The 243,793-nt window shown below is 38.3% G+C and overlaps 7 protein-coding genes and 1 non-coding gene across 13 annotated transcripts; 5 read left to right on the plus strand and 3 right to left on the minus strand.

Moving 5' to 3' along the window:
* The first annotated feature begins 33,644 nt into the window (after positions 1-33,644).
* Positions 33,645-69,775, plus strand: LOC126371282 (potassium channel subfamily K member 1-like). 2 transcript variants are annotated; one of them, XM_050016578.1, is made up of 6 exons: positions 33,645-33,757; positions 42,876-42,980; positions 62,356-62,496; positions 65,509-65,718; positions 68,600-68,788; positions 69,225-69,775. In XM_050016578.1, the coding sequence occupies exons 1-6, from the start codon at positions 33,658-33,660 to the stop codon at positions 69,524-69,526; spliced, it is 1,047 nt and encodes a 348-aa protein (XP_049872535.1). In that variant the 5' UTR covers positions 33,645-33,657; the 3' UTR covers positions 69,527-69,775. The 2 variants fall into 2 exon arrangements, with proteins under 2 accessions (XP_049872535.1, XP_049872534.1); XM_050016577.1 differs by lacking the exons at positions 33,645-33,757; positions 42,876-42,980 and adding an exon at positions 44,500-45,335.
* On the plus strand, positions 39,240-39,311 carry Trnal-cag (transfer RNA leucine (anticodon CAG)). The gene has a single exon. It is a non-coding gene; the product is annotated as a tRNA-Leu (tRNA).
* Positions 69,776-75,620: 5,845 nt separating the features above from the next.
* LOC126371229 (ribosomal oxygenase 1) lies at positions 75,621-77,636 on the plus strand. The gene has a single exon (XM_050016497.1). The coding sequence runs from the start codon at positions 75,806-75,808 to the stop codon at positions 77,603-77,605; it is 1,800 nt and encodes a 599-aa protein (XP_049872454.1). The 5' UTR covers positions 75,621-75,805; the 3' UTR covers positions 77,606-77,636.
* Positions 77,637-78,479: 843 nt separating this feature from the next.
* LOC126371219 (proteoglycan 4-like) lies at positions 78,480-99,312 on the minus strand. Of its 5 annotated transcripts, none has more exons than XM_050016483.1 (9): positions 99,005-99,312; positions 97,516-98,757; positions 91,000-91,115; positions 90,148-90,311; positions 89,312-89,485; positions 87,060-87,175; positions 86,190-86,366; positions 82,845-82,986; positions 78,480-81,341 (listed from the first exon to the last, which is right to left on the minus strand). In XM_050016483.1, the coding sequence occupies exons 2-9, from the start codon at positions 98,641-98,643 to the stop codon at positions 81,253-81,255; spliced, it is 2,106 nt and encodes a 701-aa protein (XP_049872440.1). In that variant the 5' UTR covers positions 98,644-98,757; positions 99,005-99,312; the 3' UTR covers positions 78,480-81,252. The 5 variants fall into 5 exon arrangements, with proteins under 5 accessions (XP_049872440.1, XP_049872438.1, XP_049872439.1 ...); XM_050016481.1 differs by having other exon boundaries at positions 86,190-86,363; positions 97,516-98,812; XM_050016482.1 differs by having other exon boundaries at positions 86,220-86,366; positions 97,516-98,812.
* A 405-nt stretch (positions 99,313-99,717) lies between these two features.
* LOC126371357 (protein PBDC1) lies at positions 99,718-101,456 on the plus strand. Its single transcript, XM_050016664.1, has 3 exons — positions 99,718-99,872; positions 100,124-100,222; positions 100,305-101,456. Exons 1-3 carry the CDS (start codon positions 99,870-99,872, stop codon positions 100,692-100,694), a joined length of 492 nt encoding a protein of 163 aa, XP_049872621.1. The 5' UTR covers positions 99,718-99,869; the 3' UTR covers positions 100,695-101,456.
* A 1,395-nt stretch (positions 101,457-102,851) lies between these two features.
* Positions 102,852-104,724, minus strand: LOC126371362 (60S ribosomal protein L26). Its single transcript, XM_050016670.1, has 4 exons — positions 104,655-104,724; positions 104,246-104,427; positions 103,523-103,663; positions 102,852-103,027 (listed from the first exon to the last, which is right to left on the minus strand). The coding sequence occupies exons 2-4, from the start codon at positions 104,411-104,413 to the stop codon at positions 102,890-102,892; spliced, it is 447 nt and encodes a 148-aa protein (XP_049872627.1). The 5' UTR covers positions 104,414-104,427; positions 104,655-104,724; the 3' UTR covers positions 102,852-102,889.
* Positions 104,725-110,493: 5,769 nt separating this feature from the next.
* On the plus strand, positions 110,494-243,539 carry LOC126371230 (muscarinic acetylcholine receptor DM1). The gene is made up of 5 exons (XM_050016498.1): positions 110,494-110,693; positions 193,035-193,840; positions 233,390-233,498; positions 240,283-240,461; positions 240,859-243,539. The coding sequence occupies exons 2-5, from the start codon at positions 193,107-193,109 to the stop codon at positions 241,631-241,633; spliced, it is 1,797 nt and encodes a 598-aa protein (XP_049872455.1). The 5' UTR covers positions 110,494-110,693; positions 193,035-193,106; the 3' UTR covers positions 241,634-243,539.
* LOC126371247 (juvenile hormone esterase-like) lies at positions 141,789-146,688 on the minus strand. Its single transcript, XM_050016525.1, has 3 exons — positions 146,462-146,688; positions 143,173-144,503; positions 141,789-142,200 (listed from the first exon to the last, which is right to left on the minus strand). Exons 1-3 carry the CDS (start codon positions 146,588-146,590, stop codon positions 142,014-142,016), a joined length of 1,647 nt encoding a protein of 548 aa, XP_049872482.1. The 5' UTR covers positions 146,591-146,688; the 3' UTR covers positions 141,789-142,013.
* Positions 243,540-243,793: the final 254 nt, after the last annotated feature.

Consider the following 243,793-nt stretch of genomic DNA (forward strand, 5'->3'; position numbering starts at 1 on the left):
AAAAGTATATTTTCCTTCATGAATTTCAAATTACCCGCGGAAACAGTTGGTTACGTGAGATTTTGCCCAGAGACGTCACTTTTCAATAAACAAAGAAACTGTCAAACAGTATAACTTCAAACTTGACAGATAATTTTTGTATATTTTGTGATATGTGACGTCACATGAAGCTCAATCATGGCCGCCCGTGTTTCGGGTCTTGTAATACACAGATAAAAAATCGCTTACTTATTTTGTAAAAATAAAACATTAAAAAATGATAATAAATAAATTTTTAATAAAAAAGAACTGTTGGTTCTATTTCTCTTTTGTTTTGTATTTTCTTTTTTCCTGTTTGTGCAATAAAGTATTTGTTATGTTATGTTATGTTGGATATTTATCATTAGATGATAAACTACTATATCCGACATATTTCATATTTTATTATTACAACTGTCAATTGTTATGGTCGATAGGCTGATCATTGTCACCATATTACACCAATTTTCGTACACATAGCACAGTTTACCTACGAATATAAAGGTCATGTCATGTGAATTATTTGGTTGAGGTTGACCCACGTCAGTCGCTTGTACTAAATTGGATTATCGCAACTTGACAGGGGTTAAAAAGTTTTTTATTTCATCATTCTCGTCTGAAACTTTCTATTGTTTATTTAAGCCTTTTGTACACGACTCACGGGCGTGGTTTTAGTTTAGGTTTTTATTTTTTAATCTTGTTATTTAACTCTGACAACCTCTTGTTGAGCCTGGTCTAAGTGTTATTCCACAAACCCGTACTGCCCTCATATGCTAAAACGCCGTTCAACACTAAGTTAAGAGCCACGCTCTTGTAGGTGTAGCATTCTCCATTCTTGTCTATCAAAGGCGAATTCTTTCACTTCCTTATAAGACACGTCGCTACCCCGGTGGGAAATAGGCGTGAGTTTATGTATGTATGTATGTCTATGCCCAAAGTTAAACAACTGGGATGACATTTGGTTTTACTAAACTCATATACTTACTGTAATCTCTTAATCGAATTTTACGCGTCTGTGGTGACGTCATCCTTGTACTAATCTAGGTTGGGACGAAATGTTCTTGACTCCACGGTCAGTGAATACAAGTCCTAAGGATTAACCATCCTAAGCTTGCAAATGCAAGCCCAATCTTAACCGTATCTAAATATAGCCTCATTTAAATGCCCCAAACCCCGACAGAGCAAACGAAACTAACAATAGATTAGGATAGTGCTTAAGGGATATTTACCAAAGCTTCCTTTGGTAAAACGTCTAGTAGATAGATAGATAGATAGAATCTTTATTTAGGTTTAAGACGTTACATAAACTTCTTAATATAAAAGTTTGAACATACATATATGAAATGTAAGACTTAAAACTAAAAAGGGTACTAGATGTGGGATCGTCGGGCCAGTATCAAACAATATAGCATCCTTGAATAGCTTTTTTATTACAACACACCAAATTTTATACGCAGATCGTAAAAACACCATTCTTTAACCTCGACTCTCACCCAACGTCTCCTTCCTTTTCAAAATCACTGCTCTCAATTCGTTCACTCTGTTAATTTCAACTCAATCATCCATCTTTTTTCAATAGAGAAAATAATGTTGATTTTTGAACGAAGACTTATTAGTTTTCGTTCAATAATCAACATTTAGCCATCCCACATAGACGTTAAAAATAGTACAGTAGGTGGCCATCTGAGGCACAATAATTGCCTATACTCAGCTTAATATAACTTGATTAATTTGACCTCTGTCAGGACCTTACATTTTCCCGACATCAGTAGGTAATTACAGAGCTTCTAATCGTCGCTTTTTCGAGTTGAATTCTTCATTGAATTTTTGTTCTCGCGGAAACAAAAGAACAATAAAGTACGTTCTGAATTCAAATTCTGACAATACAGAATAAATGTAATAAGAACAAAGAAAGAAAGAAAAAGAAAAAATATATATTTATTCGGCATACAAATGCATATAAATGCAGCATTCGGAAGAGCGACGATTGCCGAGGGACATTAAGTAAATAACGGCCTATGTGGTCCAGTGGTTGATCATTGGGCTCACGATCTGGAGGCCCCAGGTTCAAATCACGGTGGGGACATCTCACAAAAATCACTGTGATCCCTAGTTTGGTTAGGACATTACTGGCTGATCACCTGATTATCCGAAAGTAAGATGATCCGTGCTTCGGAAGGCACGTTAAGTCGTTGGTCCCGGTTACTACTTACTTATGTAAGTAGTCGTTACACGAGACTGTAAGTATGTCATTTTCGCAGTCTATTGCAGCACACAGCACAACACTGCCCATTATCAAGCTATATTTTATGTATAAGTACGTCACTAACTTGTATACGCAGTAAGTTATACGGCCTTACAAATAAACGTGGTGTAACTTTTTATACCGAGCATAAGTTAAAAAATAGGCAAAATCTCTACAAATAAAATCAGAATAAGTTATATCTAGCAAAACCTTTGTGTTACGTCTCCAAACCCACCCGTTTTAGTACGGTATAACCTAAAACTGACTGACTTTGACAGACTTAACAGATGTGAATTTTTGGTGATTTGTTGGTTTGCGCACGAAATTTTTAAATTATTAATATATGTAACATGCTACGGTAATAAGGTAATACGGTAATAAGAGCAGTAGACGAAGTAAGAGCACATTGATAATAATAGATAAAAATACATTTTTTGATTTGACTTATTGTAGATTTGCCGCAGATGGCATTAATTACTTGGCCGGACAAAAGATAAAAATACAATAACTGACATAGACGAATAAAAAAGAATAAAAAACAAAAAAAATACTGACAAAAAAACCGTGGTAATCGCCATCAGAGGAAGTCTGTCCTTAAGTCTAAAGAATCCCAAAAACAAATCAAACCAAGTATCGGTCTCATCTTAGAAATAAATTGGTTCACACAAAGTTGATGGAATCAACATCGTACTCAGTTGAAAAGATCTTAAGGGCGTCGTAACCGACTATAAAGTTTTGGGAAATTATCCTCTTGAGAGTTGAAGCTAATGAAAAACCTTGGGGCACAAATTAAAAGTCGACGTCAGTTTATTTTTAAATGTAATCTTGATATCAGCACTTTCAAGGTTTGATTCTCAATCGAATCAATTTAGAAAATTGCCAACGTGCATTGAACGCGCGTGCGAATGTGTAGAATAGAAATTGTTTATTATAAAAGGATGCCACACACAAAGGCAAAACGATAATGTAAGTATCGCGTTCATGCGGATGCATTTTCTGTGTTAGACTGTGCGTATTTTCTATACAAACGGAGATACTTACAAGCAACGGAAGAACACTCATCCACACCCTACGCTGCATCATGCGGGGCAGTGTGAGGTTCGCCTTAAGGTCACTTCAACTGAGGACGAGTCGAGCAAGGTTCCAGTCAACAGCTCAGAATACGGGTGTTAAACTTCTGTTTGTGATCGCTGTACTTCAGACAGTTGAAGGTTAAATCAATATTGAAACACGAAGGTAAAGTGGCAGATGTTGAATAAATTAGCATTTGGAAGAAAACTGAAAACAAGAAAAAAGTACATTGGTATTTTTAGGTAAAAGTTTGGAAATTGTTATTTAGTAATAAATTTAAGACACTTATACAAAATCAATAGATTTATTATTGTATTGTAGGTATATTTAGTGCGCTTACACACCAGCGATAATGATGTCAATGAATTATAAATAAATTGCAGGTTTGTTTAAAAAATATTCATCATCATCATCATTGGCGTTATACGTCTGTCTCAGACGATCCATAAAAATAATATGTAAGTAAATATCACATATTGAGTTGCCGTTGGAAACCAGTTGCCAACAGGAAAAGCAACAATTTTTCTATGAAAAAAATATGAAAAGGGTACCCAGTAACTGTTCAACAAGAGCAAGAACAAATCTAATGTCTGAGACACTGCAACATGACATTTATGTACGATCACGAGTACTAATATGTATACACTTTGAGACCATGTCACATTAACTTTTTTGACAAATTAAACCGTAAGTCTCATTAAATGTCAAATATGATAGTGCGACAGGGTTCTAAAGTGAATACATGATATTGCTTATGACTGTACATATTTTTGTTTTATTTATATAAGACAATTATTTGCGCTTTATATCACAATTATTATTTATGAACAAGTTAAAAGACGCAAATTCATTCGAATGTTTATTTTTCATTCGAATAGCTTTTTACTACAATCGAATAATTCGAATACCAAAATACATTATACAATATCAAAAATACATTAGTCAGTAATTCACAAAATTTTCAATAAGTACAAAAATCGCGTCCTTGGAATGTTGGACATACCACTTGAATGGTAGCACTTACGTCATCAATGGGCTAGCAATGGCGGCTTGTCGTAGGATTGAACATACCTGGTCTTCCTATACCATGTGTGGTATAAGCCGGGTGCGTGATAGACAGCTTGAGATATGGACGAGCGATCGATGTGCTGACGTCATCGCAGGACTGGTGGTCGTACGATCCAATGCTGGCGAGGAAGCGGCGCTGATGGTTGAATGGTTTATTTTTGCTTTACCGTGATACTCTCGTGGTAGCCCAGCCCAGGGCCTAAACCTATGTTTTTCGAAATCCATTTTTGAATTCGTGTTTGGATAGTAAATTATTATCATGTTCTCAGCTGTGAAGGAAAATATCGTGAAGAAAGCCACATACCCGAGAAATGCGTTTCGGAGGTATGTGGCCTAACCTGTATTGCGCTGGTTTTCCCTTCGCGAGTGGGAAGGTCAGACAGGCAGTCGCTTCTGTAAAAAATCGGACTTGTCTAATCTTCAGGTTAGGTAAGCGCAGTGCGCACCCTGTGAAAACGTTAGGAGATGATGCTTTACGGCGATATTGCAGTCTGATCCGATTGTCCGTGCTTCGGAGGGTACGTTAAGCAGTCAGTCCAGGCTACTGTATGTAGTTGTTACACGAGTCACGCCAAGTGCCCAGGGCGGCACAAATTCGAGGTGGTTTACAAACCCCATCAACCCTCGTGTCAAGGTTACTATTGAGTTGCCCCTGACATGGCTCATGTAACGACTACTAACTTACATCAGTAAGTAGTAACCGAGACCAACGGCTTAACGTGCCTTCAGAAGCACGGATCATCTTTCTTTCGGACAGCCAGGTGATCAGCCTGTAATGTTCTATAACCAAACAAGAGATAACAAAGTGATTTTCGTGATGTGTCCCCACCGGGATATGAACCCGGGACCTCCGGATCGTGAGCCCAAGGCTCAAACCACTGAATCCTGATTTTTTGACTAGCTCATCTAAATCCGCTAATCGCTATCCTCCAACAGTGGCTTGACCTTTCAAATGCCCAAAGTCACATTACATCCTAATATAGCCTGAAATCGTTTGCGTATTTCAAAAGGTCTTTGTTAACGATATAAAGTCGATTTTGCTCGTGTGGAGCATAAATAAATGTGATCACGCCTTAGGGAGTGCTGAGACTGGGTGTTTTCATTTGGTAATGCTAATTTTATATTTGAATGGAATAAAATAAATCGACGTTGGCCATTCCATTGGGAATTTGGGATTGGAACGTGGTTGAATATCACATAAGAACGCATACATACATACTCTACTATACAGGGTAATAGTGACATCGTAACGAATACTGAAGGGGATGATCCAGACCATGATTCTGAGTTAATATCAAGTGGAATTTTTCGTCGTATGGTATAATACAAGTAGGTATGGGTGTTTGTAACAAACATCGTAACGAATACTGAGGAGTATGGGTCAGACCATGATTCTGAGTTGATATCAAGTGGAATTTCCTGTCGGAAAATTCATGAATTTTTTTGTGTATTTTTATTTTCTATTTATTTATAAAAAAGTAAAAGTTAAATAAAATAAAAGTTTCATCAGGAATTACACTGTTACATAATATTAATTAGGTGCATACAACATTATTTTGTTTTCAGTTCTATATTTTTGCGACGGAAAATTCCACTTGATATCAACTCAGAATCATGGTCTGAATCATCCCTCAAAGTTTTCGTTACGATGTCACTAACACCCTGTATACGTTCCACTGCTGGGCTCACGCTTCCTCTCAATCCACTGGCTCCAGTGTTTGTCGAGTCGTTTACGCTACTAGTCCGAGACCAAAAGCTTAAGGAGCCTTCCGAAGCACGGATCACGCAACGAATCATCACCGTAAAAGTATTTCTTTTTTAAATAATATAGGCTCGCGTTTGACCACAATCTCACCTGATGGTAAGTGACAATGTTGGTCTAGGGTGGATTACGCTTACCTAGCAAATGACTACTCCCTCTAACCTTGAAGACTCCCAGATTAATATTTTTTAAACAGGAATTTATTTGTTTGTCCTTATACTATAAACAGATAAACTTTACTTATAAACTTTTCCCAAAGACAGTTTGTTTTTATTTCAATTTACATAAAAAATATTAACGGTAGTCATTTGCTAATAAAGATAAAGAACCTCTCAATTACTTTAGCAATCATTTTGATATTAATTTTCATAAAATGAAACGGATTTATTAAATATTCCGCGCCCTTATAAGTTTAGCAACCACTGGCGTAGACGACACGTGTGTAGCACTCTCGTAGCGACGTTACGCTGTCGTAGTGTCTACGCCATTTTATTTTATGCCTTGAAAGAAGTTTCTTGGAAAATAAGTATTACTTAACTGTGAAATCTTTTCGAAAGTTTCATAGAACAAATGAAGAAATAACAAGATGTTTCTTTAAAGAACTGTTTGAATAAAGTTGGTGAAGAATAGTTTAAACAACACTATTCTTCACCAACTTTCCCGATCACACAACCTTAAATAAATAGATAACAGATTCTTCTTCTCTTGTGTGAGATGTGAAGTCAATGACGGACCTCATCAACCCTGGTGTCAGGGTTATTGACATGGCTCATATAACGAATACGTACACCAGTAAGTAGTAACCAGGGACCAACGGCTTAACGTGCTTTTCGAAGCACGGATCATCTTGACCCCTCTTTATAACATCCACGCACAATACATCTTCCACCTATTATTATTCTTTTCAAAATAAAGAGAAACAATATAAGTAGGTATAATAGCTACATAATTCTATACATAACGTGATCCAATTATCAAGCAACACTTATTTTTCTATATGCTTCTGCATTAAATTGTACCCAATTGAATAATTATGTACCTAAGTAATGAGAAAATAGGTAATTATCACGTTAAAGTTGTACAGCTCCATCTATATTGCTGTTATATAGTGACCGTAGCCTGGAAAGTCCGTCATTATTTATGATTTAAACAGAAACTTTACGCCTGAGTGTTCTTTGCCTGCTAGTCATTACGGAATAAAGAAAGTACCAATACATGTCAACTTTGACATTTGTGTAATCAAAGTTTTGATAACCTTTAATAGTATATTGATAGTATATTTAACAATTTTCACGGCTATCATGAGTTGAGCGTGTTGGAAATGAAATATTTCTGTCATGGCATTTTATTTTTTATGGCGTGTCAAAACTTTTTTTGGAAATAAGCATTTGCAGCAGGGAACCCAGATTATAGCTGCAATCTGCCTTGTAAGTAAATTCAAAACCAAAAGTTGGAGATGTCCTTAGAAAAGGTTCAGTACGATCTACTCTTAACCAGCGTGCGTGTATAAAACGATTGATGATGAGAATTTCATAGTCTTTTCCCGGAGGGAAATAAGCGTGAGTTTATGTATGTATGAAACACACAGACACATACAGTTGCCTCCCTGAGCCGAGGTTCGCGCCCAACTGGGCACCCTCAGGCCTGTTGTCTTAAATGTTGTACCGGGTGAGAGCCTTCAGCGCTCCCCATTTGTCCGGCTAAGTAGTTAATGCCTCCTGCAGCAAATCTACAATAAGTCACACCAAAAAAAAAGTGACACTGTACCGAATACTGAGGGGGGTGATTCAGCTCATGATTCTGAGTTATATAAATTGGAAATTTCCGTTGCAATTCATGATATTTTTTTGTTTTTCTAAATTATTTTCAATTTAAAATATTTTCTATTCAAATTCAAATTCAAATTCAAAAATATCTTTATTCAGTAGGTAACATAGTTACACTTTGAATCGTCAATTTTACATAACGAACGTCTCATCCGCCTAAAACTACTGCAGCTTCTCACAACCTGTATAGCCGGGGAAAAGAAGCTGCAAGAAAAACCTCGGCACAGGGCCCTAGACGTTCTTTATTCTTTTGGTTAGGTAAGCGGACCCTGTGAAAAACGGGATAATGCTAGGGAGATGATGATGATGATGATTAACTCAAAATCATGAGCGGAATCATCCCCCTCAGTATTTGGTACGGTGTCACTAACACTGCGTATAAGTACGTACACGTTTTTTTTCTCTCTTTTTTTTTCTTGCTTTTTTTGTGTATTGTTTTTTTTGTAATGTGTAATTTGGATAATGACATTGTAAATCATTTTATTATTATTTAATAATTAATGTATCTAATGATTGACATTTAAATTATCAATTTTATTTTATTTAACTATTTGCATGTTATAATTTATAAATAACTAAAAATGTAGACCAAATGTTAAATGCTGACCATCTGCAAACTGTAATACCTACCATTTTTATTGCGAATAAATGATTATGAATTATGAATTACAGGCAGCCATACTTACCTTTTCAGGTTAGGAGTTTTCTAACTGTTATAGTAACATATCGTCCGATGTATTGCGAGAATATGTACTCAACAGACGGGATTGGAATGCCACTGTACATTTTTTCATGGTTTACTACGCTATCTGCTATCTTTGTATTCGGAACCTCAATTACATTGCTCGTCACAACAAATAAAGTACGTACATACACTACATATCGTGGCTGACTTTGCTAACTGATTTACTTATCTGTATTTTTTTGCTAAAGTGATTTTAGTTTAATAAGATAACATTTTACAATCGTCTCAATGCGCGGTAAGGATTCATAAACAGCCTATATAGGTCCCACTGCTGGGCACAGGACTCCCCTCAATCAACCAGAGGGGGTATGGAGCATACTCACCACGCTGCTCCACTGCGGGTTGATGGAGGTGTTTTTATGGCTAAAAGCCGGGACCAACGGCTTAACGTGCCCTCCGAAGCACGGAATCATCTTACTTTTTCGGACACTCAGGTGATTCAAGCCTGAAAAGTACTTACCAAACAAAGGGCAGTCTCACAAAGTGATTCCGACAATGTCCCCATCGGGAATCGAACCCGGACCTCCAGATCGTGAGCCTAACGCTCTAACCACTAGACCTCGGAGGCTGTTATTATCTTATGCGCGGTAAGGATTAAATCTGTCAAAGTACGTAAGCTAGTGTTGTCGCGTTTATGAGCATAGTGTTGTATCAGTCGATCGATTCTTTCTCTCTAACAATACGTAAATAATGACATATTTCTTTTTTACAGAAAAACCCTTATGTGAAAGGCTTTATAATCGCCATGGTAGTCTTCGAACTTTCTTCCGTTTTCTTCCGAATATTCATCATAATTCGGTTAAAAAGCAAAGATTTCAAATGTATACCTAAGAAGAAAGTTATGTTTTCCATTCTGGACGATCTAGAGGGCCTAGACAATCTAGACGCGCCCATAGACCCAGCGACAAAAAACCCAGGAGTAGGATACCTGGTGTTCTCACATTTCGTAATGCCAATCAGTAAGTCCATCGCTCTGATTCCTGCAGACACCTCCTAATTTTATTTCAAGTTATACCCGTCATTTTCTTAGATAAGATAAGATTCTTTATTTGCCATAAATGCAGTGTGACAGATGTTACAAAAAAATATAGTTTACCGTGCATTTAAATTACATAAATCATGCAAAATTTATAAAATTTAAAATATAAAAGTGTCAATACAAAGGTCCTATAATGAAATTAATTGTTGTACAGATTTAAATAAAAGTCATTAAATTAATTCCCATAAACCAAATTCAAATTATCAAAAGTCAATAAAAATTATAGAAAACTAATAAAATAAAATAGAAGTATAAACACTATATCTTATCCGCCGGAAAGGAAAAGGACGCATAATTGGGTATTTGACTGGGTCAAAGATAAATTTAAAAATGCTAATCTAGAAACAGAAGCCAGTCTATGATGATAAAAAATCAATCTCATTTTACTTTTAGAAATATTTTCGATTTTTATTCATGAATTAAGTAACAATGAGTACGACGTTTGACAGCTTTTATTGATGACGTCACAGGACAGTATTTCCATACAAACTCCAAAGAGAACTTTCGTTTTGACGTTTCGTAAAAAGTATCTCATTTGAGTAGGATGTCAAGTAGCCTTTTGACAACCGTTAATTTTAAAACTGAGTGGATAACCCGGGCGAATCAAATGGGCACGTCGCGGATATGCAACCCGTTTGACGTGTGCTGGCAATTTAATTCTGTCCGGTTATTGGCCATTGTAAAATTTTGAGATGGTTGTCCCTTTCCTTTCCGGCGGATAAGAAAATGAAGGTATGATTTAAAGAAAAATTGGACGGTGTCTGGTTTTTTTTTTTTTTTTTTTTTTTTTTTTTTGACGTGACTTATTGTAGATTTGCCGCAGATGGCATTAACTACTTGGCCGGACAAATGGGGAGCGCTGAAGGCTCTAACCCGGTACAACGTTTAAGACAACAGGCCTGAGGGTGCCCAGTTGGGCGCGAACCTCGGCTCAGGGCGTCGTCTGAGAGGAAAAATATTTGAAAGAATTAATGATGGTGTCTGGAATTAGCATCAATATCTATTTACTTTTTACTAACTTTTCCGCGACCGCGCCTGCGTGGATTTCTGTTAGCAATCACGCAGGCGCTCTGTTTCACAACATAATATAAGCTCACGACTATATGGGCAACACAAGCTTGTTGTCTTAAGTTTTGTACCGGGTGAGAGCCCTCAACGCTCCCCATTTGTCCGGTCAAGTAGTTAATGCCATCTGCGGCAAATCTACAATAAGTCACGTAATAAAAAACCCGACTATACTGCGTTAAGAGTCATAGGCTTTTTGGCGGGAGGCGGGAACGGGACAGTTGCTTTCTTCATTGAATAATCTAAATAATTAATACGAAGTGGTGTTTTGTGGTTAATGATCGCATTAAGTTAGTCGGAAGACATTCGCGAGTGTTATTATTTCGGGGTATTCAATGAACAAAGTGTATCTGCCTATTTTCGCTTCGTGCCAGGAAGCCGCTTCATAACTCGAAACTTTATGCGGACTTTCGAGTTAATTCGTTTGGGGTTCGGAGTAGGAGTCTACTCCGAGGGTGGGGGCTTAGGTTTCATCATCATCACCTTTCATCATTTCATTAATCATCAAGAAAAAAAAATACGCAAGACATGGCTGTATGGGCATAGTTCCCTTTGCCTTACCCTTCGGGGAAAACCAAAACAAAAAAAAAAAGTTAAGAGTCATAAGATAACATAAGATCACGACTATATCCCAATTGGGGTAGTCAGAGGTACATCCATCGTAAGATGAACTAAGTAACCACACCTCACCGAGCTTTCTGTTAGAATAATGTGATATGTGGTGAGCCGTATCGCCGCGCGGCGTCTGTAATGGTCAAGCCTTTTTTTTTTTTTTTTTTTGACGTGATTTATTGTAGATTTGCCGCAGATGGCATTAACTACTTGGCCGGACAAATGGGGAGCGCTGAAGGCTCTCACCCGGTCTGAAGGCTCTCACCCGGTGAATATAATGGTCAAGCCAACTTTGGTGATAATAGCTCATTTGTCAAAGTCTGGTACTGTGGTTCGAACCGGCCCACCCCGTTTGAGAAGCAAGCCACAGGACCACAGAGACTATCTTTATTATTGAGAATATTTGTTATCTGACGATAGACGAGCTCGGTGGCGCAGCGGTTAACGCGCTCGGTCTGCGATTGTTGAAGTTAAGCAACTTTCGCAAAGGCCGGTCATAGGATGGGTGACCACAAAAAAAAAAAGTTTTCATCTCGAGCTCCTCCGTGCTTCGGAAGGCACGTTAAGCCGTTGGTCCCGGCTGCATTAGCAGTCGTTAATAACCATCAATACGCACTGGGCCCGCGTGATGGTTTAAGGCCCGATCGCCCTATCCATCTATAGGGAAGGCCCGTGCCCCAGCAGTGGGAACGTTAATGGGCTGATGATGATTTGTTATCTATTTCAGCGACCGCGTATTTTATAGTAGTCGTTAACAGTTACGCTATTATATGTGAAGAGCAGTTATCGTGAAGAAAGCACTCTATTATAGTAAGTATCTATTACGTTGTGTGTCGTACACAGATATTGTGCTCTGCCTGGTGTGGAGAAGGTGTTAATAATACGTCCACGTTGATATAATACGACCACGAGTTGACCACGTTAATATTATATTTCTTATCAAATAGGCACACAAAAATTACAGGTTTCTAGCAGTCGATCGTAGAAGAAGAAGAGAGAAAGGTATTGCCATTTTTTTACATTAAAAATGTTAAAAAAAAATTGTAATTTGTTGGGTGTTGCCAACATTGTGAAATCTTATTGAAGCTAAAGTCTGTTGGAATATGACTTGCGAGCCAGTAGGGCGCAACGTGATAAAAAATTTTCACGGTCATTTTATCGATTCTTACGATAAAATTATGTCGTTATGTCGATTGGTGCTAATATGTGATATTTGGGTTCAGTCACGCATGTTAGGAAAAAAAACAAACTTATCGATTTCGACAAAATTTATTGAATCGATCGATAATTTTATCACGTTGCGCATGATAGCTTTGCAGGTGAAACGGTTTTCGAATAGTCAAGTGTTTAAAAGCAAAATCAAATTAAATCAAAATCAAATATATTTCATTGCACAGAAGTTAATATAGGCATATTTTGTTTACTCCATCATGAGTCATATCGATAATGAAATACGAATCAGATTATTATAATTATTTAGTATATTTTATTTTAGAGGAGCTCGGTGGCGCAGCGGTAAACGCGCTCGGTCAGCGATTGTTGAAGTAAAGCAACTTTCGCAATGGCCGGTCATAGGATAGATGACCACAAAAAAAAAGTTTTCATCTCGAGCTCCTCCATGCTTCGGAAGGCACGTTAAGCCGTTGGTTCCGGCTGCATTAGCAGTCGTTAATAACCATCAATCCGCACTGGGCCCGCGTGATGGTTTAAGGCCCGTTCTCCCTATCCATCCATAGGGAAGGCCCGTGCCCCAGCAGTGGGGACGTTAATGGGCTGATGATGAGTATATTTTATATCATTTATGATTTTATTACATAACATTCAATGAAGGACATTCCAATATAGATGGCGCTGTACAGATTTTCATTCGTTTAACCTTGTAATTTCATGGCTAGGTAACAGATGCATCTTTCATATTTGATTTTGGGCATAAATGATGATCCTTTTTATTACACCCAGGCACAATTACATCTTCCACCCATTATAATTAAGATCAGAATAAAGAGAACCAATATAGTCAGCATAATTCTATACATAATCTGATCCAAATATCAAGCAACAATTATTTTTACAATACATGCTTCTGGCATTACATTATATTTTTAGAAATTGTGTATCCGAGTAATGAGAAAATAGGTAATTATCAGTTTAATATGTGGATTTATTTTATTGATTACTTTTATTTATGAATTGAAATTAATTAATTGATTTTATATTATTCTGCATGACATTCAAGAATTATTATTATTGAGTTTAAATTTGAATTATATTATTTAATTATTGTCAAGTTCATATTAGTATGTTGATTTCTCAGATTGATTAAGTTTGTTTTATGCATGACAATTTTAAATTCGTATGCCAATTCTTGGCTGAATGTGCTGAGACCGATGACAACACTGTAACCCTGTAATATCTTGTAACACGCAACATTCACGAATAAATATTTTTGTATTTGTATTTAAGCTGTACAATGCCATTTATATTGTTTTTAGTGAACGTAGCCTGGAAAATTTACATATTTTTTTTACAATATTATAAATTAAATACAGGGTGTTACTACACGGTGTCACTAACACCCATACCTACTTGTATGGCTACTGTATGTACTTGTATGGGGTGTATGTAGTGTTGGGTTCTTACCCGGAAAATTCCCGCGTTTTGGGAATTTTCCCAATTCTGAGGGAAAAAACCCGAAAAATTCCCATTTCAAGGGAAAATATTTTTTATCGCATATATTTGTATTAAAAGTAAGGATTTCCAACAAAGACCATTTAAATATAATGTATGCCTACTTATGCCCAATTTATTTTCTGTCGTAGTGTCGTATGAACTCTTAAAAAACTTAAAGGAGATCATCGGATTTCGGCCCAGAAGTCAAAGTGCCGGCCAAAAAATAATTTTGCTATATTCCGTTAGATCTTATCCGTATGAGCATTTATTACTATGGCACCAAAGCTGTAGGGTCAATATCTTCGGTTTTATTCGATTTTAAAAAACTGTATTTTTCATACATTTTTGGTGAAAATGTAAAGTGCCGGCCATGAAACAATATTTGTATATCCCGTTAGAACTTATCCATTTGACCATTTATTATTAGGGCACCAAACGTCTATGACCATTATTTTGACTTTTGTTGGACTTTACGTTATAGTTTCTGTGTGAAAAGTGCCGGTCAGCAAAAAACACATGTCAAAACTATCGAGAAGATACCTGTAAACATTATTCACTATGACAAAAACGTGTATGACCATTAATTAGTTTGGCTTTTGTTGGATTTAAAAAAAAACTTGATTTTTGATTCATTTTGTATACAAATAAAATATAACAGGCGCGTTATTTAAAGGATCGTCAGAATGTTTATTACTATGGCATTAAACGACTATGACCAATATTTTGAACTTAATTCGATTTTTCAAAAATCAAAAAAAAGTTTTATCTAGTGATAATGGAACTATCTTGCTAAAGGCGTAATATTGTGGTCGTCTTTTGAAAAATAGGTTTGCGTTTGACCACTACCTTACCTGATGGTGATACACGCTTAAGAAGCTACTTTTTTAAAGAAAAGTGTATACAAGGAATAAACAGTGGAGTGATAGAGGTACTATGTTATCGGCCGAGTAGCACCAGGACATTGTGATAGGCATACTTGCAAAGTACAACTACCCGACTCCTGTTTTCCCTAACAGATACTTCAGACGTCATGCCAAAATACGAGTTTCGTCACTAGATGGCAAGCTTATCTTTGGAGGGTGGTAACCATTTACGGTCAAGGTGAATCAATACCATAATTCAACCTAAACTTAGGCCGTAACGTTGAGTCGAATGCAAAAACTACAGCCAACGTCATATCTAAAATCAGATAGTATTAATATAGAAGTTCACCTAACAACACACAAAACAAAAACACAAAGTATTTATCTGACTAATAACTAGTCATTGGGAAAGCTCTGCTTGTTGTCATTGTTAAAATGTATAAAAAAAAAGTTTTTTTAAAAAGTCCAATAAAAGCCAAAGTCGACATTTGGTAGTATAGTAAAAATACGTTTCAAGTCGTTTACCAAAAGATTTGACTTATTTTGTTTCGCTGTCTGACATTTTCCCATTTGAACCAAAACGGAAAGAGAGACGAATAAAAAGTCAAGATAACGGTCAAAAATGTTTTGCGCCAGATTATTAAATCTTCTAAAGGTCCTTTGTAATCCGCCGTACCGCATTTTTTACCCAAAGCACTTTATTTTCATACAAAATAAATAAGAAATCAAGATTTTTAAAATACACTAAAAGCCAAACTAATGGTCATACAAGTTTGGCGCTATAGAAAAAAATGTTAACAGGCATCTACTCGATACTCTCAACATGATATTTTTGCTGGTCGGCATTTTTCACATTTGAACTAAAACGTAAATTCCAATAAAAGTCAAAATAATGGTCATAGATGTTTGGTGTTATTAAAAAATATTGAGAAGCAACTATTAGACAGATTCGGCGTATTTTTTTCGATGGCCGGCATTTTAACATATTAACCAAAACTGAAAGTCCAATAAAAGTCAAAATAATGGTCATAGAAGTTTGGCGCCATACTAATAAAGGTTTTAACGGTCCTTTGTAACGCCTGTATACCTCTTTTTCCCAACGGACATAATATTATTTTTTACAAAATGTATGAAAAATCGAGATTTTTAAAATCCAATTAAAGCCAAACTAATGGTCATACACGTCTGGTGTCATAGTAAAAAATGTTCAGAACAATCTACTAATGGTTTGACACATTTTTTTTCTCTGACCGGCACTTTCAAATTTGGGTCGGCCAAAGTATGGAAAGCCGATGATCTCCTTTGTAATATATTTTGAATGGAATGTTCGATTTTAATAATTCCATGCAAAGATATCTACATATTATAGGATATATAGGATGCTTTTGGCACGAGAGAATGTCATCATCGAGGAGCAACATGGTTTTGTGCAAGAAATTGGGAGGCACGAATACCTACAGATATTATTTACTTGGACTATGAAAAAGCTTTTGATCGAGTTCCTGTCACACGATTGATTGCTAAATTAGAGCCCTTTGGAATCAGAGGCAATGTCGTGAAGTGGATTGAAGACTTCCTGTCAAATCGCACATTCTCTGTGCGCATCGGAGAATCATACTCTGTTCCCAGAAAAGTCCTCAGCGGTGTGCCGCAGGGATCGGTGTTAGGACCTATTTTATTCAGTATCTACCTTACAGATCTTAAACATGGTGTCATGTCTGATATATCACTCTTTGCAGATGACACGAAAATAACGGGGAATCCACTTATTAGCCATAATATAATCCAAGATGATCTTGATAGAGTAATTGCTTGGACCCGAGATTGGCTAATCACATTAAACGTAGACAAATGCACTGTGTTGCATGTTGGCAGTAACCACCCCACGTTGAGTTACACCATTGACTCAAAACCTCTCGAGTGTGTTAAAAAACAAAAGGACCTTGGCATAACGATAACACATAATCTAAAGTGGGACGAACACATTATTGGAATCACTAAGAAGGATAACTCCCTCTTATACATCATTAGAAAAGCTTTTTATCATATAGATACGGAATTGTTTCTTAGGCTTTACAAAACTTACTTACGTCAGACCGCTGTTAGAACATGGGTTTCAAATATGGAGACTTTACTATCGGAAGGACATTGCACTACTAGAGAGAGTCCAAAGAAGAGCAACAAAGATGGTGACAGTACTGGCTGGCCGGAGTGGACCTTAGCGGGGGCCGCAGGACTCTCACCTCTGGCTTGCCTTCATTGGCCAGCCAGAGTGGGGCGTTAGAGCTATACGCTCGCAGGGTGGAGGTGAAAGATGCATAAGTCGCGAGTTGGTAAGGCGGGTAAACCGCCTCGCAGAAAGCGGTGTACACCTCTTGACGCCCTGAGATGCTCACAACCATGTTGCTGCCTTGCCGTCCAGTCGCGTCGGCTAGATAGGTGGCCCAACCAGTGAGTGACGAGTCACCGCCTGCCCAATGTATCTCTGTAATTAACATTGGTCGAGCAGGCGCCATAGTCCCCCATAGCCCCAGTATCCCGGTTCACTAACCCCCAACCCAATAGCCCAGTTCCTTTTGTTCCCATAATCTGCAATAGTCCTACACGAACCAGGGATTGTCTTTGGGTGCACTCCCATATTGCATACAGGGATAATCGCCGGTTGGTGTCACAACACATTTAGAGTAAATTGTCTTAAGGGGCCTCTACGTGTTGGCTTCGGCCCCACGCACGCCTTCCAAAAGTCCGGGACTCCATGACAGACCCGACCCGAGACATGGAAACGACATACAAATAATAATAAGATTAAAAATAATTAAATAAAAAATATTTTCCCATAATTCGGGAATTTTTCGGGTGTTTATTTTATTTTCCCATATTTTCCCGATATTTTTTCTTTCCCACCCAATTTTTTCTTTCCCTGCCCATCACTAGGTGTATGTAAGTGACATCGTAACGAATACTCAGAGGGATGATTCAGACCATGATTCTGAGTTAAAATCAAGTGGAATTTCCCGTCGCAAAATTCATGTCATTTTTTTAGTTTTTTTAAATTAAGTATTTTCAATTCTATACTTTTGTGATGGAAAATTCTACTTGATATTAACTCAGAATAATCAGCTGAATCATCCCTCTCAGTATTCGTTACGATGACACTTACATACACCCCATACAAGTACATACAGTAGCCATACAAGTAGGTATGGGTGTTAGTGACACTGTAACGAATACTGAAGGGGATGATTCAGACCATGATTCTGAGTCGATATCAAGTGGAATTTCCTGTCGGAGAAGTCATGAAAATTTTAGAGCTTATTTAAATTGCTTGCTTGCTTCTATGCTGTTCTGGGAGCATATAAAAAACATAGAATACGTTCAGCTGCTTCTCTTCCCGGGCATGTCGTAAAAACCGACAGAGGGATTGTGTCCTCTAACATGATGGACTAATGTTATGGGCGATAGGCTGATCCCTTATCACCATAAGGTTCATCATATCCATCTTTGGACTTCGTATCAACAGTGGCTGCAAGTTGTCTTTGATTACTTGTGGCTCTGCCCACCCCATTAGGGATTACGGGCGTGAGTTTATGTATGTATGTATGTTATTTAAATTATTTTCCGTTCCATACTTTTGCGACGGAAAATTCCACTTGATATCAACTCAGAATCATGGCCTGAATCATCCCTCAAAGTTTTCGTTACGATGTCACTAACACCCTGTATATGCGGAGCTACGCACTTCCTCCATCTATTTTATTTTATATTATATATATTTTATTATTTTGTAGGTACGTACTTTACTAATAGTAAATGTTTTGTAGGCGTTTTGTTTATGTTATAACTATGAGCAAATAAAGATATGTTTTTACAAATATTCCTGTGTGTTCTTGGTTGTATTTACTGAATAAAATATTATATATATATATATTTATATTGGCCAAGTATGTTGGCTGAACTATGCCTGATGGTAAACATAGAGAAGCCTTAATTGCAGTAGCAACGGAAAAGCAACGCAATGAGTCAGTTTCAAATCAGTTACGACTACCATACTGGCCTACTAGGTGCTTCTTCACGCTTCGCTTAAAGGACCCCATATTGTAAGAAGGAGGGAACACTTGAGCCGGCAACCCAATTCATTTTTATTTAAAGTATAATTATGTATCCGAGCAATGATAGAATAGGTAATTATCACGTTTGATCGGAACAGCGATATCTATATTTTCATTTGGAAACGTAGCCTTTAAAGTGTCTCATTTAAGGTCTATCTGCTGATGTTGTTTCATGTAATTTTTTATCATTGCTACTGTTAAAACACTTTATTGCACACAAATTCACAAAACATTTACAGGATAAACTTATTCTAAGATGGGCAAAGGCGGCCTTATCCCTAAGAGCGATCTCTTCCAGAAAACCTTCGGCAAAGGATATGGTACATTTGTACAGCTGCAGTGTAGCGCGCAAATACGTAAAATAAAACAATAGACACATTTTATATATACATATTATACATACACAATCATATAATTATACTAAATGAGGAGCTCGGTGGCGCAGCGGTAAACGCGCTCGGTCTGCGATTGTTGAAGTTAAGCAACTTTCGCAAAGGCCGATCATAGGATGGGTGACCATAACAAAAAAAGTTTTCATCTCGAGCTCCTCCGTGCTTCGGAAGGCACGTTAAGCCGTTGATCCCGGCTGCATTAGCAGTCGTTGATAACCATCAATCCGCACTGGACCCGCGTGATGGTTTAAGGCCCGATCTCCCTATCCATCCATAGGAAAGGCCCGTGCCCCAGCAGTGGGGACGTTATGGGCTGATGATGATGATGATGATATACTAAATATATATGTATATTATACACATACTATAGATATATACATACAATGGTACATATGTATAAGTAAAAATAAAATATTAGTATAAATATTAGTATAGTAATATTAGTATTAATGTGTCTGCCAACCTGACTACACGTTATAACGTATTCTTCAGCTCTCGCAACACGAATACAAAAGTGTAGTTGCAAGTTGCAACCCTAGCGGGGTTATAAAATAATTCTTATTCGTTTCTCTACGGGTTTCACGTTATTTCAAAGAAATAGGGCGTTATTTTGTAACGAAGTTTGCGCTACTGAGTTAGTGTTGAAGTATTTTATTGAAAACTACACTTTAGAGCCGTTATTTACTTGTTTTTAGCAGCGGGACAGTAGTGGAGTGTTTTTAAAGGCGTTCCGGTTGGCCGAACGTTCTACCCGACTTTAGCGAAGCTAGAAAGAAGGGTTATGTTCTTATTTTGGAGTTGTTCATAGTATAGTCCGCTGCCAACCATTTCGTCTGAGTAGAATACAATTATCCATCACAGGCCTAAATCAACGATTGACGAATTTGTTTTTCATGTTCATGTTTGGATCATAAATGATTATAAGTGCTCAGCGGTGACGGAAAACTCCGCGAGGAAACCCACATTCCCGAGAAGTATTGCACCTGTATTGGGCTGAATTTCCCTTCGCGGGTTGGAAGGTAAGACAGGCAGTCGCTTCTGTAAAAAACCGGACCTGTCAAATCTTCAGGTTAGGTGCTTACCTAAGGTCCGCTTGGACCTTGTGAGAAATGGGATAATGCTAAGGAGATGATGATGATGAGAATTCGATTATTTCGTGGTAAATTGTACTCTAAGCGAACTCTATATATAAACATCTAATACTTACTGTGTGGAGTAAACTTCTAAACTTGAAATAAGGGTGAGCAGCGTCTAAGAATACCGAGTTCGAGGTCTTCCTTAGGGTGCCTTTCCATCAGAGATGTGCTATGCTACGATGCTTCGGATGCGTTGGATATCCACCAATCATATTCATTGGCGCACATAGCAAGCACCGGTGGAAACGGATTCAACTAAGATATGTTTTTTATATGGAATGATGCGTGCTATAGATGTGTGCTATGGATGCGTGCTGTGGATTGTCGTGCGTACTTTAGCTATGTTCCGCGCAGAGTACTATCGATACGTAGCATAGCTCGTAGCACAGCTACATAGCTTAGTATTGGTGGAAAGGGTCACATAGTTTCGTAGCGCAGCTTATACATCTTCGCAGCATAGCTGCATAGCACATCTCTGGCGGAAAGGCACCCTCAAGGTCGCCTCAACTGATGACGGAGCCGAGGAAGGTCCTGAAACCTTCTCATCTTAGAATACGGGGTGTGAGTATCGTCAATTTTTTTATATTTTTTTTAAGAACTTCTATAGGGCCCTGTGCCGAGGTTTTTCTAGCAGCTTCTTTTCCCCAGCTATACAGGTTGTGGGAAGCTGCAGTAGTTTTAGGCGGATGAGACGTTCGTAATGTAAAAAATGACGATTCAAAGTGTAACTATGTTACCTACTGAATAAAGATATTTTTGAATTTGAAATTGAAAGAAAAGCCTGCGTAGTCTGGTGAATGTTTTGGCGACAAGGCAAGAGGCTAGCGAGACGAGATTTGTCAAATCCAGATAAATCCAGATTAATTTTCGTCCTATTAATACCAAATTATAAAGTGTTCTGGATTCCAATAACTCTGCGATCGGATCAGGACAAATAATTCGACGTCTTACCCTTTACCGGGTAAACATTCGAGAGGGGTATATTAAGTGATCTTTCACACAGCGTGATTCGATATCGCATCGCATTTAATTTATCTGCGCATCTAAGACAGCAATATTGCAATTTGACATTTGTTTGCATTGCGCACGCACTTTTATATGCGCAAACAATGTCAAAATGCATACTGCTATCTTAGATGAATTGCTTCGATGTGGCCATTTTAACCCCCCCTGTAGACACCATCCAATTTTAATTAAAGTTTGTCTGTCATTTCTTTGCACGCCGAAAAGGAAAGGGACGGATGACAGACAGCTATTAATTTTAAAATTAATAAGAGAATGAATGAATAACCCGGGCGAATCAAATAGCTATTTCGCTGGTATCCAACCCGTTTGACGTGTGCTGTCAACTGTGCGTGTTATTAACCAATGTAATTTATTGAAAGGATTGTTTTATATTCCTTTCTAAAATTGACGTATGTTCCATAATTTTTATGCCTGTCCATTACCCGTCCCTTTCCTTTTCGACGAATAAGAAATTGACAGGTATAAAATAAAATTAGATGCTGCCTACAGGAATTAGCACCGATGTCATTATGTGTAATATGCGATATTGTATGGTAAAGTTGCCAGTATTGGACCACAAAGAGTTCGACGTTTGAACTTGTTTGATGACGTCATGACTCATTATTTCATACAAATTGAATAGACGCGTTTTGACGTTTATTATGTAGAATATCTGGGTTGTTATCTACCCTATTCAAATACAAGTACACTTAGGTATCTACCTACGTACCTAGGCAATAATTTGTACCTAGGTACATACAACTAGGTATTAAAATAAGTTGAATAATTCAAACGTGAATTATTTCGATATCGTACGAATCGCGTCGTGTGAGGAAGTTCCCTTAGCCTTTAACGGGTAAATATTCGAGAAAGTAAATGAATTTGGAACTGGCACGTGGAGTCTTAGGGATTATGATTGCTTTGTGTTTAGTTAGGTCGGACGAGGGCCATTTTGACCCACATGATTGGAGGATTGTTCAAGTATCTACTAGCCTTCCGCCCGCGACTTATTCCACGTGATTTCGGCTGTATAGAATATAATATAAATCAAATCAAATCATTTATTGTGACACACAGGTACAGTGGGTAGATGTTACAAAGATAATAATAAAACCGCTGTGATCTGCCGGTAGGCGAACAATTAAATTTGGTGAGACGAGAAGTTAAAATAAAATAAATAAAAAAAATATATAAAAAAATTATATTAATATTATATAAATTATTATTTGGTAAATTGTTTATTATAAAAACACGCTACAAAAACAAGACAATAATATCATTTTTATATTTTCACAGAACAACAACAAAAAGGATAAAGGATATTCGTCGAAATGATGATAAGTGGTGGTGGATGTTCTGAAATAAAAGAGCCATACTCAGCACAAGTCGCGCCCAGTGTTTAACTATTTTGTCTGGAAATCTCGGCGTTATGAGGATATTTTATCTATCAAAGTTGCATTATGTCACCCTGGACACATAATACAAAAAGACCTCGTTTTACACAGACACCACACATTGACATTATCGTGCGCGCGCATTTGTGCGTGTGACGTCTGACGCCATACGATTGAAGCATAGATTTCTACAACCGTAGATTGAACAGCGCTCAAAAACTGGGACAAAACTCAAAGCGAAATAAGAAGGATGGAACATCTTATTTCTAATAAGTAATGACATAAAAAACATGCATTATTATTAGCGTGGCTCTTAAATTGATGATGATGAATGACAATGGTGCTAATTCCTGTAAATACCATCTAATTTTATTTTAAGTTATATCTGTCATTTTCTTATCCGCCGAAAAGGAAAGGGACGGGTAATCGACAAGCATAAAATTTATGGAACACACGTCAATTTTAAGCTCAAATCTAAACCAACCGTCTAAAAATTTTACATCCGTCAATAACCCGACACAGTTAAGTAGACAGCACGTCAAACGGATTGCATACCAGCGACGTACCTTTTGATTCGCCCGGGTTATTCATTCATTGTTATACAAAAAATATTACATACATAAAAAACAAGTACTCCCGGTTAATCCGAGTCGCAGTGTAACCCGACCGCGCTAATATACGTAATAAGACGAAGCGTACTTTCTTAATTTGACACGATTTTATTGAATGTATATACTTACCGCTGTGTACGAATGAATAGCTATTTAAACAGGCGCCAAGTTTACGCCACATTTCTGTATCAAGTGCTGTATTTACGGTAGTGGTAAATCAATGGATTGAAAAATAAAGTAAGACCGAGAGGGGGTGAGGTAACCCTAGCTAAGCCGCTGGTGGGGAGCGGAGAGTTGCCGTTCTATGAGTAGTATTCTATGGTAGCTTGCCAACAAACGCAAATAAAGAGGATAATTCCACTTTGCCAGCAAATCGATTGATTGAAATAGCTGTTCTGCATTTACGGAGTTATAAAATGTACTGATCAATACAAGACTATTACAGGAGCGAGCTTAGTACGTTGAATTATTGAAAGCGTCTGCGATCATTGCGACGTACGAAGACTTACGTACATGTACATAATGCAGAAACTAGTTACGTAGTTAGTTACGTCATAGATTATAATAACCTTTAATAATAGGATTTCAAGTACCTATAGAAATGTTCAGGTCCCCGATACCGACCCCGCCGGCGTGGTCGACGATTTCCCTCATTCAGCGCTTATCGCTATCGACCCACTAGGGTCGATTAATTCTTTCAAATATTTTTCCTCTCAGACGACGCCCTGAGCCGAGGTTCGCGCCCAACTGGGCACCCTCAGGCCTGTTGTCTTAAACGTTGTACCGGGTGAGAGCCTTCAGCGCTCCCCATTTGTCCGGCCAAGTAGTTAATGCCATCTGCGGCAAATCTACAATAAGTCACGTCAAAAAAAAAAACCTATAGAATTGGGTCGTGTATTAGGTTCAAGATAAATTATGAAATTCTGATTACTAAATAAAGACAGATCTAAAACAAATAAAATCCTTTTTCTTTTTCTATTTAACTTATTTATGGATTTTCATCAAGAAAAACGTAATACCTAATACCTAAGTTCGACATTTTATCACGGTTTTCTATAACGTCACATTATGCTTTTTCACATGCTTTTTCGTACAGATTCCATAGTAAGTTCGTGTTTTGCCGTTTAGTAAAAAATAAATGATTTGAGCCTATAATGGGAAAGTCGTTGGTCCCGATTACTACTTACTGATGTAAGTTAGTAGTCACATGAGCCATGTTAGGGGCGTTTGGCGGCTCAATAGTAACCCTGACACCAGGGTTGTTGGGGTTGTTAAACCACCTCACAACCCACACGATAGAAGGAGATAGGAAAGTGATAATATAGATACATATTACTTAGTTAAAATCTTTTTCAAGTTCAAATCGGAGCACCAGCTCGGCAATAGAGCAACACGGACCTCCGTTGAGCTCGGCTGATGTCGTATTGGTCCACTAAGGGACTTTCCAAGCTATGTTCCCAAAACCAATGTAGATGGCGTTGTACAGATTTAACGTGAAAGTTACCTGTTTTCTTCTTGCTCGGGTACACAATTATTCAAAAATATAGTGTTATTGGTGCTAATTCCTGTAAATACCATCTAATTTTATTTTAAATTATATCTGTCATTTTCTTATCCGCCGAAAAGGAAAGGGACGGGTAATCGACAAGCATAACATTTATGGAACACACGTCAATTTTAAGCACAAATCTAAAACAACCGTCTAAAAATTTTACATCAGTCAATAACCCGACACAGTTAGTAGACCGCATGTCAAACGGATTGCATACCAGTGACGTACCTTTTTGATTCGCTCGGGTTATTCATTCATTTACTCATTCTTCCTAAAATTAAGAGCTGTGAATCATCCGTCCCTTTCCTTTTCGACGGATATGAAACTGACGGATATAACTTAAAATAAAATTAGGCGGTGTCTGCAGGAATCGGGGCCATTATTAATATTATTTATCTTTATATATTTATAATTCTCTCCGAAGAGGTTCAAGTGGCACGGGCCGTAGCCAAGTGCTTTTATTGTTTCAGCGATAAAAACTTCCTGACGATGCGGCATGTATTGAGAATTACTGCTTTTTGAAGAAGCGTGAGTGACTGATTATTATTATTATTGTATGTATGTCTTTTTATTATTATTATTTATTTATTTGTACACAATAAAACAGACACAAGAAACATACAAAGAAAACAGATAGTACAGGCAAGCTTATCTCTAAACAAAGAGATAGAGAGAGTGTTTTGCAGATATTGGTGCTAATTCCTGCAGACGCCATCTAATTTTATTTTAAGTCATACCTGTCATTTTCTTATCCGTTGAAATAGAAAGGGACGGGTAATCGACAGGCATAAAATTTATGGAGTACACGTCAATTTTAAGCAGAAATCTAAAACAACAGTCTAAAAATTCTACACCGGCCAATAACCCAACATAATTAAGTAGACAGCACGTCAAAAGGATTGCATACCAGCGAGATGCCTTTTTTATTCGCAGGGGGTATTCATTCATTTTAAAATTAACTTGTTGACAATCATCCGTCCCTTTCCATTTCGGCGGTCAAGAAAATGACGGGTATAACTTAAAACAAAATTAGGAGGTGTCTGCAGGAATCGGGGCCAATGTGTGCCTAAGAGAGTGTGCAAGTTAGATAATATCGTGTGTATGTGTGTGTGTGTGTGTGTGTGACCACCTGAAAAGTGCGACGTAGTGTTGCCAGATGTCTGCAACTTATTAATAAAATGTAACAGAATTTATTTTTAAATATCGATTTTAGATTTTGACCTTTCGACCTAAATAGCCGTTTCCCTATTTAGAGCTAAGGTTCGGGATTAAATCTGGCTTGATGCTCTGGATATTTCACACATTTCTGGCTGTTGCCTAGTCTGAAACCAGATCAATGGGTATTTATCTAGGTTGTTATATTTTTGTATATAAATAGTTCTGACAATTATATACCTCAACATAACAACCTCGGGCAGCCTTATTCCTCTAGGGCAGTTTCTTCCAGGAAACAACTACCAGGAAACAACCATTTATTATACTTCCGACTATGAATCATTGAACTATGTATTTGCTATTGCTGAAGTCGAATTTAACTGTCTTCTTCTATCGTGTGGGTTATGAGGTGTATTACTAACCTCATCAACCCTGGTGTCAGGGTTATTATTAAGCCGTCAAAGGCTCCTGACATGACTCATGTAACGACTACGTACTTACATCAGTAAGTAGTAATCGAGATCAACGACTTAACGTACCTTCCGAAGCACGATCATCTTACTAAGCACTCCATACAAAAATCTCGTTCTTAGCACACCCCGGGGTGTCCGGACACTTCATACATGAAACCTCGTTTCACACAGACACTACACATTGACGTTATCGTACACGCGCATCTGTGTGTGTGACGTCGGAACGCCCGTATGATTGAAGACTAAAGTAAGATCGAGGGGGGTGAGGTAAACCTAGCTCAGCCGCTGGTGGGGAGCGGAGAGTTGCCGTTATATATGTAATATTATTCCTTATTCTGTGTCCTAAGGGATTTAAAGAGTTTCCATGCGGACGTTCGAACTTCTTATTTATTTATCCTTACTTATATTATCTATTTTAGTTTTTCCCGTTTCTACCTTTGAAAATAACATTAGAACTCGTTTACAGCTGATGTGGGTATGTCTAGACGGACAGTTGAAAGTACCCGTTTCATCGTATTATTTCTAGTCATTAGATTTATTTTTATATTTCAAGCAACCAATCTCTTTTTGTTTTTATATCCTTCTAATGTTTGCAATAGTACTTATTTACCTTACAGCCTAGGTTCAATATTAAAGCCGCGTCCATTTAAATCATCAGTATAAAAATATTCCCGAACTTACGAAGAAAAATAGTAAGTAAATAATGCCATTTTCTCTGCTTTTTTATCTAAAAAAGTAGTAAGTACCTGTAACCTTATAGGAGGTCGTAGATATTGTAATAATCCACGTTTAATACAAACTATGGTTTTTAACATAGCAAGGATTATTTATCTCGCTCGCACTTACGCAGTAAGTTGGTACACGGTAAGAACATAGAATAAGGGATTATACTACGTATAGAATGGCAACTCTAACACACACACAACACACACACACACACACACACACACACACACACACACGCACACACACACATCTTATCTCATAAGTATTTCTCTTTAACTTTTATTTAAACGTTGATTATTATTGTTAAAAGAAATAAAAAGATATATGTACTATCAAAGTTGTAATACCGATTAGGAAGAGTGGGGCTGCCTGACACAGGTCGGTTATATATGATGTACTATTTAAAGCAAATAAACTATTTTGATTTGATTTTGATTTAAACTCTCCGCTCCCCACCAGCGGCTGAGCTAGGTTTACCTCACCCCCTTGCTCTTACTTTAGTCTTCAATCGTATGGCGTTAGACGTCACACGATGCGCGTGTACGATAACGTCAATGTGTAGTGTCTATGTAAAATGAGGCTTTTTGTATTAAGTGTTCGGGGCGTGCTTAGGGGTAGAATTCACAAAACCCTTTTTTAGTGCTCGCTTGCCTTATAAAAGGAAGATAATGACTGGCAATGTGTTTGATATAACATCAGTTTCACTTTTTATATAAATTAACATAACATAGCAGCATGCGTATAGGTGTTATAGGGTGTTAGTGACATCGTGACGTAAAATTTGAGGGTTCATTCAGACCATAATTCTGAATTGTTATCAAGTAGAATTTTCCGTCACAAGTACTTTATTGCACAAACAGGAAATACAAAACAAAAGAGAAATAGAAAGAGTACGATGCGAAGGCGGTCTTATTGCTCAGTAGCAATCTCTTCCAGGCAACCTTTAAGTATGGACATTTAAATTTGAATTCTAAAATCATTGGTTTTAGTAGAGTCAGTGAAGGGTTTAACAGATAATTTGCCAGGGACACGTCCGATTTGTTTTTTTTCTTTTGCAGCTTCTGCTTTAGTGACATGGGCCGGATTTGAACCAGCGACCTCACAACGACAGTCAAGCGTTCATCCAACTAAGCTACCACGGGTCTATTATTATTAATACGTTTATAGGAATGAGCTATATAAAATAAGACGATCGTTATCCCAAATTTGTGACCGCGCATATTTTCCAGTTCGGTAATCCGGGATATCCGGGTCTAAGATCCGGCGTCACGCATTATATGAGTTTATCTTATCTTCTTGATACTTGGTAATGGGACGAACTAGACTTATCCTAAGCCAAAATGGGGCATACACATAACATAAGCTGACCACTAGTGTAGTCAGAGGTACCATCGCAAGATGAACTAAGTACCTAACCACGCGTCACCGAGCTTTCTGTTAGACCAACGTGATAGATTGCGAGCCGTATCGGAGTTACCATTGCCAATATTTAAAAGTGCAAACAACATAAACAGCCTATATACGTCCCACTGCTGGGCACAGGCCTCCCCTCAATCAACTGGAGGGGGTATGGAGCACAAAAAAAATCTCAAAGAAATAATCTAATTTTTTTAATTACTTATTTAAAAGTAAATTAAAAAAAATCTTATTCACCATACCTTTTATTCTGATAATTAATATTGAAATTTAAATTCACAACCGTTTATTTCAATTAAGGTTAATTGTTGTAATTATATGTTTTTTTGTGTATTTAAAATATCTATTGTTATTTTTTTAAGACAGATTTATTAAAGATTATATTTAAAGCGTGTTTCTTTAATATATATATTTTTTAATATTAATATTCGCACGCTATATGGTTGAGTGATGGACTTTTTTGCTACCGAGTGAGAGCCTTCAGCGCTCCCCATTTGTCCGGCCAAGTAGTTAACGCCATCTGCGGCAAATGTACAATCAGTCACGTAAAAAAAGAGGGATCTTGCATGATAGTCGATATTTCAATTTTTTCCTAGCAGTTTATAATGCACAAGGCAACCTTTTAATATACTATCGCGGCTCCGTGCATCGTGGACGAGTGGAGTGCAAAGTTGAAGTATGAACTTTTTTTTTATTTATTTACTTAATTAAACTTTGATGTTACCCAATGTTGCTATTGGTTCTCTGGTTATTTTAAAGGATGATAACAGCTCGCCCATGTATTGGCCTATGGCACGAGTAATAAATGTTTTTCCAGGCTCTGATGGTTTAGTTCGTGCGGCCCCGATAACTATGCGTTCATACTTATATTGACGCGCGTTTCGCGCTCACTCGGCCCTTCCAACCTTTTTCTCCTAATCCGTGGGCCTCCCTCAACGTGTTCGAGAATCGAACCTGAAGCTTCTGTCCGGACGCTTAACAATTACATCACGAAGGTAACACGAGTCACGAGGGTACGAGTAACATAAAAAACCATTCAAAGTCACCACCAATTAAATAAGTGCTTAACAGTAAAGTCGGACACAAAAAGCACTTATTTCTTGAACTAAACTCGACAGTAAAAAGTAAAAATGTTCATTTTAAACCCGTTCTTGACCTCGAGACAATTACTTTGTTACTTAGGGCCAGCATAGACCTATCGATTGTTAATAATAAAAATAATAATAATAATAAAGTCAGCTAGATAGGTGGCCCATCCAGTGAGTGGCGAGTCACCGCCTGCTCAATGTATCTCTCTTATTAACATTGATCGAGCAGGCGCCATAGTCCCCCATAGTCCCCCATAGCCCCAGTATCCCAGTTCACTAACCCCCAACCCAATAGCCCAGTTCCCTTTGTTCCCATAATCTGCAATAGTCCTACACGAACCGGGGATTGTCTTTGGGTGCACACCAATAGTGCATACAGGGATAATCGCCGGTTGGTGTCACACCACATTTAGATTAAACTGTCTTAAGGGGCCTCTACGTGTTGGCTTCGGCCCCACGCACGCCTTCCAAAAGTCCGGGACTCCATAGGCCCGAGATATGGAAATGACAAACATAATTTGTGTTAAACCTACGACATACATAAATATACATTTACAACGTTAAAATATACACACATTAATATTTAGTTGGAAAACATAAAGGTATATCGGTCCCGCAGCTCACCAAAAAATGCCAGGTTTCACTGAAAATACACTGTTCAATACATTAAATTTAAAACACATAATAACGGGTTCTTACTACGTTTAAATCAGGGATATGAGACTCCCGATATTTACCCCGAACCCTTCATTATGTGTTTTAATTATGATAATAACCGCGTAAACTTAAAATAATGTTCAATACATTGTTCGCAAAATACACAGTGTAATATTGAGATTTCTTTTGAATTTACGTGTTTTACTTAGCTATTAATTACGGCCAAGTAGTTAATGCCATCTGCGGCAACTTTATTGTAGAGTCACGTCAAAAAAAAACTTAGCTATTAAAAATAGTGAAGAAAAAGAGACAAAAAATATTAAAAATTGTCGAGGAAAGAAGAGGCAAGATGATTGGACACTTATAAGATACGACGAATTTATTCAACGTGGTAGAAGGGAAGATATAGAAGAGCCCGATCATTATAGACGGCGATACGGCTCACCACTTAACACGTTGGTGTAACAGAGAGCTCGGTGAGGTGTGGGTAGTTAGTTCATCTTGCGATGGATGTAAGTACCTCTGACTAGGTACCCCAATTGGAATATAGTCGAGGGTATATGTTATGTTATAAATTAGACGCATGGTTCCGGGTGACCTTTAGGTATTTTACAGTCAGTAATTATACAGTTCCACGTGCATATCGTGTTTAAAGCTAATTATAATCCTAATAAAGGCAATGCCGCCATGAAATGTGTGGGAAATTACATTTATACCTACTAGGTATTAAAACAGACATTAAAATTTGATGTTGGGAAAATCACAGCTGACTGAAATTGATTAGTGAACTAAATTGAATCGAGGAATGTCCTAACGGACCGTGGCATCAGGTTTTTCAACTCTATGTGTGAAACAACCACCCACCACAACTACAGACCACCACACCCAGACCGACGGGGTATAATGTAGAACCCTTGTCTAGGGATACGGGTGAAGATCTCAATGGTTGCCATCATACTCGCGTCAGACAGGGTACTACGGGGCGGAAGGCAAGAGAGAAACCACTGTCCTATTTTCCCTAAAAAAGTAGCATGGAGAATGCTACACCGAGAAGAGCGTGGCTCTTAAATTACTGATGTGTGAAACAAAGCTAGAGATCTCTGGCCAAGTATTTAATGCCATTTGCGGCAAATCTACAATAAGTCAAGTAAATAAAACAAGGTAGAAGGGGAGTAAAAAGGCCACATTGAAGCAGTTCATCTAAAAAAACGATTTTTTTATTTGACATTTGTTGACATTGCGCTCTTAATTTGATATGCGCAAATAATATGTGTGTTATATGCGCAAATGTCAAATTATACTTAGCAAAATGTGGATTTTTAGATAAATTGCTATGATGTGGCTTTTCTAACTCTCCTGGCTTGCGGGCGATTTTGTACTTATTAATACTTAATATATTTTTTGTAGTCTACTCGGCTTAATGGTTTCATGATACTGGACCAGTTTATTCTGAATGAAGAATAAAGGCATAAATTTTGTTGAAATCGTTAAGTATGCTTTTTCCCTAACATGCTTTCAAAGCCAGAGTGAACAGGCACCTTCTGGGCGAGCTCGCTCCATCTTAGGCCTCGTCAATGCCTTTGGGCAAATCTGGGGCCAAGATCAAATCCATCAAAAGTAAAGTGACTTGTGATTTTATTCGCATTTCGACAGAACATGACTTATTTGGGTTCACATAACACCAATCGACATATCTATATCGGCAGAATAGATAAAAATGACCGTGAAGTAATTTTTTCCCGTTGCGCGTGTTAGCCCTACAGGATGATGTTGGAGTTGCCCCAACGCACCAGGGACGATATGCAAATGTCGCCCTCTAAACCCGTCGGTGATAAATCTCCGGCTAATTAAAACTGATGTACACCGGGTGACGGATAGTTGGTGGAGATTGCCGCCAGAACAGGACCGGTGTAACTCACCATTAAGCCAAGAAAACTTTCGTTTTGACGTTTCATAAAAGTATCTATCTCATTTGACTAGGTTGTCAAGTAGTGTATTAATTTCATTCCGGATTGAAAATAGCTCGGCCATTGCGAGATTTTTCAAAAGTCGTTTATGTAGCGACGATTTGTCCCTGCCTTGATTCGGCCACGTAATTAATGCCATTTGCGGCAAATCTACAATAAGTCACGTAGAAATAAAACAAAAAAACCCTGCTCAAAGACGGCCCTGTTCAAAAGATACTTCTAGCTTTGTTTAAATTAAATTACTTCTTCACCTCGAAGCCGTTTAACAACTGGAGATTTAGTTTTCTTTTTCATCAAGAACTGAAATTCTTATTTCAAACCTTCAATTTATTTGCTCGCTAAAGTGAAAATGTATGGTTTCTATTTTCATTCACGCAATTATTGGTACTGAGGGTTGAATTCCTATAAATGTTTCTTTATTTTCCTTTATGACCTTCAAAAACGAAGATAGATCCAACTTCACTTACAACATGTTATTTCTAAACGTAAAGTACTGGTACCTGACCTAAAAAATAATAATAAAAAAGTTTATTTAGGTAAAATCTACAACACACTTATACATTTACAACATTAAAATATACACACATTACATTAATATTTAGTTGGAAAACATAAAGGTATATGGGTGCCGCAGTTCACCAAAAAGGCCTGGGACCAAAAAAAAAAAAACAAAAATTGCGGGAAGGCAGGGACAGGGAGGGTGACCTACTCATCATCCCCTTCGAATCATCCCCCTAAGTATTCGCTACGATGTCTCTAATACCTGTATGTTTGTTTAATATTTTATGTTTTTTGTAAGAATGTCTAGGGCTCTGTGTCAAGGATTTTCATGCAGCTTCTTTTCCTCGGCTATACAGGTTGCGAGAAGCTGCAGTAGTTTTAGGCGGATGAGACGTTCGTTATGTAAAAATTCAAAGTGTAACTGCGTTACCTACTCATAAAGATATTCTTGAATTTGTTTTTTTTTGTATCCTTCCAGATAAGACTCCATCATGAGACTGGTGATGCCGGGGTGTATATCGGATGCGCGCAGCATCCCCGCGCTGCGAGTGTTCGTGCTCATCTGCGCCATGGCCCTGTACCTCAGCATGGGTGAGTCAAACACACGTTTATATCAGTGGGATTAAAAAGACCACATTGAAGCTATTTAACTGAAAAGCAATATTGCTTTACTTTTCTATGCGCAAATCTCGAATTGCAATATTGCTTTTTCAGATTAATTGCTTTGATGTGGCGTTTTTAGACTCCAGCTGTCATCTTCTTTTATCGTGTGGGTTGTGAGGTAGATGACCAACCTCATCAACTCTGGTGACATGAGTGAAGTGACGACTAGGTAATGAAATCCCGACTCGAGATCCCGCGGGATTGAAATCATCAATCACGAAAATTAAAGGAGATGATGATCATGGAATATATACATATATCTATCTTATTGTCGTAAGTAAGACAGGACAGGACACTGAAACGTAGAGGGTGTTAATATTTTATTTAAAGCGATAAGTTATAGTATTTATCGCACGATGTTTTTGCTATAAAATAAAAACTTATTAAAATGAATGAGGGCTAATAACATCCACGCGAAGCCTTGGACATACCTAGTAATGAATATTGGGGTGACTGTACTTGTAACATGAAACTGAATAATACATGAATTACTATTTCAAATTATAGGTACAGTACAACACAGAATAATTCCTTTTTCGGCGGACGAAATTCGAATAAGGATATTCTGTAGTTAAAAATAATTGTCGCGTGACTTACATTTAGGCTCTAGACAGACGAATCACATTTAAACTGCAAACCGACTGCCAAATTGCAGTTCCGATGCAGTTTGAATGCAGTTGACACGACTGCAATAGAACTGCAAACCAAACGGACAGTCCGATTGCAGTTCAATTGCAGTCGGCGAGCAGTCGTGCTGAACAGTTGATTTGCAGTTCTATTGCAGTCGTGTCAACTGCATTCAAACTGCACCAGAACTGCAATTTGCGGTTGGATTGCAGTTGAAATGCGGTCCGTCTGTTAAGAGCCTTAGTGTCAGGCGTTCGAACCCCAACTCGGTCACCAATCTAATGAATTAGACTTCATGAATATGAAATCACGTGGTATCTAGGTTTTATGCACGGTTGACGGCAATGGGCTCGGCCCTATTATGTGTGACTTATACTATACACCTTTACCTAACCCTTCGGCGATAGTGGTGTGAGTCAATAAATAAGGCGTGCCAACCTAAGAGAAGGCAGAGCCTCTATGATGACGACAAGATGAGAGAATCTACTTTTACTGTTCCTTTTTTTTAAATTAAGATGGGTTTGCTCTTGACTTCGTTCTTCCACAAGAAGAAGAGATCGACGTTGGAACGAGCTTACCCAGAAAATGCCTATTCACCCGTGATTTAAAGGACCCCAGGTTATAAGAGTCAGGAAACACCGACGCCGGCAGCCCATTCCATTCCTTGGCTGTGCGCATTATGAAGGATGAAGCGAAGCGCTTGGTGCGGATTAGTGGCATGTCAACCAAGTAAGGATGGCAACCCGCCGTACGTCTGGATGTCCTCAGATGGAAAAGACTTGGTGGAATGAGCCGATGGAGCTCCTGTGCACACTCCCCGAAGTACAATCTGTAAAAACCCTTTCTTCCTTCCGTCGTCGCCAAGCCGTTGATTCCGGTTACTACTTACCGATGTAAGTGAGTAATTGTTACATGAGCCATGTCAGCCTTTGGCGGCTCAATTGGCCGAAGCCCTCTCCGGCCAAGTAGTTAATGCCATTTGCGGCAAACCTAAAACAAGCCCTCGATATATTTTGCTCTGCGCTCGACGCTCTTTTTCTATCGTGTGGGTTGTGAGGTGGAGTACCAACCTCATCAACCCTGACGGGTTACTATTGAGCGACCAAAGGCCCGTAGTTTCATTTCGATATAATTATTATATTTCGTACTACCTCTGGGTTGGCTGGAAGAGATTTCTCTTAGAGATAAGTCTTCCCTTGTTAACGTCCATTTAATGTTTGTGATGTAAATTAACATTCAGCGAACTAGCTTTCCGTCCACGATCCTGTTCGCGTGGAGTTCGACTAGTAGGTTTCTCGCATATGGTATTAACTACTTGGCTGTACAAATGAGGAGCGCTGATGCCTTTCACTATCGAATAAGGGTGCGCAGTTGGGCGTAAATTCCGGGTCAGGGCGTCGTCTGAGAAAATTAATAACCACGCTGGCGAAGTCGCTATCATGAGTAGACTTCGACTGTAAGCCACTTCACTTTCATTAGAAAAAAGTTTATTTTTAATGTAGGATCATCAAAGAACACTTACTAGTTGAAAGTTTAACCATTTTCCTTGTCACTTTAAAAACGAAAATAAATTCCAAGTACGTTAGTAATAAAAGGTGCCTACGTCTAAAGTTTTTCGTAAGCCGCCCATCAAACGGGAATGTAAAAAGTGTGGGCGAATTACGAATTTTCCTATTTGTCTTCCGTTGCCTCCGACGGAGTAAAGCCCTCTGTAATGAGTACGATCCCTTAAGAGGGAGGTACGTCACTCTTATTCGTAGGAGGGAGGGAGGGTATCGTTCACTCTTTAGACTTTGACATGGACTAAGAAATAATACTTATATATAGAACGGCACCTCTCCGCTCCCCCCTCGGTCTTACTTTAGTCTTCAATCGTAAGGGCGTCAAACGTCACACACAGATTGGTGTGATTTTTAATTCAAATTCAAATTGAAAAATATCTTTATTCAGTAGGTAACATAGTTACACTTTGAATCGTCAATTTTTACATATCGAACGTCTCATCCGCCTAATACTACTGCAGCTTCTCACAACCTGTATAGCCGGGGAAAAGAAGCTGCAAGAAAAACCTCGGCACAGGGCCCTAGACGTTCTTAAAAAAAATAAAAATAAACATAAAATATTGGTATACAATTGAGTAATTTAGCTGCCTAATATCAGTTCTCAGACAGTTAATCCCATGCATTCATATCTTCTAAATAATCACTAACTTTATAATACCCTTTTTTGTAAAGTTTTTGTTTAACTACTGTCTTAAAACAGTTGAAAGGAAAATTCTGAATGTCAATGGGAATCTTATTGTAAAAACGTATACATTGCCCCATAAAAGATTTAGTAATCTTAAGTAATCGACTGACTTGTAAAGCAAGTTTATTTTTATTCCGGTTTATTTATTATTCTTCATAAAATAAAATGGTTCCTGATTTACAGAGAACATATTTCGTGCCACTATGGGTATAAACTCCACTGGTAGAATTATGGGTTGATGAGGTTGGTACTCCACCTCAAAACCCACACGATAGAAGAAGATGGCGTTGACAGTGACTCCCCGAATGGCGATTCCCGCTACGGCGAGTCTCTTTACAGCGAGTGTCATAGTCGTAACGTCGCGTCTCTCTACGGCGCGTTGAATAAAGCGATAGTAACTTTGTCTGTCCGTATGTGACGCTATCACGCCAAAACTACTAAACCGATATTGATGAAATGAACATAGGATAGATTTTATATTCCGTTTTTAGTTTTTATTTTTGTTTTGTAACTTTTATTTTATTTAATGTTTTATTATTTAAGCTGTTGGTGTACCTTTTTTATAAATAAATAAATATATTATTAAGACGTAGAATAAACACACATTTGATACCAGACATTTTTATCATAAAATTACGAATAATTAAAACATTTTAAATTATTGCACAAACACTGCAGGTCAGTCTAAAATACCGCCCCTCTCGTACCTGGTTCAAAGGTGCCCATTATACTGTCCGCGTTACAGCGCACTATTGCTAAGGAAACCTGTTGAACCAGGAACGAGCAGGAACGGTTTTTTTTATTTATCATTGTTTTTTTTTATAAGACAAATATTTTTTTTCTACCTAATTCCCAGATTATTTCCAGTAGTATAAATAAATCCTTAGTAGAAAGTTTTAAATTCTTCTAAGTCGCCTTAATTTCGTCTGAACGCATAATAAATTGTTCCGCGGGAAAAGTTTGCGGTTTTTCACTTAGGAGTTAGGTACCTCTTTCTCATTGTGGCTTTTGAAAAATTGGAGTTGTTATTTTTGCTGATATTTTTAGCAGAATATCATAAATAGTTCAGTAAATGACGTAACAGACAGGAAATATACAAATACAAAACAAAACAGAAATAGAAAGACTATAGGCATAATGGGGGTTATGTTGCATTTTGATGGACTGCCGGTAAATATTATCATGCATGAGGGTGACATATTTAGAAAAACCCTATATACAGGGTGTTAGTGACATCGTAACGAAAACTTTGAGGGATGATTCAGGCCATAATTCTGAGATGATATCAAGTAGAATTTTCCGTCGCAAAAGTATGGAACGGAAAATAATTTAAATAAGCTCTAAAATTTTCATGACTTCTCCGACAGGAAATTCCACTTGATATCGACTCAGAATCATGGTCTGAATCATCCCCTTCAGTATTCGTTACAGTGTCACTAACACCCATACCTACTTGTATGGCTACCGTATGTACTTGTACGGGGTGTATGTGACATCGTAACGAATACAGAGAGGGATGATTCAGCTGATTATTCTGAGTTAATATCAAGTGGAATTTTCCATCGCAAAAGTATAGAATTGAAAATAATTTAAAAAAACTAAAAAAAATAACATGAATTTTGCGACGGAAAATTCCACTTGATATTAACTCAGAATCATGGTCTGAATCATCCCTCTGAGTATTCGTTACGATGTCACTAACACCCTGTATTATTATTATTTCTAACCTAAACCATCCCGCTGAAAGCAAAGGGCTCTCTCCCTTTCTGCCACTTCTCCCGATCTTGGGTTTTCTCTTTCCAAGATGTCAAGCATGCGTACGGTCACGAGCATTAACATGTATACACTTTGGTACCATGTCACATTATTTTTTCACAAATTGAACTGTAAGTCTCACTAAATGCCAAATATGTTAGTGCGACAGAGTCCTAAAGTGGGTACATTAATTGCTCATGACTGTACAACTCGTCAAGCCAACGACGCCTCGCGAGTGAATAAAAAAAAGCATGCAGGCCCCTGACGTGGCATATAACGACTATGTATCTACCTGATGCGGAGACTAACGGCTCCACATACTTTCTGAATCACGGAATCGACAGCAGACAGTCCGGTAATGTTTTGATGCGACTACGGACATTCTCACATCCCGACGACCCGATTACTCTAGCCATAGAGGCAGCCAATCAACTCGCGACAACAAACACTTCAACTTCAGGACCCCGATACCGACCCCGCCGGCGTGGTCGACGACTTCCCTCAATCAGCGCTTATTGCTATCGACCCACTAGGGTCGATTAATTCTTTCAAATATTTTTCCTCTCAGACGACGCACTGAGCCGAGGTTCGCGCCCAACTGGGCACCCTCAGGCCTGTTGTCTTAAACGTTGTATGTGGTAAGAGCCTTCAGCACTCCCCATTTGTCCGGCCAAGTAGATAATGCCACCTGCGGCAAATCTACAATAAGTCACGTCAAAATAAAAAAAGGACATTCTCACAAGGTGAAGGTGCTATTTTTTATTTTTATCATAATTAAACGGCCTCCGTGGTCCAGTGGTTGAGCGTTGGGCTCAGGATCCGGAGGTCCCGGGTTCGAATCCCGGTGGGGACATATCACAAAAATTACTTTGTGATCCCTAATTTGGTTAGGACATTACAGGCTGATCACCTGATTGTCCAAAAAGTAAGACGATCCGTGCTTCGGAAGGCACGTTAAGCCGTTGGTCCCGGTTACTACTTACTTATGTAAGTAAGTAGGTAGTCGTTACATGAGCCATGTCAGGGGCCTTTGGCGGTTCAATAACAATACTGTCACCAGAGTTGATGAAGTTGGTAATTCACCTCACAACCCCCACGATAAAAGAAAATCATAATTAAAACATAAAAAAATGGATCTACCAACTCCACTCCAATTTCATCAGTCGTCCGTCAAGGCACCTGCAACAGTGTTGAAATATCGGGAGTATCAAATCCTTGATAATAACGCGGTAAAAACCCGGTATTATGTGTTTTAATTTTATTGACTTTGTTTTAAGTTTACGCGGTTATTATCATAATTAAAACACATATAATAACGGGTTCTTACCGCGTTTAAAGTAGGGATATGAGACTCCCGATATTTCGACACTGTTGCAAGTGCCATGATCAATGAACGCGGTAAGAACCCGTTATTATGTTTTTATTGACTTGTTTAAAAATCGAACCCAAACCCTCCGGATCGTGAGCCGTGGGTTTTAATCATTACACCACGAAGGCTGAAGTGTGTCAGCATATTACAGGCGCACTCACATAAAACTTCCACGGAACAGCGATAAAAGTTAATATTCCGCTCCCGGGGACGTGATCGTGGACTATGACGTCATAGCTGCTGCACGCCAATATCGACGGAGGCACGATTGCAATATTTGCAATATGGAGGCGTGACGTCATTCGACACGTATGGATGGGAAATGGATTCGGGAAATCTGAAGAACTACGCGACGAGTTACACGAAGAGAGAAAACATTAGAATTTGAAAGGACTTATAACAAAAATCACTTTGTGAGCCCTGGTTTGGTCATTGAAAACCTCCTGAGCCATTTTCTTTTGCCAATTATTAAAAAATAAAATAAAGAGAACGTCGTGTCATAAGGAAGTCACAGAATTGGCCTTTGATAGACATAATGGAGAATGCTACACCGAGAAGAGCGTGGCTTAAATTTTAAATAAGTGATTATAAAGTAACTTAACTATTGTACATTTGCCGCAAATGGCATTAACTTTTTGGCCGGACGAATATCTATGACCAGATAATTATAGGTACACTTTGTATTGAATAGTTGTAAGTGGATTTCCGTGGCGTCTGCCTACCCCATATGTCCACACGGTTTATTTACCTTTGTAATTTTACCCATTTTCATTATGATGAAAAAAGAAATGTGTTGTCAAGCAGTCGAGTCGCTTGGCAGAGTACCTCAATGAACTTAGCGGGCTAAAAGCTTGTCAAATATTGGTTTAACGCCTCCCTGTTTCTGAGTGGTTCTTGAAAGTGATTAAGATTTTAGTCGGCTAACAAATCTGAATACATAAAACATATATAGCTTATTGAGCTATTTCAATATTACAATATTTTGCCAATCCACTTCAATTTTAAATACCTACCAAATTTTAAAAGAACAATACGTTAGGACAGACGTACAAAATTATACATATTTATAACATATGTGAAAACAACCAGGTTTTTTTTTGACGTGACTTATTGTACATTTGCCGCAGATGGCATTAACTACTTGGCCGGACAATTGGGGAGCGCTGAAGGCTCTCACCTGGTAAACGTTTAAGACAACAGGCCTGAGCGTGCCCAGTTGGCCGCGAACCTCGGCTCAGGGCGTATTTGAAAGGATAAATCGACCCTAGCGGGTCTATAGCAATAAGCGCTGAATGAGGGAAATCGACGACCACGCCGGCGGGTTCTCAAAACACCCAGGCAAATTACAAGATTTTAGACAAACCTACATTTCACAACTTCTATGGTAAGAGATCCTCGCTATATATTGTGGTTAAAAAGGCCACATAGAAGCAATTCATCTAAGAAACCAATATTGCTATTTGACATTTGTTTGCATTGCGCACTTACTTTTATGTGCGCAAATGTCAAATTGCAATATTGCTTTCTTAGATGAATCGCTTCGATGAGGCCATCTTAACCCTCCAGATGTGGTTTTCATTTCCCTTCAGCCGTGTACGTATCTGTAAGTTCGTAACTATTTACGACTACAATATAAGTCACCTCAAGACGGAATGCATTATAGTGATAAGTTTTTAAATAAATTACTTAATGTTATTTTATTTTTCACAAATCTTTGAACAATAAACTAATGACTTACACTGCAATATTGAAACCAATCTGGCTCTATGGAATCGCCCTATGGTCTACCCCCAGCAAATCCAATATACTAAGTCTGCAGAGGGTTCAGAACAATATCTTGAAGACTATATGCGCGGCGCCCTGGTTTATTCGAAACTCAGAGGTACATCAATAGACATGCCAACGATCACAGAAGAAATTGAAAAGTACAACAAAAGGCATAAGGAACGGTTGAGTAACCATCCAATTCCCTTAGCAACTATGCTGTTGGAAGCTATCAACAGGGTGAAGACGCTCAAAAGGAAAGATGTTCTTGGGCGCTGAGTACTATGGAAGATGGTGGCATTGGTTGCTTTACTTTTAAATAATCAATTCACACCCCAAATCTGACTAAAGTCTTACGACTGATTGCAGATATTAAAAAAAATAAAAAAAATCACAAATCCTCAAGATAATTTCACACGTACACGCGTTAGTGGAAACTGCTATCACAAGATATCAGTTTCTGAACCCAAGACTACATTTAAGTCGTAGGGCTAACGCAAGCACTCACACAGCCACACACAAACACACACACAAACACAATTAACATACAAAATGCATGTTTATTTGTTCTTATTTAACCACAGTTTATTGTCAAATAAATTGAGTTTAACAATGGTCTGCCTCAACTGACGTTATAAAAGATGTAATTGCTGAACACTGCTCCCTGAGATACAGGTCTCCTAGTTCAGGTAGCAGGGTAATACTTCTGTCGTCTGCATTTGTGTATCCTAGCTATAGTTTCAAGAAAACACGGTAATTGGGTGACTTTATCGACTATTTATTAATTTCCATCGTAATTCTTTCCACAACCAACGTCTCCTTGAAAATTCGGGTAACCAATCCTACTCCGTTCTTCATTTGTTTTTCTCGCCGCGTAATTCTCACTTCCGTTTCCGCCTTTTCTTTTACTTACTTTTTAAATTAATTAATTAGTTGTATAACATTTACAATTATAAATAATTTATATTTATTCTATTTAATAATATTAAAATATTATTAAATAGAATCATTAAAATAATTTTAAATTATATGCCCATTTGCTTGAACGATAAAAGTGCAGGTAAATTAAGAGTCCATATAAATTCCATCGTTTCGCAACTTTTAACTTTAATTTAGTTAATATTCATGTTAGATATTGAGATATCTACTTGCAGATAATTCAACTTCTTTTAAAATATGAGTGATCATGACAATAGTATCCATTGTTGTGTCGATCTTTTTCTATGACAATAAACAATTTTTTAATTTAATTTTAATTTAATTTAATTCTATGTCTGTCGACAGGGGCGTCAGTGTTCCAAGCTATCGAGCGTCCCCTGGAGCGTGAGTTGGAGGAGCATGTTGCCAGGGTCAAGGTTGACTTCCTGCGAAACCACCCCGGGGTCACAGGTCAGTAATATCAATACCCTAAAATGACTTTTCAACTGTGTGGGTTGTCAGGTGGATTACCAACCTCATCAACCCTAGTGTCAGGGCTATTATTGAGTTGCCAAAGGTCCCTGACATTACTCATGTACTTATATAGTAAGTAGTAACCGGGACCAACGGCTTAACCTATGAACTTCGAATTCATATTTGGACCATAAATGATTATCACGTGCTCAGTGGTGAAGTATTGGGTCGGTTTTTCCTTCGCGGGTTTGAAGGTCAGACTTCTGTAAAAAACCGGACCTGTCAAATCTTCAGGTTAGGTAAGCGGACCCTGTGAACACGGGATAACGCTAGGCAGATGATGGAGGTACTACACAGCACTTCAGTAAACAGAATAAATTCAATTCAGATGGAAACAGGAAAATACTTTTATCAATAAAAGGGTTTGTTTCTAGCGTTCCCTGAGCCATTAGACTTTCTTGAGGTAAATTAAATATATAGCTGGCGAGGAGTGAGTGTACCATAGCGGCCTCCGTAGTCCAGTGGTTGAGCGTTGTGCTCACGATCTGAAGGTCCCGGGTTCGAATCCCGGTGGGGACAAATCACTTTGCGATCCCTAGTTTGGTTAGGACATTACAGGCTGATCACCGAATTGTCCAAAAAGTAAAAAGATCCGTGCTTCGGAAGGCACGTTAAGCCGTTGGTCCCGGTCATTACTTACTGACGTAAGTACGTAGTCGTTACATGAGTCATGTCAGGGGCCTATGGCGGCTCAGTAATAACCCTGACACCATGGTTGATGAAGTTGATAATTCACCTCACAATCCACACGATAGAAGAAAAAGTGTGCCATAACTACACATACCTCTACCTACCCCCTCGGGGATGCAGACTTGATGCTATGTAACAGTTTATTAAACTCTGCCGCGTGCTAGAAAGCGTTAAGGAAAAAAACGCACACTTCACTTCACTATATCAATATAAACATAATTATAACAGTCGACTGCTATCGAATATGAAGCCGTAGAAGTACAGTGATAGATATACTAACAGTGGTACAACTAGAAATGTACACACAACACATACACGGACCAACGCTAATACGCACACATACACACCTCTCTTTTCATATCGAAATTAATGTACAACATAAGTAGATTGGTTGCGTCCGATCTGTTTTTCAGGGTTCCGTACGTCGTTTGGTGGAAAAACGTCTACCACTATAATAAGCAATACCAAAAATACCTTTTTTTTTTGTTCGTTTGCTCTTGGCCCCAGACTTGCCCGAAGGCATTGACGAGGCCTACGATGGAGCGAGCTCGCCCAGAATTGCACAAAACACATACGCACATACACATACCTCTATAACCTCTCTTCTGACGGCTTGATGGTACAGCCCTAAAGACGCTTATGGAAAAAACATACACAAGTACTTTTATAAAACAACAACTTTGAAATAAACTTTGGACCTACCTTACTGATTTTATTTATCTATTGGAGCGCAGCGAGATATCATTATGTCATTTATCGGGTACCGTCCTCTTTCCACCTCAGTCGCTAACTGGCCACTGCGCGCTGCATACACCGACCGTCAACTCGTGCGCAAGCTTCTCGTACACTTTCATACATTCATCCCGAAAATGCATCAAAATGGTCATTCTTAAACTCGAAACCTGCCGCAGTGACACCAAAGTGACAGAAGTGACCGTGTTTTATGAACCTAACCACCCGAAAAGATTCTTTAAATACAGTTGACCAAGAACCAAGTTCCGGGCTCGTTTCGGAACGGAGCTATCGACAGATTAGTCCAACTGCCCTTTCTGTGTCGCGTCAAGATTTGAACGTCGAATTGTGTGAAAAAAGTAATAATTAAATAAGCAACTGGCCGAAAAAGTGCGTGAACTTAATAAAAATAAAACGATACCTATTCGAATTTTGAACGTAAAATTGACATTCTAAAAGTGTTTACTTTTTTGGCATTTCGAATTATTGTTTTGAAAATTAACTTTTTAAAAATGGATAAGCAAAAGTACACGCGCGTTCAGTCTTACGGGAGCATGAGCTCTGCTAGAAGCGACGATGACATGACGGTACACAGCCAACTATTCCCATATCACAAGAAGATGGTTGTTCCTACAGAGATCTTGTACGAGGAAGAGCATCCTCCATTCCAGCCACTGTTTGCGACAACAAGGCTGTTTGGGAAAGCGAGATACACCTTTTTATTGTTCGTGTATATTGTCTTTTATTTTACGTATTTGATATCGGGAGCGTTGGTCTTCTCAGCATTGGAAGCGCCATTGGAAAATGAAATCAAATTGGAGGTCATACGAGCGAAGCAAGATTTCATGGCGCGACATCCAGATATCATAGGTAATTTGTTTTTAATATCTATTATTTTCCTCAGACTTACCTATAGATAAGATCGTTACATTAATGTTATCTGTACGTACAGATAACGAACGTCGTTATTTTTTTTTTATTTGTGTTACCTATCTGGGTATGTTGGAACATCGGATTTAGAATTATTGAAGGGCATCGTGTAAAACGCCGTTGGATTTTTTTTTATATTATTAACTCTTTTTTTATTTAGTAGATGTCTAGTATAAGTGCCTATTGAAGCTGATAAATCAGGCTCGTATTCTGGGATAACATTTATTGTTATTGCTTCCTAAATATTATTGGTTAATGGATTGAAGACCTTACAACTATGCATGGTATTAGTGACATAGTAAAGAAAACTGGGATGATAGAATTTTCCGTCGCAAAAGTGGTACCTACTAAATATAATTGAAAAATGAAGTTTTCGACAAGAAAATCTACTTGATATCAACTCAGAATCATGGTCTGAATCACCCCCTCAGTATTTATTACACTGTTAATAACACCTATATGTACTTGTATGTACTTGTATGGGATGTAAGTGACATCGTAAAATTATAGGATTGAAAGTAAGTTATTAATAAAACACAAAAAAGTCATGAATTTTGCGACGTAAACTTCTACTTGACATTACCTCAGAATCATGATCTGAATCATCCCCCTTAGTGTTCGCTACGATATCACTAACACCCTCTATAGCTCCCATTTGGTCTACTATTAAGTATTTACCTACAAAAATGCGATAGATTGAATTTTAAGTGGCCGGCCATTAAAAAAATAAAAAAAATATCATAAGAATTTCGAAATCGAAACCGGTTTGAGATCGTAAAGGCCGTAGGGCCTACTATGCCCTTTAGTTAGTCAATGACACACGTTTCATTTATAGAAGCACTTAATTGTATATTTAATTCGTTTGAAACTTAGAAATTTAAAAAAAAAGTCTCATCAAAGAAAAGAAAACGTCAAACAAGCGTCATTGATTTTTACTCCACTTCGGAACAACAAAGACACGGTTCTGATTTTTCTCTCTAACTAAAACTCTCTTCTCTCTAACTTCAAAAAAATTAAGTTATCAAATACTTCACAAAGTCGTTCGCAATATCGAATATCAAATAATGTCCCTCGGTAACCCTATATTTTATTATTATTGTGTATTCCCAAAGTGCTGCTTCTCAGAAGGTCTTCAGGCCTCTTTCGTACTTCTTAAAAATAATAACGTTTTGAAAATTTCTGAGAAAATATTGATTTGAGAATGAAATATTTAATTTATATGCCTACTTAGGTAGTAATTGACTTTGATTGATTTCTGCCCCCGCGGCACAATAACCATGTCGCGTGTGGCGCGAATTATATAGAGGGCTTCGGCTGTTACTTGGTACAAAATGTAAGACAACAGGCCTGAGGGTGCCCAGTTGGCCGCGAAACTCGGCTCAGCGCGATGTGACGTGACGCGATGTTACTTAATTTCCAAGCGGTAATGTAGCCAAACCATCGCTTATATTCTTACAATGGAAAATATACACAATGATTTCCGAATAAAAACCGCTCAACGACTGTCACTAAATAATATTCCTTTGTTATAATGTCCGCTGGTCGCAGAAGCTTCTTTTGGAAAGGATTCCTTTCACAAAGCACCCCTTTTACACATTTAGGCCATAGAAAAATATTGATCAAAAGTCCTGTTTGCGAAACGAAACGAAACGGACTATTTGCGGAAGACCTTTTAGGGCATTTTGAGAAAGGAATATGACAAAGTTTAAACAACCGCAAGATTTCCTCCGAAATTTTCTTTCCGAAGCTTTTATTTTTATGAAATTTTATCAATACTTTGTCAGGTGGCGATCCCGGGGGGTCGTAGAATCCCGGCAGAGCAGGTGGGACGATATTACGAACCCTCGTCTGTTCAGTTGACGGGAATGTTGCAATCGATAATAAAATATCAGCATAGAATAAGGAATAATGCTCCGCTCCCCGCCAGTGTCTGAGCTAGGTTTACCGGGAATGCAATCCCGATTCGAGATCGCAAATTCAAGATCCCGCGGGATTGGAAATATCAATTGAATATTTCGGGATCTCGACTAGTTCATAAAAAAAAATTGGGATGTCTGAAAACGATGAAAACTGCTTGTGATAGTGAAAACAAAATATTTTGTGAAAGAAAATAAAAAATCTTTATTCTTCAATATTAGTAAGTAACTAAATAATTAAGGTTTCTTTCGAAAACAGCATAAAATCAAAACAAAAAGTACTTATAACTCAAGGAGATTAAAAAGTAGTTTCGGGTGATTTTGAAAGTTGCTACGTAAAAAACAAAGCTACCTACGTAAAAAGACTACTGCCGCGCAATCCCGGTAATCTCGAACGGAATCTCGTCATATTATGCTTCGGGATTAATCCCGCAAAATTAGACTAGATCTCGCGTGATCGGGATCCCTCATTGTGAACCTACACTGTTCGAAATTTCTTGTTTGTTATTTGTGTGGTACATAAATAAATATTAACTGATTAATATAAAAGTATCATTCGTAAGTAGTACTAGCTACCTAAGTAAGTAACGACGGTTACATTACGTATTGCAATTGGCAGCCCTCAAACGTCACACACACAGTTGCACGAGTTAATAACGTCAATGTGTAGTGTCTGTGTGTGTAAAACGAGGTTATTTGTATGAAGTGTGCGGGGTGTGGTATCGGTAAAGATGTGACTGAAATACTTATTAAGTAAGTGGTTCCGTAAGGAGCTTTTCTCTCGTGTGAGTTGTGAAGTCAGCGATCGACCTCATCAAACCTGGTGTCAGGATTAGTATTGAGCCGCCAAACACCCCTGACATTACACTACATACTTACTGCATCACGTCCGTCACCGAAGCACGGATCAACATTTCAGAATTTGACATTTGCGCATATGAAAGTAAGTGCGCAATGCAAACAAACGGCAAATAGTAATGTGGCCTTCTTAGCCCTCCTGAAAGAAAGGATTCCCGGCTATTAACCATTAAACACCTCCACCAACCCACAGTGGAGAGCGTGGTTGAGTATGCTCCATATCTCCGGTTTATTTATTTATCTAGGTACACATACAGCAATACATTATAAAACTTTTAGAGACAGTATTATAAAAAGAAAGACTTGGTACTTGGACTTGGTTGGCTTAGTGGTTGATTGAGGGGACGCCTGTGCCCAGCAGTGGGACATATATAGGCTTTTTATGTGTGTGTGTGTGAGTGTGTGAGAGCAAGGATTCGCCAATTCGTGTCGTGTGTTTTCGCAGATTGCCCAAATGTTTAGTTCAGACGTAACGTAAAAGCGTAAAATGCGTCGCTCCCTAACTAGTCCTCACGAATCCTTAAAAATACATATTGCTTTATTGAATAAAAAATACGTTAGGTACCTACGACTAAAATACTGTCGACGGTTAATTGAATATTGGTGTTAATTACACAATATTATTTATAACCGAAGTACCTAAAATATAATTAAAATACCTTTATCAACACGTGTCTTAAATGTAAAATTAACGATCTTTTGTGGTTTGATAAATGAATTGAATTGAACTGCCAATTAACACTATGACGCGCTCCTAGCAAGAATTTAATTAAACGAGAAGAATTGAATTATCGATTTTATAAGTTCGTATTTCTAGTTTAGTAGCTTTCTTTGATGTCACTGTGGTCTAGACAATTCAAATTCAAAAATATATTTATTCAGTAGGTAACATAGTTACACTTTGAATCGTCAATTTTTACATAACGAACGTCTCATCCGCCTAAAACTACTGCAGCTTCTCACAACCTGTATAGCCGGGGAAAAGAAGCTGCAAGAAAATCCTCGGCACAGGGAAAAAAAAACCCTAGAAAAAAAAAACTTTGCAATCCCGACTCGAGATCGCAAATTCGAGATCCCGCGGGATTAGAAATGTGAATCCCGCGAGATCTCGAAATTTTCATTGCAAGGCATTCCCTACTGTGGTCCTGTGGCTCACCGGATTGGTACCGGACTTGCACCAATAGTGATGATTCCATATAATAGTGATATTCCAATAGTGATGTACAGTCATGAGCAATATCATGTACCCACTTTGGAACCCTATCATACTATCATATTTGACATTTAATGAGACTTATAATTTGTCAAAAAAAGCTAATGGGACATGGTTTTAAAGTGTATACATATTAGTACTTGTGACCGTACGGTCATGAGCATTAATATATATATACACTATTATTCTAAAAAAGAATTATGGATATCTATTTATTAATCCCAAAAATAAGTTATACCTAACAAACCAGTACGCCAGTTACGCCTTGTCTCATTTAGGCGCTGCGATGTTTTTTCGGGTTTTCATAAAACCGCGATAACTTGAAAACTATAAATATTTTCTAAAATCTAATTGGGGCACAAAGGGGCACACATTAAGAGCTACTCGCGTATGTTTATTCTACAGGGGCACATGCAATGGTTTTAGAGATATACTATTCATCAAAACGTTACTCCAGCAGGAAATGCAATATCTCGAAAATCTGAAGGGGCACAGATTTTATTTTTGGGGGCACATTTTGGCACACATATAAGCTATCTGGCCATGCACAGTTTTTCTCTCTCCGATCATTCGTTTAGAATTTTCCTGCTAGAAAAACGTTACCCCAGCAAGAATCGTTTTTTCGATTTTTTTTCGAAACGACAGGGGGCACACATTTTTTATGTGGGGGCACATTTACAGCAGATAAGGCACCAACTATACGTTCTACTCATATAACTCTAGGAGATACTTTCTTGCTGGGGTAACGCACACAACTGGCGTGCGTGTATGACACGATTGATGAATGTGGAGGAAGCAATAGAAGTGTGTCAGGATCGAAGCAAATAGAATTCTGTAGTCTCTGCTTACCCCAGTGGGAAATAGGCGTGAGTTTTGTAGGTGTATTTGGTTTATTACATCGAAACGACATGTAGCCAGGAGGTCTTAAGTGCAACCAGTTATTTTATTACTTTGCAAGAAACTTACTGGACTTTTGCACCTTATCGTACAATATACCCATGAAAGTACCTTCCTAACTATACTAACTTACCTATACATACAAATAAATTATGAATTGTTTACTCCTCATTTAACTATTAGTAGAAATAATATAAATCCTTTATAAATCTTCCAATGAACATAATAACAGTTTATCTTTTAAATTAATTGGTGGAGGAAAAGTTGTAAATAAATAAAATACAATATAAGTAAGTAAAATACTTTATTGCACAGAAGGAACATACGACAAAGAAATACAAATTAAACAAAAGTTCAAGAGGCGACTTTGTTGCTAAGATGGCAATTTCTTCCAGGTGATCTTTTGGTGATAGCGAACGGGCAGTATTATACGGGCAGTGTTTATTTATTTCGTAAATTGTTTGCGTATAAACCGTTGAACATATTTAGATAATTATAGTTTGAGACCCAAGATAGAACAGCGAAGTGTTTATCCCTTAAGGGGATGAAAGGGGTGGAAAATAACCGAAATCCATGCGGACGGACTCGCAAGTGAAAAGCAAGTTGTCTAAAACATGTAAAAAAATCATCATTATGTGGTCCAAACCGTATGCGGCGACGGCGACTCCTAAATATCTATCCCGGGTTGTTGGTCGGCTCTGATGTGGCCGGCGAAACCGTACTTCGACTTGTAAAAAAATATCTACACACAAAACTATAATAAACGTATTATACCATCAACATTCAACATACCGTCGTACTCTGAACTGTAGCATAGATACCTACATAACAAACCGTAATAAATCAGTATAGTGCGGTAGTATCACTGACACACCCCCGCCTGTAGATAAAGTGACCCCGAGAAACATCTTGTTGTAATAACACAGCGGTTATAGCCACAAGCGCAGCGGGAGCGGGTTGATTAGCGATTTACATGCGGGTTAACATGCGTTTTTTTTGTGAAACGTAACATAACATAGACTACTCTGGGCGTCATTCTACTCGCGTCAGACAGAGTACTGCGGGGCAGAAGGCAAGAGGGAAACCACTGCTCTATTTTTCCCTAAAAAGTAGCATGGAGAATGCTACACGGACAAGAGCGTGGCTCTTAAATTAGTGATGGATGATGAACATAACATAAGCCACGACCATGTTCCCAATTATGATGAACTAAGTACAGTCACGAGCATTAATATGTATACACTTTGGTACCATATCACATTAACTTTTTTGACAAATTGAACTGTAAGTCTCACTAAATGTCAAATATGTTAGTGCAACAGAGTCCTAAAGCGGGTACATTATATTGCTCATGACTGTACCCACGCCTCGCCAAGCTTTCTGACTTTCTGTTATACCAACGTGATAGGTCAAGGTTGTGAGCCGTATTGCCAATATTCCCATCTGCAATGGCAGAACAAACTGTGTAAGTAAAAATTGCACGAAAGGTTAATTAATAACTTATCAGTGCAAGTTTGGTACCTGGGTTCAAATCAGCGCTCATTTTGAAGTGTTTGTTGTCGCGAGCTGATTGGCTTTCCCTGATTCAGCGCTTATCGTTATCGACCCACTAGGGTCGATTAATTTTTTCAAATAGTCTTAGAGGAAAAATAATCTACAATAATGTCGTCTGAGAGGAAAAATATTTGAAAGAATTAATCGACCCTAGTGGGTCGATAGCGATAAGCGCTGATTGAGGGAAATCGTCGACCACGCCGGCGGGGGAAGTGTTTGGTGTCGCGAGGTGATTGGCTGCCTCTATGGCTAGAGCATCCAAAGTCCACTCGCTTCCGCCTATCACCATGCGAGCACCTCGTTTGACCCACCTCGCGAACGTTAGCACAGAACGCGGGAAATGCATCGACCCCGCTAAACTATACATAATACATTATATTGCATCTATATGAAGTTATCTGTGGTACCATTATGTACGAGTAGGTATAGTGCTGTAGATTAGGTAGTTGAAAGTAGGTACTTTAGCATATTCTTCTCTCGTGTGGGTTGTTCATTCAATAACCAACCTCATCAACCTTGGTGTCATGGTTACTATTGAGCCGTAAATACAAATACAAATAATATACTTTATTGCACCAAAATAAAAATAAATAATTACAAAAGACTCTTAACTAGGTACATGGCAAATGGCGCCCTTATCGCTTAAAAGGGTTTTCTTTCTTCCAGGCAACCATAAAACGTAAAAGCTCCTGACATGACTCATGTTAGAACTACATATTTACTATGTAAATCGTAGCTGGAACCAACAGCTTACGTTACGTGCCCTTAGAAGCACGGATTATTGTAATTTCGGATAGACAGGTGATCTGCGTGCGACTTCCTAACCAAACTAAGGATTTTTGTGATTATTTCGCGATCGGGATTCGAACCCAGGCCGTTAAACTTTAGAATAGTGCCTAATACTTACAGCACAATGACCCAGGAAATCAGGATTAGCGGACCTACTTATTTGTTTGAAACTGGAAACAACTGGGACGGCTTAATGTGCTTTCCAAAACATTAAATAATTTCATTATTTAAATACTTATTCAAACATTTAGCCGATTTCAGTCTGCAATGTCCTATTTGAACTAAAGACAGTCCATATTTTTTTTGTTTGACATGTCCCCATCGGGAATCGACCGATATATAAGCACTAGATATTGCAGATTCACAGGTTTTTCTGTTCCTTGTGGTCTTCTTCTATCGTGTGGGTTGTGAGGTGGATTACCAACCTCAGCAACCCTGGTGTCAAGGTTATTATTGAGCCGCCAATATAAAATTTCGGGAAGGGTTTTTTGAACTGTCTAAAATTGACGTGTGTGTGTGAATTGTATGCCTGTCGATTACCCGTCCATTTCTTTTTTAGTGGATAAGAAAATGACAGGTATAACTTAAAATAAAATTTAATGGTGTGTACAGGAATCAGTACTATTTTCTATGATATGCGATACTACATAGGCGTTACTGACGTCCACTATATTAAACATATTTATTTATTTATTACTTGTTAGTACAATTCACTTAACTTACGTTAGTACATTATAACTAGAGGGGATTTGACACGCTTTATGAGGTCCAATATCAGAGGGCTGAGGGCAGGAATTAGCAATTGCAGCCAGGATTCCATTGCTACTGTCTCGCATTCTGTTCAGCAGGGATGCGGTTTTTTGCGCGTTGCAGTAGCGAGGCAGCCGAAATAGAGCCCTGAATGCATTATTGTATTGGATACGCAGAGCATTATACGCTTTTTGAGTATATTTGGGCCACAAGCTGCTCAAGTATAGTGACGTACAATATTCTTTAAATAGAGCCACCACCACTATAAACCCACTTACCCTACAAACACATGATGACAATAATAATGGTACTTAAGTACAAACAATGTACCTACTTTATTTGTAATCGTTCATTGAGTCATCAATTAATTTAGCCCATATAGTGCTTATATTCGAAATAGAGGCATCTAATCAGTTTAAATAGTTTGTGGAGTGCTTTCTACCACTTACTTACGTTTTATAATTATTATCTTTTACTTACATATGAATTACTTGCGCGTGTTATAAGCAATGATATGTGAATGCTCCGAAAGTGGGAATTTCCCGTAGTAGAAACGCTTTAATAGTAAAGACACTACGGTCTCCGTGGTCCAGTGGTTGAGGGTTGTGCTCACGATCCGGAAGTCCGGGGTTCAAATCCCAGTGGGGACAAATCACAAAAATCACTCGGTAATCCCTAGTTTGGTTAGGACATTACAGACTGATCACCTGATTGTCCAAAAAGTAAAAAGATCCGTGCTTCGGAAGGCACTTTAAGCCGGTGGTCCTGGTTACTTACTGATGTAAGTACGTAGTCGTTACATGAGTCATGTCAGGGGCCTAGGGCGGCTTAGTAATAACCCTGACACCAGGGTTCATGGGGTTGGTAATCCACCTCACAACCCACACGATAGAAGAAGAAGAAGTAAAGACATTGGCTGTTTATCTTTTTCAAATTGTTCTTTCTTGTACGGTCATGAGCAATATAACGTACCCACTTTAGGACTCTGTCGCACTAACATATTTGACATTTAATGAGACTTACAGTTCAATTTGTCAAAAAAGTTAATGTGATATGGTACCAAAGTGTATACATATTAATGCTGGTGACCGTACTCTGGTCTTATCTGCCTAAAGGTTACGTAATAAAGCTCTTTTTACATACGTTTTGTGCCTTTTCACTGCCCGGAATGTTCCCCGAGACCAGCATATCACTGGTTATAAGCATGCTTCTTTGCTGTTCTGCTGGGCATGCGCAGTGATAAAATTATCGATCAACATTGTCGAAATCGGTAAGTTTGTTTTTTTTCCGTTTATGCATGCCACGTGATTCTGTTCGTATTCTGACAGAACGACATGACTTCTTTGGGTGCACATGTTAGCCTTAGCACCATTCGACAAAACGACATAATTATATCGTCAGAATCGATAAAATGCCCTGGCTGGGAACGAATATAAAACAAAACATAGGACACGTTCAGCTGCTTATCTTCCCGGGCATGTCGTAAAATCCGACAGAGGGATTGTGTCCTTCTATGATGATGGACAGTTTTATGGGTAGCTGATCCCTCGGTCATATCCATCTTAGGCTTCTCAAGCATCAGCACTTGCGCGTTAAAGCAGTTATTGCAGCCTCCATGGTCTAATGGTTAGAGCGTTGGATTCACGATCTGGAGGTCCGGGTTCGATTCCCGAAGGGACATTGTTAAAGCGGCACACGGTAATAATTTTTTTTTTTTTGAAATAATTAGACGTTACCTAATGATTCTGTGATTTATGACAGAAGGTCTAAGACGCAGTTATTCGACGCAAATACAGATTGTTTATGTCTAAGACGTAGATATTCAATAAATAATAATATTTGTTACCATATTACTATAAAAACAAAATCATTAGACTTAGAAATTATTATCTTAAATAGCTGACGCTATTTATGACATCGTAACGAAAACTTTAATGGGTGATTCAAACCATGATTCTGAGTTGATATCAAGCGGAATTTACCGTCGCTACAGTATGGAACTGAAAATAATTAAAAAAAAAACAAAAAAAAGCATGAATTTTCTGACAGGAATTTCTACTTGTTATCAACTCGTATTCATTACGGTGTCACTAACACCCATATGTACTTGTATGCCTGTAGGTACTTGGGATTATTCAGCTCATTATTCTGATTATCAAGTCCTTTTTCATCGCAAGAAAAAAAAAAACAAAAAGAAAATAATTTTGCGACGAAAATTCCACTCGATATTAACTCAGAATCATGGTCTGAATCACGTCTGAATCATTCCCATAGATGATGTCTCATGTTGCAATACAATACAATATAAAAAATCTTATTCTACATGCAATATAATGTATTTACAAAACAATTCACCCCTTGATCTTTAACCGTTGTAATCTCATTATAATTAATTGCAGAATAATTGTAACGCGTAAGTCATTTACTTGTACCTATATAAGATAGTATGCATAATGTAAAGTACCTATGAATTATCTTTAATGAGGAAAATACAGTTTTTTAACCCGGGCTTTATTTTAAATAGTATTATATAGGTTGTAGACGTTGGAGTCCAAAGTCAAAAGTCAAAGTCAAAGTATTTATTGCACACCATATGGTAAACAGTTGTTATAAATTTTATAGTATCACATATGGACCCGGTAGGGTATAGCAAAAACAAAAAAAAATTCAAGAAATTACATTAGGCCAGAAATACAAAAAATAAATAAAATAAGTACTTAACATTAAACAAACTTAATCTAAAAATAACTATGAAAATCTTAAAAACTATTAATAACAACAAAATCTACATCACTTACGGTCTATTTATCATGTAAGAAAAACTCTTGCAGCGTGTAAAAACTTTTCTTGATTAGGAAATTTTTTAAGTTAATTTTAAACTTTTTTATGTTTAAATCTTCCTGTGGTACCTTTGGAATCCTATTGAAAATTTTAACTGCCATGGCAAATGGACCAGAACCTACCATTTCCATGGTTGTTATGGGGAGCGCTAAACAAGTTTGTGTCTGGGTCCTAACAGACAAAAAGTGGTCTTGCGTTCAAGTTTCCCGCATTCTGGTGGTCTAAAATGTTCACATTGAAGCAACATTGCTATGAGGGAATTTCCAGGCTCATCATCACTAATTTAAGAGCCACGCTCTTGTCGGTGTAGAACTCTCCATTCTTGTCTATTCCTTTACTTCCTTATAAGATACGACGTTCGCCTTCTCTTTAATCTGTTCCATGTAAGCTCTTCTTGGTCTTCCCCTTCCTCTCTTTCCTTGTAGCTTTCCTTCTATCATGTTTTTGATAAATTCGTCGTGTCATCAAGTATCCAATCATCTTTCCAGGCTGCGTTCCTCAAAAACATAGATGGCACTGTAAATATTTCGTTTAACCTTCTAATTTCATGGAAAACAGACCCTAATTTTGTCATTGATTTTCCGCCTCAGCGCTCCCCATTTGTCCGGCCAAGTAGTTAATGCCGTCTGTGGCAAATCTACAATCTTCTTGTTCTATCGTGTGGGTTGTGAGGTGGATTACCTACCCCATCAACCCTGGTGTCAAGTTTACTATTAAGCTGCCAAAGGCCCCTGACATGGCTCATGTAACGACTACTAACTTGCATCAGTAAGTAGTAACCGGGACCAACGCCTTAACGTGTCTTCCAAAGCACGGATAAGTCACGTCAAAAAAAAATATTATCCACCTAAAAAATCTGCTGAAATCAGCATCTTTGTCACACAGCGGTCGTAGAACGCGGAACAATCGAACGCGTGGCCGTTTTCTTTCTAGACAAGCCCCTAAGTAACAAAGCGCGAACTTAGCAAGTATGTCAAGCAAGATAGAGGTGACACTCCTATGTGTCGTCACGATTTACGTAACAGTGTTATCACGAGGGCAACGAAGTTATCGGAGGTCCCACCCCCTGCCGCCTGTGGACTCGTCCGTTTACGATAATAGTTCATAATAACACCATTGAATAAGGAATAATACTACGTATAGAACGGCAACCTCTCACGGTTTACCTCACCCCCCCTCCCTTACCCCCGCCCCTCGAACACAGTTTAGACTTGAATCGTATGGTGTCAGGCGTCACACACACACATGCTCGCGTACGAAACGTCAATGTATGTTGTCTATGTAAAACGAGGTTGTATGTATGAAGTGTCCAGGGTGTGTCATAACTTAAGCTCACTGTATCCCAATTGGGGTAGTCAGAGGCACATCCATAGCAAGATAAACTGAGTATCCACACCTCACCGAGCTTTCTGTTCGACCAACGTGATAGGTGAGCCGTATCGCCGTAAATAATGGTCGAGCAGACTGTGTGAGTCTTCTTCGATAGTATGGGTTGAGGTGGATTACCAACCTCATCAACCCTGTGCCCTGTTTATCAAAACTTACTCGGTAACTTACTTCAAATCCCGCTGAGGACATATCACAAAAATCACTTTGTGATCCCTAGTTTGGTTAGGACATTACAGGCTGATCACCTGCTTGTCCGAAAGTAAGATGATCCGTGTCTCGGAAGGCACTTTAAGCTGTTGGTCTCGGTTACTACTTACTGACGTAAGTAAGTAGTCGGCCTTTGGCGGCTCAATAGTAACCCTGACACCAGGGTTGATGGGGTTGGTAATCGACTTCACAACCCACAGGATAGACGATTAAGCCACGGCGACCATCTTCCCCGATCGTTTCTCATCGTCAAGCTTAAAAAGTAACGAGCGCTTTCGATGCATAATTTATCAAAATGTAACAATATTCAAATCATCCCTGTCGAATATCATTACAAGGGTGGAATTTATAATCAATTTTCTGCCAATCGCATAGTGTGCCTCCTTTAGTCTGAAACAGGGAAGTATGCAGACTTTTGTACTTTTTATGTATTTTTAATGGCTCAGAAAATTACGAGGGATAACGATCTTTTCCATTTTTAAAAGTATTTTAATGAATATATAGTATTTCACTTGCTTCATTTGTTATGGATATATACCCTTAAAACATTTTTGGCGCAATCAAATAATAATAAAAACCCCCCACTCCTGGGGCACGGGCCTTCCCTATGGATGGATAGATCGGGCCTTAAACCAGCACGCGGGCCCAGTGCCCAGCGGATTGGTGGTTATTAACGACTGCTAATGCAGCCGGGCCAACGGCTTAACGTGCCTTCCGAAGCACGGAGGAGCTCGAGATGAAAACTTCTTTTTGTGGTCACCCATCCTATGACCGGCCTTTGCGAAAGTTGCTTAACTTCAACAATCGCAGACCGAGTGCGTTTACCGCTGCGCCACCGAGCTCCTCATTTTAAAAATATATGCGTTATAATTTAGAGCCCCCATATACCCTCTAAATTGGTGCCTGATTTGCATCAAAGTTCAGCCAGAGTAAGTACATGAATAATGGATGCCGCGTCTAAAATATTCTACAAGCAGCTAATATCCGACGAGCCTGTATTTATAGAATCTTTTGAGGTTATAAAACGGATATTAGGTCGCTCTTTGGATGCGCTTTTGTACGTACACGTCTTAATCTCTCGTGTGGGTGTATGATTCAATGAGTGATCTCATCAACCCTGGTATCAGGGCTATTATTGAACCGCCAAAGATCCCTGACATGTCTAATAAGTACTACATACTTATAAGTAATAATCCTCATTTTTGCTGCAGTTGGGTAAATAGTAAAAGGGTAACGAGGTTGCTTGTATGAAGTGTCCGGGGTATGTCTGAAGTACGACGAGCCCAATGCTCTCTCGCGGTTTTCTTGTTTCCTGGTACCTATCTAAGGTTTTGATATCGTGTGTCGTGTTGTATTAATAACACGCCTAGTTTGAACTCTGAGTTGACAGTTTAAGGCCTAACTTTATTTAAAAAAAAAAAAAATAATAATAAAAATAAAAATCATTTATTTTCAGACTACAGTCCATAGATATGTTAGTATGATTAACTTACATGCTATGTTAGTAACAAGTAATGTAGATAATAAGCAGATGGGCAACCTCACCGTGCGCTCGGGCGCAACACGTGCAGCTCGGTGAACCGGCCCAGCAGCGCGGAGTCCAGCCGGTCTCCCACCATCCTAAGGACGCTGTTGTTGTTGTGTGTTGTGTGTGTTGCTGATTTTTGTTTGTTTGTTTTTGAAGAACGTAGCCTAAAAAGTCCCTCAGTGCTGATTCAGACACCATTTAATTTTATTTTAAGTTATACCTATCATTTTCTTATCTGCCGAAAAGGAAAAGGACAGGTAATCGACGCATAAAATTTATGGAACATACATCAATTTGAGACAGAAATTAAAAAAAAAACTGTCCCAAGATTTTAAATTGGCCAGTAACCCGACACAATTAAGTTAACAGCACACGTCAAACGGGTTGCATATCAGGGTTATTCATTCAATCACTCATTTTAAAACTAATAGTCGTCAATCATCCGTCCCTTTCCTTTGCGGCGGATAAGACAATGACCAGCACAACCATAGAATAAGGAATTGGTACAACTTAAAATAAAATTAGGAGGTGTCTGCAGGAATCGGGGCCATTGTTTCCAATATTTAAGCTAACGCACACAGAGACTAGGGAGCGGCAGATTTCTATATGATAGCGTGCTTTAGTATTGTATACATTTTTTTTTTGGGTGTCGTGGTCTGGAAAGTTCCTTATTGAAATTTTTGAATAAAATGTTCACATTCTATGTGATTTTATCATCACATCTGTATGTTATTATTTGTCAGGGGTCACAATAATCTGGTTTAAAGCGCTACGAAAATTGTTTTAAAGCCACAAACAGCATTGCGAATGCCACAGCTTTCATATTAAAATTAGATGGATGTTATCCGAGTAGGTACCAAGGTCAGATTGTTATACTTACTCGTAATTAAAATTGTTGCCTTCCTTTGTTTTTGAGGCTGAAAAATTGCCTTGCATTCCAAGCTATTAAATTCGGAAGGGAACATTTTCTTTGAAAACTTTTTAAATAGAGATATGTTTTTTCATAACCCGTGGTAGCCCGGTTGGTAGAACGCTTGCCTCTTACTTTGAGGTCGTAGCCTAAATCAATGATAGTCGTTGTTCTCGAATTCATGTTTGGTTCATAAATGATTATCACGTGCTCAACGATGAAGGAAAATATCGTGAGGAAACCCACATTCCCGACAAATGCATTTTCGGAGGTATGTGACCTAACCTGTATTAGGCGGGTTTTCCCTTTGCGGGTTGGAAGGTAAGACAGGCAGTGCTTCTGTAAAAAACCGGACCGGTCAAATTTTTTTGGTTAGGTAAGCGGACCCCGTGAAATACGGGTTAATGCTATGAGAAGATATGTTTTTTTATTCATTATTCTTAGTCAATTTTGCTACGTCAATCCAGTTTTAAAGTATAAACTTATATCCCACCATCAAGATGAGATTATGGCTAAAAGCAATCCTTGTCTATATTAAAGTTCTTTTATTTTTCGTGGAGACATTTATTAGAAAGAAACATAATTTATTACCCTTCAATCCATTCGGGAGTTGCGAAGAAAATAAATTGATTTTTATATCAACTTTGTCATGTTACTTATATCTTACGTTAAATATTAAAATTCCTTTTTATTTATCTAATATCATGGCACTTTTATTGTGATGTTCATGTCAATTTCAAGTCATTTTGCCTTCGAATATTGTTTTTTTTAATTGAGCATAATAGACACAAGATACAGAGACAACACATACAGAAAGGCACAACAGGCGGCCACACACACACACACACACATACACAAAAATCGCGTAAGTAATGTACTTAATGGTACTGATTTCTGTTATTACACACTTTCTGTTACACCTGTCATTTTCTAGCCGTGGTAGTCATTGAAAGAACGCTCGACTCTCACTATGAGGTCCCAGGTTCGAATCTCAGCACTTAGGCCCGCGCTTAGACCAATGATTTTCGAATTTGTTTCCGAATTCATCTATGGATCATAAAAAAATATCACGTACCCAATTTCCCGAGTTTATTCGGAGGTATGTAACCTAACCTGTATTGGGCTGGTTTTCCCTTCGATTGGAAGGACAGTCGCTTTTGTAAAAAACCGGACCTGTCATACTTTCAGGTGAAGTAAGTGGTCCCTGTGAAAACGGGACAACGATGGGGACATGACACCTGTCATTTTTTATCCGTCGAAAATGAAAGGGACGGATGACTGATATCTGTATTACGTAGTTGTTATAAGTACACGTCATAAATTAGATCCCTTGTCAAGGTTAATGAAGTAAGTAAAGGTTTAATTGTACCATTTTACAGACCCTATTTCTATGTAATAGCCCATTAATGTACGACACACAATCCGGCAATACGTACAGGTTGGGAGAAGCTGCAGTAGTTTTACGACGATTCGAAGTGTAACTATGTTACTGAATAAAGATATTTTTGAATTTGAATCTAGTTATATCATGATACAACAAATAAGGTGAACCGAGGGGGGTGAGGTAAACCTAGCTCAGCCGCTGGTGGGGAGCGGAGAGTTGCCGTTCTATACGTAGTATTATTCCTTATTCTATGGTTGTATCTTCGTTCCTAATGCGTTCCTAAGCCCAGCTGCAATAGCAGTATAGAGATATTATAGTATATCGAATAGCGCGAAAGAGACGAGAGATAAGTATCTCTTATCATATTACGTGTTAGATAAAATAAGTTCACGACTATATCCTAATAGGGGTAGTCAGAGGTACATCCATCACAAGATGAACTAAGTATCCACAACTCACCGAGCTTTCTGTCAGACACGGGGATGTTACATTTTAGATGCGGCTACGAAATGTACAGTCATGAGCAATATAATGTACCCACTCTAGGACTCTGTCGCACTAACATATTTGACATTTAGTGAGACTTACCTACAGTTCAATTTGTAAAAAAAGTTAATGTGACATGGTACCATAGTGTATACATATTAATGCTCGTGACCGTACTTACTAAACCATCGCCTATTTATAAGTACATCGCCTTTCTGACCACCTCATCTCTCCACAGATGAGGACCTGGAGTCGCTGCTGGACGTGGTGGTGCGCGCCAGCAACCGCGGCGTCTCGGCAGCCAGAAACGTCACCGGGGGGCCCAACTGGAGCTTCGGACAGTCGCTGTTCTTCTCCTCGACCGTCGTCACCACCATTGGTGAGTCTCGTGACGTCTCTATGATATACTTAAACAGCCTATATACGTCCCACTGCTGGGCACAGGCCTCCCCTCAATCAACCGGAGGAGGTATGGAGCATACTCCACCACGCTGCTCCAATGCGGGTTGGTGCAGATGTTTTTACGGCTAATAGCCGGGACCAACATCTTAACGTGCCCTCCGAAGCACGGAATCATCTTACTTTTTCGGACAATCAGGTGATTCAAGCCTGAAAATTCCTTACCAGACAAAGGACAGTCACACAAAGTGATTTGGACAATGTCCCCATCGGGAACCAAACCCGGACCTCCTCTGGAACAAAACAAAGCATGGTCCACTGACTTCCAAACTAAGTGGAAAACTTGTGACTTGGAAGCCAGGGTTAAAAAAATACAAATAAGTTTATTGCACCAAAATAAAAGGAAATATTTACTTACGAAAGACTAGGTACGGTCACGAGCACTAATATGTATACACTTTGAAACCATGTCATATGTTATTAACTTTTTTGACAAATGAAACCGTAAGTCTCATTAAATGTCAAATATGATAATTGTGCTAATTCCTGTAAATACCATCTAATTTTATTTTAAGTTATATCTGTCATTTTCTTATCCGCCGAAAAGGAAAGGGACGGGTAATCGACAAGCATAAAATTTATGGAACACACGTCAATTTTAAGCACAAATCTAAACCAATCGTCTAAAAATTTTACATCAGTCAATAACCCGACACAGTTAAGTAGACAGCACGTCAAACGGATTGCATACCAGCGACGTACCTTTTTGATTCGCCCGGGTTATTCATTCATTTACTCATTCTTCCTAAAATTAAGACCTGTGAATCATCCGTCCCTTTCCTTTTCGACGGATATGAAAATGACGGATATAACTTAAAATAAAATTAGGCGGTGTCTGCAGGAATCGGGGCCAATGCAACTAAAGTGGGTACACGATATTGCTCATGACTGTACAGGGCAAATGGCGGCAAAAAAAAAAATCATTTTTTCCAGACGACCATAATGCCAGACAATCTTGCTGAAGGTCAATTTAACATTTTCGAATCTACATCATTTCGCAAGGTGTTATATCTGAGGATAAGAAAACGAATCGTTTCCATGTATGTGCATTTGCTAGGTAATCGTGATCCACCCTAGACTACATAGTCACTTACCATCAGGTGAAATTGTGGTCAAACGCGAACGTATTTTATTTAAAAGAAACTGCAATTCTACAGGTATCTCTTGAAATAATCCATCCAGGGTTAAAATGGCCACATCGAAGCAATTCATCTAAGAAAAAAGGTTCTCTATTTTTACTCATAAAATTTTATGTAATAATTTACCATGGCATACTGTTACTTGTCCTATTATTAGTTTCGCATAGTATTAATTTGTCATAAATTTTTAAGCATAATTTTGAAAGTCATAACTACTATAAGCATAATAACTAATGGCAATAATGATATATAATCATAATTATTATAAGCATAAAAACTATACTCCGAATAAGAAAAGTTGCCGAGTCTGAAACGTACTTTTTCCTTGGCTGCATTTGATTCATGATTGTGACTTTTTATATTTTTTGCCACTATTTCATGCTGTTGGTCATCATTCGGTATACTTTTCGTGTGTAAGATAAACATGTTGGCGGCTTAGGGGTGGCCCAAGGGCCACCCCCGCCGCACCCTAACCTAATGTTAAATTATGACAAAACACTATTTGTTAGTCTAAAAAAGAATTATGGATACCTATTTATATGCGAATCAAATTTATACCAACAAATATTAGTCCAAAAATAAGTTATACCTAACAAAACAGTATTCCTAGATGTTATTATGGGAAAGTACTATTATGCTAAAAAACGTTATGCAAAAAGGATTATGATAATTAAAATTATGACAAAAACAATTATGCTTTTTAAGAGAATCCCAAGAAAAAAATATTGCTATTTGACGTTTGTTTGTATTGCGCACTTACTTTTATACGAGTATGCGCAAATGTCAAATTGCAATATTGCTTTTTTAGATGAATTGCTTCGATGTGGCCTTTCTAGCCCCCAGGTTCATAAAGTTGGCTCTTTCGATCTGTCACTGTAATGGGCCATTAACTAATGTTCCTGAAATGTGGTTAGAGGGTTATGCTCAGACATTATACTCGTTAACGTCTCTAGTTATGTGAAACTGTAAACTATGAGTCGCTGGAGATTAATTTTGTGTAGTGGATGTTCTAATTTCGAGTCGACTTCTGGCAAAAACACATACATCATCAATCATCATCTCCCTAGCATTATCCCGTTTTTCACAGGGTCCGCTTACCTAACCTGAAGATTTGTCAGGTTTTTTACAGAAGCGACTGCCTATCTGACCTTCCAACCCGCGAATAGAAAATCAGCCGAATACAGGTTAGGTCACATACCTCCGAAAATTGGACGCTGTATTTTACTCCAAATCAAAATGATATCTTCTATCGTATGGGTTGTCAGGTGGATAACCGACCTCATCAACCCTGGTGTCAGGGTTAATTGAGCCACTAAAGGCCCCTGATTATAAATGTATCGCATTCGGATGTGATTTTTGTTAACAATATCTCGCAGTAGAAAAAGTATCTTCAATCCAGCAAAAAATTTGTGGTGTCCATTTTTACCCGAAAAATCTAACTCGGACGGGACTTCAACCCGCAGCTCTTGTCAATACTGGACGATCATGTTAACTATTACAGGGGTTCTCCTCCTGTTCATGCGAAATTCTTTCGATCTTCTTCTTCTATCGTGTGGTTTGTGAGGTGAATTACCAACCTCACCAACCCTGGTGTCAGGGTTATTATTGAGCCGCCAAAGGCCCCTGATATGGCTCATGTAACGACTGATGACACACATAAACACACTGAAACACACTGTGACTTACTTACATCAGTAAGTCAGTGTGTTTCGATCTATGTATCTTATTAAGCCGACGCCGCCGCCATCTATCGAGAATATTCAGTACTAATATTTCTTCCCTCATTTTTCCAGGATACGGTCACGTAACACCGCTATCGAAGCCTGGCAAGGTATTCTGCATGATGTACGCGCTGCTTGGGATCCCTCTGACGCTGGTGCTGCTGTCAGCGCTGGTGGAGCGGCTGCTACTCCCGGCCACCGCCATGCTGAGGGCACTCAACGCGGCCCTGGGTCACCTCTACCGCCCCTTCACTATACGACTCGTGCACCTCCTCATTATTGGTGAGTTCGGACGGTATTTGGTGGGTTTGAAAGTACAGACCCCGCCGGCGTGGACGACGATTTCCCTCATTCAGCAATTCTTTCAAATATGATCCTCTCAGACGATGCCCTGAGCCGAGGTTCGCGCCCAACTGGGCACCCTTAGGCCTGTTCTCTTAAATTTTGTACCGGGCGGGAGCCCTCAGCGCTTCCCATTCGTCCCCAAGTATTTAATGTCATTTGCGGCAAATCTACGATTAGTCACGTCAAAAAAAGTGTCAGGTTTATGCTGTAGCTTCGTTGGACGAACAGAAACAACAAACACAAAGCAAAAACAGAAGGCATGTGGGTACTTAAGTAGTTCATCTAACGACGGTTGTAACTTGTACCTCAGACTACATTGTGATATAGTCGTGAGTTTATGTATGTATGTATATTTGAAACCGTAAAATGACATGTTTCTTTAAAAAAAAAACCCAATCAAAACACGTGTTATCTGATGCAACTACTGAGACTCTGTACTTAAGAACTTTGATCTCTGCCATGTCTGCATATTAATTGGTGATCAAATCGTTTAGACATATCAGTCATGTCGTCGCCAAGTGATCCTATAAAGTTAAAGGTCGCTTCTATTAATTAATAGGCGTCAATTATAGTAACATCATAGAATAGCTACTACGTATTCATAGAAAGATAACTCTTTTTTTTACGTGACTTATTGTAGATTTGCCGCAGATGGCATTAACTACTTGGCCGGACAAATGGGGGGCACTGAAGGCTCTCACCTGATACAACATTGAAGACAACAGGCCTGAGGGTGCCCAGTTGGGCGCGAACCTCGGATCAGCGCGTTTGAGAGCATTGTATTATTTGAAAGAATTAATCAACCGTAGTGGGTCGATAGCGATAGGCGCTGAATGAGGGAAATCGTCGACCACGCCGGCGGGAATTGGGTAGTTTCCTAGTTCAAAGATAAATTATGAAATTCTGATTCTGATCTAAAGGTGACAAAAATGTTTTCTTTTTTTATTTAACTTATTTATGAATTTTAATAAAGAAAAATGTAATAATAAGTGCGAAATTCTATGACGTCACAGGTTGCTTTTTCATACAAATGCCATAGTAATTTCGTGTTTTGAAAAGTAAGTGATTTGACGAGTTGGAAACTACATTTTATTGTAAGTAGAATAAGAGAGTGACGTTATGTAAAGGGAGAGTGTTTTCCGAAGAAAATATAAATTGCATCAGCAATTGACGATAATTTCTAACTCTAATGATGTGTTTTTACAGTAATCTCTCAGATGGTAACAAATAATATTATTATTTATTTGAATATCTACGTCTCTATCTGCATTTGCGTCGGATAACTGCGTCACAGATCATGTAATACTAACTTAGGTATTGCGTATAGGCCTTCTATCATTAGGTACGTAACGTCATATATACCACACCCAAGACACTCCATACAAAAATCTAACAAGGGACTTTCCAGGCTACTTTCCTCAAAAACAATATATATGGCGCTGTAGGTATTTCATGGGTACACACATATGCATCTTTTATCTTTGTTTTTGGGGTATTTCATGGGTACACACATATGCATCTTTTATCTTTGTTTTTGGGGTATTTCATGGGTACACACATATGCATCTTTTATCTTTGTTTTTGGGGTATTTCATGGGTACACACATATGCATCTTTTATCTTTGTTTTTGGGGTATTTCATGGGTACACACATATGCATCTTTTATCTTTGTTTTTGAGGTATTTCATGGGTACACACATATGCATCTTTTATCTTTGTTTTTGGGGTATTTCATGGGTACACACATATGCATCTTTTATCTTTGTTTTTGGGGTATTTCATGGGTACACACATATGCATCTTTTATCTTTGTTTTTGAGGTATTTCATGGGTACACACATATGCATCTTTTATCTTTGTTTTTGGGGTATTTCATGGGTACACACATATGCATCTTTTATCTTTGTTTTTGAGGTATTTCATGGGTACACACATATGCATCTTTAATCTTTGTTTTTGGGGTATTTCATGGGTACACACATATGCACCTTTTATCTTTGTTTTTGAGGTATTTCATGGGTACACACATATGCATCTTTTATCTTTGTTTTTGAGGTATTTCATGGGTACACACATATGCATCTTTTATCTTTGTTTTTGGGGTATTTCATGGGTACACACATATGCATCTTTTATCTTTGTTTTTGGGGTATTTCATGGGTACACACATATGCATCTTTTATCTTTGTTTTTGGGTATAAATGATGACCCTTTTTATTACACTCAAGCACAATTACATCTTGCACCCATTATTATTCTGATAAAAATAAAGAGAGGCAATATAGGTAGCAACATAATTCTATACATAATGTGATCCAAATATCAAGCAACAATTATTTTTACTTATATATAATGTTTCTGCCAATATATTGTAAGTATTTTTGATTAGTTATGTATCGGGTGAAAACCCTCCGCGCTTCCCATTTGTCCGGCCACGTAGTTAACGTCGAAAATAAATAAGGTAAAGGAGCAGAAAGCTCTGTGAGGGATCCTGCGATGTATCTCTGTCTACCCCAATTGGGATATAGTCGTGAGCTTATGTTATCTTATATTATGTTAGGATTTAGGCCGAGGTATAATTAACAGCTTCTTTTCCCCGGCTATACAGGTTGTGAGAAGCTGCAGTAGTTTTAAGCGAATGAGACGTTCTTTATGTAAAAAAATGTTGCCTACCGAATAAAGATATTTTTGATCTGAATTTTGTTATTATTTTTTTTACTTATAATAACATAAATATCTTGAAGCTTCAAGCTTTCTGTTAGACCAACGTGTGGTGGTGAGCCGGTAGATATCATAAATTGTATGTTTTCGTTTCAGTGTCAGTGCTGATAATTTTCTTCCTGGTGGTGCCGGCGGTGTTGTTCTCATCCCTGGAGCCGGAGTGGGACTTCCTGGACTCGTTCTACTACTGCTTCATCTCTCTCACCACCATCGGGCTCGGCGACTACATCCCTGGAGACTCGCCGCAGCAGGAGTACCGCCCGCTGTACAAAGTCGCCACCACTTGTAAGTACCTGCTAGGGGTTTAAAAGGCACATGGAAGCAATTAGCTACTTGACAGTAGTAACAATAAATTATGAAATATGTCAAAATATGGTAGTTCATCATTTAATAATAATAATTATCCAATAGTTTTTCTTTATCAAGATCTTTTTTAAATATTTAGTTTTTTATCTGTGTATTCCAAGACCCGAAACACAGGCTGCCATGATTAAGCTTCATGAGACGTCCCATTTAACAAAATACTTAAACAAAAACTGTCTGTCAGGTTTCAAGGTTTTTTCTTTCTCTGGTGTCAAGCGACTTGCATATTTACCAAATACGAAGGTTTCAAGTTATACCGTATGACAGTTTTACAGTTTCTTTGTTTGTTGAAATGTCACGTCACTAGGCAAAATGTCACATGGCATGGTCAATTCTCAATTCCATAATCTTTTTTCAGTCTACCTGCTCATCGGCCTGACATTCCTGATGCTGACGCTAACCGTGTTCTACGACATCCCGCAACTGAACCTGAGTACCGTCTTCTCATCCGTCAAGCTTGACGAGGACCCTGAGAAAATGCGCCTCAGTGGTTCCGGAGTTATGGGCCCCGGATACGGAATCGGCGGACTGGTAATGAGGGATGAATACAACCACCATGATCAACGTCGCTCTGTTGTACACATTCGACCACATCTGGATGACAGCCCAAGCCCTGAGGACACCACTCCAGTGCACGCCAGAGACATGAGAGTTCATTAAACGCAAACGTCAAAACCCAGCCGTCAAAATGGCGCGGTTCTAAGCTCATTCCAACTTTGAATGTCTTCGTTCGGTAATTTACTCGTAAATTCAGTTAACATTCTTTAAAATTCAAAAGTATGCGAATAATTTTGGCGGCAAACTCGGCTATTCGTAAAAAAGTAGGAACTTTTAAAATGAAAAGAAAGAGTTCTTATTTCTTAGTTTTTTAATTTTGTAGTTATATTTTCTTTCTTTTAAAAAATATTATTAACCAAGCAATATTCATTAAAAATATAATATTTAAAGAAGAGCGCTAAAATCGATACGATAACATTTAAAAATAGAATCTATTCATATCCACGAGACTGTCTTCATTCATTAAAAAGTTTATTCAAAGTATTGTACTTCATGTCGAGGGCATATCGTAAAATCTTTTCGATAAAAAATAGTATCGTGGGAAAAAAATGGGAAAAAATTACACTGAATTCGGCTTTATGAGTTTGAATTTATGTTTAGATCATAGATAATTGACATCGAGATAAGTTTGCCCCCTACTATATGGGACTTTAACATAGCTGGCAACCTTCAGAGATACATATTTCCCAATGACCGATACAAAAGTCTATGAATCCATAGGTATATCGACGACCGTCCTTTTCATTTTATTTTTTAAATCCGCTTAATAATCATCAAAATAAGCTGGTCGAACTAGTTGTACTGAGTTGTAAAAAGACTGACGTGGTTTTTCAAATTTTCTCACTTTTCTATTTCACTTTATAGATTTTTTACGCAAACGAAAAGTGTGAGGGATTTCGAATGAAATAAAAACAAACGGAAAATAAATTACCGTCACTAGGTGATCATCAGCGTGTCCCATAATGTATACGTTTTATAAAAGCGTAAATTGTAAGAATTAACATTGTCTACAATTTTTTTTTTTCAAAATCAACAGCATATCAGAATAGGTACCTATGGGATGGCCCAGAGACAGATATCTAAAAAAGAAAAGGCACGCTTAGAAATAATTATAAAGAATATACCTACTTAATTTGATATTAATATTTATATTCTTATTTATTGGAACAGCACCGTTAGGTACCTACTTATGTTAAAATCTTTGTAAAATCCAAAATGGCGACTGCTTCTGCGTTAAATTTATAATATTGAGTATTTTATTTCCATTTATTTTTCATGAATAAAACCTTTATTACGAACACGCTTCAATGTTGAAAAAAATTTAAAGCAACAAATATGTAAGTAATTAGTATCTAAACTTTCTTATTTCTATCATATTATAAGGTATACATCTACAACATCAAATGATGTTTAAATATATTAATAAAAATAAATAATATTGTAGATAAACTTGACGTACGTATCAATTATGTGTGATAGATGACCAATAATTTAATAGATTCTTTGGATTTATTCAATATTGAAATATATCTTACGTAGATAAAGTCCTAATTAGATTATTATAAAGCAGATTTTATTAAATGTATTTGATATAAAACAAATAATTTAATCTTGTTAGCGTGTAACGCATACTTTCTGTGCTATCATAACTTAGCAAAATTATAATAAATATTGTGGGATTATTGTATTGTAAGTAATTATACCGACACTTTTCAAAGTTGTAGGTGAGTACATCGGTAGTCTTCACGAAGTTCGAGTAGTCGACGAAAATCATAGACCTCGGTATAACAAATAGGCAACCAATCTCTGTAGAAAAGTATCCATGGAGCATCTTGTCACAAGCGATGGCGTGTAAAGACAGTGTACAGTCATGAGCACCCACTTTGAAACCCTGTCGCACTATCATATTTGTCATTTAATGAGACTTATGGTTTAATTTGAGAAAAAAGTTAATGTGACATGGTTTCAAAGTGTATACAGGGTGTAACGGAAGGGGGGTATCAACCCGAAGTGTGCCAACTCTGTCACTATCTACAAATCACATGCGAGAGTATTGGCCGCCTACGTTCATATTTGCATTAGTTATGAGCAATTGAATTCCAGGTCTTCATGTAATAAATTCAAATTTGCACAACACTACGTAGCAATCAGCTGTTCAAGGTATTTAACTTTTGAGTGAACAGCTACCACCTCTTTTATTTATGCCTTATAATTAGTACTCGTGACCGTACAACTGATATTGCACTTTATCTGAACGCCTATAACATCTTAATTTGAGGAAATTAATTTATACTATCTACATTAATATTTGTTTGTGGATATCAGTGAAGAAATTATACTACTTAGTTTTAAATGGTGACATGAGCTGAAACTTCTAAGACCGACCCAGACAATATAGTGAAATAATGGGGTTTGGATTTTGTTAGCACCGAACGCTAGCAACACTGCTTCCCCCCACCCCCAGCGATTGTCCGCGCCCCGCGCTTGCAACGCGCCACGCCCAACCGTAACGACGCTCCCAAACTACCACCTAATAACGATCTTTGTAACTCAAATAATTGGACAATTAAACAACTTTCTGCAAGTAAGTAAATAAATATTTTATTGAATTTACACATGAACCGCCAACCAGCGTGTTCGGATTTTAAAAGGGCATTCGGTCTTACGACCTTAAAACCTCTGCATTATCATGTCATCATAATCATTTTACTAAGAATACTTATTTCGCCTTAATTTTCCGTGACTCAAAACTTTGTGAAAGCGGCCGACGCGACTTAGGTACCTATATGATACCGTGTTGAATAATTCGATGCAAAAAGTTAAACATTAGCTAGATACTTTTTAGACAAAATAAAAACCTAATAAAAATAACAATTAAAAAAAACACTTCGTATAATGTTGTTGGTCTAATTTCATCTTGAGATTTATGTAAGTAAGTCTCTGATTAGTCCAATTGGGATTGAATAGAAAGAGGATGGAATTTTGGAAGGGCCAAGTGAGCGCGAAACGCGCGCCATACAAGTATGAGCAAAGAGTTCATACTTCAACTTTGCACTCCACTTGTCCGCAATATTTACGAACAAAACTTTCCGTCTCCATTTTCTTCTATTCCATGGTCATGCATGAGCTTATGTTGAATAAAAATGTTTAACTTTGTTTGCATCGCATTGGGAGACAAGGTACCTAAACACAGTGTTACTTGAATTTCCATGTTTTAGATTCACGTAGATTTTATATTTCGCCTCTGTTCTCATTCTGATCGATTCAGTATGGCTGTGAATGTTAGATTTCTTTACGTTACTGGCACCATTAAGAGTGTTTTCGTAATAATTTTGGATCGAAATGCAATCAATGACAATATTGTTGAACTTATGAAGAGATTATTATAAAGAAGTAATAACTAAAAGTTATTTTAATATCAATTTTAAACTCCTATATAATGAGGGTTTTTCTTTTTTCCTGGCTGCTGAATAGATGGCGCTGAACTTGGTAGGTTACTGCAAGGAGTTCTGTTTTTCTTCGATTTTTGAATCGAATTTTGAAAACAAAACACAACGTATATTCCACAATAATTATGTTCTGAAAATAAACATATGACAAATTATGTTCTGAAAAAGAAATCAATCTTTTATAAGTTCGTGACATCTTGGCAATGGCGTAATAGCGCCATCTAACAAGTTTTTGAGAACTATTTTTATTTTTTAATTCTAAAAAAGAAAATCTCCCATTATAAAGGTTGATGCACAGAGTCGGGAAAGCGGGTCTAAGCCTACGTTCACACGGTGTTATATTTCCCGTATGACGTATACGAGATTTTTCTCTGTGGCAATATAATATAACATGGGATTTTCCCGCATAGACTTCGTGTGAATATTTTTTTTAAAATTGCCACTGCTCAATTAGACAAAATCTCACAGATTACGTCATACAGGAAAATATAATGGTGTTAGTGACGTCGTAACGGAAATTATTCTGAGTTCCGTCGCAAAAGTGTGGAACTATAATAATAATAATGATAATATAGTTCTTTATTTCTCTCACAAGGTAGGTAGGTACACAAATTTTCGTAAAACGTAAAATACAATTTTAGTTCCTTATGAGAGCTGGAGTCCGTACTAGGCTCAAGGCCTGTATTACAGATCTCCAGGCCCCATACCTCATTATTTTTTAAAAATTGCTAAAATGTTCATGAATTTTCCGACAGGATATTCCACTTGATATCAACTCAGAATCATGGTCTGAACTATCCCTCAAATTTTTCGTTACCTGTACGTACTTGTACGGGGTGTAAGTGACATAGTACCGAATACTGAGGGGGATGATCGGCTCATGATTCTGAGTTAATATCAAGTGGCAATGGAATTTTCTTAAGAAAAACTCTTGAAAATATTTTTTTTACTTTTATTAGTTTTTTTTTTACTTTTGCGACGGAAAATTAACTCGTGATCATGAGCTAAATCAATTCCCCTCAGTATTCGGTACGGTGTCACTTACACCCTGTATATTTGTCAGTAAAATCTAATGTACCTAAGTAACCGCAAAATCACTTATTTAGTAGGTACCCGTTACTCTTCATTTTGCTATAGTTATCAATGTTACACAAGAAATATCTTAAATTAGTGTTTTATTGTAACAAAGTCTAAGACCATATACATTAACTATAATCTTGGGAATATATTGAATGTTAGATAATAATTGTAAGATATATAATGGTCCCGATTCCCGCAGACACCTCCTAATGTTATTTTAATATGCCTGTCATTTTCTTATCCGCCTAAAAGGAATGAATAACCCGGGAAAATAAAATAGACATTTCGCTTATACGCAACTCGTGTGACGTGCTGTCAACTTAATTATGCCGGGTTATTGGCCATTGTAAAACTTTGGAAGGGTCTTTAATATTGACGTGTGTTCCATAAATAAAGTTATGTATGCCTGTTGATTACCCGTCCCTTTCTTTTTCAACGGATAAGAAAATGACAGGTATAACTTAAAATAAAATTAGATGGTGTGTACAGGAATCAGCACTTATAACTATGTTGGTATGATTAAATAAAACACAATACTGAAAGTAGTCACAGTCAGTAGATTAAAGAACACAAATGCCTTTCGTACCAGTGTACACGTATATTCGTAACTACTGTACCTATGGAACTTTAATAATTTCTATTAAAGCAGCTTGGAATTAGTAACTATTCTTTTATTTTAATTCTAGCATCCTGTCACACCCCGAACACTTTGTACAAAACACCTCGTTTTACACAGACACTACATATTGACGTTATCGTATACGTATGTGTGTGTGACGTTTCACGCCCGTACGATGGAAGACTAAAGTAAGATCGAGGGGGTGAGGTAAACCTAGCTCAGCTGCTGGTGGGGACCGCAGCGTTGCCGTTCTATAATGTAGTATTATTCCTTGTTCAACGAAGATACCTATACTATGGTATAGGTCATCACAGGCCTTTACATCTTTATCAGATGATTCAAACAGCGTTTCTGTGGCAGCTTTTAAAATGGTATAGGTAGAATCTTCTTATATATATATATATATATATATAATAGGAGAAGCTGACTGACTGACATATCAACGCACAGCCTAAACGGCTAAACGTAGGCACTTACCGTAGAGGTGCACTAAGAAAGGAATTCCCGGAATTCCCACGGGAGTGGGAATTAGTGGGAAAATCCTTTTGTATGAAACATCTAAACCACTTAAGATAGACGCTTGAAATTTGGCATGCAGGTACCTTAGTTAACTTAAAGCTTAGTTGCAACAGGATATTGCAAAATTCCCACGGAAACGGGAGTTAGCGGGAAAAAACATTTGTATGAAAAAATCGAAACCGCGTAAGATAGATGTTTTCAATCTAGCATGCATGCATACCTTAAAAAAAGGGATGTCAATAAGACTCATGTTTGGCACTTTGATACGCATGTCATTGCCGAAGTGCGTTTAAAAATCTCAACAAAATGTCAAATATTTTTCCGTTTCAATCTACGAAAATCTTGGATGTTTCTTAAATAAAACTTGGAAAATCCTTACAAAAATAGATATTGAAAATCTATTAATTTGCAGGATTATTAGGTCATTCTTTACAAAAGGTAGATTAATACAATCAATACTTAACATTTTTTTAAAATTTAATAGTTATCCTGACGAGTTGACTTGACATTAAAGGCCGATTGCGGTTAATAGAACAGAACGTTAAAAGATAACCTAACCTTTTTGTGCCGTGTGTGATAGTAAAATAATTGTGGTTTTTCTTTCAATATTGTCGGAAAATTCTATTCCATATTATCAGAATATGGTAGTCTTCATCACAACATAAATAATTGCATCTGTGTTTGAATAACTGACAAAATATTTTACTATTAAAGATGGATTCCCCATTGGTGTCCGCGTTTGCGATTTATAAAACAAATAAAGAAAACAGTAATAAAAATCAAGGTAAAGGGAATAAGAAACAGAAGAATCGAAACACACCCAAGAAGTCTAAACAAAATGTAAATTTAGATTCGCTATCTGAAGACTTAGTTCGTCTAGGTGCAAAGAAACTAAAACAGAAGCAGATGAAGGCAAAGGAGGCCAAAAACATAGGTAAAAGAAAGAGTCATAAGAAAAAGAAAGAAAAAGAAGTTAGGTCTGGTAAGAAGAATCAAGTTAAAAGTAAGAATACAGAAAGTAAGCCTAAAATGCGTAAGACATCAGAAAATGAAGAAGTACCAACGTTAATCCCAGCTATCTACAATGAGGCCCATAATCCATCAGAACAATCCGATAGTGTTTGCTCACACTCAGAAGATGGCTACATTGATTTTACGCCTGTACAAACAGACAGCAGAGAAGAAGCGTTAAAAGTATTCAAGTGGATGATTGCACCTTATGATACAAAAGAATTCTTTGACCGTATTTGGGAGAAGAAGCCTCTACACATTGCTAGGAACAAACCAAACTATTACATGGAAGTAATTTCAACACCAATCATTGATGATATGCTGCGTAATGAAAACATAATGTTCACTAAAAATGTTGACATTACATCTTATGTAGATAATGAAAGAAAAACACACAATCCTGAAGGGAAGGCATATCCACACTTGGTTTGGGATTTCTATCTTAATGGCTGCAGCATTAGATTGCTAAACCCACAAACTTACATCCCAAAATTGCACTTGATGAATGCAACAATGCAAGAATTCTTCAACTCCTTTGTAGGTGCTAATGCTTATTTAACTCCACCGGACAGCCAAGGGTTTGCTCCACATTATGACGACATTGAAGCCTTCATCTTGCAAGCAGAAGGCAAGAAACATTGGCGAATCTATAAACCACGTACCAAGGATGAGGTTCTGCCAAGATTTTCTTCAAAGAACTTTGATCAGGAAGAAATTGGGGAACCAATTTTGGAGGTAACATTGGAGGCTGGAGATATGCTGTACTTCCCCCGAGGTTACATCCATCAAGGGGTGACTATTGATGGTGAACATTCCCTCCATGTGACTATAAGTATGTACCAGAAGCACTCATGGGCAGATTTGTTCGAAAAACTTATCTATGGAGGACTTCAAAAGGCTATTGCAGAAGACGTTGAATTCAGAAAAGGGTTACCATTTGATCTATTTGACAACTTTGGCTGTGTCCATGAGAGTGAGACTAACCCTCGCCGAAAAGAAATAGAAAATAAAATTATGGCACTATTCAGCAAAATGAAGAATTATTTACCAATAGATGATGCAGTAGATCAGGTCACCAAGAGTTTCCAACATGCTGCGTTGCCACCAGTCCTTAGCGACTTGGAAAAAGCAGTGACTGTGCACGGGGATTCGGATGTGATGATAGAAAATGGGAAGGTTATTAACAGGGTTGAAATTGGTTTAGATACAAGGATACGACTTCTGCGCAAGAATATAGTGAGATTAGTAGCAGAAGAAAGCTTGGCTCTTTATTACTATGCTGAAAATTCTCTAGAGTACCATGGGAATGAATTGTCATTCATAGAAGTGCAAGAGGAAATGGCTCCAGCTATCGAGGGCTTAATAAAAGCTTATCCAGAATATGTTGAAGTAGAGAGTTTGAATTTGCCAAATGATTCTGACAAGTTGAATTTAGCCGATGCCTTATGGTCTCGTGGATTAATTATGACTGAGTATCCATTAGAGACTCTTGAGGATGACTAAAGAATGATTAAAAACTTTTTCTGTCATTAAAGCATTTTTATTTACCCCCTTGAAAAATCTAGATTTATTTTATGAGTACATAAGTACATTATTATTCTGCTTAATAAAACAAAGTATTTATTGTTTACTAGCTTTTGCCCGCGGCTTCTCTCGCGTTACATGCGGGGTAACACGATTCCCATTCCTAAGGTTCTAATTTATAGCTTTGAAAACTGCAAAAAACCCCATAAAAAATTTCACTCCCCTTTGACGGGTTGGGGGCAGATATTCAAAAAAATATGTGATGCGTATTTTTTTGTCACAAATAGTTTTCTTTCTATCTTGAAAATTGCGAAATGCTCCATAACACTCCATATAATCTTCCAATTTTAGGTACGTAGGGGTTAGAAAGAGAAAAAGCAGTCTCTCTCTTTAAAAAATCACGTCAATTCGTCGCTCCGTTTTGCCGTGAAAGACGGACAAACAAACAGACACACACTTTCCCATTTAAAATACTAGTACGTAAAGAAATCAGTAATGAAATGGAATAATATCTTTTAGGAATGGGTAAAGACTAGTTTTTTTTTTTTTGACGTGACTTATTGTAGATTTGCCGCAGATGGCATTAACTACTTGGCCGGACAAATGGGGAGCGCTGAAGGCTCTCACCCGATACAACGTTTAAGACAACAGGCCTGAGGGTGCCCAGTTGGGCGCGAACCTCGGCTCAGGGCGTCGTCTGAGAGGAAAAATATTCGAAAGAATTAATCGACCCTAGTGGGTCGATAGCGATAAGCGCTGAATGAGGGAAAGTAAAGACTAGTAAAGAGGACTATTTGTGGAAGTATTCATATTTTGTATGCGTGGGTCAATGTATTCAAATAAAATGAAACACTCGTTTTCTTAAATTATTATATTTTAATTCTGAACTGCATATAAATTTGTGGACTTTCTGTTACAATAGTACTCTCGAACTGATATCTCCATTTGTATAAAACGCTAAAATATGTTTTACAGCTACTGTACCAGAGGACCAGCGTCGCATTCTCCACATAGGTACACGTTATAAACAGAAAATACACACACAATAATTTATAATCTAAGCTTATTTTTTAATCTTCTTTAGAATTATCCTATTTTAAAAATACGACCTAGAAGGTACTTTATTTTTCTAATGTCGCACACACACTCACACCCACACCGAGCTGTCGGGTATAATGTAACAACATAAGTGTTTTAATGGAAAACAATATAACAAAAAATGTACGGCCATCTTGTATGCAACAAATATAAAGAAACAACCTTACATTGAGGTGGTGACGCAATATAACTGACAAAAAAAATCGTGGCCATAACGGGGTCTGTAACAGGGAGGGTTCCCGAGGGAGTGCCGGCACTTGGCTAACCATGGCGACAACAGGCTGAACTCGCTCCAACGGAACCCTACTTATCTAGTATTTCACATAGAATATGAATTTGTCTAATATCTTAAATAGATTTGATTGATTTATCTATCGCGTAACATACACATTCCATGAAGACTTACAGGAGGCAGTGACGTACAGTTACGATACAATATCCCTCGGTCTAAAAATGTTCGTTCAATGCTTGGTCCAGTATATCAAACAATACAAATACAAGACGTTTTTGAATTTCCCGTAACGTTTCATAATCAAAATATACCACAACACACTACATCTTAAAATAAACACTGTCCATATCAAAATATATTCTTGTGAAGCAAATGTGCAGTGATAAAAACATTATCTGATAATATTTTTTTAAATTCTTTGTACTGATATACAAGATTTTCGTCGCATTACTAAATTTTATTCTTTTGTTTTAGCCTAATCTTATAAAAAGAACATCTAATTCTATTGCCTAATTGAAGGAGGCATCTTTCGATATCGAGTCACTGTCTTAGGGAGTGACCGCGTCCATTCGTTCGTATCTAGAGGGTAAACTTGCACAGTAAATATCCATTGACAACTAATAGACTTGTATAAGACTAGCCAACAATAGGTCAGGTAAAACACCTCTGAAATACATTAGACTTACAGTTTAAAATTCAATGATCTCTTAATGTACGCCATACAATTAATAGGCGGTTAAACTTAGGCGCATAACTTAGTGCGTAGATATTAAGGCAGGGCCACATCAATAAAGAATAGTCGCGAATTCGCGATGCGTTTGTAAGTCAAAGTTTGCTCCAGCGCACAGCGCGTGAGACGTATTCTTTATTGACATCGACCCAGCTTTAAACAATCACTCGACACGCTAAGAATGCACTGAACGAATGAAGCAACTCCCTTAAAAACAATTTATAACTTGTTAACACTTTTAGTTTCGTTAATAATTAACTGTAGATATTTACAGTGAATCCTAACACCTAATGATGCAGTTAGTTTTTGTTAGTTTCCAAAAGATAAACATCTTAAATAGATTATAAAAAGAAATATACTTGGGAGTGTGATGCTCGACTTTTACAAAAAATAAGGAATAATATTATTGCTTTAGAATTATTACTTTTGTCTAAGGCAAAATCGCGTGAAAGAAAGTTTGCACGGCATGATGGGTTCCGTACCCAAAAAAGGTAAAAAAGAGGAACCCGTTGGAAGTAGGCCTTTACTTCATGTGTTTCGAAATGAAACAATTTTACTTGACAGTAAACATGTATCTTTTAGAAACAATAAATGCCTTGGAAGTATAATAATAGGTACACGAAAACTTGTAGGGGGACTCTTATGAGCAAATTTCTTAGTTTCTTACATTTAAATATATTTAAAATCTTCCCTTGAAAAATTCACCAGTTGTGCTTACATTTTATGACTATGTTAACGTATGTACTTTATTTTGCAAATATTACAAGGGTGTTCGTCCCGTGTGGCTTTTAAAGTCGGTATTAAATAAAATATTACTTTAAAACGTAAATTATCCAGGAGACAACTGCTAGAGAATTAAAAATAAAACATGATTATGCTGACAGAGACAGTTGTACACAAAAATAAATATCTTCTAGAAGATATAATGTTTTAGATTATGCGTCGCTAGTGCGGACGGGAATTGTCATCGTCAAATATATAAAATAAGTAAATATCTAGTCAGCCCCCGTTGTCGTACGTCTATTGATTAAAGATTTGAAGCCCGCGTTATATGTCGTCTCGTGTGCGATACGTAATCCATGCCGCTGCAGCGGCTCGTGTTAAAATGTACTGCGTGGGATAACTTTATCGCGAAGAGAAAAATGACGCAGCTTTCGATCAATAGAAACAGCGAATGTTGTCTATGAAGAAACGTCATCGTACAGCTTACTGGTTGGTGCTCGCGATGTTGGTCGCGTGGCGCTCGATATGTAATTGGAAAGACCATTAAACTAATAGCCACAGAATGCAGATCGGAGATAGAATTTGCTGCGCCTATTGATCAAAACCCGTGATATTTATCGCGCCGCGTATGATAGCCAAACCCGTGCAGTAGCCGCAGAGGCTGAACAATTGGATGCAGAAAATAGATATGTATATCCATCCCTTATACATTATAATATAATAAATTGTTAAAAAAAAAATCCCAACCCCACCGGCACTAGCGACGCGGCTAAACAAACCCAACATTAACGTTCTCACATTGTCCGTTCACTATAAGTCCGCGACGGTCTGTCGTCACGGGTATTATTTCTTCGCCGGCGGCTTCCGCGGGGTGCGGGTAGTCTTGCCTGTCGATGTCGACGGCACGGGCGTCACGGGCGCCGGTTTATCTACTGTAGATGATAAAATAAGCTACATAAATAACCATGTCGTAATATAAGTTCGTAAATATGAGGAGCTCGCTGGCGCAGTGGTAAACGCGCTCGGTCTGCGATTGTTGAAATTAAGCAACTTCCGCAAAGGCCGGTCATAGGATGGGTGACCACAAAAAAAAAAAGTTTTCATGTCGAGCTCCTCCGTGCTTCGGAAAGCACGTTAAGCCGTTGGTCCCGGCTGCATTAGCAGTCGTTAATAACCATCAACCCGCACTGGGCCCGCGTGGTGGTTTAAGGCCCGTTCTCCCTATCCATCCATAGGGAAGGCCCGTGCCCCAGCAGTGGGGACGTTAATGGGCTGATGATGATGATGAATATAAGTTAACGAGGCTTAATCAAGACCTCGGAGGCTTATAGGGACATTGTGTTGGGACACTTTGTGAGACTGTCCTTTGTTTGGTAAGGACATTGCCGGCTTCAACCATTCATACTTGACAGTTGTAACAATAAAATATGAAATGTCGGATAATATGATAGTTTACCATTTGACGATGATTATCCAATAGTTGTTTTTTATTAAATTCGTTTTTAAATATTTGATTTTATATCTGTTTATCTCAAGACCCGAAACTCGTTTGACGTCACATATCACATAGGTTATTATAAAGTTAGTGATTATTTAGAAGATATGAATGCATGGGATTAACTGTCTGAGAACTGATATTAGGCAGCTAAGTTACTCAATTGTATATCAATATTTTATGTTTATTTTTTTTTTTTTAAAGAACGTCTAGGGCCCTGTGCCGAGGTTTTTCTTGCAGCTTCTTTTCCCCGGCTATACAGGTTGTGAGAAGTTGCAGTAGTTTTAGGCGGATGAGACGTTCGTTATGTAAAAATTGACGATTCAAAGTGTAACTATGTTACCTACTGAATAAAGATATTTTTGAATTTGAATTTATCACAAAATAGGTTTCAGGTTATACTGTTTGACAGTTTCTTTGTTTATTAAAATGTGATGTCACTTGGCAAAATGTCACGTTCCGAACCGTTATCACCCGAAATTTGAAATTCATGAAGAAAAATATGTTTATTTCTAGCTCTACAAAGCTTCTTATTAGAGAAAATAAAATATTTTACAAGGTATAAAATAAGCGTAATTTTTAAAATACTTATTCCAAAACTGTCAAGTAGCCAATTCTAACACCGGGGTTGATGAGGTCGGTCATTGACCCTGTGGCGGACCCAACTAGTTGGCCAGCTAGTTCCGCCCACATGCAACAGATGGCGCCACATTCAATAATGCAGTCGTGAAACGCGACATCGAAGTTTACACAGCGAGATGCATATATACAACTTTCAACATGACACTGGTGGATCGTCGATCCCTAGTGACAATACCAACATGTGACTAGCGGGGTACTATGCTCAGTTCGGTACCCTGAAAACATCCTTTGGCGGCAGCACATCTTAGCCGCCAAAACCCCACCACACCCTGCGAAATAGAAAGTTTATTTTAGCTACCTTTCGCAGCACTCCTTCTGCCTTTGCGCGTAGAACTGGTCGTGGCAGGCACTGGTTTCTCCACCTTCTCAACCTTTGCCTTGGCAGGCGTGCGTTTAGGCGTACTCTTCCCTTTAGCTTTCTCAGTCACCGCTGTTGCCGTCTGAAAACGTATTGTTGCACTTAGTATTCTAGAAAAAAATGTTTTTATGTTAAGGTCATTGATGTTTAAGTACCGTAGATTGAACATGAGCGCTGAACTAGTGGGACCAAAAGTCCTTAGTACGCGATTTGTATAACCCGACCGCGTTATGTACCTCCTCGCGCTGTAGATGCTAAGACGTCGACCGTACCTACATAATTTTGGACGATTTTATTGAATCTATAGTAATGTATAACTAAGTTAGCGGCAAGTTTTCGTTGTATTTTTGTATGACGCGCTTTATCTACGGTACTTATATATCAATGGTTGAAGTATATTCCGCGGCGTATAAGTTGAACAGTGACCTTGAAGTGTGTTATGGTTATGAGGGACGCGAGGGGCAACGCGTAATCATGACAACCAGAGACGCTGCATCATCATTTGTTCAATTTATACGCCGAGGATTACAATATGAAGTTTTTAAATTGAGCCCAAGGCATAAAACCAAATTTTTGGCTAATTTTAAATTGGAAATGTTGCTTTTTTATTATTTGGCCATTGACGAGTTATTGATTCAAACTTGAATAAGGAATGAATTACTCATTAAAATATTAAAATTCTGGACTCAAATTAAAAATTCATTTGGCTATTATGAATGTCTAATACAATATACATTTTTTTATTTATAACTTCTAGGACTGTCTTTCTCGTTATTATTTGGGACTTTTTATCAAGAATTCGAAACACAATATAACTAAATAGCCCGAATAGAGAAAATATGTGCGTCCAGTATCGAGTGTCATCGGCCTCGATCTGCTCGAAAAACAAATGGCGTCTCTTCAAATAATTCGAAATACAAAAATTCTAATAAAACTGCCACAAATCAACCGACAGCCAGTAACATACTTGAAATTACTCAATGTCGTCATAGAGTAACTAGATGGCGCTAACCGTATACGCTTACAAATGGAAATAAGTGCCATCTAGTGACGGTGTGTCGTATCATTATGAACACTTTGACAGTTAGTACAAATGCGCGCGGTTTAGTGGCAACTTTTCTAGTATGGCGACGGACCCGTGTTTTACATAGCATATTGGTTACTCCATGGTAGTTTGACTGCGGTATCGTCAATTATTCTATGAATATATTGATATTCAAATTTAGTTATATTGGGTTCCCAATGGCCATTCAACAGCTATCGATAAACATCTTATAAACATGCAATAAAAAAAGATTTACTCCATGAAAATCAGCAAATAATTGAAGAAATCAGGCCAATTAAGTAAAAGTTTAAATAAAATTTACGATTTATTAAGAAAAAATGAACACACAAAGCAAGCAATGATGATGAATGACGTGAAGTGAGAAACACGAGATTGAATTTAAGAAAAATCTATTTTTTTAATGAAATTTTGTCATATATCTTTTCATAGAACTATTTAAGAGTATTTGTAAGTATTTTCATCCAAAGTTCTTGTTTTAAATTGCATCTGTTGTAAATATTGGAATTTTATAAAACTACAACTTTTTTAAACTGAGGAAAATCAAAGATTTGTCAGGTCAAATCTTCGGATTAAGAGGTTTAAGTTCAGTATCCGTCATATAAACAGACACCCTGTCACTAACACCCTGTATACACATTTAAGACAACATTTCTTAAATTTTATAGATGTATGTAAATCTTTTGTAGTTTTATAAAATTGTCTGGGTTAGATAAATGTTCAGAAGCTCTTCATTCATGCATGCATTTTTTTTTATAGTTTAGCCTCTGCTGCAAGCATGCATTTGAAAAAAAATCTAAGTATCAATATTAGTTTAAAAATATATTTTTAGTATTTTCCTAATCTTCCTTTATAAAGTATATATCGTCGCCTTATACTGAAAACCACGCATAATTAAGTTGACAGCACACGTCAAACGGTTTACATACCAGCGAGATACCTATTTGATTCGCCCGGGCTATTCATTCATTTTAAAATTAACAGTTGTCAAACATCTGTCCCTATCTTTTTCAAAGGATTACAAAATGACAGCCTCCGTGGTCTAGTGGTTAGAGCGTTAGGCTCACGATCTGGAGGTCTGGGTTCGATTCCCGATGGGGACATTGTCGAAATCACTTTGTGAGACTGTCCATTGTTTGGTAAGGACTTTTCAGGCTTGAATCATCTGATTTTCCGAAAAAGTAAGATGATTCCGTGCTTCGGAGGGCACGTTAAGCCGTTGGTCCCGGCTATTAGCCGTAAAAATCACCTCCACCAACCCGCAGTGGAGCAGCGTGGTGGAGTATGCTCCATACCCCCTCCGGTAGATTGTGGGGAGGCCTGTGCCCAGCAGTGGGACGTATATAGGTTGTTTATCGGTATAACTTCAAATAGGGAGGTGTCTGCAGAAATCGGGGTCATTACCTATTAACTACAACTAAACGAGGAACGCTGAAGCGTGCTACCCAACTTGGCCCTTACAAAGGCGGTTGTGTGGTTTTCACTATAAGACGACGGTATGTGGTTTTGATTATGGTTTCATGTGTGGAATGACCATGAATAAGAAAATAATTTAATACCTCGACCCAATCAAAATATACTCGGGATTGTAAACTGAAACTGTATTAACATAGTTACATAATAGTAATTATCTTATAATGGCGTCGATTCGGGTAACCATCAACTTAATTTTAGCTGCATCTTTTTCTTGCAAGTATTCTTAGTGAAGGACGGCACTAATTTAAGAGCTGTCAAACTAAAATTAGGTTATGTTTTGTGTCCCCCGAATAGGCACCAATATTCGTATATACGACATACTCAGAGCATGCACATCAATAACTTTAAGATACAACATAACACTCCACTTTCAAAACAAAATCTTATGAACCAAAACATTCTGTGCTACATATCTGCTGCTACTAAACTACTATAATAAAACAAAAAGCATCCACTGTGCTAATAAATAAGATTACTTTTCTCATAAAAAATATATCATAATTCTTCCAGAATTTCTCTTTATTCCATCACTTGCACCTAACTTCATACTTTGCGAACTTCAGACCGTTACGAACTTAGCACAGTGGACGCGCAAGCGTACAGAACCACCAGATATATCGCCGTCCCGCTCGCATGTTCACTAAACAATGTGAAAGTGGGCGGTGCGAGCGAGACAACGGCACAGACTATCACACCGCACTCACTCTCGGACATGAATGTAAAATGGGATGGCTGCGGATACGTACATTTCTATATATCCGTTGTACTATGCCTACCTTGCTTGTGCTCGCCATTATAGGCGTACTACCTGCCGATTTTCGCTTATTGTTTTGTTTTGGAGGCGTCACTTTCGTTTTGCGCCCGCTTTTCGGACTGCGTTTGGGTGTCGTTCGCGCCTTTTTAGCAGGCGTTGCTGCATCCTTCTGGAACAAGCGGGTTGGATAGTTTTTAACCCGTCCTTTGAGCCCGATGCATTTCACTGCAGTTTGCTGTCACACTGCCCGGTCCCAATGTAAGCTCGGGATTGGGTCCGATGGATTGGGTGGTGTAAAGCAGACTTCAAACTCACAATCACATTTCACAAAGAAAAATGCTAGATGGGTCCAGTACTCACAAACATAAATTATTCGATTCTGTTTATAAATCCCTAAGCATGGTTTGTAAAGTGACGTAATAGGGTAGTTTCCAACTAGTCAAATCAGTTACTTTTTACTAAACGTCACAACTACAAATTACTGTGGAATTTGTGTGACAAAGCAGACTGTGACAAAATGTCGCATTTGTTATTACATTTTGATAGAAAAAAGAAAACGTTTTTTGTCACCTTTACACACCGTGTACACCTTTTTGTCTTTATTTAGTAATCAGAATTTCATAATTTATCGTATAATAAGGAATAATACTACGTATAGAACGGCAACTCTCCGCTCCCCACTAGTGTCTGAGCTAGGTTTATCTCACCCCCCCTCGGTCATAGTTTAGACTTGAATGGTATGGCATCAGACGTCACACACACAGATGCGCGTGTACGATAATGTCAATGTGTGGTGTCTGTGTAAAACGTTGTTTGTATGGAGTGTCCGGGTGTGCTTATATGTTATGTGAAGTGTACTCACCGCAGTCTCACTAGCGGACTCCTGTTTGGTTCGCGGCGATGACTTGGAGCTGGTGCGCTTGCGCGACTTGGTCTTCTTCTCCAACTGAGACTCGTCCGTATAGAGCGAGAGGTCCACTGTGGAACAACAGGGCGTTACTTCTACGTGTCGCGGACAAAGAGAAAATTACATCAGTACAGGAAATATAAAATAGAATTCAAGATCAAAACCTGAACAAAGAGTGGGGTTACGGCCACATCAAAGTAATGAGGGACTGCAATGAGAAGATAATAATAGATGGTGCTGTCGAGAGATATCGTGATAATTAGAATAATTACCTATTTTCTCATTACTTGGGTACCTCATTAAAAAAGCCACCTGACTTCTCCCTGTCCAGAAAAGACTGGTGTCGGCTTAACCCATTGATGACGCAGTGCGGTCGCAATGGCGATTTAATGCATAAGTGTGGCTGGAGGGAAACACCGGCTTTCCGATGTGGGACCCCAATACAGAATGTTGGCCATATAATACGGGATTGTCCCTTCTATAGGTACTACGGGAACCCATCAGACCAGGGGGGGTTAAAATGGCCACATCGAAGCAATTCATCTAAGAAAGCAATATTGATTGCTATTTGACATTTGTTTGCATTGCGCACTTACTTTTATATGCGCAAATGTCAAATTGTAACATTGCTTTCTTAGATGAATTGCTTCGATGTGGCCATTTTAACCCCCCTGTTCACACTTGAGAATGACGCAGTCAAATGGATGCAATACGATATTGAAATACGAAAATAGAAATTGTAGAAAAACGACTGTGCCTTCGCGCCATACGATTAAATAAAAAATAAACCTATATCGCTTCTGTTTATTTTGATCCGAATAATAACGGGTGGAAGGTGTAATTGTGCCTGGGTGTAAATAAAAAGGATCATCATTTATACCCAAAAATAAAGAAAAGACGCATATGTCTGTTATCCATGAAATTAGAAGGTTAAACGAAGGAAAATCTTTACAGCGCCTTTTATATTGTTTTTGAGTTAAATAAAAAATAAATTCAAGTAAAAACTAATATTGAGAGAAAAAAAGAGAAGAATATTCGGGTCGATAGCGATAAGCGCTGAATGATGATGGTTGGTGATATGTTGCATTTATCCCTACAGTGTGATCTGTTTATTTTGTAAGACATTCCAACACAATGTATATTGTTTACGGAATAAACGAAATTGAAATTGAGGGAAATCGTCGATCAAGCCGGCGGGGTCGGTATCGGGGTTGAAGTGTTTGGTGGCGCGAGCTGATTGGCCGCCTCTATGGCTAGAGTAATCGGGTCGTCGGGATCGTATATTACGTCCTAGGCTTGAGGACCTTTATACCTTACTATCACTCCCAACAGCACTGCCTATTTAAGCTCATTCTATTGTGTGGGTTATGAGGTGGATTACAGACCTCATCAACAAGTGTCAGGGTTATTAGTGAGCCGCCGAAGGCTTCTGTAGGTTGTTTCCAACTAGTCAAATAAACTAGTTACTTTTTAATAAACTAGTTACTTTTTACTAAACGTCAAAACACGGAATTATTATGTTTATTATGTTTGAAAAGGCACACTGTGCGGTCATAGAAAGTGGGTTGAGAGGTGAATTGCCAACCTCATCAACACTGGTGTCAAGTTTACTATTGAGTCGCCAAAGGTCCCTGATATGACTTATGTAACGACTACTAACTTACGTCAGTAAGTAGTAACCGGGACTAACGGCTTAACGTGGCATGTGCTCCTAACACGACTCCTGTTTATCTGAACTAGTAGGTGGGAAGACGATCTACCACAAGGTTGGAGAAGGTCAACAGGCGAGAGACAGGTGTGGCGCAATAAGGAGGAGGCCTGTCCTAGGACAGCTCGACATATAAATAAACATATAGATAATTAAGTAATAAAGTAAAACTATGTAATAATGACGGTGAATAAAGGCTATTTTCATTTGTATTTTATTTATTAAGTAGTAGATACACTTAACCAGAGAGGAAATATGATTGGCCACCTAATACGACACGATTCATTTATAACAAACATTATAGAAGGAAAAATTGAAGGGAAGAGAGGAAGGGGTAGACCTAGGATAACATTTATGAAACAAATAAAAGAGAAGGTGCAGGTCGTGTCGTATCGGGAGGTGAAGGTTTTGGCGGGAAGAAGAGAGGAATGGCGATTACTCCACCGACAAGAGCGCAGCTCTTAAATAGAGAGAGAGAGAGAGAGATAGATACACTTACGTCCATCAGGGTGCTCCTCGGTGAGCTCCATGTTGTTAGCACCACTTTGTTCGGCCTTCAGCGCTCGCTCCAGTATGGACTTGGCGCGGGCCTCCTCTGCAGGCTTGAGGATTTGCGCGCCGCCGCCGCCCTCCACGCGCTTCAGCGACAGCGTCGTCAGCACGCATTCCATGTCTGTGTGGATAAGATAGGAATTCTCACATATCTTCTTCTATCGTGTGGCTTGTGATGTGAATTACCAGCCCCATCAACCCTGGTGTCAGGGTTATTACTGAGCCGCCATAGGCCCCTGCCATGACTCATGTAACGACTACGTACTTACATCAGTAAGTAATAACCGGGACCAACGGCTTAACATGCCTTCCGAATCGCGGATCTTTTTACTTTTTGGACAATCACTTATTATATGGCGAGACATAGCTGAAGTAACCTTTACTTGACCCGTGAGGTGTGGATAGCTAGTTCATCTTGCGATGTACCTCTGACTACCCCATAGGGGCGAAGTCGTGAGCTTACGTTATGTTTTTTTTTTCGTGGAAGAGATCGACCGCCTTCTACATGGTGGTCCAGCTTATAGAAAGAGATCCAAATATAAAACCTATGGGGGTTAAAAAGGGCCACATCGAAGCAATTCATCTAAGAAAGCAATATTGCTATTTGACGTTTGTTTGCATTGCGCACTTACTTTTATATGCGCAAATGTCAAATTGCAATGTTGCTTCGATGCGGCCATTTTAACCCGTTTGTGCTTACCTTTTTGTTTTGGACGTGACTTATTGTAGATTTGCCGCAGATGGCATTAACTACTTGGCCGGAAACTACCAGTTTGTGCTTACCAGTGACGTCATAGAAGTCAGGTTTGTACGTCTCGCCCGAGGGGTCGGACTTGTCCTGGGAGAGCCAGCGGATCTTGATCTTGCGCGTGGTACGGTATACATTCTGCGTCGTTTGGCACACGTAAAATCCACCCTCGGCGTTGCGTACGGCCAGGTATTCATTCCTGCGAGGGCACGGTTGGTTAGCATACGAAAATGAGATCATCACATCATCATCTCAGGCCTTTACATCTTTATCAGATAATTCAAACAGCGTTTCTGTGGCAGCTTTTAAAATGAGATCATGGACTATAAAAAAACCGGACCTGTCAAATCTTCAGGATAAGTAAGCGGACCCTGTGGAGGTGACGATGAAAAATATAGGAATTTAAAAAAAATACGTAAATCGTAATTTAAAACAGGTCTGAGAGTGTACATGTGGGCGCAAACTTCGGCTCAGGGCCCCTTTTAAAAGCATTAACCAAATTCAAATTATTGTAGAAAATAAAATTCCATAGTTGTTAGCAATACGACTTATTCTAAGTTAGTAGCATTATTTTATACATATAAAAAAAATATTTATGTAAATGTGACAATTTCTTAGATAGACTTGTTTCAAAGTGACCTACGACAAAGAGTCGCAAAACATACGTAGGAAGAGTTTTATTACGCAACTTTTAAGCAGATAAGACAATATAAGTACAAGAAAAAACAATTTGAAAAAAAAAAGCTGCCAGTTACCTAACTATTACAGTTTTACAACGGGAAATTGCTCCTGAGTAAATCCAGCATATTTTTTTGTTTTTTTTTTTTGATGTGACTTTGTAGATTTGCCACAGATTTGGCATTAATTACTTGGGACTGTAAACTTACTTGTAAAAGACAATAAGCTTGTCGTCGTTTGGTTTGGTCGGCGTGGAGCGGCCGGCGGACGCTGACAGCTTGGTGGCCATCGCCAGCTCGGGCGTCGGCGACTGGTACAACTGCACCTGGAACATGAAGCGTGGTTAATATTGGCACGTTGATCACAAGGTACATTTTCCATTAGGTACAAGTTACCAAGGTACAAACACAACGTGCATTTTTTCATTAGGTATTAAGTACCAAGGTACAAAACACAAGGTACATTTTTCATTAAGTACAAGTTACCAAGGTATAAAACAAGGTATATTTTTCATTAGATACAATGTACCAAGGTACAAAACACAAGGTACGTTTTTCATTAGGTACAAGTTACCAAGGTACAAAACACAATGTAGATTTTTCATTAGATACAATGTACCAAGGTACAAAACACAAGGTACGTTTTTCATTAGGTACAAGTTACCAAGGTACAAAACACAAGGTACATTTTTCATTAGGTACAAGGTACTCCTTGCTTAACTTAAACAAAACGTCTCCTTGTAGCGTGTGAAAAAATAAATGAAATATTTTATTTCAGACCTAAATCCATATTTGTTAGTAACAATGTGAACACACACATAATACATTTGTAACTGTGAAAAATGACAGTAAGTTACGTTAAGTTATAGATTCCAAAAATTTCAAAAAAAAAATTTTTTTTTACAGATCGATTTTGAGCGCACCGGTGATCACTGGCGCCGTATTTACCATAGAATAAAGAATAATAATCCAGCGTGGTGGAGTATGCTCCATACCTCTTCCGGTTGATTGAGGGAGGCCTGTGCTCAGCAGTGGGACTTATACAGGTTATGTAAAAGAATAATACGTGTTAAACGATAGGTTTACTGGCGTGATGGCTTGGACAAGCATGCCGGAGGGGTTAACCGGAGTACGCACACCGCGAAAAACGGAAAGAGGAAGGGGAGGCCTTTGCCCTGCAGTGGGATCTTAATAGGCTAGATTAGATAGACTTTCGATTGTGCGTGCAAGTATCAAACCTATTTTAGTCATACCCCGGACACTCATTACAAATACGAGCGAGACAGACAAAGCTCGATGAGCTCGATGGCGCAGCGGTAAACGCGCTCGGTCCGCGATTGTTGAAGTAAAGCAACTTTCGCAGAGGCCGGTCATAGGATGGGTGACCACAAAAAAAAAAAAGTTTTCATCTCGAGCTCCTCCGTGCTTCGGAAGGCACGTTAAGCCGTTGGTCCCGGCTGCATTAGCAGTCGTTAATAACCACCAATCCGCACTGGGCCCGCGTGGTGGTTTAAGGCCCGATCTCCCTATCCATCCATAGGGAAGGCCCGTGCCCCAGCAGTGGGGACGTTTATGGGCTGATGATGATTGCCAAGCGCACGCGACCCCCTTTACCGAAGTACTCGAACGATCGGTTCGTGTATACGCGTATTGTTATTTTTGTGACGATTTCGTTTGTATGCGTTTTATAGAGACGTTGATATTTTCTTGATGAGTGTGCGGCAGTGAGTGGGTACCTAACCTCAGCCAAAAAGTGGATGAAAAAATGATTTGTAAACCTAGCCAAAAGACAACTGGTACCTAAATAAACACGTACTAACCTCAAAGCAATAATACTGTTGTATACGTTATCACATATTCGTACAACCACTTTGCACACTTATCACGTTTAAGACTATGAAACTATAAACGCAAAATTACTCGTTAAACAAGTCCTGAAGAGTAGGAATTTAAATACATTTGATAACCGTATAGGTACCTAAACCTATCTAGTTTTAATGACGTGCATTCCTTCGTCAAGTTTATCGCATAGTAAATGCAACTTCTTTGGTGTATTGCATAACAGATTTCTACATTGAAACCTAAGTTTTTTAAATACGATATAATTTATATAATAACATGCGTAGATATGACCTATATTATATGATAGGGTTACCATCCGTTCGGATTTGTCAGGACTTTCGATTTGGAGTAGATTTTAAAGTGTTGTCTTCGCCCCGCATCAATTCGTATCTGGCGCCCATGGTATAACAAAACCAGCAGGCACTGCACGGTAACCGCACCGCGCGAATTATATTGAGGCATTCGACCAATAGCCGTTTGACGTCCATCTACGTAGATAGCATTCGTATCGTTTATTGGTCGAAGCGCTCAATATAATTCGCGCCGCGCGCGGCACGGTTGTCATTCAGACCCGGCTGGTATGCTCAAAAGTGACAGCTAACATTCAAGGTACTGACGTCATCCCGCCCTTCGTTGCCATTTCGTAAAAAACAAATTACCCACGACCAATGTTTTTATATTTACTTTGCAAGGAAATTTTGGACTTTTACTAAAAGATTTACTTAGTTTTTTTTATATATATATGTGACAAGTAATAATAATAATAGTAATTAAATACCACAGACATTAGTCAGTAATTCACTTCATTTTCAATAATAAAATTTACGTTGTGAAATGTTGGAGATACCAATATAATGGTGGTAGGTAACACGTCATCAAAGGGCTAACAATGGCGGCTTGTCACAGGATTGGGCATACTTGGTTTTCTTATACCATGAGGGCCCCGACCTCACCCCTACCGGGTCTTACTTTAGTCTAAATGGCCAAAAGCCGTTGTTTCGCTCGTACTTATGTGGTGAGGCGGCAAACAGTAAGAATGCGATTTTTGTATGGAGTATCCGAGGTGTCGTAAATTCATGTTTTTTTTTGTGTGCGGCAAATAATCTAATAATAATGTATAGTATAGATTACGCGAAAAGTACCTACATGAACTCTCACCTTAAAAAGGAAAACATTTCTTGTCAGAGTGATAAATCACTGTCTTATATTAGGTAACTACTTATAATGTTTTATATAGATATACAAGTACTTAACAGACGCTTACATCATGGTGATTGAGTCATCTCATCCTAAACAGAATTGGATAGTCCTAGGTCAAAGATGAATAGGCTAGTTTCCAACTAGTCAAATCAGTTACTTTTTACTAAACGTCAAAACACGAAATTACTATGGAATTTGTATGAAAAAGCACTCTGTGACGTCATAGAAAATCGTGACAAAATGTCGGACTTATTATTACGTTTTTCTTGATTAAAATTCATAAATAAGTTTAATAGAAAAAAGAAAATGTTTTTCGTTAGTTTTAGATGTGTCTTTATTTAGTAATCAGAATTTCATAATTTATCTTGAACCTAGTACACGCACGACCCAATTATTATTATAAAATCCGCCTCCGTGGTTCAGTGGTTGAGCGTTAGGCTCATGATCCGGAGGTCCCGCGTTCGAATACCGGTGGGGAAATATCACAAAAATTACTTTGTAATCCCTAGTTTGCTTAGGACATCACAGGCTGATCACCTGATTGTCCGAAAGTAAGATGATCAGTGCTTCAGAAGGCACGTTCAGCCGTTGGTTCCGGTTACTACTTACTGATGTAAGTAGTCGTTACATGAGTCATGTCAGGGGCCTTTGGCGGCTCAATAGTAATCCTGACACCCGGGGTTGATGAGGTTGGTATTCCACCTCACAACCCACACGATAGAAGAATTATGACATTCTGATTAACTTATGAATTTTAATCAACACAACACAATAATAAGTCCGACATTTTATATAGTCTTTCAATGACGTCACAGTGTGCTTTTTCAAACAAACTTCTAAGAGTAACTGATTTTACTAGTTGGAAAGTAGTGGAACTTCGGTACTGCATATTTTCGTCAATCATAAAAGTTTTGAAACTTATTTCATTGACGTAAAGTGACCTATTTTAGAATAACCTCATGGTATTCACCACCTGGGCGGACAAATGGGTGACCTCTACGTTCTACTTAATACACACATACTTAAACTCACGCCTATTTCCTACCAGGGTAAGCAGACTATGGAATCCCATTTGCATTGATCCTGACATAGTTCTCTTGCTTCCTCCACATTCATCAATCGTTTCATACACGCACGCCGGTTCAGAGTAGATCTTACTGAACCTATTCTAAGAACATCTTCAATTTGGTCAATGTAAGTCCTTCTAGGTCTTCCTCTGCCAGCCCTACCACCAACCATCGTTTTATATACCGCTTTCCTAATCCTATTATCCTTCATTCGCTCTATGTGACCAAACCAACTTAACATTCCCTTCTCAATCTCAGTCACTAATCGTCTTTTGCACCACATCTCTCTCTTATTTATCTTTGAACAATAAACTAATGATTTACACTGCAATATTGAAACTAATCTGGCTCTATGGAATCGCCCTATGGTCTACCGCCAGCAAATCCAATATACTAAGCCTGCAGAGGGTTCAGAACAATATCTTGAAGACTATATGCGCGGCGCCCTGGTTTATTCGAAACTCAGAGGTACATCAATAGACATGCCAACGATCACAGAAGAAATTGAAAAGTACAACAAAATTCACAAGGAACGGTTGAGTAAACATCTAAATCCCTAAGCAACTATGCTGTTGGAAGCTATCAACAGGGCGAAGAGGCTCAAAAGGAAGGATGTTCTTGGGCGCTAAGTACTATGGAAGATGGTGGCATTGGTTGCTTTACTTCTAACTAATCAATTCACACACCAAATCTGATTAAAGTCTTGCGACTGATTGTAGGTATTATATAAAAAAAAAATCTCTCTTATCAGACTGTTTCACTCTATCACTCAATTTAATACGAATATTATTTTCTTCAAACTATCTCTCGTTTTTTCAGTGATATGTTGATAATGATAACATTTCCTATCTTAATTATTTCGGTGGTCATTGACCTCTTAAACTTCCTTAAAAGCATAAAATAATAAATTCTAACCAATTTAGCTCAATATGATGATTTTAAATTACTGACAGAAAGAACCTGATTGTCCGAAAAAGTAAGTTGATTCCGAGCTTCGGAGGGCACGTTAAGCCGTTGGTCCCGGCTATTAGCCGTAAAAACACCTCCACCAACCCGCAGTGGAGCAGCGTGGTGGAGTATGCTCCATACCCTCTCCAGTTGATTGAGAGGAGGCCTGTGCCCAGCAGTGGGACGTATATAGGCTATTTATGTTTATGACAGAAAGACTGAACTCACAACCGCTTATTGGAGTGAGCAGAGCCACTAGGCAACCAATGCAGCCAAATTTAGGATCTGTACAATATTTTTACGATTCTTTTCAGTAATGCCACCCTCCCTTGATTTTCATTTAAATATATATTATGCTGGTTGGGTGTTTCTCTTCGACCATAGACTAAAATCGCACGTAAACCAACAAGACTTACCAATTCTGAGCTAGGATTACCATCTGTTTGGATTTTTCTGGACATATTTGGATTTTTGTCTAGTTTTATGAGTAAGTGGCTTTTTTGCTCAAATTATAAAATTTTAAGTCATAATTTCATGTTTCTAAGTTTCAATCATAAATATCAAAAATTAAATTAGTTTCATTAATAGGCATGTATGAAGTCTTCGATGAGATTGAAAGAAGCGAAAATGGTGTGTCAGGATCATAGTAAGTGGGATTCCGTGGTCTCTGCCTACCCTGACGGGAAATAGGCGTGATCTTATGTATGTATGTAATATTAACAATAACATCAAGAGCACATCAAGAGTGATGTTCAATCAAAATTTAATCTTGAAAGTAATGAAGTTATTGGCATTTAGAAATCAGGAGTAAAAAAAATGGCTTCACACTAGTGTTGCCGCTCGATAGTGCCCTATCGATAGTTTTCGATCGAACTATCGACAGTTTACCAAAAAACGATAGTATCGATAATTAATCGATAGTATCGATACTATCGATAGCTCTTTTTTGGCGATACTATTGATAAGCAACGATAGTATCGATAGTATCGATAGTTAAAAGATGAAAAACTATCGATAGTATCGATAATATCGATAGTGGAAAAACAAAAAACTATCAATACTATCGATACTATCGATAGTATCGCTCTTCGATATTGCGCAAGCTATCGATACTATCGATAGTATCGATACTATCGATAGGCCTATCGGTTGGGTAGATGATTTTGGCTGTTTACTATCGATAGTAAAACTATCGATTTTTCGGCAACACTACTTCACACCTGTTGGTGAAGAAATTCTGAAGAGGGCTGTTACTGTTAAGACCTCTTACTACAAATGGGCAGAGCTCCTCCATCATTGTACCATAAATGTACCTAATGATTGACATTTAAATTATCAATTTGATTTTATTTTACTATTTGCATGTTATAATTTAAATAACTAAAAATGTAGACCAAATGTTAAATGCTGACCATCTGCAAACTGTAATACAATTTTTATTGTGAATAAATGATTATGAATTGATTTAAACCATTATTACTTCTGGTGTTGAGTTTTTATTTCTGGCTCTGCCCACCCTATTAGGGATTACGGGCGTGAGTTTATGTATTTATGTTGGTAAAATAAATTTGACCAATTTTTAGCATACTTGTGAGTGATTTATGTAATATAAGAGAAACAAATTGTACCTCATTTCTTAGTAGGTACTAAATCATAAATTTCAACATACCTGTGTCCTGTTTCTCTTAATCCTGGAATCAGGAGTGGATGCCTCGCCTTCCAAAGCAGCTTTCTTAGCTGGGGTGGGTCCTTCAGAAGGCTTGGGGGAAGTCTGTCTCCTCTTTCTCATAGGTGGAGTCACTGTGGCCAACTTTATAGTTGACTTTGCAGCTTTAGATTCTTTTGCAGGAGTTTTTGTCTCAGGCTTCTTCTCTTCCTGTTTTTCCTCAGGCTTCTGTGGTTTTTGAGGTTCCTTTTCAACAGATTCCTCCTTCTTAGGAGGTTCACTCTTCACTTCTTCTTTTTTCTCAACTTTAGCTTCCTCTTTCGGTTCCTTTTCTTCAGTACCATTAGGTGCTGGCTTCTCAGGCTTTGGCTCCTCTTTCTTCTCTTCGGGTTTAGCAGGACTCTCTGCCTTAGCTGCCTCAGCAGGAGCATCTGAAGATTTCTGGGGAGTTGGTGCTTTCTCTTGTAATTGACTGTCATTAGCTGACTCTGGAACGGGCTTGCTATCACTCTGTGTGGGAGCCACATCAGCTGTTGGTGCAGGTTTCAGCTCAACAGGCTTAGAAGGAGACTTTTCAGGGGCTTCATTAGCTGTAGCTACTTTAGGCTGACTTGCACCATCTGTTGTGCTCACTGGAACGGCAGGTTCACTTTTCTGAGGAGTTGTGGGAGCGCTAGTTGGCTTTTCAGGTGGCTTTGGAGTACTTGGTGATGTTTTAGCAATATCTTGCTTTTCTTTATTAGGTTCTGGATTCTGAGGTTTCAATGCAGCTGGAGCATTAGAAGCCGACTTTGGTGACTCAACTGTGCCATTTGATTGTCCAGGAGTCTCAGAATCTTTCTTTTCAGGAGTTCGGGTCAAGGCCAAAGGTTGTGGTTTGTCCGCCACCAAGCTGAGTGGTCCTGTAGCACTAGTGCTGGCACTCTTGTTTGGGCTAGCAGCTACATTTGTGGGAGTCACAGAGTTCTGGGTGACGTGCGAGAGGTTGCCGTGGTGGCTCATGTTCTGTGCCATTTGTGCCATGTTGGCGGTGACCGGGGCCATGGAAGGCACAGGATGAGCCGGGGCCGGCGGCGCCGGTGCGTGATGCGTCAAGTTCTGACCGACGAGATTGTTGGTGCCGTGGTGCATAGAGTTCTGTGCTCCTTGCGGGAGCCCCACGGCGTGGTTGGCATTGGCGACGTTCGCCTTGGCTGGACTCGCCTGCCCGCCCGGCTGCGGCACCCCCGGCTGGGGCAGCACCGGCTTTAAAGCAGAATTCATATCAAATGCGTCTATACACTCTCCTCCGAAGCGTAAGCTGAAACATAAAGTTAGCGCTTTTATTACGATAGTGTTGTTGTCGCAGGTTAACAAACCGCGGTGTCTTTGACCCACAACAATAATTTACACATACAACTTGTATAGTGCGCGCGTAAGAACGCGGCAGTGGTCGCTTCGGTACTTTTTAGGATCAAAGATGTCGTGTACCAGGATTGAGTGGGAAAGTTACCACTAGCGGAGTCGACGAGAACAGTCCATGAAATAGCCCTGTGCGGTGACCGCGGCGGTGATAGCCGCAAAAAATATGCGTTGCTATAGCACAGAAACTTCCGCAACGGCGCCGACGGCGGGTCACTAACGATGCACTGTTCTGAGCAAACACTTAGTACGAACACTTTTTTTCACTCGCGGCACAATAATTCCATCACTGAATCACAGTTTTTACCACAAATTAGCATTCAAATTACTCAAGAACAAGAAATAATAGGCACAGTATTTCAGAGATGGCGTCGGCACAACGCGCATGCGCCACCCTCTTCTTTTCTCTCCTCCAATAAAAACCAATAGCGGGACGAAGCCCAAACGAATTTTTCCGATAATCTTTTTTCTCTTTCTATCGCACGTAAGCGTTAAGTATGTATCTCTTTCTATTCCCGTAGAATATGGTGCGATCAAGTTAGCAACAGCGTGTTCTGCATTTAAAAAATAATAAATTATTCATGATCAAATCAAAAATGTAAATTTTAAAAATATCGACTTATATTTATTTATTCCATCAAATGTACGAATAAATACATAAAAGAAAAAAGAAATACACTTTAGTCCAAAGCTTTTGTGTCTATAAAAATATATTTCAACGAGAACGTCGTAAATATGAGAGAAGGAGTAACAAAATGAGTCAATTTTATACTGTGTTCTCTTTTTAAAATAAGTATGATTGCAATTTCTTGTATACAAAATTAAATAATTCATCCCTTGTGAGATTTTTGCGTAAGTTTTTCAAGTAAAATTGTGGGAAATATAAATTAATTTATAATTACCAGGCGCGGTATATTAATTAATATTATTTCTAAGGTTTTGAGCGCTAAAATAAAATGGTAAGTAAGCTTGTTTCTATCGTAACATTTGTGTCGCAAATATCGTACAAAGCGGCATGTAAATTCGCTTACAAAATTAATTTCTGGTAACAAAATTGCATGCAATAGGCAATTATAAGCTACAAACAGACTAAAGTCCCTGTTGCATATATTTTACTTTTTATTACACTAGTAGTAATTATAAATACAAGTTGTATAGGTATTTTGAGGTTATACTAGTGTTAATAAGATTTTATCTCTTGTGGTTTCAGGACGTTCTGTCAAGACCAGCAGAAGAGTTTGGAAACGATGAGACCCTGGAGCACTTATGGGCCGCTAAGGCTATGGAGCACAGCGATATTTACTTTAATGTTAGTACCTACTTCAAATTGATACAATAAAACTTTTTGAATTATTTGTTTTGAAATGATTTTAATTATAATGACATTGCAGGTGCTATGTTCAGTGGATACAAGGTGGCTACGACTGACTCCTCACGACGACCTTATCTACACACATTTTCGGCAAGACTTCCCAGATCTCAACGTCTCATACATCAAAGAGCATGAAATAAAAAACAACATTAACAAAGCTAAATGGAGAGTCTTCTGTGAGAAATTCAAGAATATCGTCGAGGACTACAGCTTCGGCACTCTAATGAGAGCAGACACCAAAGGAGACTATTCAGAAGAAAATACAATGCTCGTTCCAAGAGTGCAGTTTTATGCAATAGAAATAGCCAGAAACAGAGAGGGTTTAAACAATGAAGTGAAGAAACGATACAAATGCGCTTCCAAGGCCAACATGGAAGCTCAGAAACACAAAGCGGAAGTCACCGTTTAAACATAGCCAGTAATCAATACCTAAGCCGTGCCAGGTTGATTGTGGGTGGAAAGGAAAAGGCTATATTGGCTCTGGTCTATTTTGCCATAAACATGGACCCAATGTATGAAGCCAATAGCTCATTTTTCTACTTTTAAACAATCTATTTATAAGTTTAGGATAGGGTTTTTACTCTGATTAAATATAAACTTATAAAGATCCGTTTTAACCAAAGCAGGGTAGGGTAGACACAGTAACAGATAAAACAATTCCTGGTAGACAAAGAGGATAGAAATACTATCAATAGTTTATCGACACATCTTTCCAGTCCATCATCTCTGCTTTGGTAAGGAATTGAAATTCTGTATTACATTGGACCTATACTATATCATTCATTCATTCATTGTTTTCAGCGAGAATACGAAGTTTTATTTTACTTTCCTCTTACATCAGCAAACACTTGGAATGAAAGTGGTTAGCTATAGTGTAATACAGTTTTTTCCACATTGTAGATGGTTGATTATGTCCGTAATTACATTAGGGTTGAACTACACTTGGCCACACCACACTTTCTTCTATTCTTTTCTATCCTTCAGAACCGTCATTTGCTAGAACGAGATAATGCGACCACAAGCGGCAGAATCGACGATCGATTTCGATTCCACAGTGTAACCAGTACTTGGACCCTAAATATCTTCAAAAAAGGATTTCATGAAAATGAATGAGGTGCTCAATTACATACTCATACATTTTTTTACCTAAATATACATATTAATACCTACACTGGAAGTATTTTTTTTCTTTCTGTAATTGCCATACCTATCACTCACGAGGTAAGTTTTTTCATTGCAATCTCATAATAGGACAATACCCTCAACCGGGGTTAAACACCCTAATCTTGTAATTGAGAAATTTTAATCTTGACGCTTTTTGTTTCAATGCAGTCCCATGGCTGCCATTCTCATGTCAGTTTTATTTTGGTATTAGTGCAATTGCTTAAAGAGAGTATGAGGTCTCCAGCTCATTCCCCAACTTAAGCAACGACCGCCTACTCCATTAGATCTACCTCATGGGATATATTATATTCAGTATGATTTCTTTCTGGTAGTCTTACCAGGTATGTACCTACTCCTGGTCAATTTCAATTTCAAAGCCTTTTATTTAACTAAACAAAAGAGGTTTACAATGATAAAATAAATAAATATAACTTAAGTACTAAGTGAGCATCAGAATGACTGCCCAAAATGACAGATCAGCTTTAAAATATTACTAACATCCAATACCTTTTAGCTACTATTTAATACCTTTGTATAGATATTTTCTACCTTATTAATAAATTAGAAAATTAATTTAAAAAATGGCCAGTCATTCTGATGTCTGAATGACCACCCACATTTAGAATCTCCACAAAAAGGCCCCGAAATGTAATTTCGCCTACACACAAATTTAGTACCTATTCAGTACCTAAACAAATATATATTATTTTTAATTTCAAAACAACAAATAAAAAAATATGAGCCAAAAATGTTTTAACGAAAATGTTAATTGTTTACTACTCAATTATGCACATAATACAAATTATAAAAAAGGAACATATTAATCTTTTATTGCATTTGTTCCATTTTTATAATTTGTATTATGTGCATAATTGAGTAGTAAACAATAAACAATTAACATTTTCGTTAAAACATTTTTTGCTCATATTTTTTTATTTCTAGTTTTAAAAATCTAAAAATTATTTGTTTAGGTAGGTACTGAATAGGTACTAAATTTGTGTATAGGCGAAATTACATTTCGGAGCCTTTTTGTGGAGATTCTAAATGTGGGTGGTCATTCAGACATCAGAATGACTGGCCATTCTTTAAATAAATTTTCTTATTTATTAATTAGGTAGAAAATATCTATACAAAGGTATTAAATAGTAGCTAAAAGGTATTGGATGTTAGTAATATTTTAAAGCTGATCTGTCATTTTGGGCAGTCATTCTGATGCTCACAAGTACTAACAGTCCCCTGTGTAGTGCGTCCTTTCAACACAAAGGCCTCCTCTAGCGATTTCCATGTATCTCTATTTCTTCCTCTTCTTAGCCATAGTGGACCCGCTATGTTCTTCAGATCTAACTCCTGGTAATGATTCTTAAATTAAATAGTGGGGATAGAAATAAAGGAAACAACAAAATTGCATTTTCTTTTTTATTAGCCTTAAAACCTAGATGTTTACGAGGTCTCCATCGCAGTGGCGGTTTCCTCCGTGTACTTGCCCTTGTCCTTACCCAGGGCTGCGAGTCTGCCCTTCGCCCTGCGGTCCAGGATGGCTTTGCGGTCCTTGTTCATCTTTAACTTGACGATCACACACTGTAATACACATAAAACGCTATAGTCACAGTATATGTTAAGTTACTGGTATTAAAGGGCTGCAAAGATCAGAGCCATGGAAGTGTATCAGCAGTAACAGTGCCATGCCACAAGTATTAAATACTGATGTGGTCATATTGGCACTGTCTAAGTGACAAAGTTATCATCATTTTGTTGAGGATTATTGGGTCTGTAGTTTATGGATAATTATTTGTAATCTTTATTTTACAGTTGGTGCACACTATACAGACATATTAGGAGCAAGTGGTTGCTTATAATTTTTGTTGTCTTATTAATGATCACTGACTGTAGCGCTGTCTGAAGAAGACACAAACTAAGCAGAAAAATCAGAACACCTCTGTAGTAAATAAAGTTCTGAGCAATTTTGAATATACTATAAGATTCACCGTTAATTATTAATGTAAAGCAACTATCTCACAAATGTATTTAGTTACACTTTACATCAAAAAACACTAATAAAAATGCATAACATACCTTTGAGGGATGAATACCAACATATGCGCTGGCACCATTGGCCTTTTCACGCTGGATCCTCTCAATGTAGACGACGAACTTCTTACGGTAAACCTGGACTACTTTGCCGACCTGTTGGCCTTTGTAGTGGCCTCGGACTACCTAGAAATAATTTGAAACAATACATTTAGACTTCTTTATACAATTTTAACACATAATCGGGATGGAAAAGATAATCAGAGCCATATTTTGAACCATGGTGTAAACTAGCTACCAAAGACCTTGTTTCCCTGAAGAAAACCTCCAGTTCAACTGGTCCTTGGTAGCAATCGTTGACAGTCTGTGAATGGTTTGAATCATCATTTTGGTTATGAATACACATGCTTCACACAGTAACAACTTCCAACTTAACCTTAATAAGTCTTATGAATATCTGCAAATAGTGGTATAATACTGAATGTGCACATGTCAAGCATTTACATTACATTATAATTCATTGATAGCATTTTCAAAGCTTATTAAGAGTTTTTTTTAAATCAACTTTAATTAAATATAGAATAGCTACTCTAAACATACGGTTTAGTGTTTAAGTAAGGAGATATATTTAAAAACAAGTATTTAGTAACCTATAGAATGCCTATGTAGTTTCCTGGTGAACAGTAACAATTTTCTAACCTAATTCACTAACAAACAAGTTTCACAAGGATTGTAGAGTACGGGTCGACAAATATAAATCATATTTACCTGCACTTCATCGTCCTTACGGATGGGCATAGATTTTACATTGAACTTCTGTCTAAGCTCCTTGGAAAGAGGCGCTGACATCAGAACTCTTCTGATGTGCGACGGCGCGCTAAAATGCCGCTTCCTGTTTTTCCTCCTCGATGAGGTGACGAGCCTATTGTACTTCATCCTGCCGCTCTTCACTGAAAACGCAAAATAGCACGTTTTATTTCACTACCCCAATGTTTAGGTTACTGTATCCTGCGTGCAAAACGTCAAGTTGCCGCGACAATTATTTCCATCACAAACGTTAAAACTATGAGAAATATCCATAGTGCACGATAGCAAATATATTCAAAAACTATTCTTCACTAAGTTTAACTAGATTTATCGCAGTAATTGCAAGATTTTTACGGATTTAGCGACGTACCCGAAACAACACGGCAAAGAACCGAAATAAAAAGAAATGTCTACATGGTGTTGCCATTTGTGAGACTTATATACTACCACTGGATGTTGAACACGTATAAAAAGTTAAAATAATTTTTAAATAGGTGATTGCTTACAATAATACTGTAGAAAATAATATATTTCTTATTATATTATGATTAATAAAATACCATTGTTGGTATAAAAAGACAAAAATGCCACGGAATTTAAAAATTTTTGTTCATAGTTTTTTACTGAGGCAATAATTATAGCTGTCAAAGTATTACGTTTCATTCTACGCATATATTTAAGGCGTCACTGTTTTTGATAAAAATAAAAATAATTATAAAATTCTGGTTAAAATAAGACGAAAAAATTTAAATGAATAAAAATGCCATTAAAGGAATAAAAAAGAAAAGCAATTTCTTTTTAATTATTGCAAAAGTATAAACAGTAAAGAGTAATTAAAATTGTAGATCGTAAGTAATTACTCTATTAATTAAATACTAATACGGCGATAATAAAAATAATAATATTAAGTTGACTTGAGAATACGTAATACCGCCGTACTAAAATCAAATAGCACAGCTTTCGTTCGGTAGGTAACGATCTACGGTAACGATATTCTAAAATAAACAATTATTATGAATTCGTAATAATATGAGGGCTTTAGTCGAATTTTACGATCTAAGTAGGTACCTACCTACCAAGTACCTACTTACTTAGTCGGAAATATTTAGCAGCTGAATCTGCTTCGTGCAATCTATGCACTTTGAATAAATAAGTAGGTAAACCATAAGATTTCCACTCAATTACTATTGGATAGGGTCCACTCTTTTAAATTCCACTCAATTAATTTAAGTACGTACGGAGACGTAAGTAGGTATAGGTAATATTTTTTCCTCTCAGACGACGCGCTGAGCTGGGGTTCGCGCCCAACTGGGCACCCTCAGGCCTGTTGTCTTAAACTTTGTACCTTGTATTACGAGGAAGTAATATACGATCACGACGATCCGATTACTCTAGCCATAGAGGCGCGGCCAACCACCTCGGGACACCAAACACCTCAGAACCCCGATACCGATCCCGCGGGCATGGTCGACGATTTCCCTCATTCAGTGCTTATCGCTATTTTTATTTTTTATTTGTTTATTTAGCTATCGACCCGCAATCTTTCAAGTATTCTTCCTCTCAGACGACGCTCTGAGCCGAGGTTGGCGCCCAACTGGGCACCCTCAGGCCTGTTGTCTTAAACTTTGTACCGAGTGAGAGCCTTCAGCGCTTCCCATTTGTCCAGCCAAGTAGTTATTCATTCCGGTTATTCATTCATTTTAAAATTAACTTGTTGACAATCATCCGTCCCTTTTCTTTTCGGCGGGGTTCTCTATTTTTACTCATAAAATTTTATGTAATAATTTACCATGGCATATTATTATGTACTTTGTCCTATTATTAGTTACGCATAGTATTAATATGTCATAACTTTTTAAGCATAATTTTGAAAGTCATAACTACTATAAGCATAATAATTAATGACAATAATGATATATAAGCATAATAATAATTAATATAAGCATAAACACTATACTCCGAATAAGAAAAGTTTTGGCACAACTTTGAACATTTTCGAAACTTACTTTTCCTTGGCTGCATTTGGTTCATGATTGTGACTTTTTATATTTTTTGACACTATTTCATGCTGTTGGTCATCATTCAGTATACTTTTCGTATGTAAGATAAACATGCTGGCGGCGTAGTGGTGGCCCAAGGGCCACCCCCGCCGCACCCTAACTTACTGTTGTGCCTTGTAAAAATTATGACAAAACACTATTATTCTAAAAAAGAAATATGGATACTTATTTATATGCGAATCAAATTTATACCAACAAATATTAGTCCAAAAATAAGTTATTCCTAACAAACCAGTATTCCTAGATGTTAGGTATTATGGGAAAGTACTATTATGCTAAAAAACGTTATGCAAAAAGGATTATGATACTTAATTAAAATTATGACAAAAACATTTATGCATTTTAAGAGAATCCCGAAAACGACGGGTATAACTTAAAATAAAATTAGGACATGTCTGCAGGATTAGGGGCCAGACATAACACCGAGTTCTTACCGCTTTAAAATAGATCAGAATAGAACGTAACGGGACGGGACGGAACAGAATAGAATATAAATTGTTTTTTATTATAAAAGGTCGCAACACACAAAACAAGTCATAACATCGCTTAAAATTTTCACAGAACAATTACAAAAAAGACAAAGGTTCGTTCTTGTGTTCGTTGGAATGATCGCGAGGTAGTGGTGGACGACCTGAAATAAAAATGCCAATCAGTAACGATAAATCAGTGATATGAGACTTCCGTCCCGTGATCATGGCACTTGCAACAGGGTTGAAATATCGGGAGTGTCATATTCCGGATTATAACCCGGTAAGGACCCGGTAGCCCAGTTGGCAGAACGGTTGCCTGTCACTTTGAGGTCACAGGTTCGAATCCAGCACAGACCTTAACCAATGATTGTGGAATTTATTTTCGACTTCATGGATTTTTAGATCATAAATGATTATCACGCGAAGGAAACATCGCGAGGAAACCCACATTCCCGAGATGTGACCTAACTCGTATTGGGCTGGTTTTCCCTTTGCGGGTTGGAAAGTCAAACAGGCAGTCGTTTCTGTAAAAAACCGGACCTGTCAAATCTTCAGGTTCGGTAAGCGAACCTTGTGAAAAACGGGATATTGCTAGGGAGATGATGAAGAACCCGGAATATTATGGGTTTTAATTGTGTTCTACTATTTTCATCTGCTCACAGTTCCGCATAGAAACTCAGTAGTCATAAGAAATCAGAAATCAGAATTTTTTAACCTATACAATATTATAGTGAGATATTAGTCAAAAACACAAAGAAACTTTAAAACTGTTCGCTTAGCTCTCTTGTACTTACACTCGTGATTGTCCTAACGATCTAGAGGTGTGGGTTCGATTCCCAATTGGGAAACTGTCGAAAATCACTCTTTCAGGTTGTCCTTTGTTTGGCTAGGATATCATAGGCTGACCTGATTGTCCGAAAGTAAGGTGATTCCGCCGTTGGTCCCGGTTACTGCTTACTGATGTAAGTAAGCAGTCGTTACACGGGCCATATCAGGGGCCTTTGGCGGCTCAATAGTAACCCTGACACCAGGGTTGATGAGGTTGGTACTCCAGCTCACAACCCACACGATAGAAGACCAGAGACTTTATGCATCATAGTCATCATCATCATCATCAGCCCATTAACGTCCCCACTGCTGGGGCACGGGATAGGCAGATCGGGCCTTAAACCATCACGCGGGCCCAGTGCGGATTGATGGTTATTAACGACTGCTAATGCAGCCGGGACCAACGGCTTAACGTGCCTTCCGAAGCACGGAGGAGCTCGAGACGAAAACTTTTTTTTGTGGTCACCCATCCTATGACCGGCCTTTGCGAAAGTTGCTTAACTTCAACAATCGCAGACCGAGCGCGTTTACCGCTGCGCCACCGAGCTCCTCATGCATCATAGTAAAGTAAAAAAACTTTATTTCCTCTACAAAAATACATGGAAATATTTGTAGAGGCTGGAGCCTGAACTAAGATACTTACCTTGTGTTTTAGGACCCAGGCCTCCACCTCCGGAAAGTCATGGTCAAGAGAAAAAAACAAAATAGAAAAAAAAGTTAAATTACTTATGTCAAACATAGTGTGTAGGTAGCTGATGTATGTGATGTGGAATGTATTACTAAATGAATGATTAACAAATACTTAGCTTATGAGAGAGATTTTTAATGTATTTTCACCAAAAAGAACAAGACGTAAGCAAGAAACCAAAACCAAGATACAAAACGTTGTCAAAAAAGAAGAAACATAAAAAACATGTAAAAAGATTATAAAATCTGCAAAGAGTTCGCAACACATAGTCTAATCATAAAAAAAACATTTCTTAAAAAAAAAACCTCATATCATAGAAGAAATACCTAATTAAGAGTAAGCAACACGTAAGGTAGGTATCCTAATTAACCCCACTTGCGCATTTTTTAAAATTTATTATACCTACTTCATTTTTTGGAGATGTCCTTAGAAAAGGTTTAATACGATCTACTCTGAACCGGCGGCGTGCGTGAATGAAGCGATTGATGGATGTGGAGGAAGCAAGAGAAATGGAATTCTATAGTCTCTGCTTACCCCGGTGGGAAATAGGCGTGAGTTTATGTATGTATGTATGTATTATACTTCATAAATTACACATACATTGGTTTACGAATATCGCTAAGCCGAAACAGACAACACACACAGGCATTCGAGCCACATGGGGCGTCCCAACTCCATACAGCCTCTTTACTCCGATTTAAAACTCTTTAAAAACTATTTTGGTCAATTAAAAATTGCCCAGAATCAATTTTTATTGTCATTTGAGCATAATTGTTTGGAGTAGGTATAAATGGTGAATGATCGCCGTGTTTGTATCGGCATCCTATGACCTTGTGACCTCTGTAGCCCAACCCGGCACGCGACCGCCGGGGTTGCCATACTTCACCCTTGAACTCTGCTTAGAAAACGTCCTTTGGGCAAAGAATAAAAAATCACACTACGGGTAGATTAGTAACTCCACATGGTCCAGTGGTTTGAACGTTGGGCTCACGATCCGGAGGTCCCGGGTTCAAATCCCGGTGGGGACATACCACAAAAAAACAAAAATCACTTTGTGATCCCTAGTTTGGTTAGGACATTACAGGCTGATCACCTGATTGTCCGAAAGTAAAATGATCCATGCTTCGGAAGGTACGTTTAGCTGTTGGTCCCCGTTACTAATTACAGATATAAGTAAGTAGTAGTAGATAAACTATAGTTTTTGTATTTACTGTTTATACCTATTAGTATAAACAGGTTTTTTGATTTATTTTCATTAGGTAAGTGGAATGGCCAAAAGAGCATGGATCAAAGAGAGGCCCAGCAGTGGGATCTCCCTCCCTAGCGTTATCCCTAACCTGAAAACTGACAGGTCCATTTTTTACAGAAGCGACTGCCTATCTGACGTTCCAACCCGCGAAGGGAAAACCAGCCCAATATAGGTTATATCACAGAGACGTAAGGCGCTAGTTATTCAAATTTGGAAGTTATTGGCAATAGACGGTCTTTTACCCCAGACGGTCTTCCCCACATTGACCTTACCTCAGAAATGCATTTCTCGGGAATGTGGGTTTCCTCACGATATTTTCCTTCACCGCTGAGCACGCGATAATCATTTATGGTCCAAACATGAATTCGAAAACAATTCGAACTATGCTGGGATTCGAAACTGCGACCTCAAAGTGTGGGCTACCACGGTCCAGCAGTGGGATGAATTAGGTTAAAATGAAAAGATATTAATTAAAGTACGCGTCACGAAACATAAAATATAAAAGAGCACAGGCTAAGTTGTATCTATTGTTACTCGTATATAGAGTTCTTTCAACGTTGATGGTGTGTATTATGGTTTATTGTTGCTTTGAATTATCATTATTTAATCATTTTGGAAATGCATAATACAGCTATCTAAAATTAAGATACAGGCAGATTATAACTAGACATAGAGACGCTTAAAGACAAAAATGATCCACGAATGTTCTCTACAGTACAGTAAAACAATCTGAATTAAAATTGACATCGATATAATTCAGATTACATTCACCATCCTTGGCTAAAAACTTAGCATCACAGGTTGCTTTACCGAAATTCGGCAGATACAGATCCAAACGCTAAAATCCGGCAGAACAAAGCGCCGCCTCTCATCTGGCCACACCAGAAAGGGACTCTTCGGAGCCTGAACGCATGTCCGCGTCTGCGCAATCCATACCTGTCGCCCGGGCGTTCAGTGAATGAACGGACCCCGGCCTGGACGCACGCGGAGGCCTAGGGCTCCCTATGTGTCACGAATTGTGCGGTGCCAGTGGTGTGATGCTTGTATTGTGAACTCAGCGATGGCCGCACGCTCGAGCGCGCCCGCCGGACCAGGAACATGGGTGGATTCGTAGGTAAGCGCTTCAAGGTCACCTAATAAACAATCGTCCCTGTTACCCTCAAAACGTTACCTCAAAAACCACCCTTCCAAAACCATTAAACTTTATAAAAAATATGTATGAAACAACGATTTTTAAATAGTAGCAAATTGAATTTCGAATGTCGTAAGATCGAACTTAACTTTCAACTGCCGAAATTGAATCGTGCACTCCCTTTTGAGTTATCGATGTTTTCTAGCGTCTCGTTTTTAGACCTTAGCTATTCTTATCAATTAAACGATTTACTTTTTAAAACATCCTTGATCTAAGGTGGTGAATTTAATTTTAATTTTTAGATATCATTAAGTAAGAAAAGAATTCGGTGACATCCAAATGCGTGCGTGGTTTTTGAGCGTGAGTCACACCTTTTTTGGCAGACACTGAAGACGCAAGTAAGATGATTTACAAGACAATTTTGTACTAAAACCGGCTCTTGTTAAGACATATTTCTAGTGGAATTTTGTTAAGCTATCAAGGTAGCCTGATAGGAAAACTCGTGCTCGTGGAAACCTATTTTCATCCGTTCATCATTTGACTCATCCATCATACATTTTAAGTGCTTACCTACTTTATTAACGGCATTGTGGTTCTTTTACGTGCGAGCTACTTTCATATCAGTGAGAAGACATTAGTATCTAACTAGCGTTATCAGGTTTCCACAGGGTCCGCTTATCCAACCTGAAGATTTGACGGGTCCGGTTTTTTACAGAAGCGACAGTGCCTGCCCTTCCAACCGGCAAAGGGAAAACCAACCCAATACTACTACAGGTTAGGTCACATACAGTCATGACCAACATAATGTACCCACTTTAGGACTCTGTCGCACTAGCATATTTGACATTTAGTGAGACTTACAGTTCAATTTGTCAAAAAAGTTAATGTGTCATGGTACCAAAGTGTATACAATATTAATGCTCGTGACCATACCTCCGAAACGCATTTTTCGGAAATGTGGATTTCCTCACGATGTTTTCCTTCACCGCTGAGCACGTGTTATATGTTCAAGTATAAAACGAATACTTATTAGACTATGTTTAGACTTCTCAAGTGATTGAAGTTAGTTGTTTTCTGATCACTTTTGCTTACGGCTCTACCTACCCAACTGGGGATTACTGGCGTATTTATGTATGTTTAGACATTAATAAAGTTAGGCTCTATTTCAACAGTTGTATCTGACAGTCTTATGTGCCGGGTAGATTCTGAAAAGGCAGTATCAGACAGTATTTTTTTTTAAAGAACGTCTAGGGCCCTGTGCCGAGGTTTTTCTTACATACACATACATACATAAACTCACGCCCGTAATCCCTAATGGGGTGGGCAGAGCCACAAGTAATCAAAGACAACTTGCAGCCACTGTTGATACGAAGTCCAAAGATGGAGGTTTTTCTTGCAGCTTCTTTTCCCCGGCTATACAGGTTGTGAGAAGCTGCAGTAGTTTTAGGCGGATGAGACGTCCGTTATGTAAAAATTCAAAGTGTAACTATGTTACCTACTGAATAAAGATACTTTTGAATTTAATTTATCTTCTATCGTGTGGGTTGAGAGGTATTAAGTTTTATTTTCATCCAAGTCGATCCAACGGTTTAGATGTAAAATAATTACAATAATCCATTGACATGGAGGATGACCAACATTAGCTTTTCAGTAATTCTGGTGTCAGGCAGTGAAGAAGGCGGTTTACAGTTAACATAATATTTAGATTTTCAATATTTCGCTGTCGCGCTATCACGGCCATACTGATACGCAGCTCGTGCTCTGAGCTTGCGTTTATTCTGAAACAAGGGTATCTTTTAGTTCACTGTAGTAGCATATTCAATTTGTAATTAAGTATTTGTGCTGTTAAGTCAGTTGTTGTAAGTCTATATCGGTGCATCGACACGAGCTTACAATTGGCAAATTCAACAATAATCGAATTGTGCATTCTTTAAATTGCATTGTTACGCCCAGTTCAGGCAGAAGAAGAAGAAGAAGAAGAATATATTTTTGTATTCAGAAAAACATTACTTATAACTATTTACGAACAATCATCTTCTGACAACGTATTGGTAGATATTTTAACTGATTTTGAGGAACGTAGCCTGTAGTTTTGACGACCTGTAATTGATAATATCATCATCAGCCCATTAACGTCCCCACTACTGGGGCACGGGCCTTCCCTGTGGATGGATAGGGAGATCGGGCCTTAAATCATCACGCGGGCCCAGTACGGATTGATGGTTATTAACGACTGCTAATGCAGCCGGGACCAACGGCTTAACGTGCCTTCCGAAGCACGGAGGAGCTCGAGATGAAAACTTTTTTTTGTGTTCACCCATCCTATGACCGGCCTTTGCGAAAGTTGCTTAACTTCTGCAATCGCAGACCGAGCGCGTTTACCGCTGCGCCACCGAGCTCCTAAATTAATAATATATTTATTGATAATATATTTTAATGTAGGTAATTGAATTCCGTAATATATTTAATTTCATTAAATTTTGTAATATCTGTGACGTGTAATTTTTATTATCAATAAATGACTATGACTATAGTCCCCCATTGGCCTGTAATAGACAAGAATCGAGAATGCTATACCAACAAGAGCGTGGCTCTTAAATTAATCATAATTATCAGTCGTTCTTACAAACAAAATCTACTACCAAATTCTATGTTCCATAATAATTTGTGTTTGTGTTAGAATGTTTCTCGTCGTTACGCAATAATTTCTATGCCACTAGTTCTATGATGTGTGGAGGTTAAGTCTGACCTCGTAAACCATCACCCACCGTGTGACGTCAGAGCCCTGTTAGGATAAACAATTCGTGCCTGACTTTGCTAACTAACGTATCTGTATTTTTTGCTAAAGTGATCTGTGTTTTATTGACAATTGCGAAAGTTGCAAATCAGTTTCGCCAAAAAATGCAGATAGGTAAGTACGTCAGTTCGCGACATCACCCATGAATTATACTTACACGAGTATGGTCACAAATATTTAACTGTCGGTTGTCCAAAATTATGGATATTGTAGGATATTTGGGCACTTACTTATTTACCTAAAGTTCGCTGGTTGACGATTAATGGGAAATTCTGATTATTAAATAAAAACAGATCTAAATTAGACAAAAAACTTTTCCTTTTTTCTATTTAACTATTTATGAATTTTAATAAAGAAAATGTAATAATAATTGCGACATATTGTCCTTTTGCTATGACGTCACAGGTTGCTTTTTCATACAAATTCCATAGTGATTTCGTGTTTTGACGTTTAGTGAAAAGTAACTGATTTGACTAGTTGGAAATTAGCTTATTGTCTCCATACATTGTCGTAGATCGTGATTACTTTACCAAATGCGCGAAAGATTACTATCGCAAAAACATATTATTTTTTTGTATTTTTCCTTTACTTGTGCAAGACCTGCCTTCTTACCAAAACCTTATTTGGTCCGCTAAGAAGAAGTAAACATGGTTGTATCTTTGGATTACGTTGATTCAGAAGCTCGATTTTTTTACTGCTTCAGGGGACCGCAGACATTATTTACAGTATTTAACCCGTTTAATCTTGTATTCTTAATTAAAAATACATAAACAAGTACATTCCATCATCACCAGCCCATTAACGCCCCCACTGCTGGGCCACGGGCCTTCCCTATGGATGGATAGGGAGATCGGGCCTTAAACCATCACGCGGGCCCAGTGCGGATTGATGGTTATTAACGACTGCTAATGCAGCCGGGACCAACGGCTTAACGTGCCTTCCGAAGCACGAAGGAGCTCGATATGAAAACTTTTTTTTTTGTGGTCACCCATCCTATGACCGGCCTTTGCGAAAGTTGCTTAACTTCAACAATCGCAGACCGAGCGCGTTTACCGCTGCGCTACCGAGCTCCAGAAGAGTTCGAGCTTCAGAAGTACATTCCATTCAACTACAATTATAACAACACACATATTAAAATCATTTTTTTTTTAAATAAGAATAAAAAGCTATAAATTAAGAGTGGTGAGTATTTAATTAAGTAGCTGTTCAAATTTCAACTTGATACCTCTACGGCGTTCTCGAGAAAATTGATCTTGATAGACAGACAGACGGACAAACAACTGATTCTATAAGGGTTCCGTTTTTCCTTTTGAGGTTCGCAACCCTATTTTTTTTTGACGTGACTTATTGTAGATTAACTACTTTGCCAGACAAATGGTGAGCGCTGAAGGCTCTCACCCGGTACAACGTTTAAGACAACAGGCCTGAGGGTGCCCAGTTGGGCGCGAACCTCGGCTCAGGGTCGACTGAATTAATCGACTCTGGCGAGTCGATAGCGATAAGCGCTGATTGAGGGAAATCGTTGACCACGCCGGCGAAGTCGGTATCGAGGTCCTGAAGTGTTTGGTCTTCTATCGTGTGGATTGTGAGGTGGATTACCAACCCTATCAACCCTGGTGTCAGGGTTATTACTGAGTCGCCATAGGCCCCTGATATAACTCATGTAACGACTACGTACTTACATCAGTAAGTAATAACCGGGACTAACGGCTTAACATACCTTCCGAAGCACGGATCATCTTACTTTATGGACAATCAGGTGATCAGCCTGTAATGTCCTAACCAAACTAGGGATCACAAAGTGATTTTTGTGATTTTTCCCCACCGGGATTCGAACCCGGGACCTCTGGATCGTGAACACAACTCTCAACCACTGGACCACGGAGGCCGATGAAGAAGTGTTTGGTGTCGCGAGCTGATTGGCCGCCTCTATGGCTAGAGTAATCGGGTCGTCGGGATCGTATATTACGTCGTGGATAAAGTTATTTACATGTTTACCCACTCAACTCAGGGATCTGCTTGTCTGTTGTTCCGACAAATGGACCGTGAGATAACGAATAAAGTTTGTTTCTTACCCTAGTTTCTGTGAGGAGACACGGTTGGGGTCCTACGACACAGATGTACTTAGATAGATACATAAGTAGGTTTATACATAATCTATCTATATCAGCCTAAATTCATAATATATACAATTTTTTTTTTTTTTTCATTTATGACAATAAATTTCATTTCATTTCATTTCATTTCATTTCATTTCATTTCATTTTTCATTTCATTTCATTTCATTTGACGTAGGCCTCTTCCATGTTTTTCCACTTCCGACGATCTTGGGCTATCGACATCCAGTCATATCCTGCGTGCCATACGATGTCGTCCTTCCACCTCATTGGTGGTTTTCCTCTCGGTCTTGTGAATGCTCGTGGGCGCCACTCCAACAATCTCCGGGTCCATCTTTCTTTGCTCATTCGAACAACTTAATAAAACTTAATTAATATTTATCTATGCTATTGGCTCTGATTCATCCTATTTTAAGTTATACCCGTCATTTTCCTTTTCGCCGAAAAGGAAAGGGACGGATGATTGACAACTGTTTATTTTAAAATGAATGAATAATCCGGGCGAATAAAATAGGCATCTCGCTCATATGCAATCCGTTTGACGTACGCTGTCAATTTAATTCTGTCGAGTTATCGGCCAATCTGCCGTGTCATACGAATCTCTGCTATCTCAAAAAATGCTGTTTTGAGTAAATCGCCTTTGAAGTTTTTTTCAGTTAATCGTCTTTATAGTTCGCATTAAGTGAAATATCTGTCATCAAAATATCAGAAAATATTCTAAAAAGTACTCTGAATAACAGGCACTTTTGATTTTTTTGTTTATTATAATAGTTTTTATTTAAATCGAGTTTAAGAGTTGTGCATGACCACTCTTCCATAGAGATGTGGTCACGCGGTCTGTGCTATATTAAGTTAGCAGAGTTTGGCACATGCAGCCGGTTTGTCATTATAACTTTAATCTATCTATGCTAATTATTAGTTGTAAGAGATGAGCGTTACAAGCTTTCTATAAGGACAGCTTTTTGGGGATGCCCGGGTTGAGTAGAGTAAGTGAAATGGATACAAGGAAAATATTTATATTAAGTACTTAGTTTAATTTTGATATCTGAAAAATTGGAAATATTAATGTACAAGTTGGGAATTCCTTTTTTTATACCCTGACATACTTTTATGCTTCGTACACATGCATCAATCAGCAATCAGGAGCTCAGAATTATGTAATTTTATGATTTTAAATAAAATAATCTAAAATACAATTAATGATTAGAAAAAATATTTGTGAAATATACAATAAAAAAAAGTGCATGTTTGCAATCATCAATCACAACGCCATAGCTTAAAAATTTTTTAGGCACAACCTTCGGATCGATTAATTCCTCCTAACAATTTTCATCACTCTGAAATCATCGACACACATGCACTACTCCTTACTAAAAACATCTGTTAAACCCTTACTAAATTCAACTATCCTCAAGGCCAGCACACCACACCCCCTTGGAAACACCTTCCAGTAGTTCGTCGCAAACTTTTGTTTGCTTGTAATGTTTTCGTGTCCAAGAGTCTGCATTGTCGTACCTTCCCACGACTTATTTACTCTTTCTCCACACAATCTGTTAGACTGCATAACTCCCCCTCTCCCGAAAACTTGTCTGCTATGCAAGCTCGAACTGTACCACACACGATGGAAGTTTACACCGGCTCGAAATACACCCGCTGCTCTTTTTGCAGCCACAAGCGTAGAAGAGTCAATCAAGACGATAATTGTTGATCAATTGTTGGATCTCCACTCTCAACAAGAATGTACAAGAATGGATCCTGTGAAGTTTGTACTTCAGAGTAGGAATTTGGTTTTCTATTGCGAGGGACAACCCTCGAAGAAAGTAGAAAATAAAACTATAAAAACTGGCCTCCTCCGCCTCCTTCGTCCTCATGCCTCAAAACACAGCATCATATTTCACCCTTGAGACAAATGTCTCAATATAGAACCAACGTTCTTGAAAACAACAATCACCACAGCTAGCCCGGGCATGCAAATAGCCTCCTGCACATCCACAGCAAAAACCTCGTCAACAGTAGGTACCTTCATTATTTAGATCGCCCTCTAAACATCTATGGGACTTATTCCACATATCAATCCCGAAGATGTTCAGAAGATGGTCTTAAAATTGAAAGTACTGCCAAAAAAGCTTTTAGCTTAGGATCATATGTACAGACTATGGATGTGGAAACTAATCGTAAAGGATTATTTTTCGAGAAAGGCAGTTCCACTGAATGAAAAGTTTGTATTTTCAGGAAAAGGTAAACAGATATACCGTACTTCGTGGCATAAAGGCAAAGCAGGCTGAAAAGTCCACAATACAGCATCAGCATTCTGTCTCTGTATTAAACAACCCTTGCAACCACAAGAACTTGGCTTTGAATTGTGACAATTATACCTTACAAAAGAAAAATATAGTTCTCTTCTTGGCCATGATGTGATCAATCAACTCGTCCTCACTTGTGACTGCAGAATACACAAAGCTCTTGCACCTGGAACCAAGGTACACCCTCATGGCAGCTGATACAGTTCTCGGTTGCACAGCGAACTCTTGAATTCTCGAGAGTAAAAGAGATTGACGATCTGACAGATTATTACAAAAATCGACAACACAGACCATCAGTCCACAAAACCTGAATCCGTTTCGCGACAAACCACAAAAACCGCTTCCAAGGGGGTATAATATATCTAAAACCCTTGAAGAAGCCGAACCCAGCAAAGGTTCAACAAATGTTTTCCAAAAAATCGCATTCGGCGAACGAGAATCATCTAGGAACAAAAGCAATAAACAAAATAACCCTGTGCTCATGAACTATTTACGATTGTGATGCTGCAATTGATGATCAAAAGTAAAAATAATATTACTTACTAGCGATGATGTTATCGCTTGCTCAGTTATGAAAATCCAGGGTTACATCTATTGCGATTCTTTATTCAACAAGAAAAAGTCACAAGACCTTATCATCCTTATCACATTTGAGTTTGCTTTCTCACAATAAACAGTTTTCCAGCTCAGTATAGTATCCTTCCATTGCTGGTTCTTGCAAAACTCGATCCTTTGACCAACGGTCCCAGGTAGTATCACTGTTCTAAAGAAGTTTCCCATTCTTATTCAAACCAAAAAATATTTCCCCTTTATGCCTGGTTCAAAGCATTTTGGGTCCTCGACTTCTCTCTCAGATGCAGGAAGTATTTCCTCCCTGGGCGCCGGGTTTGCAAGTACAAAGAATGTCGCGAATCGCTAGGATCACCTTCGTCGTAGTCACGCCTATCTATTGTAACTTCTAGTTAGATGAGTTAGGCGTGACCCACATGCAAAAAAATCAAGTTAGCAGACTTTGTCAACCTCTATATCTCAAAAAGTATCAATAAATTTTAAAATATTTTTAGTGAACTATGTAAAGCATAGGATATAAACCCCTTTTGCACTGGTTATTTGTAACTCGACTATTTTAAGATAGCAGACTTGTGCGTGACACGGCAGCAATATAACATTTTGGAAGGGTTTTTTTTTAATTTATTTATTTATTTGTACACAATAAAACAGACACAAAAACATACAAAGAAAACAGAAAAAAAAGAAATATTTTTTTTTAAATATAAATTTCTGCCTATTTGACGTGTGTTCCATAAATTTTATGCCTGTCGATTACCCGTCCCTTTCTTTTTCAGAAAATACAATGAAAATCTCTCTCTCAGGCTAAGTATTTGTTTTTCATTTATAAAGTAATTCTTTTATTTTTATTTTATTTTATTTATTTGGGATATTTACAGCGTGATTTTTCCGTAGTCGGGTTTTAGTCTTCTTCTGCTATCTTCTAGGTTGTGCCAGGGTTACCATTGAGCCGCCAAAGGCCCCTGACATGACTCATGTGACGACTACGCACATGAAACAGGAAAATAGGTATATTTTTCTGAAATTCTACCGTGTAGTGATGTTTAGAAGATAGCCGTGGTCGTATGCCGTGGTAAGCAAACTCTTAGGACACATTGGCAAACTAACATTCGAAAAAACTTTTTTCGTCCTCACTTTATATATATATGTCCTCTAGAGGGCTCCACATTAAATTTAGCGTAACGTCACATAGCCTATAACCACCGGACAATCAAGACGCATCTAGCGACACCTCATTTGCTAAAATCTGACAGGTGGTTAAGAAGTTAGGTTGGAACAGACGTGCGTACATTCATAGCGGTCAAATACTAGCGATCCGGAGGCCCCGGGTTCGAATCCCGGTGGGGACACATCACAAAAATCACTTTGTGATCCCTAGTTTGGTTAGGACGTTACAGGCTGATCACCTGATTGCCCGAAAGTAAGATGATCCGTGCTTCGGAAGGCACGTTAAGCCGTTGGTCCCGGTTACTACTTACTGATGTAAGTAAGTAGTCGTTACATGAGCCATGTCAGGGGCCTTTGGCGGCTCAATAATAACCCTGACACCAGGGTTGGTGAGGTTGGTAATCCACCTCACAACCCACACGGTAAGAAGAAGAGCGGTCAAATACATAACCCACCTTTTTGCTTCGCCGCAGTCGGATAAAAATAAGACACACATGACAAGACAAAAAATAGACATAACACTTTTTTATATAACCATAGCTAACAGTCATGTTTATTACTACCTAATACGTGTAACAGTAGCTGCTACTCTCTTATCTCTACGGTCCCTGCTACGGGTTTATATGCGGGTGGACTACAAAATGGAATTTAATGTGTGCAATATTATCCCTATGCGAGTGTATACGTGACGCAAAAGTAAAATGTTGGTCGCTAAAGGACCGACGACGCAGAAAATTGAACCGTGGTCCAGAGCGCTTTGTTTTTCATTAAACATACTCACGCCAATAATCTCTAAAGGCAACCCTTTCGGCAGAGAGAGAACTACAAGCAATCAGAAGATTGCAGCAACTTTTGATACGAAGTTCTAAAAAGGCTATGAACCTTATGGCGCTTAATCATTTCACGTGTAATGGTCCATCGACATCCACAATCCCTCTTTCGGGTTTAACGGCATATCCGTTTTTTTTTTGACGTGACTTATTGTAAGATTTGCATCGGATGGTATTAGAAGTATAAGTATAGGCTATTTATGTTATGTTACGTTGCGTTGCGTTGCTTTGCGTTACGTTACGTTACGTTACGTTACGTTTTGTTACGTAGTACGTTATGTTACGTTACGTTAAGTTACGTTATGTTTTTGGTATTAACTAGGTCCTTGACTGGATTGACATGCCAGGGAAGATGAGCAGCTGAACTTGATCATTGTTTTTTATTCGCACCTAGTCCAAAATATTGGTGTACTTAATTCGAGTCGCAAAAGGACCAGGGACGCAGAAAATTGGGCCGTGGTCGAGAGCGCTTTGTTTTTGATTACAAACGAAATGTGGGTCATGAAGTTGCGAGTGCACTGCATAGTTGCATGGTTATTTGAGAACTATTGTTAGAGCAATCTGATAGTTTAGTTTTCATTTACGTAGTCTCCACCACAGTAACACCACCGCAGACCACAATGCTATGGTTCAGGGCTTGCTTCTCAAACGGAGAGCGTTGGTGCGGACTGCGGGCACTATTGAGTTATAAATGCGAGGAGCTCGGTGGCGCAGCGGTAAACTCGCTCGGTCTGCGATTGTTGAAGTTAAGCAACTTTCGCAAAGGCCGGTCATAGGATGAGTGACCACAAAAAGAAAAAAGTTTTCTTTTCGCGCTCCTCCGTGATTCGGAAGGCACGTAATGCCGTTGGTCCCGGCAGCATTAGCAGTAGTTAATAACCACCAATCCGCACTGGGCCCGCGTGGTGGTTTAAGGCCCGATCTCCGTATCCATCCATAGGGAAGGCCCGTGCCCCAGCAGTGGGGACGTTAATGGGCTGGTGATGATGCAGTTTTCACTAAAACAGTTGTCTCGACCATTATAGACGGTGATACGACTACCCCAATTGGGATATATTCGTGACCTAATGTCATGATCATTTACGTAAGGGCAAAGCTCATTAGGAATCGGTCGTGTGTTATAAGGAAGTCAAAGAATTGGGCCTTGGCAGACAAGAATGCAGATTGCTACACACATGGCATAAGAAAACCAGGAAAATGAGTGTGTGTATGTGTGTGTGTGAAACATATGTGTAACGTTACAACGTCACGAACACTTCACTGATCATAAATCGAATGGATCTTTTACGAGGTTAAAGGGGACAACATACCGATGCAAATCCCATATTTTATAGGTGTCCCTACGGAGGATACCGTAGAACATGGTATAAGAAGACCAGGTATGCTCAAAACTGACAGCTAGCATTTCAAGGTTAGCCCAGCTGACGTCATCCGACCCTGCGTTGCCATTTTGTAATAAATAAATTACCCACGACCAATGTTTTTATATTTACTTTGCAAGGAAATTTTGAACTTTTAGCAAAAGATTTACTTACAATTTTAATATTTTTTTGTGACAAGTAATAGTAATTAAATACATTAGTCAGCAATTCTCTTAAATGTCAAAAATAAAATTTATGTTCTTGGAATGTTGCAGATACCAATTTTATGGTAACACTTACGTCATCAATGGGCTAGTAATGGCGGCTTGTCGTAGAATTGAGCATATAACATAAACTGCCTATATACGTCCCACTGCTGGGCACAGGCCTCCCCTCAATCAACCGGAGGGGGTATGGAGCATACTCCACCACGCTGCTCCACTGCGGGTTGGTGGAGGTGTTTTTACGGCTAATAGCCGGGACCAACGGCTTAACGTGCCCTCCGAAGCATGGAATCATCTTACTTTTTCGGACAATCAGGTGATTCAAGCCTGAAAAGTCCTTACCAAACTAAGGACAGTCTCACAAAGTGATTTCGACAATGTCCCCATCGGGAATCGAACCCGGAATCCAGATCGTGAGCCTAACGCTCTAACCACTAGACCACGGAGGCTGTTAAATGTGTTGCTGGCTGTTAAAGGTGAATTGAGCATACTTGGTCTTTTTATACCATGCTCCGGCCAAGTAGTTAATGCCAAATCTGCGGCAAATCTACAATAAGTCACGTCAAAAAAAGGTATTTTTATACCATGGCTAAACCAACAAGAATGTGGCTCTTAAATTGACGATGATGATGATTCTGCCTGCGATGTCCTAGTCAAACAAAGGACAGTCTCACAAAGTGAGTTTCGACAGTTTCCCCACCGGGATTCGAACCCGGGACGTCCGGATCGCGAGCCTAACGCTCCATGGAGGCCGTTATACTGCGTTGTAAAAGATTAAAATAAACTCAGACCAACAGAGAAAATGAAAGTAGGTAAATTCACGGTGAAATTTCGACTACGTTTTGCGTTTTATTTCGCATAATTCTTGGCGGAGCTCATAAAAATTTCACTCGCCTGCCCAAATCCAAAGCTAGAGACCGACTGAGCAGTGTAAATAATATTTTATGATGGGTGAGGCTTATACATACTGTGATCCTGGCTCTAAATTGAGAATACAGTTTAAACAAGGAGATTACACACCAGGGTTGGAAAAAATCCTGATTTTGGTGCATCACTCCCGCTTTGTAGCATGCTGAGTTGAATCATCGAGAAGGTTAGCATGGCATGGTCATGACTTGAGGAGCAATGAAAGGCATAATATTCCCTATGCAATGAAAGGTATAATATTCCCCTACAAAAGTATTTACTAAGTTTCTGTTTTTTTGTTACAAATAAACTTAAATAAACCTTTATGAAACTATTTTTAATTATGTAGTTTCTAATAATTAGTTATAAAAAGTACATTTCAATAGGAAATTGTTAATAACTTTAGACCCAGAGTAAACCTGAAGAAAATAGGAAGGGTTTATAATATTTTTTATTGTTTGTAGGTTCTTTAGACCTTCAAGTAGTGGCAAAAATGTGTAGAGCTCATTTGGCGTTTATCTATGACAGTTTGAGGAGCTCGGTGGCGCAGCGATAAACGCGCTCGGTCTGCGATTGTTGAAGTTAAGCAACTTTCGCAAAGGCCGGTCATAGGATGGGTGACCACAAAAAAAAGTTTTCATCTCGCTCCATGCTTCGGAAGGGACGTTAAGCCGTTGGTCCCGGTTGCATTAGCAGTCGTTAATAACCATCAATCCGCACTGGGCCCGCGTGATGGTTTAAGGCCCGATCTCCCTATCCATCCATAGGGAAGGCCCGTGCCCCAGCAGTGGGGACGTTAATGGGCTGATTATGATGATTTATGACAAAAATAATAATTTCGATCATCGAATGGTGTGGCTACACTTACGCCATCTATTGACGCCGAAACGTATATAGCGAGGGTCCCAAAACCCTTACATGTAAATGTACAGTGTATGCAACCTCGTGTCAGTGTCCCTGAATATTGAATGACGTTTTGGCGCGTACCGGAGACTCAGGGGCTCTGACCGCTCGCTGCTGAAGCCTCGCGTGCTCTGCAGATTTCAATGCTCATTTACATACATTTACATTGCAGCCGTATTTAAAACGGACTTGGGTACATGGCAGAAGTGAAATATGTCCGTGGTAGATACTTACCTCCAAAACGGAACTGAGTTTTCTTTAATTAAAATATGGATATTTTGTAGCTATCTATTACGTTGGTCAGAAAACTCGGCGAGGCGTGGATACTTCGTTTATTTATTATCCAAAACTTACTAACACCACATTACTTCTTGGCTTTGTTTAAAAAATACAAGATGGTGGACCTAAGTGGTGGATCTCCTGCTTTTTGGTGTCTTGGGTTATTGACATTTTTCTGCAGCGTATAGCTCATAAACCAGTGAGGATAAGAAGATCCTGAGGTCCCGGGTTCGGATCCCGGTAGGGACAAATCACAAAAATCACTTTGTGGTCCTTAGTTTGGTTAGGACATTACAAGCTAATCACCTGATTGTCCAAAAGTAAGATGATCCGTGCTTCTGAAGGCAAGTTAAGCCGTTGGTCCGCGAGGTTATTAACATCAACGCATTTAAAATATTATGCGGACGAGATTTCGCGGGTAACAACTAATAATACATAAACGGTAGGAAATGGAATAAGTGTCCACACGTACCTAACTGTTGTATTGTACATCCCACGTATTTATTTACAAGAACAATGACTTCACCTTGAATTGTTCTCAGCTATTTAGCTCTGTGAAGCGACTGTACTTTACTGTAATCGTTGTAGATAGTTTAGATACTTAGGGCATAGAATAAGGAACGATACTATGTGTAGAACGGCCACTCTCCGCTCCCTACCAGCGGCTGATCTAGGTTTACCTCACCCCCTCGGTCTTACTTTAGTCTACAATCTCCGTAGTCCCCGTATCGACGTCTATAATGACCGAGCCAGTTGTGTTGGTGAAAATTGCACGTAAGATCTTCGTCGCTCTTCGCTTTGGCCCAGGCGGTATGGAGCATACTCCATCGCTGATCCTCTCTGCATCGTGTAGCGAGAGGGGGGTGTTTAAAAAGGGAAGCAATTCATCTATAAAACCAATAATGCTATTTGCCATTTCGTTTCATATGCGCTTTAAATGTCAAATAACAAATGTACCTACTATATTTTATTTACACCATAAACAAAACAGTTACAAAAAAACAAAAAATAAATTAAAATAAAACTAAAACAAATAAACAGAACTCAAAATAAAATAAATTATGTACAATTCACTCAAACTAAACTATATTAATTAAAAAGCCCGCCTCGAATCGTACCTGGTGCAAATGTACCCATAATGCAAGGACGGTGTAACATGCGCGTGAGTGAGCATATTATATCGGACCTATTAGCCAGATGTAATGTCAGAACTCATTTGTCTGTTGTTACATGAGTCTACAGGTTGTAGTGTCGCTCTAAAGAGAGGGAGAAAGAGGGTAGGAGATAGCTCATCTCTTACGTATCCGCGTCAAACAGTTTGATAGTGGGTTTAAATTTTCATGAGCCTTTCAAATCTACATGTGCAAGAACTTGGCTTGTGCACTACAGTAGCTGTAAATTTGTATACGTTTGGTGTGATGTTACTTAAAGCATTTTCACTATTTTACCTTTTTCTGACCTTTATTACACGGCGATATGGCTATATTTAAAAGATGTGTTGCTGTTGCAGTTTCTTGTAATTTCTTTTCCTCAGCCATAAATAACACCTTGCGAAATGACGTAGATTCAAAAATGATAAATTGACCTGAACAAGTTTATTTATGATAATTACTTTGAATGAATGATTCTGATTCCTAGAGCTGGCAGTTATTTTGCCCAAAGAGTCAGTTTAGCTGAGCAGACAGGCAACGTGGCCAGTATTCTGGGGACTTTGCCTCGATGTCTTGAGCTGGAGGACATTTTTTACTTATAAATTAATATTATTATTTTAAATTTGTATATAATATTTGTGTTGTTACAATTGTAGTTAAATCATCATCATCATCATGTCGTCCAAACCGTATCCGGCGACGGCGACTCCTAAATGTCTATCCTGGGTCGTTATTGTAGTGGGCTCTGATGTGGCTGGCGAACCCGAACTTGGTCTTGAAGATCTGGTCACACGGCACACAATAAAGCTGGCCTGACGAATTGAGTGTGTAGTTATAGGAGGGTTTTGGTCGAGACGTCCGTATTTGGCGCTTTGCGTCGACATATTGTAAACGCTTCTCTTCAAATAAATTGACGATTTTATGAACGGAACGGTTATAGTTGAATGGAATGTATTTGTTTATGTATTTTTAATTTGTGTCACATCGTCATTATCATCAGCCCATTAACGTCCCCACTGCTGAGGCACGGGTCTTCCCTGTGGATGGATAGGGAGATCGGGCCCTGAACCATCACGCGGGCCCAGTGCGGATTGATGGTTATTAACGACTGCTAATGCAGTAGGGACCAACGGCTTAACGTGCCTTCCGAAGCACGGAGGAGCTCGAGATGAAGACTTATTTGAGGAGCTCGGTGGCGCAGCGGTAAACGCACTCGGTCTGCGATTGTTGAAGTTAAGCAACTTTCGCAAAGGCTTGTCATAGGTAGGTACAAAAAAAATTGTGTCTAATAAAATATAATATTACCCTGATGTACCAGCATAAATAAAAGAGAAGGTGCAGGTCGTGTCGTATCGGGAGGTGAAGGTTTTGGCGGGAAGAAGAGAGGAATGGCGGTTACTCCACCGACAAGAGCGCAGCTCTTAAATAGAGAGAGAGAGTACCAGCATTATCCAGCAAACTTTGACAAAGAATAAAAGTGAACTATTATGGGTAAATAATTATTTTTATAACACCGAGTTCGTTATTAATTGTCCTACATCCAGCGTGCGTCACACGGGGGACTATAGGTCACAGTATATTTAGATCTACATAACCATGTATCAGGTACACTGCATAATCTGAGGTATTTCTAGACTGAGCATTAGCTATATAGCATTAGCGATATAGTGACTAAGGGAATCAACCGGAGGGGGTATGGAGCATACTCCACCACGCTGCTCCACTGCGGGTTGGTGGAGGTGTTTTTACGGCTAATAGCCGGGACCAACGGCTTAACGTGCACTCCGAAGCACGGAATCATCTTACTTTTTCGGACAATCAGGTGATTCAAGCCTGAAAAGTCCTTACCAAACAAAGGACAGTCTCACAAAGTGATTTCGACAATGTCCCCATCGGGAATCGAACCCGGACCTCCAGATCGTGAGCCTAACGCTCTAACCACTAGACCACGGAGGCTGTTGCCCTCCGGTTGATTGAGGGGAGGCCTGTGCCCAGCAGTGGGACGTATATAGGCAGTTTATGTTATGACTAAGGGAATGTTAGGTTGGTTTGGACACGTAGAGCGGATGAAGGATAATGGAACTGCGAAAGCGGTATATAAAGCGAAAGTTGATGGTAGGGCTGGCTGAGGAATACCTAGGACTTACAATGACCAAATTGGAGATGTAATTGGAAAAGGTTTAGTACGATCTACTCTGAACCGGCATGCGTGTATGAAGCGATTGATGAATGTGGGGGAAGCAAGAGAAGTGTGTCAGGATCGAAGCAAATGGAATTCTATAGGCGACGGTAAATTACATTTGATATCAACTCAGAATCAAAGTCAAAATCATCCCTCAAAGTTTTCGTTACGGTGTTACTAGCACCCTGTAGGTCCTGCAGCGTATTGCTACTATGCCGGACCCGATCCCGAACTCCGCCCCGCACTAATTCGTAGCTACATTTACCTCACCCCCTCAGCTCTTAGCAGGATTTCATTATACACAGATCATAGAAACAAGGGAGATAGGCCACCAGTACTAAATTACAGGAGTCCGCATGCCGCCTCAACGTGTGAAGCGGCCCCACCAAGACATTTATGGTTTTATCGCTACATCCAATTACTTGCCGTACATTGCGTATTTGCACAAGCGCTAGTTGTAGTTGCGCGATGCAAAAGAAGCAATGAATGATGTTGAAAGTTTTGTCATACGATCGTTGCCACATATGATATGATCGTTTTGTGCATATTTCGCTCCCACTGGCTTTGCTCTCGCGGCATCAGAAAGCGACGGTATAATCTTGATAGTCATTACTTTCATAATTGTAAACAAGCTCATCGCTAAGGCCCCTAGAGTCGCTATATAATTCTGAAGAATACTTCGTGAAGTGCAGTTTTTTAAACTCATTCTCGAGAGAGCGACGGTATTTTTAGGATTCCGTACTTAATACTGGTACTAATATAAAATAATAATCTTTCAACACTTTTTTTTCTTTGAGTCCGTGGGTTGCATTTCTTGGTAGAATATATAGTAGGAGAGCGGACCATAGTAAACCTTACGTCATCGACTATTACGAGACCAGTTTATAGTTTAAACGGCCTCCGTGGTCCAGTGGTTTGAATGTTGGGCTCACGATCCGGAGGTCCCGGGTTCAAATCCCGGTGGGGACATATCACCAAAATCACTTTGTGATACCTAGTTTAGTTAGGCTATTACAGGCTGATCACCTGATTGTCCGAAAGTAAGATGATCCGTGCTTCCGAAGGCACGTTAAGCCGTTGGTCCCAGTTACGCAGAATCAAAGTCAAAATCATTAGTGATGCAAGTTAGTAGTCGTTACATGAGCCATGTCAGGGGCCTTTGGCGGCTCAATAATAACACCTGACACCAGGGTTGATGGGGTTGGTAAGCCACTTCATGACCCACACGATAGAACATTACCAGGCATTTATATCATTTGGGTAATCATTAACCTTATAATAAGCTTTTTTACTTATAGTATGCTTATGTAAAATTATTTGCCCGTGCAGCCCGTGCTCCAATGCATAAACTTCTTTCACCCTAAAATTGCCTGGCAGAAATTGCTGCTTAGCAATAAGGCCGCCTATTGTGCTTATGTTTTTATTCGTATGTTTATGTCCTTTGTATATTTCGTTGTGCAAAATAAAGAATAATTATTGATTGATTGATTGAATTATTTAAATAACACAAGTGTTTAAACTGATGCTACAGAACACTCCCTAAAGTTTATCTCTTACTTGGCCGTTTTTTTTTATAAAAGATGTCAAGATAAAAGTATAAGCGAGTCAGGTAGGTCAGAACGTTCTTTGTTAATTAAAATTATGCTCATTTTTATTCTACTAAAGCTTAGTAAGTATCTAAGATAAGGAAGGTCCTCTTCTCGTTAATCTTTCACTCTCACAGGCCGACTGGAAGAAATTTCTGTTAGAAATAAGTTGTACCTTTTGTCTCTCTTCATGTTGTCGTATTGTGTTTCTGTGTAATCCTGTGTACAATAAACTATTGAATAAATAAATATTTAAGGAAGACAGAGACCCAAAATAAAATAGACATTAATCCTTTCTGAGACTATGGGACATTGATGGTTCATAATAGGTAATATGACACCTTGGAATCGGAACGTCATTAGACGTTCTGTCCTTGACAGTGTTAAGTAGGCACTTAACCTGTGCCTTCCTCTGCCATATTATTATGACAGAGAAAATAATCTTACGATATATAAACTAAACAAGGGTAGTCAGCTTCCATCGCAAGATGAACTAAGTACCCACACCTCACCGAACTTTCGGTTAGACCAACGTGATAGGTGGACCCGTATCGCCGTTTATAATGGTCGAACTGTGCTAGTGAAATCTGCACTGACGTAAATGTTACCATTCAATGGGTATCTCCAACATTTCAAGGACGTAAATTTTACTATTGAAAATTAAGAGGATTAGTGACTAATGTATTTAATTACTATTATTTGTCACATATATGAAAATCATTACAACTGTACTTAAATCTTTTACTAAAAGTACATAATTTCCTTGCAAAGTAAATTAAATACATTGGACGGTAATTACTTATTTACGAAATGCCAACGCAGGGTTGGATGACGTCAACTGGGCTAACCTTGAAATGCTGTCAGTTTTGAGGATACCTGGTCTTCTTATACCATGTTCCACGGTATCCTCCTGCGGGACACCTATAAAATATGGGATTTGCATCGGTATGTTGTCCCCTTTAACCTTGTAAAAAATCCATTCGATTTATGATCAGTGAAGTGTTGGTCGACGTTGTAACGTTACACATTCTCACACACACCCAGTCACATACATACACACACTCACATTATTTCACACACATATCGTGGCTGACTTTGCTAACTGACGTATCTGTATTTTTTACTAAAGTGATTTGTGTCTTATTGACAACTTCTATCGTTAGGAAAGAAAGAAAGAAAGAAAGAAACATTTATTACTCCCGGACACCACAGACACAGACAGACAGGTACATTACATTCAACACAGGGCAGAAACCAGACGGAAATTAATAAGTACACAGAAAAAAAAAACAAAACAAAAAGAAAAAACAAACCAAAAACCTAAAAACAATAATAATAAAACTAAGTATTCTAAATGCAACGCACTGCGGCTCGATCATTTGCGGTGGCGTCCGGAATATAAGGACCTCGCTCAGCATAAGTCGCGGCGTGAGCCACGACCCTGGTATTCTGCGGGCCCTGCCGTAAGCCGTTGGTCCAGGTTACTACTTACTGAAGTAAGTTAGTAGTCGTTACATGAGACATGTCAGGGGCCTTTGGTGGCTCAATAGTAACCCTGACACCAGGGTTGATGAGGTTGGTACTCTACCTCACAACCCACACGATAAAAGAAGTATTTTCAATTTTGTAGGGAACAGGGTAGTTTCCAACTAGTCAAATCAGTTACTTTTTATATAAATTGGTACGGGGCGGAGATATACCGTTCCATATAAATAGTAAGTACTTATTATTCTTTATTGATCGGTGCTTCGGAAGGCACGTTAAGCCGTTGGTCCCGGTTACTACTTACTGATGTAAGTAGTCGTTACATGAGTTACGTCAGGGGCCTTTGGCGGCTCAGGAATAACCCTGATACCAGGGTTGATGAGGTTGGTACTCCACCTCACAACCCACACGATAGAAGAAGAAGATTCTTTATTCTATGCTATATAGGTTAGAAACGAAAATACAATAGCCATTAACGACACATTCGTTTCGACTCCAAAGTGTTTACTCCTGAAGTAGGGGCCATAACGAAAATGGATCGCGAGCGACAACAAAACCAATTGGGACAGATTTCAATCTTTTGCGAGGCCCTATAAACTTGTTTGACTCACCTCTCTAAGGGGATTGGAAGCGAGGGGGGTGATTTATTCTTAATGGCAGCTTTTAAGGGTGTGGGGGCCTTAGCCTAGTTCCTATCCGTTACCTAGATGGCGTACAGTCATGAACAATATCATGTACCCACTTAAGAACCCTGTCGCACTATCATATCTGACATTTAATGAGACACACGGTTTAATTTGTCAATAAAGTTAATGTGACATGGTTTCAAAGTGTATTCATATTAGTACTCGTGACTGTACGTATAGTACATTCTGTGCTCATTTAGCTTGGTTTATCTATGACAAAAATAACCACGTTCTCCTATGATGTCACAGTTATTATTAAGCCGCCAAAGGCCTCTGACATGGCTCAAATAACGACTATTTACTTACATCAGTAAGTAGGATGAATTACTTCGATGAGGCCTTTTTAACCCCCCAGAAGATATGTTAATTTAATAGGTATCTTGAACTAATTTATACATAAACCATCTCAAAACTAAAACCTCTCAAAGCGTCGTTACTCGTGTAACAATTTAACAATTAAACTCATTACGTGGCAACATTAATCTCGCGAAACTTTCAGTTTAATCTTCTAAGGGTATTTTAAGCCTATGAAAAATGCCAAGTTTGTTTCAAAAGTGGAGTTTTGAAAGAGGTTGGGTGTAATTTTGGCATCGATTGGGTGCCTTAATTAAAAAGCAGGATCGCGGGATTGTAGCGTGGGTTGTATTGAGTTACTTCAGCACGCCTCCCAGGGGAGTTAAAATGGCCACATCGAAGCTATTCATCTAAGAAAGCAATATTGCTATTTGACAGTTGTTTGCATTGCGCACTTACTTTTATATGCGCAAATATCAAATTGACATTTGCGCAAATAAAAAGATTTTGAAAAGCAAATTGGATGACAGATTATTGTAAAAAAAAAGTATTTATTATTAGAGGACGCCATAGCACGTCATCATTATGCTCAGCGGTGAAGGAAAACATCGGGATACCTACATACTCGAGAAATACGTTTTTAGAGGTGTGTCCCATCGGGTTGGAAGGTCAGACAGGTAGTTGCTTCTGTATAAAACCGGACCTGTCAAATCTTCAGGTTAGGCAAGCTTATTATTTTTTGAAACATAAGAAAACGGCTTGAAAGCTTATTTTACATTATCATTGATAAGCGACAAGCTTTTAATATTATTGCATCTTTTGATAAAGATTTTTTAAAAAAACGGACCTGTCAAATCTTCAGGTTAGGTAAGCGGTAGCTATGGAGATGAGTGTTTGGGGTGTGCTACAACCAAAGACGGACGTCTTCGTGAGTTGCAATAACAATATGGGCTAATAGTGCTAATTCATGTAAACACCTTCTTATTTTATTTTAATTATATCTTTCATTTTCTTATCCGCCGAAAACGAAAGGGACAGGTAATCGACAAGCATAAAATTTATGAAACACACGTAAATTTTAAGCCCAAATCTAAAACAACCGTCTAAAAATTTTACACTGGCCAATAACCCGACAGAATTATGTTGACAGCACACGTCAAACGGTTTGCATACCAGCGAGATACCTTTTTGATTCGCCCGGGTTATCCATTCATTTACTCATTCTTTCTAAAATTAAGACAAAATTAAAAGTTGTCAATCATCCGTCCCTTTCCTTTTCGGTGGATAAGAAAATGACAGGTATAACTTGGAATAAAATTAGATGGCGTCTGCAGGAATTAGAACCATAGGCTAACCGCAGTATTGCTCATTCCCTGGATGCCTGTACATTGCTTATTACGTGACGTCTGACGTCACAACCAACCGCTGTCTGCTGAGTTTATAAAATATTGTCAATTTTCATTCTACGCCAACCCTGAAACACATTAAAGAATTTAATCATTTTCTATTGGTGATCGACGGGTTGATTTTGCTTTCAAAATTGTTCGGCGGTATGGCAATTAGGGGTTTTCATGATATTTATTTGCAGGCTTACTTCACGTGCGTAATTCCTATTAGGGTAGACAGAACTAAGTTGCCAGAAGACGATTCCCAGCTACACTTGTTATTGACACGAGAAAATGAACTTTAGGATGCCATTCATTGATTATAATTACACGTCGAATTCTTATAACGCCAACGGAAATTTTCAAATTACATACATACATACATACATAAACTCACGCCCGTAATCCCTAATGGGGTGGGCAGAGCCACAAGTAATCAAAGACAACTTTCTCAAAAATTCAAAAATCAAAGCCACTGTTGATACGAAGTCCAAAGATGGATATGATGAACCTTATGGTGATAAGGGATCAGCCTATCGCCCATAACATTAGTCCATCATGTTAGAGGACACAATCCCTCTGTCGGTTTTTACGACATGCCCGGTAAGAGAAGCAGCTGAACGTGTTCTATGTTTTTTATATGCTCCCAGAACAGTATAGAAGCATAGCAAGCAACTTTTCAAATTAACAAAACGAAAATCGATCTTATCTGTTTTTGCTTTCGTCGCCATTATTTTAATAAGTAATAAGAAGCTGAATACATTTTATGTTCAACATGCATAGATCCTTGGGGAAGGCCTATGCCCAGCAGTGATGCATAGAAACTTAACAGTTCATGAGGAAAATTCCAGGCTACGTTTCTCAGAAACAACAGATCTCGCTGAACGCAATATTCTTCGTTTAACATTCTAATTTCTTTTATCTTTGTTTTTAGGTATAAAATGATGACCCTTTTTATTACACCCAGGCACATCTTCCACTCCTAATTATTCTGATCAAGATAAAAATCAAAATAAAGAGAAGAAATATAGGTAGCAACATAATACGTGATCCAAATATCAAGCAACAATTACTTTATACATGCTTCTGCCATTAAATTGTATTTTGGAATAATTATGTACCCGAGTAATGAGAAAATAGGTATTTATCACGTTAAAGCTGGACAACGCCATCTATATTGTTGTTGGTGAACCTGCTTGCCTGGAAAGTCCTTCATTGCCTACCTTATTGGTCTATGAAAGACATAGATATTGAACTAAATTACCAAAACTGCAACTTCATTGACAACCTCCTACCCTATTCAGAGAGCAAACATAATTTTCCACAAAACAGTCAATAAAGTTTGATTGCATAGGCTGTATGGTTTGATTCCATTGCCTCGATTTACGACCGATGAGACAGGCCGGCGGCAGCCATTTGTAATTTATTAGCGCCACAGAATGGCGGACTTGTTGGAGTCGACGGAAGTTCGTAAAACGAATGGTTTTATGCGTTTTACAGCTATAATTAATGTAGTTGAATCATTTACTATCTGCTATAATTTGGATTAAATGACGAATGTTGTCAGCATAAATAATTGTGCGATAATTTAATTCGCTTTCCACATTTATTTAGTAGCAATCGAAATATAAAGCAATTAAAATATTACAATACAATACAAATACACTTTATTGCACCAAAATAAAAAGAAATAATTACAAAAAGTCTCTTAACTAAGTACATGGCAAATGGCGGCCTTATCGCTTAACGCGAAAGAAAGAAAATTGAAAGATTGCGGGTACAAACTATACATACAACTAAACAAATACATGCAAATAAATATATAACATACTTACAAATATAATGTATACCTAACCTATATACATAACCTAGCATATATACCTACTTATATAAATAGTACACACAAAATGGTGCTAATTCCTGTAAATACCATCTAATTTTATTTTAAGTTATATCTGTCATTTTCTTATCCGCCGAAAAGGAAAGGGACGGGTAATTGACAAGCATAAAATTTATGGAACACACGTCAATTTTAAGCACAAATCTAAACCAACCGTCTAAAAATTTTACATCAGTCAATAACCCGACACATTCATTTACTCATTCTTCCTAAAATTAAGAGCTGTGAATCATCCGTCCCTTTCCTTTTCGACGGATATGAAAATGACGGATATAACTTAAAATAAAATTAGGCGGTGTTTGCAGGAATCGGGGCCAATACCTAATAATATAAAAATAAAATAAATATTCGGGGTTGCTAATAAATAAATTACTTTTTTTTCTTGAATGGCTTCGCCTTCGCATAAATTTATTACTAAATAAATGGATTCGTTGCTACCGAACTAGTAATTTAGTTATCTTACATTGATTATTTATCTGTACTTATTATTTTTTGCAACCTAAGAAAAAGTTCATGCCTTTTTCATTTTACATTATCATTGATAAGCGACAAGCTTTTAATATTGTTATATCTTTTGCCAAACTTTTTTAATTTTTATACTGAAATGAAGAAAAGTAAGTAATTAATAGAACAAATTGACCATTTCTCCTCAACCAATAGATCAAAAATAAACAATTAGCTATGTAACCTTTACTCAAACCAGGAAAGTGTCTTTTTTAAATTAATGTAATTTGCAACCCTCTTTTGGGTTAATCAAGGGGAGGCTCTCTCTGTGACGTGTATAAATAATGTTTTGCATTTTTGAGGTGGTTATTCTTTTTTTGTTATTTAGGCAAGTACCTACCTACCCAACGAATTATGGAACGTTTTGCTTTTCATTTGAGATTTAGGTACTTGTGTTTTGTGTTTGTCAGGGTTTTTTTGTTTTATTTTCCTTTTGTTTTCCTGGCAACAGATGGTTGTTTGTAATTTGACAGGCTTCTTGGAAAGGCTGAGGGCTGTAACACAATGTTTCAGGACATAATACCTGTTATTGGGCACACATGTCTGTCTGTCTGGGGTACTACGTTTAGACCTAGAATCATGAAAAGCAAAAAGGAAGGTCTTACACTAAAAGTAAAGGAAAAAAATCCGAAAAAGTATTATTCGTTATTCTATGGAAAAAGACGCAGCTTCCTTAAGATTGTTTGTTTTGTACGGAACCTTCACTGCGCGAGTCGGATTCACACTTGACCGCCTTTTTTCCTATATGCCACACTAGGTACAAAGCGAACCGAGGTAAATCTAAAAGCTTTTCCATCATAGGAGTTTCCTTTATCCTGTCGTGTTTTCAATTTACCTTCAGATCGATTTGTTTTTTGACGGAAAAGAACCTGTGTCCTCGAAGCATCGACGGTGCAACCTCTAGACCACTAATAGACCAGGGGTCTTAGCCAAGTTGTAAACGATTATAACTATAGACAGTCACATATCGTCACCTTAAAGCACGACCCGGACACTTCATACAAACAACCTCGTTTTACACAGACACTACACATTGACGTTATCGTACATGCACATCTGTGTGTGTAACGTCTGACGCCATACGATTCAAGTCCGAACTGTGTTCGAGGGGTGAGGTAAACCTAACTCAGACGCTGGTGGCAGTATAAGAAAACCAGGTATGCCCAATCCTATGACAAACCGCCATTGTTAGCCCATTGACTACGTAGTGTTACCATTCATTTGGTATCTCCAACATTCCGAGGACGTAAATTTACTTATTGATAATTAATTGATTTACTGTAATATATTTAATTACTATTACGTGTCACATATGTTACGTGTGTTCCGTGCTTCGGAGGGCACGTTAAGCCGTTGGTCCCGGCTATTAGCCGTAAAAACACCTCCACCAACCCGCAGTGGAGCAGCGTGGTGGAGTATGCTCCATACCCTCTCCGGTTGATTGAGAGGAGGCCTGTGCCCAGCAGTGGGACGTATATAGGCTATTTATATTATGATATGTATGTCACATATATAAGAATCATTAAAACTGTACGTAAATCTTTTACTAAAAGTTTAAAATTTCCTTGCAAAGTAAATTAAAACCATTGGACGTGGGTAATTTATTTTTTACGAAATGGTAACGCAGGGTCGGATGACGTCAGCTGGGCTAACCTTGAAATGCTAGCTGTCAGTTTTGAGAATACCTGGTCTTCTTATACCATGAGGCCAGATAGAAGATGCCGCGCGATAACATTCGAGCGATCGCGACCTTGAATGTGGTTAGGATCGCAGGTGAGCCAATCAGAATGCAGCGTCCTACTCCCCGTTACCTTACCCCAGCTGGTTGAAAATAACATTAGGCGTCTATTTGGTTGTATCGACGATGCCTCGTCGTGACGGGACGCCGGAAACGTCATTAGGGTTGCTACCACGGGGTGATGTTAACGCCATATCCGGCAGGGGTGCCACGTTGACGATCGAGAACGCCAGTTTCTTGAAAAAAATATGAAAATATCGGAATGCTTGGAAGAGGTAATTCAATGTTTATTTTCCTGCGGGAGTGGAATGTAATCAACAAAATTATCACGGCAAATTGTTATCCTAGTCGACTACTCTTAGTTTTTTCTACTGACTTACTCTTACTGACTCCCATAATACACATTCACTCTAGTTTGGGAGTACAGAGGTGAAAAATTGAAACAGCCACACATTGTAAAATACGAAATTTATGTTTTAGCTCCCTGTGTATTAGGCTATTTGAAATATTTTTTTTTTCTTAGCTAGCTTAAATTTGATTGATTTGATTTCGTCCTCTACTGCCAAAGTCTTCATACATGCTTGTAATACTAACGTTAATATTAATTACTTATTCAAAATCAAATATTCCACAATTTGAAAGCCCAATATTCGGGAAGCTTGGAACAATTTAAAATACCCATGTACAGAATCGATTGGGCGAAGCTAACACACAAGAGGCCACACAAAGGCTTCACTTGCACATAAATATTCCCGTTTCCAATATTCCGCTGGAAAACAGTACCCATACTTCAATATTTAGAGGGATTTTCTTAAAAGGATTTGCAGTGGAATTTATTGCGGTTTTAAACTAGTGTCCGATACGGCTTTTAAAAGTGGCTAATGAATTGCTGACCTAAATTCAATTATTCCACTTTTCCTGCCGTATCGTTATAACTGCCGTATGGTTTTTCTTACATGATAAATAGACTGTAAGTGATGTAGATTTTGTTGTTATTAATAGTTTTTAAGATTTTCACAGTTATTTTTAGATTAAGTTTGTTTAATGTTAAGTACTTATTTTTTTTTTGTATTTCTGGCCTAATGTAGTTTCTTGATATTTTTGTTTGTTTTTGCTATACCGTCCCGGGTCCATAGTCATAGTCATAGTCATTTATTGATAATAATAATTACACGTCACAGATATTACAAAATTCAATTAAATTAAATATTACTACGGAATTCAATTACATTAAAATATATTCAATTACAGGTCGTCAAAACTATAGAATGCCTGCTCAATAAGCCATTTTTTAAGTTTAAATTTAAATATAGTACAATTCTTTGCTTGTATGATATGGTCAGGCAGTTTGTTGTACACTCCCGGGGCCATGACATGCACAGTTTTCGCGCTCCTCCGGAGCCTATGAGGCACCCCGTCGAGTATATGCGCGTGCCGTATGTGGTACTGTATATGGTACTGCATATGTGGTACTGTAATATTTATAACAACTGTTTACCATATGGTGTGCAATAAATACTTTGACTTTGACTAAGTAAACACCAGCTCTCGAGGTACAGCAACCGCGCCGCACTCAGCGCGAATTATATCGAGGGCTTTCACCCGTGGCTGCCACCAATAGACGCAACGAATGCCGTCTACGTAGATAGACGTCGTACGACTATTCTTCCTTAGTTCATAATGCGATAATTAATATACCTTTGACTACCCCAATGAGGAACTTTCCAGGCTACGTTCATCAAAAATAATATAGAGGAAAAATAAAGATTAAGACCATGATTCTGAATTCAAGTTGAATTAAGGGGAATGATTTTGAGTTAATATCAAAAGTATACATTTTGCGATAGAAAAATCCACTTGATATTAACTCAAAATCATCCTCCTTAGTATTCGTTACGACGTCACTTGCATACACTTACAAGTACCTACGTACAGGTAGCCATACAGACGGGTGTTAGTGACACCGTAACGAATACTGAGCGGGATGATTCCGACCATGATTCTGAATTGATAAGAAGTGGAACGTATTTCCTCTCGGAAACTTCATTAAAAATATAGTGCTTTTTTGAATTATTTTCTTTTCCATACAGAACCATGATCTGAATCAAAGTTTTCGTACTAACACCCAATCAACTTGGCCGTGAGCTTATAATTTATTATTTTTTTAGTGTCCGGGATGTGCCTAGAAAGACTGGCGACCCTACTCCCGAATTGCTCTGTGAATATTCTCGGACGTCGAATGGCGCGATTAAATTTTCAATTAACTGGACGCGGCGACATAATATCATAGTGGCTCGTTGAAACGCTAACTTCAATTTCCAAGACCAAACCCGAGTTATGTTTTCGTAGTCATTTTGTTTAGTGAGTTCAAGAACAATAATTCGATTTCTGTATTCTGTTTGGGACTAAATAGTTGTTGTGGAACTCTTTGATTATCTAAGTAAAGCCTTGTATTCACTAGCTAATGTTACACCTTAACCCTAATGGTCTCCGTGGTCCAATGGTTGAGCATTGGGCTCACGATTCGGAGGCTCCGGGTTCCAATTCCGGTGGGGAAATATCATAATAATCAGTTCGTGATCCCTAGCTTTGGCTAAGACATTACAGGCTGATAACCCGATTGTCCGAAAGGAAGATGAGCCGTGGTTCGGAAGGCACGTTAAGCCGTTGGTCCCGGTTACTACTCACTGATGTAAGTATGTAGTCGTTACATGAGCCATGTCAGGGGCCTTTGGCGGCTCAATAATAACCCTGACACCAGGGTTGATGAGCTTGGTATTCCACACCTCACAACCTGATGCCTTGTGGAGTCATACCTTAAGTTATTTACTTTTCGTCCCGATTTTAACTTGCTAGAATAGACCCCCCCCCCCCCCCGAGCTACTTTCAATCCAAGTAAAAATTTAAATATCTTGAGGAAACCCATATTCCCGAGAAATGCATTTTCCTAATGTGACCAAACCTGTATTGGGCTGGTTTTCCCTTCGCGGGTTAGGTAAGCGAACCCTGTGATAAACGGGACAATGCTAGGGAGATGATGATTGAATGAAAGAGATGGCGATGGATAATGACTAGGACGCTTGTTGGAGGGACTGGCCAGGGTACGTACAGGATTGCGAAAAATGAAGAGGAAGGGGAGGCCTTTGCCCAGCAGTGGCTGTTCTTGTAGGCTAGATTAGATGAGGTAGAGGTGTTAATGAAAATCACATAATGAGAATTTAAAAAACAGTGCTAACGAGGTTTTCACTTAACCCTTTCACGGACAGAGACAATAGGTCATTGATGGTTCATAATAGGTAATATGACACCTTGGATTCGGAACATCATTAGACGTTCTGTCCTTGAAAGTGTTAACATCTCAATCGTGTTTATAGAATACCAAATAAGTAGGTAACAATAACCGCGGATGTAGAAGCAACGATAACTATTTAACATAAACGAAAGGTTCCCGCAATCTTACAATTTCAATTTTTACATATTTGCCGCCTTATTGTTGTCTGGAAGAAATCGCTATAAGCGATAAGGCCGCCATTTGCCAAGTACCCAGTTAAGAGTCTTTTGTTAATATTTCCTTTTATTTTGGTGCAATAAAGTATATTTTTATTTTGTATCACTGACTAAACTTAATGTATTGTATTTGTAAAGTAAATAGTTGTTTGTAGTTTATAGCCTTGTATTGTAACCCATAGCAACAATGGAACCTTTTGGCAATATCCAATGTTTGTGAAAAAGTTCCAGTACTGCGTCGATTTGCCGGTTCATCCAATATTTTACACATTGTGCCTCTGTTATGATATCAGAATATTCGACGGTCGTTCGTGCATTAAAATTTCAATTAAATCAGGGTCTGCGCATGCCTGTGTGTGACAGTGGCGTGTAGAATTGGATTCTGTTTGTTCTGCTCTCTGGATATTTGCCGCTCCCGTGGATTTTGATTGGCGTGATGTCTGATGGCTGTTTTAACGAGGAATTCGATTTTTTCAACAGGCATATCGGTAAATGTTTGTTTATCCCCTGCCCTTATTCTACTCTAACGGTGGTATTAATAAACTAATCTCAGCTGAGACTGCCCTCAAGATCATGCTCAAGTCTCTGTTTTTATATGAAAACTGTCACATTGACATGATCTTGAGGGCAGTCTCGAAGCTGAGACTAGTTTAATAATACCACCCTAAGTGTGGTCGACACAGCATGTATTAATGTGTTTTTTTTTCAACGTGACTTATTGTATCTACTACAGTTCCGCAAATGGCATTAACTACTTGGCCGGACAAATGGGGAGCGCTGAGGGCTCTCACCCGGTACAACGTTTAAGAAAACAGGCCAGAGGGCGCCCAGTTGGACGCGAACCTCCGGTAAGGGTGTCGTTTGAGAGGAAAAATATTTGAAAGAATTAATCGACTCTAGTGGGTCGATAGCGATAAGTGCTAATTGAGGGATCCGTCGACCACGCCAGCGGCGGGGTCGGTATCGGGGTATAAATGTGTGTATAGGTTAATGTTGTAAATGTGTATGTGTGTCGAAGGTTTTGGTGGGGACGGGTCTCATACAGTTACGGTCATTGTCCTTTTAATGTCAAATAACAATATTGCTATTTAGATAAATTGCTTCGATGTGGCGTTTTTAATCCCTTTAGCATTGCTGCGTTGTGCGACGGATGCGGCAGAGACTTGGTTAGGGGAGATTCAGCAAGATATATGTATGATCCACGCAGGATATTTTATTTTTGTCTGCCATACGCAATAATAATAATCCCTTTAGTCACTCTGTATGGTAAAGAAAACTTTGGTTAGGTTTGGTGAATATATTTAAAGTGATAAAAGTTACAAAGGGTATTAAAAACTAGTAGGTTGGTGCTTATTCTTCCCAAATTATAAAAAAAGGCTAATAATCTATAAAATAATGTAAAGATATTGATTTGGTCATTGCTATTATCACAGTTTAGACATCGACGCTTCGTAGTTAGGGAGGTATTCTCTGAAGATGCCCTCCCAAAATTCTATATCCTCCTTAAGTGGCTTGGCTCGGAGTGTGAAGGTGTTACTGATCTCCATGTATTTCTGGTCTTTCTCATCATAAGGCTCCCATGTGGCTCCCAGCGATGAATCTGGAGTTGGGTTCCTGTGAAAAGTTGTTAAGTTAACATACATAAACTCACGCTTATTTCCTACCGGGGTAAGCAGAGACTATGGAATCCAATTTGCTTCGATCCTGACATACTTGTCTTGCTTCCTCCACATTCATCAATTGTTTCATACACGCACGCCGGTTCATAGTAGATCTTACTGAACCTTTTCTAAGGACATCTCCAATTTTGTTAATGTACGTCCTTCTAGGCCTTCCTCTGCCAGCCACTAACCTTCGCTTTATATACTGCTTTCGTAATCCTATTATCCTTCATCCGCTATATGTGTCCCAAACCAACTTAACATTCCCTTCTCAATCAATTGTTAGGTTAATTCTCAAAATAAAGCTACTTTATGTTATTATTTTCTTTTTGTAGAGTATTGCTAGGACTTATAACTGAGTAAGTAATTTTCGTAGTTCCTGGAAAGTTGATAAAATCTACTTTCTTCCGCGGAGGGTGAGGGGGAGGATCTTTTTCAATATATTTTAGTCCCGTAAATAGTGGATCAAATGTAAGTGGATAATTGCTCACATTATGGTTAAATCTGTTTAGATTAAATTTGATACCTGCGAGCTTAGGCTACACGCTGCTGTGCCAAGGGTCGCGCGTGGCGTGTGTATTAGCTTAAGTTTTATAAGTTGTTACTAACATATATGGATACAGTCCGAAATAAATAATTTGAATTTGAATTTTAGGGTTGCCAAGTCATTTTACTTTTTAAACTTTACGCGTTTTTTTATGATCCATTCGGTTTTTTAACGCTATAGCTACAATTAATAACATTCTTAGGATCCGTCATTTGTGTATTATTCTAGAATAGTGTAAATATTCATAATAAGTAAATTGTTTGCTGTAAAAGTTTTTTTTTTCAATAACAGCTCAAATATGGCTGCAGGTTTTCGTACACTGCCCACTGATAGGAATTCGTGAATACACGTAGGATTAAAATGTAATGTAACACTTACCCATATTTGGCAAAATTAGTCCAGAGTTTCGTGATGTTGTTAATCAGTTCGAAAGTCTTGGAATCTTTGTCGATTTTCTGGTTTGTGACAAGGGACAGAGCTTTCAAAGGAAACAAGTATGCTAAGTCGTCAGCATGCGATACTGTGGGTCTGTTGTTCAGGAGATCGCCTATATGTATGATGTTAGCGAACCAGTTCCTTTCAGTCTGTGTGCTGAATTCATATAAGTAGACCTTGTTCGTCCTACTACTTATCTTCTCAGCTTGAACAATTCCATAGTTGAACATTGCATCGCCTAGGTATTTAACATACTGTTCAACAGTTTCCATTGAAACCTTCTGTTTTCCAAAGTAGTGCTTCTTCGTCTTTTTTCCTACTTCAAGTACAGTGCTTATCGGGCAATTTCTTGTAATTTCTCCCGGAGTTAATACTTCAGGGAATGCATCAGTTTGTGTGAGTATTTCTTCTAAATTCGCACCTGCTGCAAGGCACACGATACCTTCATCGGCACAGAAACCAGACATTATCTCAACTCCTTCGTGGACGCCATTCCTCAGAACATCATAAATGTCCCCGTAAAAGAATCTTTCATTGTCACCGAATTGCTTCTCACTTACAATACTAAAGTATAGGTTCGTCCCTGCTCTTACCGTTTCGCTGAGAGTGATGGGTGCTTTAACATTAACTAGGACTTCCATGGGTTGACATTTTAAGAATTCATATATCTCCTTGCCATCTTCAGATTCGCAACCGAGTTGTTTTGCTAAGGCCTTAGCTCTTTCGTATGGTTCAAAAGTTGATGCCCAGCTACTGGTAGCAGCTCCACTTTGGGCTATTGCTCTTTTGAAGAGTCCTTTAGACATTGGTGATACAAGGTGGTACCAGACACAGGCACCTCCAGCGCTTTCGCCGAAAATTGTGACGTTATTCGGGTCACCGCCGAAGTTGCTAATATTATCTCTGACCCATCTGAGAGCAGCGACTTGGTCCTTTATACCAGCGTTACCGGGTACGTCTTCAATGTCCAGGCAAAGGAACCCAAGTATTTCGAGCCTGTAGTTGATTGTGACCAATATGACGTCTTCTCTGACGAGAAACTCTGGGCCGTACAGGTCATCGTTGCCATACCCGCAGACGAATCCTCCTCCATGGATGAAAAACATGACTGGTAGAGGTTTGGTTGGCTTGATGGCTGGGGTGTATATGTTGAGGTAGAGGCAGTCCTCGCTGCCCGACTTGCCAGTTTTTAGGAATATGTCATCTTGGTAGCAAATTGGGCCATGCTCAGTGGCACTACGAACTCCGTCCCATGGCTTCAACGGTTGAGGCGCCTGCAAATAAATTGGAATACCCAATAAGTGATAATATTAAAAAACTATCGGTTCGAACCCCGGTAGCGGACTTGCACCAATGAGTTATTAATTGCCCTCAAATGGAATTCTGACTAACACAGTTGGCTCGACCATGATAGACGGCGATACGGCTCACCACGTATCACATTTGTCTAACAGAAAGCTCGGTGAGGCGTGGGTACTTAGTTCATCTTGTGATGGATGTATCTCTGACTACCCCATACATATACATATATAGGATCACGCCTGTATCCCTACAGGGGTAGGCACGGGATCTAGATGTTATTTTTCAAACAATCTATATACGTAATAATATAGCAATTTTGGAAAGGTCTTGGGGGGCCATTCTAACTTGTTGATGGCCAATTTAACATTTTTAAATCTATGTTATTTCGCAAGGTGTCATGGCGGAGAAGAAATGATAAGAAACTGCAACAGCAACTTTAATTAAGTAAATGTATTTTTTTAAATACATTATCAAGGACGTCTACGTTGAATGAATTAAAGTACTGACTGAAAAAAGATTAAGAACAGTGTCGGGACGAATAAATGCGAGGAAATCTACTTGTTTCGATTATTTCTATTGATTTATTTATTAAATGAGCCATTTATTTACACAAGTGATGTGTCCTCACAGCGCCTTTTGTAATATAATACAATAACAATTCTTTTTTGAGCTCCAAGGACACATATAATAAAAATAAAACAGACTGGCACTGTTCGGCTCCTGGTATGTGTGGACTGTAGATGTAGTAGATGGTGAGAGGTCGAGGGTTTTAGTTCCAATTGCAAAACACCAATTTGTTCCTTGTCACTATTTAATTAAGTTTTTGTATTCAAAAATTAAAAATTCAAAAATATTTATTTTTCAAAATTGGCTTACAAAGTTAGCGCTTTTTGAACGTCAAAAAATTAAATTACATATTATGTAACTAGCTGTAAAACTACAACCACATCGGAATCTGTAACGCTGAGGGAAAGACGTGGCCAGAAAACCTCCTAGCACAGGGCCCTAGTCCTACTGTTTCATGTTTTCCTTTAATTTTTTTTTAAATCCAGTTTGTATTACATAATTTATAGACTTAAATACAATGGTAGGTATTCCAATTACAGTCGGTGGAAGGAAAGTGATGTAATCGTTATGATGTAATAAGTGATATATAAGTGGTGTGTAATCGTTAAAATACACTTTCGCGGGTGGCGTTAGCCATTCTATTCCGTATAATATTGCCATGCAAAAAATATTAATTATTTTATACTTGTGTTGCCAGCAACAGGCACTAACGCGGCTTCTTATTGCTCAGGTAGCTAACTGTTAGTTTTGAGCATACCTACCTGGTTTTCTTATAAGTACCATGGCTTCGACTTAGTCGTGTTTATGTGTGTTTATGATAATCGCGCCGGCGGCATCGCAGTATATATATAATAGACCTTTAAGTACTTAATTCTTTGCTTGGATTACGTAATGCATAAAAAAGGGTCTGGATATAGTATTTTTGTGATCGACGTTTATTATTCTAACCGGAGTTGTTTTGTGTTGGTAGTCGTTACATGAGCCGTGTCAGGGGCCTATGGCGGCTCAATAGTAACCCGGACACCAGTGTTGATGAGGTTGGCACTCGACCTCACAACCCAAACCATAGAAGAAGATATTCGATAATATTATTATGTTTGTTATGTAATAAATTCCGCAAACATTAGCAAGCGATATGCCGTTACTAAATCTTATCGTAATCATTATTATTGTTGCATACCTACGATTTCAACGTGACTTTATGTATTATGTTAGGACACACAAGTCTGATAAGTGGTTTAGAAGTTACAATCACGCAGCATCACTTTCTTACATATATTATAAGTGAAGGACAGCACTCATTAAAGAGTTAACAAAATAAAATTAGATTAAGTTTGTGTGCGCACGAAAAGGCACCGCCTACCTTAAATCTCAATTCACCAACAGGTGGCTGCGCGTACGGCACTCCTTTAAAACTATAAAACTTCCCTCCGAACTCATTCTCCACCTCTTGGCCCTCTAAGATTCCCTCCCGGACTCGAACTTGCACCATTTTACAAAACCGGTTAAATGAATTATGGACAATAAAATAATTACACGTCTGCACTCGGCAGATGTAATTTTACGAATTCGGAAGGTAGTGTTGCCTGTCCATAGGTCGCGCTCGATAGGTTAAAAAAAATAATAGTGTCGCTAGCTCATTTAGATTAATAAAATCGATATTGCTATGTAAGCAATATCGATAGTATTGCTTCTGACAACAGCAAGGATTATTGATAGATGAAAAGTGAAAATTTTATTGGTAAAATACTATTACCTACAAGTCATTAATTAAATACAATAATTCAGAGTAGGTATGTTAAACGTACTTAATGAATCGACATGAACAAGACAAATAATATCAATACAATATCAATTAAATACAAAATCATTAATCATTTTTATCATTATTTTTTGTTGATTGATTGATTGAATAATAATCGTAATCGAATGTCATTCCATTTAAATTAAAATTATTATAAATTACAAATTAGAAATAATCAATTAAAAAAATGGAAAATCGTAAAATTGCATCTTCTCAAGAAGATGTACTCTGTTTTTAAATATGCAGGCAGAAGTTGCACTTCTCACGTCATCCGGTATTCGATTATAGACCTTAGGGCCTATTACGTAAACCGATTGTTCGGTTTTTGATACTAGCGATGTATTGTTTCTAATATCGATATTGCTGTGTATCAATAATATTATTACTATCGATGCAAAATTATGATTTAAAAGGTATAAATCGATAGTTCGGCAAAAACACCGCAAAATATTGGTATACTTTGCTACAACATCGATATTAAAACATTTTTAGGTGCTGCTATCGGTGGATAGCAAGATTATCGATAGTAAGTTTTATTGATATCAGTTGTATTATATACATACATAAACTCACGCCTATTTCCCACCGGGGTAAGCAGAGACTATAGAATTCCATCAGTTGTATTATGGCTTACAAATATACAATAATTTATTTAAAGTAATTACTGTTGTCTGACTCCGTGGTCTGACAGCCTCCGTGGTCTAGTGGTTAGAGCGTTAGGCTCACGATCTGGAGGTCCGGGTTCGATTCCCGATGGGGACATTGTCGAAATCACTTTGTGAGACTGTCCTTTGTTTTGTAAGGACTTTTCAGGCTTGAATCACCTGATTGTCCGAAAAAGTAAGATGATTCCGTGCTTCGGAGGGCACGTTAAGCCGTTGGTCCCGGCTATTAGCCGTAAAAACACCTCCACCAACCCGCATTGGAGCAGCGTGGTGGAGTATGCTCCATACCCCCTCCGGTTGATTGAGGGGAGGCCTGTGCCCAGCGGTGGGACGTATATAGGTTGTTTATGTTATGTTATGTAATTACTGTTGCTGATTCCAATACACACCACCTGTCATTTTCTTATTTGCTGAAAAGGAAAGAGACGGATAATCGACAGGTATAAAATTTATGGAACACATCAATTTTAGGCAGAAGTTTAAAAAACTTTTTTAAATTTTTATATTTGTCAATAACCCGACACGTCAAACGGGTTGCACACCAGCGAGATGCCTATTTTATTCGCCCGGGTTATGCTTTCATTCACTCATTCATTTTCAAATTGGCAATAATCCGTCCTTTTCCTTTTCGGCGGATAAGAAAATGAGGGGTACAACATAAAATATACATATAACATAACATTACATAAAATAAAATTAGCAGGTGTCTGCTGGATACTGCTACCGATTGTTCTTGACTTTCGATAGTTTACTAATCAAATCAAATAAAAATAACATAGGCACTCGACTATGTCCCGATTGGGGTAGACAGAGATAGATAGATGAATAGCAAGATAAACTAAGTACCCACATCTTACCGAGCTAAATAATCATATAAAATACTTAAAAAATGATAATAATTCTAAATAAAATCGATTATACTGTAAACATAATACCCACATCCTGAATTATCGATGTGCCTATATAACCTACCGATATACATACCCACGATCCCGAATCTATGACACCAATCGATAGGCCAGCACTTCAAGTATGAGTTTTTCTAAATAAAAAATGTCGACGATAAAAATATCGATATTTTCGCAACACTGTATATTGCGTTATTTACCATCACCGTTTAAGCCGGTCTTTTATAACAACGTTATCAAAAAAATACCTACTAGTTTAATGTGTTTACTCACAGATAATATTTTTTTTTATCACTCACGTCATAATACCTATAATGATTTTTAGGGTTCCGAACCTCAAAAAGAAAAACCGAACCGTTATGATCACTTTGTTGTCTGTCTGTCGATCTGTTAAGATCTGTGATCTGTGTGTGTGTGTGTGTTACGATCTGCTCTGAACCGGCGTGCGTGTATGAAGCGATTGATGAATGTGGAGGAAGCAAGAGAAGTGTGTCAGGATCGAAGCAAATGGAATTCTATAGTCTCTACTTACCCCGGTGGGAAATAGGCGTGAGTTTATGTATGTTGTATGTATGTGAGAGAAGTAAAAAATTAAGGGCGCGGTCCCTAGTTTTTTTTTAATAATTTTTATAAAAAATAAAGATTTATAGGGTGTGGTCACTAGTCTAGTTCCTATCCGTTACCTAAACGACTTCTGTGGTCCAGTGGTTGAGCATTCGGCTCACGATCCGGAGGTCCCGGGTCCGAATCCCGGTGGGGACGTACCACGAAAATTACTTTGTGATCCCTAGTTTGTTTAGGACATTACAGGCTGATCACCTGATTGTCCGAAGGTAAGATGAGCCGTTGGTCCCGGTTGCTACTTACTGATGTAAGTAGGTAGTCGTTACATGAGCCATGAGTCTTTGGCGGCTCAATAATAACCCTGACACCAGAGTTGATGAGGTTGACAATCCACCTCACAACCCACACGAGAAAAGAAGATCCGATACCTAGATGGCGTACAACGTAAATAAAGTCTTTTTCTCATTTATAATTATTTTCGAAGCTTTATAATACAACTAAGTACGTAGTTTATATCAATGCTGCCAACTCCTAACTCACATAAAACACTACCCGTGCGAAACCGGGGCGGGTCGCAATTCGTAATTTAAATTTATATTTGTAATTATAAATTAGATATAAATACTCCGAGTGACTATACGGATATTTGGATTTATCTACCTTAATCAAGTGTCACCATGACTATCAAAATTCATATTATTATCTAATAATTATAACTATTACGCTTATTATGATAAATGAGTAAATCACTGTGTTATTTAATATTGTTAATTTTTGTTTATGAGTCTGGTCTTTGAACCTTGAGCCTCGCGTGGTTTCCAGGAATTGGCTACTAGACAGATTTCGGATAAGTATTTAAAAAAATACAAACGCGTTTTTGTTATTTCGAAAAAGCTTTATATAATAAGAGAAAAAAAAACATTTTTCTTAATTAATTTTAATTTTCGCGCGAAAACGGTTGGTCACGTGACATTTTGCCCAGTGACGTCACATTTCAATAAGCAAAGAAACTGTAAAACTGTATAACTTCACAGATAGCTTTTTTATTTTGTGAAATGGGACTTCACACGAAGCTCAATCATGTGTTTCGGGTATACACGGATGAAAAATCGCATCTTAATTTTGTAAAAATAAATATTTAAAATTATCTTAATAAAAAAATATTGGATTCATATTTTATTGTTATCGCAGTTTTATTGTTTTGTTGTTGCTGCGGGCAGCGCAGGACCGATCGTCGTGGAGATCCTTGGGGGAGGCCTATGCCCAGCAGTGGGCGTCGTACGGCTGATGATGATGATGTTGATTTTATTGTTACAACTGTCAAATAGCCAATTGTGCCCAGTTTATGGCAATGGGCTTGTAGCAACTTCAGGGAGGTTAAAATGGCCACATCAAAGCATTTCATATAAGAAAGCAATGTTGCAATTTGACATTTGCGCATATAAAAGTAAATGCGCATAGCAAACAAATGTCAAATTGCAATATTGCTTTCTTAGATGAATTGCTTCGATGTGGCCATTTTAACCCCCCTGTAGTTTACTTGAGCTGCACGCCTCGTGTGCAACAAAGTAAAAACATTTATTTATTTATTTATACACAATTTACATAGTCATTACAGGCAATCCCAATTCAACTATGTAATGCAATTTTACTTAAATATTATAAACTCAAGAGTTTTACAACTAAGTCTGTGAATTTCGTTAACGAACACGTAAATAGATCGATGTCAGTATGGAGTACGGAGATAGTATTAATGGTCTTTAGTGCGCGCGCTACTGGAGCGTAGCTGCCGAGGTTGGTGCGCGCAGTGGGCACCGCAAACATTCGGGGAGGCCGTCTAGTTTTTCCCCCAGGGCTGTATGCTGTGAATGAGGAACTGTCCCGACTACGTTCACCAAAAACATTATAGATGGCGTTGTACAGCTTAAACGTGATAATTACCTATTTTCTCATTACTCGGGTACATAATTATTCCAAAATACAATGTATTGGCAGAGGCATAGTGTTGCTTGATATTTGGATCACATTATGTATAGAATTATGTTGGTACCTATATGTATATATATTGCTTGTCTTTACTTCTTGACACCAGAGTTGTTGAGTAGTGAGTTGAGTAGTGAGTTGAGTAGTGAGTTGTTGATATCAAAAACATAAACAAGCGGCAAAGAAAGAGGGTAGACAGATATGTCTGCCCGTAGAAAATTATGGATCTACCTACTCCACTCCAATCTCATCTCAACAGTGTCGAAATATCGGGAGTCTCATATTATCCCCATTTAAACGCGGTAAGAACCCGTTATTATGTGTTTTAATTAAGAGTTGTTGAGGTTGACATTCCACCTCACAACCCACACGAGAAAAGATCCGTTACCTAGATGGCGTACAACGTAAATAAATTTGTCTTTTCTCATTTATAAATATTTTCGAAGCTTTATAATACAATTACGTAGTTATATTTCAATGCTTCCGACTCCTAACTCACATAAAACACTACCTGTGCGAAACCGGGGCTTGTCATTGCTTGTCTTTATTTTAATCAGAATAATAATAAAAAGTGTCATCATTTATACTCAAAAATAAAGATAAAAGGATCATCTTACTGTCGCACAATCAGGTGATCAGATGTAATGTCCTAACCGAACTAGGGATCACAACATGGCATTTGTGATATATCCCCAACTGTACTAAAGATAAATTAATAACTCATTAGTCCAACTTCGATATCGGGGTTTGAACTGGCGCGGCTCTCGATTGAGAAGCAAGCCGCTGAACCACAGGTCCACAGTGACTATGCAGCTGAAAGCATTCTATACCTATATTTTCTTCCTTTGTAGTAGTATGCTTTTTGTGACTTATTACTTGGCCGGACAAATGGGGTGCGCTGAGGGCTCTCAGACGAAGTACGTAACCAACACTGTATCAGGTGGTATAAAAGGCAAAAGACGTAAAAGGTTGGACTGGTTGACATAACTGCTCGCTTGACCCCGCGTGACCCAATTCCGAAAGGCGAAGTGTTCCAGACTCAGACATTAAAATCGTGTGCTACTACTTACACTGTACACGTACTATTATTTCTTATTCTATGACTGTAAATGACTGTACAGTGGTATTGCGTAAAAAGCTTCTATTTCATCGCATGTCCATCAATTATTAGATTTATTGTGTATCAGAATTTAAATTCCAATTTAAGGACTTTATTGTTGTGTTATTCATGTCAAGGGTACAATGATTCTATTTCGGGTGACGCATGTCCATCAATTATTCGATTTATCGTTTATCAGAATTTGAATTCAGAATTAAATACTTTATTGTTGTTATGTATGATTTCCGCGTGAACAACACAACAATAAAGTGTTATTTCTAAATTCAAATTCGGATATACGATAAATCTAATAATTGATGAACATGGAAATTAGCATAATGTTTGTATTCGGAAAAAATAATATAACGGTTGCTGAAACTTCAAGATATTAGGAGCACTGAACGTGACTGTATTTAGGTACCTCAATATTGACTGTTGTTGTGACTGTGTTGTAGTATGTATCTATGTACATAGGTATATACCGCGATGTCCGTGGCCTCACTCGGCAGGGCCCGCAGAATACCAGCGTCGTGGCTCACGCCGCGACTTATGCTGAGCGAGGTCCTTTTATTCCGGACTCCACCGCGGATGATCGGGCCGTCAGTGCGTTGCATTTAGAATACTTAGTTTTATTATTATTGTTTTTATGATATTGGTTTGTTTTTCTTTTTGTTTTGGTTTTTTTTCTGTGTATTTATTGATTTCCGTGTGGTTTCTGTCCTGTGTTAAATGTAATGCACCTGTCTGTCTGTGTCTGTGGTGTCCGGAAGTAATAAATGTTTCTTTCTTTCTTTCTGTTAACTAGAAATACCCAGTGATTTTATATGGGATGGTGCAAACAGTAGGTACAATTGGGTAGTTTCCTAGGTCAAATATAAATTATGAAATTCTGATTACTAAATAAAGACAGATTACAGGTGACAAAAACGTTTTTCCTTTTTCTATTTAACTTATTTATGAATTTTTATGAACGAAAATGTAATAAGTGCGACATTTTGTCACGTTTTTCTATGACGTCACAGGTTGCTTTTTCATACAGGTCACAAAATTATGTTCAATTAGAAAGTTCAAATTTACTTGCAGCAACATTGTTTTATCTAGAGGGAAGCGTCATAAATTTTGTTGATAAAGCAAATAAAACCTTATTTGATGGATGACAAATACGAAATTTATTCAAATGTTGGCGGCCCTGTTTTTTGTACCGGTATGTTCGTATAAATGATTCTTGCAGTGCAAGCAAACCTTTTTATTCCCTAACTGTACATGCAAATGACAGCCAACTTAAAACTTTCTTATACACAAAGATGATCGAACCTACAGCATAATTGTAGAAGACAAGCTTGAAGTCGGCTTCACCAGTTTCCTATTTCACAAAGAAACTTTCCCTTTACTCAATGTTGAAACTTTAATTACTTAGAAATAGCGCCTGAGAAAATGTAACGAGCAAAGACGCCGCGGCGCTTACTTTATCAAAACCGGGAGAAAATTTTACTCTTATTTGATTTGCTATTTCGTCCGCACAGGCGCTTTTGGAGGGAGGTGGGGGCTATCCAGAGTGCTTGATTCGATTTAATGACCGGTGAAGCAAAGGGAGGCTGTTTCCAGTCTTGAGTGTTGAAGAGGACTCCATAGTGTTCGTTACTTGCGATACAAACCAGATAACATTTTATTAATAAGGGTTAGAAATTAATATTATTATGTATAATAAAGTACACATATTTAACCATTGTGAACCATAGACTTGGCCCGGATGTCGATAGCTTCTCCTTATCTTAATAATGGGCTCTTGATATTAAGCTTCTTAAATACAAAGAAAATGGTGTGTCAGGGTCGTAGTAAGTGGAATTCCATGGACTCTACCTACCTCCACGGGATATAGGCGTGGTCTTAAGTATGTATTATTTTACAACAAAATACCAGACAGTAGTTTGAATGTTTCAGAAAATAATTTTAAACCTCATGCGAAGCTTGCTTTATATAAAAAGCTTATAATAAGATTAATGATCACTTAAACGATAAAAATGCCTGGTATTTGAAAAAATGTGGTCCTCCAGTTATTATATAACTTGCAATGTATGTACATTGATTTAAAAGATGTGTTGCTGTTGCAGTTTCTCGTCATTTCCTCAGCCATAACACCTTGCGAAATGACGTAGATTCAAATATGTGTAATTGTCCTTCAACAAGTTTATCTATGATAATTACGTCGAATAAATAATTCTGAATTCTGATTTGTATGTGTATTTATATATGATAGTAAAAAGTATCAGGAAATAATAATGTAAAAGTATCAAAAGATGTGAGCCACGCAGCGTATGACATGGGACAGACTATAGATAACCATAACAGCTTCACGTTTGTATCCTTAAAGAGGTAGGCAGAAATGTACATTACACCAATTCCTCGCCAGCTATGTTGAAGTCCCATGTAATAGGGGACGAGGCAGCCATAAACCGTGCACAAATACGTGATATCAATTATATTATCTATGGTCGAAACATGAATTCAAACTCATAATAGTCGAGTCAATGAAGGGTTCCGTTTCTAACTTACCAGGGACAGGTCCGATTTTGAAGATTTTTTTCTTTTATCGTAGATCGGAATATTTATTTGCGCACTCAAGATGTTTCTGTGGGTACAGAAGTAGTTCGAAATACGACGTGATTGCATGCGTGTGTGCAAAGAGTGCGAGTGTGAAAAATGATTATTAAATGGTTAGGTATTTGAATTTAACCAAATCAAGTAGCAATGAATGTAGTTCTAACTGTGTACCTCGCGTCAGGCATTCCCGGAATACAGAATATTAAATGCCAGCCATTGCTAGCGAGTCTAGGGCTGCCACACGATGCGGTTAAATTGGACATTTTCAGGGACATTGCATTCTTCTTATTTAATTCTTTACTTAAAAGATGTAAGGTCGAATGTTACTTTTAAATCCGTCGAATGTTACGGCCTCCGTGGTCCAGTGGTTGAGCGTTGGGCTCACGATCCGGAGGTCCTGGGTTCGATTCCCGGTGGGGACATATCACAAAAATTACTTTGTAATCCCTAGTTTGGTTAGGACATTACAGGCTGATCACCTGATTGTCCGAAAGTAAGACGATCCGTGCTTCGGAAGGCACGTTAAGCCGTTGGTCCCGGTTACTACTTACTGATGTAAGTACGTAGTCGTTATATGAGTCATGTCAGGGGCCTTTGGCGGCTCAATAGTAACCCTGACACCAGGGTTGATGAGGTTGGTAATTCACCTCACAACCTACACGATAGAAGAATCCAATTATATAGTAAATATTTGAAAAAAAATTACGATACTTATTTACAAATAATGAAATAAAGTACTTAAAGTTGATTCCAGTAAATATTCTTAAACTTAACACTTACAAAGAATTAAAACTAAACAAACTATAGGTACATAACTATAGTTATGGTTCGATTCACTTAATTTTTAGTATGTTTTTTTATTCTAGTAGGGCTAACACGCGCAACGTGATAAAACATTGTCACTGTCATTTTATCAATTCTGACGATATAATTATGTCGTTTTGTCGATTAGTGCTAATATCTGAACCCAAATAAGTCATGTCGTTCTATCAAAATACGAACAAATTACAGAACAAAAATATGAAACAAAAACAAAAATATAATTAAATAAAACCAAAATAAAATAAACAAAACTCAAAATAAAATAAATTATGTACAATTAATTATTGTTAATATATTTTTTCTCTTTATTATTATACATTTAGATACTGTACAATTAGAAAACATATACGGTCGATTTTTGTATTTAGAACAAGACTCGCGTGTTCCAGGTAATAACAATATTCGTGGTAACCCTAGTCCGTTTATAGTATTACATACAGAGTGATTCCAAACCAAACCTCGAATTCAGGTACTAATTCAAACTGGGTATGGTCGGTTCATTTATGTCTACAGTTTAGTATTTCGACTGGAGATAGACTTTTGTTGACCATAGAGCAAAGAATAATTCACCATTTTACGGCTTTTTGCAGTACAGCAGCTTTTGACTCCTGAATAGTTAAAAACGCCACATTGAAGCAATTGGGTATTTGACTGGGTCAAAGATAAATTATAAAATAATAATTTAGAAATAGAAGTCAGTCTAAGATGATCAAAACTCAATCTCATTTTACTTTTCGACTTATTTTCGAATTTTATTTATGAATTAAGCAACAATGAGTACGACGTTTGACAGCTTTTATTGATGACGTCACAGAACAGTATGTCCATACAAACTCCAAAGAAAACTTTCGTTTTGACGTTTCGTAGAAAGTATCTCATTTGACTACGTTTTCAAGTAGCCTATTGCTTTTTGCATTGCGCACTTGCTTTTATAAAAAACGCGTAAATGTCAAATTGCAATATTGAATTTCTTTTCGATGTGGCCTTTTTAACCCTGTTCGGAGAATGCGTAATTTACATCTTAGTGCTCCTGGATCGAATCCCGACTCGGATTGTTAATCACTGAATTTGACTTTATCACAGATAATTGATGTCATATGGCTTCAGGATTTGTGCCTGCTTAACAGCGCTCGAAATCTTTCAATTTTTAAATTTTTCCTCACCTTATGGTTGTCTGGAAGAAATCGCTTTAAGCGATAAGGCCGCCATTTGCCATGTACTTAGTTAAGAGTCTTTTGTAATTATTTATTTCTATTTTGGTGCAATAAAGTGTATTTGTATTGTATTCGGCTTGACTCCTGTTACATGGGACTTAAAACATACCCGGCGAGTGGGTGTACTATACACCTCTACCCACCCCTTCAAGGATACAGGCGTGATGATTTATAAGCACTTGCAAATAATTATTGTGAATTACTGGCACTACTGCCACAGCGCAGGAAAAATGTTGCTCTATAACCATTCCCAGTATGTAATTAAAAATAATACAGTTTTAAACTGAGCACAGAAGCCAAAGTTGTTCATAGCAATACAAAGGAACAGATTAATATAAAACTTTACAATGAATTGTTTAGTCGATAAACAACTTCTGAGGTTCTACTCCATTAACTTATGCACACAATCAGAACTTAACTTGCACCATAGAATAAAAAATATACTACGTACAGAACGGACTCTCCTTTTTTGACGTAACTTAGCTATTATAGGATTTTTTGCATAGATATAACAAATTATTTTATATCTCAACTGTATAATTGGCTATGTGATAAATATTATTATTGTATAAAAGATTATTTTGAAGATGCTATGAAGTTTAATATTAATAATGTTTAGAGAGTTTTGAGGCTATATATTTATTTTTGTTAATTATTGTAAGTTTGTTTTCTTTATTTTTTTTAATTAGATTTCTATTAGGTTAGTTAAGTTAGTAAGTAGATTTATATTAGTGAATTAAGTACCTACCTACTTACCGCCTAAATTTTCGCATGCTTATATCTAGCGGATCATGTGATACTTGGAACACAAAACCATGAATCCTATGCGAATAAATGATTTGATTTGACCTTAACTGGTTATGGTCACTTTATTTATGTTAATTTAACTACTTGGCCACTTAACAGCCGCAACTAGAACTAACGGCTTAACATTCCTTCCGATGCACGGATCATCTTACTTTCCGACAATCAATCAGTCTGTAACGTCCTAACCAAACTAGGGATCACAAAGTGACGTTTGTGATATATAATATCTCAAATGGGAATTGAACCTGGTTCCTCCGGATCGTAATCCCGACGCTCAACCACTGGATTACACAGTTAACTAAACTTCGCTGCCATCTTTTCACAGTTGGCAGTTAAATGCACAGTTCGTCTTGTTTTGCAGACAAAGTGCGGGAAATGGACAGAATTTGTGTGTTCGATGCAACTTTGTATTCTGTTCTCACCCATGGCTGCTGGAAAACCTATTTATGTTTGAAACTTCAACTCAGTGCGGGTATTTTGTACGATATTTGGTTTCGTTTCAGATTTGGTTCTTGTTTTATCACAATCTATAAAAATGACAGAGTTGAAAGCATCGATGAAATTAACATTTATTTTCGACTGACAGTTTAATAGTTTTCATAATCATTATCATAAGCCTATATATACGTCCCAATGCAGGCTTCCAACAGCATTGCTAATAACCTATTTGATTTGCGTGTTTAGAAATAAAAAACATAATTGAAAAAACCATTTTTTCTGCAATCTTAGCCCTTTTTCCATCAGATGTAATATATAAAAAAGAAACTTTCAGGCAACTAACAGACAAATAAAAGTTAACATTTTAAAAAGTGTCCTTTCGAAGCTCCGTCTCAAAAAAATAATAATTAAAATAAATACAAATAATAATTACGTTAATTTGTAATTTTATTTTCCAAGAGGCAACCTTATTGCACTGCAGCAATTCCTTCCAGACAACCACCAATAACATATCTCTCTTTATTTAAGAGCTGCGCTCTTGTCGGTCAATAACATATAATTGTTACTAAATTTTAAAATTATCAAACAAATATATATACATCGCGCATGTATCCCCAAAGATGTAGGCAGAAGTGTATACATTATACACCCACTTCTCGCGAGCTATGAAATAAAAATGTATTAAAAATTAAATTATAATATTATTATTTAAAATTATTACATTAAATAATAATATTCGACAAATAATAAACAGTTCCCAATTCCCAAAACTTCAAACAAAATGAGGTTTACGTAACTTCTAACCCTACTAACGTTACGACACATGGCGTAGCTACGCTACGACGTTGCCAATTGCTACGTGATACGTAGACACTATTACGGGATATTACTGAAAAAAAAATTTGTTACATAATTTAGCCGCCAACTGCTGCCTCTATGTATCTTCTTCCTTTTTTACACAAACACATGACTTATGTTCCCTTACAGGGTGGGTAGAACTACAAATATTTTTTATTCGAAACAAATGGAAATAGTCTCTGCTTATCCTGGGTAAGGCTGTATGCACCATTACAGTAACAATTTCAAACTCCTACTGCAAATTGTTCCGACATTGAACAAATCTACCCTGATCAATTATTAACCGATAAACATCCCTATCCCCTCGGTACAGCCGTCAAATTAGCTTGAAGCCTACACAACGAACTTACTGTAACACTAATTGGTGTAAATTCGTCCTTGTGCGGTTTGCATTAAAGTTTAAAGTGTAGTGACAGAATGAATTAGGTCGAGCAGTATATCACGTGTCTGTAATATGTTCTCGAACATTCTGGAACGTTCTAAATTGTAGTCTAAATTGGAACGCAATTTGGATATTTGAAATAATTTGTCTTAATAAGAATGGGGATTATTTATCATCAGATTATGCGCACTCCGAGGACTGGGATTAAGGAGTGGAATTCTCTGCCGTCTTCTGTATTTCCGAATGCATATAACCCGGGTGCTTTTAAGGCCAGAGTGAACAGGCACCTTCTGGGCTCGCTCCATCTTATACCTCGTGGCATACCTTCGGGCAAGTCTGGGGCCAAGAGCAAACCCATCAAAAGTAAAAAAAGACACTTTGATATTTTACGCCTAAATTATAATGAAAATTATAAATATACCTAATTTATGTACAAATTACGCCTTCAACTGTCCTTTACTCCCTTCTGGGAAAATGTCTTTTTCATCTTCTTCTATCGTGTGGATTTTGAGGTGGATTACCAACCCCATCAACCTTGGTGTCAGGGTTATTACTGTGACGCCAAGGCCCCTGATATGACTCATGTAACGAATACGCACTTACGTCAGCAATTAGTAACCGGGACCAATGGCTTAACGTGTCTTCCGAAGTGCGGATCGTCTTACTTTCGGCCAGGTTATCAACCTGTAATGTGCTAACCTAACTAGGGACTAACTAGTGGAATTTTTCGTCGGAAAAATGTGAATGAATTTTCCAACAGGAAATTCGTCTGAATCATCCCCCTTAGTATTTGTTACGGTGTCATTAACACCCTGTATAATACCAAATATATTAATGAAAAAAATGAAAAATGTTTTTTTATTACCAGAAAACAATACAAATGAGGCACATAAAATAGGATGAGTACTTTTATAAAACACATTTTTCATTTAAAAAAAAAACAAATAAAATTAAAGTAATATATAATAAATTTAAATAGAATTAAAGTACAAATGTCATCATAAAAATGTATACACTGATGATGATGTTGTGATTCAGCCGATTTCGGCTACGGCGACTACTTCAACTCCTGCGTTCATGTGCTCGCATGTGGCTTATATAGCCAATCTTACACTAATAATTATTTTTATGTATGCACTAATAAGGCCGGTCATAGGATGGGTGACCACAAAAAAAAAGTTTTCATCTCGAGCTCCTCCGTGCTTCGGAAGGCACGTTAAGCCGTTGGTCCCGGCTTCATTAGCAGTCGTTAACAACCATCAATCCGCACTGGGCCCGCGTGATGGTTTAAGGCCCGATCTCCCTATCCATCCATAGGGAAGGCCCGTGCCCCAGCAGTGGAGACGTTAATGGGCTGATGATGATGATGCACTAATACTTGATGTTAGAGTAATGATAAACTTGCTTAAAGCGTGATTAAATTTTAAATAAATAATTAGTTTATGGTGGTCTTTTAGAGTCTAAAACTCTACAGAAGCAAAAAAACAACCGCGAAGATATTTAAAATCGCTTTCAACCAAATTAGCTTGGCAGCTAAGTGCAAAATCCTCTAAAATGTAGAAAGAAGGAAGCTTTTTAAAGCCGCCTTTCGACAACTTTGCACAATTAAACTGAGAGCTATTCTCAATTCTATTGTCTTACAAATAAACATTGCGATGCTAATCAAATCTTTATTTAATAAGCATTAGGAGATTAAACGGGCGTGAAATAAAGTCTCTGCATCCGGCAGCGAGATTAGACATCGTGACCTGTTTAGATGGGCTTCTGACAGGCTTTTATAACCGACTTTATTAAAAAGGAGGGTCTTAATTAATTTAAATACAACGTTTCTAACGGCAAGATCACTGATACAGCTTTTGTTTTAACACGTTCACTGAGTATGAACCACATGTGAGGCATAAAATTTGAAACTCATACGTGCATGACCCATATTTGGGCCACATTTTTTCTTGCCATAATCTGTCTATATACTTACATAAATTCCAATGTGTTTATCGGAAAATAACACTGCACGTGTGTGGTTGATATCTAATCTCGCCACTTATAGGTAGGCATATCATGCATTAGACTAGAAAGGGATAAAGGAGTAACAACTTCATTTACTACTAGCTCTAGCCCGCGGCTTCGCTCACGTTAAATTCGGAGTAACACGTTTCCCTTTCCCTAACGTATCAACTTTTATCTTCTTACCTTGAAAACTGCGAAAAGTCCCATATAAAATTTCACCCCCTCTTTGAGGCGTTGGGGGCAGATTAAAAAAAAACATTGCACGATTTTTCTGATACTCACAAATAGTCCGCAAACCAATTTGTTGCTTTATACAAATTTCCACCCCCTATTTTAGGGTAGTGAGAAGTTAGAAAGAGACAAAAAAAAGTTTATGTTAATCTCCATCCCGTCATCTATCGCCACTTAAAAAAACATGTCAATTCGTTGCTCCGTTTTGCCGTGAAAGACGGTGAAACAAACATATATACATACATATATGCTTTCCTATTTATAATATTAGTAAGTATATATTATTTAGGTATTTGGTAAACCTAAAACCATTCTTATAAAAAAGTAGATTTTTGAGATGTGTCCCAATTGGGATTCAAACTCGGGACGTGAGCACTCAACCACTGGACCATTATTTGGTGGCGGTTTTCTAAATAATAACAAAGTATTAACAGACACGGGAAAGAGTTAGTAGAAGAAACTTCGCTTCATAAAATTTTAAACGGCAAAAGGTGTTAATTGCTTAAATTAAACTCTTTCGTGAGCAATTTCGCAGTGAATAAGTAAAATGGCTTCCGCATACTTTGCGATAGAATTTAATGAAACTCTTTGGAGCTTGCAGCGGAAGAATAGTTTACTAATGACAAGCTTTGATTAGTCTTAAGGCCCCTTCATAGCGCAGTTCGAAGAACGCGCGGCTTACATTGTAGTGTCACACGTTTGATTTCCGACTTGTGCTCTAAACCACTGAATTCAACTTTATCAGTATTATTTGTAATAAGCGGCCGTTTGCGTCCTCCATGGTCTAGTGGTTGAGCGTTGAGCTCACGATCCGGAGGTCCCGGGTTTGAATCCCGGTGGGGAGAAATCACTTTGTTTAGGACATTACATGATTTTCCGAAAGTAAGATGATCCGTGCTTCGGAAAGCACGTTAAGCCGATGGTCCCGGTTACTACTTACTGATGTAATTATGTATTCGTTTTATGAGTCGTGTCACGGGCCTTTGGCGGCTCAATAATAGCCCTGACACCAGGGTTGATGAGGTTGGTAATCCACCTCAGAACCCACATGATAAGAAGAAGTATTATGAAAGGGTGACTAGAGATAAACTAGGTTCAAAATGATAATTTGCGCCACGAAATATATCGACGTATTTAAATGCAACTAATTCATCATCAATTTAAGAGCCACGCTCTTGTCGGTGCAGCATTTCCGTGCTACTTTTTTAGGGAAAAATAGGACAGTGGTTTCCCTCTTGCCTTCCGCCCCGCAGTACTCTGTCTGACGCAAGTGGGATGGCTCCCAGAGTAGTCTATTACAAAGCCATACTAGGACTCCTGTCCTCTGCCTCTGAATAGTGCTGACAGTTAATGGAACTAATTGGCAAGTCATAATAATTCTATGCAGAATCCGCGACACTAGCGCCGCGGGACTTCTTTCGTGGCACGAACTATATTTTAAACTTAGGTTATCTCTTACTTTTCGTTTTGCAATAACACTTCTTCGACTTCGATCATAATAATATATGAGTCTGAATTCATGTTTGGATAAAGTTAATTGGCCATGCTACGATTTTTTTATGTATTTGTTTTATAATTTGTTTTGAAAATATAGTCCATTTTAAGGAACCAATTTCGATATTTTTGTGTTTTATCAATCCTATCTATTTTTTAGAAACACTTAAAATTTCACCCTTGGTGACGTCACTAAAGCAAGATTTAAAAAATGCCTTTGCCTACAAAAAAAAAAGCGTCAATATCAATACTGTCAGTTCAATACTGAACTGTCAGTGAGTGTCAGTCCAATTCAGTCCATCTCGCCAAACTCAGATGAAACTTGTTGAAACGTTACTTTATGTGTACCTAATTACATATTTATTTTTTCAAAATGGGAGGAAGAGAATGCTTTGTTCCATCATGCACGAATAACAGCAGTGATAATCCGAATTTGTTATTCGTACCCATCCTAGAACGTTTGCATCCTATGACGTTGTTCACTCGCGGTAAATTACGAGAGTCGGCTTTTTCGAAATTAGCTGTTCTAGTCGCCATCGCAATAAAGAATACAGACAGAAACAGAATAGCTTGTTGAATAATTTGAATATAACCTCATCAACAACTTGTGTCAACTATCAATACCACTTGTCATAAATGAACTTTTTGTAAGCAGGCAAAGGCATATTTTTATACATCTTGCTACAAAGGTCAAATAAAGGTCAATCGTTTTAATAAAATATCTTCAAAAATACTGAAAAATAAAAAAAAGTAAATATAGGGAGTTGTTTCAAATTCATTTATCTCGAAATGGTTTTCAGCTTTCTGTACTTTTACAAAAACCGAGCATGGCCAATTCATATCACGTGGTTTCCAGGATTTGTGCCCGGTTAATGGTTATAGGCTCGCCTCCTATTACGTATATTGGACTTAAACATAGCTGGTGTATATTACAATAATGCTATGAGGTAACATAAGAAATTTGTAATTCGTATTTGTGTTTAGATTTGTTTGTATTTGTAATTTGTTGTTTGTGTGTTTTTGTGTTTTGTTTGTTACTTGTATTTAATTACTATTATTAAGATAAATTGTTACAAACAAAATATGATTGTGTACTGAAATAAATAAATTTACTTTACATAAGAAATACTTTATTGAACAAACAGGAAATACGAAGCAAAAAAGAAATAAATTAATAATTCATTGGTGCAAGCCGGTGTACCGAAGTGACTTAAAATTGATTTAAAAAAAATCCTTTTTGACGAAGAAAAGGATAATAATAAAGGAAGAGCGCGTATAGCGGATTCCTTGCCCAAAGCGGTTTCCATCGCTAAAACGAACATATTCAAAAAGCTATTGGATTTCCTTTGAAACATTTGTAGAACTAGTCAATACGCGCGCTTTATTGTCCCCTACTCGGGATTTCCCCTTGGTCCCTGTTTTCCTTGCTTGTCCTGGGCCGTCCCGTATATTGGACGGTGGTTAGGGACCTGATTAATTGCATACAGGCACGGCCCAAGGGCACAGAACGGACACTTCAAAAAAACCTCGTTTTACACACACATTACATACTATCCTACGCGCGCATCTGTGTGTGACATCTGACGCACATACGATTGAAGACTAAAGTATGACCGAGAGGGGGTGAGGTAAACCTAGCTCAGCCGCTGGTGGGGAGCGAAGAGTTGCCGTTTTATACGTAGTATTATTCCATATTCTTTCTCAGCGTCGTGGTTCACGCCGCGACCTGCGCTGAGTGAGGCCCTTTTATCTCAGGACATCCACCACCACCTTATGACATTTCGACAAACATGCGTCTTGCTTTTTTTGTAATTGTTTAGTGGAAATTTGATATGAATGTTATTGTCTTTTTTTTGTGTGTGGCGCCCTTTTTATGATACATTATTTCTATTCTATAAAATTAACTTCTGGATCCGTGTCTGATTGCTGCAGATGTAAACTGAGATAGACTGTGAGGGCTGGTTTAAAATGATTCTTGGTGAAATATTATAAAAGAACGACAGACGTTCTGGTTTATGAGCGAAGCGAGGGATGTAAGTAGGTATATTAAAATATTCCTACGTTGTTTATTGTTCGTCTTAAATGAGAGTCTTTTGTGAAGAAATATTAAATTGGTAGCTGAGTAGCAGGGGGATGAATGGATTAGAATCCAATAATACCTAATATAATTCACTACGAGGAGCTCGGTGGCGCAGCGGTAAACGCACTCGGTCTGCGATTGTTGGAGTTAAGCAACTTTCGCAAAAGCCGGTCATAGGATGGGTGACGTTTTCATCTCGAGCTCCTCCGTGCTTCGGAAGGCACGTTAAGCCGTTGGTCCCGGCTGCATTAGCAGTCGTTAATAACCATCAATCCGCACTGGGCCCGCGTGATGGTTTAAGGCCCGATCTTCCTATCCATCCATAGGGATGGCCCGTGCCGCAGCAGTGGGGACGTTAATGGGCTAATACAAAAATACTTATTAACAAAATTGAAAATAAAAAACATCAATTAGGATTTTAAAACTGAAGACACAAATTGTAATTATTAATAATTATTATCATCCGTGGCATGTTGTTCTCACCTGCTTGGTCGACGATTTCCCTCATTCAGCGCTTATCGCTATCAACCCACTCTCGCTCTCTATTTAAGAGCTGCGCTCTTGTCGGTGGAGTAATCTCCATTCCTCTCTTCTTCCCCCCAAAACCTTCACCTCCCGATACGACACGACCTGCACCTTCTCACTCAAATCCACTACGACCCACTATGGTCGATTAAATCTTTCAACTCTTAGATGACACCTTGAGCCGAGGTTCGCGCCCAGCGGGCTACTGCGCATCAGTTATTACATGTCTTAAATTTTGTACCGAGTGAGAGCCCTCAGCGCTCCCTATTTGTCCGGCCAAGTATTTAATGCCATTTGCGGCAAATCTATCCTGTTTTTTCACAGGGTCCGCCCGGTCACCCGGATCAAACCATATCTCACAGTGAACGAGTGCCCTCTGCACCGGTTCCCAGGTGGCATAGCCGGGCTGCATTGTATGACGGATGCGGCAGAGACTTGGCTAGCTTAAGTTGGATATATGATCCACGCAGGATATTTTATTTTTGTCTGCCATACGCAACAACAACAACAGCGTTCCGCTAACCTAACCTGAAGACTGGACAGGTCCGGATTTTTACAGAAGCCACTGCCTGTCCTTCCATCCCGCGAAGGGAAAACCAGCCCAATAAAAGTTAGGTCACATAACTCCGAAAATGCATTTCTCGGGAATGTGGGTTTCCTCGCGATGTTTTCCTTCAGCGAGTACGTGATAATCATCTTCATATGTAGTAGGGACTACAGTGTCATAGTACTGTAATATTCCGGGTATTAATATTCGGTATGTCCCGGTTGCAACGCGTCTGCCGTCAGCTGGTGCTCAGTTATTGCAAGCTGCACTCATGCATAGTGCACCCAGTTAGATTTTATAACGTGTTAAACGTTGATGTATGGAAAGTAGCATTTACGTAAGCGCCTGTCATATTCTCATGTGATTTTCTTTAACAAATCGCAACAGACACGACAGATTCAGTCCGGGCGAAAAAAGATATGAATTAATTTTTCACTCGGAAACAAAGTAATTGAATAAAAAATACAGTATGTCAAATAATACATAAACATAAATAGCCTATATTATACGTCCCACTGCTGGGCACAGGCCTCCCCTCAATCAACCGGAGGGGGTATGGAGCATACTCCACCACGCTGCTCCAATGCGGGTTGGTGGAGGTGTTTTTACGGCTAATAGCCGGGACCAACGGCTTAACGTGCCCTCCGAAGCACGGAATCATCTTACTTTTTCGGACAATCAGGTGATTCAAGCCTGAAAAGTCAAATAATAATAAAAAAATATATTTAAACAATGTAGCATCGATCCCCGCATAGTCAAACAACGAGTCGGGCGAGTTTACACATTTTATATATTTTTTTGTAGTCTACTCGCCTGAATGTTTGTTTTTTTTTTTTTGAGAAAGAACCCAATTAATTCTAAAAAATTAACTCTTACTCTTATGAAACCATTCAAGCGAGTAGACTACAAAAAATGTAAAAAGTGTGAAAACGCTTGCAAGCCAGATATTAGGCGGCTACTTGCCTCCTAACTCGGAAAAAAAAAATAGGGAGAAACATTTTATATAAGCCAATTTCGACCCCAACTTGTGACTCATTTTGTCCATAACGATAGGAAGTACCAGCGTGAGTGTGTTGGTTAACTGTGAACATTCCCCATGAATATTGTGTCAAACGAATCTTGTCATTCGATACGAAAATACTCGTTTACTTCTAAACAAATAAAACCTGTCGGAATGGGAATACACCGAGAAAACACGTTATTTTAAAAAGATAAAAGTTCCAGGACAAAGCCTGCAAACAGGGTCTGTATTGGAAGAAATACGGTAACAAAGGTGTCGATATTTGTTCTTCCAATTCTCAACTCCTGCGATAGAATTTACCCTTGTTAAGTGTGTTACACACTGAAGGTTCCCCAGTAAAAACATTGTATAAACTTTATTACATACATACATGCATAAACTCAGGCCCGTAATCCTCAATGGGGTGGGCAGAGCCACAAGTAATCAAAGACAACTTGCAACTTGATACGATGTCGTAAGCTGGATATGATAAACCTTATGGTGATAAGGGATCAGCCTCTCGCCCATAACAATAGTCCATCATGTTAGAGGACACAATCCCTCTGTCGGATTTTACGACATGCCCGGGAAGACAAGCAGCTGAACGTGTTCTATGTTTTTTATTTGCACCCAGAACAGCATAGAAGCAATAAAACCACTATTACCGTTATTACCACTGTTACACGCGAAAGCTCAGACAGGTAGCCACTTCTGTAGAAACCGGATCTGTCAAATCTTCAGGTTAAGTAAGCAGACCCTGTGAAAAACGGGATAATGCTAGGGAAATGATAAGATAATCTGCAACGCCCTTTAGAGTTACTTTTGTTACTTTCGTCTTCAAGTGAATAAGCATTTTCTAAGAAAACGTGTTCCATTCTTATTGAATTGTCAGTTTCTATCAGACAACGCGACGGGAACAAACCATTTGGTTTCGGTTACTACTTACTGATGTAAGTAATGTTAGATACTTATAAAAGGATCGATCGGTCTGATCTTGATCTTTTCTTTTTTAAAACTATATATGTATATATATAAAAGATAAAGAAAAGATAGCATATATATAGATCCAGTCCCGCAGGGAAGAGTCGCTGCCGCAGCTTCTTATGCTGATGAGACTGGTTTGGGTTCTTCATTAAGTAAAAGCGCCTGTAACAACTTCACATAGTTATTATAATGTATTGTATTAAATAAAAGAAAGATATTACAAATTGTGTATAAAAGTCGTCATTTTGACGTTAGAGAAGGACGCGCCCTTGACGCGCGTGCGTTGTTGCGGTCTAATCCCGAATGGCGGCGCTGAAGTCTTCCTCGCCTCCCGCTGCCCCCTTATAGTGACGTTCCACATCCCACAAATGATATATGTCACGATATAATTATATACATATATTATAATAATCTATGCTATCTTTTCGCAGTCAACTCGTGATCGGGTGCTGCGTATGTGGAGAGGCCTGCTTCTGTCAGGGAGCTCATAAAACACTGTTTCTGTGATAAAGTCACATAAACTCTTTATTTTTCACTTTCCTTCCACCGACTGCAATTGGAATACCATTGTATTTAAGTTCATAAATTATGTAATACAAACTGGATTTAAAAAAAGAAAAGAAAGGAAAACATAAAACAGTAGGACTAGGGCCCTGCGCTGGGAGGTTTTCTGGCCACGTCTTTCCCTCAGCGTTACAGATTCCGATGTGGTAGTAGTTTTACAGCTAGTTACAAATATGTACTTAATTTAATTTTTGATTTTCAAAAAGCGCTGACTATGTAAGCCAATTTTGAAAAATAAATATATTTTTTATAATATTTCCTCGTCTTACAGTTGTATGGAAGAAACCGCTTTAAGCGATAAGGCCGCCATTTGCCATGTACCTAGTTAAGAGTCCTTTGTAAATATTTTCTTTTATTTTGGTGCAGTAAAGTATATTTTTCAACAGTATTATTATACATTCATTCATAAACTCACGCCTATTACCCACCGGAGTAAGCTGAAACTATGGAATTACATTTGCTTCGATCCTGACATGCTTCTCTTGCTTCCTCCAATTTCATCAATCGTTTCGTTCACGCACGCCGGTTCAGAGTAGATCTTACTGAACATCTCCAATTTGGTTAATGTACGTCCTTCTAGGTCTTCCTCTGCAACCTTCGCTTTATATACCGCTTTCGTAATCCACTCCCGTCCGCTTCCGTAAACTTCATACGCTCTACGTGTCCAAACCAACTTAACATTCCCTTCTCAATCTTAGACACTATATCGTCTTTTACACCACATCTCTCTCTTATCACATTGTTTATCACTCTATCACTCAATTTAACACCACAGATGCTACGCAACAACCTCATTTGGCATTAATCCTACTTATTAATTAATCTTTCTTATTCATACATTGATTTACTTAGTATTGTTATATGACAACTAGATTTTGCGTGGTTCGCTCGCTGCTAAAGAAGCTCGCGTGTACTGTGTTTGTTCGAAACTACCCACCTATCACTTTGCATGGCGGCCATCTTGTTATTCCGCCATTTTGATTTTTCGTTACCGGTGATTGAATTTGACCAAGATTTAAATACGTTGTGCGAAAAAATAATTGTTCCAGGTGCGATAGTTAAGTCAGACTGTAGGTTGTCTCCCTGATGCGGAGCAGTTTTTCAAGATCTGGAAGTTTTCCCATACGCACCAGGAGATCCCGATCACACCCCCCATACAGCATTTTTACCCCCCGACGCTCCTTCTGGGAGAACAACACGGTTGGTGAGTCAGTGACTCAGTTAGTGGGTTTGCAGCTAAATATTATATGACAATAATTGTTGGCAGAGAGAGAGAGAGATGTATAGTACAACACCCACCCACGCCAGGTATGTTTAAGTCCCATGTAATAAGGGCCTATTGCCACTAACCTCGCATAGACCATAAGAACCACGTGTTACCAATTACCTATGATCCAATCACGAATTGACACATAAAATCAAGTTCACTGGTTTGGGATATGAGCCGGGAATAATAAAAAGAGTAATTCAATGTAGGAGTACATTCAGTATGGAAACACTCCTTTGTGTCAAGTATTGCTCAGTAGAGCATTCATTGTAGAGCGTACAGTCTGCCGATCAAAGGGTGACCAGACGAATTATTCTATTTGTTTTTCCTGGATAATTCTTTTTTTTATTTACTATCTGTAAAAAGTTCGCGTTTTACTCTTTTGTAACTATTTCCTTTTATTTTGGCGCAACAAAGTACATTTTGAATTTTATTTTTAAGGGGACAATATTCTCCAGCATAACTTCGTTTTTCACAGGGTCCGCTTACTTAATCTAAAGATTTGACAGGTCCGGTTTTTTACAGAAGCAACTGCCAGTCTGACCTTCCAATAGGTTTGGTCACATACCTCCGGAAATGCATTTCTCGGGAATGTGGGTTTCCTCACGATGTTTTCCTCACCGCTGAGCACGATATTCTCGTCGTATATTCTGGGAATATCCGAAAAAGCGAGAACCGTCTCATATTGGATGACATTCCGTCACCGATCCTATGATTAACAAATAAATTGCTTGGGATTATTCCGGACACAATTTTCTTCCTATCTACCTATAGAATACTTAAGCCTCATTTATGGAGACAAGACATAATTAAGTTATACGACGTGCGCATTGTAAATTCAAACATAACATAACATACCATTGTCTCTTCTTCTTATTGTGTGGGTTGTGAGGTGGATTACCAACCTCATCAACCCTGGTGTCAGTGTTATTATTGGTTATTGGTGGTCATTTGCTTTTTAGATACTTACTAATAATAATAGGTACGTGCGAATTTCTCGCCTCCGCCTTCGCTTTACAATGTAAGTAGGGTCTTAGGGATCTTAATTATCTTTTCTACCTCTGTCCTCATTTCGATAATTAATGAGCATTCAAATTCAAATTCAAATTCGTTAATTAGTTTATACTTACATGTATCTGCTTAAAGATGAAAGTACCTGTCGATTTGTCCTTCTCCCAAGGGTTTTTAAAGGTCACATTGTTGCAATTCATCTAAGAAAGCAATATTGCTATTTGACATTTGATGTTATTGTGCACTTACTTTTATATGCGTAATATTGCTTTATAAATGGACAAGAATAAAAACTAGAAGCTCAAATGTAGCCAGTACTGTTGAGTGTTCCTAAATTTTGATAGTTCTCCATACTCTTCACCTAAAATTCGTGATAAGTAAATTGCTAAAATGTGGCGAAAACATCGAGTGAAATGAAAAGCAGCTAGTTGGAAAAAAGCAGTTTTGATTCAAAATAAGTTTTTTCTTTCCGATCTTTAGAGAATAAATAGAACACTATGAAATTGCAGTTAAACGCTGCACAAAGGGTTATAGTGTGAAAATATAACCATAACAATATTTTTGTTTACTCAAATAGTATAGGTACATTTAACTGTCAAAATTTAAGAACACTCAACAGTGCGACACCTGTGGGATTAAAAGGCCATCATTATCACCAGCCCATTAACGTCCCCACTGCTGGGGCACGGGCCTTCCCTATGGATGGATAGGGAGATTGGGGCCTTAAACCACCACGCGGGCCCAGTGCGGATTGGTGGTTATTAACGACTGCTAATTCTAAGACTGGTTAAAAGGCCACATCGAAGCAATTCATCTAAAAAAGCAATATTGCAATTTGACATTTGTGCAAATAAAAGTGCGCAATGCAAACAAATGTCAAATAGCAATATTGCTTTCTCAGGTGAATTGCTTCGATGTGGCCATTTTAACCCCCCTGATGAGAGAAATAGGTAGCCTTTATCCTCGTTGCTTTGATATGGCCTTTTTAACTCCCAGATCTCTTCATCGCTTATTGGGTCTGCCTCTGCGTTCATGAGATGTCCATGACAGTTTTTACCCAATACTCAATACACACATGACCATAGTATAAGGAATAATTCTACGTATCGAACGGCAACTCTCCGCTCCCAACCAGCGGCTGAGCTAGGTTTACCTCACCTCCCCTCGAACATAGTTTGGACTTAAATCGTATGGCGTCAAATGTCACACACATAGATGCGCGTGTACGATAAAGTCAATGTGTGATGTCTGTGTAAAACGAGGTTGTTTGTGTGAAATATCCGGGGTGTGAGATGACTGTACCACTCCCATTTTAACCTTGCAGCCTTTTCGCTCACGTCCGCTATACGAGCCTTTTTGTTATAGAAGCCACTGGAGCTAATAGCTCCAACAATAACCACTCGAACCTTTCAACTCGTAAACTAGGAAACCAGTTAAACCCGATATAAACCACAAAAACCGGGTAATACCAGATCCGTAATGTACGGTGTTAGTGCATCGTAACTGTCATGATCTCCGCACTGATGTCTTCCAGTTTTTTGGGGTTCCGTAATAGAATGAGAAATCTGTCTTTTGTCTTTCGTGGATTCTTCGTTTTGGAATAATGCGTTTTCGTTCTACATCCGATCAATGACATAAGATAGCATCACGCCTGTATCCCCAAAGGATTAGGCAGAGGTGTATACTACACCTACTCCTCGCGGGCTATGAGTAAGTCCCATATAATAGGAGGCGAGCCCACTGCCATCAACCGGACATAGATCCTGGAAACCACGTAATGCCCCCGATTCCTGCAGACACCGCCTAATTATATTTTAGGTTATATCCGTCATTTTCGTATCCGTCGAAAAGGAAAGGGACGGATGATTCACAGCTCTTAAGGAAGAATGAGTAAATGAATGAATAACCCGGGCGAATCAAAAGGTACGTCGCTGGTATGCATTCCGTTTGACGTGCTGTCTACTTAACTGTGTCGGGTTATTGACAGATGTAAAATTTTTAGACGGTTGGTTTAGATTTGTGCTTAAAATTGACGTGTGTTCCATAAATTTTATGCTTGTCGATTACCCGTCCCTTTCCTTTTCGGCGGATAAGAAAATGACAGATATAACTTAAAATAAAATTAGATGGTATTTACAGGAATTAGCACCAATATGTATCTAATAATATCTATGATCTAAACATGAATCATGAATCAGTGTTGCCCTCTGGGTAAATTTTCACTGAACCCTGGCCTTTTTTGGTGAGCTGCAGCACCCATATACCTTTATGTTTTCCAACTAAATATTAATGTGTGTATATTTTAATGTTGTAAATGTGTGTCGTAGGTTTTACCTAAATAAACTTTATTATTATTATTATGAATTTACACTCATAAAGTCGAATTCAGTAGTTTAGAGCCCGAGCCAGGATTCGAACCAGGGATCGTAACGGACGTAATTCACGCGTTCTTCCAACAGGGCAAAAACAGATTTTCCATGAAAGACTGATAGTTAAAAATTCTTAACGATATTGGATGACGGATATCTGATATAGTATGCTAACAGCCTCCATGGTGTAGGCGTTAGAGCGTTGGGGTCACGATCTGGAGGTCTGGGTTCGATTCCCGATGGGGACATTGTCGAAATCACTTTATGAGACTGTCCTTTGTTATAGTATTTTATGCAACAGTTGTATAAGAAGGGTCAAAAAATGCGAGTGGCGTGAGTTGCGATGTGAGCCTTGGCGAACATCGCAATAAGAGACGCCACGAGCATTTTTTGACCTAGTTATACAACGTTGCATACAATACTTTTTCTACGACGACGTAATTTTAAATGAAACAAAAATTATTTTCCAACGCGCGGGAAAATGGCGGCAAATGTATACTTTTTTTTTATAGTATATCTATGGCACCAAACAAAGTAAAGGTGCCAGTTTCCAGGTCAAAAAAAAAAAAAACAACAACAATGCTTTTTTGGCGACATTATAGTACAGTTACACTTTGTAAACAATGCTTTTATAGGCCATAGAGCGTACACTTTTTCAAAGAGTTTAATTATGTATGTACTTATATTAGACTTTTTGGTTATTTAAATGCCAGATTAAAGTAGAGGAGTAGAAAAAAGACATTACAGGCTCGTATCATCTGATTGTCCGAAAAGTAAAATGGTTACACCTCCACCCTCCCGCAGTGGAGCAGCGTGGTAGAGTATGCTCCGTACCTCCTACTTGATTGATTGAGTTTTGTATGCTAATAACCCTCTTAAGTGGACTAAGTGCAGTGTTATAGTAAGCGGGTATGGCATCTGTTGGAATTGAGCGTACTCCGACATGCATGTTTTTTTTTAAAGTCAACGGTACGGAATCCTCAGTGATTTTAAAAAGTCGTTCTTGTCCAGTTTTTATGTCTGCCCATTGAAAGCTAAGATAATACAGGGAAGCGATTAAATACGAAGGTAAGATATATATCAGTCCTTATCTCTGGTCGTATATCATGGAGTTATGGTTATGATGGCATGAATATTAAGAGGTCGAAGACAAACAGAGACAAATCACGCTAGCAATCTTTATTGGGGAGGGCAGGACCACAAGTCGAGAGATATGATTAATACTAATAATAATGATTACTTCGAACAAAGGCCGGTCATAGGATGGGTGACCACAAAAAAAAAAGTTTTCATCTCGAGGTCCTCCGTGCTTCGGAAGGCACGTTAATCCGTTAGTCCCGGCTGCATTAGCAGTCGTTAATAACCGTCAATCCGCACTGGGCCCGCGTGATGATTTAAGGCCCGATCTCCCTATCCATCTATAGGGAAGGCCCGTGCCCCAGCAGTAGGGACGTTAATGGGCTGGTGATGATGATGATGACTTCGAACATAGAAGCCAAGGTAGCCTTATTGGAAGAACGCTAGAGTCTTACTGCTAGGTCGCAGGTTCGGATCCTAGCACGGGCCTAAACTTAGAATACGGGGTGTGAGTATCGTAAAAGTTTTATGTTTTTTAAAGAACGTCTAGGGCCCTGTGCCGAGGTTTTTCTTGCAGCTTCTTTTCCCCGGCTATACAGGTTGTGAGAAGCTGCAGGAGTTTTAGTTGGATGAGACGTTCGTTATGTAAAAATAGACGATTCAAAGTGTAACTAGATTGAATAAAGATATTTTGGAATTTGAATTTGAATAATGTACTTTACAGCAAGTATGTAAAGGTACTGTGAAATTAATTACGTCATTGTCGTGGCGTCGTGTGAGTGACGTATGTCAAGTGACGTCATAGGACCCCAACCTTCTCCTTACGGTTTAATTTTGCCTTCATCGTATATAATAGGTCCTTCATTTGTGAACCACTCATGCATTAAGCAGTGAGGGCAAACGATAAACATAACTTCATACCCATATACAGGGTGTTAGTGACATCGTAATGAATAAGGGACTGATTCAGGCCATAATTCTGAGTTAGTATCAAATAGAATTTTCCGTCGCAAAATTCATGTATTTTTTTGTGTTTTTTAAATTATTTTCAATTTTATACTTTTGCGATGGAAAATTACACTTGATATTAACTCAGAATAATGAGCTGAAACTGTTACGAAATTCACTTATACCCTGTACAAGTATTCTGAGTATATATCAAGGGGATTTCCCTGTCGGAAAATTCACGAAATTTTAGTGTTTATTGAAAAAATTTTCTATTCCATACTTTTGCGACGGAAAATTGCACTTGACTCAGAATCATGGCCTGAATCATCCCACAAAATTTTCGTTACGATGTCACTAACACCCTGTATACTTACTAGAGATGTGCCGACTCTCTTCTTCTTCTAATCCTTTTATCTCTTGTTGGGATCTAGGACTCGAATAAGAGATTTCCACTCCTCGCTATCTTTTGTAACCTCTATAGCTTGCTTCCATGACATGCCGAGAGTTTTGAACTCTGGGTCCACCGAGCGCCTCTAGGTCTCCTGGTCTTGGTCTTGATGTACTGACTAGTTGGCTAATATAATAGTCGGTACTGTTAGCAAAACAACTAGATTTAATTAAAAAAAAAATAAACGCTCGGGTACAAATTATTGCATATTTCGTCATCATCATCATCATCATAGCGTCCAAGCCGTGTCCGGTAACGGCGACTCCTAAATGTCCCAAGTCGTTGTTATGATAGGCTCTAATGTGGCTAGCAAAACCGAACTTCGATTTGAAGGTTCGGCCACGTGGCGCACAGAATAACTGGCCAGGTTTAGAAGATCTTGACGTAAAACGTCAAATACGGAAGACTCGACAGAAGCCCTCCTACAACTATACGTATAATATGTACACCCATAATACACGTATAATACCTAACCAAACCACGATCAACCAGAATTCAGAATTCGAAATAACCAAATTGAGTTTGCTTTTAAAAACACGTGGCGTCTGCAGTCTATTGGCATTCTCATGTATTTTCCCACAGCAGTGTTATACTACAACAGGCTGAACAGACAAACAGTGTTCACTTTAATGAACAAACACTGTTCTAAACGCGCTTTCAACTTGTGTAGGATGCCGGGCTTAGTAAGGGGAAATGGCGAGAGCGGGTATACCACCACATCCACTGCTTCTATTTTCTTAATGCTCCTTGACAGTCATCGCATTTCCAAATTCAAACGAATACTAATTTCAATGTTCATCAAATACAGATGGCGCTGTACAGATTTCTAAGTCCTTTATTATTGTGTTGTTCGCGCAAGAATTTGAATTTAGAACTCTATTTTTGTTTTGTTGCTTCATATTGCCTGGGCCTGAGGAGCTCGGTGGCGCAGCGGTAAACGCGCTCGGTCAGCGATTGTTGAAGTTAAGCAACTTTCGCAAAGGCCGGTCATAGGATGGGTGACCACAAAAAAAAAGTTTTCATCTTGAGCTCCTCCGTGCTTCGGAAGGCACGTTAAGCCGTTGGTCCCGGCTGCATTAGCAGTCGTTAATAACCATCAATCCGCACTGGGCCCGCGTGATGGTTTAATGCCCGATCTCCCTATCCATCCATAGGGAAGGCCCGTGCCCCAGCAGTGGGGACGTTAATGGGCTGATGATGTTGATGATTGCCTGGGTGTAATGAAAAGGGTCATAATTTATACACAAAAACAAAGATAAAAGATGCATTATACATCTGTTATCCATGAAATTAGAAGGTTAAACGAAGGAAAAACTGTACAGCGCCATCTATATTTCTTTTGAGGAACGTAGCTTAGAAAGTTTCTTTATTAGATTTCCCGTGTATCAGAATTTTTCAGATTCAGAGACTTTCCAGGTTACGTTCACCAAAATCAATATAGTTGTACGGTCACGAGCATTAATATGTATACACTTTGGTACCATGTCACATTAACTTTTTTGACGATTTGAACTGTAAGTCTCACTAAATGTCAAATATGTTAGTGCGACAGAGTACTAAAGTGGGTACATTATGTTGCTCATGACTGTACAGCTTTAACGTGATAATTACAATAAAATTAAAATAATTACTTATTACTCGGGTACATAATTATTCATAAATATAATGTTATGGCAGAAGCTTATATAAAATAATTGTTTCTTCATATTTGGATTATTTTATTATTATGTTGCTACATATTACTTCTCTATATTTTAATCAGAATAATAATGGGTGGATGATGAAATTGTGCCTCGGTGTAATGAAAAGGGTCATCATTTATAGGCTCCGTAGCGTATGCCCCCGATTTCGATTGCCCCCGTAGCGTATGCCCCCGATTTATATAAAGTTACATATCAATTTATTTGTTAGATTTTGAACTAGTACAGTTGGCAAAAAAAATATTTTATAACAAGAATATATTATAAATCTGTATATTTTTGAGATTGTTTTCCCTCAATTTGTGTGTATTTGAAATTTTTCTATGGTAATAGGTATGTATAAGATAATATCAGTTATAACGTTTCTACAAAAAAATAGTCCATTAGTAATAATTAAAAACAAACTGTAAATTTATTGTTTAGTTTTTAGATGATTTTGCATGTTGACTAATGTTATTATTTGGTTATTATTGTTTCTTGAATTTTAACTACACTGTGATTTAATTTTGTAAGATTTAAGATGATTATGTATGTTAATTAATATTATAACTATTTCAAGAATTTTAACAAAACTGTGATTTAACTACATATTTTTTTTGATTTGTGGATACGCCACTAATATTATTCGAATTTCTATAATTTTAACTACACTGTGATTTAATTTTATACGATTTAAGATGATTATGTATGTTAATTAATATTATAACTTTAAGCCAGCCTTTTTTTTAAATCATATTTACATTTGTTGATTATTTGCATCAAACTGATAAATAAACCATTAAAATAATTTTCAAAAAAATTCAAATAATTTTAATTTTTTTATAGCACACCATACAGTATTAAAATATATCAGTAAAAACATTTGTGTTTCTGACTGTACTTTATAGCAAAAAAACGTCTTTAATTGAGTTTATCGTACCTTCTCAGAATCGGGGGCATAAGCTACGGGGGCAATCGAAATCGGGGGCATACGCTACGGAGCCCATTTATACACATTTGTATATGTCTGTTATCCATGAAATTAGAATGTTAAAAGGAAAAGCTGTACAGCGTGTACTTTTGGTCAATCAGGTGATCAGCCTGTAACGTCCTAACTAAACTAGGGATCACAAAGTGATTTTTGTGATATGTCCCCAACGGGATTCGAACCCGGGACCTCCGGATCGTGAGCTCAACGCTCAACCACTGGACTACGGAGGTCGTTAATTTAAATTTAGAACTTAGTACTTACATTATTTTTGTTTTGTTCGTGCGAGAATTCAAATTTTGATACACGATAAATCTAATAATTGATGAACGTATTTATATGAAACTTTCAACTTGTCATAATCCACGTTATCTTTTCTTATAGCATGTATATATAGACATACATCTGTCACAATTTGTTAGCAAGATGGAAAACATGTGAGTGAAACGGATCCGGTAAATATTGATATTGTTAATGCGAAAGTTTCTGTTTGTTTCTACACAATAAATGTATGTCGGAAGGTGGAAGACGGAAACAAGGGAGACCCTTAGGCTTGCTTCATATAGAGCCGGGAAAGCGAGAAAGTATAAAATACGATATTCAGAATCCTGTATCTTGCAATAGGTAACGATATTCACACGAATAGTGGTCAAAATCCCGAATAACGATACTACTTTGTCTACAAATGCATACAAATACATTTTACGAGTACAATGTTCAAGTTTTGAGTTAGTAGGCAGTGTTTGAACTTCAAAATTTTAAAGAGTAATATAATATGTGTTCGTTCAAGATTTTGAGCATTCAGGCAAATTAACATTCCCCATTTTGATTTAGGGAAAACGGATCTTTCGGGTTCTGTATTTCAGTATTATGATGCGACCTCAGAATTCCATTGCTTCTTCTTCTTATCGTGTGGGTTGTGAGGTAGAATACCAAACTCATCAACCCTGGTGTCAGGGTTATTACTGAGCCGCCAAAGGCCCCCGACATGCCTCATATAACGATTACTCACTTACATCAGTAAATAGTAACCGGGACCAACGGCTTAACGTGCCTTCCGAAGCATGGATCATCTTACTTTCGGACTATCAGGTGATCAGCCTGTAATATCCTTACCAAACTAGGGATCACAAAGTGATTTTTGTGATATATCCCACCGGGATTCGAACCCGGGGCCTCCGGATCGTGAGTCCAACGCTCAATCACTGGATCACAGAGGCCGTTCCATCGCTATCACATAAACTAATATTTCCTCCAATATAAGTACGAATGAATAACTACTTGTAACAAGCCCAATTTATACAAGCTTTTAGCGCCGAAGACTGCCTAACGAAAAGTCGGAAGCCATCGGTCCGTTTTTGTAAAATTAGGTCGCAGTATCATGTTTGCTATCAACAAGATCGATTTACGGAGCTTAAATAAGGGGAAAACATGCACCAATATTATAGTAGAGAGGAGCTCGGTGGCGCAGCGGTTAACGCGCTCGGTCTGCGATTGTCGAAGTTAAGCAACTTTCGCAAAGGCCGGTCATAGGATGGGTGACCACAAAAAAAGTTTTCATCTAAAGCTCCTCCGTGCTTCGGAAGGCACGTTAAGCCGTTGGTCCCGGCTGCATTAGCAGTCGTTAATAACCATCAATCCGCACTGGGCCCGCGTGATGGTTTAAGGCCCGATCTCCCTATCCATCCATAGGGAAGGCCCGTGCCCCAGCAGTGGAGACGTTAATGGGCTGATGATGATGATGATTATAGTAGACGTAAAATAGTGTTGCTTATCATCATCTCCCTAGCATTATCCCCTTTTTCACAGTGGCATTGAAGGCATCTCAAAATTAGCTCACGAAGCTTTTCAAGCTGTCAAAAATATCGATTTGTCGAGCTAAAACTAGAAGCGAGATGCTGCAGTCCAACGGCTGTTCAGGTACTTATACAACCACCAGTGCGATTTGTACTAATATTATAAAGGAATATATTATATTATATTCTAAAGTTTAAAAATAAAAATAAGTAATAATTCTATAATTAATTATGAACAGTAATGATAGATCTATCAGCATAGAGTGCCTTCAATCTTTTCTTTCTATATCACAGATAACTTATTAGGTACTTAGAGTGGTATCAATAAACTAATCTCAACTGAGACTGCCCTCAAGACCATGCTCAAGTCCCTGTTTTTGTATAAGAACTGTCATATTGACATGATCTTGAGGGCAGTCTCAAAGCTGAGATTAGCGTATTAATATCACCCCTAGTCTTTTGTGGGGTTGAATCAATAAAATATTATTTATTTGTTATTACTTAATTAAACATTTGCAACCGTGTCACGGAACTCGCTTGTCGCGCCCTAGTGATATAATATGGACCAATATATTTTGTCGGTTCCAATATCGCGTCGCGCGTAAAATGCGAGCATCATGCTACGGGGGCTGGTACAGTCATGAGCAATATCATGTACCCACTTTAGAACCCTGTCGTACTATCATATTTGACTTTTAATAATACTTGCGGTTTAATTTGACAAAAAAGTTAATGTGACATAGTTTCAAAGTGTATATACATATAAGTACTTGTGACCATACTATGCCAATGTACGTATACCTGTGTGTCACAATAACATGACTTAATGAATTTTTGAATGACTAATGAAGATAAAATTACCTATTTCCCCCACCAGATGTCGCTACTGTTGAGTGCCCTTAAATGTTGACATTACCCCATACTTTTCAGTTTAAGGTGATGCGTTTCAGTCAGCTAGGTAACGCTGCGTCAGCAGAGGGCGTTACTTCTGCAGTTTTCGTATTTTTTTCCATTTATTCGTTTAGTGTTGAGTTCTGACCCAGTGAAATGTTAGGTGGCGAAATCTTACATACATTATCTTTAAGTTAAGCTACAATTTTGAAGTATTTACTGCAGATATCATATTGAAACATTGCATCAAAAGTTGGTGTCATTTCAATTTGTGTACAAACACGAAGCTGTCACACACACATGCGAACTAGGTTAGCTATTAAAAGAGATGCATAATTTGAAGTCTACTTCTAACTTCTAAATGGCGCATTTGGTAAAGCAGTCGCCGCCATTCTTAGGTTTCACGGTTCAAACCCAAGTGTGTTGTGTTCTATTAATACTTATAATTTATTGTTTAAAATTCGATTGTTATTAAAATGATGTTATGTTGTTTTATATAAAAAAAAGGTGTGGATTTGATATTGGAATAATTTTGTGATATCTACTATTTTAATAAACATGTAAGTTAATACTATTTTGAGGTGATGGTAGTAAAAGTAGGAACTATAATATTGTGTATAAATAATTATATTTAAATAAAATGTAGTAAAATGTTGTTAAATAATGCGTAACATATTATAAGTTACTCAGTTGATGCGTAGTTGCAATGCAGTAGGAGGGCGCTAGTAGAGTAAGAGTGGGGATGGAAAGCAAGGAGGGAGTCGGCCATCTAGTGCCCGGCAGTCTCATTGCAGCTACGTAGCCGAAAGGTGGTTAAAAATAGATATTGGAAGTATTGAATATAAATTGAAGTGAATATCCAAGGTGGTTTTATTTTAAGTCAGAAGTGGGATAACCTGCGAGCCATGTCGGATAAAAACCGTAAGTATTTTTGCATATTTTCAAATCATTATTACTAAATACCTCAGAATAAAAATTGGCAAGTGGTTCTTTAAGTATTCGTCAGTTAAAGTAGTTTTAAAGAAATTTTCTTTTGTTTGCTCTAAACAATGATTACCGGTACAATGCACTTGGTACTTTTGGTCGGGGCAACTCCCCGACAATGTTATCCGTGTTTTGAGCTAGTAACCTACGTGGATACTGCAATAAAATTTGGTCGGGGCCACTCTTCGATAATTTTATTGTGACATGAGCAGTTATTAAATATTATTTTTCTCGATTGTCCCAAATATTATTTCGGGCTAATGCGTGTGGTACTTTTGGTCGGGGCAACTCCCCGATATAGTTTCTGCTGCGCTTAGTCGATTTGATATTTAAGTTGCGATGTAGTTTAGTCAAGGTTACTTCATGGCTATTCTATGTTGTAATTTCGTGGGATTGAGTTTGGTACATTTAAAAAAAAAAATTGTAGATATTTTCTTATCACTCATGCTAGAGAACCACTATGCCGCTGATCTGTAGTGATCTTAATACGTAACGGCCATGTAGGTGTGCTGTAGTGATCCTTATATGTAACAGCCATGTAGGTGTGCTGTAGTGATCCTTATATGTAACAGCCATGTAGGTGTGCTGTAGTGATCCTTATATGTAACAGCCATGTAGGTGTGCTGTAGTGATCCTTATATGTAACAGCCATGTAGGTGTGCTGTAGTGATCCTTATATGTAACAGCCATGTAGGTGTGCTGTAGTGATCTTTATATGTAACAGCCATGTAGGTGTGCTGTAGTGATCCTTATATGTAACAGCCATGTAGGTGTGCTGTAGTGATCCTTATATGTAACAGCCATGTAGGTGAGCTGTATTGATTTTTATACGTAACGGCACATGTAGGTGTGCTGTAGTGATCTTGTGATCCTGGACGTGGATTCTGGGCGTGTGGGTGCGTTGTAACGTACGAGATGGGACATTTTCTAATTGAATTAAGTTCAGTCCCCTAAGAATTGTACTGTTTTTGAGGAAAGAACATTAAGTGCATACTCTTTCAGGAGACAATGATGGAAGCCATACACCGGAACTTCGTAGACGACGACGTAGATCTTCATCTAGTGAGCCTGAGGATGTTCCCCGAAAGAGGAAGAGATCTTCGGGAGGCATGACAGCGGACGATTTGTTAAAGATCTTAACTCTACTGCAAGGAGCTTCAAGTAAGAATGTTCAAAGTAACAATAATAATGTTGTGCCAGAATTTGATCCCAACAATAAATCCCAAGACGTGGAGCGATGGTTACGGAAGGTTAATGAATGTACAGGTATGTACAATTGGGATGAGACACAAACTATTCATTATGCTTTGCAAAAATTACGTGGTTTGGCAAAAACGTGGTACGAATCCTTACCATCGCTCGATTATTCTTGGGAGGAGTGGCAGGTTAAATTTAAGAAAGCTTTTCCGAATGATGTAAATTTTGGTAAATTGTTGGAAGAAATGTTAGACCGAAAATCTCGCACAGACGAAACCCTGAGGGATTATTTTTATGATAAATTGTCTCTTATAAGTAGGTGTGAGATTGTTGGACGTAAAGCAGTTGATTGCATCATATATGGGGTTACCGATAGTTCGATTAGAAATGGAGCTCAAGCTCTAAAATGTGAGGAACCTGAGGATCTTTTAAATTATTTAGCGTCGCAACAGCCTACCCTATCAAAAGATTCTCATCGAGGAGCCTCAACTTATGCTTTCAGAAAGCGTGACTTTCGGTTAAACAACCAGAATAGACCTTCATCTTCTGGGAGAGGTACTGATCTGATATGCTTCAACTGTAATGAACGAGGTCATACATATCACGTGTGTAGCAAACCTCTAATACAGTGTGTGAAGTGTGGTAGAGTAGGCCACAACTCTGAGAATTGCGCTAGGAAACCACTCCAATCACGTGAACCTAATGCTCAAAGCGTTCAGTCGACGGAGAAAAGGGTTTTGAGAGTAGTTGCTAGCGAACCTTTAGATGTTGAATTAGCTTGCACAAGCAGGTGTGCCGAGATTGACCTTAAACGCTTTGGTCAACCTAAGGGCGCGGATTCGCAGAATGATAGTATCACACAAACTCAAAATGATACAAACAGCAAATATTTCAAAAATGTTTGTGTCAATGGAACCATACTAAACGCTTATGTAGATTTTGGAAGCGAATGTAGCTTGATCAGAATTTCCGATGCCAAAATTCTTGGTTTAAATGAAAATCTTGGTTGTTTACCAACTATAAAAGGGTTCGGTAACTCTACCGTCATCCCCAAATTTCAATCTTCCATTCAAATTCGAATCGATGAGGTAGAAACTGAATTAAAGGTTTTGGCAGTGGATGATGCATACCTGAACACTCCAATTTTGATTGGGCAGGACTTCACGGATCAGGATTCAGTCACCGTTATGAAAGACAAAGACAGACTTGTCTTTTATCACACTGTTTCTGGTATCTCCACTGTAGGTAGTGATACTATTGACTTGTACGTCGCGAAAGACGTTATGATCCTGAAAGGAGGACTGGTGGAAGTTTTTACTGCAGCGTCCTATACGGGTGATATATATACCGATGGAAGCACCAGGAATAGTCCAAATCAAGAGTACCATTTACACCAAGGCTGCTATAACGTTCAGGACGGTAAAACAGTTGTATTTGTTTCGGCTTTGACAAGCGCTCCATTAAATTTTAAAGCGAATAAGTTAATTGCCAGGGTTAGCCCCATCACTGAGACTAAAGTGGTCAATAAAGTTAGCATGCAATCGGGTAAAGAGGAAGGTGAGTTCCAACCGTTGGATAAAAATGATATTCAAGTAAGCGACAATGTCGATCAATCTACACGGGACAAATTATATCAGCTTATACAGAAATACAGGATATGCTTCGCCACCACATTGGGAGAATTAGGTTGTGCAAAGGACGCGACAATGAACATAGAGTTGCATGATAAAACTCCAGTCGTTTATAGGCCTTATCGTTTATCACACCACGAACGTGAAACAGTTCGGAAGATGGTTGGTGAGCTGATTCAAAACGATATTGTGCAGGAGTCTGACTCCAACTATGCTAGCCCGATTTTACTGGTAAAAAAGAAGAACGGGGACCTAAGACTCTGTGTTGATTACCGAGCTCTTAATAGTAAAACCGTAAAGGACAAGTATCCATTGCCTTTAATTGATGATCAGCTCTCTAATTTGAGTGGTAACAAATATTTCACCACGTTGGACTTGGCTTCTGGCTATTACCAGATTCCGATGGGGGAAAAGAGTCGACATTTAACTGCGTTCGTCACCCCGGATGGACATTACGAATTCAAGCGTATGCCGTTCGGGCTGGCAAACGCGCCTTCGGTGTTCCAAAAGATGATGAATCGTCTCTTAGGTCCACGAAGATTTGAATCGGCTAATGCATATATGGACGATCTGCTCGTCCCGTCGGCTACCGTTGAGCAGGGCCTCGAAAGACTTGAAGATGTCTTTCAATTGATTCAGAAGGCTGGTTTGACGCTGAACCCATCAAAGTGTAGTTTCTTTGACGTCAAAATTGATTATCTCGGTTACGAAATTTCCGCAGAGGGCATTAAGCCAAGTGAAAGAAAGATATTGGCCGTGCGAGATTTCCCAACGCCAGGTAACGTCCACGAAGTGCGTCAATTCTTGGGGTTGGCTAGCTATTTTCGTAGATTTGTGAAAGGTTTCGGAGAAATTGCGAGACCTTTGACGGCATTGCTGAAGAAGGATTCACAATGGCGGTGGAATTCCGAAGAGGAAAAGTCGTTTAACTGGTTGAAGGATCGGTTAATTGAACGACCTCTCTTGGCTTTGTACAATCCAGAATTGGACACTGAGGTGCATACAGACGCAAGTTCTCTGGGATTGGGTGGAATACTTATGCAGTGGCAGATTTCTCCGAGGGTGTTGAAACCTGTTGCATACTTTAGCAGACAGACCAATCCAGAGGAACGGCATTTTCACTCTTATGAGTTAGAAACTTTAGCCGTAGTCTGTTCGCTGAAGAAATTCCGACCCTATCTTATAGGATTGAACTTTTGCGTCTACACAGACTGCAATGCCCTCAGAACCACCCTGACTAAAAGGGATTTGATACCGCGCATAGCGCGTTGGTGGTTACAAATAAGTGAATATAACTTCACTATTGAGTACCGTCCTGGATGTCGAATGAGCCATGTTGACGCATTAAGTCGAAATCCTTCTAATGGAGACGGTTCTGCAACTACTGTAAATACGTTGAATATAAATACGGAAAATTGGATACTTACGCTGCAGATGGCCGATTCCGAACTCAACAGAGTCTTTAAAATTCTGAAACCAAGTTTAGATGAAGAGGTTTTGGACGTAAAAAAGAATTATGTTATTAAAAATCATGCATTACATAGAAAAATTGGAGAGGAATTGCGATTGGTGATACCCAAGGACGCGAGGTGGCAGATTTGTAAAGCAAATCATGACGACGTGGGTCACTTTGGGCTTGCTAAAACACTAGAGTTGGTTCAGAGTAGGTACTGGTTTCCAAAAATGAGGCGATACGTAAAAAAATATGTCTCTGCTTGTATCGACTGTGCCTTTAACAAGGATAGCGCGGCACGAACCAGCACGGGACTCTTACATCCGATACCAAAGGTTGAAGTGCCATTTGATACGTTGCATTTGGATCATTTGGGACCATTTGTGAGGAGCAAATCGCAGAACAACTATATCTTAACAATTGTAGATGGTTTTACAAAGTATTTATTCGCGCGACCGGTTAAGGATACCAAAACAAAAACCGTCATCAGAGTACTCGAAAATTTATTCTGTGATTTTGGGGTACCACGTAGGATAATTTCGGACCGTGGAACTGCTTTTACTTCTGGCCAATTCAAGACATTTTGTAACAGTAATGGCATAAAGCATGTGCTAAACGCAGTTGCCTGTCCTAGGGCAAACGGACAGGCGGAAAGGTTTAATCAAACCATTCTCAACGCGTTATCTGCCCAAAATTTTGGAGAAGACGAACGTGTTTGGGATCAGCAACTGCGTAAAGTACAATGGGGCATAAATAACACCCTTAATGCTTCAACAAAGAAAAGTGCTTCGGAATTATTGTTCGGAATTAAAATGAAGGGTCCTAAGGATAACATGTTATCGGTCGAAAATCTCGAAGTGAATGGTGAGTCTGCACCTTCATTGACTCCTGATGCATCTGGAGACAATGAATCGGCTGATGAACCCTCATTAGCCTTCGAAGATGTGGTGTCAAGCAATGATCCTGCTTCCTTACAACCTCCAACTAACGGGTCCGAAATAAGTGACGTTAGTAGTGAATCATTGACGACTTCAGATATTGAAAAGATAAGACAGGAGGCGTCTGCAAACATTAAAATTAGCCAGGAACGTCAGAAAAGAATCTATGACTCAAAAAGAAGTCCTGCAAGAATTTATTCGTTGGGAGATTTGGTAAAGATTACCAAAACCAATTTTAAGAATGATGGTAAGAGTAAAAAGTTGTTGCCCAAGTTCGTCGGACCTTACAAGGTGACAAAAAGCTTAGGCAACGATCGTTATCAGATTTCCAACGTACCTGGGTTTAAATCTAAAAAGTATGAGGCTGTTATAGCTGCTGATAGAATGCGCCCTTGGATTAATATTCAGTCATTAGGTGGTAATAGATCCTCCCGTTCCCCTTCTGTTACCTCAGGGTCCTCGGACTCTGACTCTACTGACTCTAATTTGGGTAAAGATTAGGAATTGGGACTTACTTGGTAGTTTATATAGATGTTAGAATAATAGAGAATTATTTAAAAACAAGTTATAATTTAAAGAAATAATAATAATATAGAGTATAAACGCATCTTTTATTTTTATTTTTTTTATTTGTATAAGAGTTAAAAATGAATCAATAAAAATAATTTAGTACATGATTGTAACTTTTATATAAAATTATTAAGTACATAATATTATGAATAAGTACAATAAGAAATAGTAAAGTATTGGTAATTCATACCGAATGTTGTGTTTGTAGCGTGCTTCGGAGTTAGCACGCAATCGGATGGCCGAATGTTGTGTTCTATTAATACTTATAATTTATTGTTTAAAATTCGATTGTTATTAAAATGATGTTATGTTGTTTTATATAAAAAAAAGGTGTGGATTTGATATTGGAATAATTTTGTGATATCTACTATTTTAATAAACATGTAAGTTAATACTATTTTGAGGTGATGGTAGTAAAAGTAGGAACTATAATATTGTGTATAAATACACTTCTCATCAAAAAAATCGAAACACCTTGCAAGTTTACGTTTTGTCAGGATTATCAGAAAAATGTGTACATTTAGGAATAAATGTTAAATGTCGTTTAATAGTGAGTAATATGAGCTTATCAAATCTTAATGTTAATGTTCTAAATTTAAATGAATTTTTCATAGGTTTCGTATTTTGTTAAATGAGTCATTTTTATTCCGTATGAAGTATAAAGGAAATGGATAAAACAACACACGTAAATGAAAAAAAAAGCTAAAAAACGTTTATTTAATAACTTGTATTCCCTCCCCGAGCTCTAATTACTGCTTCCATACGGTTCTTCATCGATCGGATGAGAGTCACGATCACATGCTGTGGTATATTGTCCCATTCCTCTTGGATTGCATCTTGCAGCTGGCTAAGTGTTTCTGGGGCAGGATCTCTTGCTCGAATTCGTCTCTTTAATTCATCCCACAGATGTTCAATGGGATTCATGTCCGGGCTTCTTGCTGGCCATTCCATAATAGAGATATCGACTTCGTTAAGATAATCTCGTACGACGCCCGCGGTGTGAGCCCTAGCATTGTCGTGCATGAATATGAAGCCGTTGCCAATAAAATGTGCATAGGGCATCACATGAGGCTCGAGACACTCTTCGACGTACCGATGACAGTTTAGTGCAGGCAGACGTGGCCCAGACACGAAAGCAAGCTCTGTCTTACCGTCGGCGCTGATTCCTCCCCAAACCGTCCACGAACCGCCACCATAGCTGACCTTTTCTTCAATGCAGCATTGTGCATAGCGTTCTCCGTCTCTTCTGTAGACCTTGTTCTTTCCGTCGTTACCATACAGCATAATTTTACACTCATCAGAAAAGAGAACTTTGCTCCACTGTAGGTATGACCAATTTAGGTGCTCACGTGCAAAGTTAAGGCGCGCTCTTCGATGGTCTGCAGTTAATTTCGGCCCATTTGCTGGCTTATGCGGTACCAGTCCACGATCCTTCAACCTTCTTCTAATTGTAGAGTCACTTACAGCCACCCTTCGTACAACACGAAGCCGCTGCTGCAGTTGAAAAGCGTTAAGGCGTCGATTTCTTAAAGAAGTTGTTACAATAAATCGATCATCTCGCTCAGAAGTGACCCGATTCCTGCCAGATCCTGAACGGCGCGTGAACAAACCAGTCTCCCGATAACGTTTATAGACTCTATGAACATATGACAGGCTTAGATGCAGTCTTGCAGCCACAACACGCTGACTAAGGCCAGAATCCAGCAATGCCACAACTTGGGCGGCTTCTGTGGGCGAAGTATCCATACGTTTTAGAAAAAAAACCTTTTTTCAGACGTCCCAAAGTCACAGTATTGAAATAAAAAACAAAAAGTTTAAGGATAGGCGCCAATTTTTAGTTTTTAAACGCTAAATGTACTCCAACCCTAAACACACATTTGTCTCAAAACAGTGATTCATTTCGTTTATAAGATAAACAAATGAAATTCTAATTTTGAATTTAGAATTTTCGCTTATTACTGTAATGGCCAAACTGCCAGCTATACATTTATGTATTTTTTTTCATCGTATGAATTCTTTTTTGTGTTAAATTCGGACAGAAACAATGAAAACGGAAGTGTTTCGATTTTTTTGATGAGAAGTGTAATTATATTTAAATAAAATGTAGTAAAATGTTGTTAAATAATGCGTAACATATTATAAGTTACTCAGTTGATGCGTAGTTGCAATGCAGTAGGAGGGCGCTAGTAGAGTAAGAGTGGGGATGGAAAGCAAGGAGGGAGTCGGCCATCTAGTGCCCGGCAGTCTCATTGCAGCTACGTAGCCGAAAGGTGGTTAAAAATAGATATTGGAAGTATTGAATATAAATTGAAGTGAATATCCAAGGTGGTTTTATTTTAAGTGCATGTTTTAATTGTTTTTACTTTTTGTACTTTTTTACAATTGAATTTGGCGAACCCGTCTATTTGTTACGGAATTTTCAAAAAGTATCACTTTTACCAATAATATTATAATTATACAATAATGTACTTTGCACTAAAGTACCTTCCGTAATTTCCGTATTTTTTATTTTGTAAAATTCTAACAGGCATTAATCGCATCAGTGAACATGCGGCTAACTAAAAAACTACTGAACGGATTTTCATACGGTTTTCACCTATGAGTAGAGTGATTCATGGGCGTGCTTTAGGGTATATAATTTATACAAGTATTTTTTTTTTTGTATAAAATGGTTCAAAAATGATGATGAATGTCAAACATAATTATCGTTACAAATATAGCCGACTTGGAGCTTTCGGCGAAAACACTGCCTGAGCCCATTGAGATATAACAAAACAACGTATGGTTGAATTGTTCCTTTTTTGTAGGTCTACCGAAAAGTCCACAATATGTCATAATAATTATATTGTGTAATTGTGTATATGTATTGTATGATTTTACAAATAACGATCACAGTACAGTAATAATAAGGTAGATTTTTCCTAAATTGCGTCGGTTCAAACTTTGTCGCATCGCGTTTGAAAGATGTAATAGCGCTTCAGGACGTCCCGCAAGCACGGCGCTGATGTCGCAGTATCCGCATATAATTATTATGACTTGTCATTTAGTTCCAATACAATCCGCGGGACTTCATACGTATGTCAGTGACAGCTGGTGATAGCATGCGGGACACTTAGCAGCTAATCGAATTCTATGTTGTTTTCGCGCCCAGTCCAGACGACTTGCAGCGCATTTCTGGACTTATATTTACGCGTGGTGTTTATTGTTAGGTTAGTTAGTTCAGGTTAGGACGTCTTTTTTTAACGAGGACGTTAAAAAAAGACGAGGCTGGGACGTATTGAAGTAGTATTTCCATATATACGCGGCCTGAAATGGGCTGTTTCAGGGACCTGAACTGGTTGCTGTCGAACTTATTATCACGTTTTCTTGATTAAAATTCATAAATAAGTCAAATAGAAAAAAGAAAAAAGATTTTCGTTAGTTTTAGATCTGTCATGATGTCTGTGATGTTTGTTTATTATACATAAGAATTTCAAAATGTATCTTATTTTTCTTCCCAAAGGGCAAGGCAAAGGGAACTATGCCTATACAGCCATGTCTTGTGTTTTTTTCTTGATGATGATTAATGAAATGATGAAACCTAAGCCCCCACCCTCGGAGCAGACTCCTACTCCGAACCCCAAACGAAGTAAGCGGCTTGTTGGCGCAAAGCGAAAATAGATAGATACACTTTGTTTATTGAATATTCCGATTTAATAATACTATCGGGAATGTTTTCCGACTAACTTAATGTGATCATTAACCACAAAACACCACTTCGTATTGATTATTTAGATTATTCAACGAAGAAATCAACCTTCCCGTTCCCGTTTCCACCAAAAAGTCCGCGGCAAAGAGAATATAAATAAATCTGTATGTTGGATGGAAAAACAATTAATTAAAAATGACTACTATTTAGGCCGGCAAATGCAACAACTTTTTTTTTATTTGGTTTTCCCCGAAGGGTAAGGCAAAGGGAACTATGCCCATACAGCCATTTCATTTTATGTATTGATTTTTTATTATAATATATGTCCTCTTTAAAAACACGGTACTTACCCATTATTTAAAAATGTTTAAATAATATGCGTTAAAACAAAAATATTTTTCCAATATTCCTTTTCTCAGATTGTAGTATTTTTAGTTTTTTATTTATATTTATTCTCTTCATACAAAATCTCTTTATAAATTGTCACTGACATTCTATTACACTTGTCAAAGGCTGTTGTAAAGGTTGTTGTTAAAGGCTTTGACTACTTGTAGTACTTGTAGACTACTTGTAGTCAAAGCCTTTAGAGAAAAAAAAACTATCACGCACACAAACTAACATTGACACCTCTACACGCTCAGCAAATACACTGTAATCTGCACCACTACAAATGTAGAATTGATCGAAATTGAGGGTCTGAAATATGGTACTTCTCGTATTCGGACCCTAAATTTTTGTTAGTTTGCGAAAATAATACACCAAAATATTACTATTTATCGGTTTTATAACAATATTCCTCTATCCGTTTTCCTGTAGCACTGCATCAACTTTTGTATGGAAAACGAATCACCTTAAAGAGCTTTATTCTCATAAAAACTATAGAGTATACCATTTGAGTAAACACACACATAGTTTTGGTTATATTTTTACACTGTAGCCCTTTTCGCAGCGCAGTTACACGCAGCGAAATTCATAGTGGTATATTTATTCTTTCCCACTTGCGTCCAGAGTACTGCTGGGCGGAAGGCAAGAGGGAAACCACTGCCCTATTTTTCCCTAAAAAAGTATTTTCCCTAAAAGAGCATGGAAAATGTTGCATCGACAAGAGCGTGGCTCTTAAATTGATGAAGATGATATTTATTCCCTATACATCGGAAAGAAGAAAACTTAGAAAAACTAATTTTTAATCATAACTGGCTGCTTTTCTTTGTCGTTATTCCTATGACATATCCAGACGGATATACTATGCGTTGCTCCACATTTTATAGCAATTTATCACGAATTTTAATCAAAATTTAGGAACGCTCAATAATGCAGCCGCCTACATTTGAACATCTAGTTTTTATTCTCATTTATTCAATTTTAAGGCCCATAAAATATTATTTTAATATGTTCGATTTTATTAACTTATGTTGTTGTTGCAGGCGAGCTAGTGCGGTGTCGGCGCCGGTGGCGGGGCGGAGCGCGCGCTGGCGGCGCCCGCCCTAGTTGACAGCATGCTCATCGCGTCCAACCATACCAACCTCACCGAGCTGGCCTTCGAGCCCACCCTGCCCCCCAGCCCGTACAGCCTCGCCCAGAAGATCGTCATTGCCATCATCGCCAGCGTCCTCTCAGTCCTCACAGTCGTCGGCAACTCCATGGTCATGATCAGCTTCAAGATCGACAAGCAGCTCCAAACGATAAGCAACTACTTCCTATTTTCTCTTGCCGTTGCTGACTTTGCCGTTGGGCTGATCTCGATGCCGTTGTACACGATGTTCACGATTTATGGGTACTGGCCGCTTGGGCCGCATGTGTGTGACACGTGGCTCGCGTTGGACTACCTCGCTTCCAACGCGTCAGTGTTGAACCTCCTCATCATCAGCTTCGACAGATACTTCAGTGTGACGCGACCTTTAACATACCGCGCGAAGAGGACTACAAGACGAGCGACAGTGATGATAGGGAGTGCGTGGGGGTTCAGTTTGGTGTTGTGGCCACCTTGGATTTACGCCTGGCCTTACATAGACGGGGAACGAAAAGTGCCGCCTCACGAGTGTTACATCCAGTTCATAGAGACGAACCAGTTCATTACGTTCGGGACGGCGATCGCGGCGTTCTATGTGCCAGTGACGGTTATGTGTATATTGTACTACAGGATATGGAGGGAGACCAAGAAGAGGCAGAAGGATCTGCCGAATCTACAGGGGGGCAAGAAGCACGACTCGTCCAAGAGATCTAACTCTAGGTGAGTTGATAGTTTGAGATGTTCACGGTCGGCGCAAACGGGCTACCGACCACGGGCGCGGGTGGTTGAGCCAACCAGTTGACAGTCACTTTTTCGTACATTTAATAGGTTTATATAAAACCTTGACAGCACACATGAAACGGGTTGCTTAACAGCGAGATGCCTATATCATTCGCCTGAGTTATTCATTCATTTTAAAATTAACAGTTGTCTATCTCCCGTCTCTTTCCTTTTTGGTGGATAAGATAATGACGGGTATAACTTAAAATAAAATTAGGAGGTGTCTGCAGGAATCGGGCCACTATTGTAGACCTTATGGGGTTTCAACACAGTATTATTGTTGAGGTGATTCTATTTACGGCGAGGCACCGCGGATGCGAGTTCAAGCGACAGAGCTCCTCTTGATTGCATTATAATTGCATTCAAACTACAAAGAGGAACTTGTGTTGAAACTGCTTCGGACTCCCTCAACGAGTTTGTGTTGTTGTTCGAGCTGTCGATTATCGAGAGATACGTAGGTCTGTTGATGTGCATAATTATATCGATATTGGTGTCACTAATAGCGATGAGAATATCAATTTTATTGTCAATATTACGAATCTGATACGCTATTTATTGGAGCCGGATTATAATCGATAGCATAATACATAAAAATAAGTTTAAAAACTAACTAATCTGTGAGAGCAGTGTTCGGAGAAAGCGTGACTTAAATCGTAGTGTCGCTAGTTCAAATCCCGGCTTTGCTCTCAACCACGGAATTGAACTTTAGTTGGTAACAGAAAGCTCGGTGAAGTGTAGGTACTTAGTTCATCTTGCGATGGACGTACATAACATAACATCACATAACGTAACGTAACGTAACGTATCGTAAATACTTTATTGCACAAACAGGAAAAAACAAAATACAAAACAAAAGAGAAATAGAATGAGTACAATAGGCGGCCTTACTGCTAAGTAGCAATCTCTTCCAGGCAACCTTTAAGTATGGGAAATATTTAATACGTCTGACTACCCCATTGGGATTGGTGAGATTGGAGGGGGGTGAGGTAAACCTAGCTCAAAAGCTGGTGGAGAGCGGAGTTGGCGTTCTATACGTATTATTCCTTATTCTATGACCATGTGTGAATCGCCTACTTACCACTTACGCCAAACTAAACCTGACCTAAACTTTGCTCATAAATACGTAATCCAGCATTATCCCGTACGTTTTCTAAAGACTTAGTATTGGGAACCGCACCTGTCCGTAAGCAAGATTAACTGTGTTTCGTTTAAAAGCTTTAGCGTGTTCGAGCGTACGATATCCTTTGGATTAAAGTTTTCACTTGGCAACGGCTTTTTCTTTTATTCAGCATGACTGGCGAATTAGGGTAAAGAGACAGGTATATCATGAGATCAGGTGACTTGGTTCAGAGAGTGGAATAATACGATAAATATGAGAAACACAAATTGTTAGTTGACAATTTACAAATAATTGACACCGGAGCGATAAGTCTGGGGAATGATACTCTGGGGGTTGATACTCTGGGGGATGATTCAGACCATGTTTCTGAGTTTAATATCAAATTGAATTTCTGTCGGGCATTTCATTAAAAAATATATTTAGTGTTAAATCAAATATTCAATAACATACTCGTAAATTCGCAACTAACAACACCTAAACAATTTAGGTATAACTATTTTTTTTGTGACTTTGATTTCATGTTTGGATCGTAGATGTTTGATATCACGTGGTTTCCACGATTTGGCAATAGGCTTTTTATTTACACGGGACTTAAACATAGTAGCCGAGAAGTGGGCGTATATACCACACATCTCTGCCAACCCCTTCGATGATACAGGCGTGATTATATGTCATGTATTTATCATCATCATCATCTCCCAAGCGTTATCCCGTTTTTCACAGGGTCTGCTTACCTAACTTGAAAATTTGACAGGTCCGGTTTTTACAGAAGCGACTGCCTGTCTGACCTTCCAACCCGCGAAGGGAAAACCAGCCCAATACAGGTTAGGTCACATATCTCCGGAAATGGGTTTTCTCACGATGTTTATGTAAGTAATGTTATAACTTCGAAAAAATATCCAACCTAGATTTCGCTTGCAACAATGAATATTGTAAGTGTGACCGTCAGCCTAAATAGGTCACGAGTTTCGATGAAAAACAGTAAAATTAGCAAGCTGCCAGAAACGTTAATATTCTTTAGGGTTATCGCATACCCGCTGTGAATGTATATAGGGTGAACCCTGGATAGTTTCAGAAATAATCCTAAGCAGACCTGCAAATCCTTTTACCACGATGGCAAACAAATTGATCGTCGAATTTGTTTTCAAATTCATATTTGGAACATATATGATTATCACGAAACATCGTGAGGAAACTCACATTCCCGATAAATACATCGGAGGTATATGACCTAACCTGTATTGGACTGGTTTTCCCTTCGTAGGTTGGAAGGACAGACAGGCAGGAAACATCGTGAGGAAACTCACATTCCCGATAAATACATCGGAGGTATATGACCTAACCTGTATTGGACTGGTTTTCCCTTCGTAGGTTGGAAGGACAGACAGGCAGTCGCTTCTGTAAAAAATCGGACCTGTCAAATCTTCAGGTTAGGTAAGCGGACCCTGTGAAAAACGGGATAATAAGATGATGTAAAAAAAAATAGTTTCGCGAATGTAATCTAGTTACTTACTGTTGTTGTAGCTGTGGTCTAGTGGTTGAGCTTTGGCCTCGCTGTTCGGAGGTCCCGGGTCCGAATCCCGGTAGGGACATATCACAAAAACATAACACTTTGTGATTCCTAATTTGGGTAATAGGACATTACATGCTGATCACCTAATTGTCCGAGAGTAAGATGATCCGTGTTTCGGAAGCCGTTGGTTCCGGTTACTACTTACTGATGTAAGTAAGTAATCGTTACATGAATCTTGTCTTTGGTGGCTCAATAATAACCCTGACATCAGTGTTGATGAGGTTCGTAATCCACCTCACAACATGTTAGAAGATTCTGTTCAAGCGCAGTTCAAATAGTACGTCTCCAGTCAGTCTGCGGTCATCCTTAGCGACAGTTTTCATATTTTTTAAACTTGGAAGAAAATGCATATTCATATCGATTTGGCTCTCGAATTAATTTGTGAGCGGAACGTTGTTGAGTTGGAGCATAAGTTTGATTAATGGTGTTGTTTTATGATGGGTTCCTAAAAGATCTTTTTATTGATACTTTTTGTTGAAAACCGGATAAAATTTGACAGCAATTTCATCTGATGATACGGGAATGTGGACTAAGGCCAGGCGCGCACTACGTGTTTTTCGCCGCACGGCAGAAAAGAGCAGCGGCATAATGTCGCACTGTAATACTGCGCCGCTGCGGCGGCTCTGCCGTCAAGTGCGCGCAATACAATTTAAAACTGTCTGGTACAGTATTACAGTGCGACATTATGCCGCTGCTTTTTTCTGCCGCGCGGCGAAAAACTCGTAGTGCGCGCCTGGCCTAAGACTGAGGAAGAAAGTATACGTTCAGGTTTACTTGTAACTCATAAGTTATCAACTACTTTGTTGCGGGTTAACACCGGCTCACTGAGTTTCTTTCAAGTAGTCCTAGCTGGAAGAAATCCCAATAAGGGATAAGCTCGCGCGATAAATACGTGTTAACTTCCTATGTGTTTTAAGGCAAAAAAATTGTGTACAAAAAAACAGACATGAAAGAATAATAAATAAAAAATAATAGAAAAACTAAAAACATATGAAAATCGTGACACTAGTTATTTCTCATGCTTTCCCCTACGCGGACTCAAATACAACTGAATTTCTTTCACAAAGAACACAGTAGGTAATCTGCCCCTGGCACTGTGTATACATACATACACACATGTTCATGTATGTACGTTTGAGCAAATTTTTCACATGAGACGCTTGCAAAGGACTCGCTTTGTGCAGAATTTACTCGGCCGTAATACCTAGACTGGGCTAGTAGACAGGCTGGGAAGCGACGGTCTGGTCTAGGTAGTCTAGTTAACGTAACAGCCGGGACACTCCATAGAAAAATCTTATTTTTAGCGCGTAAGTGCGAGTGAGACGGAGAGATCATGTGCGCTCCTTTACTTCTTAATGGATTACGTCTATTTAAGTAAAAAGTAAGATACAGAGGAGGTGAGGTAAATATAGTTCGGCGCCCGATACGAATTAGAGCGGGGCGGAGAGTGACCGTTCTGTAAGTATTATTCTTTACTCTATGGTTTTACGTTACGTAGTACACCTACATGACACGCCTTACCGCCTTCCGCAGACTTTACCTTCCTATACAGCTATAAACAGCGAGAAAGTCGAGGGAAAAAGTGGCTCGCCTTTTGTGCGGTGTCTCATGTAAAATGTGCAGTTATGAAGCACACATGCAAGTGTGAACGAGGCTTCTACTTTTGTATAACGATTGCTGGTTCAAACAATAGTAAACGCATTGTGTGCTTTGGTTTAGTCCCGGGGTGGCAGAGATGCGAAATTAAAACTTAGGTTTCCTATTACTTATTAATATATAAAATATCTTATTAATTAATAAAATTCCACTTGATATCAACTCAGAAAAATGATTTGAATCATCCCTCAAAGTTTTCGTTACGATGTCACTAACACACACTATTATAATCGCACATTTTTATTTATTTATTTTCTTTCATAAATGTAGCATGTTAAAATTAAATATTATAATTAATAAAATAATATTTTTAATATTAAGTACAGAAAATTAATTCAAAACTAACTTTAAGCACACTTATGTAAAAAACTTACCTATTATAAGATTAATGAATTAATGATTACCCAAATGCTAAAAAAAGATAGCAAATGGTAGATACTCGAAAGGCAGGCTTATTTTTTTTGTTATTATACAGCATTTGTATGTCACAAAGCAATAAGTAAAGACAATGAGTGCCCACAATTTCAGCTTATAACCACTGTAGCACTTTCTGATAGGCAACCATGAAACTGTATCCCAATTGGGTAGTTGGAGGTACTTCCACCGCAAGATGAACTAAGTACCCGCACCTCACAGAGCTTTGTATTAGACCAACGTGATAACAACGTGGTGGTGAGTCGTATACCCGTCTATAATAAGGTTTCAACATTGAAGAATATCCTAAATTATAATATAATTTTAATTATTATGTTATTATATTTAATTATAATATAATTCAGGATATTCTTCATTGTTGAAACCTTATTATAGACGGGTATACGACTCACTCCTAAATTATAATATAATTTTAATTATTATATTATATTATTATAATTAATTATAATATAATTTAGGATACTTTTCAATGTTGAAACCTTAATATAGACGGGTATACGACTCAACTCCACGTTGTTATCACGTTGGTCTAATGCAAAGCTTTGTGAGGTGCGGGTACTTAGTTCATCTTGCGGTGGAAGTACCTCCAACTACCCAATAGGAATATAGTCGCGAGCTTATGTTAGGGAATTTCTTTATGCGATCAACGGCTTAACGTGTGTCCCAAGTTGTTCAAGTATAAAATATTTAATCCATTCCCGTAACTCGTGTACAAGTAGAGCACTAAGTTTCATCTAAGTTTATGCATGTTCACTTGGAACAAGTACTTGTACAAGTGTCAGGTATAAAGCCATAGAACTAACTTCAGCTGCCGTACCTTTTGACGTCGAGACAAGCAAAATTCAGCAAAAATTCTGAACCCGATTGCAAATTCAAATTCAAAAATATCTTTATTCAGTAGGTAACATAGTTATACACTTTGAATCGTCAATTTTACATAACGAACGTCTCATCCGCCTAAAACTACTGCAGTTTCTCACAACCTGTATAGCCGGGGAAAAGAAGCTGCAAGAAAAACCTCGGCACAGGGCCCTAGACGTTCTTTAAAAAAATAAAAATAAACATAAAATATTGGTATACAATTGAGTAATTTAGCTGCCTAATATCAGTTCTCAGACAGTTAATCCCATGCATTCATATCTTCTAAATAATCACTAACTTTATACGTAATAACCTTTTTTGTAAAGTTTTTGTTTAACTACTGTCTTAAAACAGTTGAAAGGCAAATTCTGAATGTCAATGGGAATCTTATTGTAAAAACGTATACATTGCCCCTTAAAAGATTTAGTAATCTTATGTAATCGACTGACTTGTAAAGCAATTGCTTTAGCTATAGATGCGGTCAATCATTTCGCGACCTCCATGGTCCAGTGGTTAAGCGTTAGGTTCACGATCCGAAGGTTTTTTGACACGTCTTGCAAAAAATCGCTTAGTGAGACCTCTTCAACTCTTCAATAGAATAAGGAATCCTACGTATAGAACGGTACCTCTCCGCTCCCCACCAGTGGCTGAGTAAGGTTTACCTCACGGTCTTACTTTAGTCTTCAATCATATTACGTCAGTCGTCACTCACACAGATGCGCGTGTACATAAACAGCCTATATACGTCCCACTGCCAGTAGTGGGACGCAGCACAGGCCTCCCCTCAATCAACCGGAGGAGATATGGAGCATACTCCACCACGCTGCTCCACTGCGGGTTGGTGAAGGTGTTTTTACGGCTAATAGCCGGGACCAACAGCTTAACGTGCCTTCCGAAGCACGGAATCATCTTACTTTTTCAGACAATCAGGTGATAAAAGCCTGAAAAGTCCTTACCAAACAAAGGACAGTCTCACAAAGTGATTTCGACCATGTCCCCATCGGGAGTCGAACCCGGGCCTCCAGATCGTGAGCCTGACGCTCTAACCATTAGACCACGGAGGCTGTTAAAATCAATGTGTAGTGTCCGTGTAAAACGAGGTTTGTTGTATGAAGGTTTGTTGTATGAAGGTTTGTTGTATGAAGGTTTGTTGTATGAAGTGTCCGGGGCGTGCCTTTGCTCACTCGCTCATTTACTAACCCATTCAAACGCACCTTTAAACCACTTAAAAATCACTTTAAGCATGTACACACTGTTCATATTTTATACTGTAAGTAGCTAATCGTGCGTGCTCTCCTAATATAACCCTGTTCAACCCAGTATGGAAATAGCTTAACAATGTCCCTTGTTACAGACTTATTATTAACCAAGTTTCGTGCATAAATAAAATAGCTAGGTGTTTTTTTCTTAAAAGTTTTGAGTTCGTCGTGGAGGCCCCGGGTTCGATTCGTTCGTTTGGGGACATATCACAAAAATCACTTTGTGATCCCTAGTTTGGTTAGGACATTACAGGCTGATCACCTGATTGTCCGAAAGTAAGATAATCCGTGCTTCGGAAGACACGTTAAGCCGTTGGTCCCGGTTACTATTTACTGATGTAAGTCAGTAATCGTTACACGAGCCATGTCAGGGGCCATTGGCGGCTCAATGATAACCCTGACACCAGGGTTGATGAGACTGATATTCCACCTCACAACCCACACTATAAGAAGAGATGGCTCATGTAACGACTACTCACTTACATCAGTAAATAGTAACCAGGACCAACGGCTTAACGTGCCTTTCGAAGCACGGAGCGGTTTTTGTTAAGCTTATAATATTTGTACTGTGGTCGCGGTAAGGAAGATCGTCGGTATGACAACTGCTCAAAGTGCTTTTTTCCGGACTTTCACCGGAGTCCGGAGTACCGGAAGTACCCTTTAGGATTAACAATACGAAACAAAAAGGGTAAAGTGATTAAGATCCGAGTAGATTTACGGTAAACGCGAGCTTTTGCACATTATTTCGGACCCTTAATCTTCATTATGAATTTATTAGCATTCTTACAAAGGTTTTTTGTATTTTGCAGGAGTAACGATTGTTATTATTGTTTTTGGGTCGGCTTTATTCGTCCAGTAAACTTTACTTTTGGTTGATACGAAAATTTATAATTGCTTTTGTGAGGATGTTCGGTCGAATTCAAAAACATGTCTCTTGGAACCATGCCGCATTAAATTATTTGACAAATTCAGTGAGACTTTGTTTCCATTGGTCATGTAAGTTAATACGACAGGGTTCTGAAAGGTACCTACATATATAAGTATAAACATAACTGTATATAACTCATATTTATAAAATTAATCTAATAAATATTTAGTGGCATTGCGTACTAACTAACTTCTTCTTCTATCGTGTGGGTTAAGAGGTGGATTACCAACCTCATCAACCCTGGTGTCAGGGTTACTATTGAGCCGCCAAAGGCCCCTGACATGACTCATGTAACAACTACGTACTTACATCAGTAAGTAGTAACCGGGACCATCGGCTTAACGTGCCTTCCGAAGCTTGGATCGTCTCACTTTCGGACAATCAGGTGATCAGCCTGGTTAACTAACCAACTAATATTATGAATCATTAAAATGGCAGTTTTTTTTTAATTCCATACTTTTGTGACGGAAAATTCCACTTGATATCAACTAAGAATCATGATTTGAATCATCTCAGTTTTAGTTACAATGTCACTATCATCGTGTATATTATATCACTTTTCCAAACTCAAATCCAAGGAAAAATATATCAGCTGCTTGTTATAATCGTCTGACCATAAACTACGAATTCGCCGGCCGATCTTTCTAAGACAGATCTAATAAAAATACCTATCTAACGTCTGAGAGCCTTTAAAAATTTCATCGCCCGCACACCTACGGAATATCGATCGCGAGGGTTGCCAACTCAAGAAAATGGTAAATTATTTCGGGTTGCCATAAATAAAATAATAAAAATTTATTATCAGATATAATACAATAAGGAAGGCATATGAAATGTGGTGGGTACACTTATATTGTTGGCGTCATCAATCCACAGGCAATCCACGTTGCCTAGGTATTGTTGATTATATGGCGCATAGCAACGGGCGGGGGAGATAAGGTTTTTTACATATTTTTTTTTAACAGCCTCTGTGGTCTAGTGGTTAGAGCGTTAGGCTCACGATCTGGATGTCCGGGTTCAATTCAGATTCAGGCTTGAATCACCTGATTGTCCGAAAAAATAAGATGATTCCGTGCTTCGGAGGGCACGTTAAGCTGTTGGTCCCGGCTATTAGCCGTAAAAACACCACCAAACCGCATTGGAGCAGCGTGGTGGGGTATGCTCCATACCCCCCCGGTTGATTGAGGGGAGGCCTGTGCCCAGCAGTGGGACGTATAAAGACTGTTTATGTTATGTATGTATATTTTTTTGTTTTCAAAAATCAGAATCATTTATCCAACGTAATTATCATTGATAAACTTGTTGAAGGTCAATGTAACATTTTTGAATTTACGTCATTTCGCAACGTGTTATGGCTGAGGAGAAGAAATGACAAGAACCTGCAACAGCAACACATCTCTTTATTATACGTTAATACTTGGTTGGTCATCTTTGATTTCGCTCGCTGATATATAAATTATTTACAACACAAAACATTGCTATGATTATAATATGTGTGCACTAGCTCTCCTCCTCCACGATCTCTCTCTCTCTCTCTCTCTCCCTCTCTCTCTCTCCCCCCCCCCTCTCTCTCTCTCCCTCTCTCTCTCTCTCTCCCTCTCTCTCTCTCTCCCTCTCTCTCTCTCTCTCTCTCCCTCTCTCTCTCCCTCTATCTCTCTCTCTCTCTCTCTTAAGTCCCATGTAATAGAGGGCGAACCTATGTCCATTAACCGGACACAGGTACTGGAGACCATCGTTATGTCAATTATCTGTGGTCTAAATATGGACTCATAAAGTCGAAATTCCATGGTTTATACATTGTTTTAAGTTTGTCGTAGTGAGTTTGGTGCGAGTTCAGATGGTTCCGAACATTCTGATATCAAAAACATAAACAAGCGGCAAAGAAAGAGGGTAGACAGATATGTCTGCCCGTAGAAAATTATGGATCTACCTACTCCACTCCAATCTCATCAGTCATCCCGTGATCATGGCACTTGCAACAGTGTCGAAATATCGGGAGTCTCATATCCCCATTTAAACGCGGTAAGAACCCGTTATTATGTGCTTCCATGGTTTATTTTGGATTTTTTTAATTGGAAAAGTACTAACTGAACGCTATTTTCCCGGGCAAATCGTAAAAACTTTCAGAGGGATTTATGTGAATTGGGTCGTGTATGTACTAGGTTCAAGATAAATTATGAAATTCTGTTTACTAAATAAAGACACATTTAAAAGTAACGAAAAAAGTTTCCTTTTTTAAATTTTACTCATTTATGAATTTTAAATAAGAAAAACGTAATAATAAGTCCGACATTTTATCACGTCTTTCTATGACGTCACAGTGTGCTTTTTCATACAAATTCCATAGTAATTTCGTGTTTTGACGTTTAGTAAAAAGTAACTGATTTGACTAGTTGGAAACTAACCTATTGTGTCCTTTCAATCAATCAATCAATAATACTTTATTGCACAACGACATATACAAAGGACATAAACATACGAATAAAAACATGAGTACAATAGGCGGCCTTATTGCTAAATAGCAATTTCTGCCAGGCAACCTTAGAGTGAAAGAAGTCCTCCTATGGGTCCTTTCTATGGGATGACGATATTACCATGTATCACATCCACTTTACGATATCGTATCTAACTAAAGTGAACGTTACAATAAAATATAGTTACTTCAAATATAACACTTAGGTATACTGTAAAGGTAAAAGGGGTTAAATTGCTATTTGACATTTGTTTTTTTAATAACAATATAAGTACCGTTTACAATTTTAAACACATTCGCCAAACTGAAAGACAGTTTGTTGGCGAATTCATGCACTCATTACTTACTTACTTATATCTATTACAGCAAGTTTTAAACTTAATTCTTAAATGCTACAAATCTACCAACTAATCGATATGTTCATCAAATGTGTTCAATAAAAACAACGTTTGCATTGCACACTATTTTTTATAAGTGCAAATGTCAAATTGGAATATTGCTTTTTAGAGGAATTGCTTCAATGTGGCCTTTCTAAACCCCAAGCTCACACTGATCCCGTGGTTGACAGGCTTGGTTCGAACTCCAGTACCGGACTTGTACCAATGAGTTAATATTCAATATTCTTTATTTGCACACTATGATGGTGTACAAGTTTGTAAGTTACATATTATGAGCTTCACATCATAGACCCTTTCGGGCACAACAAAATAGAATTTTAAAAGAGATAAGGAAGCTTTTCAAATAGTAACATCAGTATCATTAAGTTATTCACTAGTGCTGTAGTAACATTTATTAATTGAAAGTTCTTTTATATTTTTAATAAAGATTTTGTCACTTTTTTCTTCTTTTAATATGTAAGGCAGTTTATTATTAATTTTGATCGACATCATACATGAGCTAGAAGAATATAGGACCAGTGTAGATATATGTTTTTCCATGACGCAATATGTATTTTCCAGGGAGGTCTTCGCAGCGTTTAAAAATAGTTGCTATTTATATTGGTAGTTATTAATTTAAGTGCATTTTTCACTGACATTGTTGGCTTGATCATTATAGACGGCGATACAGCTCACCACCTATCATGCTGGTCTAACGGAAAGCTCGATGCTCTGTGGGTAATTAGTTCGTCTTGCGATGGATGTACATCTGACTACCCCAAATGCTTATGGTATATTATGTTACTTAGGTAAAGACCTCAGAAATTATAATATGAAAAAGATAAATTTCGCCCCATCGCCAAAGATTTCCGAATAGAAGGGACGTCTCGACAGTACGCAACCCTACATCACCCCCTCCCCCACCCTTGGGGAGGGGAATGGAGGTGTAAAGGAGCCCCCACAGTGAAAGACATTACGAAATACGGCTGCTAGATTTACGCTCACATGAAGGAAGGAAGCGAGACGCTCATTTCTTATAAAACGCGTTTTAGCATCAAATTTTGAGACGTTTGTTTATGCCTTGAGTAACTCAGCCGTGGAATTCTTTGGTCGTTTCGGTTTGCAATCGGTTTTTTTTTCAATCCAATGATAGGTTGTGTCGTACCGCTGCGCTGTGGTTGGAGCGGTGCGAATTGCACCTGTGGGGTTTAAAAAGGCCACATCGAAGCAATTCACTTAAAAAGCAATATTGCTATTTGACATTTGTGTGCATTGCGCACTTACTTTTATATGCGCAAATGTCAAATTGCAATATTGCTTTTTTAGATGAATTGCTTCGATGTGGTCTTTTTAACCTCCTGGTGTTTTTGATAATGGGTTGATTCGGACTACCGGCGGTCCTGCTATTTGAGATGAGTTGCTTAAATGTGGTCTTTCTATACCCTCAGATATCTACTTATTCTGTGTAAAGGTGTACAGGGGGGTTAAAAAGGGCACATAGAAACAATTCACTTAAAAAAGCAATATTGCTATTTGACATTTGTTTGCATTGCGGACTTACTTTTATACAGGGTGTTAGTGACATCGTAACGAATACTCAGGTGGATGATTCAGACCATAATTCTGAGTTAATATGAAGTGGAAATTTCTGTCGGAAAATTTATGAATATTTTAGTGTGTTTTAAATAATTTTCCGTTCCATACTTTTGCGAAGGAAAATTCCACTTGATATCAACTCAGAATCATGGCCAGAATCATCCCTCAAAGTTTTCGTTACGATCTCAAATTGCAATATTGCTTTTTAGATGAATTGTTCCTATGTGGCCCTTTTAACCACCCTGTACTTTACTGTAGAAATATTTTCCTATGTTAGTTGATAGAGTATGGATGAGGTATGGTTGAACGGCCCCAAGATATGTGTAAATGGGCCCTTAACCCGAAGGCATGCGATGGACCCTGCACTCATGCAATATTCATTGCCACCCAACACGCTTTTATTAAACACAAGTTACCTTATGCGTATCTCAAGGTAGAACTGTGGAGTTTAACGCACACATAAAAAGCTGTGCATAAAACTTTGCTATTCAAAATTCTAGATTAAGTAAATTAAATTCATCTTTTATGGGGTTATGTATACGTTTTTACAATAAAATACCAGATAGTATTTTGAATTTGTCAGAAAATTTAAAGCTCATGTGAAGCTTAGGTACTTTATGTAAAAAAGGTTATTATAAGATTAATGAGTACCTAAATGGTAAAAATGTCTGGTATTAAATTTGTTCCTATAGTTATTAAATAACTTTTAAAGTATACCCTCATTGATTTAAAAGATGTGTTGCTGTTTCTTGTTAATTCTTCTCCTCAGCCATAACACCTAGCGAAATGAGTAAATTCAAAAATGTTACATTGACCTTCAACAAGTTTATCCATGATAATTACGTTGAATAAATGATTCTCATTTTTGACCAAAAAATATAATAATAATTTAAAACCTTGCATAATGTAGGTACTTACATTTAAGATTATTTAAAATATTTGCGGGGAAAAAACGTATTAGAGATAAAAGCAGGAAAAATAAAAGGACGAATAAAACGTCACTATCACCGTCGGGGTTCACACACACAAGAAGTAGAAACTTTTTAATTATTTTTTTTTTTTTAATTCATAAAGTCTTTTTGGTGTGTTTCTCTTGGGTAGCTAGGCGTATTAACAGTAATATAAAAAGACAGAACAAGTGGCTCAAACACTCCTACTACAAGCAACTTCTTGCTTAAAAGGTGACCCCGAGCCCTTATATTGTAAAAATCTACTTTAAAAGCAAATAAACATTTTCCTATTTTTTTTAAAGAAGAATTACTTGAGTTACTTGTGGCTTTAATCAACTTAAGTGATATTATTTAGCCGAGGGAGGTCGGAACTCCGATTTATAATGCAAGTCACATGGCATTCATCTTTGTAGGGGGTGCCTCGTGTTCACAGATTCTCTACAGGGGTGGGCAGACTTACAAATTAGTACTCTTTAGGTTGCAATACATATAATATTTTTTTTTGTACACAAAAAAGTACAATAACAAATAGAGGGAAAGAGTTTTATAATTGGGGCCTTGGGTGAAAAACAACAGCAACATAGCATATCATCACGCTTGTATCCTCTAAGGGGTAGGCAGAAGTGTTTAGTAAATACCCACTCCTCGCCAGCTATGTTTATATTCCATGTTTAAGGCACAATTCTGGGCAAAAACTTATGATTATTTTTTACTAGGCAAGAAATTAGGTAATTGAATGAAATCGAGGTTGATTTGATGAAGAAAAATCACAACATAATAATATTATTGTAGAAAATTTTTGCATTCCAAATTGCGGCAAAATGTGGGGTTCAAAAATAATTGTAAGATCTTATGTTAACATGTTTTTATGTAAACAAATAATCTATAATAAATAAAAAATTAAAATAATAGATTTTAATAAATAATTATTATTTAAAATTATTACGATTTTAAAGAATGTAATTTTTTAAAAAGACGCTAACGATGTTTTCACTTTAAGACAACGAAGATATGTACCTATGCGACGGATTTGCACCAATGAGTTATTAATTAAAACAGTTGGCTCGTCCATTATAGACGGCGATACGGCTTACCACCACGTTGGTCTAACAGAAAGCTCGGTGAGGTGTGGGTGCTCAGTTCATCTTGCGATGGACATGACTACCCCATTTGGATAGTCAGAACTTATATGTGTATGTTACAATGTGAGTTTGTAGTAGGTGGGATAAAATATGTTGTCATTCTTTTGTTACTGCACTTTGTTTCTATAATATTTTATGCTGCTTTTATTTATAGTGCTGTTCATGCAGTCTTGACGTCATATAAATTGTATGTCGTAGTTTCATTGTTTGAGTACACTACATTCTATTTTACAACGTTGTATGTAGAGACATGTTATGTTTTTTTACGTCTTAAACTTATACACAAACCATAAGTAAAGAAAATGCTGCATTGAACATTTAAGTGGTATTCTATTTAAGTACTTAACACACTAACACATAATGGGTCTGCGATGTTCGTGCCTCATTCGACTGGGCCCGCAGCCTACCCCATGTCGTACGTAACTCACGCCTTCTTCTTCTCTCGTGTGGGCTGTGAGGTGGATTACCAACCTCATCAACCCTGGTGTCAGGGTTACTATTAAACCGCCAAAGGCCCTGACATGACTCATCTGACGACTACTTACTTACATCAGTAAGTAATAACCGGAACCAACGACATAACGTACCTTCCTAAGCACGGATTATTATACTTTCGGACAATCGAAATCGAAAATACTTTTGCGCGCGGCTTCGTTCGCGTTAAATTGGGGGTAGGTAACACCTAATGTGCCAATTTTTAGCTTTCTACCGTGAAAACTGCGAAAAGTCTCATATTAAATTTCACCCCCTCTTTGAAGGGGTTGGGGGCAGATATCAAAAAAAAAAATGATAACCAGTTTTTTGTTAGTCACAAAGACCGCATACCAATTTTTTGCTTTTTATCTACTTTGAAATTACGGGTTATTCCATATAAAATTCCACCCCGCATTTTAGGGAAGTGGGGGGTTAGAAAGAGACAAAAAGTAGCCTATGTTACTCTCTATCCCTTCAACTATCTCTATTTAAAAAAATCAGGTTAATTCGTTGCTCCGTTTTGCCGTGAAAGACGGACAAACAAAAAGACACACATACTTTCCCGTTTATAATATTAGTACTTATAGATTTCTTTCTTTCTTTAAATATCAATTAAAGGGAGTACGATCCAACCACTTCTTTGCTTAAAAAAAAACAACAGAATAACAACAAAGTCCTTATTTGAACTACTCTACTAAAGCCTCGCAATAAATTCTCATTTGAAAAATGCATGGGTTCCCAACCGCGGTCCGGAATCACACACTCGTATTCGCTAGAGGAATTATTGTAAAAAGATAGCGAACAGTCGGAGAGACATAGTGCATGCCATTATTTACTGCCTCGGCCGAGCGGGCCGCGAAATGAACGGCCCTGGCGAGCGTATAATATTAAATATACCGTATCACTAAACAGCCGCTGTGGTCGAGTGGTAAACTGTAAAGCTCTCAAGATCCGGAAGTCCCGGGTTCGAATCCCAAAGGCGATATCATCATCATCAATTTAAGAGCCACGCTCTTGGGATAAATAAAAAAAAGGAAAAACAGGGTAAAAAGGGAAAAAAGGAAAAAGGAAGAAAGGGAAGGAAGGAAGGAAGAAGAAGGGGAAGGGAGTTAAAAGGGGACATATTATCACTAATTACTTTGCGACCTCTAGTTTGGTTACGACATTGCAGGCATCACCCGATTGTCCGAAAGTAAGATGATTCGTGCTTCGGAGGGCACGTTTAGCAGTCGATTCAGGCTACTTAAGTATGTAGACGTTAGAGCCAGGGGCCTTTTAGACCTTTTGCAAGTCAGTACCAACCCAACCAGGGCCTGAAAAGGTGCAATTTCTTGCTATAAATGATTTCTGATTTCTTCTTCGTCTTATCATGTGGGTTGTGAGGTGGAATACCAGCCACGTGTTATACCGTTTTAATACCGGTATGAATCTATCGGTCCGTGTATGGGTATTGTATGGAATGTATACTGTAATTATTGCTAAAAGATAGCACACACTCGGGGGAGACATAGTGGATGTCATTACTCACTGCTGCTGGAGAGCGAGCCTCAAAATGAGCGGCCCTGTCGAGATACGTATATGACGTGGTGATATACAAGCAGTAACGCAACTTACGAGTGATTTGTTTATGTTTTCTATTTTTGGACTTCAATCGTCATTACAAACTATAACTAAATAACAATTTCATTACATACCTAGTTAGGTAGTGAAACTGGAATGATTAGTAGGTATGTACGAATGCGAAATATTACATTCCGATTTTGTCAGGATTATACTAATAGAGGTATAGTTGATATGCGTCACGGTTGAACATACGATTCTTACTGGGTTATTACAGTCCCGGGCGGAAATAGGTTAGTTTCCAACTAGTCAAACCAATTACATACGAAATTATTATGGAGTTTGTATGAAAAAGCATACTGTGACGTCATAGAAAATCGTGATAAAATGTCGAATTTATTATTACATTTTTCTTTATTAAAATTCAAAAATAAATTAAAAAGAAATAAGAAAACTTTTTTGACAGTTTTAGATCTGTTTTTATTTAGTTATAGAATTTCATAATTTATCTTTGACCTAGGAAACTACCCAATTATAGTGAGTCTTCTTCGCTGTCGGAATTTGAAAGAGTGGCTCCACATTATTAAGAGGTATCTAACTATAGTTGCTACTGCACCATTGATTTCGACTGTTAACAGCACACAACCTGAAAATAAGTCTGCGTATATTTGAATTCTGCAGGTTTTTGCAGAATCAAAATCATTTATTCAATTTAATTATCATGGATATGGATATAAAATTGTTGTACTTACATCCATTTTATTTTTTTTGAATCTACATTTCGCAAGGTGTTACGGCTGAAAAGAAGATTTCTTCATCTCTTTAAAGAAAGAAAAAAGAAACATTTATTACTTCCGGACACCACAAACACAGACAGACAGACAGGTACATTACATTCAACACAGGACAGAAACCACACGGAAATCAATAAGTACACAGAAAAAAAATCCAAAACAAAAAGAAAAACAAACCAAAATCATAAAAACAATAATAATAAAAGTAAGCATCCTAGCATCTTTTAGTGTTAAGATTTGGTGTCGGTTAATAAATAAATAAATGCTCATTATGTTTTACGCAAAACCACACCTATGGTACTGGTTGCATATATATAGCTGGTCGTGGTAAATCGACAGTGCTCTCTATTCTCGACCATTAACAGGTTATAGATGTGTTATTGAGCAGTCGACGTTGTGTTGACGGTAGCATGCCATTATTCTTGTACCAGTTTATCTCAATCAGCAGCCGTAGCATGGAGTCGGTATTTGAGCTTTACATAAAATCAACAGCCTGTATACGTCCCACTGCTGGGCACAGGCCTCCCCTCAATCAATCGGAGGGGGTATGGAGCATACTCCACCACGCTGCTCCACTGCGGGTTTTTTTGCAGGTTTTTATTTGGGCTTTATCAAATCAAATATACTGTATTGCACATAACCTAATTTTCGCCCGATTTCGGTAAGTAAGACGATCCGTGCTTCGAAGGCACATTAAGCCGTTGGCCCCGGTTACTACTTACTGATATATGTACGTAGTCGTTACATGAGTCATGTCAGAGGCCTTTGGCAGCTCAATAGTAATGACACCAGGGTTGATGAGGTTGGTAATCCACCTCACATAACCCACACGACAAAAGACGAAGACCCGATTTCGGCTCAGCAAAAAAGGTTTAAGATAAGTACTTTATCTCTCAAAAGAATACATTTGATTCGCTTACTGAGAAACAATCAATTTCATAATATTGTAGTTTAAACAACATTGGAATTGGACTAAGGTAGGTAGGTACTTAAATAACATTCCGAGACTTACTATACTAATAAGTAGGTATCTGTGTTCTATATCCGTTGACACTTTCATTGTTCTATCCACCAGCAACACAAGATTCACACTACGACTAAAACCATCAATAATGTTTAAGAATGTCAGCTTTTAATGCCTTTTTAAAGATATTTAGAGTTTTAGTATTTAATTTAATTTAGTATTTAAAAAGGAGGGTTATGTGTTTAATTTAGTATTTAAACAGCCTCCGTGGTCTAGTGGTTAGAGCGTAAGGCTCACGATCTGGAGGTCCGGGTTCGATTCCCGATGGGGACATTGTCGAAATCACTTTGTGAGACTGTCCTTTGTTTGGTAAGGACTTTTCAGGCTTGAATCACCTGATTGTCCGAAAAAGTAAGATGATTCCGTGCTTCGGAGGGCACGTTAAGCCGTTGGTCCCGGCTATTAGCCGTAAAAAACACCTCCACCAACCCGCATTGGAGCAGCGTGGTGGAGTATGCTCCATACCCCCTCCGGTTGATTGAGGGGAGGCCTGTGCCCAGCAGTGGGACGTATATCGGCTGTTTACGTTATGTGTTTGATCGCTACGTATGTGTGAATGCACGTCTGGAGGGTTAAAATGGCCACATCGAAGCAATTCATCTAAGAAAGCAATATTGCTATTTGACATTTGTTTGCATTGCGCACTTATTTTTATATGCGCAAATGTCAAATTGCAATATTGCTTTCTTAGATGAATTGCTCCGATGTGGCGTTTTTAACCCCCCTGTTCCAACTTAACTTCTAAACCCCCTGTCAGAATTTAACAAATGAAGTGTCACTAGAAGCGTGCTAATTGTCCGGTGGTTATAGGCTATGTGACGTCACTCTAAATTCAATATGGCGCCCTCTGGTGAATATAAAGTGAGGACGAAAAAAAAATGTTTTTTCGAATGCTAGTGTGTTGGATATCAAATGAAAGGGCTTTATTTTCACATTAAAAATATATACATATTACTAGTTTCCACTTGCAGGTTTCCATGTATTTACTAGATAATTACGTCGAATTGATTACATGATTGCTCAGACATGTTTCGGATAGATTTTATCTCCAAATCTTGCATATTATAACACGTATCGGAAGCACGTTATCTTAATAAATAAGATCCTAAAATAATATATAATTATAAAATATAAGTTTAAAAACTAAAACCCGTCTATGGGGAAATCACGCGCTAAAAATTATGAAACAAGAAAATAGGTACATTTCTCTGAAATTCTTCCGAATAGTGTTAAAGTAAAAGTATGGAATACGAAATAAGTAATTAATAAAAAAAACAAAACGTGGATTTTGCGACGATAAATTCCACTTGATATTAACTCAGATTCATGAGCTGAATCATCTCTCTCAGTATTTGATATAGTGTCACTAACACCCTTTAAGTATAAACATTATAAATACCAAGCAATCCAAATTCACCCACATCTAATCGGACGATTGTATTTTATTGGCGCGAAAATGCGAAAAAAATGTCTATCCCTTGTTAAATTACATTCCCTTTGTTCAACTTTATGTACTTACCTACATTTATTTTTCTTTTTCGGGGTTGTGTGCGAAACGTGTGAACCCGATCAACACTTATTTAATGGGATTTTAGTGTTGTTCTTTCTAATTCTAATTGTTCGTTTTTCAAAATTCTTTTTTTTTTAAGTTTTGCAACACTATTAAGTAACTCACCCAGTAAAGTTCATAGTACTAACATTATAATTTACAACGTTTCGCTGGTTGAGCTTTATCTTCTTCCATCGTGTGGGTTGTGGGGCGGATTACCAACCTCATCAACCCTGATGTCAGGGTTACTATTGAGCCATCAAAGGCCCCTGACATAGCTCATATAACGACTGCATATTACTTACATTAGTAAGTAGTACCTGGGACCAACTGTTTAACATACCTGTAATGTCATAACTAAAGTAGGCATCACGAAGTGATTTTTGTGATACCACCCACCGGGATTCGAACCCGGTACCGCCGGATCTTGAGCTCAACGCTCAAGCAATAGAGGCCGTTGGTTGAACCTTATGGAAACTTATTACTCTGTTTTCACACTTCAAGATAAAATTATGAGTAAATTGTAAATAGGCTGATGAGGTTGGTATTCCACCTCACAACCCACACGATAGAAAGAAGATTCTAAATAGATAAATCGTTGCTTGAAAGTAATTTCTTTAAATGAACAAGGCTTATTTTGTTCATATAATGGCCCCGATTCCTGCAGATACCTCCTAATTTATTTTAAGTTATACCCGTCATTTTCTTATCCGCCGAAAAGGAAAGGGACGGATGATTGTCCACAAGTTAATTTTAAAATGAATGAATAACCCGTGCGAACAAAATAGGCATCTCGCTGGTATGCAATCCGTTTGAAGTGCTGTCTACTTAACTCCATCGGGTTATAGGCCGATGTAAAATTTTTAGACGGTTGTTTTAGATTTCTATTTAAAATTGACGTGTATTCCATAAATTTTATGCCTATGGATTACCCGTCCCTTTCTTTTTCAACGGATAAGAAAATGACAGGTGTAACTTAAAATAAAATTAGATCGCGTTTGCAGGAATTAGCACCATTATGTTATTTGTTAGTTTTTATTTTCATGCAGTTATTAAGTTTATGTTAATTATGTGAATTTGAATTTGAATTTAAAGGTACTTTAACTGAAATACAGATCATTTTATATCAATCGAAAATATTATATGTTTAATTGCACACACATACAAGAAACAATTTAAAACATAGGTAAGTACATGAAAGATTCCAGCACAATCTGTCTCATCTTTATTTATTTATATTTTTTTATTTATCTATATTTTATCTTATTAAGGTTGAAATTAATCTAGAAATATTCACAATATAAAAGTGGCATCAGGCAAGCATTATTGTGTGTCACATAATATGACACCTCATTGTCATTCTTACCTCTTTTTGACCATTTTTAGGGTTCCTTAATCAAGTAATAATGCAGGCGGTCGCTTCCGTACAAAACAGGATCCTTCAAACCCTGACCTTATTAACCCTGAGAAAACGGTATAACAGTATCGGCTATCTTAAAACATTTTATTTTTTCTATTTTATTTATTTACTTATTTTAATTAATCCAAACACAAAAATAAGTTCTATCTCTTTTTTTATGACGTCACTGTTTCGTTTCCATACAAATTCCATAGTTATATCTTGTTTTGTTTTGACGTTTACAGTAATTAAACTAATACTAAATGGAGAAGAGCCTACTGCTAGCTCTCTCAATCAGCGCTTATCGCTATCGACCCACTAGGGTCGATTAATTCTTTCAAATATTTTTCCTCTCAGACGACGCCCTGAGCCGAGGTTCGCGCCCAACCGGGCACCCTCAGGCCTGTTGTTTTAAACGTTGTACCGGGTGATAGCCTTCAGCGCTCCCCATTTGTCCGGCCAAGTAGGAAATGCTATCTGCGGCAAATCTACAATAAGTCACGTCAAAAAAACAACTGCTAGAGTTGCTACAAAGAAGAACATGCGGAACCCTACATTGTGCAAGACAGAGACGTTCTTGACGTCTTTCGTTTCCCCTCATTTTCCTCCTGCTGTCAGTACAATTTATTTCACTCGACACAACCACTTGGTAAAATAAAAACGTAGCATCGTACCTACCTACTTTGTTGATTGAGACAAATTAGGCTGGATTAACTTGAATCATTCAGATGTTCTTGCTATGGTGGGGTAAACAGGCGTATTTTATTAATTGGTACCTTGTACGGTCACGAGCATTAATATGTATACATTTTGGTACCATGTCACCTTAACTTTTTTGACAAATTGAACTGTAAGTCTTACTAAATGTCAAATATGTTAGTGCGACAGAGTCCTAAAGTGGGTACATTATATCGCTCATGACTGTACGCGGCTCATTATCTATCACGTTGGTCTAACAGAAACCTCGGTGAGGTGTGGTGTGTACACTTATAATAACTTACTTCAAAAAAGAAACAAAAAAACATCGAAGAAAATGGAATTCCATAGTCTCTGCTTACCCCGGTGGGAAATAGGCGTGACTTAATGGATGTATTAACTTACTGTATTCATGCTATGATGGAGCAAAACACACCTGTTTTTACTAATCATTACCTTTTACACGGCTCACCACCTATCATGTTTTAACTTAAAACTTAAAACATGATAGTTGGTGAGCCGTGTAAAAGGTGAGAAAGGTGTTATGAGGCTCCCGATATGAGATAACTTAAAACTTAAAACATGATAGGTTTTTCTACATTACACATTGTTTTAAGTTTACGGGGTTGTTATCATAATTAAAACACATATCACATATCGAAAATCTCATATTGGGAGCCTCATATCCCTGATTTAAACGCGGTAAGAACCCGTTATTATGTGTTTTAATTATGCGGGTACTTAGTTCATCTTGTGACTTTCACATATTGTGTGAAAGATCCGAAAGAAGAAAACTTAGAAAAACTTAATTTAGAAATTCAATGAAAACTGTCTTTTTCCAACTGGCTGCTTTTCTTTTTCGTAACTCATCCTTCAGACGGGATACGTATCGATATGTATCACGAATTTTAGCTGGACTGTATGGAGAACTGTCAATTTAAGAACACTCAACAGTTCTGCCGCCTGCATTTGAGCTTCTAGTTTTTATCCCCATTAAGTGATTTAGCCTTCAATGTCCTAACGAAACTACCCACAACAATAGTTGTTCACAGTACAAAGCTCTCCGCAAATATATTGGTCCATACATTTGTTGGAGTGACGTTGACAAATAGCCTGTAGCGAACGACAATTAAAAATAGTGCTCGGTGCCCAGAACAGAACGAACGTAATAAATGTGGAGAAGAAATGGGAAAATAAATAACGTAAATAAATATAGTACAAATCGACATCGAGGCACTGGATAGACACTGGGGTCCCTACACCCTTAAATCGAGGCACTGGATAGACACTGGGGTCCCTACACCCTTAAATCGAGGCACTGGATAAACACTGGGGTTCCTACACCCTTAAATCGAGGCACTGGATAGACACTGGGGTCCCTACACCCTTAAATCGAGGCACTGGATAGATACTGGGGTCCTTACACCCTTAAATCGAGGCACTGGATAGACACTGGGGTCCCTACACCCTTAAATAGAGGCACTGGATAGACACTGGGGTCCCTATACCCTTAAATCGAGGCACTGGATAGACACTGGGGTCCCTACACCCTTAAATCGAGGCACTGGATAGACACTGGGGTCCCTACACCCTTAAATCGAGGCACTGGATAGATACTGGGGTCCCTACACCCTTAAATCGAGGCACTGGATAGACGCTGGGGTCCCTACACCCTTAAATCGAGGCACTGGATAGACACTGGGGTCCCTACACCCTTAAAGGGAGATTATGAAAATTCACATTCAGGTAAATAAGCCCATAGAATAAATAACCTTAACATGACATGACATGGTACAAATTCACGACTATATCCCAATAGGGGCACTCAGAGGTATATCACAAGACGAACTAAGTACCCACGACGCCTCACATGTCGCCGTCTATAATGATCCAAAAATGTATTGAAATTTTATCATAATTTTTCTTTGGCTGGAAAAATGCAACTTTAAAGTAGCTGAATGGACATTTCGCGTCAGACACTTTAAAATACTTAATATCAAGATTGAAGTGTCCTTCAACGTCAAAGATTATTTTTAGAAGACCTTGCAAGACTTTGATTTATAATAACCGGCTTGTGGGTTAATTAAACTGATTAATGGAAAGGAGAATTTATTAGCAAAAAACATTCAACAACAAAACATTGTTTTTAAATATTTTTTTTATTAAATTAAGAACTGGGGGGTTAAAATGGCCACATCGAAGCAATTCATCTAAGAAAGCAATATTGCAATTTGACATTTGCGCATATAAAAGTAAGTGCGCAATGCAAACAAATGTCAAATAGCAATATTGGTTTCTGAGGTGAATTGCTTCGATGTGGCCATTTTAACCCCCCTGATTAAAGGAAGGAGGAGAGAAAGGTGAAATGAAATGGAAAGATACGCAAACTTCATATTTCTTGTGTGAATTTTAAAAAGTTTCGTATATGTGTTTTTAAATAATATAATAATATAAGTAATTAAATAATATATCGCCGTTGCCAATTTAAAAGCTCTTATGTGTCGCTCTCACCAAAATTCTGTTTTGTCAGGATCAAATAGTATTTTGCTCCTTAAAACATTCAGTACAAACTCTTATGTACGTTAATATCAATTATCTTTTAATATTTTTTAACACACAGTCATACAAAAAAAAAATCAGGCGGCTTTTTTTTAATTTCTGTAAAATTGACCCGATTGCACATAATAGATTTTAAATTGGCAACGACCATAATTGATTTGATTTGATTAAAGTTAAACGTTAAAATTACGATTACGTATGCGGCCCGGAATTGCGGTGGGCTGACCACGCCCACACTCCATTTCTACCCTTTTCCATTTTCCTCAGCCGCCAGGGCTGGGAAAAACCGTCATGTCGCGGCCCGCACGGCTTTCTATCAATGTCATCCCTGCTAGGGTTGAAAATTGCATGAAATAAATTATTATGTTCTTCTTGCATTGTCTGACATAAAAGGAAAATGTTTATTAAAATTTTTACAAGGTATTAGTGAGACCGTACCGAATACTGAGGGGGATGATTCAGCTTATTATTCTGTGTTAATATGAAGTGAAATTTTTCTATCGCGAAAGTATAATAATGAAAATAATTTGAAAAAACAGAAAATAAATGATAGTCCATGATATAGACTTGATATCAAGCGAACTTTCCTGTCAAAAATCATAATTTTTTTCAGTTCCATACTTTTGCGACGGAGAGTTCCACTTGATATCGACTCAGAATCATAATATGAATCACCCCTAAAAGTTTTCGTTACCATGTCACTAACACCCTGTATACGCTTAAGGGCACACAAGTGCATGTATACATGATCGAAAGTGACGTTACCATGTCGATGCAAAATTCCGAGCAAAAATGAAACAAAAATCGTTCGACGTTGTCGAACATCGCGAGCATCACGTGTTGCGCTTAATTTGTTGCCTACATAAACGGCCTATATACGTCCCACTGCTGGGCACAGGCCTCCCCTCAATCAACCGGAGGGGGTATGGAGCATACTCCGCCACGCTGCTCCAATGCAGGTTGGTGGAGGTGTTTTTACGGCTAATAGCCGGGACCAACAGCTTAACGTGCCCTCCGAAGCACGGAATCATACTTTTTCGGACAATCGGGTGATTCAAGCCTGAAAATTCCTTACCAAACAAAGGACAGTCTCACAAAGTGATTTCGACAATGTCCCCATCGGGAATCGAACCCGGACCTCCAGATCATGAGCCTAACGCTTTAACCACTAGACCACGGAGGCTGTTGCCTAGTGGATAATAATAGTAATAAAAACACACATTTACTTACACAATTTCACAACATTCATTACTTAACCTAAGAATAAAATAAAAAAAAACAAGTTAAAATCTACATGGGAGCTGCAGTCCACTGATAAAAGAGCAGGGTTCAGCGATTAGCGGCCTCCGTGGTCCAGTGGTTGAGCTTTCGACTCACGGTCCAGAGGTCCTGGGTTCGAATCCCGGTGGGGACATATTACAAAAATCACTTTGTGATCCCTAGTTTGGTTAGGATATTACAAGCTGATCACCTGATTGTCCGAAAGTAAGACGAGCCGTGCTTCGGAAGGCACGTTAATTCGTTGGTTCCGGTTACTACTTACTGATGTAAATGAGTAATCGTTACATGAGCCATGTCAGGGGCCTTTGGCGGCTTAATAATAGCCCTGACACCAGGGTTGCTGAGGTTGGTAATCCATCTCACAACCCACACGATAGAAGAAGGAGCTATTATTTGTTCAGAGGGCAACACTGATTTTCAACCCTGACCCATTATCGGAAATACGAGGCTTAACACTCACAATGCCTCACCAGTGCATGTACAATAAGATCGGATCATGTCACATTAACTTTTTTGGCAAACTGAACTGTAAGTCTCACAAAATATCAGATATGTCCGTGTGAAAGGGTTCTGAAGTGATAACTTGATATTGGAATCAAACTTGTCTGTCATATTAATGCGACTTAATTTGTTCAATCTTTAATCTTCCCACAATTTTCAGCCCTAACATCAATCTCAGAAGCCCACAGCCCTAACTGCAACATTAGTTCTAGCTATTACCAACCTAATTCTAACAGGATAAGGGTAGTAATAGATTGCAGGATTATGTAGGTCATATGAAGGCTAATGCGTCATGATTTAGCACTTAATGGATGTGTCATGATCAAGTCAAGGATCTGTTGAAGTAAAGAGATGCTCTTATAGGATTAAATTGATCGGATACACATTTTATTACGCGAGAAATTTTCAAAATCTATCTATCACACGAAATATTATGCTTTGGATTGGATTGAAGGAGAATAAATCTGTTTATGAACAAATATCTATTACAACTCCCACTGCACGCGAAGGTAAAATATAGTTGAAGGATTTTTGTATTTATACCACTCACCGTGCTTAGAGGTTTCCCTAATTTCTATTTTTTTTTAAATTCGGGTCTTAAACCCGCAGCTCTTGTCAAGCCAGGATGAGCCTGTTAACCATTACACCACCAGGTCCTCCTCCTGTCCATGCGAAATTCTTCGATTTGTATATAGTTATCGTGGCCATATCATAGAATTGATCATTTCATGAAATGATCGACCATTTCATGAAATGGTCGTATTTCATGAAATAGAACAACATTCGTTGGCCACATCATGATGTAGTTTGGCCAGATCAATGAACACAAAACGTTTAACGATATGACCAACTAAATGCATGATTACTTCATGATATGGCCAAACGTTAGCGATCAGGGATTCTCTTAAAATGCATAAATGGTTTTGTCATAATTTTAATTATCATAATCCTTTTCGCATACCGTTTTTAAGCATAATAGTACTTTCCCATAATAACATCTAAGAATACTGGTTTGTTAAGTATAACTTATTTTTGGACTAACATTTGTTGGTATAAATTTGATTCGCATATAAATAGGTATCCATAATTCTTTTTTAGAATAATAGTGTTTTGTCATAATTTTTACAAGGCATAACAGTAGGTTAGGGTGCGGCGGGGGTGGCCCTCGGGCCACCCCTACGCCGCCAGCATGTTTATCTTACACACGAAAAGTATGCTGAATGATGACCAACAGCATGAAATAGAGTCAAAATATATAAAAAGTCACAATCATGAACCAAATGCAGCCAAGGAAAAAGTAAGTTTCGGAAATGTTCAAAATTGTGCCAAAACTTTTCTTATTCGGAGTATAGTTTTTATGCTTATAATAATTATGCTTATATATCATTATTGTCATTAATTATTATGCTTATAGTAATTATGAGTTTCAAAATTATGCTTAAAAAGTTATGACAAATTAATACTATGCGTAACTAATAATAGGACAAGTAACATTATGCCAAGGTAAATTATTACATAAAAATTTATGCGTAAAAATAGAGAACCTAGCGATCATATCGTAAAATAGTAACATTATCCACCGGTAGTGGCGCTGGTGTCGCTTTGTTTATTCAAATTCAAAAATATCGTTATTCAGTAGGTAACATAGTTACACTTTGAATCGACAATTTTTACATAACGAACGTCTCATCCGCCTAAAACTACTGCAGCTTCTCACAACCTGTATAGCTGGGGAAAAGAAGCTGCAAGAAAAACCTCGGCACAGGGCCCTAGACGTTCTTTAAAAAAAATAAAAATAAACATAAAATATTGATATACAATTGAGTAATTTAGCTGCCTAATATCAGTTCTCAGACAGTTAATCCCATGCATTCATATCTTCTAAATAATCACTAACTTTATAATAACCTTTTTTGTAAAGTTTTTGTTTAACTACTGTCTTAAAGCAGTTGAAAGGCAAATTCTGAATGTCAATGGGAATCTTATTGTAAAAACGTATACATTGCCCCTTAAAAGATTTAGTAATCTTATGTAATCGACTGACTTGTAAAGCAAGTTTATTTTTATTCCGGGTACTTATTAACAATGTGCCGATCGCTATTTTTTACAAATAATCTTATATGTTTTTTTACATATATTAAGTTTTGTCTTTGTATAAAACACTGCTAAGTATTTTTTATAGCTGGCATATGTAGTTGGCTATAATGTACACTTCTGCATACCCCTTGCGTGTAGTTATGTTATATTTCAGGAGAGTTCCAAGATGTGAGATGACGAGTTTTGCGCACTGCTAAAAAGTGGAATTCTCTGCCGTCTTCTGTATTTCCGAATGCATATAACCCGGGTGCTTTCAAGGCCAGAGTGAAGGCACCTTCTGGGCGAACTCGCTCCATCTTAGGCCTCGTCAATGCCTTCGGGCAAGTCTGGGGCCAAGAGCAGACCCATCAAAGGTAAAACAAAAGATAAGCAGACAAATGTTGCTAATTGTATTCACACGAAATTGTAAGGAAAACGCAGACGTTATGAAACCAGCTCGACTATCAGATCGTACCCGTGTCAACGCCGACTCGTGTTAACAGCAGACAACACGTTTATACACGCTTATGCTCGTGTATACGTGTTTCATCTTTACACTTGCCAAAAGTGTTTGTGACTGACGACCACGGAATTGAAGAAAGAGGTATGAGCAACTTTTCTTCTGGTTTACGCAACAATACATAATTACCAGGGCAGTTAAAAATGCCAAATTGGAACAATTCATTTAAAAAGCAGTAAGTATTGCTTTTTGATATTTGCGCATATACTGTGCAATTCAAATTCAAAAATATCTTTAATCAGTAGACAACATAGTTACACTTTTTGTCATTTTTTTACATAACAAACGTCTCATCGGCCTAAAACTACTGCAGCTTCTCGCAACCTGTATAGCCAGGGAAAAGAAGCTGCAAGAAACCTTGGCACAGGGCCTTAGACGTTCTTGTTTTAAAACATAAAATACTGTTATACAATTTAGTTATTTGGCTGCCTAATATCAGTTCCCAGACAGCTAATCCCATACATTCATGTCTTCTAGATAATCACTAATCTTGTTAAATAGCAATATTGCTTTTTAAATTGAAAGCTTCTTTGAACCCGCAGGTATCATTGCATACATTTTGTTGATGCGCCACCGTGGTGTCCTAGTGAGGTATGGCCCTTACCCTTGTGATCTCCTGAATTCTATCGTAAATTTCATCTACTTATTGTGAAAACCCGTGCTCGTTGAAACCCTACCCTATTGGTATTCAATGCGTATTCTCCCCTTGAAATAAATCCGACGACAACAGTTATCTAAATTCAATCGATACAGCATGTGAATCTAATATCTTATGGTAATATCCTTACATCACTATCCGATCGAAATCCGTACGTAATTGAAATCTATCGAATTATTATTTATTATAGTTCTCTTCAAAATAATGGATTTACTAATGACTAGCGACAGAGGGCTCTGCTAGACTCTACTAATACTAGAGAAAATGATGTTCTTTATAGGAAGTCAAGTTTCATTTTTCTAGTTGGTCATGATCCCAGATATCACTATGATTAGCTTGATTCATTTCTCACGTGACACAGGAAATACGTCAATCGAAGTTGAGTACGAAACCCTCTTTTGGGTTTCGTACTCAACTTTTGGGCTCGATGCTCGATACATCGATGTCCCTACGTCTGTGGAAAAAAATCATAAAGCTTTCTTTACTTCGACAAACACAAAGAGGTTCCGCCCCTAATGAGGTAAAAGAGATTTCATGGATAAATGGAATTCGATTCGATACACAATTCCGGCTTTTCTCAGCTGTTTATCATTTATCTCCTCACAATATCCGAGAAAAGCCACAAAGAGTAGTCTATGCCGTATATTTCCATTCCCTTTATTTACTTACTACAATACGCAAGATAACTATTGACACAACCTAGCTAGATCTATTCAAACAGCACAGCAATGCCGTGACAACTTGATACTATCACTGTCCTCTGCGTCTATTATGGACGCAGGAAGGACGTGTCAGTGAGTGAGACGGCATTATGCCCGTGTCTCTAGAGTGAAAGGGAAGGACATGTATATTGTGTTGCTGCTCAATTGTTACAACTTTGTCCAGGAAACTCCTTTTATATCAGTTCTCCAAGCGTCCGTTTACGACGCATCCACTCTAATATATCGTCGGCGATTTATTTTTCTGGTTCACAGTGCCTTTGGTAAGTTTTGGAAGTATGCAGATTAATGGCTTACTACATACATGGAATGGGCATAGTCCGCTTTTTTCAGGGTTTTTCGGAGGAGATCCCTTTAGGTGACAAGGTCGCAAAGAACTTAAAAAAATGGAAAGGACGGAAGGTGAGGAGGGATTTTGTCCTTTCTAGCATCTTATAGCCACCATACGGTTCACCATATCCATCGTAGGACTTCGTTTAAAAACTGATGGAAAACTTTTTTTGCTCATGTCATTACGGACGATAGTCGTGTGTTTATGTATGTATATAATTCCGTAGATTATTGGGCAACCACGGTTCTACACGCCCTATCTATGGAGTAATGAAGGCGATTATTCCACCGACAAGAGCGCAGTTCTTAAATAAAGAGAGAGAGAGAGATTATTGGACCCAGCGTCCTGGATTTTCCGAACACTTAGCTCTGACTTACATACTCGTAATTGGCTACTCCATCTGCGACCCCTATTAGCTTCTCAGCGCTCCTCATTTGTACCCCATTTGTCTGGCATGGTAGTGAACCACCAATATGCCACCTTAGCCGAATATACCTACAGTAAGTTACATCAAAACGGCACCCGTCGATCCAATATTACACAAATCACAGGGGCGTGTCAGCCACCTTCGATAACACCCAATATCCACAACAAACAGTGCAAAATGACAAGAATTGTTCCAAAATACACAAGATAACCGCCGAAACAAAATTTCCGAAAACAAAGACACACAAAGACTTATGGCTTATGGATTTTTAATCATCTCTCTAGTATTATCCCATTTTTTTACAGGTACTCTGTATAATATGTATTATGCGCAACCAACATCTCACCCCCCTTTCTCTCTCTCTCGAGAACCTGTCTTAGAGATAAGTCCTCCCTTGTAAACGACCATTTCATGTCTGTGATGTAACTAAGTAGTTGTTAAGTGCAATAAAGTATATATTTTGTACTCGTATATACCAAAATAGCTATACACAACCATCAAAAACCCAACAAAAGTCGAATAGGCAAACAATTTAAAAATACCGTAACTTTAATACAACACGACAAATCCAGCATATTCAACATATGAAAGCAGTAACGTATAGTTAACTGCTGAATACGATTGCAGTTTTTGCAGTTTCATTTTGTATTCGTCCGTTTTCCGGGATTTCGAGAACGTGTCAATTTTTTGCAGTTAAAACATATTCTGTATTCAAGAACCGTTCTTTATGTTTTTTGACTATATTGTTATATATTGCTCGCTAACTTTTATTACTCGACTGCAAAAGGAGGGTAATTTTTACCTTTACAAACTGTTACCCGCGATTTCGTTCGCGTGAATCCCAACTCAGAATCAGAATCATTTACTCAACGTAATTATCATAGATAAACTTGTTGAAGATCAATTTAACATTTTTGAATCTACGTCATTTCGCAAGGTGTTATGGCTGAGGAGAAGAAATGACAAGACAGCTACACATCTTTTAAATCAATGTAGGTATAGGTACATTCGAAGTTATTTAATAACTAGAGACTAGAGGAACACATTTACTAACCGGCATTTTTATCATTTAGGTCATCGTTATTCTACTATTAAAACTATAAAAGTTTCTTACAGACTTTGCCACCCCTTTTAACTACCTTAGGGGTTGAATTTCGCAAAAACTGTCTTAGGTAGCACATAATGTCCTAAAAGAAACTTTCATGCTAAATTTGAGACACTTAGCACTTGTAGTTTCTGAGATTTCGGGATGAGTGGGTCAGTCAGTCAGTGACCGTCGGGTTTAAATACTTGTAGCATAGATTTCTACATCTAAATTATTATATTACTGTGTTCAGAAGCAGTCAGAAGTACATTCATCGCAAGATGAACTAAGTACCCACATCTCAACGACCTTTCTGTTAGACCAACGTGTTAGGTGGTGAGCGGTATCGCCGTCTATAATGGTCGAAGCAACTGTGTTATGAATGTATTGAGTAAGGTGAATTCGAAAACAAATTCGACAATCATTGGTTTAGGCCTGTGCTGGGTTCGAACCTGCGACCTCAAAATGAGAGGCAAGCGTTCTACCAACTGGACTACCGCGGATCCACGTTCATTTCCGCGTTGTTGGACGCAATACCTTACTCCACAGTCCCCTAACCGAAAACTGTAGAACCATTTCTACTGTACACTAAATTAATGAAGCCAGTCATCCCCAGTAACTCATCATTAACTGAAACAAACAACATCAACCTCTATCGCCCTGCAACAAAACCCACATTTGTAAACTCTATTCCATTACCTATATTTGGAACAATCAAAAATCGACCAGATCGTAACTATGGAAGATTCATAATCGTTTGACGTTGCCGTGTCGTTACGGCACTTTAGTATTTGCATTTGGAGATGGAATCTCGTGAGGCTTCCAATCGGAGATGTGAGGTAGCATTTACAGCCGTATTGTTATGTAATTTGGGGTCATTTTATTGTGAGAGGATTACGTATTATGACCTTTTGATCGCAACTACGAGTAGGTTGTTTCAGCGGTTTGGAATCGGTTTATGGATAAGACGATCCCAATATTTATTTTTTATAAAAGTGCGCCAAGTCTCTTGGAAGAACTAAGAGAGTGTTGTAATCTCATATTATATTAATTCTTTCAAATATTTTTCGTCTCAGACGACGCCCTGAGCCGAGGTTCGCGCCCAACTGGGCACCTTCAGGCCTGTTGTCTTAAACGTTGTATCGGGTGAGAGCCTTCAGCGCTCCCCATTTGTCCGGCAAAGTAGTTAATGCCATCTGCGGCAAATCTAAAATAAGTCACGTTAAAAAGCAAAAAATATATATTGATGTGTAATATGTTCATTAAGTTTAAAAGTACTGTATTTTTGGATTGCGTTCATTTAGAAACTTGAATTTTTTACAGCTTCAAGGGACTGCAGACATTAGTATTACATGTTAATTTCAACTTTATACATCCACGCGTTTCTGAGAAAAGGATCTTGACAGACAGACAGACAAACGGACAACAAAGTGTTCCTATAAGGATTCCGTTTTTCCTTTTGAGGTTCGGAGCCCCAAAACAGTTCGTGTTTGACTTGTCTAAGGGCACTCTCATGCCCTTTGATTTCAAGCAGTTCGTACATCTGTTATGTGCTTTTGTTGTGTTTAAAGTTAGACTTAAAGTTAGCCCGCCATTATTTGGCCACGATTCCTGCAGACACTCCTAATTTTACTTTAAGTTATACCTGACATTTTCTTATCCCTCAAAAAGGAAAGGGACGGATGACTGACAGCTCTTAATTTTAGGAAGAATGAGTAAATAAATGAATAACCCGGGCGAATCAAAAAGGTATCTCGCTGATATGCAAACCGTTTGACATGTGCTGTCAACTTAATTCTGTCGGGTTATTAGCCAATGCAAAATACTGTTGTTTTAGATTTGTGTTTAAAATTGACGTGTGTTCCATAAATTGTATGCTTGTCGATTACCCGTCCCTTTCCTTTTTGACGGATAAGAAAATGTCAGATATAACTTAAAATAAAATTAGATGGCGTTTACAGGAATTAGAACGGCAACTCTCCGCTCCCTACCAGCGGCTGAGCTTATATACCTACCTCCCACCAGTCTTACTTTAGTCTTCAATCGTATGGCGTCAGACGTCACTCACACAGATGCGCGTGTACGATAACGTCAAAGTGTAGCGTCCGTGAAACAGGGTTTTTTGTATGTAGTATCCAGGGTGTGCTATAGCTATTCAGTTCCAAAATCCCGGGAGGTATCCGTAATGGGGTCTGCATTGTATCGAAAGGTTTCATGCAAAAGTAATTTCGGGGGTCAGCCATTGTAAGGCAGTTTGTTTCGAAGTTGAATCGGATCATTGCGGCGAATTGTCAATTGATTGGTTAATATTCATGAGACTGAAACGTTTTGTAATTCTCGACCTTTCGGTAGAAATTAAATTTTTGATTGGAAATTTACTTTTATTTAGCATACATAAACAGCCTATACACATCCCACTGGCTAGGCACTGGCTTCCTCTCAATCAGCCGGAGGGGGTATGGAGCATACTCCAACACGCTGCTCCACTGCGGGTTGGTGGAAATGTTTGGGCTAGTAGCCCGGAACTAACGGCTTAGCGTGCCTTCCGAATCACGGAATCATCTTACTTTTTTGGACAATCAGGTGATTCAAGCCTGCAATGTCCTTACCAAACAAAGGACAGTCCCACAAAGTGATTACGACAATGTACCTATCGGGAATCGAACCCGGACCTCCAGATCGTGAGCCCAACGCTCTAACCACTAGACCACGGAGACAGTTTGTTTTGTGTTTTGTTTATTTAGTGTAAGTAAAGTTAATTCGTTTTTTTATACTCTACACCTTCCCCTTCGAAGATACATTTTTATTTTGACGTGACTTATTGTAATTTTCCGTAAATGGCATTAACTACTTAGCTGGACAAATGGGGAGCGCTGAAGGCTCTCACCTGGTGCAAAATTCAACAGCAACAACAGGCCTGATGATGCGCAGTCCTTCGAGGACAAATATGTATTGCTGTTTTGTTGTTATTAAATAGCAACAAATCAGCTTAGACTAGCGTGAATTGGCATTTGCTAGGTAAGCGTGTTCCACCCTAGACCACATTGTCAATTACCACACTTACTTGAGATACTTGGTAATGAATACTGAGGGGGATGATTCAGACCATGATTCTGAGTTGATATCAAGTGCAATTTCCTATCGGAAAATGAATGATATTTTTTGTGTTTTTTAAATAATTTTCAGTTCTTTAATTTTGCGACAGATAATTCCGCTTGATCTGAACTCAAAGTCATGGTCTGAATCACCCATCAAAGTTTTAGCTACTTTAAGGGAAACACCGAGAACTTGTATTCACTTAGTTTATTTGGAATAACTTAAGAATTTACAAAAATGTCAATAGGTCACGCGGTAGCGCCGCTCGACGTTGCGGAACTGAACACTGTAGGCTAAACCCTGCCGCCCGCGCACCGGGAAGAGACGTACACGCAGGGAAGCAAGGGCCTCGTAGTTTAGGGTGTACTATAGTTGTTCTTATACTACGAAGTCACTAACAACCTGTATTATTTATAAAACAAGAAAGTGTCCTACAAGGGTTCCGTATTACCTTTTGACTTTTAAGGTTCGGAATCCTAAAAATATTACAATACTTCCTCTAGGCATTTACAGAAATTCGCCCTCTTCAAGTAAGAGTGACAGTTGTTTCCCAGTGTTCGATTTTTCTCGCAACTGCTATTAACATACATACATAAACTCGATCACAAAAGCACACCTGCGTAAGATATGTTAAAGACCTTTTCATCTGGCTCCACATTCGACAGCTGTGAGCATTTTACCTCATCCCTCCGAATTTTACCCTTTTTTATTAAATTTATATACGAATTTAGCCTTTAGCTATTTATAAAAATGTCCTTTTCATCGTTTTCAAACTGTGCAAAAATGTGTTGCCTCTCAAAGGACAATGTCGATTTTCGCGTCATACACACGCGATATTTATTAATAGAATTTATGTTGTCCGTTATTCGGAGTTTAGAAGGTTCCTTGGAATTTTATTGAAATTCTTCTAAATTCCGAAATTAATAATATTATTAAAAGAATTTTAAGTACTCTTTCTTACAGATAAGCTTCCCTGTACTGTTATTCCTTATTTTATTTTATTTTATTCTATGACTGTACTGTCTGTTTTCTTTGTATGTTTGTTTTGTCTGTTCTTTTGTGTACAAATAAATAAATAAAAGTATTAAATGCGGCGCATATTATTAATATTTCTTATCTTTTTCTTATTGTGTAAATATGTTTTGAAATATTTTTATAATAGTGGTTGTAGGTATTTAATTAATAAATAAATAGAAAGATAACTGTCGAATATTACCTCATAATATAATCTTCTAAAATTTAAATAAACAATTTTTTTTTAATCTGTTTTTGGTTTTTTTGTTCTTTTAACCACGGGTCAAAGTATTTTTTTTCTTTCTTTTATTTTTTAACTTGTGTATGTAGAGTGTTATAATAACTTACGAACACGCTTACATCATCTTCCAAATTCAAATTCAAATTCAAAAATATCTTTATTCAGTTGGTAACATACACTTTGAATCGTCAATTTTTACATATCGAACTTCTCATCCGCCTAAAACTACTGCAGCTCCTCACAACCTGTATAGCCGGGGAAATGAAGCTGCAAGAAAAACCTCGGCACAGGGCCCTAGACGCTCTTTAAAAAAATAACAATTCCAGTAAGTAAGTAATTATATTATAATCCATACCTGGCGTGGATCAAATTTGATCAAATTGGCGATGTCCTTAAAAATATTTGCTACAGTCTAATCTGAACTAACACGCGTGTGTGAAACGATTGAATGTGGGGAAATCAAGAGAAATGTGGGGAAAGGGGTGGTGAAACCAGGCGGGGAGGGAGGCGATATCGCGGGCAACAGTTAGAAGAACCATAAATTCCATATATTCCACTTAGCTAGATACTTAACGGTCTTCGTGGCCAATTTCACGATCAGGAGGTCCCGGGTTCGTATCCCGATAGTGGACGTTGCAGGCTGATCAACCCAACTGACCGAGAGTAAGATTGTTTATAGTATCATTATGTTTTATGTACATCATTTTAAGTTATATTTCATTATTTACTTATACCTGTATTGCACCGTCCCTGAATTCAATACGTAGCAAGTTCTTTCACCCTAAGGTTGCCTGGAAGAAATTTCTGTTTAGCAATAAGGCCGCCGATTGTGATTATCTTGTCACTTTTGTTATTGTTTTTAGTGTTGTGTTTATAATGTGCAATAAAGCGTTTTTGTATTGTAAGATCCATGCTTCGGAAGGTGTGTTAACTCGATTCGGGTTACAATAATTTACTTCTTTTTATATATGTCTACGCACCTCACTAGAGGGGTCGCGGGGTGGCCGCCAATCGCCGTTCATTCGTCCCTCGCCGCACTCTTCGGTTGGCAACACTGATAAAAAAAAACACTTCTCTCTGCGCCTCGCTCGCGCTCGCGTTCGATTTATATCTTTATTAAAATATTGTAATATTTTGGAAATAATAGATAGCGATATAGTTACAGTCCGCTAGTTTTATTTTGGCTATCAAGGATCCCAACAATATATTTTACTACTTATTTACTATTTACTTATTTTTATTACTTTGTTTACTTAAGTAAGTATGTAGTCTTTACATGAGTCATGTCAGAGACCTATGGCGGCGGGATATATGGTTTAGTGAGGTCATTGATCCCATTCCACACGAGAGAAGAACTAGAGACATTAGCGTTACGTAGCACTGCAAATACCAACCAAGACTGCACTTACATTTATTTTCATATAAAACAAGAAAGCACCTTGAGCAAGTCATTTACAACATAGTACAATAAGGTACAGCAAGAGATAGCAATCCGGACAAATTAAGGAGGAAAGGTCTGCGGTTAATCTAGCATACAACTCGGTTTAGAGTTCATTTCATTCCTTGACTTTAGTATAGAATAAAGAGTACTGTGTACAGAACGGTAGAATGCTTAATTCCAATTTTGAAACTTGCTTTGCACTCCCGGGAATTGATTTTATCACCATTTGATTCCCAAACTTTATTATTATTATTTGTATGTCGTTTCCATATCTCTTATGGAAGGCGTGCGTGGTGCCGAAGCCAACACGTGGAGGCCCTTTAAGACAATTTAATCTAAATGTGTTGTGACACCAACTGGCGATTATCCATGTATGCACTATGGGAGTGCACCCAAACACAATCACCGGTTCGTGTAGGACAATTGCAGATTATGGGAACAAGGGGAACTTGGGTTGCAGGTTAGTGAACCGGGATACTGGGGCTATGGGGGACTATGGCGCCTGCTCGACCAATGTTAATTATTATCAAGTATTTGAGTTTGAGAAGGCTTGAGCTGACGCAGCCCGAATGGCCACTGTGACCTAGCTAGATCTATTGTGACCAAATCCCTACATTTAAAACTCCTCCTCTAGACCAATCCGTTCGATTAGATCGAGCGTCTTTTTGGGAGGTGGCTCCCAAATTACAAATACTTATTTCCGGGTCTTTGCGAATAGCAGAATATACGTTTTACGGCGTCTTAATGTGTGACCCGGGATTCAACGTACAAAGGTTGTATTCACACGTAAAGCAAAGGATTTGAAGGGATTCCGAGAAGGGGTCAAATCTCGGAAGGCTTTGATTTAGGTTCACAGAACGTAAGGAAGTTTATTTTAATAGGTTTGCTTTGGTACTTCTTCTCTCTGGGTAGAGAGATCAATGAACGACCTCATCAGCTCTGGTGACAGGGTTACTATTGATCCGCCAAAGGTCTCTCTGACATGGCTCTTGTAACGATTAACTTATCTAAATAAATAGTAGCCTGGACCAATTACCCTGCCGTGCGAAGCACGGATCATATTACGGACAATCAGTAGAACGCTTGCCTCTTACTTTGAGGTCGCAGGTTCGATTCCACTACAGGCCTAAACCAATGACTGTCGAATTTGTTTTCGAATTAATGTTTGGATCATAAATGATTATCACGTGCTAAGCGGTGAAGGAAACATCGTGAGGAAACCCACATTCCCGAGAAATGAATTTTCGGATGTATGTGACCTAACCTGTATTGGGCTGGTTTTCCCTTCGTGGGTTGGAAGGTCAGATAGGCAGTCGCTTCTGTAAAAAACCAGATCTGTGAAAATGTTCAGGTTAGGTAATCGGATCCTGTGAAAAACGGGATAATGCTAGGGATTTGATGATGTGATAATATTAACCGGAAAATAAAACCCGTGTTTCATTCCATCTTGGTAATCTTTGTTATTGGCGTCAGTTATTAGCGACATCTGTTAGGTTTTTTGGATACTACGTTTCCATTTTCAAATATCTTGTCATTGAGATAAAAACGAACGAACGAAGCGAACTAATTGGTTCCCAAATATGCGCTAGATGACGCTTGTCCGTGAAACCGCTAGACTTCGGAGACTGTGATTTATTAAATATAACCTAAATAACCTTTTTAATTTTGTCTACAGCGACGAGACTCGGGAGATCGACGGTCGAGCACGCTCAGAGTCTGGTGATGCGGACTCTGTCTACCACGTCAGAGGGGCCATCCACGACCCGAGATGGAGGGATCATCAGGTGAGATTCTCCAACTTTATACATGGTACACACATCCTCGCCCTTATTTCTTAGCGATTACAGAGTGGTGGAGACCCCCTCCGGTTGATTGAGGGGAGGCCTGTGCCCAGCAGTGGGACGTATATAGGCTATTTATGTTATGTATGTATACTTGTCACTTTCTTATGTGCTGAAAAAGAAAGGGACGGATCTTCTTCTTCTAAGGTGTGGGTTGTGAGGTGAATTACCAACCTCAACAACCTGGTGTCAGGGTTATTGTCGAGCCACCAAAGGCCCCTGACATGGCAGATGTAACGATTACTCACTGACATCAGCCATTACGTAAGTAGTAACCGGGACCAATGACTTGTCCCTTCCGAAGCACGGATCATCTTACTTTCAGACAATCAGGTGATCAGCCTGTAATGTCTTAACCAAACTAGGGATCACAAAGTGATTTTTGTGATAAGGGACGGCATAAAAATAATCGACAGGCATAAAATTTATGGAACACACGTCAATTTTAGGCAGAAAATTAAAAAATCCTTCCAAAATTCTATATTGGCCGGTAAATCGACAGAATTAAGTTAACAGCACACGTCAAACGGAATATGCATTCCGTGCGATTTTCCTATTTTCTTCGCCCGGGTTATTCATTCATTCAATTAAGAGTTGTCAATCATCCGTCCCTTTCCTTTTCGGCGGATATGAAAATGACAGGTATAACTTAAAATAAAATAAGGATGTGTCGGCAGGAATCGGGGCCATTACATTTTTTTGTCTATGATACTAGATAGACTTAAACACACAACACGACTTTAACAGCCTCCGTGGTCTAGTGGTTAGAGCTTTAGGCTCATGATCTGGAGGTCCAGGTTCGATTGCCGATGGAGACATTGTCGAAATCACTTTGTGAGACTGTCCTTTGTTTGGTGAGGACTTTTCAGGCTTGAATCACCTGATTGTCCGAAAAAGTAAGATGATTCCGTACTTCGGAGGGCACGTTAAGCCGTTGGTCCCGGCTATTAGCCGTAAAAACACCTCCACCAACCCGCATTGGAGCAGCGTGGTGGAGTATGCTCCATACTCACTCCGGTTGATTGAGGAGATGCCTGTGCCCAGCAGTGGGACGTATATAGGCTGGTTATGTTATGTTATGTACTAGGTAGACTTAAGACTCGAATCAATCGTTCTTATATGCGTCACTAAGTCCTATCTCCTTTTCTTATCGAATTACCAACACTACGGCGACACTCACCGACTTTACATTGGAAAATGCAATTTGCTCATCAATAGACTGTTAACCCTATTGTGGGTGCAGTAGAACTTGCTATAGAATGGCTCGGAAACGGCATAAATAAATTGAAACTTTGTTTGCAATGCAAGGCGCAGACTGATTGTAGTTTCTACACTTCAGTGCAAATAAAGTTAAAAGTTGCACGGAGCTGTAAGTTGTTAGTTGTTTACTATTTAAACCGCTCTGAGGGATTCCGTGAGGTGGCGCCACATGGACGCTTTTGTTGTTGACTGTACGTTTTGTTTGTAAATAACTTAACATAAGTTCAAGATTATATCCCAATTGGAGTAGTCAGAGGTACGTTCAACGCAAGAAAAACTAAATACTAGTACTTACCTAGCTTTCTGTTAGACCAACGTGATAGGTGGTGAGCCGTATCGCCGTCTAGATAACAGTCGGACCAACTATGTTAGTGAAAACTGCACTTAAGATAAATTAATAATTCATTGGCGCAAGTCAGCTACCGGGATTTGAACCGGAGCTCCCCGTTTGAGAAGTTAGCTCGACCATTATAGACGGCGATGCGGCTTACCACCTAACACGTAGGTCTAACAGAAAGCTCGGTGAGGTGTGGATGTGGGTACTATGTTCCTCTGACTACCCCAATTGGGATATAGTCGTGAGCTTATGTTTTAGTAAGTACAGTTCGCATTGAACACAATAATTAAGTGCATAGCATACGAAATGGGTGGAATAACGAGTTATTACCGCAAAAGCAATATCAATATTAGTTCAATAGTGCATACGGGTCATTGATAATTATTTGTTTGTTCTCGAAATATTATCCATTTGAAAGCGATAATTAGAGGCGATAGCATTATAGTCTATAAATAGTTATGGTACGATCATAATAAAACAAGGTATGCTTTAAAGTGACAGCCAAAATTTCTAGGATAGCCGCGCTGACGCAAGAGCTGACGTCATCTCACCCTCCGTTGCCATTTTGTAAAAAAAAATACCCACAACTAACGCTTTTCATCGGCACGGCAATGCAGGACGGAAGAAGCGAGTCACAGGGACTGTAACCTGGAACCTGACACAGGGCAGCAGTAACCGTCAGTACTATTCAGAGGCGGAGGACAGGAGTCCTAGTATGGCTTTGTGATAGAGTACTCTGGGCGCCATCCCACTCGCGTCAGACAGAGTACTACGGGGCGGAAGGCAAGAGGGATGCTACTGCCCTATTTTTCCCTAAAAAGTAGCTACACTGACAAGAGCGTGGCTCTTAAATTGATGATGATGGGATGTAGGACTCGAATAACAGATTTTGATCTGAATAATCCCTCAAAGTTTTCGTAACGGAGTCACTAAAGCCATGCATGTTAATAACCTATGATCCAAACATAAATTAGAATTCAGTGGTTTAAAGCCCGATTCAATTCCTATGTACAAATTAATGTCAATTTGTATTTGCCTTTAATTTATGTGAGCTAATAGGAAAACTCGATAGTAATTTACATATTTCAGAAGCTATTGTTGACAAATTAAACAAGAAAGTATGAGACACATACGTACATAATCCTTAATGGGGTGAGCAAAGCTACAGAGAGTGGTTCTGTTTGTGTGACCGCCATTTTCAATAATCTATCTGGAATTATTATGGTTTTTCAATATAATCATCGTCAATACGTCACATACCTCCGAAAATGCATTTCTCGGGTATGTGGGTTTCCTCACGATGTGTTCCTTCACCGCTGAGCACGTGAAAATCATTTACATATGATCCAAACATGAATTCGAAAAGAAATTGACAGTCATTGGTTTAGGCCTGTGCTGGATTTGAACCTGCGACCTCAAAGTGAGAGCCAAGCGTTCTACCAACTGGGCTACCATGGGTCTTTGATGAAAACAATATCAATACAATTTATAGATTATCCGGATCAAAATAAGTAATCCGAAAGGGTGAAACTATAAATTTATACCTAATAGATATTCGCATTTCCCAATGAGTCATCCAGACCACAGTATTGCGGGTAACAACCGATAGGCTTTTAGTCGTAATTTGCTGGAATGTATTTTGCCTATGTGTGTTTTTTTTTTGTTTTTATAGAACTTACCCGTGCTTAACAAGAGCTGCGGGTTCAAGTCGCATCCGAGTCAGATTTTTTTTTATTTAAATTTTATTTTTCAATCAATCAATAATACTTTATTGCACAACGACATATACAAAGGACATAAACATACGAATAAAAACATAAGTACAATAGGCGGCCTTATTGCTAAATAGCAATTTCTGCCAGGCAACCTTAGGGTGAAACAAGTTAATGCATTGGAGCACGGGCTGGTGCAATAAACATATATTATTATAATGACACGAACAAAAATAAAAAGAAAAAAATAAGAAAATAATATATACACATACAATATACACACACACACACACACACACACACATACATATACATACACATAGCCAAACACACATACATACATATATATTTTTCTGTGTGGTTTATCTTTAAATAATTACTAGCTTACCATTTGCGATATTGCCGCCATTCCCTTTTCATCCCCTTAAGGAATGATTCGAAATAAATCTATCGTATGTTTCCGCGGTTGGAGCAGTAGTGTGCAGTCCATATTGACTCAAATTCAAAATTCAAAAATATCTTTATTCACTAGGTAACATAGTTACACTTTGAATCGTCAATTTTTACATAACGAGCGTCTCATCCGCCTAAAACTACTGCAACTTCTCACAACCTGTATAGCCGGGGAAAAGAAGCTGCAAGAAAAACCTCGACACAGGGCCCTAGACGTTCTTTTTTTAAAAAAATAACTGCACATAGACTCCACTACACGAATACACGACCGCGTGAAATTGAAGTCACGACTACATGCAGTCAATATCGACTGCACACGACTGCTGTCTGCAATGACTTGAGTTGAAAAACGGCTCAACGCAGAAGGTCATATTTTCATGTTTGTGCGTTTCCTTCCCCGCTGAGCACGTGATAATTATTTATAATCCAAACATGAATTCGGAAACAATTTCGAAAATGAACCTGCGACTTCGCAATGTGAGTCAATCGTTCTTCCAACTGGACCACAACTGCGATGGCAGTCTAATAGAGCAAAGAAAAGGTTCATTCAGCAGCACAAAACGCAGTCTGGGCAGTTCCTAGCAGCACAACTGCTTTTGACGCCACTCGCCAAATCGCCGTGCTTCGGAAGGCACGTTAAGCCGTTGGTCCCGGTTACTACTTACTGTGTAAGTACGTAGTCGTTATAAATGAGTCATGTCAGGGGCCTTTGGCGGCTCAATAGTAACCCTGACACCAGGGTTGATGAGGTTAGTAATTCGCCTCAAAACCCACACGATAGAAGAAGAAGACCACTACCGTAGGTAGATACAAAAATGCGGCGAAAACTTGGCGCTTGTTTAGCTATACATTGGTAAAATCGTGCCAAATTCAGCAATAACGCATCGTCTTATAACGTATATTAGCGCGTGGTGCTTCGTAACGCGGTCGGGTGATACTGTGACTCTGATTGCCCGGGAGTTCTTGTTTTAGTGTACCTATTTTAAACTTAAATAATAATTTTCGGTGGGTTTTTCTGCGAAAATTAAAATGTTTATACTATGATAATATGCGCAATGTCATTTCTTATTAGAAAATGTGATGTTCCGTCCTTTTTTTCGCTTTGAGCTTCTATCTTTGCAAGTTTTTATGACGCATTTCCCCGTGTTGCCAGTTCGGCGCCTAATCGCGCACTGATGTAAAGTACTGTCAACGTCGCTATATTAACAGTAACTTTGCGTCCCACTTTTTGAGCGCTGATGTCAATCTATGGTAGTAGTAACTCTATGGCTTAAACACACACGGTCTTCATAAGTGGGTTCTTCGTGATTGTCATATGATTTTTAACACTCCACTGGTGGTCCTGTGTACCTAACCGATTGCATTTCAGTAATTTGAAAATTCATTCAGGGAACAAATACTGTTTATGCGGCCATTTTCAACAATTTATCTAAACTGTAGATTTACTGTGGTCCTGTCGCACACCGGTTTGCTTCTCATTTGGGGAGCGCCGTTTCGAACCCCGATTTCACTAAAACAGTTGGTTCGACCATTATAGACTCACCACCTGTCACGTTGGTATAACAAAAAGTAAGGTATGGGTTCTTGGTTCCTCTTGCGATGTACTAAACCTCGTGTTTTAATATGGTTAGCGTACATTAAAACAAATGGATTTCCATAGTCTTTGCTAACCCCGGTGGGAATTAAGCGTGAGTTTTGGTATGTATGTATTACTGCGTAATCCACGTTCAGGAAGTTTGCTGCGCTGTCGAGTCCATCCGACAGACGCCTGGCAGTCAGCCTCTTCTGCGCAAGTCCCGGTGCTACATTTGGTATTGGCCGCCTCTGTGGATAGTCATCCGGTTGTCAGGATGTCGAACTAAATTAATACCAGCAAACAGTCTCACACCCCAACAGAAAAGTACAAGGCTAGAGTCATTTATGTAAAGATTTATGTTCCAGTGTTTAATATGTAGATTTAAGAGCCGTGGTAGCCAAATTGGTAGAACGCTTGCCTCTCACTTTGAGGTCGCAAGTTCGAATCCAGAACAGGCCTAAACCAATTATTGTCGAATTTGTTTTCGAATTCATGTTTGGTTCATAAATGATTATAGATTAAGGAAAACATCGTGACGAAACCCACATTCCCAAATAATGCAATTTTCGGAGGTATGTGACCTAACCTGTACTGGGCTGGTTTTCACTTCGCGGGTTGGTAGGTCAGACAGGCAGTGGCTTCTGTAAATAACCGGCCCTGTCAAATCTTCAGGTTAGGTAAGCGGACCCTGTGAAAAACGGGATAATGCTAGGGAGATGACGTTTAATATGTTGATTAAGTAATTAATGCCAAGACTTAGAATTATAACTCAGATTAAGTAAATATACTTAGTCTAACTAGGTTAAGCTTATGCCATTAGATAATTGAGCGGTGTCGTTTAAGCTAAATAAGTTTTCCTGTAAATGCTTGTGAAATCCTTGATGAATAGGCATACTCACTTTGAAAACCTACAGGATTTAATAGCTAGAGTATTCGGCTGACGATCCAGAGGACGTCGGGTCGGTTCCCAGTTAACGAAAATTCTCACAAAGACGAATGTTTGTTGGAGCCATGGTAAACAAGTTAGAAGACCTTGTCTCTCACTGTGAGGTTGCAGGTTCGAATCCAGAACGAGCCTAAACCGATGGTTTTCGAATTTATGTTTGGATGATCACGTGCTTAGCGAGATACCCACATTTTGGAGAAATGCGTTTCAGAGACTGGTTTTTCCTTCGCGGGTTTGGAAAGTCAGACAGGTAGTCGCTTTTGTAAAAAACTAGACCTGACAATTCGGGATAACGCTAGGGAGATGATGATGAACAAATGATAAATATTTTTTTTTTAATAAAAATATGGAATAAGATCATAAAAACTAGCGAAAAACTCCACCCCATAAAGATTGCTACTTTGAAGAATGACTTATTTAAAGTACCATATCTCATCCCTCAGAGTTCAAGTTCATCCCGGCGGCCTAAGCGCGGCTGGACGGCGGTGCGGGCGTGGTGCGTGGCGTGGTGGCACTCCGGGCGGGAGGACCTGGAGGACACGGAGCCAGAGGAGGAGCCTTCAGACCCTGGATACGCGACTCCCGTGTCGGTAGAGACGCCGCTGCAGAGCTCTGTGTCTAGGTGAGGTGCTTTCTATATATCATCCGTGGTCCGGTAGTAGAGCGTTGGGCTCACGATCCGGAGGTCCCAGGTTTGAATCCAGGTGGGAACATATTACAAAAATCACTTTGTGATCCCTAGTTTGGTTAGGACATTACAGGCAATGCACCTACCCTAATAATAATTGTCCGAAAGAAAGATGACTTGTGCTTCAAAAGGCACGCTAAGCCGGGAGGCTACCATTTATTGATTTAAGTATGTAAGTTGTCGTTACATAAGCCAAGTCAGTGGCCTTTGGTGGCTCAATAATAACCCACACACGAGGGTTGATGAGGTTGATCTTCCACATCACAACTCATACGATAGAAGAATGCTTAATTTTACTTCTGTTTAAAGTAAAAATATTATTGTCCAACAGGTGTACGTCGCTAAACGTCATCAGGGACCCGTACGCGACGCGCGGCGGCTCAGGTGGCTCCGGCGACGGCGGCACCTCGCCACTCCGGCGCAACTACGACGGCCCCGCGCCCCTCCCCGCCGCCCGCGACAGCCGCGCCCTCCCCCCCAACACGCGCATCAACACCGCCACCTCGCCAGCACCAAAGTCTGCCTCCGCAGACTCCGTCTACACCATCCTCATCAGACTCCCAGACGCAGACACCGAGAGACCCAGCATCAAAATGATCACAGAAGAATCCCCACCCAACGTCCGAACACAATACCGACCTCCAAACAGAGGAGACTCAGAAATGAACCTCCACCCCGCTGGGCACCCGGCCCTAACCAGAAGAACGTCACATTTACAAGACGTAAGAATTCCTTTGAACGCGAAGATAATTCCCAAACAACTCGCTGGAAAAGGCATCACAAAACAGCCGAAGAAGAAGAAAACGCAGGAGAAGAAACAGGAGACGAAAGCCGCTAAGACGTTGTCGGCCATTCTTCTCTCGTTCATCATCACGTGGACGCCTTATAATATCCTCGTGCTGCTGAAACCCCTCACGGCGTGCACCAAGTGTATTCCTGATGAACTTTGGTCATTTTTTTACGCGTTGTGTTACATCAACTCCACCATAAACCCTGTATGTTATGCTCTCTGTAACGCGACGTTTAGAAGAACGTACGTAAGAATTTTGACGTGTAAATGGCATAACAGAAATAGAGAAGCGATGACTAGAGGTGTGTACAACTAGCGGTAAATAAGTGTGATTCGGAATGAGCTTCGTATTTGAAGGTTTTGAGTGTTTTGTGGGGGCCCGAGCACCGGGGCGGTCGGGAGGGCTGACTTTAAAGTAAGGATTGGTACCAATTTACCGATTGCCCAATTTTGGTACCTGAATGTAAATGCGACAGCTAACTCTATTAAGCCAATACTATTAATAGTCATACCAGCGAATGGTGTAATCAGTGAATCGATACAGGACTTGCAAATTCAAAGAGATAGGTTCAGTAACAAGATAATTCAGTAGTACAGTACAGATACATTGACTTAATAGATTGGTTTGACGCGTTTACAATAAGTATATAAAAACTAAAATTTTTAAACTAAAAGTACCTTTAAAACTGTAGTAAAAAAGTATGATTTAGACAAATTTTATTTTGTCAATAAACGTGGTGTAGTTGTTTTACTATAAAAGCAATTTACTGAATCACTTTCATTTTCATAAGTGAGTTTACCATCCCGTCCATGCGTAGTGTTATAATTTCTAGACTTTGTGACTTTTTGTGATATTTTCTTTGTTGTTTTTGAAATTTGTTTTATTTTGTCTTCTCCTGTTGTAAGAAGAAGATTTGATATTGTTTATTAAACCAAAGGTTTAAAATTAAATGAAGTTTTTAAATGCCAAAATGTATTAAGAGTGATTAGTGTAAACAGTGGTGAAATAGGAGTATTATTCTAAATCTGGTAGAATCGTGAACATTCTAGTCTTAATATCATGGATATGATTTCTAGTCGAGGTTAAAATTTCTCTACGGTGTTCTGTAAGGTTTGAGCTTCTAGGGTTAATGTCGACGAATTTAGAAAAGTATAGCTTCAGTGTCATACACGGAGTGTCGATTGATTTCAGCTTGAAAACCTGCAGTAAATTCTTTGGCAATTTTTTTAAACATTCTTTTGTTTGTTAGTCATTCATGTCAAAATTATTTCATCTAATTTGCGGTTAATTCTTCAGTCAAGTCTGAGAATCACTACTTAATACCTATTCTGTCGTCAGGTATATTGTATTTTTGAATCTATTTTCTTAATAATTGTCTTAAATATAAGGAAGCTTCTCCTCCAAATATGATTGCCTTTACAGATTTAGACCAAATTCGTTGTAATATTTGTCGTGATGCTTAGGTTAATGTTGGGATATGTTTGTGTTTAACGAATACTGTCAAGAGAGAATTCTGAGCCTTGTTTCTTAGAGGTATTACAGACGGATAGAAATCTTGCAGCTGGCTTTGCTTTTGTGCAGTCGGCGCATGCGGTTTGCAGTTCAAAAAGAATTCCGTCTGTAAAACTTCTCAGTCTCAATCTGCATGTTAATTTGTGTAAGTTTTATAATTATAGAAATTCTAAGCAATATTCAAATATTTTTCTCGTACGTATGTTTGGTGTGGCGGATGATTTTCATTAACATTTTGATGTGTTTCTTTCTAATATTCATTCCTTTTAGAGGCCGTGTGATGTGGCCTCGAAACTTAACAAAAAATATACAACGATCTTTAATTAATCGTTTAGAGTTCCCTTAGAAAGCTACTGAGTCACTCACTCCACAAGTGATCAATATTACTAATGTCACTTTTGTGATGTTTAGAGCGAGTAAAGAGTGAGTTACTGCAGTAGCATTTTTTAATCTGCGACTTATCTCATGACAACGTATGATTATAGGATTATCTTGGGTGTCATAGTGGCTTGGGTTAGAAATATTATGGATAAATTACCATGCAAATTATCTAACATCAAAATTATTCCAGAATCGGAAGTCCTAAGTCCTAAACCAGAACTAAAATTGTTTTTTTTTTTATTTAACTTTTTAGCTGGTATGCGTGTAAAAACATTCATCCGATTACTTCATTAACATTCTTCTAAATCAGATCAGTTGATCGGTGAGAAATAATTATGCACATAAAAGTGTGTTATAGCAACAAACGACAAATAGCAATACCTTTTTCTTTTTAAATGAATTGCTTCACATAGATGCAATCTTTTTAGATCTTCTATAATTTGTATTCTTTTTAATTCCTAATATTCATATAACTACATTGATAACGGTCTCCGTGGTCCAGTGGTTTGAGCGTTGAGCTCACAATCCGGAGGTTCCAGGTTCAAATCCCGATGGGGACATATCGCAAAAATCACTTTGTGA

This window comes from Pectinophora gossypiella, chromosome 12 (genome assembly GCF_024362695.1).
Source record: "Pectinophora gossypiella chromosome 12, ilPecGoss1.1, whole genome shotgun sequence".
Classification (NCBI taxonomy): domain Eukaryota; kingdom Metazoa; phylum Arthropoda; class Insecta; order Lepidoptera; family Gelechiidae; genus Pectinophora; species Pectinophora gossypiella.

Coding starts and splice junctions, on each gene's coding strand:
- LOC126371282 (XM_050016577.1), top strand. CDS start 44,978: ATGGATAAGCAAAAGTACACGCGCGTTCAGTCTTACGGGAGCATGAGC. Junction 65,719..68,599: donor CGTGCACCTCCTCATTATTG/GTGAGTTCGGAC, acceptor TTTTCGTTTCAG/TGTCAGTGCTGATAATTTTC. Junction 68,789..69,224: donor GTACAAAGTCGCCACCACTT/GTAAGTACCTGC, acceptor ATCTTTTTTCAG/TCTACCTGCTCATCGGCCTG.
- LOC126371229 (XM_050016497.1), top strand. CDS start 75,806: ATGGATTCCCCATTGGTGTCCGCGTTTGCGATTTATAAAACAAATAAA.
- LOC126371219 (XM_050016479.1), bottom strand. CDS start 98,775: ATGAATTCTGCTTTAAAGCCGGTGCTGCCCCAGCCGGGGGTGCCGCAG. Junction 90,312..90,999: donor AAGCTTATTGTCTTTTACAA/GTAAGTTTACAG, acceptor GTGCCCTCGCAG/GAATGAATACCTGGCCGTAC. Junction 87,176..89,311: donor CGAGGAGCACCCTGATGGAC/GTAAGTGTATCT, acceptor GTTGTTCCACAG/TGGACCTCTCGCTCTATACG.
- LOC126371357 (XM_050016664.1), top strand. Junction 100,223..100,304: donor ACAGCGATATTTACTTTAAT/GTTAGTACCTAC, acceptor ATGACATTGCAG/GTGCTATGTTCAGTGGATAC.
- LOC126371362 (XM_050016670.1), bottom strand. CDS start 104,413: ATGAAGTACAATAGGCTCGTCACCTCATCGAGGAGGAAAAACAGGAAG. Junction 103,664..104,245: donor GTAAGGACGATGAAGTGCAG/GTAAATATGATT, acceptor AATTATTTCTAG/GTAGTCCGAGGCCACTACAA. Junction 103,028..103,522: donor TTGGTATTCATCCCTCAAAG/GTATGTTATGCA, acceptor TGTGTATTACAG/TGTGTGATCGTCAAGTTAAA.
- LOC126371247 (XM_050016525.1), bottom strand. CDS start 146,590: ATGGTGCAAGTTCGAGTCCGGGAGGGAATCTTAGAGGGCCAAGAGGTG. Junction 144,504..146,461: donor TTGGTGAATTGAGATTTAAG/GTAGGCGGTGCC, acceptor ATTTATTTGCAG/GCGCCTCAACCGTTGAAGCC. Junction 142,201..143,172: donor ACTAATTTTGCCAAATATGG/GTAAGTGTTACA, acceptor AACTTTTCACAG/GAACCCAACTCCAGATTCAT.
- LOC126371230 (XM_050016498.1), top strand. CDS start 193,107: ATGCTCATCGCGTCCAACCATACCAACCTCACCGAGCTGGCCTTCGAG. Junction 193,841..233,389: donor TCCAAGAGATCTAACTCTAG/GTGAGTTGATAG, acceptor TTTTGTCTACAG/CGACGAGACTCGGGAGATCG. Junction 240,462..240,858: donor CTGCAGAGCTCTGTGTCTAG/GTGAGGTGCTTT, acceptor ATTGTCCAACAG/GTGTACGTCGCTAAACGTCA.